The sequence below is a fragment of the Lissotriton vulgaris genome, chromosome 2_1 (genome assembly GCF_964263255.1).
Source record: "Lissotriton vulgaris chromosome 2_1, aLisVul1.2, whole genome shotgun sequence".
NCBI lineage: Eukaryota > Metazoa > Chordata > Amphibia > Caudata > Salamandridae > Lissotriton > Lissotriton vulgaris.
In genome coordinates this window covers 1,072,031,994-1,072,320,351 of record NC_141687.1, presented here as the reverse complement: position 1 = coordinate 1,072,320,351, position 288,358 = coordinate 1,072,031,994, and the positions used below count along the sequence as shown (strand labels likewise).

The following is a 288,358-nucleotide window of genomic DNA, read 5'->3' as shown; positions in this document are numbered from 1 at the left end:
GAGTATGAGAAGTTCTCTGTCATGCAGGAATAATAACCCTAGCAGCATAAAAGAATTTTGGATGGTGTGTTTAGTGGCAGAGGAACAGTGATGGACAGTATATTTTGACATACACTTTTGTTCTTGGAGCTTGTGATTTTTATTCCCCTTTTATTTGGAGGGGACATTGCCTGAGATAGGCATTGCATCGTCTGTAGCAACCACAATATTCTGATTTCCATCCATTTTTTTCTGCAACAAAATTTCTTTATGGGCATATCCGTGTTCGCTTAGAAGGGATTTTGCTACTCGGTGGTCTGCTAAACCTAGAACTATTGGGATATTTTATTATTTCTCTTTTCAAAACAGTTTTTAAAACATTTTGCTTTTCAACAGCTTATTAGACAAGCATTGGCATAGCCAGTAGGTCTCGCCTTTGGGATCTTGTATGCATTTAGCCATGCAGCACATTATCCTGGGCGCTACAACACCTACTGATACTTCACGTGCCACTGGAGCCTGAGCTGCATGCCAATAAAGGCCTGGCTTGTATGGGACACAAGGGGTGAACAAGCTGTCAGGTACTACACTATGGAAGACATATAAACAATATGAAAGCTTGGCAGTTATGCTCATGAAAACGGTGTAAATGTACGCTGAACTCCCTTCCAAGGTATCTGAGGGGATATTAACCTCTAAAGAGTATATCAATTATATCTTATACCAACCCAAGGATCACATAATACACATTGGGTTGCACACTCCCAAAAGTGGAAGCACTAACAGTGCTTGTGGAGAATGGGTCACTTACACTGTCCCCAAACATCCATAACCAAGCAACACCAGCTCTCAGTGCATGAAGCATTTCAAGGCGTCCTGTGGCACCGTGATCTCCTGGGAAACTGAGGTGAGAAGCAGATACAGCCTGGGAGCCATGTTTGGAGCAAAGATGGGCACGGATTACTGTGATGATAACAGTGCAATAGTGGTAAAAGTGAAGAATAAACGGATATCAGATACCGTAGTATCAGCTCCCCGTGTCAAAAACAGATAAAAGTTAATGAACTCTCACCCTAGATGTATTTCAAAATATTGCTAATAATACTCTGCTGTATCTCAACCTCAGAATTTGTTTTTGCAGACAGCAGCGTACGTCGGAAGCCTGCTTTTAATTTGCATTTATTCAAGCAAGCTTTGCTGCAGCCAAAAAGTTGTCAATCTAAATTGGCGTATTTGTAATTACTTGTTGCATTGTTTGCTGTTGGATGGAACTGCATCTTTTGAAACAATTGTTATTTCTGCTTTACCGAAAAGGAAAGAAATGCAAGTTACAGCTTTAACTTCTGCGCTGTGCACATTGAATGTGATACATCTGTGCTACTCATGGCATTCAGCAGTAATCTTTTATGCACAGAATGCACCAGAAATGCTATTACAAATGCCTGCTTTGCTTGGGTGACAATAGGTAAAATACAGTTGAAGTCATCAGGTAGCAGATACAATTCTGCAAGAAGGGCACAGAGGATATTTATTCTTCTAATTTGATAATCGGATGTCCGAGTGCTAATATATGCTGTTTAGACCTGTCAAGTGTACCATATCACCTTCAGCATGTCCTCGCTGTGCACTTTTTAGGTTGTGGCTTTTGCTAGCGAAGGGAGACAAACCATGTGCGTGCACAGACCGGCGATGTGCACGCGCATGGTGTCTCCTCTCCGCAAGCAGATAAGAAAAGTGTTCATGAAGCAGACGAGCTGCGGCCCACAGGCATTCCAAGGGTGCCTGTTCCGAGCACTTTCTTTTTCTCTTATTTGATGGGCCATTACTCATGTCTTCTGTTTCCTGCCCTCGCTACCAGGGCCGGACTGGCTACCGGGCATTTAGGCATTCTGCAGAGCTGGGGCTGATGTCACTGCGGTGGGGGCTAATTTCGTAGATGGAGACCTGCGTGTGCTTCGAAATCAACAATGCAAAACAAATTTCATTTTGCTCACGCAGGTCCCCATCAACAAAATCAGACCCCAGCTTGGCAGCATGACAAAATGCCCGGTAGCCAGTCTAGCCCTGCTCGCTACTCTACCCCCCACCCCACTCTCTCTGCAGTACCTCCCCTCCAGTGCTGTGTGGGGCGCAACGGCGACAGCTTGTTTAAGCAAAGTAGTAGAAGGCTGTTTTTAAACATTGAAAAGTGCACACCAGACTTAAGCATTACAGAAAAACTCCAATGCGACTATTAATGGACAGACAACTCCACCAGCACGAATGCATAGTTTCTTGGTAAAAATCACATGGATAACCAGTGGGAACATCCTGCAACATAGGGTCTTTTAAAAGTCACGCCCATTTTAATTTAACATGGTCATGAAATCGGGAGCTGTGGCAATTCTTATTTTTTTCTGTCATTCCTCCTTCATTCTCAACCCCATGCCTCACAGACACTGTTTGTGCTGCAGTGCTTGGAAGCAGCTTCTCAGCACCGAGCACTATACAAAATACAAATACATCATTTGATGGAATGGAATCTTAATGTCAAAACAAAATTCTGCACATGTGGATGCGTAAGAAAGCAGAAGACCAAAGTGACACATTTCTCATGAGCGGTAAACACATGTAACCTACACTAGTGCCGTGAAAAACACAGTATTCTGGGAAGCACTATAGAACATTCCAGAAATGAAACTCTCTTTACAGCAGGAGTGCGCAGGGAGGAGGGTACACCCAAGGGCAGAGAGCCTCAGACACAGCGTTTACGAGCCCTGGCCAAAAAAAAACAATTTGAAGTCATGTTTCACCAAATACACTCTCACCCTTTGCAGCACGGAGGAAGCTTCCAGGTGCGGTTCACACAAGAGAGATAGGCGCTCCCTGCATTCCTCCGCGGCGGCGGCACTAGGCGATATGTGTCAGCGGCCATCAGTGTCTTTGTTAGCTGCCACAGACCACTCATCTCACCACAGACCGACAGGGTCCTGCAGCCTCGCTCTCAAAGGCCCTTGACAGTTCTGGTGGTAAGAGTGAGGCCCCTCTTCTAATGCCCGTGTCACCTGGACGAACCGGGAACAGACGGCCCACGTGGAAGCATAAAAACATGTCTCACAAAAACCTAAACTCCAAAATAAAGGCTGCCAAACTCTCGCCCTTGCATTAAAAAAAACATAAACGTCGACCGTTATCTAATTCCTAAATCCACGTCACTACATTAGGAGAGGGTTAGTTTCTTCATCTGACACCACTGCTCACTGAGCCCTTCCAGACCGGAGGGAGGGGAGGCTTACCCGTGGGGAATTCAAGCAGCTTTGGGCAGCGCTAAAGACAACTATCAGAGATAGGCCTCCATTTTACCCTCCACACTAAGTTTCTTTTTCATTTTTTTCTTCACTCCTTTTCATTTGTTCGTTCCTTCCATTTTATTGTACATTATTCAATTATCCCTCATTCCTTCGTCTTCCTTCCTTTCATGTCTTTTCTCCTCATTCCTTCCTCTCCTTACCTGTGTTTCTTTTATCTTCTCTTCCTCCCTTTTTTTACTTCCTTCGTATTTTACTTAACTTTTCCTCCTTTCTCCACCTTACTTTATACCTGCCCACTTTCTACCTTCCTTCTTCTTTCTTTCCTTTCTTTCTTTCTCACTTTTGTCGTTCTTCACTCTTTTCATTTGTACGTTTATACCATTTTGCCATACTTTCAGCTCTTCCTCCTTCATTTCTGTCAACATTTCATCATTCTCTTCCTACTTCCTCTCTTCCTTAGTTGATCTTTTGCTTCGTTTCTATTTTCCTTAACCATTCCATCTCCATCTTTCTACTCCTTCCATCTGCTCCCATTCCTTTCAGCCATACTTCCTTCTTCCTCTTATTTTCTCTTTTATATATATCTTGTTCCTTCATTCACTTCCTTCGTTTCTATTGTCCTGTCTTCTAATTTGAGTTTATTGCCCCATCGGCCATCGCCATTCCTCACACTTATTTCATCTCCCCCCTCTATACGATCCTCACTTTCATTCTTCCTGCTCCACTAACCCTCCTTTTGTTCCTTTTCTTATTCCTTTCTTAACTACCCCTCCCTCCATTGCTCATCTGCACTCCCCTTCCTATGCACTTTCCTTTCCTTCCTTTCATGGTTAGTGTTCTGCTTTTCTCCCTTCCCGCTCCCTTTCTTCCTTTTTTCCCTTTCTTCCTTTTTTCCCATTCTTCCTTTTTTCCCTCCTTTCATTCTACATTCTTTCCTTTCTTCCCTTAGTGCACCTCCCTCACCTTTCTTCCCCTAGCCTTCCTTATTAACTCCTTTGCTTTTGTTTGTGTTTCTTCTGTCCTTTCTACCTCCGTCCCTCCTTCCGTTCTTCAAGCTTTCCTTCCGTCACTTAGCTCATGACTGCCCCCCCCCCTCCCTCCACGCAGTCCTTTACCTCTTCCCTTGAAACCCAGGGAGGGCGGCAGCTGCCCTCTCATCGAACGTACCTTCTAATTTCGCACCCAATCGCACCTGCAGCGCTGCGAAGGCCCATTTTCCTGAGCAAAAAAATACATAATTGCCTCGAAAGCAGTGAAAAGAGGCAATCTGTTGGCGGTGTTGTTCGATTAATCATTGTGTTCCAGCCTGTGCCACGCGCCGGCCTGCCCTGCTTGTTAATGTAAGCTATCAGTGCGTTTCATGCCGGAAATGCTGTTTCTTTTGGGGCCTAGCCTTTTGCTCTTAATTCCGGCCCGGCCGGCCCCTCAGTGCTGTAATCAGGGATTGCATATTTTCATGCAAAGGACTGGACTCACCTGCGGGCGGCAGACAGGGGGTCTAGATGTAATAAATTACAGAGTGCATCTCCTCAGCGTCGACTCGTATGTCTGGCCTCTCAGTTCATGAGATGCCTGCCTCCTCCTAAGTCCCCTCTGCAAGTCACACGCACTTTTTTGAAAAGATGATCATGCGCAATGGGGCTGCGCAAGCCCCAATGCGCATGATCATCGTCACCAGACCCACCCCAGCTAAGGGTGAACTGTAAAACAGCGGCGCGTAGATACGGCGGGGGCAGGAGACATCTGAGCGTTGCGAGCAGCATGTATAATGTGCAGCTGCAGGCGGAGCAAAGAGACACGGCAGAGCACTAGTCTGACTGTATTTCAACACAGTCAGACTAGTACGGTCGGACGGACGGCCTGTCAGTCACTCTCAGGGTCCAAATCGGCCCCCTGCGCGAAAACCGGCCCCCTGTCCAAAAACCGGCCCCCACCCCCCTCCAGCCTACCGGGGGATTGCCCGGTGCCCGACATTATCAGTCCGGGCCTGTATAGAAGTTCAATTAAGTACAAAATAGTTAAGAAACGTAATGCGGTGTTGCATTACACCGTAACATAATTAAAAAAGCCTGCAAGTGTTTTAGCAGATGTTTACATATTTCATATGTATAAATGCAGATAAATATTGAACAAAATTACATTTGGATAAAATTATAAAAGCATAAATATTGATGGAGACAGTCAAATATAAATAATAAGTCCATAAAACTGGGAACCTTATACAGTATCTGGTCTCCAACTAAAACCAAACAGATCCCATGAATCACGCCTTTAATGTTTGACCATAGTACACCACAGATTCAAGGGCGATTTGGAGGCCATGCACCACATCTAGAAACTAGGGGCCAGATGTAGGTAATACCTATTTACTGACTCTTAAATACCGAATTTTACCGATTCATTATTTAAGAGCCGGTAAATAGGAAGGGGGCAGATGTAGGTAATTATTTTTTGGGAATTACCGAATCTGTAAGATTCGGTATTTACCGATTCGGTAAATACCGAATCGGTATTCCCCATTGATTCCTATGGGCTTTTGAGCCCATAGGAATCAATGGGAAATACCGATTCGGTATTTACCGAATCGGTAAATACCGAATCCAGCAAGGGTGCAGGGGGTGTCACTTTGACACCCTCTAGCACCCCAAGTGCAGGCTTGTGTGCCATGTGGCACACATACATGCCCTAAGGGAATGTCTGTGTGTCACATTGCACAGGTGTGCGTGCACAGATGTGCATGCACACCTGAATTCGGTATTTTACCACCCAATAGGATTGGGTGGTAAAATACCGACTCTTAAGGCCTGTGGCACTCTGTGGAGTGCCACCTACATCTTGATTTACCGAATTGGTAAAAATACCGATTTAGGGCCATATGTAGGTAAATTGCAAATACCGACTCCTTAATACCGAATCATACCGAATCATACCGAATCGGTATTAAGAATGAGGTAAACGTGATGTAGGTAAAAATTTGTTAAACATTACCGAATCGTTGCAAATCGGTATTAAATACCGATTGTGAACAGATCGGTAATAAAAATACATACCGAAAGGCTATTACCGAATCGGTGTTACCGAATCCACACCCAAAATCGGAAATACCGATTCGGTAATTTAAAAAACAGCGTTTTGGTGAATCAGCCAATCCTGATACACCCATTTACTTCCCAAACAGGAAGTTGCCACACCCAGCCAGGTGCACAGGGCCTGGAGCTCACTGTGAGGCAGGCAGGCAGGCAGGAGAGCTGAGGAGGCAGCAGCAACACAGCCAAGAAAAAAATATAGATAAACCACTGAACAAGCATTGAAATGGCAAGCCAGGACAAGGAGAAGGAGGGAGGTGAAAGAAAAAGAAAACTCAAGTTCAGCGACAAGGAGCTTGAGATCCTGATCGAGGATGTCACCCAAGAGTACCACAAGCTGTTTGGAGCCCAGTCCCACCAAGTGCCAGACGCACAGAAGAGGCAAATATGGAGTGGCATTCGGGACAAGATCAATGCCATAGGTGTGACCCTGCGCACCATAGAGGACATCAGAAAGAGGTGGTACGACCTCAGAAAAACTGCAAAACAGAGGATGGCAGAGAGACATAGGCTGGCAGGGAAAACTGGAGGAGGGAAAAATCGAGCCCCAGTACCAACACCACTGGAACAGATGGTGGAGTCCACCATCCAGCGGGAGAGTGTGAGTGGCATAGGAGACGCAGACAGCTCCGCCAGAGCAGCTAGAAAACAAGGTAAGAAGCATGCCCAGCATGCTGCCCTAACCCCTCCCCAACCCCAACCCCCATAGTGGTAAAAGTGCTCCCACTCCACACCATGTCTTACTGCTTACCTGCAATGCATTCTGGGTGATGTAGTCGGTGTGAAATCATGATCAGGACTGTCAGGGCAGCTAACACAATAGCATGGTAATAGAATTGGATAGGTCAGGATAACCACTGTGCACTGTTGGCATGTACTTTAATGTAATGGCATTGCAGACAGAGCATTGAGAATATTTACATTTGTGTCATTTCAGGCGAGTCATCTCGCAGTGCAGCTGAGGGCAGCAGAGGCAGGTCAGCCAGGCCAGAGGGGAGTGAACAGGATGAAGACAGCATGGCTGCAGGGAACACCAGCTCTGCGCCATCGCAGCCAGCCAATCCTCCACCACAGACATCACCACAGCGCCAGGGAGGGCCGCAATCCCCTCTCACTCAGTCACCACTGCGACGTTCACCAACACCACCACCACCACAACCACAACCACAGTCAAGCAGGAGGCATGCCGTGATCACCCTCCAGCAGATGGAGGCGTCGGAGGAGGAGGGCAGCCAGCGCGAACAAAGTCCTATCGTAGAGAGATCCAACAGAGAGCGGGCTGGTTCAGCATCTGAGGGTGCGAACATCTCATCACGACGCCGCAGGGCAAGGCCGGACAGTCCAGTGGCATTTGAGCAGGGTGACAGTGTGTTTGCTGGACTGGAAGGCAACATGCTGAAGGTCCAACGCCTGCAATAGAGGGAGATGAAGTCGTTACACAGGGAGGTGGCAAACATTAACAGACATATGCACAAGATGGAGAAGGGTATCAGTGCCATGGGGGAGAATATGTCTGCAGGGATGGAGAGGGTAGCAACCTCGGTGGACAACCTCTGCAGCCAGCTGGAGCAGGACCGTGTTGGCATGCACCGACAGAGACTGAGACTCCAAGACTATACCAAGGTGGTGAACCGGCTGGCCACTACGACATCACTGATGTGTCGCCGGTCCATCGCCATGCAGGAGGAGATGGCGCATTGCAGCAGGGATGTGGCCAGGGGGATGGTGTCCATGACCTCAGTGCTAGAGCTCATGCAGAATGCTAAGGCCTCAAATATGGAAGGGGGGGGGACAGTGAGGAGGCTACCAGCCGTGGTAGCATTACACCCTCACCCACCGAGTGCAGGAGGCGTAGTGGACGTACTGTCCCAGCACAGGAACGGTCCAACTCACAAGTCAGTGTCGATGGGGAACATGCACGTGCAGCACGGGGACGCAAGAAGTGAAGGACACTGGCTGTCCACATGCATGTGATGGGTGATGTAACCCATGTCCAATTGGACATTGCTCACAATGCTGGAGGTGTGCCAAATAAACACCTGTACATGTAATTTGAAATGCCTCAGTGTCGTTACTCACTCAGAAATAGTGTGATGTTATCTCTGCCCGTCTATGTCTCCCATCATGTTCAATAGCAGCACCAGCCGCGCTGGGCTCTGGCTGAGGGTTGTCCTCGTCCTCGTCCTCTGACTCAGTTAGTTCCACTGCAGTTCCTTTTTTCGTGGCCATATTGTGTAGCATTGCACACGTAGCAATAATCTTGCAACATTTGATGGGGCTGTACAGACGCGCACCTCCTGTTTTGTGGAGGCAGCGGAATCTGCTTTTGAGCAAACCAAAAGTGCGCTCCACCACGTTGCGTGTGCTCCTATGTGCCACATTGTATCTCCTCTCCCTTCGGGTGGTTGGGTTCAGATATGGTGTGAGGAGATACGGCCGGAGGGCATATGCGCTGTCACCTATGAAGAGAAGTAAGTGGCATTGATTGGTGTGACCAACAGCTTGTGGCAGGGTGTACATCAGGGTGTGTGACATTTACTTTCCTAGTATGTATCCGTCGGCAAATTCACCAGCAAGCAGACGTGTATGTATGCCACTGTTCCTGAAGATGTAAGCATCGTGGGTACTCCCGGGGTATTTTGCCACGATGTCTGTGATAATGTGTTTGGCATTGCAGATCACCTGCACATTGATTGAGTGGGTGGATTTGCGGTTCCTGTAAATGTATTCACTTGCTGCAGGTGGGCAGATGGGAATGTGGGTCCCATCGATGCAGCCGATGACGTGGGGGAAGTGGGCAAGTTGATAGAACTCCAGCTTGGTTCTCTGCAGCTCCGCCTGCGTACTGGGGAAGGATATGTAATGTTCCATTCTGTCCATCATGGCGTCTAGGAAGGTGTTGAAGAACCGGGATAGGCAGCTCTGTGATACTCCGCCCACTGCTGCTATCACACCCTGGAAACTTCCTGATGCAAGGAGGTGCAGGCAGCAGAGTACCTGGACATGGGTGGGGATTGCGTGGGCCCTTGGCGTCTGATGCTCCAGATAGGGTGTTAGGTCCCGTATTAGCTCCAGGATGGTGTCTGGGTGCAATCTGTATCTCTCGTGTATTTCAGCGTCTGTCAACTGGAACAGAGTGATGCGTACTCTGTACACCTGCTCCTCACGTCTCCAGATCCTCATTCCTGCTGCTCTCAGGCGTAGGCGCCTTGCTATGAGATAGAGGCCTGCCATTGTGATCATACAGATGCATTTTGGGTCTGTTTATATAGACTCCTCCTGATTACCACATGCTCCTGAAACGTGGTAAATAGCGATTCGTTATTACCGATTTTGGCCAAATTCGGTATTACCGGGGTTTGCTACAAAGCATATTTGGGGGTTTTACCGAATCGTTTCTACCGATTCGGAATTCATTGTTTCGGTAATTCCGAGTCGGTAACTTAGGGTTTTTTTTTCCGATTCGTTATTATCGATCCTATTCGGTATTACCTACATCTCACATGGCTACATATTTGTCGGTAACACCGAAAATGACCCTTTTTTGGTGTTACCGATCGGTATTTGGCCACCTACATATGGCCCTCAGTATTTTACAGAATCGGTAAATTTACCGAATCGGTAAATTTACCGATTCTGTAAAATCATGGGCCCCTACATCTCAATCACCAATTACCGGTCGGTAACGGCCTAATTCGGCTGTTACCGACCGGTAATTGGCGACCTACATCTGGCCCTAAAACTTATGTCTGGTAATGAGGGGTGCACGGAGTGCTGCATACTAATGCGGGCGTGTGCTTCTCCATGCCTCTCGCGCTGCACACTCGTGTCATAAAGCAGGGATTCACAGCGCTATCTCTGCAGATGCAGACATCTGACGCCTCCGGCTCTCAAGTGAAAGGAAAGTGTATTTCGAAATACTTGACACATGAGTGACTGCACTGCTTTGAAATAAAGATGGTGCAAAGCAATGGACTACACTGATGGGCAACCAGTCGCCAATTAGACGTGCAGCCGACAAGGGATGCAACCAGAGTGGCAAGATGGCTGGAAGTAGCTGCTGTTCTTCGCTGCCTGCATTCTTAGTTCAACGTGAAGCGAGAGGGTGAAGCATTCTGGGATTGTGGGTCTGTGTATCTGCCTGTGTTGGGTGTGATTGGAGGAGGTAGAGGCCAGTAGCCCTACTGTTCTCCCAACTCAATCCCATGATGGCATAACTTAGTTAATACCCTCAGAACAGGGCAATAACACTTACATAGCCGCAACAATTGATACAGATGACTTACTTTAATATGGATTTGACAGTCTAGACTAGACAGAGAGGCACAGAAGCAGGCCTCTATTTCCCAACACCTGGATGACAGGGGGAGAGAGTGATGGTAGTAAAAGGGAGGGGGCGGCATTTTTCAATTCTTGCCTAGGGTGACAAAACACCTAGAAACGGCCCTGGCAGGACCAATGGAACCCACCAGAACAAGAGCGGTTGTACTCCGCAGTTGTATTTCCCGTGCTCTTTTTTTGCATGAAATGCATTCTCACATCAAAAATGGACACGAGGAAGCATTTTGCAAAAATATATAATGCTAAATGACAGATTTGCATTTTGCATAATTATGCATCACTTTGCTTACATGTCCCTCCCCCCAAATTTAGCGTAATTACGTCTAAGCAAAGTGCGTACATTTCGCACATCACGGCTGAGAATTCGTCTGGCACCCGAAGAAGTGCCCTGTAGCCTCTGTACATTTACATGTAGCTCTCTGTGGCTCGCAAATTTCTGTCCTGAACTATCTATTTCGGTTTGGAGCTTGTGTCCTGGGTAACGGCTGCATTTACCTCCAAAGGGATCTTACTGGCACTCAAATAGACCTGCCGCATACATCTGCCTTGGCCAGGTGCATTGACCTGCTCAGCTATCATACTGGTGCTGGAGCATGTGACCTATATGTTGCACACTGGGCTCTGTAACAGGCGCACTAACCTTCAGAGCTATCCTTGAGCTTGAGCCTGTGACCTGCAGATCACTAACAGAAATGTACGGTAGGTGCATTGACCTCCACAGCTATCTTTCTGGTATTGGAGCATGTGACCTGCTGATCGCCTACAGGAATGTACAGTAAGTGCAGCAACCCCCTGAGCTATCTCAGTGCCTTTGGTTCTTATGAGCTGCACGGTGCACACAGGCCTCCCTCTGTGGCCAGTGCCCAAACGCTGGAAGTGACCCGAGCCTCCCTGTAGCGCTGGAGGGGCCCGGCCCGGCCCGGCCTGGGGGCAGACAGGGGCCATCTCTCGCGGCCCCCGGGTTGTTGATTAACCGGTATTAAATTCACGGAGTGCCTTTGGACCCCTCTCCCTCCAGGAAACAAAAGATGGTGGTAGGGGAGGGCTGTTCGGCCCTTATGTGTGAAGGGGAGGGGTGCAGGGGTTCTGGGCTCATGTTTCCCCTGCTCAGTCTCTGCTCGCATGGGGGGGCGGTTTCAGACTTCTGTCCCCTTTGCCCTTTGGTGGCCCTGCTGACCAGGCGGGGTCTCCATCTGTCCCCTCCTTGCCTCGGTCCTTACCCGCGTGGCAGGCTCCTGGAATTGATCCCAGGGTTCCACTGTGCGACAGGCTGGTGGGGCTGGGGCGAGCAGAGTGGGGTGGACAGGCGTGACACCGTCCTCCACAGGGTTACACACCAGGTGACCCCGCGTCACCAGGACACACCCTTCCCAAAGGGCCCTTTCCCGTCACAATCTTTCTCCTCCGGTGTGGTAACTGAGAACCCAAAGGGTCCATTAACAGTAAAGCAGGACTTCAACTCGCAGAATAAACTGACTTGTTTAAGGAAACTTCGGGAATAGGGCACACGCGCACCTTATAATGGCGAAGAGCCAGGCGACCATCTACTTCGGCACTGTTGCTTCTCTTCGGGTATTAATCTAGCGCCTCAAGGGGCACCCAGATGCTGACTTTACCCAGCATAACTACAAAAAAAATTAAAAAAAATAAAAATATATATATATAGTGCTCCAGTCCATACCACACGTCTGCTGATTCTAAGCACTGTAGATAACAAGTGTTATAATGCCTGATTTAACAACCATTAGGACTGCGACAATCAGCCTCACTAATGTTTAACCTCATGACCTGCTGCCCCCGTCCCAGCAGCAAACACTCATCTGACTGGGCTGTCTCCAGCCCGAGGGGGGGACTGGTGTAAAAACATCACCTGGCGACCTTTTCACCCAACGCACAATTTACTCCGCTTTGATCTACGTAATTTGCAGATTTTCTTTCAGCTGCTCCTGCTCAGCGACTTCAAAAGTAAAACAAGGAATGAGGGTTGCGGCATGAGAAAGTAGCAGTGACGCCGGGCGTTTCTCCGAGCCATTTGTGAATGACCTCGGAGAAACATGGTGGTGTGGAGCGCTCCTCTCTTGCCTTACGATATCGGAAGGCAAGAGAGGAGCGCTCCACACCACCATGTTTCTCTGAGGTCATTCACAAATGGCTCAAAGAAATGGCCATAATTTTTAGGTCTCGCCTCTCAATGCGCATGCGCATTGAGCAGAGCGAGACTATAGCGACTTAAACAGACTTTACCCACCTGGGCAATTTGGTGCTGTGCCCGTGCGCTTTTAGGTGAATGCGCAAGCGCATTGACCTAAAATGCGCGTGCACATCATCAAATCGCCATCTGTTCCCTCAGCCGCACTCCTCCCACACCTTTGAAGTGAAGCTTAGCTTCACTTCAAAGGCCCCTGCTGCTTCACACCCTCATCGCCGCTCTCCCCGCTCTGCCCCCTCCCCTGCCCACCGTGTCGCATTTCTCCTCCCCCCTCCCCACAGCAATGCCCTCCGTCTTGTTTTTTCATGCAGGAAAAATGTGCAGTTGCACAGCAGGCCGGCCTTTAATGTATTTGTCACTGTCACATGGCCTCGCCAGTAGTACGTCTCGGAAACTGCGACCTATGGTTTTTTCAAACTTATTTCTAGGCATGTTTGTAAATAGGGAGAAATTATACGCCTGTACCTGAGCACAGCAGTACTTTGTCAAAACTCCGAAAGGGTTGTTGTCTTCATTGCAGAAAGGGAAAACAAAACCATTTTGAGCTCTTGAAAAATCCGAATAACGAAATCTGAATGCTGCAGGGGTTCTTAGGGGAGCGCTGTACAAGTCCATGATTCATCCACCCATACCTTCACATATGATATTCAGTACAACTTTTGGGAGTAAACACTTACAGTAATAAGCGTATGCTTCATTTACATAGTTATTCAATCATGCATCAAAGCTGATTTTTACAAAAAAATAACTGAACCTGCATGTGCTCGTGGAGTGTCTGTTCTCTTTCAAATCCCACCTTTTAAGTAAAATTATGCTCCCTGTGATGTTTTAATTTAATGAAGGTGAATATTTTTATGTCATTAATTTGCTGAACTCATTCAGAATTGGCGTGACCACGATGTCCTCGATCCGATACAATTACTTACGTGTCTCATTCCATTGTGACCGTTCCATTGTGACCGGGGTGGCTCTAATAAAATCACCCGTCTGTCTGACCACAGTAACTACACCTTCGAAGTGAAGCTTAGCTTCACTTCAAAGGCCCCTGCTGCTTCACACCCTCATCGCCGCTCTCCCCGCTCCGCCCCCTCCCCTGCCCGCCGTGTCGCATTTCTCCTCCCCCGTCCCCACAGCAATGCCCTCCGTCTTGTTTTTTCATGCAGGAAAAATGTGCAGTTGCACAGCAGGCCGGCCTTTAATGTATGTGTCACTGTCACATGGCCTCCCCAGTAGTACGTCTGGAAAACTGCGACCTATGTTTTTTTCAAACTTATTTCTGGGCATGTTTGTAAATAGGGAGAAATTATCCGCCTGTACCTGAGCACAGCAGTACTTTGTCAAAACTCCGAAAGGGTTGTTGTCTTCATTGCAGAAAGGGAAAACCATTTTGATCTCTTGAAAAATCCGAATAACAAAATCTGAATGCTGCAGGGGTTCTTAGGGGAGCGCTGTACAAGTCCATGATTCATCCACCCATACCTTCACATATGATATTCAGTACAACCTTTGGGAGTAAACACTTACAGTAATAAGCGTATGCTTCATTTACATAGTTATTCAATCATGCATCAAAGCTGATTTTTACAAAAAAATAACTGAACACGCATGTGCTCTTGGAGTGTCTGTTCTCTTTCAAATCCTATCTTTTAAGTAAAATTATGCTCCCTGTGATGTTTTAATTTAATGAAGGTGAATATTTTTATGTCATTAATTTGCTGAACTCATTCAGAATTGGCGTGACCATGTTGTCCTCGATCCAATACAATTACTTACATGTCTCCTTCCATTGTGACCGGGGTGGCTCTAATAAAATCACCCGTCTGTCTGACCACAGTAACTAGATCAGTGCTGGCCAGGACACAATAGGGGAATCACTCTCTTCATCTACGCCCCTTAAAGACGAGCAGGGATCACTGAGCGCAGCTGGTGGATGCTGGGGCGGCCCCTCTGGACCAATATTCTTGATTGCAAGGCTCTTCCTGGCTCAGCTACTTGGTCGGATATCTGCATTCAAGACAAGTGATGTGCAGTTTTTCTTGTAGCTTTTAATTCACACTCAGTTCCGTTTACAGTGCCATATTTTTTCATCAGGATTTTGTTTTCTTAAGAAGATGAACAGGAAAATGATGTGCTGATGGGCAAAAAAAAAAATTGGCATTCATATACTGTGCATGTGCATTCTTTTGGAATAACAAGATTAAACTTACTAATTCTGCCAAGTACATCTGGATTCGTTCATTTTAGAGCGTGGTTTGTTGTGGACGCAAATCGTCTTTTAGCAGTAGTACTACATCTCATACTTCAATTGGTTCAACACCATAATTGTTGTTCACTACAGAAGAGTGTAGTATGCTGAATCTGAAAGTCACAAAATGGCCAGGGTTTTTCCAGCAACCATATTGAGCTGTGCACTTTTGTCCTGAAACTCATAGGGTCATGTGGATGGAAAACCAACAGGTTTCTTGTTACCTGCTGTTTGCAAACTGGTGTAGTTTGTGGTTCTTGGGGTCTTAGGATAAGACCTGCAGTATGACCAACCTCTCGAGGCTGCCCTCCGATCAAGCATCGTTTCCCAGCTCATGCAGAGTTAAACTTAGGCCAAAATTATTGTCCTGCCTCTCCGGCACCATTGTTTGGATCCAGAGGGGGTCATGCAGGTGTTGGTGGATGCATATGAACTCAAAGGAATTGGCTAATGTCATGTCAATGGAAGGGTGGACCAATTGTAACTTCTTAATTATCAAGCACTGCAATCTATTTCGGCACATTAGGTGTTAACGTGACCACAGTATAAGCAATCCAAGAAAATTAATCATTTGTTTTTAGTTTAAAAATTACAGTCTTAACGGGCTGTCTCCCCAAAAAATCTGTCTGCAGACCCTAAATGGACATGAAAAGCTAGTGCAAATCTGCTTTCTTTCAAGCGAAATATTTGTACTGATTTAACTAGCAAATATGTGTCCTATTACACTTTCACTGTACCCCTTTTAAAATATTCCCATAAAATACTTTTCTACTGGAGTATTCATATACTTTCCAACTGGAGTATTTATATGAATACACCAGTTGGAAAGTATATGATACGGACCTCGCCACTGTTGAAGGGGATTGGCTGGGCGGAGGGCTGGGAGGACCGGCTATCCCTCTACGCGGACGACATGCTGGTGTATCTCACTGATCCGGAGCGGGGGGTGCCGGCCCTTCTACAACTCTGTGACGGCCATGGGAAAATCTCTGGTTACACGATCAACTGGGCCAAGTCGGAGCTGTTTGTCCTGAGGGGCCCGGCTCCGGCGCTGACCACAGACTGCCCCCTGAGGATCGCAGGTTCCTCCTTCAAGTACTTGGGCATTCATGTCACTAGGGACCCAGTGGAATTCATGCACAAGAATTTGGGACCCCACGTTGAGCGACTGAAGCAGGATGTAAAATTTTGGGCGGGGCTGCCCCTCAGGCTGTTGGGGAGAGCTGCTCTATATAAAATGAAGTCTTTGCCCCGCTTCCTGTATGTACTCGAAAATACTCCATACCCCGTGAGCCCTAAGTTCTTTCAGCGGGTGGCTGCACTGGTGTCAACCCTAATGTGGGGCAACCTCCCACCACGTATCGCGCAAGCCAAACTGCACAGAGGGTGGTATGACGGCGGGATAGCACTCCCCAACTTGACAATGTACTATTGGGCGGCGCAGTTAAAGCCCATCAACTGCTGGATACACACCCCACAGTCTGAGCCTGCATTTCAGGCGGACAGGGCGCAACTGGGCATGAACAGCCTACTGGCCCCACTGTATGACCGTACAAAGGCGCATAAACTGGAGGGGCCTACCAGACTAACCACGGCGCTGTGGCATACGGCAACCGCAGCGTTGGGCTGGAAGGGAAGAATTACGAACCTCACACCACTGTGGGACTCTAAAGTCTTTGGCAATCTGCGAGCCAGCAAGGGCTTCTCTCATTGGGACACGATAGGCATATCTACAGTCGGGGACCTTTGGGAGAGAGGCGCGGTAATCACCTTTGGCAGATTGGGGGAGCTGTTCAACCTTGGGGAGAGGGAGTTATACAGGTACATCTAGATCAGACATGCACTGCTAGCGGTCATTCCCCCGGACAGTACATTGCCGGAAGCGTCCCCACTTGAGGACCGACTCCTCACTGAATACATGGCTGAAAAAGCGACCTCCCTAATATACCGTAAACTACTCAACAACCTACCAGATCCACTGACTAGGCTAAAAGAGCACTGGGAGGAGGAAATCGGGGAGATGGACGAACATGAGTGGAATTTAGCGATAGCATCTCCGAAGGAAGTGGGTATCTCGGCTCGACTGAGACTTGTGCAATTAAAAGTCTTACACAGGGTTTACTACACTAGAACCATGCTCCATCGCATACACAGAACGCAACACCCTTTCTGCCTTTGTGGATGCGGAGAGGAGGGCACCTTCTTTCACACTGTGTGGGACTGCCCACGTATCCAGGAGTTCTGGAGACAGGTACTGCGGACGATCTCACAGGCATTAGAGATATCGATGCTGCCTGATCCGAGGCGGTGTCTCCTGAACATATGGGAGCAGACAGATGTCTCCAGGCAGGATCAAACATGGGTTACAGTGGGGTTCATGGTTGCCAAACGGGACATAGCACAGAAGTGGGGCGCGGCTGATGCACCTACAACGACACAATGGGGTCTCAACATGGACAGGGTCATGGTGACGGAACATGCAGTATACTCTAACAGGGCCTGCCCGGGGAAGTGGAACAGGGTCTGGTCCAAGTGGAATACCTACAGGGGGGAAATCTGCGATCCCTTAGCTGAGGAGGAGCTCGATAAGTCTGACGATGATGAGGAAAGGGGCTAGGTGGGCACGGGGTGCACACTGGACGAGGGGGGGGGAGGTCCGTGGACTTTAGATGACATTAGAACACTTAGGCCTTGTCCTTGGCGTCGATGGAGGGTGTACCATAGGACTGCTACCCGGAAGATCCCACACACACCTGGTACTGGGGTAGGAGGTGCGTAGATATTGGTGAAAGGGAACGACTGCAGGGGGGGTACATTCCTAAATAGCGACTATATCTATTCGCCCATAATGAACGACCAGTATGTGTTCTTTTAGTTTGCTGTTATGTTTTTGTTTCTGCAAAAAAAGGAAAAACCACAAAAACCTCACTGATTTACTGAACATTGGATTACATGCACCTTTTCTATGTGGCGGTGACTAAGTAATGTATGGAAATCTGTCAACATGATACGCATTGGACTTTACCGCATTCTGAGGATGTTACGTTGATGGCGGCCAGCCCGATCGGGTTGTAGGCCAATTGCTGTGTAATTTGTAAGGTGCAATAAAGGTTTTTTAAAAAAAAGAAAAAATAAATAAAATTTGCCGAATAAAGATATTTAACAAATGAATAATATATATAAAATACACTTTTATAAAAAATGGAAACAGCTTAAATAAGTTTTAAATCTAAGGCATACACAAATAGGTATTGGAAACCATTAACAAGAATGAGTAAATAAATACAGAAAGAGTGCGGAAAATACTCATCTGGAATGTTGAGGATGCTTGTCTCCCTGTATAGCATAAACCTGAGAGTTTTAAGCTAAACCTTGTAATGAGCAAGAGAAGAGATACATCGCCAAGGACTACTCTCCATCTGAAGCGGACTTTAAAGGAGAGCGAGATTTGTCTCTGTGATGATCTTAAGTAAAGTTAGATACTGTCTGCAAAGCTGAGTTTTTATCTTCTTGGGTGCGGTTCAATCTCTCAAGCTCTCTACCACATTGACTAGCTTCACCTGTGATATGATGTCTACCATCTGGAAGGTGATGGGTAGATTGAGAACTTTGAGAAGTCTGAGGCTAGACGTATGTTGAATATACATATCTTGCAGCATCATGTCATCCAAGAAGCGCTGTAGCTCGTCTGGATTGTAGAAGTCTCATGATTCTCCATACTTAGTAACACGAAAACGGGCTGGATCAAACAAGCCGTATTTGATGTCCTTTTTTCGCAGCAAAGGCCTCATGGATAAAAATGCTTTTCGTTGTTCATTAGTTTCTCGGTAAAAATCAACAGCCATACGAATTTCATGACCCTCATAACTATAAGAACCCTGCGTACGTTCCGCAGTCAGTAGTTGTCGAACCTGGTCAAGCCGCCAAAAGCAAGCAATGAGGGGTCTTAGACGGGAATTTAGATCCTTACGCAGAGGGCCAAGACGATGTGCACGTTGGATTTCAAGCATGGGTTCAAATCGAACACCAACCAATTTTGGAATAAATTCACACAAGAAGGCTCCAGTATTCTGACCTTCAATTTTCTCTGGAAAGCCAAAAAACAGATGTTATCTCTCCTGCTGCGATCTTCCAAATCCACCAGTTTGCTACTGAGAAATAATAATTTTTGATCTCTGCTTTGTTATGTGTCGAATTTATTTTCAATAGCAGTCAAGCGTTGATCAATGCCTTCTGTTTTAGTATGAAATTGCACAATATCTGCTCTTATTGATTAGGTTTCCAATGGAAGGAAGAAATGTTAATGTCCATTTCTGTTAGGCGGCTACCAATGGTTGAAATTTCCTGAAAGAGGCAGTCCATAGTGTCACCTGATATTACCTTGGAAGTAATGCGAGGTTGAGCAGGTGGTGATGAGGCAGAGATCTTCGCAGACATATTACTTGATTGTTTTAATGCGTCAGCAAAAGGTAACTGCTTAGTAGGCTTGTTTTCGTTCGTTGTTAGGCATTACCTCAGTTACTTGAAGCAGTAAAGAAAAAGAATGAATCAAGCTTGCCAATAAAAAGTAAGTGAATTTTAGTTATGTAACGTGGTTTGACATAACATGAAACATATAGATATTTGTTGGGTTTTGTTGTTTATTTTTAAAAAATATCACAGTATATTGGCTCAGGCAGCTGATGTTGTGAGGTAACACAAACAACTTGAGAGGCGGCGATTATGCATTGATGAAGCAAGTTGTGCCAAAAGGTTTAAAATTACAAAGCAATTAGTTTTGCTATTTTTTACTAGTCAAAGGCAGTTTACATGGAAATCCCAGCAGTCTGTATATTGTTGAAAGGAAGACGTAAGGCTTTCATTTACCCCCAGAGAGAAGTTGACAGGAATTAGACAGAGTTTAGCTAAAAAAAACAGTCTCAGAGACAAATAGGTGACACATGAACCAGCAATTATTTAGAAATAAAATGTTGCAGTCCAGAGGTGCTGACCTTGCTTCAGAGCTACAGGTGATGGGCGCAGCCCAGTTACTATCCGTGCTAGAGGCGGACTAGTGGATTGCTGTGGACCTACCGCCAACCAATCACCCATGCTCCCTCTGGGTTTCCTAAGCACTCATTTCACATGCCTCGTAATACCCCCGAGAATTAACAGAATTGACCTACCACTGATAGGTTCAGCTCAACTTTCCCCATCCTTTGCAGTCCTATTGCCTAAGCACAAAAAGGCATTGCTAGCTTTGGCGCTCCTTAACATCACTTAACCATGGTGCAACTTGAAATTCAGGTAAAGGTCTGAAACCAATCCTTCCATTTATCCTGATCACAAAACCTGACTCAGACTGTGAGAACTCTTTAAGCCTTTCGCTCTGGGCCCATTTGGCCACAATGCTGTTGCTCTGTTAGCTGCATTAAGGAACAAGCCCGTCCAGCTGTTATTTAAAGATGTTGCCATAGGCGTGTGGAACAAAACGTGCGAGATTGCAACAAGCAACTAGAAAGGCATGCCAACAAACGGACCCTCTCCCACATCCAAGAGTCACACAGCCACTCCTTCGCCCACTTACTTAACCGGTCAAGTTTATGATGTTGCATAGTATCAAAAAAAACATCTCTCGGTGCATGCCTGCAACAATTCCATTGCATCACCCTAGTCAGTTAAACCACACGCAGAATAGCATGCAAAGCTAAGCCCGCGAAAAATCACCTGCCCATGCGAGTAGGCCAAAGACACACAATTGACGTGGGTCCTGTGCTCACTACGCCACTGGAATCAAGCTATCCTGGCTGAAGACGGCTGATAGCCAGAAACCGGACCTAGGATGCTTGATTCCGGTCTAGGGAAGACATGGCTTGGCATTTCGGTCTCGACTGTTCCCATGAGGCACAGGGTCAAGACTGATTTGCAATGGCCATGTCTGAACTGGGGTGGCTTGGTGAGCAAAATAACGATGGATTAAACCCAGATCTGTGACTCGGGGTGAATGTTTTGCCATTGTGCAACATTCCGTCCACTGTCTTGTGTGTTTTGCCGAATCACGCACAGGCTGTCACCCGGACCCAAACCCGGCTACACCGCTGCACAACCAACGGCTCTGGCCGTAAGGCGCACCTCTACTGCAATGGCTGCATTCCCACTGGGGGCCACGAGCCACCCTCATGTCGCCAAACTGTTCCTTCGCTCCTGAGAGAAACCTACTTGTGCATCTCACCCTCTGAGCCCGTCGATGGCTCTGTCTAAGGCAGTAGAGTACTCTCTCAATAAGCAATCAAAGCGCCTCGGATAGACCTCATTTCCTACCATACTGCCAATGCGTGACGGTGCAATCCAGTGAGGGTGCTCTCGCTACTGCCCGGTTGGGACACAGCTGAACTAACTGAAATATGTATATTACATATCTCCAAACCTAACCGCTTCACCTTTCAGTGAAATTTAATTGTCTGTGAATTTGAAGCTTGTATATATGTAACTTTAACCACTAGTCTCTGTGGTAAGCTTTTGTATTTACCATACTTATGTGAGTTTTAGAAGTTTTCTGCTTGTATCTTTACTGTGACTCATGCACTCTGAAGTGTATATGTAATATAACCGGTCCTCTTGTAAAGCGCTGACACCTGCGGGTAAAGTCTGTGCGTATGAAATCCCATACACAAAATCAATAGTAAATAAATTGAACGGGTTGCTCTTTGACCCCCCAGCACCAGACAACTGTGAAATATTCATAGCCAAAATACCACGTTCTGCCAGGAAAACGAGCCATCCAGCCGGGGATAGGGGGCCACCCAGGGTGTACGAGTCCTGGCCCGGAAAGTGACCCGCACTCACCGCTAAATTTGTAACTGGCACGACGCAAGCACGTGTGCGTTGAAGGCGTCCCCCCGACCCTGCATGTAGCACTCTTCACTTCTCACAACGGCTCCTGGGGTGTGGCGCTCTGTTCTGAGACAGGAGCCGCAGCGGGCAGGAAGCGCAACTTGTCTCGCGAGACCGGCTGCCCCAGAGGGACAAGGCAGCATGCAGGCCTAGCCCTCCACCAGTAACGCGGCCCCCTCTGGGCACACCGGCAGGCCCACCTGGCCAGTGGGCCACCCCCAACGCCGGAGGCCTAGAAACCCAGGTGGCACCCAATGCACCACTGTGCCAGTAGAAGGGCAGAGGTAAGCACACAGCCCCCTCGGGGGCACACAGGCAGGCCCCCCAGACAAGCATGGCATAGGCAAGCCTGACCCAGTACTGGCAAGATGGATGCCTCCCCCACAAATGGGTGACCACAGACAAGCAAAGGATGAATGTATGCCCGCCCGCTAGTGGGGCAGCGGGCCAACAATGTAGGAAGGGAAGGGGTGCCCCATGGCAGACAATGGTACCCCGGGGGAGGCGGAGGGAACAAACACACCAAAGCCAATACTAAACCCGACACGACAACCCCTGACAGCGTGTCCCGCGAGAGCCCGCCGCTCCAAGCCTGATCACCAGTACAAGTGACCCTGATAGGCTCCAAGAGCTCACTCCAAGGCCGGGTTCGAACCCAGCTCCTCAGGTCTCTATGTGACCACCTCACACCCTTGGGGTTGTTCACCATCATGTGGAGGGGCAGGGAGGTGCCTTACGGGGTCCACCGTGTGCACCGCAAGATGTGTGGAGAAAAGGACACAAGTGTCTAAAAGGGTGCAGAGGAAAATAGTTGTGAAGGGACGAAGTAATTAAAGACACTTTGAAAGCCAGTATTTTCATCACACATCTCAATAAAATGTAATCCATTGTCTCTTCTTTTGAAAATTGAAACATTTTCATGGCCACCAGTTACCTTACATCAGGATACGTTCCTTTTTTGTAGGCACAGGTAGATTGAGTGATTTGTCCAGAACCACAGGATGTTGAGCCGACGTCGAGGCTCGAGCCTGGCTCCCCAGTGCCAAGGGGACCCCCACCCATCCACAATAATAAAAAACGCAACCACATCATTACCCCTTTCTGGACAAAAATCATCAACTCCTCTCTCACATCAGTGTGTGTACCAGACTCCCTTCAACTAGGAATAATCATACCCATACTCAAAAAACCAGGAGCCGACCCTAACGATCTCAACAACCTCAGACCTATCTCCAACCTCCCGTTCCTAGCTAAAACACTGGAGAAGTGCGTTTTACAACAACTCAACAAACACATTGGTGAGTTCAACCTCCCTGACATCTTTCAATCAGGTTTCAGGAAAGGGTGTAGCACCGAAACAGCAATGCTCAACCTTTCTGACGATATCCACAGAGCCTTAGATGAAGGTGAAGCGTGTCTCCTCTTCCTCATTGACCCTATCAGCGGCATTCGACTCAATAAATCATCCAGCTTTACTTGAGACCTTGAAGAGTTACTCTGGCATTAATGGCATAGTACGAAAATGGTTCACTTCCTTCTTTCAGCACCGTTTGCAACAAATTAAATCAACTCCTGTCTCTCCAGACCTACACAAGTCACACTTGGGGTTCCACAATGCTCGATCCTTTCACCATCCCTCTTCAATCTCTTCATGGAAGCCCTTACTATCATTCTGAAACAAGCAAGAGTTAACTACCACCTATATGCAGATGACACACAAAACTATCACAAAATCAAATCACCCAGCAACATTCTACATCTCAATGTCACACTAACCAAAATCCAAACTTGGTTCAACGCAAACCACCTAAAGCTGAATCCGGACAAAATGGAATTACTAATGTTCTCCCTGAAAAGTAACCACCGACCAATCCAAGACTGGCTCAAGAATCTTGATGCACTAAATTGCCCCCTCGTCCTATCCGACTCAGTTAAGTCACTAGGCATTTCCAAGTCAAAACCATCCAATGCTACCTTATGGAGAAAATCATGTTATCGGTCTTTGGATAAGTACTCGACTGGCTGAGTTAAGGTTCTGGGGTAAGACTCAGGGATCTCCCAGGGTCAGGTAAGTACAGTTGTTACACCCTCAGCGGCACAGGGGCAGCCGGGTGCAGAGAGAGTAGGCCCAATGTTATCCCATAGAGGATAGGGGGCCTTCAGTTGGTGGCTGCTAGCAGGCAGGCCAGGCGTCTGTGGAAGCTGATCTCCTGGTCACTTACACAGGGCAAGTGGGGAAGTAGAGTAGGATAGATGCTGCACTCCAAGTGGCACTCGGGCGGCTAGGTGCAGGGGTGCTTTTGGGCCTTCGGGCACCCAATGTTATTCAACGGGCAAGCTGGAAGTTGAACAAAGGCTGCAGGCTCAGGGACGGAGATTCTTCAGGTGCGAGCACCACTTCGAGAGCTAAGTTGGGATCTTGAAGGATAGGTAGACACCCAGGAGTTGGGCACAGGGGGCTGTGGGGCGCTGGGTGCAGGGGTGTCTTTTGACGTCAGGAAATCTTACCCTCAGCTGGTCGCAGTTGAAGGGGTTCCTTGTTGTGAGGCTGCGGGCGTCTTCAGGAGCGTCGAGAATGGTTCTTGGGCACTGGATTTGTGATCACAATCGCCGGGGAGACGTCCTCGTGGTCTTTGTTCACTCAGGCACAGGTCGGGCTCGGTGGGTGCAGAGTTTGCTGGATTCGCGGTTCCTGGCTGGCACCAGGGGTGTTGCTTGTTTGAGCAGAACCACTGCTCGTGGGAGTCCCAGTCTTTAGATGAGCAAGGCAGGCAGGTCCTCCTGGGTTTTCGAGGTTGCTGTCCGCTGGAGACCCCGGGGTTTTAGCAGGAGCAGGTTCAAGGATCAACAGGCCTGTAGGGCTGAGGCCAAGTCAGTTGGTGTCATCCTCTTGTTAGCAGCTGCACAGCAGGTCTTCTTCTTGTTCTTCTTTCTTCTTGTTTTTCTTCTTGTTTCAAAATCGGGATCTGGGGAAGGAAGGGTCAGGGTGCCCCTAAATACAAAATTTATGGGGCGTTACAGGTAGGGCAAGGGCAGGGACCAATGGGTCCCTGTCCTGGGGTGAGTACACCCACTATCCTGCTCCTCTCCTATGGGAGGGGGGCAGGAGCCTATCTCTTATTGGGTAGGGCTCCCCATACTCAAGATGGGGGGAGCCCAGAGTTATGCTTCACCTCACCTCTCCCACATGAGGGGTGGGTTTTTCAGAGGCTGGCACACCCCCTTTCCTCACTTAGGGTTTCCCACCTGTATTCCCGCCAGAGTGGGGGTCAGAACCGGTGGGGGCCAGTTGCTGAGTACAGCAATTGGCCTGGGGAAGCTCACAAAAGGCGGCATGTCTTTGAAGCTTCCCCTGCCCATCCTGGGGGAGGCGGTTTGGCACCTCATCCCAGGATGTACATTGTTTCAGGCCCGAGAGCGGCAAGCTCTCGACCCAGGGGTCCAGAAACATGTCTGGTGGTGGCAGCCTCAGTAGCCACGCAGTCAGGACACTGGGAGTTGGTTAGGTTTCAGGGGGCATCTCTAAGATGCCCTCTGTAGTGCATTTTACATTCAATCCCACACTGGCATCAGTATGGGTTTAATGTGCTGAGAAGTTTGATACCAAACTTCTCAGTCTTCAATGTAGCCATTATGGTGCTGTGGCGTTCGTAATTACAACCTCCCAGCACCATATACTCTTAATGGCATCACTGGACTTATAGTGCCCAGGAATGTCCCTGGGTACTGTAAGTGCACAGGGCTCATGTACCTACACCCACACCACTGGCATAGTGCACCCAGCTAGAGGGGTGACTGAGGTATGCCAGGGCAGTGTGTTTGTGGGCATGGCACACAGGAGTGTGTGCCATGTCGACTCTCTGTTTAGTTCTGCACCAAGACTGCAAAGGAGGTGTGTGTGTGTCAGGGTACAGGGCCCCTAAGGGTAGCATAATAAGTGCTGCAGCCCTTAGGGGTCTTCTCTGGTCACAGTGCCCTGGGAACCTAGGGTACCATTTACCAGGGGCTTACCTATGGCCAGAGATGCCAATTGTGTTTTAGGTTTCAATACAGTTTTAGGGAAGGAACAAAGGCCCTGGGTGCCTGATTGGCATGAGCCCAGGGCACACTCAGTCAAAGTACATCAGCAATTCAGCAAAAAGTGGAGGCATATCATGCAAGAAAGATGGCACTTTCTCACAACTGTGCACTTATTTTTTGGCCGGGAGAGGGAGTAAAGTTTTATTCAAACAGCATTGTTAGATTTCAGGTTAGTGAGGCTTTTACCTGAAGAAGTCCAACGTGTGGATTAAGCCTGTCTGTCTCCTAGGATATTCTGAATAGGAGAAGCAGCTTCCAACTCCCGGACCAGCAAACCTTGTCTAAGGTCGCTGGGACCTTATATGGTCTGCTAGTGGTTGGTGCATGTGTACACTGATTGGTGGTTGTATCTGGTGTTTCTATTGGATTAGTGTTGGTGTCCTCATTGATTGTGTATTTGAGGGTTCTGATTGGTTTCTGGGTCTGTAGGGTTGGGACTAGGGCTAGGGTTAGTATTTCTATTGGAAGTAGGGACTAGAGCTTCCTATGTTATTGGTTGTTGGGAGTGGGTGGGACTAGGGCTAGGGTTAGACCTTTAATTGGAAGTAACGATTAGAGCTTCTGGTGTGATTGGTTGCTGGACTAGTTGTGGGACTAAGAGTAGGGTTAGGCATTCTATTGGAAGTAGGGACCAGGGCTTCCTGTGCCATTGGTTGCTTGGACTTGGATTGGGACTACTGGTAGGGCTAGGGCCTCTAATGGACGTAGAGATCAGAGTTTTTGAACTAATTGGGTGCTTGGACAAGGGCTAAAATTGGCTGTAAGGTCCTGGTCTCCCATTGGTTCTAAATTTTAGGGCTAGTGTTGTGATTGGATAGTGTTAGGGCTAGGGTTCCCATTGGTTGAAGGGGTCACCTGATTACTGGGGCTATAAAAGGCCAGGGTTAGGGTGTCTCACCCCGGGCGTCGCAGACATGGGCAGTTGCCTGTTTGAGCCTGTAAAGGGCAGAGAGGACAAGGGCAGTTGCCTGTTTGAGCCTGTTCGAGACTGACCAGGACCAGGGCCTGAAATGCTGCCCAATATATTTACCTCCTTTTTGTATCTATATACTTTCAATGTACTTGTGGATCTATATATTTTTCAATTTCATCTAATTTGGCATTTCGAAAGCACTACCCTGTTTCTCAGCTAATCCCTCGCACAATATATCTTCTAGCCCAACCTTCTGACTCATCTCAAACTTCTTTCTACTACTCTTTCCAATGCATTACCCTATCTCTCATCCTACACATCTATCAATATATCCTCTACACCCACTCTCTCATTTATCCCAAATCCCATACCACTACTATGATCCCCAAAATAACCCTTTCTAGACTCTCTCCTACTCTACCCCTCCTTGCATCATCTGACACCTCTTTTACTATACCAATCCCCTAAAACAAACCTTCCTACACTCTTCCCTCTTTTCTACCCCTCCCCAACCCTTCTCAATCCAAATAACTAATATATCCACCACTAAAATTACCTTCATGCTTCACCATACTAATTCAACACTAATCCTGATGGGTTCCAGAGTAGCGTGCTACTTGCGCTTCAAAACCCCATCAAGGGTAGCAGGCGCTATATAAATACAAACCTCTTTCCCTCTTCTATCCCACCACCTACCCTTCTCTACCCAAATAACTGAATACCATATCCACTACTCAAATTACTTCATATTTTAATATACTAATTTTCAACACTAATCCTTTATGGGTTCCGAAGTGGCGTGCTACTCGCCAGAAAAGCGCTTCAATACCCATCAGGGGTAACAAGTGCTATATGAATGCAAACCTTTCCTCCCCTATTATCCCTCCACTTTCCTTCTGACTCCAAATAACTGACTAATATCCACCACTGAAATTACTTCATATTTCACCATATTAATTCACCACTAATCCTTTATGGGTTTCCTGAATAGCGTGCGTCAACACCCCATCAGGGGTAACAAGCGCTATATAAATACAAACCTTTTTCTTCCTCTATCTTTCTGCTATCATTCCAAACCCAAATAACTGACTAATCTATCCACCACTTAAAATGTACTTGCATGTTTCACTATACTAATTCAACACTAATCCTCTATGGGTCCCGGAGTAGCATGCTACTCGCCGAAAAAGCACTTTGACGCCTCATCAGGGGTAGTAAGCGCTATATACATGCAATTACAATACAATACAATACCCTGGACAAGAACTTATCAATAAAGCCCCACATCAAAAACTCTGCAAAAGGTGCGCTTTACTCACTAAAACATCTCAATAAAATTAAACCTTTCATTCCCAAGGATGGGGAGCGTCGTTTACGATGCAACTTTTAGCATGCAGTGCTATTACAACGCGGTTTTTAAATTGCATTCTATTATAACGCATGACTCTGGGGGGCGCTCAAGGATAGGGAATACTTTTAATTCACTACCCAACACCTTCCCTAGTGTCAACGGGGACTGGTGTTGGAATAGTAAATTAAAATATTCACTATCCAACACCCCTTTGTATTATGCGTTGTAAAAGAATGCGTTATACAAACCGCGTTGTTACCGCATGCGTGCTAAAAGCATGCGTTGTAACAACGTACATCCCCAAGGATGATCTCAAGACAATAGTACAATCCCTAGTCCTCCCTAAACAGGACTATGGGAACACCATCCTAACAGGGACACCAACAAGCATTTGCAATGCAATAGGTCTCGCATTAGGAAAGTGTGAGCTATTGGTATTGTAAATGACAATTTTTTTAAATATGTGTTGGCTTTGAAAATATATAAATTAATAGCATTGTTATTCACAAAGCCAATAGCTTACACTTTCCTAATGCGAGTCCTATTGGCTATGGCAGTGTTTATTGGTAGCAAGCAAGGACAGTGCTGTTGTGGTGCAGAGTGATGATGTGATTGGGCTGAGTGATGTGGTGGTGTATTAGAGTGATGTGGTGATGTATTAGAGTGATGTGGTGGTGTCCCAGAGTGATATGGTGGTGTATTAGAGTGATGTGGTGGTGTATTATAGTGATGTGGTGGTGTCCCAGAGTGATGTGGTGGCGTCCCAGAGTGATGTGGTGGTGTCCCAGAGTGATGTAGTGGTGTCCCCGAGTGATGTGGTGGTGTTCCTGAGTGATGTGGTGGTGTCCCCAGGTGATGTGGTGGTGTTCCTGAGTGATGTGGTGGTGTCCTTGAGTGATGTGGTGGCGTCCCCGAGTGATGTGGTGGTGCCCCTGAGTGATGTGGTGGTGTCCCTGAGTGATGTGGTGGTGTCCCCGAGTGATGTGGTGGGGTCCCTGAGTGATGTGGTGGTGTCCCTGAGTGATGTGATGGTGTCTCTGAGTGATGTGGTGGTGGTGGTGCCCCTGAGTGGTGCCCCTGAGTGATGTGGTGGTGCCCCTGAGTTATGTGGTTTTGCCCCTGAGTGATGTGGTGGTGTCCCTGAGTGATGTGGTGGTGTCCCCGGGTGATGTGGTGGTGTCCCTGAGTGATGTGGTGGTGTTCCAAAGTGATGTGGTGGAGTCCCTGAGGGATGTGGTGGTGTCCTTGAGTGATGTGGTGGTGTCCCTGAGTGATGTGGTGGTGCCCCTGAGTGATGTGGTGGTGTTCCTGAGTGATGTGGTGGTGTCCCTGAATGATGTGGTGGTGTCCCTGAGTGATGTGGTGGCCTCCGTGAGTGGTGACCCTGAGTGATTTGGTGGTGCCCCTGAGTGATGTGGTGCAGCAGCACAGTGACTGAAGCTAAGAACACAGAGGGTTGAGTGCTACAAAGCGTGTTCAGTTTATCAAAGCACAGAATGATGGAGCCGGGAAAAAGCAAGGGGAAACAGGAAAACACAGGGAGAGTGTATAATGATAGAGGCAGCGAGGGCTGGGGCTTGGACAGCAATCAAGTACGGGGTCGAGAAGGCACTGAATGGGAGAACACGGAAAACACCCAGGGCCAAGGAAGGAAGATGCAAGCACACGGGAGAGCAGGGGAGACCAGAGGGCAAGGAGTAGCAAGCAAAACAAGCTCTCTGCATTGCTGTGGCGGGGGGCGGGGGAGCAGGAGCGCATTCCTTTGAAGTCTGATGAGGGGGCAGGGAGCGGCAGCCTTTGAAGTCTGATGCGAGGCATAGACAAATGCTGGTGTGTGGCGTGGCTGGCATAGATCACATGAACTGTGTCTATTCCGCCGTTTTGGTAGACTGTTCTTTTCCTCTTACTATAATCTTGCCGGAGCAATGGGCAAGCGCATTGGCTCAGGCGAGACCTAAAGAAGAGAGAGGGTGGGGAATTTCAAATATGTGAACGAAGGGGTGTATTAAGCAGACCCCCCAGGATTTCGTGATGTCGCAATTTGCAAAAATATTGAAAAATCGGCACTTTTGTAAAAATGCCCGATTTTTACAAAAGTGCCTGCAAAATATAAACAAGGGTTGACGGGCGAAGGTTACTTCACGACAAGGCATGTATCTGCACGCTTTCTTCATTCTCCCACACCCTGACACTTACAAAACCACACTGATGAAAAGACTCTTTCATGAAGTTCACAAACTCACACAGGTTTCCCTGCAACAGGGACTTTTTCCTTTTAAGATAATAAAGCTTCTTGCTTGTGCTGCAAATCTTCTGGAGTGAAAAAGACTTCCATAAAGAACTGCTTTGAGTTTTAAGTGCAAAATGCTTTCCCAAGGCAAACAGTTGAGTAAGAAGCTGAGCAGGCAGGAATAATTCATTACTGCTGGCGATCTATGACTCGCTAACCTCCCTGGGCTGTTCCAGTAAAAATGTGTCCAACAAACCTCCCTGATGTAGTCAGGATGTTCAGAGCAATGTTTACAAATATATTGCAAAAGGGTTAAAATCAGTTGGCAGGAGTCACGAGCAAGCACTAACATTATCCCAGCAGACATTTAGAGTGGGGGCGGGAGTAACTGGAAGGGGGTGGAAGGGATAATGAGGCAGAGGAAGGCAGGTGACATCCCTGAAAGGTTGCTGTGGTTGGGGCAATGGGGAAGAGCCTGTCGGGGAAAGCACTCGGACGTGAAAGTGATCGCCCGGGGAGGGAGGGAGCACGCGAGTGGTGCATGAAATTTGCTGGAGTGAAAAAGACTTCCATAAAGAACTGCTTTGAGTCTTAAGGGCAAAATGCTTTCCCAAGGCAAACAGTTGAGTAAGAAGCTGAGCAGGCATGAATAATTCATTACTGCTGGCGATCTATGACTCGCTAACCTCCCTGGGCTGTTCCAGTAAAAATGTGTCCAACAAACCTCCCTGATGTAGTCAAGATGTTCAGAGCGATGTTTACAAATATATTGCAAAAGGGTTAAAAGCAGTTGGCAGGAGTCACGAGCGAGCACTAACATTATCCCAGCAGACATTTAGAGTGGAGGCGGGAGTAACTGGAAGGGGGTGGAAGGGATAACGGCGCAGAGGAAGGTAGGTGACATCCCTGAAAGGTTGCTGTGGTTGGGGCAGTGGGGCAGAGCCTGTCGGGGAAAGCACTCAGACGTGAAAGTGATCGCGCGGGGGGAGGGAGCACGCGAGTGGTGCATGTATGTGCCTAAGCGAGGCGTATGGGAGAGCGAGGCTGACCAGGAGGGTGGGGGAAAAGGGAGGGGTTTCGGCGGACGTGAAAGCGAAAGTGATCGTGTGGGGGGAAGCACGCGAGTGGTGTATGTATGTGCCTAAGCAAGGCGCTTGGGAGAGTGAGGCTGACCAGGAGGGAGGGGGAAAAGGGAGTAGTTACGGCAAAAAGAGGAGCCTGATTGCGGCCACAGCTTGCAGTTCATGTGCGCGAGTGGTGCGCGCACAGCAGTAATCACGCCATATGGGCCTCTGTGCGCACGCCCGCTCACATGCACTGCAAGCTGGAGAGCATTTCTTTGAAGTCTGATGCGGGGGCGGGGGCGGGGGCGGGGGAGCGGCAGCCTTTGAAGTCTGATGCGAGGCACAGACAAATGGTGGTGTGTGACGTGGCTGGCGTTGTGCACGTGCATAGATCACATGAATTGTGTCTAATCCGCCGTTTTGGTAGACTGTTCTTTTCCCCTTACTATAATCTCGCCGGAGCAATGACCAAGCGCATTGGCTCAGGCAAGACCTAAATAGGTCACCAAGCCCCACTAAGGTCAGTCCTTAACATGGCCGCTCGACTCATAAATGGTGTAAAAAAATTCGAACACATCTCACCAACCCTCTACTCCCTCAACTGCTTCCCATGGGAGAGATGTATTTACAAACTGGCCTGCATCACACACAAAACCCTTCACTCACCTTCCCCCAACTACCTAAACAGCAAACTGGTTAAAGCAGGAAAATCCAAAGCTCTGAAAAGCTCCAACTCACTTCTTCTCATCCCTCCGAAAATGAAAAAGAAAACCACTCAGTGCCAATCCTTCTCTGGTAACGTACCCAGGATGTGGAACGCACTCCCTAGAGACCTCAGATGCAACCCCTCCTTCTCCTGCTTCAAAAGGGAACTGAAACTCCAACTCCTCAACAAATACTTTACCGACCAACATCAACTAACCTAGACTTTAATATCCTAGCGGACTCCCCTCTCATGTGACTATTAATGATAGGTGGTTTCGTGAATGTGTTTTTTTTACACCTCCCCTTTACTGTTGGCCTAATTATTATGTTTTACGGATATCTTCTCTGCTTCCTTAGGTCCTGCTATTTAATGCATTTCTTTTTAGGTATCGGGCCTAGCGTGCACTGTGCAAGCATTGTCGCACAGCCAGAGTCCTTTTCCTGGGGTTTTGAAAATGGACCTGGAAATTCCACGCAACTCGTGCGTGTTATTTCCTAGGTAAATTTTTATTGACCTTTGTGTGCGTGTATTTTTAAAACAGAACACGCAATAGGCCATGGGCGGTCGCGTAGCTCCGCCCATGGCCTATTGGTGTCTGTTACGCGCACCAAAGGCCATATATCTTCAATTATCACGGCTAGACACGGCCGCGATAATTGAAGACATATGCTGGCAGTAGCGCGCGCGTGCAAAACTCGGCGCTTTTTTTTTTTTTTACAAAAGCGATCATTTTCAGTGCTGCTTGTTTCACATCCCTCTGTGAATCTAGGCAGGGGGAGGGAAGCAGTCAACAGAAACTAAAAGGGCAACAGAAGACCTCAAAGCCAAAGAAAACGGCATGAAAGTGAGAGAATGCAAGTGTCAGGAAACACACCTTTTCGGATCTTTTATCTCTCTCTGCCCCTCGCTTCTTTGCCACCTCAAGTTCCTGTCTTTTCACAAAGCTCACCCAGCCCCCATCCGCCCCCACCACTGAGAAGGGTGAGAAAAATAGCACCTATGTCTGGTGGCTTCCAGGCCAGGAAGCAGCTGGTCATGTGGGTGCAGTTGCCAAAAGGCACGGGTTAGACCAGGATCATAAATGTGTCAGTGCAGATGCTGTGAGCTGAAACAAACCAAAGCTGCCTTTTCTGCCAGTAGCCTTTGCTGAGCAGAGAAGGGATTGTGTGGGGCGCGTTTACAACATGCAAAAGCTTCAGCTTGTCAATGTAGTGACTAATCGGTATATCTTACTCCACCCCCCAAACCCATAGCCATAGGAAGGGTAGGGGGGGTAATGGTAGTGACTTCGACTACTGAGTGGAAAACGAGGAAGTTCTACGTGTATTAACGCGTGTTTTGGGGGTGGGGGTGTCACAACTAGTTGAGTACACAGATATTACGGTTACCGTTTAATCCACCTGGAACTTTCCTACTGATTCCTTCCTCCCCTGTTTTCCTGTTGCTTCGAAGTGGTCTGGGCGAGATGTGCTGCGCAGACCCCCAGGGGTGCAGCCGGGCCTCACTTTCTCTGTTTCTCATTATTGTGTCTCTTTACCCCCTCCTCCTCCCCTGCCTCTCACGTCTGCTACTTCCAGCGCGTTGTAGCTACCTAATGATAGTCTAAGCGCAACACAATAAAAGACAACCAGACAATATACGTCTCTGGTCCCATCCCGGGTTCTGATTCGACTCTCTTGAAGCCACATTGCATTGGAAACCCCAGGAAGGGAAAGTTCTCTTTGATTCCGCAGCACTTGGGAGACTTTGAATCGAGGCCACACGAGCTACAACTACCAGTCCCAGAAAGCCACGGGAGAGACTTTTGGCGCAAAGTTCATGTTTGAACCAAATATGATGATCCCGGGACGGGAGTGACTCACTCCATTAGAGGCCATGCTGCTGCACGTGAAGGGATCTCAAGCCCTCTCGTTTTAGGAGCCCCTTCGCCCTCCCTCTGGCACCACCTGGTACTTTCCATTGTGCTTTTCCTATTACTTGGCCTCTTGGCGCTTTGGCGCAGAGCTCGCCTGTGGTTGTCCACAGTGTTTTGGGGGTGGGGAGAATATCACTGGGTATGTGCGTGTGGGGGGGGCGGGGTTACTTTGACAGACACTGACCCCATGAACGCGTGTGGACTGGAGTGGGGCAGTTCTGAATAGGGCGTTTAGTATAAGGTGGCGACTAACTTTGACTTCAAGCAAACGGACAGAGTCATTTCGGCTGAATATTGGCATACGGGGTGACCCCTTTGTGTTTTGGCCCCAGATCACCCCCTTCTTATACGTTCCCCGCGGCCGGGCTCTTTAGTGTCATCTTATGTAAAGAGCAGTAGTGTCGCCACCCTACAACAGAGCAAGCCATGAACCTGCCGTAGATACTTGGAGAGTGCTCGCCCGGTGAGACCAGTGGAAGCAGAAGGAGACTGGTTCACCAGAAACCCAAAACTATAAACACAAGAAATCCCCAAGGTGGCTCAGCCAGTTCAAAGGTCACCGCTACAAGATGCAGCGATCGAGAGGTCGCATTTGAGCGTGGTCCTATCTGCCTTACATCCTTTTGAGTAAATTGGGTCCGAGTAACAGGATTAAATTGTGTAATACTCTATTTAATTAAAGCGCCTAGAAACGACAGACGTGCGCTACCCAAAAGCAATGAATTATTATAGCAAATAGGATTTGAAACAAAGGAAAACAGGACATTACAGCAAAGCAAGAGAGTGATGAAGAAAAGCCAATAAAATGTCCATTTTGTTTTTTGACTGTACGGTTGGATCCCAGAAGGCGTTGTCGAATTACATGTAACTATTGATTAATCATGATTCTGGCACTGGGGGGTGCAGACTATTTAAATTGTGATCTAGACAACATAAAGTCGCTTTAGTGTTTTTTGACGTTGGAGTCCAATGAGCTGATTTGTGAAAATTGAGCCCAGACTTACTTTACAGCCAGGCTTATATCAAGCAATGACACTGTACATGAACTAGTAATTTCCAGACGCCTCCACTCCCTCCCCAAAAATACAATGAACCCTTCTTCCGGTTAAGAAAATGGCTCAGCGTCACAACTTCTCCTTGTAAACGCTTTGTAGCACTTGCACGTCATAAATTAGAATCCCAAAGAGGCCAAGTTAGCCTTTCATCTTTCCGAGGTCAGTACAGAAATTGAAACTGTAAAACAATAACTCTTGTAATTTACAATGCTTAGAAGTGGATACTTATATTATGAAGCACCATATAAAATACATTATTATTTTCAGGTTTTTTTTGTATTATCATCGGGGATGCAATAATCAATGCTCAGAAATAAACGACAATGGTCTACAAGCATGTTGTCATCACAACATTTTTTTAAATCAGATTTCACAGGAAGAGGTTAAAATTACTCGCTCATTTCACTGATAATAGTATGATTATTACCTCTGCTGGAGGGAACACTGGTGAAAATACTGTGAAACAAGCTGCCTGGAGTAGAAAAAAAAGCTAGAAGGCAAAACCATGGCCAATGACGCAGTTCTGCGTGTCCCCTTCTTCCAAGACTTTAACTAAAAATAATGTCAGAAAATTATAGCATATCTTTTCCACTTTCATCAGACATCTTATCATCCCCACAGCCCTTCTGCCCACATTTCCCCCCTCACGTTCCTTTATGAGGACCAAAAGCAGTCTTCTACCTGTCAGCCTTCGGGTGGTCTTCCCCCAAATGTTTTGCCTTCTCCTCGACTATTTGATGAAATTCCTTTTGGCTGGCTCTAGGAATCTGGGCACTTTACCACTGTTAACCAGTGCTAAAGTGCCTGTGCTCACTCCTTTAAACATGGTAAAATTGGCTTATACCTGATTGCCACATTTAATTTACCTATACGTCCTCAGTTAAGTGTTACAACATGTACACAGATACTGTAAATTAAATGCTATTAGTGGGACTGCAGAACGTATGGTGCGACCCACTACATAGTCTTTTTAGGTCTCGCGACCTATCAATGCGCGCAAGCGCATTGAGCGGAGCGAGAATTCATGTCGGCAAAATCCTCTTCAAACCAAGGGCTTTCAGCCCCGCGGTTTTCTTGCAGTTCACGTGAATCACGTGAGCAAACATGCACGCACATTCACGGCCAGGGATTCTCCTCCCCTAGCAGCACTCCTCCCACACCAGCACCTCCCCCCTCCCACACCAGCACCTCCCCTCTCTCTCCCCGCAAACACAGCCTTGCCGTAGCAGCACTCCTCCTACACCAGCACCTCCCCCTCCCACACCAGCACCTCCCCTCTCTCTCCCCGCAAACACAGCCTTGCCGTAGCAGCACCCCTCCCACACCAGCACCTCCCCCCTCCCACACCAGCACCTCCCCTCTCTCTCCCCGCAAACACAGCCTTGCCGTAGCAGCACTCCTCCCAAACCAGCACCTCCCCTCTCTCTACATGACTTTCTATGTCAATCACCCTCCCACAGGCTTCCCCAGCGCTGCCCCGCCCCCTGCTTCACGGCCAGGCCATCTGTTCCCTGCCAGACACGCGCATCGGCAGCATTTCTACAGCACAAGGGGCTGAAAAATAAAATATCTTTCACGGCAGCAAAGGCTTAACGCCTCCCCAAAGACTGCAGTCTCCTGAAAGACCTAGAAATATCACAATGGCGCTAAATGAAAATAATTGAAGGTTTTGTGAGCATTTAATGCAACTGCAGGGGCAAAACGAAGCCTTACATAACTAAAAAAACGGCAATCACCCTCCCACAGGCTATATCACAATGGCGCTAACTGAAAATAATTGAAGGATTTGTGAGCATTTAATGCAACAGCACGGGCAAAACGAAGCCTTACATAACTAAAAAAAAAACGGCAATCACCCTCCCACAGGCTTCCCCAGCGCTGCCCCGCCCCCTGCTTCACGGCCAGGCCATCTGTTCCCTGCCAGACACGCGCATCGGCAGCATTTCTACAGCACAAGGGGCTGAAAAATAAAATATCTTTAACGGCAGCAAAGGCTTCACGCCTCCCCAAAGACTGCAGTCTCTTGAAAGACCTAGAAATATCACAATGGAGCTAACTGAAAATAATTGAAGGTTTTGTGAGCGTTTAATGCAACAGCAAGGGCAAAACGAAGCCTTACATAACTAAAAACGGACAGCAAACCAATGAACTAATAAAAACGAAGAAGTCAAAATTTCGCATGCATCACTGAGAAAATAATTTTCTTTAGTGGCTCTGAAATGTATACTAGCATGAACACGAGTGAGGAACGTAACAATACCTTACTACCAAGAACAATGTAACAATATCGCATAAGTGAAATATTTAGAGATCATGCAACACAACTCACCCACACAACGCCACTCACACGCAACGCCACTCACACGCAACGCCACTCACACGCAACGCCACTCACAGGCAACGCCACTCACACGCACAACGCCACTCACACGCACAACGCCACTCACACATGCAACGCCACTCACACATGCAACGCCACTCACACACGCAACGCCACTCACTCACACAAATCCACTCACACCCACGCAGTGCCACTTTTACCCACACAGCACCACTTTCAGACACACAACGCCACTCACACCCACGCAAGCCCACTATCACACACGCAACGCCACACTCACCCATGCAATGCCACTCACACACGCAACGCAATTCACACACGCAATGCCACTCACCCAAGTAACGCCACTCACCCACGCAACAACACTCACACATGCAACGCAACTCACCCACGCAACGCCACTCACTCAAAGCCACTCACACCCACGCAGTCCCACTTTCACCCACACTGTGCAGTGCACAATAGGTCTCGCAGTTGGAAAGTTGGAGCTATTGGTTTTGTAAATGACAAAGACCTTTATGTTTTTAAAATGAAAACAAAAATAAAAGGCATTGTTATTTGCAATTGTAATAGCTCCAACTTTCCTACTGCGAGACCTATTGGCAACGCCAGTGCTTGTTTAAACATGTCTCTGGCCTGCCATTGCAGCCAGCCTCTATGCAGTTTTAACAGGCCAATTCAACCTGCCAAAATAAACCTTTGCCAGACCTAAAACTCCCTTTAAGAAGCATACAAATCACCCCATTGTAGGCCCTAAACAGCCCACGGGGCAGGGTGAATTGAATTAAAAAGAATTGGACATATATTTTTAAGTTTGACATGTCATGGTAGTGAAAAACTCACAAATTCGTTTTTCATTAATGTGCGACCTACTTATCCCATAGGATAACATTGGGTTACCTTATTACATTTAATAAGTGATAACTTTTGTTTGGGAACAGGTAAATATTTCATGTTTGGTGTCTAAGGAACTGCAATTTAAAATCCTCTTTACGGGTAAAGGTGGATTTTTATTTGAAAAATCTTTTTATTAACATAATCAACAAAATAAAAGCATCAGGTGACGGACAATCAATCACAAAAGGTATTCATACATTTCCATATCTTAACATTTTCATCAAGGATTGTACTCCGGGATCATGGGATTTCATCGCCACAGCATCTTCATCGCTAGCTGGAGGAGTACATGTATCTACCCTATAGGAATTCCACGCACCCTAGATTTTCCCCCATTTCCCTGGGCGACCCCTAGCCACATACACAGATCTCTCTCTAAACATGCACCAATCTAAATCTTCCATCCATTTACCCACCTGCAGCACCTGGCTGGCTCCCCATAATTGTGCAATGTTACGCTTGGCTATCATGCATGCCAGGGTCACCCATTGTTTCCCATGTGTATTAAGATCAGTCGGCTCCCAGACATTCTGGACACATCGTCGGGTCTCCATCAACACCGTAAAGGTGAATTTTAAGTCACAATTCTGAAAATTGCACTTTTAGAAAGTTGGTATTTTCTTGTCCTAATCCTTTGGTGCCTGCATCCTGTGTCACATGAATCGGTGTGACTGGCAGTTGACCTTTGTTTATTACTTCCAGACAGTAATACAAAGGGGGAATAGGTGTTGGCAGGATAGGTCATCCTGCCCAGATGGGAGGTGTGGAGCTGTGCACAGCCACACTTTCATTTCAAAGCACACTCACAAACACTAGCCTATTCTGACCACCAACCCATTTGGAGCCTGGGCCGGGAGGAAGGAAATTCTGGAACCATCTGTGGGGGAAAACTCCAGAAGTTTGTTCCACTTAAAAGCTGGCAACAGATATAAGTATGAGACCCTCAGACCCGCTCTTCACTTCACTCCTGGACCTGCGAAGGACACTCAGAAGGCCTGCCCTGCACTTCAGAAGACTGCCATGCTGCTTGAGGCCTGCTCTGTGATTAAGAGGACTGCTTTATAGCTTGAAGCTGGCATGGACCCTCAGAGGACTGCCCTGCTGCTGGAGGACTGCCTTGTTGCTTGAACCCAGGACTACCAGAGTGACTCCAAGGGCAATTTGGCTGGCCTCCTGTTTGGAGCTACAGGGACATACCAATCTCAGATAACTTGAACCCTGCACCTGGACCCTACCTGATGTGAGTCCTACCCTCAAAGTGGTGCCCACTCAGTTTGGAACTGGTGCTTACTTGCTCAAATGGCCTAAAATCCACACTTGGGAATTTGAAAATGTTCTGCCTAAAAGCTCCCTGCAAATTAACTGGGACCTACTTGCTTGCTGATTCGCCCAAGGTGCATCCCTGGCAGGCATGACTTTGCGGTAGGTACTGCTACATTCTTCACAGCAAATCCTGCTCAGCGGCTCCTTTCTTGAAGGGGACTCAGCTTTATCGAGCCCTTATCGGCTACAGCATGCAGGTTTGCCCTGCTGGAGATTTTCGACTTGCAAAAAAGAGACTAAGTCCAAATGTGTACACCCAATGATGATGCCTCATCCTAGGACACCGCCAGCTGCCTTGCCCCGCTGAACTATAGCTTCCCAGACGTTTTTTTCTCAAAATTTCTTATAAGACCAAAGGTAAGCGGCGACAGGTCCCAACCCACCTTGTGTATCTGAACTACTCTCCATCGTGGTTGGCCATAGCTTTCGACTTTGTCCCGGACTTGTGCGCCTAGATGTGCCGGTTGGCGCGTTGATCTTTTAGGCACTCGTTTTCACAAAAAACGTTTAAAAAATCATAACTCCTGTTCTCCTGATTGGATTTTTGTCATTTTAGTGTCAACTAATTTATTAACGTTTACTCTATTTTTTTTTAAATTGGTGTGAGGTTTTTCTGTGTTGAGTTTTTACTTTATTACTGTTTAAGTATTGCATAAGTAGTTTACACAATGCCTCTAAATTAAGGCTGACTACTTTTGTGCCAAACTACCCTAGGTTTAAGGACAGGTTAATTTAGTGACTTTTGTGGTCGACCCTGAAAGTGATTGTGGTTCCTGCTTGAGAAAAGTTCTCACCCCCCTCAACCAAAACCCAATTTCTAACAAGCAGCATGTATAAAAGCACACAAGAAAACCGGTCTACTACGGGAATACTAAATCCACACGCATATGGGTACTGCAAGAGGACTATACTACAAATGAAAGTCCTTTAGAAGTGAAAGATGTATCACTGTCTCACACCACATATTCAGTCCCACACACCCAAACCACCTAACATCACCAAAAGTCAGAGTACACTAGCAAATTCCTGCACTCCATTTTCTCATACTAAGTTCCGTCGGCTCTGCAGTATCCTAACAACACCTATATAATAATGCGCATTTCTAAAGACTGAATCACCCTAACAACAAGCATTGGCATAGCCAATAGCCCTGGCTTTGGCTGCCAGCCTATTTGCTTTGCCTGCGTTATTTAATTTTTTTAAATCTTTGTTCCAAAAACATAAAAATAATTCCCATAATTGCATGCACATGCGGGCACTCTTACAGGCAGCCATTTTTAGGTCTCGCCTATTATATCCCACAGGGATTAATAGGCGAGATTATAGTAAGCAGAAAAGAAAGCCTACCTTCCCTGCAGATCGCGTACAGTTCATGTGAGCTATGCGCGTGCACACTATCGCCAGCCACATCACACCACCATTTGTCTGTGCCTCGGCATCAGACTTCAAAGGCTTCCGCTCCCCCGCCCCCCTCGTGCACATCACACACCATCATTTGTCTGTGCCTCTGCATCAGACTTCAAACCACCAACCACTTCATGCGTGCCCCACTCCCCCTACCCCTCCCACAAAGCAAGACATTTCCCACCAGCCATTTCACACGCTCCGCAGAATCAGCCCCCCTCCGAGCGCTGCCTGTCCTTCTTCAAAGGCAGCTTGTTTTCCATTGCCGACAGTTTACAGCATGGGCTGTCTACCCTCATAGTGACGCTCAGCTTTCCTGAAGTTCCATGGGTCAGTGCAGCCCGGACTGCTGTTTAGACTGCTCCGTAAAGAAGATGCTGCCATTAAATAAATATATTAAAAAGAAAAGAAAACAAATAAATACAGTTTTAAAGAAAGGGGCTTTAATGTTTTGTGTGTAGGGAGTTTTTCATGTTCGCTAAACACGAGGGCTTGTGTGCAGCTTTCTTTCCACTAAAGTCATGCACCCCTCCCCTTGAGCGCTCCATGTTGCTGCCCTCACACCATTTGCTCTCTCTTCCTCGTGTGCTGCATTTTATTCCATCACCCAGTCCTGCTCTCTGTTGCTCCTTCCTCCTGCCCAGTGTTTCTTCATCCTTGGCTTTCTTTAGATTTTTCAAAAATTCTTCTCCCCAAACTCTGGCCTGTTGCTCTGCTGCACGTTGCTCTCCACGGCTGCTCATCATAAGGGGAAGTAACAGGAGGCAATCCCTTCGTCAACATGTTTCGTGTGTAGGGAGTTTTTCATGTTCGCTAAACACGAGGGCTCGTGTGCAGCTTTCTTCCCACTAAAGTCCTGCACCCCTCGCCTTGAGCGCTCCATGTTGCTGCCCTCACACCATTTGCTCTCTCTTCCTCGTGTGCTGCATTTTATTCCATCACCCAGTCCTGCTCTCTGTTGCTCCTTCCTCCTGCCCAGTGTTTCTTCATCCTTGGCTTTCTTTAGATTTTTCAAAAACTCTTCTCCCCAAACTCTGGCCTGTTGCTCTGCTGCACGTTGCTCTCCACGGCTGCTCATCATAAGGGGAAGTAACAGGAGGCAATCCCTTCGTCAACATGTTTCGTGTGTAGGGAGTTTTTCATGTTCGCTAAACACGAGGGCTCGTGTGCAGCTTTCTTCCCACTAAAGTCCTGCACCCCTCGCCTTGAGCGCTCCATGTTGCTCCCCTCACCCCATTTGCTCTCTTCTTTGTGTGCTGCATTTTATTCCACTCGCCCAGACCTGCTCTCTGTTGCTCCTTCCTCCTGTCCAGTGCTTCTTCGTCCTTGGCTTGCTTTAGATTTTTCAAAAATTCTTCTCCCCAAACTCTGGCCTGTTGCTATGCTGCACGTTGCTCTCCAAGCCTGCTAATCATAAGGGGAAGTAACAGGAGGCAATCCATCTGTCAAAAGACCTCATCTGCTAGCAGTCACGAGTACTACACATTTAGGGAATGTAGCTATCTCGTTCTTTTTATGCAACTTCATGGATTCCACATTTTTCATGCTTGTATTTTTCACAGTGTTGTTTACTGTTGTTTCGACTAATGTTCACACATTCACTTACATCTGTTTTTTCTTGAGAGAATGACCCACAACCCTCCACACAACAACCCCACACACACCCACATACAGACACCGCCCCCACACACACACCCCCCCCACACACACACACACGCACAACCCCACATAATTACACTGCACTCAATGCAACATACACTCCAAATACCACTCAGTGCCACATAATTACACACCATATATTTACACTGCACTCAATGCAACATACACTCCAAATGCCACTCAGTGCCACATAATTACACTCCACATAATTACACTGCACTCAATGCAACATACACTCCTAATACCACTCAGTGCCACATAATTACACGCCACACAATTACACTCTACTGAATACATCATACACTCCACACAATACCACTCAGTGCCACATAATTATATGCTACATATTTACACTACACTCAATGCAACATACACTCTAAATACCACTTAGTGCCACATAATTACACACCACATGATTACACTGCACTCAATGCAACATACACTCTGAATACCACTCAGTGCCACATAATTACACGCCACATAATTCCACTGCACTCAATGCAACATAGTCTCCAAATACCACTCTGTGCCACATAATTACATGCCACACAATTACACTCTACTGAATCCAAAATACACTCCACACAATGCCACTCTGCCACAATTATAGGCTACATAATTACACTGCGCTCAACGCAACATACACTGCAAATACCACTCAGTGCCACATAATTACACAACACACAATTACACTCTACTGAATACAACATACACTTCACACAATACCACTCTGCCACACATTTATATGCTACATAATTACACTGCACTCAACGCAACAGACACTCCAAATACCACTCAGTGCCACCTAATTACATACCACATAATTCAACTGCACTCAATGCAACATAGTCTCCAAATACCACTCAGGGCCACATAATTACATGCCACACAATTACACTCTACTGAATCCAACATACACTCTACACAATACCACTCTGCACAATAATATGCTACATAATTACACTGCGCTCAACGCAACATACACTCCAAATACCGCTCAGTGCCACATAATTACACGCCACATAATTACACTTCACTCAATGTAACATACACTCCAAATACCACTCAGTGCCACATAATTACACACCATATATTTACACTGCACTCAATGCAACATACACTCCAAATGCCACTCAGTGCCACATAATTACACTCCACATAATTACACTGCACTCAATGCAACATACACTCCTAATACCACTCAGTGCTACATAATTACACGCCACACAATTACACTCTACTGAATACATCATACACTCCACACAATACCACTCAGTGCCACATAATTATATGCTACATATTTACACTACACTCAATGCAACATACACTCTAAATACCACTTAGTGCCACATAATTACACACCACATGATTACACTGCACTCAAAGCAACATACACTCTGAATACCACTCAGTGCCACATAATTACACGCCACATAATTCCACTGCACTCAATGCAACATAGTCTCCAAATACCACTCTGTGCCACATAATTACATGCCACACAATTACACTCTACTGAATCCAAAATACACTCCACACAATGCCACTCTGCCACAATTATAGGCTACATAATTACACTGCGCTCAACGCAACATACACTGCAAATACCACTCAGTGCCACATAATTACACAACACACAATTACACTCTACTGAATACAACATACACTCCACACAATACCACTCTGCCACACATTTATATGCTACATAATTACACTGCACTCAACGCAACAGACACTCCAAATACCACTCAGTGCCACCTAATTACATACCACATAATTCAACTGCACTCAATGCAACATAGTCTCCAAATACCACTCAGGGCCACATAATTACATGCCACACAATTACACTCTACTGAATCCAACATACACTCTACACAATACCACTCTGCACAATTATATGCTACATAATTACACTGCGCTCAACGCAACATACACTCCAAATACCGCTCAGTGCCACATAATTACACGCCACATAATTACACTTCACTCAATGTAACATACACTCCAAATACCACTCAGTGCCACATAATTACACACCACATAATGACACTGCACTAAATGCAACATACACTCCAAATACCACTCACTGCAACATAATTACACGCCACATAACTACACTGCACTCAATGCAACATACACTCCAAATACCACTCAGTGCCACATATTTACATGCCACATAATTACACTGCACTCATTGCAACTTACACTCCAAATGCCACTCAGTGCCACATAATTACACTCCACATAATTACACTGCACTCAATGCAACATACACTCCTAATACCACTCAGTGCTACATAATTACACGCCACACAATTACACTCTACTGAATACATCATACACTCCACACAATACCACTCAGTGCCACATAATTATATGCTACATATTTACACTACACTCAATGCAACATACACTCTAAATACCACTTAGTGCCACATAATTACACACCACATGATTACACTGCACTCAAAGCAACATACACTCTGAATACCACTCAGTGCCACATAATTACACGCCACATAATTCCACTGCACTCAATGCAACATAGTCTCCAAATACCACTCTGTGCCACATATTTACATGCCACACAATTACACTCTACTGAATCCAAAATACACTCCACACAATGCCACTCTGCCACAATTATAGGCTACATAATTACACTGCGCTCAACGCAACATACACTGCAAATACCACTCAGTGCCACATAATTACACAACACACAATTACACTCTACTGAATACAACATACACTCCACACAATACCACTCTGCCACACATTTATATGCTACATAATTACACTGCACTCAACGCAACAGACACTCCAAATACCACTCAGTGCCACCTAATTACATACCACATAATTCAACTGCAATCAATGCAACATAGTCTCCAAATACCACTCAGGGCCACATAATTACATGCCACACAATTACACTCTACTGAATCCAACATACACTCTACACAATACCACTCTGCACAATTATATGCTACATAATTACACTGCGCTCAACGCAACATACACTCCAAATACCGCTCAGTGCCACATAATTACACGCCACATAATTACACTTCACTCAATGTAACATACACTCCAAATACCACTCAGTGCCACATAATTACACACCACATAATGACACTGCACTCAATGCAACATACACTCCAAATACCACTCACTGCAACATAATTACACGCCACATAACTACACTGCACTCAATGCAACATACACTCCAAATACCACTCAGTGCCACATATTTACATGCCACATAATTACACTGCACTCATTGCAACTTACACTCCAAATACCACTCAGTGCCACATAATTCCACTGCACTCAATGCAACATAGTCTCCAAATACCACTCAGGGCCACATAATTACATGCAACACAATTACACTCTACTGAATCCAACATACACTCCACACAATACCACTCTGCACAATTATATGCTACACAATTACACTGCGCTCAACGCAACATGCACTCCAAATACCGCTCAGTGTCACATAATTATACACCACATAATTACACTGCACTCAATGCAACATACACTCCAAATACCACTCACTGCGACATAATTACATGCCACATAATTACACTGCACTCAATGTAACATACACTCCAAATACCACTCAGTGCCACATAATTACACACCACATAATGACACTGCGCTCAATGCAACATACACTCCAAATACCACTCACTGCAACATAATTACACGCCACATAACTATACTGCACTTGATGCAACATACACTCCAAATACCACTCAGTGCCACATATTTACACGCCACATAATTACACTGCACTCAATGCAACATACACTCCAAATACCACTAAGTGTCACATAATTACACAACACACAATTACACTCTACTGAAAACAACATACACTCCTCACAATACCACTCAGTGCCACATAATTATATGCTACATAATAACACTGTGCTCAATGCAACATACACTCCAAATAACACTCAGTGCCACATAATTACACGCCACATAATTACACTGCACTCAATGTAACATACACTCCAAATACCACTCACTGCCACATAATTACATGCCACATAATTACACTGTGCTCAATGCAACATACACTCCAAATACCACTCAGTGCCACCTAATTACACACCACATAATTACACTGCACTCAATGCAACATACACTCCAAATACCACTCACTGCCACATAATTACATGCCACACAATTACACTGTGCTCAATGCAACATACACTCCAAATACCACTCAGTGCCACCTAATTGCACACCACATAATTACACGAGACTCAATGCAACATACACTCGTAATACCACTCAGTGCCACATAATTACATGCCACACAGTTACACTCTACTGAATACAACATACACTCCACACAATACCACTCAGTTCCACATAATTATATGCTACATAATTACACTGCACTCAATGCAACATACATTCCAAATACCACTCAGTGCCACATAATTACAAGCCACACAATTACACTCTACTGAATACAACATAACTTTTATTTAAGTATTAATTATTTTTTTAAATTAAGCTATTTCTCTTTGTAATATCAATACATCTTAGTCACGTAAATACAACACATATTGCATTAGAAATGCTATAGGTGTCACATTTGCAAAAGTTAAAACTATTGGCATTGTAAATGACAAAGCTATTAAATTCACTATTTTCAAAACCAACACATAAATAAAAAAAATTGTCATTTACAATACCCCCCCTCCCCCACCCCCTGATATGTCTGGATGCAGTACCGAGATCAGACAGAGAGGCTCCTAAATTCTGGACGAGTGGTACTATCGGAATGGGAGTGAATCAGAGGATTTTCGTTTTTACATATTTTTGCCACGCCCTTAATGATGTAGGCCACATCTATTGGGAGGGATGACTAACCAGCCGTCGGAGGCCACGCCCCTTAAGGAGTCCCACTTAAAGCATGCCTGGCACTAATTAAAGCAAGGGAGCGGGCTGCAGTGCTGTTTTGGCGGAATAGAAGGCAGCACTTAATACTTGGCTTTCAGTGGGAGGAGGAGCCATAAGCCAAGGGTAGGGAGGAGCCGCGACCCTGGCAGGGCAGACTAGTATTTTGCAGCAGGTCCCGCCCTCGTGCCACAGGCGAGAGGAGGAACCTTTATTCAGGAAGTTGGCTGAGGCAGCCCAGCAGGCGGAGGAGCCCAAATGCGGTCCCGGTCTGGGGGGGCACCCTCCTGAGAGCAAGTGGAACCGGAGGGGGAGGAGGAAGAGGCAGACGAAGGAGTCTCTGGTAAAGTTATGGTTCCATCTCTAAACCTGCCCACCCGACTGCTGATGCCCGCTCCACCAACTGCTGATTTTTCTGCCTGATGCCCGCCCTGCCGGTCGATCCGGTGAATGCTGATCCTGCTTACTAATGCACAGGCTAGAGCTCACACGTTTCCCAGATCCATGCCCGAGCAGATGTTACAGTCCAGAGTTTATCTCTTACATTCTAAGATTTTTATTCCTGAATGTGTTAGTAAATAAGAATACCCATCCCGCCATCCGCGAGTGTAAGCAAACCTGGTCTCTGTGCGCTATTTACGCACGAACGAGGGAAGCTAGTGCTAGAGCGCGCAGTTTTCCCCAGGTCACCCGGGTTACCAATTCTCTAACACGCACTGGGCCCTTGGCGTGAAGAACTCATTAATTTCGTTTGGGTGAAACTGGGTGAGGATTTCTCCTCCTGCACGCTGCTAGGAGTAATCAGATTTGGATTTACCTCTGCTTACCATGCACCCGACTTACCACAGGCGCAATTCTTTGACGGACCTGGAGCTGTTAAGGAAAAGTAGACGGGCCTAACATCCAATACACCTTAAAATCCACAATATACTTTCCACAGTTTTTGTAAAATGACCACAGACACCTGATTAAGTTCTAGTTTTTATATAGGAGTTCAAAGTGAAGAAGCCAAAATAATAAGCGATACACAAAGTAATATATCAAACATCAAAATCAGTACCAAAAGGTAACCTTGCACAAAAAATATGACCATTTAGAATATATGGGAAACTACTGGGAGAAGTTTAGCACATACTATTCACTGCCACGTTATACTAGAACATAGGAATGGGATTGGACCTAGAACATGTACTTAACCTAAGTGTTCAGATTATTCTTGCTACTTTCACTGCAATCCACTAAAGGAAAGGGAAAAACGGGAACATGCTATAGTTTATAAAATCAATGAATTTCTAAAGGAGAGGGGGAGAGAAGGAACCAACTAAAATTCAGGCACATATAAGTTCAATGGCAATACGGCAATAACACAGGTAAGAATGTTTGACAGATCAGAGAGAGAGAGAGAGAGAAAGAAAAAGAGATACGCAAACCCACAATCTATATTTACCTAATTCAGATTGAAGACCAACCCTGGCCACGGGTCAGTGGGGAAGACGGGGACAGGGACCCTCAGAAAAGGAATGCCAGACTGTGAGCAGGTACAGCTCACGGAGAATAAGGACAGGATACCCCTCAGGTTCGGATCAAGGACTGGGCCTCCCAGGGTACGACCAACACCCACAGCTTCGGACAGTAACGCCTGCGTTACCCCCTCCTGCAAGTAATCCGCCAGAAACCCCGATTGGATTTTCGAATTCCCCAGCAAAGTGCTTCGCCAGCACTTAGGATTTTCCACCCCTTGGGAGTTTGTGGAAAGTATGGACAAAGTGCTCCGCAGCACTTTCAGAATGAGCACCTATTGAGATCGTAGGGTCAGTGACAGGTCTGCTACTCGGACAAGTCGGACAATTTTCCTAAGCTAAACTAGGGTAATTATACAATTTTGGGGACCCTCAGACCACCCCCTAATGTTGCAAGTGACAGTTTTCCATATTATGATTGGTCAGGAGAGGTGGTGTGATCTTCACCACCTCCTAGAATTCAGTTTCACATGATTAATATGCAATTTTGAATACCCGCCCCTCAGGTTCACGTTCCCATGCATAGAATACAGCAGTACAGGACAGTTTTCAATAGGTAGCAACAGTATTGCTATTTCCAAGGTGAGGTGCCGTATTCCCAGCGACGTTCCCAGGCGCATTGTGCTTCAGGTGCCAGCTGGCTAGGTTTAGCTTCTGCGCAGTTGGAACTTTCTCCGGTCATGTGACGGTGCCCAGCAGAGCTTCAAGCATGGCTCCGCTCATGATTACCCAGCCCACAAAGACGCGGTACATGAAAAGTAAGCGAAAACAAATTAAAATCATACATAAAACTGATCGCACTGTATACCATGATAAGAGACAACCAACCCTTACTTTTATAATGACTATAGCATTAAGGATTAATGCGAAAGAATAGATAGGCTGAAAGCTGCTGCAGTAAGCAGAGAGCGTGGTGAGAGACAAGCGGCCATATTTAGCATCAATGCGCATGAGCACAGAATCCCTCCAGAATGCGAGTGCGTCACATCACATGGGTATGACCGACGCATGCGCAGACTGAATTGTGGCAAAGCAGCCATTTTCAGTGCAAGCTTCGTTAGTACGTGAAAAGACAAACAAGCAAGCATCCTAGGGACACCCGCGTGTAGGGGAAAACTTTATAAATGACGAACAATGGTGTTAATATTATTATGCAGTGTAGACAAGGGTTTTGCATACGAGCAAGGCGCTATACGTGCGAATCCTTGCTCCATCAATCCCCTCTTTGATGATATTTACTATCATCACTACATGAAGGAAACAGATGCCAACTTTTCTCATTCATTCATATCGTCCATTTCGATTTCAATAAACTTATTGTTTAGTTTTCTTTCAGCTTCCCTATGAGAGTGGTGATTTTTCGCCTTTTTATAAATTGCACTCTTCAGCTCCTCTAATTCTAATTCATCAATGTTTCTTTTCACCCCCCTCGGATTGACTGTATATTTCTTCTTACACTTCTGACATTTGCAGCAAATAAAAATGATCAATACAATCACACCTATTATGACTATTGGCATCAGTATTTTCCACAAAATATTTCTACCTAGATTAGTAAACCAACTACCTATAGAGGAGAGACCTCCAGTCAGTCTCGTCCAGGCACTGTCAACCTCCAATGGTTTGAGTTCCTTTTCCAAATTAGTTATGTTCCTCACATATTGTTTTAATTCGATACTTTTATCAGGAATGTAGGTGCAACAATGTTGCGCTCTCAGCATTCTACAGACTCCGCCCTCTTTTGCTAATAGGGTGTCAAGGGCAAGACGGTTTTGTAAAACCATTGATCTGATCGCAACCATTTCAGTATTGACCAGCAGGAAACCAGCAGCAGTGTCCGTTGATAACCGGTCCACTACTGTAGACAATTTGCAGATTCTATGGGTGTTCAGAACTACCCCCATTCCAGGTATCAGTGCACTAAAAATATCACCTACAATTTCGCCTACACTTTCGCGTCTACTACGCACTAAGCCATTAGTTTCATCATCGCTTCCAGCTGCATTGTTCACATGGTATATTTTCGGGAAAACAATGCCAAAGTAGCAGCTTCCATACCAGTGATCCGGCAATTTGAAATAAGCCTTGTTCCCACATATATAATATATTCCGGGAAACACAGGTTCTGACCCATTTTTGAAACCCCAACCTCCAATTACCTTATAATTATGTTCACACTCGCTGGAACCGATGAATACATTGTTATAGTACTCTGTCTTTTCCCTATGGATACAAAGTTTCCCTTTTCTTTCAAAATCCAGCAACAAGGCAGGACTGGCTTCGCCTGCTGAGGTGTTATCCATGTGCTCAGCCCACCTAGGGATTCTATCCTTCTCGTCATTTGCCTTCTTCTGAAACTTTTCTCTCCTTCTGTCTGCCATCTTTATAAACATCTTTTCCTGCTCTTGCAGTGAACAGGTCAGATTGTCTTCCCTTGCTTGATCTAAGTCTATGTTACCTATAGTCAGGAAATATTCTCCCATATAGCGGGTCACGTCACTTGTAGTATGTACACGGTTCAAATGTCCTCTAACAGGAAGTTCAGAAAATACTACGTCATCATTTGAATAATAGTACTGCAAGGTGCTTCTATAGAACAAGCTAGCTAATATACTACAGGATATTCCATAGGTCAAAGGTAGGTGGTGGTATGTCACGCCTTCAGCCACTGAAGTTGGCAGCTTCATGCAGACATAACAGTCCTCTATTTCCATAGCTTCTACATAATGCACTAACAAGTTAGCAAAAACATTTAAGTGCGTCCTGTTCTTCATTTTGTGAAAGTGTAGTCCATCCTCATCTGGTGCTTCTAAATCAGGTCGTGTGTGTGTCAGTCCTACTCTTTGGTCGCGTCTTTCTAGTCTTCGTGGTGTTTCTGCAGTCTGTACAACCCCTACATCTACTGCTTCGGGTTCAGTAGGGGACAAGTTAGGATTCTTACTTATCATAAAAGGTAGAAAAACTGTTAGTCCTATCCACATTACTATTAGCATAGCTACACTACACAAGCATATCTTACAACAGGTTTTGAGACACCCACAGCGGGATCTCCCAGAGACACTCGGATCAGACATATTTAGCTTACAGGTGGCTTTTGCTACCCCTCTTCGTTTCTCTGCACCAAAGGCTCACTTCGGGGCTCTCTTAAGGAGGGTCTTCTTCCGAACTCCGATCAGCAATGGACTCGTGGTCACTGTTGCCACTGTGGTGAGGCTCGTCAATCTCTTCCAACACAAAGTACGTCCACTCAGGGCTCCGATATAGTCGGTTCTGTTTCTTTATTCTGTCGCTCTTTCTCAGCGATTTGCCTTAGGCTGCGCTCTTTTCACTTAAAGCCCTTTTTCGGTCTTTATCGTTTTCTTCGACTGTTTTTAGTCTGAGCCTTAGTCTCTTGACGTATCGAGGTGTACTTCTTCCTCCGTGCCTCCCAGTGGTTGAGGAGACTTCTCCTTCTCCGTGCCCTCTTTTCACCTTTTGTTGTGGCACTTTTGTTTTCCTGCCTGTCTGACTAGTTCCAGGTCTTTCGTCTATTTCTTCTGCCTGGTCGCTAATCTGTCCCTGCTCAGATTCAAATCGCACTTTCTTTTTACTTTTTGTTACTATTGTTTCCGTTGTCTGAGCACTTTGATCTAGTCCTATCTGTTCCTGTTCATGCTCTTCGATCTCTTCGTTTTCTTCTGCATGAACGTCAGCCCTAATTTCTAACTGTCCCTTTCTCGGCTCCGTAGTTTCAGGAGGAGTCTCGAGATCTTGATCTGACCCTACTTGGCCTATGTCCTGATCAGGTGTGTTGTGGCTTTCGTTGACCTGACCTGCTTCTTCTATTTCTGACTCACCTGGACTATCCCACTCACTGTCTAAGTAAGAATATTTCCGGGTTCGTATTGGATCATGAACCGGTTCGTCGGCGGGATACCATTCAACGTCTCGACTTGTGCTCGGCAGTTCGATGTCAGCTAGCTCCGGACTCTCTTCCTCGGAGGTCTCTTCAGCTGTGCTGCCTTCAGCTCCAGTCGCGTTCTCTCCAGATACCCGCTTTGTGTGGCTGGCGTGGATCCACTTCGGTACACCAGCGCACTTCACAGCAGTGGTAGTGACGAGGATCACTTGTCGTCGCTTTCCCCACCTTGGCTTCAAGCAGCTGCTTCGGGTGTGTTTCTTTAACACCACCCAGTCTCCTGGCTGCAGGTTGTGTGCTGGAGTCTTTGGCCACTCGTCTTCAGTCTCTCCAATCTGCTGAGAGAGAGAACGCACTTGGTCACCCAACTGCTTGCAGTATTCTAGCACCATATCATCAGAAATGCTTAGCAGTTTGTTTCCGGGTACCCATGCCTGGCGCATCACTCTTCCCATCAACACTTCATGGGGACTCAGGCCAGTCTTTCGATTTGGGATACTTCTCAAACTCATCAGCACCAGGGGTAAAGCTTCTATCCAGTTCATTTTTGTGGAATCACACATTTTTCCCAGTCTGGACTTCAGAGTGCCATTTATTTGTTCCACTACCCCAGAAGCCTCTGGGTGGTAGGCGCAGTGCAATCTTTGCTTCATTTTGAATGCTCTACAGAGTTCCAATAGGACATCGTTGGCAAAATGCCCACCTTGGTCCGTTTCGATCGTCTCTGGGATCCCATACCTAGGTATCAACTCCCTGAGCAATAGTTTGGCTGTGGTGATAGCGTCATTTTTCTTAGCTGGATATGCTTCCACCCACCTGGAGAATAGACATACTATGACTAAGACATATCTATATCCGTTGCATCTGGGCATGGTTATGAAGTCTGCCTGTATTCTTACGAAGGGACCTACTGCCTTTCCAATAGTACTCTGTTTCACTACAGTCTTCTTTCCTGCATTGAATTGCTGACACACTAGGCACCTCTGACAAAGCCTGTCCGCCTGGTCCCTGAACTTTGAATTGCAGAACACTTGTTCAAACACCCGACACATCGCATCTCTTCCCATATGTGTTGGCTCATGTATCATTCTGACCATGGGGTCGATCAAGCTATCAGGCAGTACAGGCACCCCATCCGGATTTACCACCACACCATCTTCTCGCAACTCGCATTCCTTTGCGGCCCACCGGCCTTTTTCTTGCCTGTCTGTGGCTTGTTGTATCTCTCTTAATTCTTCCCACGTTGACACATTATCAAACAACATAAGTTGGCAGCTGGTTCCATCCCACCGGGCAATTTGTAGGGACATCTGGTGTCGGGCACAAAACTGTGCAATTTTGTCAGCGTACCTATTACCGGCAGTCACGTCGTCATTTCCAGACCTGTGAGCCGCACACTTGACCACAGCCAATTCTTTGGGTAATTGGATGGCTTCCAGTAAGTTATGCACTACTTTCCCATTTCGGATAGGTGTGCCAGAGGAAGTCATGAATTCTCTTTGCAACCACAATTGGCCGAAGTCATGAACAACCCCGAAACAGTACTGACTGTCTGTGTAAACAGTAATTCTTTTGTTTTTTCCCCTCTTGCATGCTCGAGTTAACGCTATAAGCTCCGCCACTTGTGCAGATTTCACCTCGCGCATGTAAGATGCCTCGACGACTCCTGTCAGAGTAACCACAGCATAGGCAGCACTCAGACTCCCACTCTCATGTCTCAAACACGAGCCATCCACAAACATTGTTTTATCCCCGTCCCGTAGTGCTATTTCACGAATGTCAGGACGGGGCTTGGTGCTATATTCAGTCAGATCAATGCAATTATGTTCCCCACCCTCATCCGATTCTGCATCCAGAGGGACAGGTAACAGTGTCGCAGGATTTAGGACATTGCACCGGGAGATAGTTATATTTTCAGCACCAATCAAAATTCTCTCATACTTAGTCAGCCGACTAGGTGTGAGGTACTGGGTCCTAGTTCTAGTCAGTAGGATGACAACAGAGTGAGGAACATAGACAGTGACGGGATGTCCCATGACAATGCTCTCGCTCTGTTCTAGACTGACGCAAGTAGCAGCAACGGCCTTTAAGCAGCCAGGCAGTCCAGCCGCCACTGGATCTAGGGTGGCCGAAAAGTAGGCGACTGGCCTTCTGACTGATCCGTGCTCCTGGGTCAGGACTGAAAGAGCACAATTTTCTCTGGTGTCACAGAACAGTTCAAAGGGTCTATTGTACTCAGGCATACCCAATGCAGGTGCGGTACACAGACAGTTTCTCAGAGTTACCCAAGCATTCATACTCTCACTGTCCCAATGGACGGGGTCTTCCACTCCTTTCTTTGTCATATTTATCAGGGGTCGGGCTAGAGCCGCAAATCCTGCAATCCATTGCCTGCAGTAACCCACAACTCCCAAGAACATTCTCACTTCTTTCTGAGTTTTGGGCAGTTCCATTGCTCTAATTATTTTGATTCTTTCAGTAGTTACTTTCCTGATTCCTTTTTCTATCTGGTGCCCCAGATACTTCACTGAGTTTTTACAAAACTGCAATTTGTCAGGCGACACTTTATGTCCTCCCTTTCCTAGGTGATTCAGCAAGGCAATGGTGTCAGTGACACAGTCAGTTTGGGTTTTAGATGCCACCAACAGGTCATCTATGTACTGCACCAGAACAGATTCTCTTGGTAGCACTAGGGATTCAAGGCACTTTTTCAGTATCTGGTTGAAAATCGAGGGACTTTCGGTGTACCCCTGAGGGACACGATTCCAGACATAGATATGGCTGTCGAATTCAAAACTGAAAAGGAATTTGCTTTCTGGATGCAATGGGATGGAAAAGAATGCGTGGCACAGATCAATGACAGTGAACCATTCTGCATTCCAGGGAATCTGGTAAAGAATGACTGCAGGGTTGGGTACAATAGGACAGCAAGGTACGACAATTTGGTTTACCTTGCGCAGATCTTGCACTACCCTGTACTTCCCACTAGGCTTTTTGATCCCAATGATAGGTGAGTTACAGGGGCTGCTCAACACTTCTTCTATTATTTCTGCTTCTAGCAGCCTCGTTATTTCAGTCGCTACTCCTGCCTTCACTTCTGCACTCATTTTGTACTGTCTGGTTTTGGGGTATACAGCATTTGTTTTTATTGCTATTTTAACCGGGTCCACATTTGCCATCAGGCCTACATCTTTTCCCGTGAAATCCCACACTTCGGGTACGACTCTTAGCTGGAGTTCTTCAGGTAAATCCTCAATTGTCAAAGGCTTGATATCAGCATCTTGTCTGACTAACATTAGTTTGTACAGGCCATCTTCATCGGGGGTCTGAATTTCAACGCCATTTGGTGTGCAGTAAATGGTACAACGCATTTTGCACAACAAATCACGTCCCAGTAGGTTTACAGGACTGGAATCACAGACCACAAATCTGTGCATTTCCTTGAAATTTCCTATGGAAATCTCCATTGGTTCAGTTACAGGGGTACGTATTATCTGATTTGATACGCCCACTACTTGGATCGCTTCTCCCGAGAGGGGTAGGTTAGGAACATCTACTGTTCTTACAGTAGATCTGGTAGCACCAGTGTCCAACAGAAAGGTGACGTCTTTGCCTTCAACCTTTCCTTCAATGTATGGTCCAGTCTGGTCTACCGGTAAGGAGGCGCCAAGTACGCACTCCTCATCCTCCCCTCTCAGGCCCCGTCAATCTTGATCTTCACAAAGGAAGGTATCACTTAGCAAGTACTGCGGAATGACTGCATTTCTTTCACTCTCAACCTCCCATACTTCCGCCCTCTCATTCTGCTGACCCTGACTCTTAAAATTCTGTCTAGGAGCGCGAGGTACTGGAGGTAATTTTACCTGTTGCTGGGTTTTCCTTGTCCCCTCTTTCGGCACCTGTGGATTTAAACCATTTACAGGGGCATTACCAGCCTGTAGGTGTGGACACTCGTCTCTCCAATGCCCCATCTGGCCGCACCCATGGCACGGAAACTTTTTCATGGCCTCCTCACGACTCATTTTAGGTCTGGGCTTTCCTCCCCCCCCAGAATTGGTATTCGGGACATTATTATCAGAAGGCATTTTACTTAACTGTTTTTCTTGCTGTTCAGCTAATTTCACCTGTGCCCACATCACTTTCTCCTTGAGGGCTTTCTTTTTATTTTCGATTTCATCTTCGCAGTATTTTGCATATTTCAGGACATCATCTATGGGCTTTCCCTGCCAACTGATTTTGTTATCTCGAATCCATTGTGATATTTCAGGCCTTAATCCTAGCACAAATCTGTAACTGAAATGGGTCATGTCTTTCATGTCCACATTATCAATACCACTGTAAGTTTTGAATACCTGTAGTAACCTTTCGTAAAATGAATGCACTGTCTCATCACGTTCTTGGGTTGTTCTATCTATTCGGGTCCAATCTGTCTCTTTGGCTGGCACCTTTTTCTTGAGATACTGTATGACCTGGTCATATTTCCTCATTACATCTGGTGAAGGGGCTCCCGTTCTCTCATCTCTGGGATATTCATCATTAGGCCAATCAATCTCTATTTTACATTCTGTCCACAGATCTACAGGGACCACAATATCGAAAAACCCATCCAGGTCTTTCAGCAGGCATTTCTGAACTTTTATGAAACGCTCTACCTGTCGGTACCAGTCAACTGGTTTCTCGCGTAATTTCGGGAAGTCATTTGTAAATGACACAATGTCTTGTCTGGACCAAGGGACATGGACATACTTTCCTCCCGGGACCTCCCTCATGGGACACAATTTTTCTGTTGGGGTTACTTCCTTTAATACAAATTCTGAAGTTACTGACCCAGCCCTGCTGCCTTCCTTTTTCTTTGCCCACCTGGTTCTCCACTTCCCCACTTCGCCCCATTTCTGCAGGAGTTTCAACAATTCCTTTACTTGGATCTGTTTCCCCATCACATTCAGGCTTTCTAAGTCTTTGTCTGAAAAGTCCACTCTGTAGGGTTTCTGAAGAATTTTGGAGCGACTAACATCAACTCCCATTTCTGCAGCGGCATCCATTATCTTTTCGTGGAGCACCCTAGCACTCCGGGTAAGATTTTTACTGATGAATAGTAACTCTTCTTCACTATACGAGCTCAGGCGCTCAACTCCCACGTTCCCAGCCATCATTTCTTCTATTTCTATTCTTAATTTATATATTTCCAATGTTTTAGGTTGAGAAGTAGTCTCTTTCTCTATCTCCTTTGTCCACCGGTCTAATTCTTCAGGGGAAACTAAAGAGGCGTTCCTAATTCCAGATGCACTTTCGATCACCACTTCCTTTTGTCTGGGCTGACTTCTTGTCCCTATTACACTGGCCCTCGACTCCCTTATGGGCAAATCCATTAAACTTCCAGATTCACACTCACTTTCCTGATCCTCATCTATGAATACTTCTTTCCTCGGGGTCTGGAAGCTAGGAGTAGGCAGTATTGGGGTGATGACAGGAGGAAGGGGACTAATCAAGTCATTTTTATACATTGGGATAGCAGGACCAATAGTTACCGGAATGGTCAAGGCCTCAGGATGGGGATGCATCTGTGCAATGGTTCTGGCTAAATCCTCTCGTTGTTTACAGAGGACTTCTCTCTCTTTTTCCTGCAACCCCCTTTCAGCAGTATTGCCATGTAATACCTGGGGTACTAAGGATGGATAAATACTCGGGGCAGTCGGGGTAACCAATCGAGGGGGACTTTCCCCGAATGGCTGATAATTCGGGACTGTGGACTTAGGTCTGCAAAACTCATCCCTTCCACTAGGTTTACTGCTTGTAGCTATCCCGTCTGTATCACTTTCCCTCCTACTCCGGGGGTAATTGGTAACAGAGCTTTGAGAATGCATCGAATCTGATTCTGCTACATAGGGAGGTGGATCCTTCATTAACAAGTCTTCCAGGTGTTCATCTTCTACATCCCCCACAGGTGCTAGGTGATGGGTTTTTGCTTTACATTTTCCTCTTTTCTCCTCTAATACTCCCATCATGGGAAACAGTCCTTCAGTTAACATAGACTGCCTCCACTGTTTCATTTTCTGTTCTTTGGTTGGCGTTGGAAGTCTGGGATACCACTTACTCACTCCTTTATCCATTCTGGGTTTATCTCGCTCTGCAGCCTCAATCTCCCATTCCTCCAAAGCTTCGTACTGGGTCAACCTAGGTCTAGGGTGTAATTCATTCATGCGGGTCCTTAAGTTAAACAGGATCCGACCATTAAATGTACCTTCAACAGGAAATGCCAGGACTCCGTCATCTATAGTATACTTTGCCCAATTTTCTAGCCAGACACAAGTATGATACCCTTTATCAAACAACATAAAAGAGGCAGGGGTATTTGGCGGGGGAATGAGTACACCTTCTCTCGTTCTAATGGGCTTGTCAGTTTTGAAAAAATTCTTTACTTTATCCGAAAATGACAATTTTCTCTTTATTCCATACATCATGTGCGGTCTACCTCGTATAAGCTGATCCTTATGAAATCCTAGGTACTTTGGATTCGGTAGGAAGTCTGGATACCACATACAACTCTCCAGACTCGCTTCTAACTCGGCTTGATTAATTTTGTTTACTTTCGTGCTTCCAATGCTAGCGCGACTTTTATTTCGCGCCACCCAATCAGGTCAGAGAATACAACTACGGTCAACCAACGGGTGCGCGGCCTTTTCGCAAGACAGAGTCTCCCGCTTCGGCACTCACCCCTCCTTCACAAATTCAGCTCCGCTACACACCCGCTGTCCTGACCAATACCAGCGCGGCACGGAGTGACGTCAGAGCAGCTCTCCGACTGACTCCCGCCTTCACAAGGTAACGGAAACTTTTTACTCTCTCTAAAGTGCGAGTGCACGTTTTAGTTAACAATACGCAACGTTTGCCACTATGTCTGAGTGTTCTAAAAAGAGAAAAGACTTTTCTTTCGCTACTAGTAAACCACTTCTGTCTACTTTTCATTCACTCTGGATAGACTTCTTTGCCTGTCCCTTCACACTAGTAACATAGAACCCGTTATTCTTCTGGCTCATCCACCTTAGTCGGGGATATGTACTGAGCCAGGATTTCACCAGCGAACTATTTTACTTACCAGACAAGCCTCGGAGACCCTACTACTCCTTCCGTATGCGACCCTTACTAGGTGATATCGCAATGAAAGTTTTATAACGGACTCGTAGCTATCATTCACTCCAGAAACAAAGGTCCTAATTAGTGCTTCCAGTTATCCTTAACCCTGCACTAATACCTCAAGCTTAGTGACTTCAACAGCTAACCGGATTCTACTCACCGTTAGCTAAAATACTTCCCCGGGGATTCAGACTACACTGAACACTTACAAACAATTCTGGGTTAATTCAACATGCAGTATTTATAACAGCAAATGCAAATTCATGAACATTTACATATAAAAACACATTTCAAAACATTGTAAAAATACAGTAACAATCAGCAGCACGTTTTTGTATTCACGGTTTGTTTATGACTATCCTGTCTACCTAATCTAACTAGTCCAAACCATCCTCTGCTAGCCAGAAATTACTGCTAGAGCGCGCAGTTTTCCCCAGGTCACCCGGGTTACCAATTCTCTAACACGCACTGGGCCCTTGGCGTGAAGAACTCATTAATTTCGTTTGGGTGAAACTGGGTGAGGATTTCTCCTCCTGCACGCTGCTAGGAGTAATCAGATTTGGATTTACCTCTGCTTACCATGCACCCGACTTACCACAGGCGCAATTCTTTGACGGACCTGGAGCTGTTAAGGAAAAGTAGACGGGCCTAACATCCAATACACCTTAAAATCCACAATATACTTTCCACAGTTTTTGTAAAATGACCACAGACACCTGATTAAGTTCTAGTTTTTATATAGGAGTTCAAAGTGAAGAAGCCAAAATAATAAGCGATACACAAAGTAATATATCAAACATCAAAATCAGTACCAAAAGGTAACCTTGCACAAAAAATATGACCATTTAGAATATATGGGAAACTACTGGGAGAAGTTTAGCACATACTATTCACTGCCACGTTATACTAGAACATAGGAATGGGATTGGACCTAGAACATGTACTTAACCTAAGTGTTCAGATTATTCTTGCTACTTTCACTGCAATCCACTAAAGGAAAGGGAAAAACGGGAACATGCTATAGTTTATAAAATCAATGAATTTCTAAAGGAGAGGGGGAGAGAAGGAACCAACTAAAATTCAGGCACATATAAGTTCAATGGCAATACGGCAATAACACAGGTAAGAATGTTTGACAGATCAGAGAGAGAGAGAGAGAAAGAAAAAGAGATACGCAAACCCACAATCTATATTTACCTAATTCAGATTGAAGACCAACCCTGGCCACGGGTCAGTGGGGAAGACGGGGACAGGGACCCTCAGAAAAGGAATGCCAGACTGTGAGCAGGTACAGCTCACGGAGAATAAGGACAGGATACCCCTCAGGTTCGGATCAAGGACTGGGCCTCCCAGGGTACGACCAACACCCACAGCTTCGGACAGTAACGCCTGCGTTACCCCCTCCTGCAAGTAATCCGCCAGAAACCCCGATTGGATTTTCGAATTCCCCAGCAAAGTGCTTCGCCAGCACTTAGGATTTTCCACCCCTTGGGAGTTTGTGGAAAGTATGGACAAAGTGCTCCGCAGCACTTTCAGAATGAGCACCTATTGAGATCGTAGGGTCAGTGACAGGTCTGCTACTCGGACAAGTCGGACAATTTTCCTAAGCTAAACTAGGGTAATTATACAATTTTGGGGACCCTCAGACCACCCCCTAATGTTGCAAGTGACAGTTTTCCATATTATGATTGGTCAGGAGAGGTGGTGTGATCTTCACCACCTCCTAGAATTCAGTTTCACATGATTAATATGCAATTTTGAATACCCGCCCCTCAGGTTCACGTTCCCATGCATAGAATACAGCAGTACAGGACAGTTTTCAATAGGTAGCAACAGTATTGCTATTTCCAAGGTGAGGTGCCGTATTCCCAGCGACGTTCCCAGGCGCATTGTGCTTCAGGTGCCAGCTGGCTAGGTTTAGCTTCTGCGCAGTTGGAACTTTCTCCGGTCATGTGACGGTGCCCAGCAGAGCTTCAAGCATGGCTCCGCTCATGATTACCCAGCCCACAAAGACGCGGTACATGAAAAGTAAGCGAAAACAAATTAAAATCATACATAAAACTGATCGCACTGTATACCATGATAAGAGACAACCAACCCTTACTTTTATAATGACTATAGCATTAAGGATTAATGCGAAAGAATAGATAGGCTGAAAGCTGCTGCAGTAAGCAGAGAGCGTGGTGAGAGACAAGCGGCCATATTTAGCATCAATGCGCATGAGCACAGAATCCCTCCAGAATGCGAGTGCGTCACATCACATGGGTATGACCGACGCATGCGCAGACTGAATTGTGGCAAAGCAGCCATTTTCAGTGCAAGCTTCGTTAGTACGTGAAAAGACAAACAAGCAAGCATCCTAGGGACACCCGCGTGTAGGGGAAAACTTTATAAATGACGAACAATGGTGTTAATATTATTATGCAGTGTAGACAAGGGTTTTGCATACGAGCAAGGCGCTATACGTGCGAATCCTTGCTCCATCACTAGGTGCCCCGTGCCTGCCCTGCCCGCAGATGCCCGCGCTGCCTGCTGATGCCAGTGCTCCTTGCTGATGCCAGTGCTGCTTGGTGATGCCAGTGCTGCTTGCTGATGCCAGCCCTGCTTGTTGATTCAGTCCTGCTTGCTTATACCCGTCCGCCCTGCTGGTACTTTTCCCTTCTACTGATGCTTATGTGATTGCTGTGCTTATGTCTGTTACATGCTAATGCCCGTCTGATGGTGCCCGTCCTTCCTGCCTGATAATGCTGGCCCTGCTTGTTCATTCGTGTTATTTATGCCTGTTCTGTAATCCCTCTGGTGCCTGGTGATGCTCCCCCTGTCTGATAATTGCCTGCAGTGCCAGTCCTGTCCGTAACCCCCGTTATGCCTGATAATGCCCCCCTGCCCTGTCTGGGTCTTCTCTTCGTCTGTCAGATGGCTTCTGACAGTTGTGTGTTTTGGATACCGAGGCAGTTGCCTCATTACTCCGCATTCTTTTGAGTTGTTTTCAGTAGCTGTTTCGGTTTTCTTATTGATCTGTGCCCTGCTCGCCCTTGAGCTTTAAGTACTGTACAGTGTTTCTAATTTTGGAGGTGGGCGGTTGCGCTCAGCTGGCGGCCGGACACGCTTGTAAAAAGTTATGGGAGGCGTTCTTCCTGCGTCTGTGGGAGGGTGAATCCACAGCAGGGGGTGTGCCATTTCCCGCAGTGTTATAATGCCCCCCAAACGGAGTACAAGGAAGCCCAGTGTCTAAAATCATGGGCAACGGAGGCTGCGTAGTCTATCACCTTACTTAACCTGTGTTCAGGCCTTGCTCCCTGTGGCTGCTGCCGGCTCGCCACATCTACCCGACTCTACACGGCCTCCAGCCTTACCCATGTCTGCTCAGTGCTGCTGCCTCCATGAGGCCTCAACTTCTAAGTCAGTCTGCCCATTCCTACCACCTCTCTGCACTCACTCATTCCTGTCTCCAGGGTCGGATTGGGATCACAATTCGGCCCGGGCACTGACGAAAAAAGTGGCCCACATTCAAGAGGCGTGGCCCATATTTAAGGGGCGTGGCCCACATTCAAGGGGCGTGCCCTTTCATGAAACACCATTTGCACAGACAAGGAATGAAAGTGGGAGGATACTGTTCTTTCACAGGACACAGGGCCAAGGTGACAATGGCCTACATGCTGAGCAACTAAAAAAAATAGCAAGGCCCCTTTTTGTCACAAAATTATTCCAGCCCTCCAGCACAGGAGCACCTGAAAAGCAGCAAAGCCCCTGCTATTACTAACCTACTTAGCCCTCCCCAGACCTTCAGCTCAGGAGCACATGAACAGAGGTAAGGCCCCTGCAATTAATAAATTAATCAACCCTCCAGGCCTTGGGAAAATGTCCTGGAAGGGGAGCACACAACACAGCTTTCTGGGTCATCCAAGGTAGCCAGGTAGCCAGGGGGGAGGCTGAGGTGAAGCTGGTGCATGGGAAGTGCCTTCCCAGTGTGTTCTGGCAGTTTGAGTGTTTACCATTTACTGTAGTATTACCCTTGTACCTGTGTATGGTACCCTTTTGTAACTTGCACAAGTCACTTTTCTCTTGTAACACACGGTTTGCTACCTCTCACATTTTGTTTGCTTTAGATACTTGCACAAGTGCCACCATTGCCTACGTAACGTTTGTTCTTGTGCTGGAGTGTCTGCCATTTATTGCAGTATTATACCTCTACTTGTACTCTGTACGCTTTTGTAACCTGCACACATATCACTTTTTCCTCCTGTAATGTACCGATTGCTACCTCATGTATTTTGGTTGCTCACTATTGTCACTTTTGATTCATGTAACTTAACGTTTGCTTTTGTAATTTGTCCACTTGTAATTTTTCTCCTCGTGTATTATTGCTGTTCCTAGTGAGAAGCGCTCTGACACCTTCGGGTAAAGTCCGCGCTATATAAAATCGCATAAATAAATAAAATAAAAAAATCCAAACATCACCTGGCCCCCACAGCAAGACCCATTCTTCCTCGCCCACTATGCCCTGAATGTGAAGGGCTGTGGGCGAGGTGTTAATACTAACACAGTTTCTGGGCTGCATGGGCCCGAGGTGAAAATGGCTCAAAGGCCTGAGAAACACCTGGCCCCCAGGGAGGCCGATTCTTGCAAACAATCACCCCTCCCCAGCCCAGCCTCAGCTTGATTGCTTGGCAGGGTAGGGGTGAAGGAGAGCCCACAGCTGACATTCGCTGTCTGGCCGCACAGCGAGGCTGCTTTCATTTTCTCAGTCTCTGTCTCCGTGCACTCAGTGGGCCGGTTTTTTTCTCCCCTTTCCTAGTCCACTCTCTGTGGACTGGGACAGGGGAGAAACAAGCATTTGCAATGCAATAGGTCTCGCATTAGGAAAGTTTGAGCTATTGGTATTGTAAATGACACATTTTTTATTTATGTGTTGGTTTTGAAAATAGCAAAATTAATAGCTTTGTCATTTACAATGCCAATAGTTATATCTTTTGCAAATGTGACACCTATAGCATTTGTAATGCAACATGTTTTGTATTTACGTGACTTAGATGTATTGATATTACAAATAACAATGGCTTTTATTTAGTTTTTTATAATCAATACTTAAATAAAAGTTATTGTAATTTTTAATGGCAATACCTTAAACTTTTGTAAATAACATTTGTGAAGATTATGTTCAGTGTATTTTATTGTGACGAAAATCCAAGAACAGAAGTGAAATATTAACATATTTTTGTGACATTTGTAATAAAGCTTGAAACATTGAGAGAACATATTTGAACCAGTTGTTGTTGAATGGTTGTGCAGCTGAGCCCCCCTCACCAAAAAAAACTAATAAGGCAACAGTCCACCACAATTAATCAACAGTGGGAGAAGCTTACCAGCAGCAACCCAAAAAATGGGAACAACTCAAGCCAAAATGAAGGACTGTGGAAAAAGCTAAACAGCTGGGGTGGCTATAGCGACAGATGGGGGATGGGGCAAAGCTCCCAACTAACACATATGGGAGGACCTAAGAACCAATAGTTGCCTGGGATGAGGTCACAGGCCAAAAGTCGATAGCCAGGCAGGGAGGGGAGGGGAGGGAAGGGGGGGGGGGGGGGGGGAGTGTGTGTGCGCGCGAGGGAATGTGTGTGCGCATGCGTGACTGTGTGTGATTGAGAGAGAATGCGAGGCGGGGGATAGTGTGCCGTGTGCCTGTATGTGTGCCGTGTGCCTGCGTGTGCCTGTGTGTGTGTGTGTGAGTGCGTGCGTGCATGCAGAGGGGTGGGGGCTGCCTGTGTCTGTGTGAGAGCCAGGGCTTGCACCGCGCATGCGCAGCTATCAGACGCGCGCTCCCGAGGAGAAATCTGACAATGGGAAAGCGCGCGTCTGATTGCTGTCCACTCTCCTAAATACGGGCAGCATAAGTTGTCGAGCTGATGCATTCATGCTTCGCATGAATGCCACATCAGCTCAACCTAAAACGGCCCACGGAGGGCACTGAGGCACCGGCCCTTCGGCCCATTCCCGAATGCCCGCCTTGCCAATCCGCCCCTGCCTGTCTCTGCCCGCCTCCCAGGTCTGACAGCTCGGACTCGGGCATGCCTTTGTGCTCCATCATCTCTCCTGCCTTCTCGGTGCCCTCCTTGTCAGCCATTTGCATTACAGGTGGGGTCGTTGACCTCAGGAGGTGTGGTAGAGTTAACCCTTTCCTGCATGTTCGGTCTCCAGATTTGCCCCAGTTTATTATGTAGGATTGTGAATCTAAAGTTCCTCAATGGTTATCATTCGGCTTTCACTGCGCACACTTTTTACTTGCCCATTGCTGCTAATTGTTTTCTGAGATGTCCTCACAAGCTAAGAATAGAAGGTCTCTCTCTTTTGCCGCTGCGTTTCTAGATGTGTTTTTTTTTAAAGGTGCCTGGCTTGTAGGTTTCCAGGTTCAAGTTTCAGGCGTAGGAGTCTTCTTGAGGGTGGGCATTTTCCTTTCCTGATGTGAAAACACCTGTGTGAGTTCCCAAGGCTGTCAAGAAATGACACATCTGCCTATTGATTGACCTGTTGATACATTTTCAAAAGGCTTGCGGCCATAGTAAACAAGCATTTGCAATGCAGTAGGTCTCGCATTAGGAAAGTTTGAGCTATTGGTATTGTAAATGACACATTTTTTATTTATGTTTTTGTTTTTGAAAATAGCGAAATTAATAGCTTTGTCATTTACAATGCCAATAGTTATAACTTTCGCAAATGTGACACCTATAGCATTTGTAATGCAATATGTCTTGTATTTACGTGACTTACATGTAATGATAGTACAAATATCAATGGCTTTTAATTTTTTTAAATAATTAATACTTAAATAAAAGTTATTGTTATTTATAATGGCAATAGCTTAAACTTTTGTAAATAACTTTTGTGAAGATTATGTTCAGTGTATTTTTTTGTGACGAAAATCCAAAAACAGAAGCGAAATATTAACATCTTTTTGTTACATTTGTAATAAAGCTTGAAACATTGAGAGAACATATTTGAACCAGGTGTTGTTGAATGGTTGCAAAGATTGATGCTGTGGTGCCGCTGAGTGATGTTGTGATGGCAAACGAGTGATGCTGTGGCGTTCAGTGATGCTGTGGTAGCGCATAGTGATGTTGTTGTGCCCCTGAGTGATGCTGTGGTGGTGCTGAGTGATGCTGTACGCTATGCTATGTTTTGCTATCCTATGCTTTGATTTGTTATGCTATGCTGTGTTTTGTTATGCTATGCTGTGTTTTGTTATGCTATGCTATGTTTTGTTATGCTATGCTTTGTTTTGCTATGCTATGCTTTGTTATGCTATGCCATGTTTTGTTATGCTATGCTATGTTTTGTTGTTTTATTATGCTATGCTTTGTTTTGCTATGCTATGCTATGTTTTGTTATGCTATGCTATGCTATGTTGTGTTTGGTGTGCTATGTTTTGCTATGCTATTATATGTTTTGTTTTGCTAAGCTATGTTTTGTTGTGTTTTGTCAAGCTATGTTTTGTTGTGTTTTGCTATGTTTTGTTATGCTATGCTATGTTTTGTTTTGCTATCCTATGCTTTGTTAGGCTGTGCTATGTTTAGTTGTGCTATCCTATGTTGTTTTGTTATGCTATGCTATGTCTTGTTGTGTTTTGTTATGCTAGGCTATGTTTTGTTGTGTTTTGCTATGCTATGCTCTGTTATCCTATGTTTTGTTATGCTATGCTATGTTTTGTTGTGTTTTATTATGCGATGCTTTGTTTTGCTATGCTATGTTTTGTTATGCTATGTTTTGTTATGCTATGCTTTGTTATGCTATGCTGAGCTTTGTTTTGTTATGCTATGCTATGTTGTGTTTTGTTATGCTATGTTTTGTTGTGTTTTGTTATGCTATGCTATGTTTTACTATGCTTTGCTATGCTATGTTTTGTTATGTATGCTATGTTTTGTTATGCTATGTTTTGTTATGCTATGTTTTGTTATGCTATGTTTTGTTATGCTATGCTTTGTTTTGTTACGCTATGTTTTGTTATACTAAGGTATGTTTTGTTTTGCTGTGCTTTGTTATGCTTTGTTTTGTTATGCTGTTTTGTTATGCTGTGCTATGCTTTGTTTTGCTATGCTATGTTTTGTTTTGTTATGCTATGTTTTGTTTTGCTATCCTATGCTTTGTTTTGTTATGCTATGCTATGTTTTGCTATCCTGTGCTTTTTGTTGTTATGCTATGCTGTGTTTTGTTATGCTATCCTATGTTTTGTTATGCTATGCTGATGAGGGTGTGGGAGGGTGAGTGAGGGTGAGGGGGTGTGAGGTTGAGGGGGAGAGGGTGTGTGAGGGTGAGAGGGTGTTTAGTTTAGTTTAAAGGAGTTTGTAAAGCGCCTGGTGACGCCTCCCGGCGTGTCCCCGCGCTGTGGAGAGAGTGAGTTTTAGGAGAGAGAGGATCCCATCACAGATTAAAGAGGCAAGTTTTCAGTTTCTTCCTAAAAGAGGCCTCATTCACCTCTAGTCTGGTGTCCAAGGGCAGGAGGTTCCAATGCCTCGCTGCCATCGTGCAGAAGGATCTGCCTCCCATTCTGGCCTTTTTAGGACGGGCAGTTCTGAGCAGACCTGTACCTTTGGATCTGAGGGCTCTGTTGGGTTCGTACAGAGATGCCAGATCCGACATATAGGCAGGTGCTTTGTTATGGATAATCTTGTGACACCATAGCAGAGCTTTAAAAATGATCCTTTTTTTGATAGGCAACCAATGGAGGGCTGCCAGAGAGGGTCGTGAAGGGGCTCTACGGGGCAGTCTTAATACTAAGCGTGCTGCCGAGTTTTGTAGGACCTGTAATTTCTTAATGTTTTTCTCAGATGTACCCAGGAGTAATACATTCCCGTAATCAATCCGGGAAGTTATTAATGCCTGCGCCATAGTCCGTCTGGAGTTGAGAGGCAGCAAGTCAAGGGTGCGATTGAGTGTCTTCATCACTCCGAAACACTTGCCTACAGTTCTCTTTATATGGCTATCGAAGGATAGCTTGTTGTCAACCCAGACTCCCAGATTCTTCGCCTCCCGGCTAGGAGGGGGCAAAGTACCCAAGCAAGTGGGCCACCATTCTTTTGTCCAATTGGCCTCATTGCCTCCAATGATGATGACCTCCGTTTTGGTTCCATTCAATTTTAAACAGTGCTCTGTCATCCAAGAGGCCAGCTTGCTCATACAGTTATTAAAGTTATCAGCTTCCCTGGAGGGGGCTTGCGTCAGAGATATTAGAAGTTGCGTATCGTCGGCGTAAGAGACAAGCTCCACGCCGAACGATTGCACCACCTCTGCCAGGGGGGCCATGTATAGGTTAAACAGGGTGGGACTCAGGGCAGAGCCCTGAGGCACCCCCTGTTCAAGCAGCAAGCTGTCTGAGAGGGAAGTCCCTCTTTGGACTTGGAAGCTCCTATTGATCAAAAAGGCTTTCAGCCATCCCAGTGCCTTGTTGGTTACTCCGGCTTTGTTTAGACACTGTAGCAAGATGGAATGTGCTACAGTGTCAAACGCGGCACTGAGGTCGAGCATGATGAGGGCCATGGTCTTGCCCTCGTCTGCTCCCTCTCGTAAGGTTTCAGTGGCCCTGAGGAGAGCCGTTTCCGTTGAGAAATTGGATCTGAAACCCGACTGGGATTTATGGAAGACATCATGTTCTTCAAGGTGTTCCATGAGTTAAATGTTAGCAATTTTCTCGGCTAGCTTAGCTAAATATGGTAGCAAAGAAATTGGCCGGAGGTTATCCATAATGTCTTGGCTGATATTCGGCTTTTTTTTGATCGGTGGTGTGAGGGTGAGAGGCTGTGTGAGGGTGAGGGGGTGTGAGGGTGAGGAGGTGTGAGGGGGTGTGAGGGTGAGTGAGGGGGTGTGAGGGTGAGGAGGTATGAAGGTGTGAGGGTGAGGGGTGTGAGGCTGTGAGGGTGAGGGGGTGTGAGGGTGTGTGAGGGTGAGGAGGTGTGAGGGGGTGTGAGGGTGAGTGAGGGTGTGGGGGTGTGAGGAATTAGGGGGTTGTGAGGGTGAGAGGATGTGAGGGTGAGGGGGTGTGAGGGTGTGAAGGTGAGGAGGTGTGAGGGTGAGTGAGGGTGAGGGGGTGTGAGGAATTAGGGGGTTGTGAGGGTGAGTGAGGGTGTGTGAGGGTGAGGGTGAGGGGGGTTGTGCGGGTGAGGGTGTGGGGTTGTGAGGGTGAGGATGTGAGGGTGGGGGGGTGAGGGTGATGGGGGTGAGGGTGATGGCGTGTGAGAGCGAGGGGGTGAGAGGGTGTATGAGGGTGAGAGGGTGTGTGAAGGTGAGAGGGTGTGTGAGGGTGAGGGGGTGTGTGAGGGTGAGGGGTATGAGGGTGAGTGGGTGTGAGGTTGTGAGGATTAGTGGGTGTGTGAGGGTGTGTGAGGGGGGTTGTGAGGGGGTGTGTGAGGGTGAGGGAGTGTGAGGGGGTGTGGGTCTTAAGGTGAGATGGTGCAAGGGTGAGCAGGTGTGTGAGGGTGAGGGTGTGTGTGAGGGTGAGTGAGGGTGGGTGAGGGTGTGGGGTTGTGACGGTGAGGATGTGAGGGTGAGAGGGTGTGAGGGTGAGATGGTGTGTGAGGGTGAGGAGGTGTGAGGGTCAGGGGGTGTGAGAGTGAGGGTGTGAGGGGATGTGAGGGGGTGTGAGGGTGAGGGGGTGTGAGGGGGTGTGAGGGGGAGGGGGAGAGGGGGAGTGAGGGTGAGTGGGTGGGTGAGGGTGTGGGGTTGTGACGGTGAGGATGTGAGGGTGAGAGGGTGTGAGGGTGAGATGGTGTGTGAGGGTGAGGGGGTGTGAGGGTGAGGGGGTGTGAGGGTCAGGGGGTGTGAGGGTCAGGGGGTGTGAGGGTGAGGGGGTGTGAGGGCGAGGGGGTGTGAGAGTGAGGGTGTGAGGGAGGGTGAAGGGATGTGAGGGGGTGTGAGGGGGAGAGGGTGTGAGGGTGAGGTGAGAGGGTGAGGGTGAGGGGGGTGAAGGTGTGAGGGTGAGTGAGGGTGTGTGAGGGTGGGTGAGGGTGAGTGAGGGTGTGTGAAGGTGTGACAGGGTGTGAGGGTAAGAGGGGGTGAGGGTCTGAAGTAAATGGTGGCAGGGCAGACATCATAAGACAGAGAGAAACACAAATGTTAAGATACCAGTGCTCGAAGGGGTTGTGAGCAGGTGAAAATGGGATTAAAGGAGAAAGGATGAAAAGTTAAATTGGAAAGAGGCCAGAAAGTAGAAACAAAGGAGTGGAGTGTGTGGCGGAAACAGGGAAAAGCAGAAAAGAATGAAGATGGATACGAGAGGGTGCATGTAGGGTCACATACGGGAGAAGGAAGACTAGTTAGGAGAGTGTGATGAGGGTGATGCTAGAGAGAACAAACAAGAGGACACACGTGTGCAGAAAAAAGAGCGTAGAGTGAGGGCTTGAGGGCGGTAGAGTGGTAGAGTGAGGGCGGTAGAGTGAGGGCGGTAGAGTGGTAGAGTGAGGGCGGTAAAGTGGTAGAGTGACGGCGGTAGAGTGAGGTCGGTAGAGTGGTAGAGTGAGGGCGGTAGAGTGAGGGCATGAGGGCGTAGAGTTGTAGAGTGAGGGCAGTAGAGTGGTAGAGTGAGGGCGGTAGAGTGAGGGCAGTAGAGTGAGAGCGGTAAAGTGGTAGAGTGACGGCGGTAGAGTGAGGGCGGTAGAGTGGTAGAGTGAGGGCGTAGAGTTGTAGAGTGAGGGCGGTAGAGTGGTAGAGTGAGGGCGTAGAGTGGTAGAGTGAGGGCGGTAGAGTGGTAGAGTGAGGGTGGTAGAGTGAGGGCGGTAGAGTGGTTGAGTGAGGGCGGTAGAGCGAGGCCGGTAGAGTGAGGGCGGTAGCGTGAGGGGGTAGAGTGGTAGAGTGAGGACGGTAGAGTGGTAGAGTGAGGGCAGTAGAGTGGTAGAGTGAGGGCGGTAGAGTGAGGGCAGTAGAGTGGTAGAGTGAGGACGGTAGAGTGGTAGAGTGAGGGCAGTAGAGTGGTAGAGTGAGAGTGGTAGAGTGACGGCGGTAGAGTGAGGGGGTAGAGTGGTTGAGTGAGGACGGTAGAGTGATAGAGTGAGGGCAGTAGAGTGGTAGAGTGAGGGCGGTAGAGTGAGGGCGGTAGAGTGAGGGTGGTAGAGTTAGGGCGGTAGAGTGGTAGAGTGAGGGCGGTAGAGTGAGGGCGGTAGAGTGGTAGAGTGAGGGCGGTAGAGTGAGGGCGGTAGAGTGGTAGAGTGAGGGCGGTAGAGTGAGGGCGGTAGAGTGGTAGAGTGAGGGCGGTAGAGTGAGGGCGGTAGAGTGGTAGAGTGAGGGCGGTAGAACGGTAGAGTGAGGCCGGTAGAGTGAGGGCGGTAGCGTGAGGGCGGTAGAGTGCGGGCGGTAGCGTGAGGGCGGTAGAGTGGTAGAGTGAGGGCGGTAGAGTGAGGGCGTGAGGGCGTAGAGTGGTAGAGTGAGGGTGGTAGAGTGGTAGAGTGAGGGCGGTAGACTGAGGGCGGTATAGTGGTAGAGTGAGAATGGTAGAGTGACGGCGGTTGAGTGAGGGCGGTAGAGTTGTAGAGTGAGGGTGGTAGAGTGAGGGTGGTAGAGTGAGGGTGGTAGAGTGGTAGAGTGAGGGCGGTAGATTGAGGGTGGTAGAGTGAGGGCGGTAGAGTGGTAGAGTGAGGGCGGTAGAGTGAGGGCGGTAGAGTGGTAGTGTGAGGGTGGTAGAGTGGTAGAGTGAGGGTGTGAGGGTGTGAGGGCGGTAGAGTGAGGGCGGTAGAGTGGTAGAGTGAGGGCGGTAGAGTGAGGGCAGTAGAGTGAGGGCGATAGAGTGGTAGAGTGAGGGCGATAGAGTGGTAGAGTGAGGGCGGTAGAGTGAGGCCGGTAGCGTGAGGGCGGTAGTGTGGTAGAGTGAGGGCGGTAGAGTGGTATAGTGAGGGCGGTAGAGTGAGGGTGGTAGAGTGAGGGCGGTAGAGCGGTAGAGTGAGGGCGGTAGAGTGGTAGAGTGAGGGCGGTAGAGTGAGGTCAGTAGAGTGGTAGAGTGAGGGCGGTAGAGTGGTAGAGTGAGGGCGGTAGAGTGAGGGTGTGAGGGCGGTAGCCGAGTGGATGATGACCAGCCGCCTGAAACTGAACACAGACAAGACGGAAGTTCTCATCCTGGGCTCCTCTCCCTCCGCCTGGGACGACTCCTGGTGGCCCCCCGCCCTGGGCCGCGCACCAAACCGACAGACCACGCACGCAACCTAGGCTTCATCCTGGACTCCTCCCTCTCCATGACCAGACACGTCAACGCCGTCTCCTCGTCTTGCTTCAATATCCTGCGCATGCTACGCAAGATTTTCCGGTGGATCCCCACCGAGACCAGGAAGACGGTCACCCAGGCCCTCATCACCAGCCGTCTGGACTACGGCAACACCCTCTACGCCGGAACCACCGCCAAGCTCCAGAAGAGACTCCAGCGGACCCAGAACGCCTCAGCAAGACTCATCCTCGACATCCCCCAACACAGCCACATCTCCGGACACCTGAGAGCCCTCCACTGGCTCCCGGTCAACAAGAGAATCACCTTCCGTCTCCTCACCCACGCTCACAAAGCCCTACACAACCAAGGCCCAAGATACCTCAACAGCCGCCTCAACTTCTACACTCCCACCCGCCAGCTCCGATCAGCCAGCCACGCCCTCGCCGCCGTCCCCCCGTATCCGAAGAGCCACAACAGGAGGAAGGTCCTTCTCCTACCTGGCCGCCAAGACTTGGAACTCCCTCCCCACCCACCTCCGCCTGACCAAGTACCACCTCGCCTTCAAGAAGCAACTCAAGACCTGGCTGTTCGAGCAGTAGCGGACCCCCCCCTCCCCAGCGCCTTGAGACCCTCCGGGTGAGTAGTGCGCTATATAAATGCTTTGATTGATTGATTGATTGATTGATTGAGAGTGAGGGCGGTAGAGTGGTAGAGTGAGGGCGGTAGAGTGGTAGAGTGAGGGCGGTAGAGTGGTAGAGTGAGGGCTGTAGAGTGGTAGAGTGAGGGCGGTAGAGTGGTAGAGTGAGGGCGGTAGAGTGAGGCCGGTAGAGTGAGGGCGGTAGCGTGAGGGTGGAAGAGTTGTAGAGTGAGGGCGGTAGAGTGATATAGTGAGGGCGGTAGAGTGAGGGCGTGATGGCGGTAGAGTGGTAGAGTGAGGGCCGTAGAGTGAGGGCGGTAGAGTGAGGGCGTGAGGGTGGTAGTGGTAGAGTGAGGGCGGTAGAGTGGTAGAGTGAGGGCGGTAGAGTGTTACAGTGAGGGCGGTAGAGTGAGGGTGTGAGGGCGGTAGAGTGGTAGAGTGAGGGCGGTAGAGTGTGGGCATGAGGGCGGTAGAGTGGTAGAGTGAGGGATGTAGAGTGAGGGCAGTAGAGTGGTAGAGTGAGGGCGGTAGAGTGAGGGCGGTAGAGTTCTACTGTTGAACTGTTAAATGTTGTAAGAAACCATGGAGAAGAAATCTAGAGTCGAAGCCTAACCACCGCCCTTCTCACAGAAATAGCATGTTTTACGTAATTTCCAACTTGCGTGGATAGCAGGAACAGCAAAGCAAACTCTAGAGTGGAAATGCATGATCAGAGTTAAGCATCTATCAAGTGAGGAAGCAATTAAGTGAAGGTGTGGTATCCTTCTATGTGCTATGTATGTGTAGTAGTTTCTGATTATAGAATGTTATTTATAGAATGTCATGATGTAGTCTTGTAATGATTCTAAGTGTGGCCAGGATTCTGTCAGTTGCTGCTGCCTGCCTGTGCCTCCTGTGGATGAGATCCTTTACCTTCTTGGAAATGAATAAAGAAACCTTTTATTCAACTTATATCTGAGATGTACTTCATCACATTGGCGACGAGGATGGGATGAAGATTTCATTTCAAATCTAAATATTCTTTTTTTTAAAAAAAGAACTATTTGTTTCTTTCTTTCAAAGGAAATGGAGGATTTCTTGGCAAGTAAAGGTATTAAACACAAGCGTTGTTCACTTTACCATCCGGAATGTAACGGAATGGTGGAGAGGTTCAATCGTGTACTTAAGGAGTCTATTCAGATCTCTAAAGACCAGGGCTCGGATTGGAAGAATAATCTGATGGACAGAGTAATGATTTATAGAGTTACACCACATTCCACCACAGGTGATATTCCTTTTGTGCTTTTCCGAGGTCGCATTCCAAACACTTCTATATTTCAGAGTTGGATGAGAAATTTAGGGGTGGAAACAGGGAATCATAGCAAGGACTTAAGTTCTTTGAAGCAGGAGATGAAGTCCAATATGAGGAAAGAAAACTTTGATAAAAGACATGCTGTTGCTCACACCAAGGTGTGTGTTGGGGATCGGGTAAGAGTTCGTCTTCCACTTAGATCTTCTGGGCCTAAGTTTTCTTCCCCCTTTTATGTCACAAAACTCTTCCACAATGCTGTTAAACCACTTTGCTACTTGCTATTGCCGATCCTGCACTCCTGAGGATACTCTGCACAGTCTACCTCCACGCCTCGCGGAACCCGCTGCGTGGGTCCCGCATCGCAGAGGGGCGCGCTTGTCTTTGTGTGGAAGCTGTTTGCTGGGGTTAAACAGGGGCAGAGGGCTGCGAGCGAAAGGGCTGGACTCCATATCCCAGGAGTCCCAGGAAGCCGCGCCCACTCCACCTGGGCTGCTCTCCCTCCCCGCCCCGCCCCCAACGGACTGGTGATCAAATACCGGCTTGCCCTGCATCTCGAGGGACCACTTTGCTACTTGCTATTGCCGATCCTGCACTCCTGAGGATACTCTGCACAGTCTACCTCCACGCCTCGCGGAACCCGCTGCGCGGGTCCCGCATCGCAGAGGGGCGCTCTTGTCTTTGTGTGGAAGCTGTTTGCTGGGGTTAAACAGGGGCAGAGGGCTGCGAGCGAAAGGGCTGGACTCCATATCCCAGGAGTCCCAGGAAGCCGCGCCCGCTCCACCTGGGCTGCTCTCCCTCCTCGCCCCGCCCCCAACAACCCACCAATCAAAACCACAGTCATAAAATAACGCGTGATTACCGCTGCGCGGGAGCTCGCCGGGAGAAGCCCGGGACAAGGGCGGGACCGTCTGTGGCCGTCAGGGGCCAAAGGAGGCCGGGCTGGGCCATACCCCTTACCTTTTTCTTCCAACTTCCATTCTGACTAAGGTGATGCCCTCGCCGGCACCACGTGAAACTCCATCAAGGGAGGGGGGCAGCAACACAGGGATGCTGGACAATTATTTTAAATCTGCCAAAGGAGATGGGGGCAAAGAAAACTCCCTGGAGAGACGTAGGGCGGAGCAACGGCGCTCCATTGAATCCATGAAGAGTAGACCCTTGACAGAAATTATCCCGTATCCTATCTCTTAAGAGGAAGGTACGCCCCCCAATAGCTTAAATCCCCCGACTCTTGAGGATTTCCCCCTTTTACTTCGGGAAATTCCAAGCACCCCTGGTATGGTGCCTGAAAAGATTAAAGACACAACTCCTCCCATGACATGCGTTACCCCAGTTAATCTGGTTACCCAAACTCCCCCTTTGAATATAAATAAGAAGAGCAAGCCAAAACAAAGTGTTGTGGTGGAGTTGCATAGGCCTCCACCTAGCAAACGCAGTAGGAAGTCAATGGGGGGGCGGGGGAAAACCAAACTATCCCATCTAGATTTTGGGAAAAAACATACAAACGCACTCCAATCTGGGAAGGATAATGAGACTGCGCCTATCGCTGTCCCCTCTAAGGTCCCAAGCTCCAACATAGCTGTTACTAACAGCGATCCAGTGGCCAACACATCTAATACAAACCCCCCTCTCACATCTATAGGGAGTATAGAATTCCTATTTCGTTCCCTTCTGCAGCCCATTAGCGATAGCCTGAAAAAAGTTGAGATTAGGCTCACTCTACTAGAGACATCTCTTACTACCTTGAACACCCTAGTTAGTAAGCAATCCAAAAAGGTGGGACCTTATCTCCCCCTAGGAAACCCTCCTAAAATAGGAGCCTCACAGGGTGCCAATAAAGTCCCCCCTCAGAGCGCACCTACTGTTCCCCCCCTGCAGCCACTAATGGCTATTTCAGTCCAGGCACCGCGCAATAACTCAACCAATAGGCCTTCACAATCAATAGACTCTGCCCCTCAAAGCTCCCAGACAGGGACTAATGATGGCCACCAAGAAGCTGGCAGCGCCCTTCTATTCTCCCCGGGTCGGCCAGCCCCAAGACCACGGAGACCAGATCTGCCGCCAGAAGCTAATAGTCTAACGGTGGTGCTAGCAGGCGCCCCCCATCTAAGATCAGGAGAAAATGAAGATTACCAATCCCTAAAGAAAAAGGTCATTAAATGGTTAAATTGGAACCGACCCCTACCATCACATTTCAATAATGAGATTATTATGGTTAGAAGGGTCCCTTGGTTAGGGAAGACCAGAAAAACAATAATAGGGGACTGTATTTTGGTAACTTTTAAAGATCCGGGCACTGTTCTGCATATTTGTGAAGGAGTAAATCGTTCACTGGATTCCACTATTCAGACCCTTCCAGTATCCTTCTTCTTCCCTCCTATTCGCATGCACTATGCTCCACCGCATGATGAATGGATAAGGGTGGAACGTAGACGCAGACACAAGGATTATGCACAACGCCCAAATCTTCAATTGCCGGACACACCCTATTTCCACTTCAACCGTTTTAATTGCTTGAACGGCTTGGATGGGGTTGACTGACTCTCCGCTCACAACCCAGTGACCCGGGATAACGGCTCCTGCCGATTTTTTGAGCCATCTTCCCCGACTGTTGGTAAAACCCCTGGACTACTGAACGATCCAGTGACTCCGGATAATGGCACCAGCGGACTTTTTGATCCATCTGCCCACAGTGTTGACAATGCTTCTGGAATACTGAATGAGCCAGTGCTTGTGGATAATGGCTCCTGTAGACTTCCTGAGCCATCTGCCCCTACTGTTGGTAATGCGTCAGAACTTCTGATTGAAACAGTGTCTGAAACCTTCTCCTCCAACCCTTCTGGCACGGCAACTGACACCCCTGAACACTTGAGGCTAATTTGCTGGAATGTTGCTGGACTGGCCAGCAAATTGGGTGACCCGGACTGGGCAAATTATATCGAGACTGGAGACGTATGTATGTTCCAGGAAACCTGGGCCAGAGAGGATTATGGTAACCAAGGCTACATGTCATTTTTCATTCCAGCTAGGTGGGAAGGCAAAGGCCGTCCGTCAGGGGGGCTTACGACCTGGGTTGCATCTCATCTGGGCTGCGTGGCAACACGGTTGTCGGCTAACTCCGAAGACATCCTTGTGGTTTCATTATCCTGGCCTAACCAAGCTAAACTTGTGTTTATTAACATCTATTCTAGGCCAGTGGAAATTGCAAAGGAATCACCGACCATAGATGAACTCTCGAATTATATATCTGAACTACCGAGTGATTCATTCTATGTGGTGGGAGGGGATTTTAATTCTCACTTTGAGCCACTCCCTGGTCTTTTGGAGGGGTTCTCATCGGAAGAAGAGGCCAGATGGGCAGTGCCCCTAGTGGAAGCTCCCCCCCCGAAGGCTTGGACCCCACTAGCACTACAAATCACAGCCCTCACCCTAAAGTTTGGAATCAGAGCTTGTAACGGGCGAATGAAATCTGACATACCCAGTAAAACCACCTATAACAGACTGGGAAGAGAGTCCCGCCTGGATTATGTCCTGGCCCAAATAGTGAAGTGGCCGACAATCCAGGACTTTAGGGTGACGGAGAGGACCGATAGTGACCACAACGCACTTGAGCTTGACCTTGTCCACCCTGGTCCCCAAGCTTCCGCGACCAATGCGGAAGGGAACAAACCTGCGCTTCTCCTGGATAATAGCAGGAGAAGAATCAGGTGGGAGCACTTGGTTACAAGCAAGAACAAACTCCCCATGCTCTATGATGGGATAACTCCCATCTTGGAAACTGTGGGGAGCTTGGATACCGAGGCAAACAACAAAGATTCCCAGGCCAAATTGCACAAGGCTCATGAGGACCTTATAAAAGCTGCGGCCCCTCATCTCTCTTGTAGTTCACGAAAGCCAAGAGAGGGGCGGCAAGGCAAAACATCATGGTACAACCCAGCATGTAGAAGGGCAAAAGCAGAACTCCTCAGACTAATTAAGGAGGGTCTAGGGGGGGATAGCCTAAAACAAAGCAGGCGAGCTTACAAAAAACTTGTTGCCCACGCTAAGGCCGAATGGGAGGAAAATCAGTGGGAAGAACTCACCAAGGCCCTAGCGATCCAAAACCATAGTCTATTTTGGAGGATAGTGAGCGGGGGGTCGGGGAATCTACAATCGGCATTAGAGCCCAACATTGCTCCAGGGGTGTGGCAGGCACACTTCCAGTCTTTATACAGCTCTGAGCCGGGAGAATCTCCTGCTGTCACTGAGGTGGGCTGGCCGGGCTACGAAGGGGAGCCAATAACGCTGGGTGAGGTCACTGCTGCCATTTCAGGTCTGGCTTCTGGAAAGGCGCCGGGACTGGATGGCTTACCTGGGGATATGTTTAAACAGGAGCCCACTGTTTGGGCACCCTACCTCACCGCCCTTTTCAACGGAGTCCTTAGCGTCATGGAAATCCCTAGTACTTGGCTGGGGGCAGAGGTGGTCCCCATCTTCAAAAAGGGCTCGCCTCTCCTCCCAGCCAACTACAGACCCATCAGTTTAATAGACGTAGCACAGAAACTGTTTGGTAGGGTTTTGCTGAATCGGCTCCAGGATTGGATGGAGGAGGTGGGCGCCCTTAGTCCGGTAGCTTGTCTCCTTTCTGGTGAAGAATTGGCTTGGTAGTTTAGTCTGCCCTGTTCCCATGATGCACTGGGCCAGGGACAGACTGATTTGCATATAGCCAGGTTCTGAGCTGGGATGGGGCAGTGAGATAAATAACGGTGATGGATCAAGCCCTGATCTTTGGACTGGGTAAGAGTGGTCTGTTTAATTCAGACACTCTGTTCATCACCACCCCCTTTTCTAAATCGTTTTTGGCCACTATAGGTGTGGCAGGGTATACTCGGACATGAGTCCCTTTCTCACTGCTCCATCAGGATTCAAGCAAGCCGGGCCGAAGACGGCTGAAATGCCAGAAACCGGTCCCCGGTAGCTTGTCTCCTTTCTGGTGAAGAATTGGCTTGGTAGTTTAGTCTGCCCTGTTCCCATGATGCACTGGGCCAGGGACAGACTGATTTGCATATAGCCAGGTTCTGAGCTGGGATGGGGCAGTGAGATAAATAACGGTGATGGATCAAGCCCTGATCTTTGGACTGGGTAAGAGTGGTCTGTTTAATTCAGACACTCTGTTCATCACCACCCCCTTTTCTAAATCGTTTTTGGCCACTATAGGTGTGGCAGGGTATACTCAGACATGAGTCCCTTTCTCACTGCTCCATCAGGATTCAAGCAAGCCGGGCCGAAGACGGCTGAAATGCCAGAAACCGGTCCCCGGTAGCTTGTCTCCTTTCTGGTGAAGAATTGGCTTGGTAGTTTAGTCTGCCCTGTTCCCATGATGCACTGGGCCAGGGACAGACTGATTTGCATATAGCCAGGTTCTGAGCTGGGATGGGGCAGTGAGATAAATAACGGTGATGGATCAAGCCCTGATCTTTGGACTGGGTAAGAGTGGTCTGTTTAATTCAGACACTCTGTTCATCACCACCCCCTTTTCTAAATCGTTTTTGGCCACTATAGGTGTGGCAGGGTATACTCAGACATGAGTCCCTTTCTCACTGCTCCATCAGGATTCAAGCAAGCCGGGCCGAAGACGGCTGAAATGCCAGAAACCGGTCCCCGGTAGCTTGTCTCCTTTCTGGTGAAGAATTGGCTTGGTAGTTTAGTCTGCCCTGTTCCCATGATGCACTGGGCCAGGGACAGACTGATTTGCATATAGCCAGGTTCTGAGCTGGGATGGGGCAGTGAGATAAATAACGGTGATGGATCAAGCCCTGATCTTTGGACTGGGTAAGAGTGGTCTGTTTAATTCAGACACTCTGTTCATCACCACCCCCTTTTCTAAATCGTTTTTGGCCACTATAGGTGTGGCAGGGTATACTCAGACATGAGTCCCTTTCTCACTGCTCCATCAGGATTCAAGCAAGCCGGGCCGAAGACGGCTGAAATGCCAGAAACCGGTCCCCGGTAGCTTGTCTCCTTTCTGGTGAAGAATTGGCTTGGTAGTTTAGTCTGCCCTGTTCCCATGATGCACTGGGCCAGGGACAGACTGATTTGCATATAGCCAGGTTCTGAGCTGGGATGGGGCAGTGAGATAAATAACGGTGATGGATCAAGCCCTGATCTTTGGACTGGGTAAGAGTGGTCTGTTTAATTCAGACACTCTGTTCATCACCACCCCCTTTTCTAAATCGTTTTTGGCCACTATAGGTGTGGCAGGGTATACTCAGACATGAGTCCCTTTCTCACTGCTCCATCAGGATTCAAGCAAGCCGGGCCGAAGACGGCTGAAATGCCAGAAACCGGTCCCCGGTAGCTTGTCTCCTTTCTGGTGAAGAATTGGCTTGGTAGTTTAGTCTGCCCTGTTCCCATGATGCACTGGGCCAGGGACAGACTGATTTGCATATAGCCAGGTTCTGAGCTGGGATGGGGCAGTGAGATAAATAACGGTGATGGATCAAGCCCTGATCTTTGGACTGGGTAAGAGTGGTCTGTTTAATTCAGACACTCTGTTCATCACCAACCCCTTTTCTAAATCGTTTTTGGCCACTATAGGTGTGGCAGGGTATACTCAGACATGAGTCCCTTTCTCTCTGCTCCATCAGGATTCAAGCAAGCCGGGCCGAAGACGGCTGAAATGCCAGAAACCGGTCCCCGGTAGCTTGTCTCCTTTCTGGTGAAGAATTGGCTTGGTAGTTTAGTCTGCCCTGTTCCCATGATGCACTGGGCCAGGGACAGACTGATTTGCATATAGCCAGGTTCTGAGCTGGGATGGGGCAGTGAGATAAATAACGGTGATGGATCAAGCCCTGATCTTTGGACTGGGTAAGAGTGGTCTGTTTAATTCAGACACTCTGTTCATCACCCCCCCCCTTTTCTAAATCGTTTTTGGCCACTATAGGTGTGGCAGGGTATACTCAAACATGAGTCCCTTTCTCACTGCTCCATCAGGATTCAAGCAAGCCGGGCCGAAGACGGCTGAAATGCCAGAAACCGGTCCCCGGTAGCTTGTCTCCTTTCTGGTGAAGAATTGGCTTGGTAGTTTAGTCTGCCCTGTTCCCATGATGCACTGGGCCAGGGACAGACTGATTTGCATATAGCCAGGTTCTGAGCTGGGATGGGGCAGTGAGATAAATAACGGTGATGGATCAAGCCCTGATCTTTGGACTGGGTAAGAGTGGTCTGTTTAATTCAGACACTCTGTTCATCACCACCCCCTTTTCTAAATCGTTTTTGGCCACTATAGGTGTGGCAGGGTATACTCAGACATGAGTCCCTTTCTCACTGCTCCATCAGGATTCAAGCAAGCCGGGCCGAAGACGGCTGAAATGCCAGAAACCGGTCCCCGGTAGCTTGTCTCCTTTCTGGTGAAGAATTGGCTTGGTAGTTTAGTCTGCCCTGTTCCCATGATGCACTGGGCCAGGGACAGACTGATTTGCATATAGCCAGGTTCTGAGCTGGGATGGAGCAGTGAGATAAATAACGGTGATGGATCAAGCCCTGATCTTTGGACTGGGTAAGAGTGGTCTGTTTAATTCAGACACTCTGTTCATCACCACCCCCTTTTCTAAATCGCTTAGTCCCTACCAGGCGAGATTTAGGAAGGGGGTATCCACAGTGGACCAGGTTTTCAGATTGAACCTTATCTATTGGAGGGCAGCAAAATTCGAGGGCGGTAGTCTGTACACAATCTTTGTGGACTTACGGGCCGCCTTCGACCTGGTGCCCAGGGGGAAACTTTGGAGCGTCCTGGCAGAGATGGGCGTTCCCCCGGACATCCTATTGATCTTACAGAGGCTGCACCACAATAATTACGCCCGAGTGAGGTGTGGGAGGTCGGGGGAACTGACCGATAGATTCCCCGTTGACCGGGGGGTAAGACAGGGTTGTGTGTTGGCACCAACCCTGTTTTGCCTCTTCGTCAACGGGGTAATCGCCCACCTGAATGCCACTGACTATACTGACGCCCCCAAATTGAATGGCAGCAGGGTGCCCGCAATTATGTTTGCGGACGACACCCTGCTGCTATCCAAAACCCCTATGGGGATACAGAGGATCCTTGACTCCTTTGTAGCCTTCTGTACTGACAGGGGGCTAGAAATTAACGCGGCAAAAACCAAATTCATGGTTTTGAACTCGAGCCAAAAATTGCGGCCGAATCCGCAACTGGGAGCTGTACGGCTCGAGAGAGTAGCCACCTTTGAATATCTTGGTGTGACTCTTAACGAAACCATGTCTTGGGGATCCCACCAGAGTAGGGCAAACCTCAAACTCATACAATCTACTGGGGGTATCGCCCGGATGACGACCGGCTCATCATACCGCCCATTGGGGGCACTAATCCAGATATACAAGGCCCAGGCTAGGGGAGCGATCATGTATGGGGCGGAACTGTGGGGTCATACACCTTGCCGGAGTCTGTCACTAACGGAAAACAAGTTTATAAGACAGATAGCCGCACTCCCGCCCAGTACCCCGCTCCTCCCCTTGAGGCTTGATTTGGGTCTACGCCCGCTAGCTGATGAAATAAGCCTGAGACCCATAGCCTTCTGGCGTAGGCTGTGGAGCAGTAATGATCTTGCAGAATACAGGGCGGAATTGGTCGAATTATTGAACCACCCAAAAGCGCTCCGCATCCCCTGGGTCAAAAACATCCAAGTCACTTGTATGGAATTAGGGCTCCCTGATTTATGGACTGAGCCGGCGAAAGCCGCATTAAACATCTCCAAAAGGTCCCTGGCTAATGTATACCATGAACAAAAATTAGCTAGGGCCCAAGCTACCCAGGCAGAAGGGTCTCTATCCTCTGTGTTTTTGCAAAGCAAGGACCTTTATAGGTTTGAGAAGGTACTGGATCCTATTTCCCCTGTACTTGCTAGAAAGCTGTTTCTCCAATGGAGATACGGCACACTGCCCCTCCGGTCCTTTACAAGCACCTGGTCATCGTCTTCCACCACAAAGCAGTGTCCGGCCTGTGATGCCATGGAGGAAACCGACTTACACGTGGCTTTCTTCTGCCCAGCCCACAAGGCAGCGAGAAAATACTGGCTCCTCCCATTGATAAGGAATATGGGCTGCAGGGAATATGCACCAATATATAGGATTTTAAAATCTGATGTCTCTGGCCCAACTGTTTTCGCATTAACAAAATTTCTTACCAATGTTTGGCATACGCGTAACCGTATTTTAAAGATGTTGGGTGCTTCCTAAAATTTTAGATGCACAGTTTTTATAGCATTTTTAGCATATGCATTCCAATGGTTTTATCCCTTTATGAACTGATTTATCTGTGATTGTATATGTGTATTGTTCATCTTTTATGGCCAAATGGCCGAAATAAAGATTGGAAATGGTTAAACTAAATGATGGAAGGATTTGGAATTTGAATCGAATTGCTTCATGTTCAGAGTTTTCTGGTAAGACCTTACCAAATAGCAGTTTGATTAACAAGGAGGCTCGTGTCAAGCCTGATGTGCCAGTCAGAAGAAGTTCACGGTTGACCCGTGCTCCTGCAATTCTCAAAGATTATATTTTGAAATAGTTTTTTTTTTTTTTTTTTGTGTTTCAGGGGAAGGTGTGTGGTATCCTTCTATGTGCTATGTATGTGTAGTAGTTTCTGATTATTCAATGTTATTTATAGAATGTCATGATGTAGTCTTGTAATGATTCTAAGTGTGGCCAGGATTGTGTCAGTTGCTGCTGCCTGCCTGTGCCTCCTGTGGATGAGATCCTTTACCTTCTTGGAAATGAATAAAGAAACCTTTTATTCAACTTATATCTGAGATGTACTTCATCACAGAAGGTGAGAGGGAGGAAGGGGAGGGGAGGGAGGGAGAGAAAGGATGTGAGAACAAATGATTTCACCCTCACTAAGGCGGCCCAGTGAGGGTGAAATCAGCTTTCCATGGGTGTTTTCTAGCTCAGGGTGGGCATGGCCTGACAATTCATGTTATGCTGTTCATACTGAAGCAGGACCAATACAGATTTGTATATGGCTGCGGAGAACGTTTAATTTAAAAAAATAAAATGGTGTGTTTACCATGGACGAGACGCAAATGGAGTAAAAGTATTGTATTTTCTTAATGACGTTTTAAACTTGCCAGAGCAAGGCCTCAAGTGAGAGCAACAAGCTCTCGGCATTGCTGTGGCGGCGGCGGGGGAGCGCATTCCTTTGAAGTCTGAAGGGGGCGGGGAAGCGCATTCCTTTGAAGTCTGATGCCGAGGCCGATGGTGTTTGATGTGCACGCACCTGAATCACATGAACTGTACCGAATCCGCAGGTTGGGGAGACTTTTCAGAAGTCTACTATAATCTCGCTGAACAATGCTTACGCATTGATTCAGCGAGACCTAAAACCTCTAAATCCTGTTGAAAATATCCCCATTTTCCATATGATGTTAGCCTGTAGAATATGTTTCCATATGTATGCAGTGGACTTTTGTTTGCATAATTGATCTGTTTTCCGTATAAGGCCAGCAGCCTGTTGAGAAATGTTCCTGTTCCCCAAATGCAACCAGCTTTTTCATACTTTTTGGAAGCTTCCCATGTGGGTGGTCGGTAAAAAAATATGTATTTTCTTATGAGGCCAGCGAAGATTTGAGGACCTCCTCATCCTCCCATAGGCCACTGACCAGTGTCATCTGGCCTGTAGAGGAATGCTCTGTTTTTCACTTCAGGAAATTTGTACTCAGAAACATTTCCCAAGGGCCAAACAAGTATGGTCTGTGGTGCGACCAACAGTTGCAATAATACCAGCAGTGGGGAGGATGAGTAAAGTGAGAGATGTAAAGTGGGCGTAGGGAGAGCATTCATGTATGTGGTGTGGACTGTATGAGTCATGGTGTTCTTGCGAGGGTTTCATTCTGTACTAAGTAGAAGCTTCTAGTGTCTAGAAGAGACACATATATTTGACAATACTGTGTTATGCTAGTACCTGACTTGCAGCCCCTCTTGCCTTCTCTGCTTGCTGTTGCTACATTTTGTGAGTCAAGCTTACGAACAAATGAACTTATTATTGAATTGGAACTTGGAAACAGATCTTAGGCCTCACAATCTCCCCATGCCTTTAGTCACTTGCTTCCAAAACTTTCCAGAGCCATGACCCACTTTTTAGAAGGACAAACCTTCATGGTCAACCCAGCTTTAATGGACATGATGAGGGGCTTTTTTTTTTAATGCAACTAAAGCACCGTGTGGTAGCATACCTTTTCCTAAAATGGCCACTTAGTGTGCACAGATGCACAGCTTTATTGATTAAACTGTATAACACTCAAGTGGTAATGTGTAGAAATCTGGTTTCTGTGAACATTTATCATTTGTGCATCACCAAGTGTCTTGATTTGTTTTGATCCTATTAAAACCTGTGCTTCCATCACTCTTCAGAATTACAAAAAATGTGCTTCATTTTTGCTTTCTTAACTGCTGAGTGCATAGATGAAATTTGGCGGTATTTACATTTTATTGCGTGTTACAAAATAATCACTGTGTGCAAGATTGTTACATAATTCACTTTACTTTTCTTTCTCTTTCTTCTAAGTGAGAGGCGTTTGTAAACACCAATCCTCATGCTAACAAAATAAGCAGCAATTTGTGAGAAGACAGTCCGACATTTAACCTCTTTCTTTGAAACGCAGCAAATGTGTCAAGATAAATACAAAATTTAAGGGCATTTTTTTTTATTGCTTGAGCTTGCACGACCTACCAAAAAACGGCTAACAATTTGGGAAACACTGCTTTAGTCTGTTATCTGCAAACATCAGGAGTGCTTTAAAACATGATCAGTGAAGGTAACGAGTGCTTAAAAAACAAGCATTTACAATGCAACGGTTTCGCCTTTGCAAAAGTTAGAGCTATTGGCATTGTAAATGACAAAATTGGCATTGTAAATGACAGAATTGTCATTTATGTGTTGGTTTTGAAAACGGATAAATAAATGGCAATGTCATTTACAATGCCAATAGCTTAATCTCTCGCAAATGCCACACACAGACCCACATCTACACACACACGCAGACCCACACCTACACACACACAGAGCCCCCCCACACACACAGAGCCCGCCCCCACACACACAGAGCCACACTTATGTCAAATAAAAATGTGATACCAGATCTTACGTAATCTTGTAAAGAAGCAGATAATATTTACAAGACTTCTCTAATACTTCCCAAAGTTATATCCAGATTTCTTAGTGGTATTTACCGCACGCACGGCTGCCTTTACTGTTTGAAGATGCCCTCCAGGTACCAGACGTTAGAAACAATTTCTATCCAAGAACTTGGTTAACAAGTGGGGCCGGAGACACGGACAGTGGGAGGGGGGGGGCGGGAACGGGCACACGGACAGCGGGAGGGAGGGCGGGAAACAGGCAAACGGACAGCGGGAGGGGGGGGACGGACACTTACCTGCATTAAGTTGAAAAATAGCAACTCGGAACACGGCCTGCAGTGCCACGGATTTTAGATCAGAATGGTATAACTCTAAGATTGCGGGCAGTGGAAGAGAAGGACATAAATAGTCGAATTTAAACTTTTATGAGCCAATGATGCTCAGCTGGCGAAGTGTCCTACACCCAGCGATGCCTGGCCTTGATAAATATGGGAACAACCGATGCACAAAGAAATCAGGCACGGCTGGTGGACACACACTGTTTTGCTCTCTTCTTTCGGAAACCATTCAAGCATTTTCCGGAACATTGGCAGATGTTTCACGTTTTGTCTATGTTCCCACACTGTGTCAAAAAAAAAGTGATGCCAGATCTTCCGTAATCTTGTAAAGAAGCAGATAATATTTACAAGAGTCCTCTAATACTTCCCAAAGTTCTATCCAGATTTCTTAGTGGTATTTACCGCACGCACGGCTGCCTTTACTGTTTGAAGATGCCCTCCAGGTACCAGACGGTAGAAACAATTTCTATCCAAGAACTTGGTAAACAAGTGGGGCCGAAGACACTGACAGCGGGAGGGGGGGCGGGAACGGGCACACGAATAGCTGGAGGGGGGGCGGGAACGGGCACACGGACAGCGGGAGGGGGGGCGGGAACGGGCACACTGACAGCGGGAGGGGGGGCGGGAACGGGCACACGGACAGCGGGAGGAGGGGCGGGAACGGGATAAAAAAAGTAGTAAAAAATGCCGCTTACCTGCAAATCAAGGAAAGTGAAACCGCGCAGCCCACCCCTGCAAAGCACACGGAAATGAAACAAACATGCTGAGACAAAAAAAACAACAACCGCCCACCGCGGCTGGACGTTGTTAAAGGGGCGGGGAGCGAAAAAAATCGCCGGAACGCCCACGAATCTGCTCGGGCAATGACTGACAGATCTCTATTCCAATGGCTAGCCTCCATTTATGGAGCTAGCCAATGGAAGAGAGAGGCGGGACAAAGCCCCGTTCTGTCTAACATAAGATTTCGCCTGCGAGAACACTGCTGCGCAGTTGAAGCCAGGCGAAACCTAATAAAGGGCCGGATGACGATTTTGGGATAGTGGTTGTCGCGCTCAACATACATTTCTATCCCCCAAATACCATGAGCGATTACTGCTGCAACAGGCTGGACAAGAGAGGGGGAGGGCATCAAGACACTTAATGGGCACAAAATAAAGAGGCCCTTGTAATTAGGTCCTCCACAGGCGACACCAGGAACTTGGTTATGCCGCCAATATGGCGGCTGTGCCGGTCCCTGGTGTACTTTCCTGGCGAGGTAGGGGGAGGTGGGGCCCACGCTGGTGATGCGTGAGGGTCCCGCCCTCACCCATTGGCTGAGAGGGTTTTGCCCCGAAAGTAGTTCAAGTGCTTCCGGGGTAAACGTAAGGCAAAGGGTCCCGGATCTCGTCGGGTCCTTTTTCAACTGGTTCGTGGGGTAGGACCCCTTTAAGAGCACCATCTGAGCGGCGAGAGAGCCTCTTCCTTCTCTGCCGCTCTGCTAGTAATCAACACCCATCCGACTGCTCATGGAGGACTCCAGAAAGCCTCTGTGTGGTTTTTTAGGTCTCGCGACCTATCAATGCGCGCAAGCGCATTGAGCGGAGCGAGAATTCAAGTGCTCAAAATGCTCGTGAAACCAAGGGTTTAGTTTGTGCGGTTTTCTTTAAGTTCACGTGAATCACGTGACCAAACAAGCACACGCATCAGCCTCCCTCCCTCCCTCCCTCCTAATTGCATTTTTTCACAGCCGCACAGCACATCAAAGGGCTTCTCCCAGCGTGTGCTGTGCGGCTTCTCCTCCCTTAATTATTCATGGCTGGCCGCTGGCCGGCCGTACTTTCAGTTTCCCGGCCCACATTTGCCAGCTTCTTGCCTCCTCTAGCTTTCGCTCTCCACCTAACTCGCCCATCTATCTTTCTCCTCCAATCTACTTGCTCCCTGCTGCTAGTCTTCGGCGTCACTCTCTCTTCCCACTCGAGCCCACCTCCCACCCCTTCTACCGCTCGCTCTCTTCCTCATGTCGCCTCTCTCTCCTCTGGCACTGTCCTCTCTCGCCCCATACTTCCCCCTCTCTCCTCCTTTGAGCTGCAAAAGCCATAAAACCTGCGCGCAAACAACAAAAACATCCTGAGTGTGAAGGCACCAAAGTGTCAGCCAGCAAATGAGAACTTCAATCGGCCTGAAGCCAGGACGGAGGATACATCATGTTTGTCAATAACAAGCGTGGACACCGTCTTACACGTGACAGCGCAGACTTTTAAAATGTATATGACTTTTTACATTAATAGGTCGTCTCATTTTTACTTCCTTCCCTATAGATTTCTCCAACGCCCACTTTACGCCACTCGTAAATGAAAGCGCAGGAGTCTCTGTTCCCTGTGCGGTTCATCGCTGCATCGATCTGTGAGGGCACTGCTAAATAAATACACGGCTAATACACACGAATACAGACTTATTTACATGCACTCAGATGTGACGTAATTTACAAATATTTCCAGGTATTCGTAAACATACGAAGTTTCGCGCATCATTTGTTTTTGAATAATGTGATGCACTCTTTTTACCACCTCAAGTAATTTTGCATCAGAAGTTAAGTGGTAGAAATTATATAGCACGCGTTCTGCCATTGGTATGGCCTGGTAGAACTGTCTAGAGTACATTGCGACTTGTCCATCACAGAAAACATTTAATGTGGTTTCTAATTGTGTGTTTTGCTTCTGCATCGTCAAGGCCGGTTAAGTCATGCTCATTGATGGTGATGTGTTATAAGTATTATCACTGCGTCTGCACAGGTCCGGCTAACTCCCGTTCTTCACAGGATCTACTTGTTTATATTACTGTGGTTGTGCTTTTTTTATCCATGAACAGTGTTCAAGTCCTGTGAAAGTTTGAAAGAGCGCCTGCAGAAGGAATCACGTCTAATATACTTCTATGGCTGCACATGTGCTATTTTTTTTTTTTTTTACCGTAGCTACCAACTTTTTAAATTTTATTTTATATTGTACCTTTACGTAGTGCGAACACGGCCCAATAGTACTGGAGCGCTTCACATGAGCACTAGCTGCATTACACAAGGACACATTCTTCTTTTGTAGGCACAGGGAAAGTGATGTGCCCAAAATCACAGGATATTGAGCCAACGCCATCATTTAAAAAACACCAAAATTAGCGGGGCTTTAGGTTTAGCCACTTTACATGTAATAATTGTGTTTAGTGAGGAAAGCCTTTTAAAATGCAAAATAAACAGCGTGATTGTTGCTGCTCTCTCATTGGAAACAAACACTACATTTCCCAGCGTGCATTAGGCTGTTCCTCAGAGCTTGGGTTTTGTTTTATATGCAACCTCAGATGTCCAATAAGACTCGATGATCTCTTAAGGGACTAAATGAGTGATCAACAAATTGTACGTGCTTTCTATTGTTGAACGTTTTTAATCGCCCTCAGATGATTTTATTTTAATGAATTTACAATTACTGCCTTAAAGACTAGGACTTCATTTCATCCCACCTCTGTCCTAAACTCAGACGTAAAATTTAGACTTTGCCACAGATTGACTTGAACCTGTACTTTGCAATTGCTGCCCCAAGGTTAACTTCACTGTACCACACGAGGCTGCTCTAGCTTCGTACCAGGAAACAAAAAAAACGGGTTCAAGAAGTAAAATGGAAACAGCGAGTCCATTAACTTGCTGTTCAATAAAACACCCACATGCGATTCTTGCGGTTTTAAGCATATATTCTTTAAGTAAAACATTCTAAACTAACGATGTACGATAAGCCCTTTCCCGCCCTTTGAGGTGTGTTTACTATTATAGTTCTGCCACACTTTCAGGCGGTTCCATTCACGGTTTGACCATTCAGGCGCTTAAACACATCACAACGCGTGCTCAATTTCAATCACAAAACGTGAAAAAAAAAAAATCAAACCATAGCTCATTCGAACAGCTTCTTCAAACAATAGGTTTTCGAGCACAAAAAAATAGGTTTCATTCATTGACAGAAGTGCAAAACTAACAACGAAAAATAAATGCGTTTTCAGGATACTGTACTAGAGCTCCTAATGAAACCCGATTGAAAAACACAGCCTCGACAAAATATATATCACCCACAGTGAAAACAAGCACTGGCGTTGCCAATAGGTCTCGCAGTAGGAAAGTTGGAGCTATTACAATTGCAAATAACAATGCCTTTTAGTTTTGTTTTCATTTTAAAAACATAAAGGGCTTTGTCATTTACAAAACCAATAGCTCCAACTTTCCTACTGCGAGACCTATTGGCAACGCCAGTGCTTGTTTCTTTCCCCACCCACCATACCCTGAGGCAGCAATGTTTAGAAAACGTTATGTCCGGCTTGCGTAAAAGTTTTGCTTATCAGATCTCAAGCGAAAAGGGTTAGTCACGTTTCCAAAGAATGTCATCTCTTATGCTTCCGTTACAGGAAATATCAATTTTTTTATGTTAATGTCTCTGAGTATCCTTTGTCTGCAGTAAGGTCATAATTGCTAGAAAATATTTATTTGTCTTAGTAGGCCTCCCATTGTTTAACGGGGACGCCTGGGGGGGGGGGGGGGCAGTGGTCCTGTATCAAACTCCAGGGGGCACTTACGGCCGGTAGGCTGAAGGGTACGGGGTAGGAAGTCCCGCTTCCGGTAGGCCGCTTGGGCCAACCCCTGCGCAGGCGCATTGGGCACCAACCTGGCACAACACCAGCCCCTGGGAGTTACGATGGAAGGCCGTGTGGAAACCCACGGAACCGGGTCGGTACCCTGACCTCCTGCGCAAGGTCACTCCAGTAAAGGGGGACCTGGCAACTAGTTGGGAACAGTCATGACCTTGCACATCGGCTCATCCAAGATACGCAGAAAACAAATTGTACACATTCCAGTTTTAGGTTAGGTATGGCTTTGTATTAGACTCTTGTTAAGGTTAGCCATAAAATGTATCTCTGTATTGCAAAATGGAATTGGATGTGTTTTGAGTTTTCCGCATATATTTTCAAAAATTGTTTAATTATGAATTGTTAATAATATTTTTTATTAATTTGTAATAAGTACGGCCGGGGATATACTACCCCTAATGCAAAGAACTGGTGTTGGATATTATTACTGATGCTTCGTGGTGGGGGGAGGTTTGGGGACAGTGTTCAACTGATCATGTCAAGGGAGGGGACTCTGTAAGTCCAGGCCATGTCCATAGGCGACACCGGGAACTCGGTAACGCCGCCAATATGGCGGTTGTGCCGGTCCCCGGTGTACTTTTCCGGCGAGGTAGGGGGAGGCGGGGCCCGCGCTGGTGACGCGTGGGGGTCCCGCCCTCCCTTCCCACGCCCAATGGCTGAGAGGGTCTTGCCCCGGAAGCAGTTCAAGTGCTCCCGGGGGAAACATAGGACAAACGGGTCCCGGGTCTCTCCAGGACCTGTATCAACTGGTTCAAGGGGTAGGACCCCTTTAAGAGCACCAGCAGAGTGGCGAGAGAGCCTCTTCCTTCTCCGCCGCTCTGCCAGTAATCAATGCCCACCCGACTGCTCATGGAGGACTCCAGAAGCCTCTGTGTATTTTTTTTCTCCCCCCCCCCCCCCCCACCATACCCTGAGGCAGCAATGTTTAGAAAATGTAATGTCGGGCTTGCGTAAAAGTTTTGCTTATCAGATCTCAAGCGAAAAGGGTTAGTCACGTTTCCAAAGAATGTCATCTATTATGCTTCCGTTACAGGAAATATCAATGTTGTTGTGTTTGTGTCTCTGAGCATCCTTGGTCTGCGGTAAGGTCATGATTGCTAGAAAATATTTACTTCACTTAGTAGGCCTCCCATTGTTTAACGGGTAGGCCGGGGGGGGGGGGGGGGGGGAGTGGTCCCATATCACACTCCAGGGGGCACTTACGGCCGGTAGGCTGAAGGGTACGGGGGTAGGAAGTCCCGCTTCCAGTAGGCCGCTTGGGCCAACCCCTGCGCAGGCGCATTGGGCACCAACCTGACACAACACCAGCCCCTGGGAGGTACGATGGAAGGGCGAGGGGGGCACCCACTGAACCTGGTGGCCACACGGGCCTCCTGCGCAAGGTCACTCCGGTAAAGGGGGACCTGGCAACTAGTTGGGACAGTCATGACCTTGCACGTCGGCTCATCCAGGATACGCTGAAAACAAATTGTACACATTCCAGTTTTAGGTTAGGTATGGCTTTGTATTAGACTCTTGTTAAGGTTAGCCATAAAAATGTGTCAATCTCTGTATTGCAAAATGGAATTGGATGTGTTTTGGGTTTTCTGCGTATATGTTCAAAAATCGATTGATTATGAATTGTTAATAATGTTTTTTAATAATTTGTAATAAATACGGCCGAGGATATACGACCCCTAATCCAAAGAACTGGTGTTGGATAGTATTACTGTTGCTTCGTGAGGGGGGGGGGGGGGGGGGAGAGGTTTGGGGACAGTGTCAAGGGAGGGGACTCGGCTTTACCAGTACATATCAGTGCGGGGGTGGTAGGGGTCCTTGACCTCTGATTCAAGGTGGTATCCCTGCTCCAAATAATGTGCATTACAAGGTCTCTGAAATGGGGAATTACATGCAGATCCTGGAATAACAGGTCCTTTTCAACATGTGATTCCCCATTCCATAGGGGCCCGTTGCCGCAACCGTCACCCACCTGCTTTGATGCATGGCAGCAGGGGAGGCTGTGGGGCAGGTGCGGGGGGTCTGGGCAAAGCTGGGTAGGGCAATGCCGGGGACAGAGCTATCTGCAGTTGCCCTGAAAGTCATCACCCACCCCTGCCTGCCCTCCTGGCAACTCTGATGAGGCCCTTCTGCCATACTGAGTATTATACCGAGGCGAAATGTAAACTACACAGGCATAATTCAAGTAAATTTGTGAATTTCACATTACATATGTTAAACAAGGACCCCAAAAGTATGCCATTACTCCACAATGCTTAATTACGCCTCTGTTTGCAGCAAAATGACGGTGCGCAAATGCAGGACCCAGGGCCGTTTCTGCCACTAGGCAAGACTAGGCGGCAGCCTAGGGTGGCAAAGGGAAGAGGGCGGCAAAAAACATGCGTGCGTGAACGTTTGTTAAATAAATATACCCCTTTTATTTGTGCTGTACTCGTTAGGATAAAGTTTCACCTTGAAACCGAGTTCAAGGAGAGAAAAGATAAGTGGACTCTCCTTAAAATGCAATGGTAATACTTTTTTCATCAAAGGTATGTATAAAAGTATGTGAGAAAGAAAAGAAGTTAAACACGACGATTTTCTAAAATTAAGACAAAAACACACAAACTTTGTATATGAAAAATAAACTGAAACAAATGATAATTGGGTCTGTTACCTCAGCTACAATGCTCTCTCTTTGACAGGAGTTGGTGCTTGAATGATGTTCAGTGGCTCGTGGCCGCAGCCTTGTCTTCTGTGTGTTTACTGCAGTCTATTAATGACAAATTATAAGATAACTGAGAGGGCATTGTCGCGTCGAGCGTCCATTTGTTTAACTTTGCTGCTCCCGGAACGCTGCTGGGTGTTACAGCGCCAAGCCAGTGGTGCTAATGCAAAGTCTCGGTGATCCCACTACGGGCTCTGTAATAAATTGGTGTCTCTTGAACGCTATATTTTGGGATGATAAGGTGGGGTTAGGGCCTTCGTTTGACAACGTTATTAATCCAGCAGCTTTCAGGTGAGCACCAATATTTGCAGTGCATGGATACACTCAGGTTGTACCACTATAGAAGTTCAATTAAGTACAAAATAGTTAAGAAACGTAATGCGGTGTTGCATTACACCGTAACATAATTAAAAAAGCCTGCAAGTGTTTTAGCAGATGTTTACATATTTCATATGTATAAATGCAGATAAATATTGAACAAAATTACATTTGGATAAAATTATAAAAGCATAAATATTGATGGAGACAGTCAAATATAAATAATAAGTCCATAAAACTGGGAACCTTATACAGTATCTGGTCTCCAACTAAAACCAAACAGATCCCATGAATCACGCCTTTAATGTTTGACCATAGTACACCACAGATTCAAGGGCGATTTGGAGGCCATGCACCACATCTAGAAACTAGGGGCCAGATGTAGGTAATACCTATTTACTGACTCTTAAATACCGAATTTTACCGATTCATTATTTAAGAGCCGGTAAATAGGAAGGGGGCAGATGTAGGTAATTATTTTTTGGGAATTACCGAATCTGTAAGATTCGGTATTTACCGATTCGGTAAATACCGAATCGGTATTCCCCATTGATTCCTATGGGCTTTTGAGCCCATAGGAATCAATGGGAAATACCGATTCATTATTTACCGAATCGGTAAATACCGAATCCAGCAAGGGTGCAGGGGGTGTCACTTTGACACCCTCTAGCACCCCAAGTGCAGGCTTGTGTGCCATGTGGCACACATACATGCCCTAAGGGAATGTCTGTGTGTCACATTGCACAGGTGTGCGTGCACAGATGTGCATGCACACCTGAATTCGGTATTTTACCACCCAATAGGATTGGGTGGTAAAATACCGACTCTTAAGGCCTGTGGCACTCTGTGGAGTGCCACCTACATCTTGATTTACCGAATTGGTAAAAATACCGATTTAGGGCCATATGTAGGTAAATTGCAAATACCGACTCCTTAATACCGAATCACACCGAATCGGTATTAAGAATGAGGTAAACGTGATTTAGGTAAAAATTTGTTAAACATTACCGAATCGTTGCAAATCGGTATTAAATACCGATTGTGAACAGATCGGTAATAAAAATACATACCGAAAGGCTATTACCGAATCGGTGTTACCGAATCCACACCCAAAATCGGAAATACCGATTCGGTAATTTAAAAAACAGCGTTTTGGTGAATCAGCCAATCCTGATACACCCATTTACTTCCCAAACAGGAAGTTGCCACACCCAGCCAGGTGCACAGGGCCTGGAGCTCACTGTGAGGCAGGCAGGCAGGCAGGAGAGCTGAGGAGGCAGCAGCAACACAGCCAAGAAAAAAATATAGATAAACCACTGAACAAGCATTGAAATGGCAAGCCAGGACAAGGAGAAGGAGGGAGGTGAAAGAAAAAGAAAACTCAAGTTCAGCGACAAGGAGCTTGAGATCCTGATCGAGGATGTCACCCAAGAGTACCACAAGCTGTTTGGAGCCCAGTCCCACCAAGTGCCAGACGCACAGAAGAGGCAAATATGGAGTGGCATTCGGGACAAGATCAATGCCATAGGTGTGACCCTGCGCACCATAGAGGACATCAGAAAGAGGTGGTACGACCTCAGAAAAACTGCAAAACAGAGGATGGCAGAGAGACATAGGCTGGCAGGGAAAACTGGAGGAGGGAAAAATCGAGCCCCAGTACCAACACCACTGGAACAGATGGTGGAGTCCACCATCCAGCGGGAGAGTGTGAGTGGCATAGGAGACGCAGACAGCTCCGCCAGAGCAGCTAGAAAACAAGGTAAGAAGCATGCCCAGCATGCTGCCCTAACCCCTCCCCAACCCCAACCCCCATAGTGGTAAAAGTGCTCCCACTCCACACCATGTCTTACTGCTTACCTGCAATGCATTCGGGGTGATGTAGTCAGTGTGAAATCATGATCAGGACTGTCAGGGCAGCTAACACAATAGCATGGTAATAGAATTGGATAGGTCAGGATAACCACTGTGCACTGTTGGCATGTACTTTAATGTAATGGCATTGCAGACAGAGCATTGAGAATATTTACATTTGTGTCATTTCAGGCGAGTCATCTCGCAGTGCAGCTGAGGGCAGCAGAGGCAGGTCAGCCAGGCCAGAGGGGAGTGAACAGGATGAAGACAGCATGGCTGCAGGGAACACCAGCTCTGCGCCATCGCAGCCAGCCAATCCTCCACCACAGACATCACCACAGCGCCAGGGAGGGCCGCAATCCCCTCTCACTCAGTCACCACTGCGACGTTCACCAACACCACCACCACCACAACCACAACCACAGTCAAGCAGGAGGCATGCCGTGATCACCCTCCAGCAGATGGAGGCGTCGGAGGAGGAGGGCAGCCAGCGCGAACAAAGTCCTATCGTAGAGAGATCCAACAGAGAGCGGGCTGGTTCAGCATCTGAGGGTGCGAACATCTCATCACGACGCCGCAGGGCAAGGCCGGACAGTCCAGTGGCATTTGAGCAGGGTGACAGTGTGTTTGCTGGACTGGAAGGCAACATGCTGAAGGTCCAACGCCTGCAATAGAGGGAGATGAAGTCGTTACACAGGGAGGTGGCAAACATTAACAGACATATGCACAAGATGGAGAAGGGTATCAGTGCCATGGGGGAGAATATGTCTGCAGGGATGGAGAGGGTAGCAACCTCGGTGGACAACCTCTGCAGCCAGCTGGAGCAGGACCGTGTTGGCATGCACCGACAGAGACTGAGACTCCAAGACTATATCAAGGTGGTGAACCGGCTGGCCACTACGACATCACTGATGTGTCGCCGGTCCATCGCCATGCAGGAGGAGATGGCGCATTGCAGCAGGGATGTGGCCAGGGGGATGGTGTCCATGACCTCAGTGCTAGAGCTCATGCAGAATGCTAAGGCCTCAAATATGGAAGGGGGGGGGACAGTGAGGAGGCTACCAGCCGTGGTAGCATTACACCCTCACCCACCGAGTGCAGGAGGCGTAGTGGACGTACTGTCCCAGCACAGGAACGGTCCAACTCACAAGTCAGTGTCGATGGGGAACATGCACGTGCAGCACGGGGACGCAAGAAGTGAAGGACACTGGCTGTCCACATGCATGTGATGGGTGATGTAACCCATGTCCAATTGGACATTGCTCACAATGCTGGAGGTGTGCCAAATAAACACCTGTACATGTAATTTGAAATGCCTCAGTGTCGTTACTCACTCAGAAATAGTGTGATGTTATCTCTGCCCGTCTATGTCTCCCATCATGTTCAATAGCAGCACCAGCCGCGCTGGGCTCTGGCTGAGGGTTGTCCTCGTCCTCGTCCTCTGACTCAGTTAGTTCCACTGCAGTTCCTTTTTTCGTGGCCATATTGTGTAGCATTGCACACGTAGCAATAATCTTGCAACATTTGATGGGGCTGTACAGACGCGCACCTCCTGTTTTGTGGAGGCAGCGGAATCTGCTTTTGAGCAAACCAAAAGTGCGCTCCACCACGTTGCGTGTGCTCCTATGTGCCACATTGTATCTCCTCTCCCTTCGGGTGGTTGGGTTCAGATATGGTGTGAGGAGATACGGCCGGAGGGCATATGCGCTGTCACCTATGAAGAGAAGTAAGTGGCATTGATTGGTGTGACCAACAGCTTGTGGCAGGGTGTACATCAGGGTGTGTGACATTTACTTTCCTAGTATGTATCCGTCGGCAAATTCACCAGCAAGCAGACGTGTATGTATGCCACTGTTCCTGAAGATGTAAGCATCGTGGGTACTCCCGGGGTATTTTGCCACGATGTCTGTGATAATGTGTTTGGCATTGCAGATCACCTGCACATTGATTGAGTGGGTGGATTTGCGGTTCCTGTAAATGTATTCACTTGCTGCAGGTGGGCAGATGGGAATGTGGGTCCCATCGATGCAGCCGATGACGTGGGGGAAGTGGGCAAGTTGATAGAACTCCAGCTTGGTTCTCTGCAGCTCCGCCTGCGTACTGGGGAAGGATATGTAATGTTCCATTCTGTCCATCATGGCGTCTAGGAAGGTGTTGAAGAACCGGGATAGGCAGCTCTGTGATACTCCGCCCACTGCTGCTATCACACCCTGGAAACTTCCTGATGCAAGGAGGTGCAGGCAGCAGAGTACCTGGACATGGGTGGGGATTGCGTGGGCCCTTGGCGTCTGATGCTCCAGATAGGGTGTTAGGTCCCGTATTAGCTCCAGGATGGTGTCTGGGTGCAATCTGTATCTCTCGTGTATTTCAGCGTCTGTCAACTGGAACAGAGTGATGCGTACTCTGTACACCTGCTCCTCACGTCTCCAGATCCTCATTCCTGCTGCTCTCAGGCGTAGGCGCCTTGCTATGAGATAGAGGCCTGCCATTGTGATCATACAGATGCATTTTGGGTCTGTTTATATAGACTCCTCCTGATTACCACATGCTCCTGAAACGTGGTAAATAGCGATTCGTTATTACCGATTTTGGCCAAATTCGGTATTACCGGGGTTTGCTACAAAGCATATTTGGGGGTTTTACCGAATCGTTTCTACCGATTCGGAATTCATTGTTTCGGTAATTCCGAGTCGGTAACTTAGGGTTTTTTTTTCCGATTCGTTATTATCGATCCTATTCGGTATTACCTACATCTCACATGGCTACATATTTGTCGGTAACACCGAAAATGACCCTTTTTTGGTGTTACCGATCGGTATTTGGCCACCTACATATGGCCCTCAGTATTTTACAGAATCGGTAAATTTACCGAATCGGTAAATTTACCGATTCTGTAAAATCATGGGCCCCTACATCTCAATCACCAATTACCGGTCGGTAACGGCCTAATTCGGCTGTTACCGACCGGTAATTGGCGACCTACATCTGGCCCTAAAACTTATGTCTGGTAATGAGGGGTGCACGGAGTGCTGCATACTAATGCGGGCGTGTGCTTCTCCATGCCTCTCGCGCTGCACACTCGTGTCATAAAGCAGGGATTCACAGCGCTATCTCTGCAGATGCAGACATCTGACGCCTCCGGCTCTCAAGTGAAAGGAAAGTGTATTTCGAAATACTTGACACATGAGTGACTGCACTGCTTTGAAATAAAGATGGTGCAAAGCAATGGACTACACTGATGGGCAACCAGTCGCCAATTAGACGTGCAGCCGACAAGGGATGCAACCAGAGTGGCAAGATGGCTGGAAGTAGCTGCTGTTCTTCGCTGCCTGCATTCTTAGTTCAACGTGAAGCGAGAGGGTGAAGCATTCTGGGATTGTGGGTCTGTGTATCTGCCTGTGTTGGGTGTGATTGGAGGAGGTAGAGGCCAGTAGCCCTACTGTTCTCCCAACTCAATCCCATGATGGCATAACTTAGTTAATACCCTCAGAACAGGGCAATAACACTTACATAGCCGCAACAATTGATACAGATGACTTACTTTAATATGGATTTGACAGTCTAGACTAGACAGAGAGGCACAGAAGCAGGCCTCTATTTCCCAACACCTGGATGACAGGGGGAGAGAGTGATGGTAGTAAAAGGGAGGGGGCGGCATTTTTCAATTCTTGCCTAGGGTGACAAAACACCTAGAAACGGCCCTGGCAGGACCAATGGAACCCACCAGAACAAGAGCGGTTGTACTCCGCAGTTGTATTTCCCGTGCTCTTTTTTTGCATGAAATGCATTCTCACATCAAAAATGGACACGAGGAAGCATTTTGCAAAAATATATAATGCTAAATGACAGATTTGCATTTTGCATAATTATGCATCACTTTGCTTACATGTCCCTCCCCCCAAATTTAGCGTAATTACGTCTAAGCAAAGTGCGTACATTTCGCACATCACGGCTGAGAATTCGTCTGGCACCCGAAGAAGTGCCCTGTAGCCTCTGTACATTTACATGTAGCTCTCTGTGGCTCGCAAATTTCTGTCCTGAACTATCTATTTCGGTTTGGAGCTTGTGTCCTGGGTAACGGCTGCATTTACCTCCAAAGGGATCTTACTGGCACTCAAATAGACCTGCCGCATACATCTGCCTTGGCCAGGTGCATTGACCTGCTCAGCTATCATACTGGTGCTGGAGCATGTGACCTATATGTTGCACACTGGGCTCTGTAACAGGCGCACTAACCTTCAGAGCTATCCTTGAGCTTGAGCCTGTGACCTGCAGATCACTAACAGAAATGTACGGTAGGTGCATTGACCTCCACAGCTATCTTACTGGTATTGGAGCATGTGACCTGCTGATCGCCTACAGGAATGTACAGTAAGTGCAGCAACCCCCTGAGCTATCTCAGTGCCTTTGGTTCTTATGAGCTGCACGGTGCACACAGGCCTCCCTCTGTGGCCAGTGCCCAAACGCTGGAAGTGACCCGAGCCTCCCTGGAGCGCTGGAGGGGCCCGGCCCGGCCCGGCCTGGGGGCAGACAGGGGCCATCTCTCGCGGCCCCCGGGTTGTTGATTAACCGGTATTAAATTCACGGAGTGCCTTTGGACCCCTCTCCCTCCAGGAAACAAAAGATGGCGGTAGGGGAGGGCTGTTCGGCCCTTATGTGTGAAGGGGAGGGGTGCAGGGGTTCTGGGCTCATGTTTCCCCTGCTCAGTCTCTGCTCGCATGGGGGGGCGGTTTCAGACTTCTGTCCCCTTCGCCCTTTGGTGGCCCTGCTGACCAGGCGGGGTCTCCATCTGTCCCCTCCTTGCCTCGGTCCTTACCCGCGTGGCAGGCTCCTGGAATTGATCCCAGGGTTCCACTGTGCGACAGGCTGGTGGGGCTGGGGCGAGCAGAGTGGGGTGGACAGGCGTGACACCGTCCTCCACAGGGTTACACACCAGGTGACCCCGCGTCACCAGGACACACCCTTCCCAAAGGGCCCTTTCCCGTCACAATCTTTCTCCTCCGGTGTGGTAACTGAGAACCCAAAGGGTCCATTAACAGTAAAGCAGGACTTCAACTCGCAGAATAAACTGACTTGTTTAAGGAAACTTCGGGAATAGGGCACACGCGCACCTTATAATGGCGAAGAGCCAGGCGACCATCTACTTCGGCACTGTTGCTTCTCTTCGGGTATTAATCTAGCGCCTCAAGGGGCACCCAGATGCTGACTTTACCCAGCATAACTACAAAAAAAATTAAAAAAAATAAAAATATATATATATAGTGCTAAAGTCCATACCACACGTCTGCTGATTCTAAGCACTGTAGATAACAAGTGTTATAATGCCTGATTTAACAACCATTAGGACTGCGACAATCAGCCTCACTAATGTTTAACCTCATGACCTGCTGCCCCCGTCCCAGCAGCAAACACTCATCTGACTGGGCTGTCTCCAGCCCGAGGGGGGGACTGGTGTAAAAACATCACCTGGCGACCTTTTCACCCAACGCACAATTTACTCCGCTTTGATCTACGTAATTTGCAGATTTTCTTTCAGCTGCTCCTGCTCAGCGACTTCAAAAGTAAAACAAGGAATGAGGGTTGCGGCATGAGAAAGTAGCAGTGACGCCGGGCGTTTCTCCGAGCCATTTGTGAATGACCTCGGAGAAACATGGTGGTGTGGAGCGCTCCTCTCTTGCCTTACGATATCGGAAGGCAAGAGAGGAGCGCTCCACACCACCATGTTTCTCCGAGGTCATTCACAAATGGCTCAAAGAAATGGCCATAATTTTTAGGTCTCGCCTCTCAATGCGCATGCGCATTGAGCAGAGCGAGACTATAGCGACTTAAACAGACTTTACCCACCTGGGCAATTTGGTGCTGTGCCCGTGCGCTTTTAGGTGAATGCGCAAGCGCATTGACCTAAAATGCGCGTGCACATCATCAAATCGCCATCTGTTCCCTCAGCCGCACTCCTCCCACACCTTTGAAGTGAAGCTTAGCTTCACTTCAAAGGCCCCTGCTGCTTCACACCCTCATCGCCGCTCTCCCCGCTCTGCCCCCTCCCCTGCCCACCGTGTCGCATTTCTCCTCCCCCCTCCCCACAGCAATGCCCTCCGTCTTGTATTTTCATGCAGGAAAAATGTGCAGTTGCACAGCAGGCCGGCCTTTAATGTATTTGTCACTGTCACATGGCCTCGCCAGTAGTACGTCTCGGAAACTGCGACCTATGGTTTTTTCAAACTTATTTCTAGGCATGTTTGTAAATAGGGAGAAATTATACGCCTGTACCTGAGCACAGCAGTACTTTGTCAAAACTCCGAAAGGGTTGTTGTCTTCATTGCAGAAAGGGAAAACAAAACCATTTTGAGCTCTTGAAAAATCCGAATAACGAAATCTGAATGCTGCAGGGGTTCTTAGGGGAGCGCTGTACAAGTCCATGATTCATCCACCCATACCTTCACATATGATATTCAGTACAACTTTTGGGAGTAAACACTTACAGTAATAAGCGTATGCTTCATTTACATAGTTATTCAATCATGCATCAAAGCTGATTTTTACAAAAAAATAACTGAACCTGCATGTGCTCGTGGAGTGTCTGTTCTCTTTCAAATCCCACCTTTTAAGTAAAATTATGCTCCCTGTGATGTTTTAATTTAATGAAGGTGAATATTTTTATGTCATTAATTTGCTGAACTCATTCAGAATTGGCGTGACCACGATGTCCTCGATCCGATACAATTACTTATGTGTCTCATTCCATTGTGACCGTTCCATTGTGACCGGGGTGGCTCTAATAAAATCACCCGTCTGTCTGACCACAGTAACTACACCTTCGAAGTGAAGCTTAGCTTCACTTCAAAGGCCCCTGCTGCTTCACACCCTCATCGCCGCTCTCCCCGCTCCGCCCCCTCCGCAGCCCGCCGTGTCGCATTTCTCCTCCCCCGTCCCCACAGCAATGCCCTCCGTCTTGTTTTTTCATGCAGGAAAAATGTGCAGTTGCACAGCAGGCCGGCCTTTAATGTATGTGTCACTGTCACATGGCCTCCCCAGTAGTACGTCTGGAAAACTGCGACCTATGTTTTTTTCAAACTTATTTCTGGGCATGTTTGTAAATAGGGAGAAATTATCCGCCTGTACCTGAGCACAGCAGTACTTTGTCAAAACTCCGAAAGGGTTGTTGTCTTCATTGCAGAAAGGGAAAACCATTTTGATCTCTTGAAAAATCCGAATAACAAAATCTGAATGCTGCAGGGGTTCTTAGGGGAGCGCTGTACAAGTCCATGATTCATCCACCCATACCTTCACATATGATATTCAGTACAACCTTTGGGAGTAAACACTTACAGTAATAAGCGTATGCTTCATTTACATAGTTATTCAATCATGCATCAAAGCTGATTTTTACAAAAAAATAACTGAACACGCATGTGCTCTTGGAGTGTCTGTTCTCTTTCAAATCCTATCTTTTAAGTAAAATTATGCTCCCTGTGATGTTTTAATTTAATGAAGGTGAATATTTTTATGTCATTAATTTGCTGAACTCATTCAGAATTGGCGTGACCATGTTGTCCTCGATCCAATACAATTACTTACATGTCTCCTTCCATTGTGACCGGGGTGGCTCTAATAAAATCACCCGTCTGTCTGACCACAGTAACTAGATCAGTGCTGGCCAGGACACAATAGGGGAATCACTCTCTTCATCTACGCCCCTTAAAGACGAGCAGGGATCACTGAGCGCAGCTGGTGGATGCTGGGGCGGCCCCTCTGGACCAATATTCTTGATTGCAAGGCTCTTCCTGGCTCAGCTACTTGGTCGGATATCTGCATTCAAGACAAGTGATGTGCAGTTTTTCTTGTAGCTTTTAATTCACACTCAGTTCCGTTTACAGTGCCATATTTTTTCATCAGGATTTTGTTTTCTTAAGAAGATGAACAGGAAAATGATGTGCTGATGGGCAAAAAAAAAAATTGGCATTCATATACTGTGCATGTGCATTCTTTTGGAATAACAAGATTAAACTTACAAATTCTGCCAAGTACATCTGGATTCGTTCATTTTAGAGCGTGGTTTGTTGTGGACGCAAATCGTCTTTTAGCAGTAGTACTACATCTCATACTTCAATTGGTTCAACACCATAATTGTTGTTCACTACAGAAGAGTGTAGTATGCTGAATCTGAAAGTCACAAAATGGCCAGGGTTTTTCCAGCAACCATATTGAGCTGTGCACTTTTGTCCTGAAACTCATAGGGTCATGTGGATGGAAAACCAACAGGTTTCTTGTTACCTGCTGTTTGCAAACTGGTGTAGTTTGTGGTTCTTGGGGTCTTAGGATAAGACCTGCAGTATGACCAACCTCTCGAGGCTGCCCTCCGATCAAGCATCGTTTCCCAGCTCATGCAGAGTTAAACTTAGGCCAAAATTATTGTCCTGCCTCTCCGGCACCATTGTTTGGATCCAGAGGGGGTCATGCAGGTGTTGGTGGATGCATATGAACTCAAAGGAATTGGCTAATGTCATGTCAATGGAAGGGTGGACCAATTGTAACTTCTTAATTATCAAGCACTGCAATCTATTTCGGCACATTAGGTGTTAACGTGACCACAGTATAAGCAATCCAAGAAAATTAATCATTTGTTTTTAGTTTAAAAATTACAGTCTTAACGGGCTGTCTCCCCAAAAAATCTGTCTGCAGACCCTAAATGGACATGAAAAGCTAGTGCAAATCTGCTTTCTTTCAAGCGAAATATTTGTACTGATTTAACTAGCAAATATGTGTCCTATTACACTTTCACTGTACCCCTTTTAAAATATTCCCATAAAATACTTTTCTACTGGAGTATTCATATACTTTCCAACTGGAGTATTTATATGAATACACCAGTTGGAAAGTATATGCTTTCCAAATGACCTGACTCTTCCCCCCCCCCCCCTCCCCCTCCCCCCACACACACTCTCTGCTACACTTATAACGAAGCATCAGAACTTGGGTGACGCAGAGCTGTAGTATGGCACAGACGGTTCAAGACCCTGAGCTGCAGAAGACCTCCCTTAAATGCGATTGTGATGGGACACATGATCTTGCCTGAATAGTAACCATTAAGTATTGCATAGCTCTGCAAGAGAGACTGGCAGTGCAGGGTACCCACTCTGCTTATGAGCCATAGGCTACTGTTCACCAAACAAAGCTTATCCTTCCTGCATGATATTTTTTAGGTCTCGCCTTGAAATGCGCATGCGCATTGAGCTTGCGAGACTATAGGGGCTTAACTAGACTGGTGATTTGATGCTGTGCTCGTGTGCTTTTAGGTCAATGCGCAAGCGCATTGAGCTAAAATGCACGTGCACAGCATCAAATCGCCAGCCATCTGTTCCCTAGCTTGGCGCCTCCGCTCCTGCTCTCTCCTGGCTGCTCCTCCCCTAATTATTCATGGCCGGCCGGCCGTACTTTCACTTCCTGCTGTCGGGTCTGCGATCCAACAGGATCCGACCCACTTAAATCACTGTCTCCCCCCTATTCGAGCACTACTCGGTCTTCTTATTAACTTAGCTGTATTCCATTCCTCCACTTTTTCATTAACGTTATTCCTGCCCTCATGTTACTAGATTACCTCATACTCAGTGTTACTTTACCTTTCGTGCACAGGCATTATGCCTCCTTTACACCATTACTCCGGTATAGCCCTTTCACGCTTGTTAGTATCTCTGCTTCCCCGTTACTTCTCAATGACCACTTCCTTACCGACATCCGCGGACACACTCTCTCCCTATTAATAAGACATCAAGTGTATTTTATTTTAGCATCCCCCAAGAGTGGTGCTTTCGCATGCTTAGCTTTTCAAAGACACTGGAATTATCGCCCCCCCTGCCACCCTATAGAATTACCATTTTTGGCTCTCAGTGCCGCGATTCGCCTGCCTCAACATGGCGCCTCCGCTCCTGCTCTCTCCTGGCTGCTCCTCCCCTAATTATTCACGGCCGGCCGGCCGTACTTTCACTTTTACGGCCGACAGGCCGTGTGTCGTTTTATTTTATTTACTCTCGGGTCTGCGATCCAACAGGATCCGACCCACTTAAAGCACTATCTCTCCCCTATTCAAGCACTACTCTGGCTTCTTATCTACTTAGCTGTATTCCATTCCTCCCCTTTTTGATTAACGTTATTCCTGCCTTTTGCTCTCAGTGCCGCGGTTCGCCTACCTCAACATGGCGCCTCCGCTCCTGCTCTCTCCTAGCTAGTGACTGCTTAAGGCCGTAATGCCCAAGCGACCCAAGGACCAGGTTGTGTTGACAGCTCACTCCGGAAGCAAAGCGTTGTTGGCTCAATGACACAGACATGGAGGAGATATAGAGGGCGTGGCCATTAAACCGAGTGGTATAGTATAATCTAGCGGCGATCTTGGAATACACTATTGTATTATTTAATCCGTGCATATTTATTATAAATTTCACGTAATAAAGTGTAGTCGCTTTACAGTACAGCTTTTTTATTATTGTGATTATTTACTGTCATATTACTTTGATTATGTATTTATTTTGCAACTAAGTTCTTAATTTGGCTTAAACAGGTTAATATATTTAAAGATTACCTAAAAGTACGTTTTTGCTCAATAATTTATGTTAAGTAAGATTTTAGTTGTTAGCATTCCACATAAAGCTACATTACTTTTCGTAATTGTTTTAAAACTAGCAATGGAAACTTGTGGCAATTGTCCATCTTTTATTTGCATAAACAGACACCTATTTTCGCCTACTTTATTACAGAGAACGTAAGAAAACGAAAACCTATTTTTCTTTTTTATATTTACATGTTCCAAAACTACATATAAAACTATTAGATCATGCAGATTTTACATACCCAGGCACCGGAGAGTAAAGCTGTTTCTAGAAAATGTGGCGTAACAACCAGAGCTTCCGACTTTGGCGCTGCGAAACCTAGTTTCGGCATCAGCTCAACAGCCTCAACACCACAAACCCAGGTGTTGCCTTAGGTAGAAAGTGCAAGATACCTTGGTGGGTTAAACGCTCGCTGCTGACATCTGCTGCAGCCTACAGGTCTTAAGTTGGCATCTTAGTTTGGTCAGATAACCCATCCGTCCAAATGAAATATTCGATTGGGTAATAGTAACACCAGTTAGTTATATTGCTTCAAGGTGATCAGTGTGTAGGTCAGAGCGCTATATAAAAGTTATTGATGCTGTCTTTCAATGTGCAACCAATCTGACCTTTGTTTCCTTTTTTCCTTGCTCATAGATAACGGTACATCGTCACCCTCAACCCCCCATCACCCTCACACCCCCTCACCCTCACACCCTCACACCCACACCCTCACACCCTTCACCCTCACACACCCTCATCCTCACTTCCCCTCACACCCCCTCCCTCTCACACACACCCTCACACCCCCTCACCCTCACAACCCCTCACCCTCACCCTCTCAACCTTTCACCCCCTCACCCTCACACACCCTCACACCCTCACCCCCCTCACCCTCACACCCCATCTCATCCTCACACCCCTCTCATTCTCACACACCCGCACACGCCCTCACCCTCACACACCCTCGCCCTCACCCCTTCTCACCCTCACCCCCCTCACCCTCACACATCCACACACACCCTCACTCACCTCAACACCCCATCACAACCCTCATACACCCTCATACACCCTCACACGCCCTGACTCTCACTCACCCTCACTCATCCTCACTCTCACTCACCCTCACACACCCTCACCAGCATAGCATAACAAAACAAAGCATAGATTAACAATACACAGCATAGTATAACAATAAAAAAGCATAGGATAGCAAAACACAGGATAACAAAGCATAGCCTAACAAAACAAAGCATAGGATAGCAAAACAAAACATAGCATAACAAAACAAAACATAGCATAGCAAAACACAACAAAGCATAGCATAACAAAACACAACAAAACATAGCAGAACGAAACATAGCATAACATAACAAAACATAGCATAACATAACAAAACATAGCATAACAAAACACAACAAAACATAGCGTAGCATAACAAAACAAAACAAAGCATAGGGTAGCAAAACTTAACATAGCATATCATAATAAAACAAAGCATAGGATAGCAAAACAAAACATAGCATAGCATAACATATATAATAGCATAGCAAAGCATAGAAAACCAAACACAACAAACCATAGCATAGCATAACAAAACATAACCTAGCTAAACAAAGCATAGCATAATAAAACACAACATAGCATAGAATAGCAAAACATAGCATAGCATAACACAACATAGCATAACAAAACACAGCATAGCATAGCATGACAAATCAAAAGCATAGGATAGCAAAACATAGCATACCAAAACAAAACATAGGAAAGCAAAACAAAACATAGCATAGCATACAGCATCACTCAGCACCACCACAGCATCACTCAGGGGCACCACAACATCACTATGCGCTACCACAGCATCACTGAACGCTACAGTATCGCTCGTTCGCCATCACAACATCACTCAGCGCCACCACAGCATCAATCTGTGCAACCATTCAACAACTGGTTCAAATATGTTCTCTCAATATTTCAAGCTTTATTACAAATGTAACAAAAAGATGTTAATATTTCACTTCTGTTCTTGGATTTTCGTCACAATAAAATATACTGAACATAATCTTCACAAAAGTTATTTACAAAAGTTTAAGCTATTGCCATTAGAAATTACAATAACTTTTATTAAAGTATTAATTCATTAAAAACATTAAAAGACATTGTTATTTGTAATATCAATACATGTAAGTCACGTAAATACAACACATTGCATTACAAATGCTATCGGTGTCACATTTGCGAAAGTTATAACTATTGGCATTGTAAATGACAAAGCTATTAATTTAGCTATTTTCAAAACCAACACAAATAAAAAAAAATTGTCATTTACAAGACAAATAGCTCAAACTTTCCTAATGCAAGACCTATTGCATTTCCAATGCTTGTTTGTATTGAGGGGCGTGTTTAGGTCAGTCTGGGACCTCGGCGAGAGGGAGGGTGTAACGCCCACCACTAGAAAAGGGGCGGGGCTTAAAAAAAGAGAGAAAAACGCCCCCCCCCCCCCGAATCGCGTCATGGCGGGCCCTGAACTGAGTGACGCTCATCTCCTCCAATGGCTGGCCAGCATTTACGAGGCCAGCCAATGGAGAAGAGGGGCGTGTTCAGGCCCTCATACTACACAACATAAAATTTCGGCTCCGCCCACTGCTTACGCAGTGCAACGGTAGCCTCAACCTAAAAACCTTCACAAACATCCCCTTGCAAGATGTGCAATTCACAGAGAAGGGCGTATAGAAACACCCAACCTCCGCCACTAGACATGGGTCAGTGGGGGCACTAGAAGACTTTACATTTAATCCTGGCTTTACCACTTTGCCAAAATATGCTGGTTATGAACTCTTTATTTAAAGTCTGGACTAGTTCCACAACACAGTTGTATTTCTTTGGCGAGAGTAGCCCCTGAGTTTCATAGTTGGAACCACTCACACCCCAGTTGTTGGGTAATGAGCAAAACTTTTTTTATTAATCCCAGCCTCCCCTTGTGACAAATTGTGTGCTCTTGACTTTCTGAACAGATTTCTCTGTTCCTTATTTTTATACAGAGATAGGAAAAACTAAAAATGAACTAAACACTGGTAGTAAGTATGTGATAAGGAAACAGGGATGTAACCGAACAATCATCTGATTTTAACTGTGAGGGAGGGAACTCCCAGTCTTATTGTTCAGTTTTTCTGTTCCTAGTAACCCTTTAATGCTGTTATGGGAGAGGGGTGATTGAGCCACTGAAGGCTTATACAAGCTCGAGATGTGTGGCCTGGCTAAGTTCGAGGTTCTCTTCAATCCTTGAGCTACAAAACAATCCAAGCCTTCTTGTGGCTTCTGTCTGCCCCGCACACTCTAAACTCGTGTCTTAAAAATTAGAAGCAAAGCATCACTTTGGTGAAAATGGGAGAGGCAAAGAGATACCCATTTGGTAATTGCATTGCACAATATGAAACCTGAAAACATGGGGTCAATCCTGGTTTCTCTGCTTGACAAAATCGTGTAATCCTAGGCAATTGTTTTGTTTCACTTTGCCTCGTTTTTATTTACGTTAATATAGCAGAGCAACTTGAAATACATGACGTCCACTGTACAAAAACTTCTCTTGTGTTTGATTTATTAAAGTACTATGTTATTCCATCTATAATTACAACCTAGGCCTCCTAGAGGGCGGACATGACAACTGACTTACCTCTTGGTTTTCTAATGCCATTGTAGCCAGAGGCGTGGAAAGGCAAGAATGTTTCTAAAGTTCATGTTTGAAAACTATCACTTCTAATAAATCCCACTCAATACTGTGATATAACCTAAGGTCAAACTCTTCCACGTGTTAGAGAAATGCACTTGTTTTTTATTTTGAAGAGACTTTCTCATATTTATCTCTTGCATGATTTCTTCAAACATGAAGGTGACCCTAAAGGTAATTGGTGCAGGACACCACCCTTGCTTCCTTTCCATAGCTTCAGATAATGTGTAAATACATGTTTGTCCGTTTAACATCTTTCTGAATGTTCGTGCTCAGTCAAGTAAAGAGCAGCCCACTGCTACTGTTCACCAGGGGGCAGCGAGGAAAGGTCAGGCAGGCCGCAAGCGGCCCAGGGGCCACACAACGAGCATCCCTGCTTGAGGACAACCCTTGCTATGTACCCATACCTAATAATTCTGTAAGGTTGAAAGTGCCATGTAATCAAAATGTGTAGAATGCCTTCTAGCATCGGTATGACCCTGTTTGTTTTCTTGAATTCTCATCATCATAAAATAATTTACATTTACCATATGAACAGGTCAGCACAATAAAATAACACTACAGGAAATTGATCTTAAATAATTTCGGTGAACAGCTTTTCCATGACATGAGCAATTCATATTAAAACGTCATTTTTAAAAGCACCCTTTAGAAAGTTGCCTTAGCTAGTAGCCTTAGCAGACACTAGTGTGCATGAGTGGGCACGGTGCAAAAATTCTACCTCCGTCCCCACTCATGCGCACTTGTGGTGCTGCCTGCTGCCCCTTTTTCACAAACAAGTCAGTCAACATGACGCAGGACCGCCCACCCCCTTCAGACTCTTAAGGGGGTTGGCGGTCCTACGTCATGCTGACTGAAATGGTTGTCAGTTCTCCCTCAGCGTCTCTGAACTAAAGTAAACTGAGAGTTTACTTTAGTTCAGAGACTCCGAGGGAGCTGTGGGCACTGGCGGCTTGTGGGGCAACGCCCCCAGCGCCCTAATGGACGCACTGCCCCTGATTGCAAAAAATACACTACATTCATCACTCCCATGGGTTGTTTCTAATAAAGGGGATGCCTTTTGGGTTGGCGTCTGCAGCTGCAGTTTTTCAAAGGCGGATTCACCAACTTTTCGGTAAAATAAAAAACGTCAAATGCTTTCAGGACGACATTTTGGTGTATGGTAAATCTACAGAAGAACATGTACCGTATTATAGATTTTGAATAACAGGAATCTCACTGTTGAGCTTTCTAAGTGCAAGTTTGCCAAAATGTGTGTCTCTTATCCGGGACACGTTTTGAGTGTTGAAGGTATTTCTCCTAAACCAGAACTAATTGATCCAATTATCAAAGCACCAGCTCTGTCAAACAAGGAGGAGTTGAGATCCTTTTTAGGACTCGCTGAGTTTTACTCCAAGTTTGTCAGGTTTTTCTAGCAAAATCTGAAATGTAAGGCAATTGTTAAAACAAAGACAATGTTGTTGGTCTTCTAAGTGCCAGCAGGAATTAAACAAATCAAAAAAGACATTGCCAATGCTCCTGCTTTAAGGAATTTTGACCCTGATCTTAATAATATTGTCACAGTGGATGCAAGCAATAAAGGGCTAGGTGGTGTGTTAATTCAAAAAGACTCAAAGGGACTGGAGAGTACCATTGCATTTGCATTTAGGGCTTTGTCACCTTTAGAAGAAACATTTTCTGTGATAGAAAAGGAGACCCTGGCATGTGTTTGGGCTCTTGAACCTTTTAGGCCATTTTTCGTGGGGTAAAGCATGTGTTGTGAGGTCTGATCACAAACCGCTTGTTAAGTTATTAACTAATGAGGGCATGTTTAGAGCATCGGCTAGGATTGCCAGAATGTCTATGAGACTCTTAAGATTTCATTTATACCATTGAATATGTTCCTGGAAAAAGCAACGTTACTGCTGACTTTTTTTCTAGAATGCCTTTGAAAATTGAGGAAGGTGAAGTGTCTGAATGGGAAGATTTTAGAATTGCATATATTTTAGATCAGGGCATAACGTGCATTAAGAAGGAAGAATGGATTGAAGAATGTACTCGTGACAGAATTTTAGTTAAACTTGGGGAGTACATTAAAGATGGTTGGCCAAGTAAATCTAGTCTTATCGTGGAACTAGGCCGTTCTGGGAGGTGAGATGTGAATTTGCTGCCGAGGACAACATAATCAAAGGGGAGAAAAAGTAACTCCTCCCAGGAGTCTTTTGAAGAAGATGGACGTTCTATGTCATGAAGGGCATTTGGGTATTGTTAAAAATAAACAGAAGGTTAAACAGTGGTTTTGGTGGCCTGGACTTGATTTATTTGTAAAAAGATTTGTAAGGAATTGTGTCGCTTGTGCCAATTCTGATAAGTCTTTGAGAACATTGGAACCATCTATGTGTGAACCTATTGTTCCCTATGGTCCTTTGGAAACTTTAGACATTGATATTACGGGCCCCATTGGAGAGAATCACAAGTATGTTATTGCCTTAATTGATATGTTCTCCAGATGGCCTGTCATCAACATTTTTGATAAAGTGGATTCAGATGCAGTATTGACATTTTTGGATGAGGTTTTTCTCAACGAAGGTATTCCTAAACTTATAGTAATTGATAATGGTGTACAATTTGTTTCTTTTAAGGCACAAGATTATTTTGCTAAGGTTGTCATCAAACACAAGACTACATCCCTTTACAACCCCTGTGGTAATGGAATGATAGAACGCTTCAACAGAGTGATTAAGAAAGCTGTTCAATTGGCCTTGAAAAACAATGAGAACTGGAAAATTCAAGTTGTTAAAGCGGTATGGGCTTACAGAATTCCTGTGCATGGTGCTTTAGGTGTTTTCCCTTTTGTTGTCATGAGAGGCAGGAAAGCGAGAACAAAGTTAATCCTGATTGGCTTTTGCATCCAGTTAACAATGTTATTTCCATGGATGACATTAGAAAACAAATTATGGACACCCATTTGAAGTATAAGGGAACAGTATGATTTGAAAACCAATTCCAAGGATATTAAAATGGAAGAAGGGGTGTTATGTAAAGTGAGAAATTCCAGTAAGGTCAAGAAGGGTGAGAGTCAATTTTCTGAGCCATTAACTGTTGTTGAGGTGTTACGCAATGCTGTTTTGTTAAGTGATGTCAAAATTTGGAATCTAGAAAGAATTGCTGTCGTAAATCAGGACTTAGCAAGAGATGATAAGTTCACTAAGAAGTTGGACTTGTTTGGTGATGATGATGTTTGCGAGAGTATTGCAATTAATAATACCATGAACGATGTTGTTGATGGTAATGGTTTAAGTGCACTACGACAAGATGATGAAGATGCTTTATTGACAAAAAATGTGGGTGAAGATGGTTATTTGAATGAAAATGTTGAAAGTGGTTGCAGCATTACCTTGCCTGAGGTGAGCAATGATAAATCTTCTGATGTTGGCAAACGTGTAAGGAACAAGCCCAAATGGTTATCTGACTATGAGTGTGATCTTGATACTGTATAGTTTTGCATTCACTTTGACATTTATTTATGATGTATACCTTTTTATACTGTATAGCTTTGCATTTATTTTAACATTATTTATTTTGCATAAGTTATCCTTTTTTTTTGGTTGTATATTTTGTACGGGAGAAGATGTGTTGTGTTTTGCTTGTTCTTGAATGCTCATTCTCTTGCTGTTCCCAGGCTAATCTTGGGATTCTAGATTGTAAGGACAGTTAGTCTGAGGAGCCAGTGGAGCAAGAGGTCATTAGAAGTTGTCTGACTCTTTATCTTTGGGGCTTCCACCATTAATAAATACTTTAACTTTATTCTTGGATCATCATACTTTACACCCTCCCTGGGCTATGTCTCCTTCCAGTATCCCTTTCCTTTGAGCTGGATATTCCAGGGCACTACTATTCTGGTGGGGTGAGTTAAGCGATTCCCTCAAGAGTGGTGGCCCAGCAGTACTTTCCCTCCTCGGAATAGTGCGACAGGCAGAAATTGTGGCCAAAACACTAGAGGATGCCGCCTCATCGCGGTCTCCTTAACCACATCAACGCTTAGGAAATTCATCGTCAATGCTGAATTTTTTAAAATCCCATTGTTCATGACGAGCTCAGCTCGTCATGAGTGTATGGAGGTGTACATCATGACGAGCTGAGCTCGTCATGAGCGTCCAAGGAGTTAAGTTCCCAATTGTGCCGGAAAAAGCATGAAAGGGCCCTGGACGGGTGAAGCCCTCTACAACCGACTGTAAACACCAAAGGTTGGAGAGCCGTACTCAGTGCAGACCTTGCTGCCGCACCTGCGTTGGCTGAGGGGCCGCACAAAGCGTCCTGATCCAACACTGTCTTGTGAGAGAAAGCCATTCACCTCAGGAGATGTGTGATGAAATCACTGCAAAAGCCCTTCGGCTGCAACGTCATCGCACCTGCCTTCCACCCAGGCCCGGTTCTAGCGGGTTGGCCAGGTTCACCCAAACATGAGCCTGGCCCACCCAAACAAGAGCCTTGACCCTCGCAGTGAGGACATGAAGGCCACCAGAAAATGGCAACTTTAATTAAAAACATTTCTCTGAACGTTGTATTTCTTCCTTTCTGGGAGTTGTGTGATTGAGCCTGGGCTCTTTCTCACAGGCACCACCAATCACGCATTTCCTTTTAGAAGGTGGGCTGTGTTGTGCAGGTACAGCGGAGCATGGTGAAGGGGAAAAATCTTTATTTGGCACTGAGTAACTTCCATCCTGCTGTGTATTCCATGCTGGAGAAAAGAAGATTGTTTATCCTTATTCACCTTTCCTGACCACTGCCGCAACTTATCAGATCAGGCTGTGACACAAAGTTTGACTAACTGAGTAGGTAAGAGAATGTGCTACTATTTGTTCTTGTTTTTAAAATCTGCACAGGCCCAGCAAGGCACCTACTTTTTGTTTGCTTCATTTACATAGTTTTTTTCATTATCATGGCCATGGATGCAAGACAACAATAAACCTGTCTAGGTAACTGGTGATTAATGATCCTGCTTTGCCTGTTGGTAGTTTTGAAATGCAGATAAGATGTATTTTATGTGGATAGCTCAGTGGGTTACTACCCTTGTCACAGAGATAATTCTTTTACTTGCAGTTCAGAAGTTACAATCCTAGCATAGGACAGTGACCTATGAACTGTCATCAAAGAGCTGCATGCAAGCCTGAATGGTATAGTTAGAACTTCACTTTTTTGTGTTGCTAGATAGTTGGAAATTCCCCAGTCTTTCATTATTTTAATGTTGCTGAAAAGAGTTTGGGCTGATATACATTTTTATTAGTAAAGCCAACCCCCAACCACTGGGGTATGCTTTAAATCCTGAGTTTGTGCTTCCCCAGCCCAAACCCTCTTAAAATATACTGCCCACCAGTATGAAAGACAGCGGATTCCTAGGCCTTGTAATCCTCATTGGCGTATGTGACATCCCTATACGCTGATTTACATACTTATATGATTCATTGTCTCTGTATATATAATGTGTTTGTGTGTAAAGTACTGTGACACTCTACACTGATTAAAGCAGCGCTATACAACAAATGAAATGCATATGAGAGAAGGGCTACAGAGAGATGAAGGACACTGTTGGAGGGGGTAGTAATGGTATATGCGAAGAAAGAAGTCACTGGTGGGGCGCCAAAAAGACTTTTGCACTAGTGCTGAAGACGGCCCTGTCATGGCCTTTCTGTTTTTGTTTATTTAATTAGCAGTCAGGTCATTAGGGCAACTGTGGAACATATTTTAAAGTGTGTGCTAATTATATTTACTGATATATTCAATGTTTTAAGTTTGAAGGTGATTTTAGTAATGTTTTTTATGGGAATAAGGCAAGTGGAGCTGGATGGTGGCTTAATGGGGCTGGGCCCAAGGTCAGCTGTGAGATAAGGTGCACAGGAGGGTGATGGTAGAAAAGTGGATAATCGGACCTGGAAGATCTTGTGTTGAAGGCTGGCCTGCTGGAATTTGAGGGTTTGCAGTTTGCACTTAGATCCAGACATTGCTCTTACTTTCAAATAACTCTCCACATGCTCTGTATACCCTCGGAATCGATCTGCTGTTTCATGGTGACTGTTTGTAAGTAGATATGATGTAATCTAGGGCTTGTAGGCTACCACAAGAAGCGACAAATTGGGCCTGCTGTGGCCCACTGTTGTACCTGCTTTTCAGACAGTATGAGTGTGGTATTGAATGTTGGTGTGGCTAGAATGTTGGATGTCTGTGAGTGGTACAAAAGGGGGTGGTGATGGACGGAGCATCTGAACCAATCAAACACTCACACCCAGTCAACAGATCTGGGTTTAATCCATCACCGTTCTTTAGCACACTCTGCCACCCCAGTTCAGGCATGGCCATATGCAAATCAGTCTGACCCTGAGCCTCATGGGAACAGTCTAGCCCAAACTGCCAAGCCATGCCTTCCCTGGACCGGAAACAAGCTTCCTAGGACCGTTTTCTGGCATTTCAGCCGTCTTCAGCCAGGCTTGCTTGAATCCAGAGGCAAAGTGAGCAAGGGACTCACGTCTGAGCATACCCTGCCAACTTATGGCAAACAAAGTTGTACAAAAGTGGGTGAGTGTCAGTTGGGTATGGGCTGAGCAACAGGGAGGCTGCTCCTGGTGGGGTTTCTCCATGTTAACATCTTAATAAAGAACTGAACTAATCTACCCTAGAAGTCTGGACTATCATTTGATTACAAAATGTGGCGATGATCATGTAGAAGAATCCACATGTGCCACCCATGGAAACTGGAAAATTACCTTACATTTTTTTTTTTTTACAGAAACGGAAACTTGAAGTCCAAGGAAATCTTAAGGTAAAGGACTTTTTATGGATTTAAAAGTATGAATTTAACATTATCTAGCACCCCTGAACCCGACCAGTGACCCTGCCATTGGTTGCCCTAGAGCCCAAGCGTGCCAGATCCAGCTGTGTTAATCAAGGGCGAAGTATGAGCCACAGTGTTATGTGAATATTTAATCGGGGGCAAAGATCGGGACCTGGTGTGAAGTATTGACCACGTGATGGTGTTGGCACTGTGAAGATTCACACCTTGAACCACGGTGTGAAGTGTTGATCACGTGATGGTGTTGGCACTATGAAGATTCACACCTTGAAATATGGTAATTAGGGGCAAAGATCGGGCCAAGGTGTGAAGTGCTGACTACGTGACGGCTGATGGAGTCTCAAATGTGGGTAAAGATCATGCCCGGTGTCTTGTGATGGTGATGGACATTTTTCAACTTTGACACTGGAATGATCCTCAGCAGCTGTCGATTGGTACAAGTATTCACAGTGTTAAACTGGGTGTTGTTACTCTTTGGGCATATGTTATTGGCACAGATTTGTTGCGAGCCTCAGCGGAGATGTCCGTTAAAGGTATGATTTTAAAACCTTCTCACAAACTTCTCAAATGTGTCCGTTAGACATGCGACATTTGGGGGGAGGAGCCTAACCGGCAACCATGATGGCCGCCTGATTCCTCGGCTCCGCCGACCCTCTCGCCTTTCTCCCGGTTTCTGCCCTATCCTGTTGCCTATCCTGCTATTAAGTAGCGTTGGCGGAACCGGGAGGCGACCCCGGATCTATTGGTGTGCTTTCTTGCTCGATCCCGGCAGTGAGACTACTGGAACGTCTCCGCCTCCTCCTGGCGCTGCGCGGCTGTGGCCGGGTCTTTGTTCTCGGACTGGGGCCGGCCCTGCTCACAACAACAGCCACCATCACCGGCGGATCGTACACGGCGGCGTAAGACTCGTTCTGCTCCCTTTAACCTGCTTCATCGCTTAACGGGCTCGCGCGCCGCCGCTGCGGGGAACACATTGTATCGTGTCTTTCACCCGGAGACGACCTTGCTGGATACTTTGTCTCCCAACGGGCTGGGCTGGGCGCCATCTTACAGCCTGCTCTCCTTTCCTGAGACAGCGGACCCTGGGCTGCTACCGAAGATACAGCTGTCTGCCCACGCCACGCTGATACTTTGTACACATGGAGTGTGCTTCCCCTGTACCTCAGGACTGGTTGTGCCATGACTCGTGTTTGCGCAGTGCCCAGCTGACTGCGGATGGTGATGGTGGATGGCTTATGGGACAGTGCTGCACTTGTTCGCCTCGCATGCAGAGGACTGCTGAATCCTCTCTTCCCGATGCACCAGTGCTGATTGGTGACGTTTTGGGCGCCCTAGTTACTCTGAGAGCGGCTCTACATTCTGCTGCCCGTGTATTGGGAGACCGGCTGGATTTGATTTCTCCTGTGACACCATTGCTTGACCATGGACACCTCCGGGAGCAGGATACTGTGCCACACTCTGCTACTGCCTTCTGTTGCTCCTCCTCTCCGGCTGTTATCGACACACTGAGGGTGCGAGATCCTACTACAGTTGAGATGCCGGCTGTACTATCCTTGGGGCGAACTGAAGTTTCGGGAGATGCGATGTGGCTGGAGCCGCGCAGCCGGGCGCCATGTCTAGCTGCTCCTCCTGAGGTCCCCGGCGTGACTTGCTTCCTCATCCTGACGCGGCTCCCATCGACTTGGCTTGCCAATTCCGGGGGATCTCTGTTGTGCATTATCCCTTTTTGTGCCACGGATACCTACATGGCTGTGTATCGGATGGGTTTTAATGATTGTCCCCCCACTCGGATCTGGATACTTGGCTCGCTTGCCTCCTTCAAGATGTCTACCATGAGGCCGGACTATGTCGCTGCTTCGCATCGCAGGGGGCAGGGTTGAGTGTGCCTCCCATTGTGTCGGGACTGTTCTCACTTGTACTGCTGGGACGCTGATGGACTGCCGGGGATATTGAACATGGGTATTGTATTGGTCGCGGGGTCTGGGATCGGGCGGCCGGAGTGATAAGTGATGGTAGTTTTGGGAATATCCGCTGGCCCTCCTCCGGCCTTATGTGTACCACGTTTTTTCTTTTTCTTCTCTTCTTCCCTTTTCTGTTCTAAATTTCGGGTTCGGTTTGTGGGCGACAGGCACGCTGCTTGGGGGGGGGGGGGGTAGGCCGTAGCCTCCGCATACGTGCAGGGTGGGGGGTTGGGGGTAGGGATTTTGTTTTAGTTTCAGTTTCTATGGGCCTTATTTCTCTCGTCTTTTCTTGGTTTCTCTTTCTCTTGCTTTCCTTTGGGTCAGTCAGGTGCTTCGGGGTAGTGATACCTAGTCTCTCCGCTGTTGATACTGTCACTTTCGTGGATTTGGGTGTACTGAGTCCGTGGGGCGGGCGATGGCCAACATGTACTGTTTTATTGTGCAACTATCCTGATGGTTATTATCCTTTGTTGCTTTTAATTTCTCTCCCTCATTTTGCTACTGACTCGCTGGTTCGTTGCCTGCCATTTGCTTTCGGTGGATTGACTGCATCTGATCCTTCTTATCTACAAAACTTTTAAAAAATTAACCTGATTCCTCCTGTACCTGGCGGTCCCGCTTTATTCAAGTCACGTCTTGAACACTTATCGCGTGGTGTTTCTTTGGGACTGCTGGGTTGATCTATTCTTACTTTTTGTGCTACTGACTGCTTTCGAGGCCGGCCTGCATGGTTGTGGGCCCGTATTTGTACGCTTACTATGCACAATAAAGGTTTTCAAAAATTTAAAACAAAAAAAAAAAAAGACATGCGACATTTAAATCTTCAACCTGCGTGCCCTTACCTTGTTTTACGTGTGGGCGTGTGGATCTCTTCAATGCTGCGTGGACAAGTTCTATGGCGTGTGTTGTCTGCACAAGCCGTGAAATCCTACATTTTCATGAACCTGTCTGGCAAAGACTAAACCTGGTCTAGTTATGGCGCTGTTCCTGCAAGACTACTTGGAGCAGGACTTGTTGTACATCCCTGTGTCGTGAAATCATCCAGCGTGGCGTCACCTGTGCATGCCGCCATCTTTGATGCGGAGGTTGCATGTATTTGGCACAGCCTATCGCGAGCGTGATGTGATCCTTGCCAACCACGCATGCTGTTGCAATAAAGTTAAGGTGAATGTCGTCGCTACACAGGATCAAGATATCACAGGTACCAGTGCATTCCTGTGTCACTGCGCGGTGCCCTTTGGTTGGTCAGCTTTCTTTTCAGTGTTGTGGGGAGCCGACTGTTCTAGGAATCTCTTGTCACAAGCATATTGTTGGACATTGTTCTGCCAATTGAGGTATGGAGCGCCCCGGATATCAGGTTCCGCTTGGTTGCCATGAGTCATTGCTTATCAAGTCTGTGCCATACTTTATAATAACTGCCCTACAAGGACTTAACTCAGCGGGTCAGTGAGCCTATAATAGGGGCAAATGTTTAAAAAAAAAAAAGAAAGAGATAAGGGGCAGAGAGGCCAGAACCAGAACATTGATTCTTAAAGTTAGATTCCAGAGTGAGCCCAGAACTGGAATAGCAATCTCAGAAACTGGTCATTGAGTCAGAATTGGGAGGGGACAAAGGTCCCAGAATTTGAACGATGACAGAGAGTCCAGTCCCATAATTAGTATTGGGAGGGGACAAAGGTCCCAGAATTTGAACAACGACAGGGAGCCCAGTCCCATAACCAGAGTTGGAAGGGGACAAAAGTCCCAGAACTTGAACCACGACAGGGAGCCCAGTCCCATAACCAGTGTTGGGAGGAGAATGGGGGGGGGGGCTAAGTCCCGCAACTGGAACCAGATTGGTGGGTTGTTGTTGTATGAGATGGCGGTGAAGTATTAGGCCACTCACTGGTTTGATGTTGTCTATGAGGTGACTGTGAAGTGTTAAGCCACTCATTGCTTTCATGTAGTGTATGAGATGGTTGTGAAGTGTCAAGTCACTCCTTATAATATGCTTGTTGTTGGAATGACGGTGCGTAAATAAGTTACCCATTGTCTCTTTGCATCGGTGTTTGAGTTTCCCTTTTGTGGGTGAGTGTAGCATTGTTATGATTGGTATGTTAGTTAGCGAGTGTGTGATGCACCATCATATATATATTTTTTTTTTTGCTGAGTGCGTGTAGCAGTGTCATGAGGGTGTTTGTTTGCTGATGTGTGGTGCTCCTTTACTTTTTGTTGTTATCTTACGCACCGCTTTTAGGTTTGTTTCCCATGTGTTGCTCTTCGTGCCAGTCTGGCAAACTGGGATGATCTTTGGCATGTGGGGTTTGGTTTGTGATGTGGGATGGTGGTTTAAATGGAAAAGAGAAGTGATGTGATGTCTTTTGTTTAGTTCACTGTGAGATGTGGTGACGTTTTTGTTATTGTTCTGAGTGTGATAGGGTGTGACGCTCCTTTTAACAGTTCAGTGCTAGATGGGTTGTGGTACAGTGCAAGATGTTGAAATGTCTTTTTGATGTTGATGTCCCTAGTATGGTTCAGTGCAAGATGTAGTGAGACGTTTCTTTTATTATTCAGTGTGAATTATCAGTGTGGTCTTTTATGCATCTATTTATGCATAGTTTCTTATGTATTGAATTATTGCATCTTTTTTCTTGGTTTTTAAGTACATACACATGCATAGTTTCTCATGTGTTGCTTCCAATTTCTTGGCAATATGTCTATGTTTTATTTCCCATATTGTCAGTCTTTTAATTGTTTCATTTAATTTGTTTCACAATGCATTTTTCCCTGTAAAGAAGGGAGATGTGTTGTACCTGCTGCTCAGTCAGTATGAGTGTGGTGTGGAATGTTGGTGTGGATAGAATGTTGGATGTCTGTGTCAGTTGGGTATGGGCTGAGCAGCAGGGAGGCTGCTCCTGGTGGGGTTTCTCCATGTTACATCTTAATAAAGAACTTAACTAATCAACGCTAGAAGTCTGAACTATCATTTGATTACAACATTTGGATCTATGCTTGGAGTCCGGACTATCTTTTAGATTAAAACACCCACCAAAATGCACCCTTGGCCCACCCAAATAAAACTTCCTGGAGCCGGGCCTGCCTCCACCAACAATCCCCGCGCGGTGCAATGAAAATGTAGCTTAGATTCTTCATGGAGCAACATTTCAGTCTGTTAAATCCAACATAAGAGAGAGATTTGCCTAGTATCACACAGTGTGGACCAAGCAGGGAAGCCGGGTTTGATCCCAGGTTTTCTGGTTCAATCCAGCCTCTAAATGGGTGTCTCGTTCTCTGTTTCTCTCTTCTGTTTTACCTGTCTCTCTTGTTGTACAGAAACGTTGAAGGCTTGTCCTCAGTGCTTAAAATTGAGAAATAGAAGTGCAGGTACTCTGTACCAGAGTACCTGCTTGTTTTTGAGAAGTGCCGGAACTCTCCAATTAAAAGTATTACGTTTTTCTTGAGGTGCAGGTACTCTCCCTCTCAAAATAAAAAATGTCCGATACTCAGTACCGGCCCATTTAAAGCACTGCTTGTCCTGGTGCAAGAGGTTACATCTTGTGTGGCGGTCAGAAGCCACATGAAAGCTCGGCTGGTTTTGACCCTGAGCCAGGCTCAGCCTTCAGTGGCTCGCCCGTCTCTCCTCTTTCCCCACTCTATTCACCTTCTCCCCTCTTCCTCCGGGTCCTCTCACGTCTCTCTCTATTCCCTCCGCCCTTTCTCTATATCACTGCTGTAAAGTTACTTGATATGCGTTGTCCTAGTTCACTTTAAGGGCCCTCCCTACATGACGTGTTCCAGGGTTCCATCGTTGCCAGGCGCTCTGGGTTCAGTTAGTGCCTGCTGCTGGCGTGGAGAGCTTCTCTAGCCTGTGGCCCGTGCATAGTCAACTTTGAAGATAATCACAGCAGCTGTAGGTGTTATTGCTATAGTTTGTAATCCCTCAAGTACTTTGCCTCCCTTTCGCCTCCTCCACCCTCTCCTCCTCATGTGTCTCCTCTGGCTCAGGCTCTCCTCACCTGTCACTCCTTCATACCTTTTATTTCACCCCTTCCTCTGTCTTTGAATCTCTTGCTCCTGTGTCTTCTGCGCGCGAGGCTCTCTTCACATCTTCCTCCTCCTTCTCTGCCCATCCTCATTTGTCATCAACTTCCTTACCATCACCTCCCTTCTTTTCCCATCTCTCCCTCCTGTTCCCGTGTCTCCTCTCCTTCCATCATCTTTCCTCACGTCTGTCTTCTCTTTCTTTTCCAGGTACCTGTCAGTATGCTGTGCAGGAGATGTTGCGGGCGGTTCCATGTCCTGGATTCCACGGTGGGATTCCGAGCCTCACATAGAGTGTGCCCACAGAGAGGCCGCCCCTTGCACCAAGGTAAGCACGTCCCACGGAAGCGAGGCCTGTATCACTGGCTCTGAGGTTGCCTGCCCCCAGACCATCTCCCCCCCTCCCCCCGACTTATATTTCTTGGCTCCCCTCCCCCCAAGCTGAGGGATTTCTTTTTGTTTGTTTCAGGGCCATTTGTGCTGTCTGTGCCAAAGCGGGGTCGGTGTGGCCTCTCCTCCACCCTCCCAAGGACCATTTTCTCTCCCAGGTAGGTGATTGTTTCTTTCTGAGCCTGAAGTTGCCTAGATTCCCTCGTTGTGCCTCTAAATTATAGATGGGTGTTATATTTTTTTATCCCCCCACCCATACAAAAAGAACCTATAATGTATCCAGGTTATATCGAACACCGCATCTCTAAAGGTATGTTTGGTTTGTTAATATGGGGAGCCATTTGCTGTTGTCACAGGGTATACAGCACGCGCACCTCAGTTTGTTTACATATGGCTAAAGCCTTGTCTGTTGTCCAGGGAACACTCCACCAGGAGGGCATTTAGTTTGTTAACCTATGGACAAAGATGTGTTTCATGTTGTAGGGAAACCTCCCTCTCATTTGCCACCTCCACCCTTGAGGGCTTCAAGTTGTCTTCGCCTATGGAGAAAGATTTGTATAAGGGAAGGCCTGCCTGTACTGCCAGCGATGGTGTAAAACACATTTGTAGGAAAATCACGTTTCTATTTTGGTCTGAATCGAAAAATTGTGATCTTTAGCCACTTGCTTTCCATTTAGTCTGTCTTGTATGGGGCAGTGTGCAATAAGACCTGGACACCAGTCTGTAGAGCATAAAAGGGCACTTTATTAGGACAGGCCTGTAGTCTTCAAATTCATTATTACAAAAAGGTACACCCACAAAACATTCTCTATAATACATAATATTTTCTAATTACTCCCCTCTTTTATTCCCTTCGCTGCCAGGCCTTCCCACTGCAGTCCCCGTGCCCTGCCTGTTTTATGGTTAGTTGGGGAAGTTCGCGGTTAGGCCTCCATAACTTTTTGTCCATGCTAAATTTGTGTCCTTTTTTTCCAACATCTTGAGGATTCTAAAGGTACCCAGAGTTTTTGGATTCCCTGCAGGGGACCAAGAAATTAGCCAGAATACAGCTACATTTAGTTTTTTGGGGGGAAATGGGGAAAAAGTGCTACAGAAGAAAGTGTCTGATTTTTTCCCCCCTGCAAATGGTATCAACAAAGGGATTGCAGTGCTAAAATCTCCATCCTCCAGGAACAGGCAGACGTTTGTCAGGAAAATAACATTTTCTACACAGTTTTGACATTTTACTTGGACATAGCCTATTTTTCCTATTTTTTTTCACTTTCAACCTCTCTCCAGTTAGTGGTAGAAATGGGTCTGAAACCAATAATGGATCCCAGAAAGCCATAGATTTATGAAAGTAGACAACATTCTGAATTCAGCAAGGGGTCATGTGTGTAGATCCTTAAAGGTTTTCCAATAGAAAGTAACAGTTGAAAGTTTAAATTGAGTGGAAAAAACAGCCATCTGTTTCTACGCTTTTACCTGTAACTTCTGACCATGGCAGATTTTTTTAAGCAATATACCGTTATGTCTGCTGGTCCCTTCCTGTTGTGGGGATATATAGGATTTGTAGGTTTACCAAGAACCCGAGGTACTCCAACCCAATAACTGAGCTCCACCTTGCAATGGTTTTTCATTGTGTACCAGGGATGCAGCAATTAATTTGGTAAACTATTAAGAGTGAAAAATAGATATCAAGTAAACCTACATATTTCCGAAATGGGAACAAGATATGGAGTTTAAAAGCAGTGGTTATTTGCACATCTCTGAATTTTTGGGTACCCATATTAGCATGTGAATTAGAGGGCATTTTTCAAAATGACTTCTTTTTTACACACTGTGTTACATTTGAAAGGCAGAAATGCATAAAAAGACAATTGTTAATAACACTTGTTCCACCATTCTGTGTTCCCATAAGTCTTCTGCTACAAATGGTTCCTCACTTGTTGTGTAGGCCCTAGTGCCTGCGACACGAAACAGCCCAAAACGCAACATGGACACATCACATTTTTCCACTGACAACTGACCCTTTTATTGCAATGCGCCTAGCTGTGGATTTTGGGCCCTAGCTCAGCAGGCATCAAGGGAAAACTAGCAAACCTGTACATTTTTCAAAACTAGACACCCAGGTGAATCCAGAATGGGGTGACTTGTGTAGCTATCACCAGGTTGTGTTACCCAAAATCCCTTACAAACCACAAAATGTGTCAAAAACATATTTCCCTCACTTTTCTGTGATGTAAAGTTGTGGAATCTGCGGGGAGCCACAAACTTTCATCCACCCAGTATTCCCCCAAGTCTTCCAATAAAAATTATACCGCACTTGTGTGGTTAGGCCTAGTGTCCACCACAGGAAATGATGATGATAATACTTTATTCGATATATTCACATCATAAAAGTACAAACATTTCCAGACATAAAATGTTACTTATAATTAATATTCTGGCTATTTCTTAGCATAAAAAAAATAAAAAGCTATTTATAATTTAAAAAAGGATGGTTACAAGGGGGTAAAGTGCAATCACAGTAATATACGTATAAGTTAAAAGTTGAGGCATGATCACCACAGGAAATGGCCCAAAACATACTGTGGAGACATCAAAATTATCAATCACAAAATGACATGGTGTTGTAAGGGAATCACTGGCGTTTATGGTCCCAAGCTAGGTAGCCACCTAGGGAAACCTACCAAACCCAGACATATCTGAAAACTAGACACTTGGGTGGGACCAGGGATGTGTGGCTTGCATGGATCTCCCACTGTTTTTTTTACCCAGAATCCTCTGCAAACTTTAAAGTTAGCTAAACAAAATCAAATTGCTGTGTGGGATCACCACGCCGGCACTCATATCCTACCACCCAGCGTTCTCCTCAGTCTCCCAATTAAATGATACCTCACTTGAGTGTGAGCCAGAAGCAGAGTGCTTATCAACTTGCTGTGATATTCCCTCAATCTCTACACATTTTTGGCCCTTCCCTGTCACAGTCACTTGGCCCACCCACACAAGTGAGGTATCATTTTACCCAGGAGACCTAGGGGAACACTGATTGGTAGAAAATGTGTGCAGACGCAGGGATTCCACACGGAAATGTGAGGAAAATGTGAGCCCGGGACCAAAAACGCAGGCGATCCCCCTTGCAAAAAAACCTAGGCCGGTTTGTGATAGATAATTTTGATGTCTCCACAATACGTTATTGGCTTTTCCCTGTCACGAGCAGTTGGCCCACCCACACAAGTAAGGTACCATTTTTAGGGAGACCTGGGGTAATACTGGGCGATTGGAAATGTGTGTCGACCCGGTAATCCCACCACTTTCCCACACAGAAATGTGAGGAAAATTAGATTTTTTATTTTAGCTACATTAGAGGTTTGCAGAGGATTCTGGATAAGAAAACGCTGGGGGATCCCCACAAGCCACACATCCCTGGACTCCCCGGGTGTCTAGTTTTCAGAAATGTCTGGGTTTGTTAGGTTTCTATAGATGGCCGCCAAGCCCGGGACCACAAACGCATGTGTTCCCCCTTGCAAAACCAGGTTGTTTTGTGATAGATCATTTGGATGTTTCCACGATACGTTATGGGCCCTGCCCTGTTGCGGGCAGCTGGCCCACCCACACAAGTGAGGTACCATTTTTATCGGGAGACGTGGAAGAATACTGGATGGCTGGAAATTTGTGTCGGTCTGGTAATCCCACAACTGTCCCACACAAAAATGTGAGGAACATTTTTGTTTTTTTAGCTAAATGTGAGGTTTGCAGTGGATTCTGGGCAGTGGCAGCTCGCAGTGGGAGTGCTGCGGGTGGTGGGGCGGGGGAGGGGCACTCTGAAATGCAGCGAGAAAAGGCAAATAGTTTTATTTATTTATTTACTTGCTTTACTTATGGATGTTGTATGGCTGACTGCACTACCCCCCCACCCTACCCTGCCTTGCCTCATCGCCCCCCAGGACTCCCACTATGAGCCACCACTGATTCTGGGTAAGAAAATGTTGGGGATCGATGCAAGCCACACCTTCCTGGACTCCCCCGGGTGTCTGCTTTTCAGAAATGTCTGGGTTTAGTAGGTTTCCCTAGATGGCCGCCGAGCCGGGACAAAAATGCAGTTGACTCAGTAGGAAAATCCGGTCGTTTTGTGATAGATCATTTTGATGTTTCCAGATTATGTTATGGGCCCTTCCCTGTCGCAGTCATTTGGTCCACCCACACAAGTCAGGTAGCATTTGTATCGGGAGAATTGCGGGAACACTGGGTGGTAGGAAATTGGGGGTTTCCTTTTGATTCTAGAAGAATATAGCTCACTAATGCAGGAAAAATGTATGACTTTAGACACATTTTGGGGTTTGCAGGGCATTGCTGGTAAGAAAGCTTGTTGGGATCCATGAGAGGCACGCCACCCTGTACTCCCCATGGTTTTTAGTTTAAGAAAATATCTAGAATTTTTGCTAGAGACAATGTACACCTTTGCAGAGAAAGACAGTAAAGACAAAAATTCTTGCCCAACCATCTAGTCCTCAAGTATACACACACACACACACACACACACACACACACACACACACACACACACTGGTTAGATTTGTCACGAGGGCGAGTGAAAGGTTAAACATTTATATTTTATTAACGAGAGATTTCACAAAAATGAAATACACTGTTTACTGAAAGTTCCAAAACGCTGAACTAATGACTCGCATCTCGTGAGGTGTAAATCCGCATCAAGGCACAAACCGCTTTAAAGGCCATTCATACACCTTTCAAACGTGACACACACGATTCCATTCACACCACCAGTTGCAGGCCCAGCACATTACAACACTCACATCAACAAACAATGTAGAGACAATGTACACCATGGCAGAGAAAGGCAGAAAAGACCAATATTACTACACACTCCTCTATTCCTCAAGTACACACACATACAAATTGGATTTAGCACGAAGGTTAATGAAGGTTCAGAGCTTAACATTTTATTAGCAAGAGATTTCACAAATATTAAATGCACTGTTAATAATTGAAAGGTCAACAAGCATTGGAAATGCAATAGGTCTCGGATTTATTTGAGTTAGAGCTAATGGCATTGTAAATGGCAATGTCTTTTAGCCATGTGTTATGGAGTGTATGCATGTGGTGTGTAATGGAATTATGTGGTATGGATTGGAATTGTTCACCCTGTGCACTCACTGCTCTGCACTCACTGCTCTGCACTCACTGCTCTGCACTCACTACTCTGCACTCACTACTCTGCACTCACTACTCACTACTCTGCACTCACTACTCACTACTCTGCACTCACTACTCACTACTCTGCACTCACTACTCACTACTCTATACTCACTACTGTGCACTGACTACTGTGCACTTACTACTGTGCACTCACTACTGTGCACTCACTACTCACTACTGTGCACTCACTACTGTGCACTCACTACTCACTACTCTGCACTCACTACTCACTACTCTGCACTCACTACTCACTACTCTGCACTCACTACTCTGCACTCACTACTCACTACTCTATACTCACTACTGTGCACTCACTACTGTGCACTCACTACTGTGCACTCACTACTGTGCACTCACTACTGTGCACTCACTACTCACTACTGTGCACTCACTACTGTGCACTCACTACTCACTACTGTGCACTCACTACTCACTGCACTCACTACTCTGCACTCACTACTCTGCACTCACTACTCACTACTCTGCACTCACTAGCCTGCACTCACTACTCACTACTGTGCACTCACTACTCTGCACTCACTACTCTGGACTCAGGACTCACTACTCTGGACTCAGGACTCACTACTCTGTACTCACTACTCTGCACTCACTACTCACTACTCTGCACTCACTACTCTGCACTCACTACTCTGCACTCACTACTCACTACTCTGCACTCACTACTCTGCACTCACTACTCTGCACTCACTACTCACTACTCACTACTCTGCACTCACTACTCACTACTCTGCACTCACTACTCTGCACTCACTACTCTGCACTCACTACTCTGCACTCACTACTCACTACTCTGCACTCACTACTCACTACTCTGCACTCACTACTCACTACTCTGCACTCACTACTCTGCACTCACTACTCACTACTCTGCACTCACTACTCTGCACTCACTACTCACTACTCTGCACTCACTACTCTGGACTCACTACTCACTACTCTGCACTCACTACTCTGCACTCACTACTCTGCACTCACTACTCTGCACTCACTACTCTGCACTCACCACTCACTACTCTGCACTCACTACTCTGCACTCACTACTCTGCACTCACTACTCTGCACTCACTACTCTGCACTCACCACTCACTACTCTGCACTCACTACTCTGCACTCACTACTCACTACTCTGCACTCACTACTCACTACTCTGCACTCACTACTCTGCACTCACTACTCACTACTCTGCACTCACTACTCTGCACTCACCACTCACTACTCTGCACTCACTACTCACTACTCTGTACTCACAACTCACTACTCTGCACTCACTACTCTGCACTCACTACTCACTACTCTGCACTCACTACTCTGCACTCACCACTCACTACTCTGCACTCACTACTCACTACTCTGCACTCACTACTCTGCACTCTGCACTCACTACTCTGCACTCACTACTCTGCACTCACTACTCTGCACTCACTACTCTGCACTCACTAGTCTGCACTCACTACTCACTACTGTGCACTCACTACTGTGCACTCACTACTGTGCACTCACTACTCTGCGCTCACTACTCTGCACTCACTACTCACTACTCTGCACTCACTACTCTGGACTCACTACTCACTACTCTGCACTCACTACTCTGCACTCACTACTCTGCACTCACTACTCTGCACTCACTACTCTGCACTCACTACTCACTACTCTGCACTCACTACTCACTACTCTGCACTCACTACTCTGCACTCACTACTCACTACTCTGCACTCACTACTCTGCACTCACTACTCTGCACTCACTACTCTGCACTCACTACTCACTACTCTGCACTCACTACTCACTACTCTGTACTCACTACTCTGCACTCACTACTCTGCACTCACTACTCACTACTCTGCACTCACTACTCTGCACTCACTACTCACTACTCTGCACTCACTACTCTGGACTCACTACTCACTACTCTGCACTCACTACTCTGCACTCACTACTCTGCACTCACTACTCTGCACTCACTACTCTGCACTCACCACTCACTACTCTGCACTCACTACTCTGCACTCACCACTCACTACTCTGCACTCACTACTCACTACTCTGCACTCACTACTCACTACTCTGCACTCACTACTCTGGACTCACTACTCACTACTCTGCACTCACTACTCTGCACTCACTACTCACTACTCTGCACTCACTACTCTGCACTCACTACTCTGCACTCACCACTCACTACTCTGCACTCACTACACTGCACTCACTACTCTGCACTCACTACTCTGCACTCACTACTCTGCACTCACTACTCACTACTCTGCACTCACTACTCACTACTCTGCACTCACTACTCTGCACTCACTACTCACTACTCTGCACTCACTACTCACTAGTCTGCACTCACTACTCACTAGTCTGCACTCACTACTCACTACTGTGCACTCACTACTGTGCACTCACTACTCTGCACTCACTACTCTGGACTCACTACTCTGGACTCACTACTCTGGACTCACTACTCACTACTCTGCACTCACTACTCTGCACTCACTACTCTGCACTCACTACTCTGCACTCACTACTCTGCACTCACTACTCAGCACTCTGCACTCACTACTCACTACTGTGCACTCACTACTCTGCACTCACTACTCACTACTCTGCACTCACTACTCTGCACTCACTACTCTGCACTCACTACTCTGCACTCACTACTCTGCACTCACTACTCACTACTGTGCACTCACTACTCTGCACTCACTACTGTGCACTCACTACTCTGCACTCACTACTGTGCACTCACTACTCTGCACTCACTACTCACTACTCTGCACTCACTACTCACTACTGTGCACTCACTACTCTGCACTCACTACTCACTACTCTGCACTCACTACTCTGCACTCACTACTCTGCACTCACTACTCACTACTGTGCACTCACTACTCTGCACTCACTACTGTGCACTCACTACTCTGCACTCACTACTGTGCACTCATTACTCACTACTCTGCACTCACTACTGTGCACTCACTACTCTGCATTCACTACTGTGCACTCACTACTCACTACTCTGCACTCACTACTCACTACTCTGCACTCACTACTCTGCACTCACTACTCTGCACTCACTACTCTGCACTCACTACTCACTACTATGCACTCACTACTCTGCACTCACTACTCACTACTCTGCACTCACTACTGTGCACTCACTACTCACTACTGTGCACTCACTACTCACTACTCTGCACTCACTACTCTGCACTCACTACTCTGCACTCACTACTCTGCACTCACTACTCACTACTCTGCACTCACCACTCACTACTCTGCACTCACTACTCTGCACTCACTACTCTGCACTCACTACTCTGCACTCACTACTCACTACTCTGTACTCACTACTCTGCACTCACTACTCACTACTCTGTACTCACTACTCTGTACTCACTACTCTGTACTCACTACTCTGCACTCACTACTCACTACTCTGCACTCACTACGCACTACTCTGCACTCACTACTCTGCACTCACTACTCTGCACTCACTACTTTGCACTCACTACTCTGCACTCACTACTGTGCACTCACTACTCACTACTCTGCACTCACTACTCACTACTCTGCACTCACTACTGTGCACTCACTACTCACTACTGTGCACTCACTACTCACTACTCTGCACTCACTACTGTGCACTCACTACTCACTACTGTGCACTCACTACTCACTACTCTGCACTCACTACTCACTACTCTGCACTCACTACTGTGCACTCACTACTCTGCACTCACTACTCACTACTGTGCACTCACTACTCTGCACTCACTACTGTGCACTCACTACTCTGCACTCACTACTGTGCACTCATTACTCACTACTCTGCACTCACTACTGTGCACTCACTACTCTGCACTCACTACTGTGCACTCACTGCTCACTACTCTGCACTCACTACTCACTACTCTGCACTCACTACTCTGCACTCACTACTCACTACTATGCACTCACTACTCTGCACTCACTACTCTGCACTCAGCACTCACTACTCTGCACTCACTACTCTGCACTCACTACTCACTACTGTGCACTCACTACTCACTACTCTGCACTCACTACTCTGCACTCACTACTCTGCACTCACTACTCTGCACTCACTACTCACTACTCTGCACTCACTACTCACTACTCTGCACTCACTACTGTGCACTCACTACTCTGCACTCACTACTCACTACTCTGCACTCACTACTCTGCACTCACTACTCTGCACTCACTACTCTGCACTCACTACTCACTACTGTGCACTCACTACTCTGCACTCACTACTCACTACTCTGCACTCACTACTCTGCACTCACTACTCTGCACTCACTACTCTGCACTCACTACTCTGCACTCTGGAAACTCACTACTCACTACTGTGCACTCACTACTCTGCACTCACTACTCACTACTCTGCACTCACTACTCTGCACTCACTACTCTGCACTCACTACTCTGCACTCTGGAAACTCACTACTCACTACTCAGCACTCTGCACTCAGCTGGTGGTGTCTGTGTGTGCATGGCAGTGGTGGTGTGCGTGTGTGCATGGCAGTGGTGGTGTCTGTGTGTGCATGGCAGTGGTGGTGTGCGTGTGTGCATGGCAGTGGTGGTGTGCGTGTGTGCATGGCAGTGGTGGTGTCTGTGTGTGCATGGCAGTGGTGGTGTCCGTGTGTGCATGGCAGTTGTGGTGTGCGTGTGTGCATGGCAGTGGTGGTGTGCGTGTGTGCATGGCAGTGGTGGTGTACGTGTGCATGGAACCTACTTGCAATCAGACGTGTTGGTTGTCACCAGAATGCTTCGTTACTGCTGCCGGTAATGCTGCTGGATGCTAGGACGTGAAGAGCACACCACTCACTTGAGTCGGGTCCAGCAACTTTTTGAATATCCGACCTCACTTCCTTCCAGAGGAGGATGCAAGGTCACAGCCACGACACACATAACCACTGCCCGGGTCTCCATACTATTAGGCAGTGAGTCAGTGTTCATCTTTCTTTTCCCGCTCGCCAGCAGTTAAGTCACCCATTCTTTCAGCTCAGTTTGATTCTGGTGGTTAAGTGACACCGCAGGAGCATTTCTTCATCGCTCCAGCGGTACTTAGTAATCGTCTCGGGCGGCATCAATGCTGTAGCGGCTGGGAGCCGACAGAGGGCGCACTAACAGCAACAGTCAGTGAGGTAATAAATAGCATGTGAATAAATGTGACATGCAGTAGACACGGCCCTGATAGGTAAGTGCCGGTGCTAAGCACCAGAAAGCACCGGCACAATTAGCAAAGCAACCCGCTTCTCCCTATGTACTGGCGACCTTAGGCCTGCTGCTTCAGCTGCGGGGGGCGCGCGCAGCCGTGAACGGCGGCTGCGCGCGAGCACTAGCACGCAATCTGAGAGGCAGGGACGGCACGCGACTGGGGCAAGCCGTGTGTCCTGTTGAAAGAGGGTACCCCTCCTTAGGTGCTCGGTGACTTGTTGGGGGCCTGTTGACGACTGTGCACCTGCCCGTCCTTGTGCAAGACAGTCTGTCCAGTGCTCACCCTCATTTGGCGAACGTCACCATGGAGCGCAAAGACACGCCGAGACGAGGTAGGAAGGGGGGGGGGGGTGTCTCTGTGTGTGCTTGCGCATGCGCTGCGGCGAGGGGGGGATGTTCTGTATGTGTGTGTGTGAGTGTGTGTGGGTGAGTGTGTGTATGTGCGGCGAGGGGGGGTGGGGGGGGTCTGTATGTGTGTGCGTGCGTGTGAGTCTGCTTCCAAGGAGCCATGGGAGACAGGAAGCGCGCGCGACCTGATCCCAGTTCCAAGGTTGCGCGTGCACCTCGCTTGTCTGTCTCCCTTGACTCCTCGAAAGCCAGAATGATTACAAAAGAGTCTCGGAACGACAGATTGCTTCGCAATCTGTTCGCAGTTCCGAGACCTAAAAACCGGAACCAATGACTCACAGCTTGTGAGCTGTAAAGCAGCGGCAAGGCACCAACATCTTTACAGGCCATTCACACGCCTTTCAAGCGTGACACACACAAGACCATTCACACTGCAAGCCGTGGGTCCAGCACATTACAACACTCACATCAACAGACGGGGCCATTCAAGGGCCCATCAGTGTCATACAGCCACATGACTGACACAGCAATCACATTGTCTGGTGGTTGACGCAATGTGTGCACTGGCATTTGGCTAGTTGTGTGTGTAGTGACCAGCTGCAAGTCTCTACACACACTGCCAGCCAAGCGCCAGTCCATGCACACTGCCTGCCAAGCACCAGTCCATGCACACTGCCTGCCAAGCACCAGTCCACGCACACTGCCAGCCAAGCGCCACTCCACACACACCCCCAGCCAAGCGTCAGTCCACGTACACCGCCAGAAAAACGCCAGTTCACGCACACCACCAGTCAAGCACCAGTCCGTGCTCACCGCCATCACATTTTTGTATACAAAAAAGAAAACACAAATCAATTGGCAATAGATACAAAACAATAACTACTAACACAACAGCTCTAACTAAATACATCACACTAATGCCAACCATGAAATCGGAACAAAAAATATAAAATGATACAGACCAGTCAGTTCAAACACACACACACACAACCCCAGCTTAGAAGGGCAATAGGGGCAGTACATACGACTCTTCGATCACAGACTACATTTCTTAGCGGGAACGTTTTTTTTGCCCTTGGGAGGAATGTGATCAGGAGAGTGGCCATCTTTCAAGCTAGCCACATCATCCACCACTGCTTCTCCACTACAACAAGGCTGCCTATCTGAGACTACTGAAACTGAACAAATGTCATCTTTGACTCAGGAGATCAATTCTTAAATACAACAAAAGCATTGAAGGTTGCTAAATGAAATAAATGAATAGCCAACTTCTTATACCAAACGAACGCCTTATGAACATCAGTGTAAGGTTCCAGAATCTGATCTACGCTATCTACACCACCCATGTGCTTTTTGTAGTCTAAAATGTACACAGGTTTGCCCTCTTCAGCAACCTGACCCCAAACAGTCACAGGTGAAGTCCTTTCATCATGGACGGTGGTCAGCATATAGACATCTCTCCCTTCAGAACATTTCAGAGCTAAAAGTTCATTGCTAAGCAAGGCACTGCACTTTTCCTTCTCAAGTTTTTTTACAAACATGTTCTTTTGGGTAACCTTTATGGTTAGAGCAGATTGTGCCAAAAGCAATAGTGTCCACTTTGAACAATTCCCTGAAAAATTTGAAAGCAGTGTAAAGTTATTTACGTATACATGGTGACCTATGTTAAAAAGTCTTCTACCAAGTTCCCACATAATTTTCTCTGTAACTCTAAAAGTGAACGGACAACCAGGGGGGTGAATACTCGAATTCCCACTGGTGTAGACCTTGAAATTATAGACATGTCCAGTACTACCCTTAGACAGTTTATACCTCTTAATTCCATAACATGCCCTTTTGCTAGGAATGAACTGCCTAAAAAACTGTTGGCCCTTGAACCGGACCAAAGACTCATCCACAGCTATTTCTTTCTCTGGAACATAGATCTCTAGAAATCAAGCTACAAAGTGATCAAGGACAGGCTGAACCTTAAAAAGATGGTCACAATCCGCGCGATCTCATGGCAACGCTAAAGCATTATCAACAAAGTGCAGTATCCAAAGAAGAAGCAAATACTGATTACGACTGATGGTTGCAGGAAATATAGCCATTGTCATCAAGGGATTAGTAGACCAATATAAAGACAGCAACTGCTTCCTTATCAGGCCCATCCAGAAAGTTAAACCCAAGAACTTCTTCAATGCATTTGTGAAAGTCCACCGGGTAGCTCTAGTGTGGGGCTTAAGTCTGGCACTGTTGCCCCTCAAATACTGTTCATCATACAGATTAGTCTGCTCAACAGTCTCATCCAAAATTACCCCATCCATAAACAACTGAAATAAATTTATAGACAAAAAGTCTTCACAATTCACTCTGCACCCTGCAACACCACTAAAGGCAGGCAACACCAGCCTCACCATGCTTGGGTCAACCCAGAGTCCAGCACTTCCAATGGGAAGCCTTTCAGCCCCAGGCTGCAGTCCAGATGCCTCCTGCTGCACTATTGGCACACCAGTGTCTTCCTCTAAAAGCGACACTTCATCTGCACTGAGAGTGGCTTCATCATCAGATGATTCCTCTCGGAAAGAAAATTCACTGCTAGAATCCTGGCCTTCCTCCTCTGCCTCAGATGCAGAATCCGCCCTAGCTGAGACCCCAAGGTTCTGCAGAACCAGAACTGGTGGGAGGGCCTTCTCCTATGTCGCAGCCAAGGCCTGAAATAAGCTCCCAGTCAATATCAGACACTCCCCTACCCTACACACCTTCAGGAAGTGCCTCAAGACTTGGCTTTTTGGTCCTATTACTAATTGGGGGGGATTTCAATGTACTTCCTAACCCCACCTTGGATAGTACTGCAGGCTCCCCTGGCACTGAGCCTCGCGCTCGTCGTGCCCTGCTTGATATTTGCGAGCAATTTACGCTATTAGACATTTGGCGCAGGCGCAACCCATCCCACGCCAAATATACCCACTACTCTGGTCAACACAACACCTATACTAGAATTTATTTCTGGTTTGTTTCCCCTGGCATTTCCAACTGGGTCCACTCCCTCCTGACACTCCCAAGAACGTACTCTGATCATTTCCTAGTTCAGCTTCTCCTCAAGGTGCCTCATCCCGAGGGGTATGAACGGCAGTGGCGCTTCCCCAGACGCGCTCTTAATGATGACCTCTTTCGCACTGAAATACGTGAGGCCATTGAAGACTACTTCTCTATTAATACTGGCTCGGTTGACACTTGGGGGGTTCTCTGGGAGGGCTTCAAGGCATACATTAGAGGTGTTTGTATCTCCAAGCATGTTGGTGTACTCCAGGATCTCCGTAACACGCTCTCCCGCTTAGAGCACGACCTGTCAGACTTGGACAGCGTCACATTACTCACCTCTAACCTGGACCTGTCGGGAAAGAGATTGGCCCGCCTCACCGAATATAGGGACACCGCAAATTTTCTTTATCTAGGCAAATATCAAACTGCTCGGTGATACAGTGAAGGCGAGCACCCGGGTTGAGTGCTGAGACAGATGCTCCGGCCCCCATACGACAGGGCATGTGTCACCGAGTTGCGTACCTCCACAGGCCAAGTTCTCACTAGCACCTCAGACATTCTAGACAAATTCCTTGATCATTTTACTGCTCTTTACACCTCCAAAGTGGGACATGATCCCACGGCTCAGGAAGCCTACTTATCCGAGATCACACTGGTCTACTTGGAAAATATATGCAGGACTTCCTTGCTTAACCAATCTTCGAGACAGATGTCCTTGATGCCATTGAAGCTCTTCGGGGCTCTTCCGCCCCTGGGCTGGACAGCTTCACTGGGGAATTTTATAAGGCTTATAAGGACTTATTGACACCACAACTAATCAAAGTATATGCAGAGGCCCTTGAGAAACAAATTCTTCCCCCCACACTTTGTGAGGCAGTAATCATACTCCTCCCCAAGCTAGGCAAAGACCTGTGCTTATGCGGGTCCTACAGACCATTGTCCCTACTCCATTTGTATTACAGCATCTTAGCTGAAATAATCGCCAATCTTCTGTCCCAGCTGATGGAATTCATTATCATGCCTGCCCAATCCGACTTTGTCCCCTGCCGTTCAACCTCATTGAATCTCCGGACGCTCTTCTCAGTTCTCCACAGGATTAATCCTGAGGTCCGGCCGCTACAATCTTATTGGACACTGAGAAGGCCTTCGATTCACTAGAATTGCCCTTCTTTTTGTCAGTCATGCGCCATATGGGAATGCCTGTTGGATTCATATCCACCACTGCCCTGTTGTACTGTTGCCTTGCGGAGAGACTGCGCCTGTACGGCACACTCTCTCGACCCTTCTCTTTATCCCGCGGCACCTGGGCTACCCCTTGTCTACCTTATTGTTCATTCTGGCTATGGACCCTCTAATCCACCACGTTCAGAAAGGACATCTGCAGAGGGGCCTTCAATTCAACACCGGCCCTCTACTTGCCTCACTCTACGCGGATAACACCATTCTCTTTGCCAGGGACCCCTAGGTTAACTTAGAACGGCTCATTCGGGAGATTCTCTGTTTCGGCCAGCACTCTGGCTTGGAAATGAATTGGCGCAAGTCCGTGATTTTCCCCTTGACCTCCAGTACGACTCAATGGGATTGCGAATTCCCTCTGGAATGGTGCTCCGACTGTCAGGCACTTGGGTATACACATCCATCTTGAAGCTGCTCAGATTCTTCGTCTCAACTATGGGCAGGCAATCAGTGCCCTAGAAACTCAGGTAGAATGATGGCTACGGTTGCCATTATCTATCGCCGGCAGAGTGGCGATTATTAAGATGGTTGTTCTTCCCAAATTTTTATATCTTTTTAACAACATTCCCACACCCTTCCCGAACAGTTTCTTCTCGACATTGCGATATAGCCTCATTAAATTGGTTTGGGGGGGTAAGCAGTCCCGTGTGCGCTGGAGGGTGCTCACTCTGCCATACGCAAGGGAAGGGTTTGCTTTGCCAGATTTTCATTTATATTATCTTATTATCTTGTGGCCCAATGCTGCTATGCCTTCGTATGGCACCACCCTGGCGCCAGAATCCCTTTTCTCCACCCAGAGGCAGAATTTGTCCTCCCTGAGTGGTTATTCACCGTCCTGCCTTGGGGCGTGCCCTAAGTCCCTAACGATATCCAGACTGTTTCCATCACCAGCTGGGCCTGAAATAAACTGTGAAGACTCTGTGGAGCTCCTGCACTCTATGCCTCCTCTCTCCCAATCCCCGCTAGCTGCCTAACACTGGAGAGGAATTGGTGCAGCGCCCATTGGCCAGGTTTGAGATCTCTAAATTGGGTGATCTCTACCCCGACCGCCACATTTTCACCTGGATGGACGATGCCCGCTTCCAAGGCGCCACTTTTATGGACAGCTTTGTACTTAACCGGATGCGGTCGGCTCTTCGAGCAACGTTGGCTGGTTTTCCCATTGAACCAGATTCATTTGCCCCGCTTTCACTCATTCTTGAAAGCGTTGTTGGGACTCACCTCATTTATAAAATGTACAAGATGTGCTCTGGGTTGATCCCGATCAATGATGACCAGATCCACAAGCATTTGGAGGAGGACTTAGGTCGCCCCATCACGGACGATCAGTGGGATAAATGTTTTGCTGTGCTGTGACAAAGGAGGTTTCACTCAACAGTAGGCATAAATTGTTACACTTTAAATTTTAGTTTCAAATGTGCTTTATTGATTTTTCCAGTAGAAGTAAAGGAAGACATCGTGACAGATTGTAAAGGCATTAGGCTTATACAGCGGACGGGACAGACAAGCATGTCTTCCCTGAAATTAAATAGCAAAGCGGGGTACATATGCCAAAGAGATATGACGATATCATAGATGCAAATGTCGGGTGTTGCAAGAAGGTAAATTAATAAAAACAACAATAACCAAAACCCCCCGCCCAACTCAGTCCCGGTCCCCCCTCCCCACCCCAACCAGTGTGCCATTTGGTATCAAAAGGTCCGTCAACGGGCCAGTGAGGATCAGTGCGATTGTCCGAGAAGTCACCGAGAGTCATGTGTGGTGTCAGTGAGGCGTAGAACTTTAAGATACTTAGGACATGTGACTTCATTGAATTTCTTGGACAGGAGGGACAGCAGTGGAAGCCACGTTTACCGAAATGCATCGGTGGAGTTGGTAAGTGTGGCCTGTATGCGTTCCATCCAAAGTGTGAACCAAAGCTTGTGGAGCTACCCCGTGTGTGTGGGTTTAGTCGTTGAGCCCCACAATGATAGGATATGTTGCGTGGCTGCTTGTATGGTGATCCCCATTTGACGACCCCGCAGTGATTTCAGAGGGAAAGTTAATGCATTGGGGAGACCCAGTAAAGCATATGCAGGGAATCTCGGGATTTCAGTCTCAAAGGTGGAGTCAATGTCATTCAGCACCGCCTCCCAGTAGCTCCTAATTTCCTGACAGTCCCAAAGGAGGTGGGTTAGAGTGCCCCTTTCCCCTCAACCCCTCCAACAAAGCTCGCTACATGATGGATTCCCTTTGTGAAGTCGGACCGGGGTGAGGTGCCAGTACATAGCCAGTTTCACTGCCGCTTCCCTTGCCGCTGTATTACGTGTGGTGTGCGAAGCCCTATAGTATACGTAGCGCCATTCTGTAGATGTTAAGGTCCTACCTAATTCAGCCTCCCAGTGCCTCTGACTTGGTGTTTTATCTGGAGTGTGTGGTGGTGTGAGCATTTTGTAAATTTCTGAAATGAGGTGTTTATCTGTGTCCTTAGTAAGTAACCATTTTTCAAAGGTCGTCATAGGGCGGTCCACCATGGCGGCAGTGTCTGGGTCAGTGAGCCAATGTCTAAGTTGAAAGTATTGGAAAAGGTGAGGATTCTCTATGTCGTACCCTTGTTTGACGTCGGTGAAAGGAAGAAATCCTCTTAGATCGAAAAGGTCGCCGGCAGAGCGACACGCTGTACCTCACCACTGGGAGAATGCGCCTGCGCCATTGCCCGGAGGAAATTCTGGATTATCTAGTATGGGGGTGAATGGGGAAGGAAAGGTTGTCAAACCTCTCTTGAGAGCAACCCTATCCCATACTTGTAGAGTCGTGCGGGTAATAGGTAACTTTAATAAGTATCGTGGTCGATGTTGCCTAGCGAGGAATGGAATCCTCCAAAGCGGAGTTTGCGCCATAGCTCTATCCTGGAAGAGCCATCTCTTCTCCGACTCTGGTCTGTACCACTCCACTAAATAGCGGAGTTGAGAGGCATGGAAGTACTGCAGCAGGTTGGGGACTCCAAGGCCTCCTTCGTCCATGCTCTTGTACGCCAATTGTTTATGGACACGTGCGCGTTTCCCCTCCCAGATAAAATGATGGAGAGCTGCCTGTAGTTCTTTCAGGGTGCCCGCCGGGGGCATGACTGGGATGGTCTGGAAGAGATAGAGGACCCTAGGCAGGATCGACATTTTCACCGCTGCCACCCTTCCCAGTAAGGAAAGCGGCTGTTTTGACCAGTGCGCCAGATCCGTCCGGATCTGGGTGGTGAGGGCTTTGTAATTGGTTGATACTGTCGATTCTGTTGAGGAGGTAAGGGTAATCCCTAAGTATGGGACTTGGGCGGCCAGCTGAAGACCGCTCCTTTGTCCAATGGCAGTGTTGTGTGTCTGTGCATTTTTGCCCAGCGGCAATATCAGAGACTTACCTATGCTAATGCGGAATCCCGAGACGGAGCCGAATGAATCAAGTTCCTCCATAAAGGCGGGTATAGAGCTGTCTGGGTGGTCAAGGGCGACTATCACGTCATCTGCGTATAAACTAATCGTGTGGGGTTCGTGCCCGAAGTTGATACCCTTAATTTCGGGGTTATCCCGGACCTTCTGCGCTAGAGGCTCTAAATACAGGGCAAATAGAAGGGGGGAAAGGGGACACCCCTGTCTAGTGCCGCGCTGAATTTCAAATGGGTTTGAACGTAAGCTGCCCAGTCGGACTTTAGCCTGGGGGTGATGGTAGCAACATGCTATCCAAGAACAAAAGCGGTCACCCAGTCCGAAACTCCGCAGGACCTGTTGTAAATATGCCCAGTCCACGTGGTCGAACGCCTTCTCCGCGTCAATGGCAAGCAACGCGGAGTCTGAGGCTTGAAAATGCGATTTGTCAATTAGATGGAGTACCCTTTTAGCGTTGTCGCTGTATTGCCGGTTGGGCACAAAGCCTGATTGGTCTGGTTCCAAAATCCCGGGAAGGCAGGGGCCAAGGCGTGCGGCAAGAATGCCAGTAAAAAGCTTTAAGTCAAGGTTCAATAGTGAAATAGGGCAGAAAGCAGAGCAGTGTGTGGGTTTTTTACCGGGTTTTGGCAATACCACTACCTCCGCGGCCAGCATGTCCGAAGGGATAGCGCCTGTGCCCTCGAACGAATTGAAGAGGCGGGTGAGCACTGGAGCTATCTGCCGGCTGAAGATTTTATAAAATCCCGCCGAAAATCCGTCAGGTCCCGGTGACTTGAGCGGGCGCAAACGGGATATGGCTGCCAGTACTTCATCCTGGCGGATGGGGGCATCCAGGGCGTCCGCGTTTGTCTTGGAGAACTCGGTTAGGGCCGTCGTACTCAAGTATGCCTCTATGTCTGCAGGGGATGTCTCTTCCGCCCCGTACAATGAGGGATAGTAAGATCGGAATGCTTCGGCCACCTGAACGTCGTCCGTGAGAACTGCCCCGGTGTAGTCAGTGAGACCGGTAATCTTAGAGCGTTGGGTCTTGGCCTTCAACGCACTGGCTAATAAGCGGCCAGTCCTGTTACCCCCGACATAATAGGTATGTCGAAGACGGAGGGCCGCAAACTCCGCCCTGTCGGTATCCAGGCTGGCTAGTTGGGCCCTAGCTGCTTTTAACTGCTTCCAAACACGCGGAGCGCAAGTGCGACTGTGGACCCTTTCCAGTGCCACGACGCGCGCTGTGAGGCCGTCTCTTTTAGTCTTGCGATCTTTGGCCTCAGCTGCTGCTATGGCAATTAATTCGCCGCGAGTGACCGATTTCAGGGCTCCCCAGAGAGCCGTCATGGAGATTCCCAGCGTGTCGTTAGTGGCCAGATAGTCAGTAATGCATTCGCTAATCCTTTTAGTGACGTCTGGTCGTTGCAATAAGGTTTCGCGTAGGCGCCACGAGCCCCGGGGACGATGGGCCGCGCGAAGTCTGAGTGACAGGTCTACCGCGTCATGGTCGGAAATGGCTGCAGGTAGTATGCTAACATCCTCAAGAGTTTTGAGTAGCTCCGAGGAACCTAGTAAATGATCGATTCTAGCGTATGTGCTGTGCACATGCGAGTAAAAGGTAAACTGCGATGCAGTCGGGTGTTTGGCCCTCCAGAGGTCTACCAATCCCCTTTCTTATAGCCACTCAAGTCCATTTGACGAGACCGCACCAGTCCCTCCATAGCGGTGCCCTGACCTATCGGCATGTGTATGCATAACGATGCTGAAATCCCTGCCCGGGAGTAAGGGTGAGTGTGAGGATTGAAGCGCTTCCGAGACTGCGCCTTTTTGAAAGGCCTCTTGTCCTGTATTCGGGGCATGAAGGGAGCCAATTGTGAGATGTGTATCTCCTAGCTGAAATGTGTGTGTCAACAGCCCTTAATCTCCCCCACCTTGTTTCCCACCCGTCCTCGAAAGTGTCTAGACACTAGGATCGCTACCCCAGCAGTTTTCGAGGGGAGGGAGGAGAAGAGTTGTTGTGGGAAGGCGTGGGAAAGTATTCTATGCCAGTCCTTTTGCAAGAGGTGGGTCTCCTGTAATAAACAGATATCGGCCCGGAGTTTTCTAGGTAGGAGATAATAGCCCTTCTCTTAACGGGGTTACTCAACCCTTTCACATTGAGGGTCATTATTCTAAGGATGGTGTCAGTCATGGCCCAGTGAACACGTGGCATAGCTCAGAGTCATCTCCCCTTGTATGTAGTGCTTCGGCGCATCAGATCGCAAACCATAACCCCCCATGTGACCTCGCAGATCCCCCTCGACCCTCCGGTGGCATTTAGTTGTCATGTATCGTAACTGCCGTAGAAATGAAGTGTCAATTCTGCATTCGATAGAACCCTTCTGGCACACTGGTTCCCGCCCTTGGACCCTCCTGCGACCCAAAACCCCCCCCAAACAATCCAAAAATCAAACTGCATGCTCAAGTGAAAAGTAGTCTGTTCTGAGGCTAAAGAATTACCCTCCCCCTCCCAACTCCCCCCTCCCAACCCCAAAACCAAAGAAATGCATAGTCCCAGTCCTGTTAGTCCGCACAGGGCCGTGGTAGAGTGTTCTGAAAGGGTCATCTCCGACAGCGGCCTCTCCGGCCCTCCCACCCGACCCCATCCGCCACAGGGCAAAGGGTGTGCTATAGGTAACCTCCCCTGGAAGGGAATTGTTCACTCAGATGTGGAAGTCTCTTTGGCCACCTCTGCCACCGCCGTCGCGCGCTCCTGTGAGATGACAGAGGCGTCGGGTTTAAGGCGGTGTGACAGGGATCGTTTATAACTCACAGTTCGCCAGCCCCCCTTGGATGGTCCTTGTGAGTCTCTTGACATAGGTTCATCATCTTCCTGGTCAAGTCCCAGGAGGGTGCAAGTGTTTTTGAATGACCGTAGCTGATGTAGACGTCCATTCCATTTGAATATTATTGGAAACGGGTGTCCCCACGAGTAGGGGATCTCCTGTTGTCGTAGGAAGTCCGTCGCTCGTTTGAATTCCTTTCTCTTTTGTAGAGTGATGGAGGAGAGATCCTGGTATAGGGCGATGGGATGACCCTGAAATTGAAGGGGCTGGGCTTGCCGAGCCTCACGGAGAATCTGCTCCTTTAACGGAAAGTCAGGGAGGAAAGCCAGGATGTCTGGTGGCGGGGCTGGGGCTCGTAGAGGCAGCCCAACTCTGTGTGCCCTGTCGATGCGAATGGCGAAGTCCGCAGGTTCCCCCAATATGCTCCTGAAGAGAGCTTGTAGGTATCCTGTGATATCAGTCCCCTCTTCCTTTTGAGGGACCCCCCGTACCCGTATGTTGTTACGACGGGAACGGTTTTCAAAGTCCTCCGCGTGGGCTTGGAGGTCAAGCTGTTGGTCTGTGAGGCGCAGGACCTCTTGCTGGAGCTGCGTAATTTCCTCGCTTCTGGTCTGGTCAACCTCTTCAACAGCGACCACGTGTTCTCCGAGGCCCTCCACATCACGCCGGAGCTCTCGAACTTCACCCGCCACTTCCTGTTTTAGGGATTTGAAGTCCTCCCTGAGCGAGTTAAATAATGTCTCTAGAAAGGATCTGGTATTGGGCACTTGGTCATCCGTCGGTGTTGGCTGCGATTTCGCAGTCTCCGGGGACGGTGGCTCCTTGTTGGGCTTGGGCTGGGACTTAGCCATCATTTCAGGGAGTGTCTGGGCCCTTTCTTCCCCCGTTGTCCAGCCATGGCGAGGGCAGCCTCAGAGACAAGTGGTGGGTTTTGGAGCTTGTGATGGATGTAGGAGGACGGTGGTGTAACTTTTGGGGGCAAATTTCACCAGTGCAGTTCAGGTAGCTCCCTCGGAAACTCGGGGTCAGGGAGTGGTGGTCTACAGTGTCCCAGTTCGGTGCGCCCGGGTTATCCTACCACGTGGTGCTGCTCCGGCCACTTTAGCCAGCCCCACTCCGGGGGCTCGATGGTGCCCCCCGAGCCTCCTCCGGTGCCCACCTCCGCCCTCCTCACCTCTGCGGTCACTGTATCGGGAGCCGTCCGTCGTCCTCGTCCGGCGTCCCAGCGCCGTTCCGCTCCCCCTCCGAGTAGGACCTGTTGCTGTGGGCAGCTAGGCCTCTTCGGCGCCGCCACCTATGGTCACGCTGGGGCCGCACCAGGCCGTGTGTGTCTGCCAAACGCCCAACTCCTTGTGGGGGAGGTTGCGCCGTGCCGTCCGCTGACAGCAGGCCTGCTTTGGCTGTGCAGGGTCGCTCCGGCCGGCCGCACCGAAGTGTCCGAGAAGTAGGCCCGGAGCCGGGGCCTCTATTTTCGCGACCCCACGGCTGGGTCCACCTTGATCGCCGGTCAGATCGTCAGGGTGGTGATACGTCGCCTCCTGTTCCACAACTCTGGCGGTATCGGCGGGAGGTGCAGAGAAAATCTCTCAGCTTTCCGTGGTGCAGGGTTGCCCGGTCCGCCTCAAAGGCTCCGAAGCAGCGGCATCCAAGCCGTTCAGGTCTCCGGCGCGGCCGCCATTACAGACCGCGGAGTAGCGTCTTCTCCCGTCCAGGTTCCCGAACGAAGCTCGCAGGCTGATAGATGCACACTTCCACTTCCATGCTGTACCTTCCTGTACGCTGTAACTCGCCTTCCAGGGGGAGATTAGGCGAAATTAGCGGCGTTTAGGCGGGATCGGGCAGGGAGCTTCGGAGACCTGCGTCCGATCACGCCGCCATCTTGGACACGCCCCCACGCTTTAAATTATACTCTAACACTTTACCTAGTTACTCCAGGGTGCACAGACTTGATCTGTCTAGACCCCACACCTGCCGCAAGTGCGACACCCCTCACACCGGATTTGCACACCTCACGTGGACTTGCCCAAAAATACAGTCAGCTCCCACTCTACAGGGTTGGTTGAACAGACTGGCTCATTGCAACATCAACAGTGAATTATACTCTAACACTTTACCTAGTTACTCAAGTTCTAAGGACATCTGGGGTCCATACCGATCCTATGTCGACACTGCCCAATGAGCCACTAGCTCACAACTAGAACAAGGCACTGTTACAGGGGTGGGTTGATCGGTCCCTTCTTCTTTAGGGTCACACTTCATCTATTTTGCAGTATTCCACAGTACTTTTGACTCATTGCATAGGTCGCCTTCCTTGTAGTGGCTGGGTGTGGTGGGCCTGTGGTTCTCTTGCTGGGGGACACTTGCTTATTTTCGGTGTTGGGTGGCGGGCCTTCAGGTCGCTATCTATCTATTTTTTGTGCCTAGCTGCTATAAATCATCTCGCAGTCTAGCTGATATATTCCATGTCAATTAATATTTTGATGATTGATGCTCCATACTACTGCTCTCCATTGTTACACCATTGACAGTGAAATGCTACGACTGTACCGATTCTCTGTGCTAACATGGTAAATAAAGTTATTATTTTTTTTAAAGACTGGAGCTGCGAACCCCCCCCCCCCCCCCCCCCCCCCCCCAGCGCCTTGAGACCCTCGCGGGCGAGTAGCACACTTTAAAAGCCCCCTGATTGATTGATCAGTCTCATAATCATGGTCAGAAGAAAACTCAAAAAGCATACCAACAACCCCCTGAGCTGTCATCCTGCGGCTAGCCATAATCCTTACTAAGAAAAGTAACTTGAGAAACAAGTCAACAGTACCCAACACTGTATAAAATAAGTTATAAACAAAGTGTGGCTTTATCAAACTGAAAGTAAAACTACTGGAATATAGTAAAATCTAGAATGGTAAGTCAATCATTGCAAGGGCACAAAGATCTATCTACTCTAAAACGATACCACACACTTGCCGGAAACATCAACACTGAGAATCAACTGCACTTACTCTGCACAGACACAGCAAGCACTAAAAAATTCCCACTGCAAAGAAAAGAAAAAAACATTACACACAAGGCAGTAAAGAATGTGCTCAAATCAATATGTTACTTTGAAAGAAAATTACACAAAAAGCTATTTATGCAATCAGGGAAAGGATACACATTAGATGAAAAGATTACAAAATGAGTAGCTTACCAACTACAACTCTACAAACTACAGATCTGCCAAAGCTGCACCCGCAAACAGGATCCACCAACAAGACAAAGGTAACCATTGGTTCTACAATAAAAAAAGAAAATCAAAACACGAATAAAAATAATAACAAAATATGAAAGTACACTGATATTCCCTCGAAAGGAGGCATGGCACCACCAGATGGAAATAAACCTTACATCGGAAGCAGATCTCCCACCACAAAGGTACTCCCAAAGGGAGTACCTTTAACCAAGAGTTTGCTTCCCGCTTCCCAAACAAAGGGCAGATCGGACTAAAAATGGCCAATCTGCCCTTGGAGGATGGGGCGAGGAGGAGGGTTGGAATAAATAGAAATAATCTCCCCCAAGGTGAGCCATCTGTGCCCAAGGGACACCAAAAAATCTCTTGGGGTTTAGTGGGCCTAAAAACTGCTGATCTGCCCTCTGGGTCGGTGGAACTACCCCAAAAAAAATTCCACCAAGGGGAGCGACCTTTGCTCAAGGGTCGCTACCCCAAATAGCAACAAAAAACATCCCTGGTGTCTAGTGGTGTGGATGCCTGCTCCACAATCACGGCCCCACCTACGATCGTGGAGCAGGAATCCATTCTACAGACTCAGGGGGAATGTCCTTTGCCCCAGCATCTGTATTCCTGTAAAAACAAAACACACCCCGGAGTAGGACTTACCAAATACGAGTCCTCTCCCTGGACGTACTGGAATCAAATGGCTGCTGGCCTGCTCTGATGAGATCGGTGCGCCACCCCCCTGTGGGGGAATGTAGGTGAGCAGCCCACGGGGGGAGCGCAGTGCTTCCCCTATGGGCAGGTGCCAGGACATAATGGTTATGTCCTCGGCACGGTAGCACCACTGCAGAGGACATAACCATTAGGTCCTTGGCATAAAAGAGGTTAACAAATTCCCCTAAACAGTTAATCTCCCATTACCCCGCAATATCATCTTTCATCTTCCAATCCCTGCATTACCCAATTTCTCTCTCACACACCCTACCAATCATCTCCAAACAAGATCCATTCTCAACCCCCCACCCCCTTTCTGATTCCTCCCCCTGAGAAGAGGATACGCCCGCACCTGACTCTCTACCTCCCAAAAAAATTCACCAACCAGAAAAACCCTGAAAAGGTGTCTTTCTGCCCCACCACCTCTCCAGTCAGATATTCCAGCAGCAAATAACTGCTGTCCACTGCACCACAGATGTTCATTCTACATTTATGACAACAATTCCTCACACTCTGCAATTAGAAGGCATTCCCAGATTTTGATAAATGAACACCATCGGAATGAAACGGAAACTCCTCTTCTTCTTTGATATGCTACAAGCTAAAACCATTATTCCAGTAGCTTGACAGAAAACTCTGAAACCCTGTTTGATTTGAGCCTCGCTTGGTCCATTGCCACATGCTTAAGAGGACCCTTCCAGCATCTCCTAGGTACAAATTCAGTCGTATTATGCTTGTTCCAGCCCACATTTCTTTAATCAACGGCAAATCCTCCTTCATCTGCTTTCCTAAAATCAAACTTAAAAGTTGAATCAAACCATTTTCTCTAAGATGGATTATCAACATGTCTGGGCACCCACTAGCAGCAAACAGTTGCACTAGTAGTTATTACAGACCATCCCATCTCATTTTACGTTTGCTCTTCCAGAAAAAGTAATGTCTGCTGTTCGGAAGTCTCAACGAACGTCCGTCGACCTGTAGGTCCGCTAACTGCGCTGCTCTACAGATAAAAGAGTGTCCTATTATTCAAGTGTCCATCTTTGCTCCACTGGGTTCATAAACACAACCTGCCTCAAAGAAGCATAACAAATTATCATTCAACTATAGCATATATGCTTAAACTCTTAAACTTAATTCCTAATGTATTTCTTACAACACTGTGAATTTCATCTGCCAATTCAATGAATTTCACACCGTGAAAAACCCAGCTGTGCTGCTTCTGTTGCTGCACCTATTCTATCAGAAGCAATGCCATATCTTTCTTTATCAAAACCTAAACGGCCCCCGGCCATTCTCATTACGGTCAGCAAATTAGATGCCGTCACCCTGGATCCCTTTGCATGACAACAAATTTACTCACCATTCTTTCCTGGGCAATCAAAAAATGTTTCCCACTCCCATACTGGGCAAAGCTCCCCTACTTTATCTCTGCTTAGGCAAAACCATCTACCCCCCGCCCCCCTATCTGGCTTGTTTTTGGCATTCTCAATGAAATCCTTAAACTGTTTTCTTTGTGTAAAATGTCATTATGAAGTTGGCGTGGCTTTAAGTCAGAACCTAACAATTCAGAAACTCTAAACGCAACAAAGAACACCCAAACCATTATCAAACGGAATAAGTTCACTTCAAATGTGCATTAAAAGCACTCTGGCAATATTGATAATTGCTTTCTCAACAAATCTGCAGCCACAGGTTCCCTAATATTAGCTTTTCCACTTTTCACCTTGCATCAACCAAACAAATCTCTTCCGACCAAGTCACCCTCTGCTGGGTCGTAACCCCACCATCATTTTCCGTAAAATGATATACCGGATGTATGTCGTTACAATGCATACTTTTACAACGCATGCCTTTACAACGCATTTTTTACACCGCAACATCCATTAGAATGCATTCCATTACAACGCATGCCATTACAACGAATTCTTTGAAACTACCTTTACAACGCATTCCACTACAACGCTTACTACATTTACAACGCATACCATTACAACGCATAACATTACATTGCATGTATGGTAAGTATTGGATAGTGTAGGGGTAAAAATTACTATTCTAACTCCAGGGGGTGCAGCAGTAGGGTAAGTGTTGGTAGTATAGGGGTGAAAATTACTATTCTAACTCCTGGGGGTGCAGCAGTAGGGTAAGTTTTGGATAGTATAGGGGTGAAAATTACTATTCTAACTCCAGGGGGTGCAACAGTAGGGTAAGTATTGGATAGTGTAGGGGTAAAAATTACTATTCTAACTCCAGGGGGTGCAACAGTAGGGTAAGTGTTGGATAGTGTAGGTATGCGTTGTAATGGTATGCGTTGTAATGACTGCGTTGTAATGACATGCGTTGTAGTGGTATGCGTTGTAGTGACATGCGTTGTAATGGTTGCGTTGTAATGGTATGCGTTGTAATGGATGTTGCGTTGTAAAAGTTTCGTTGTGAAGGTAGTGCGTTGTAAAAGTTGCGTTGTAAGTGTTGTTTCCCGATATACCTTCTAATTTCTTTGCAATAGTGGTGTGTGATATACCTCTGTCTATTAACCTCAGCATGAACATCATGATATTGGTTTCCTTGTGTCTATCTGTCACTCCTAATGTATACCCTTAAGCACACCCAAACTCTATTAACTCTGCCATGCTTGTAGATTAGACCATTTTGTTGAAACTGCAAATGTTTTCTCGACCAGTTAAACTACTCTTATTCCACGATGCCCAGATGTGCAGTGCGGTTTGTCTATCTTCTTTTCTTTGGCTCTTGGTGCCAATGAATGAAATTCCCACCACTGAGATTGAGAAAAAGCATCTGCTACGTTATTACTCGTTCCGGGCATGTCCAGCTTTAAATACAATGTTCAGTTGTTAACGCAGTAGCATACATCTTCTCAAAAGCCGCAGTATTCTCAGATCTTTTTGTCTATTTACCAGATCTACAACTGTCATGTTGTCCACATTAAACATCACTGTCCTATTTTCCAACCCTTGCCCCAAACTGCTAAGGCTACTAACAATTAAAAAAAAATCCAAAGAGACTATACTCCTTCCTTGCGTCAACCAATGTGCAGCCCATTGTTCGGCACAACACCTGTCCCAGGAAATTCCAAACCACTGGCTCCAGCAGCATCAGAACATATTTATACCTGCCAATTTGCTTCCTCTTCCAAGAAAACAATTGGGGACTCCATTAAAATCATCCAAATAAGTCCTCCATATGCTCAGATCGGCAGTCACAGTCCTATACATTCTTTCTCTATGATAAAGTATTGAAGCTCCCACCATTGCAAAGCCCAGCCTTCTGCAGAAAGTCCGTCCAGCCCTTGCCACTCTGCAAGCAAAATTCATGTAAACAAGGAGTTTTCTGAACAATATGTAAATTCACTTTCTTTTCAATTTGTTCCGAATCCAAAAAAACTTTATCTCTTCCACCTTACAGTCCAGAAGTTTAGCATTCATTTGTACAGTATGCCATTCAATGCCCAAAAAGATGTGGTTGGACCATCTGTCTTCTCAGCCGTTAGGGAAACTCCCAAATCCTGTGTCAATTCCTCAAAAAAGGGCAGAGCCCAGCTGCATTCACCAGATTCTCTCCTGCTGACAAACAAAAAATTATCCAGTTTGTGACACACTAAAATGTGACCACTAGATTGTGTGAAAGCCCAATGTTAAACAAGTGCTAAATGTCTCAGAAAGATAATGGACAGCCCATTGGAAGTACTTTGTCAACGAAAACAGCGCCCCCAAACTGCATCCCTAACAATGAAAAATCTGATGGATGGACAGGCAGTAAATGAAATGCAGACTGAATATCACTCCTTGCCAACTATGCTCCCCAAACCCCACGTCTTTCCAATTGCATTGCATCATCTACTGATGTGTAAATGTAAATGTATGTATACTTGTAAAGCGCACTTTCACCTGACGGGCATCTTGGCGCTGTATACCACTGTGGAACCCGTCCTGGCTTTCCCTGTGAGATGCTCCCTACTGGGCACCCCCAAGGTGAAACCAGGCATCCCAGCGCTTTAGGGCAGTTGTGGAGATTAAGCAAGCTATTGCCCAGAGTTGCAGAGTGGTGACCCATGATTAGAGTAGGTACCGAGGCGAGAATTATCGAGTCCGTGGACATTGAGCCCAAGACCCTGCCGCGTCGGGAATTGAACCCTGGTCCCGGCCAGACCTCTCTCTGCATCAGGGTCTGCCGCTCTAACCATTGAGCATCCGCGGATTACCGCACTGACGAGGAGAGAGACCATCGCGTCCTTCCACCCGCAGCTCGCCGCACGTATTAGGAGAAAGACCACATTGTCTGTCCGGCTGTAACCAAACAGAAGTTGGTTCGCAAGCAAAGCTGCAAATCTGTGGCAGTCCCCAGATCCATGGAGAACCACACTTCCAATTGAGAGTCCAGTCACCCAGAAGGACTCGGACTTGGCTTTATGGCTCACCGAAGTCCTTCCTAAGCCTGATTTCCTCAAATAGAAGTTGATCCGGACCACGCTCACCCTGCAGAGTCCGGACATCTTGCACTCTGCAGTAGCACCTGACCCACGCCATACACTGGAGGCTGGCAGGCGTTCACAATTTCAAAACAGGCAATTAATCATATAGTCCTGATGATGATCCCTATTTATTAGGAGTCAGGGGATGGAAACGTCGACGCTTAAAACAGTTCTGCAGTAAATCCATTGTGTTCACTGTATTGTAGATACTGTTTGTCAAAGCTTGCTGTATTATGTAACCAATTGCAAGTGACAGTTGACTCCAACGTTTTTGCCTGTTAATTCTTTCTCTTACTTTCCCTACTTTCCTATCTACAGTTTTTTAGGTCTCGCGACCTATCAATGCGCGCAAGCGCATTGAGCGGAGCGAGAATTCAAGTGCTCAAAATCCTCATCAAACCAAGGGCTTCTTGGTGCGGTTTTCTTTAAGTTCACGTGAATCACGTGACCAAACAAGCACGCGCATCAGCCTCCCTCCCTCCTAATTGCATTTTTTAACGGCCGCACAGCACATCAAAGGGCTTCGCCCAGCGTGTGCGCTCTGCGGCTTCTCCTCCCCTAATTAATCATGGCTGGCCGGCCGTCTCTCACTGTCTGTTTATCATCCCCTCTACTCCAGTTCCTCTCTACCTTTCTTTTCACATCTCCAAGTATCAGCTCTTCTTTCCTGTCTTTTCTCTTGCATTTTCAAGTGTATGATCTCGGTGCAACAGCTCGATGTTTAGGAAACCTTGCGCAAAATGCCAAGTAGTGTCAGAGTTGATTTTAAGAGGTCTTGTTTTTTTGGCGTAACTGTTCGTCTGATGTCATTGGGGGCGTGGCTTCAATGTTTTTACTTATGCAACCTCTCGACCACCATCCTGGACCTTCTGGGCTTACGTCCTCTGGAAGCTGCTGCACAGCACGCATTGGATGGTTGGAGGGTCCATCTGTAACTGCCTTTCTTTAATTAACTGTATTGGTATTTGTAATGTTAACACGTAATGGTTCGTGAACGAGACACTTATCTCAAGAGTTTACACAAAAAAACACTTTATTAGCGTGCACTTTTGTAATGCCACGTCGAATTATACTTATTCGGTCAGGCAAACACAAAGTATCCAAGGGGTCACACGAGCGATACAATCTTTTGGTAAAATTTTACCACAGCTCTTAAAGTGTAGCTCACCCACTTAAAACTTTGCAAATGCCGAGCCAGATGGAATAATGCAGCACGTTCCTTCCTGAGTTCATATATTTAATGCGCCCTCGTTTCATTTCATTCAACCTTGGAAATACAAAAGTCAAAGCGGCAAAATGCGCTTTTTACATTTCTTTATAGCTGTATATTTACACACTCGCGTGTTTATAAGCATTCTGCGTGAAAGGGATATGCATGGTGGTTTGATCATTTATAAACATTACCCTTTAAAGTTTTTTTTTTTTACATACCATTACATTTTTTAGAGGCTGTAAAAAAAACTTTGCAGTGCATCTAAAAGACTGACGTAGTAAGTGAACTATTATTACATATGCTCAGTTTGCTTATTCTGATATTTTAAACGACTTCAATAAATCACATCCATACGCGTCCAAGTGTGTCTAACTTTTGTCCAACTGAACAATAATGCCAGGAGCGGCAAACTAGTGGTCTGAATATCTACGGGATTACAAGTTTCACTGGGAGAATTTTGTCACCTGAACTTTTATTTAAAGCCAACTGTATTACAATGCTATAAAGAAGAGAAAATATACGTTCTACACAAGCAAACCCAACCAAGTTGCTTGTACAGCGTAAATAGAGCCAGGGAAAACTTTTTTACAAAAACAAAAATAAGCCCGGGGCTCTTAAGAAATCAATTATTCTTCCCAAATTTCTGACAAAATATTCACGTGGTGTGAGCGAGAAGAGATCGTGAGAGTTGATCAGTGAAAAACTCTCAGATGTTTATTGTTTTTACAGTTGTGGCAGACAGAAGGGCCAGGCGCGGACTAAAGTGCTAAGCCAGGGGCCTTGCAGTATTTGCTCACTTATGACCACACTTTCTTATAATTTACAATTCATCTACTTCTTCCCTTGTACAAAGCAGCAAAAACATTAAAAAAAGACATAGCAATCGCATCTCAAGACGCTTCATAGGAGTGGGTCTTTTGGACAGAAAAATACATTTAAAACCACAACAAAGCCCATATTTTTGAGCCTCAGCAGAGCAGACATTTTGAGCGAACGGAGAATGCCCGTAGTTTTAGTGGCGCTGAGGAGTTTATAAATGGCACCTGAGAGTCAACCTCCCACCCGAGCCCTGCTTCCTTCACCTGTTTCTGTGTTTAGCTTTTGGTAATCAGGATATTTTACACCGAGTGTAAGATCCCCCACCCCGTTTCCTTCCTAAACTCTACATTCTGTACCCCCTCCCCCACCCCACCACACACGCTGCTGAAGTGCCACGGTATTGATTAACACTTTCAGTGCTAAAGATTGGGTTTCTCTTTTTCCAAAAGGCTAAGTTTGCCATCTGAGAGGAAAGAAAGGGGCATTGTTGTTCTGCTCAAGTGCCCCCTCCCAGACACGCAGGCCTGGCTTGGGGTGTAAACTTCAAACACCCCTCGTACACCAGTTGTTGAAATGACAAACTGGGCCTGCCTGATTGAATGACAGTGGGCGAGGCAGTGACCGCTTTCCCTTCCAATCGATACCCGAGATCCAGGCGTGAATGGTGCAGTCAGATGTTTGAATCACGACTCACTTTCCCGAAGTTTGCACTGGGCAGTAACAACCCTTTTTATTTACAACACTGAGAAATAGCAGAGAAATGGTATATTGGCCCGAGAGCATCAAGGCTCTTTAGCCGAGCACCAGTTACAATACACAAAGTCATGGCGTTTTTAAAGCACGGGGAAATAAAGTGATTTGCCCAGGATCACAGGATGTTGAGCCGTAACCGGTACTCGAACCTAGTTCCCCAGTTCAAAAACTGGCAGGTCCGTCTCTTATGCCACATCTGCTCAGTATTTACTTTAAACGCTAAATTAATAGAACTGTCATTCTAAGATGCTTGGCAAGCCTCACAGGAGGTTGGTTAACATTAGGGAGACTGTGCAGGCCTGCCAAGCCTCTCTGGGGCCCATAAATATCCTCCTTTTGGAGGACACGACATGGCCACGCCCCATTCGGTAAATGCATTTCTCACACAAAGTACACACTGTCCTCGCGTTTGATCCTCTGTATTAGAAGCCACAGTTCATGTGACGCATCTCATCCCATTGGCTGCATGCACTCAGACAAGAACCCGGCCCCAATCTACACTCCCTGCTTCACGCTTCCAAGTGCAGATTTTCAGTTTTCCGGGAATCCCGAAGCTTACTGGAGTGTCCCTGGAAAAGTAGGGGTGAACTCCCTTTATGTTTATGCCAAGGCATGTCCTCCTACCCAGACCTGTGAGCGTCATGCACACGGAAGTGAGTTTACATTGGTGCAAATGCACGTCAGGGTTTCTCTATAATATTTTTGACCTATGCAAAAACCCTCATCTTTATTATTTTAGTTTCCAAAGTCAGTAGCTCTGTCTGCTACGCCACACCCTCACTCACCCAGCTCTCCCCTATCTGTTTCCTCCTCTACCCCACCTTTCCATGGTCTCTGCCTCTCTCCCCACATGCTTTCTCTTTTTTATTTGCCCTTCTAACTGTTTCCTCTTTTCCACCTCCTCTCCACCGCCCGTAAGCATATTTCTGCATCTTTTTCACGCCTTTCTCTGCCCCATCTTATCTTAGTCTTTTCTCTCAACTTTCACCATCTGTTCTTCCTCTCTCTCAGCTGGCCGACCATGCTTTCCCCCTTCTCTCACTGTTCACTCTCACTGTTCCAACACTCGGGCTCTCCATCTCTGTTGATATCCTTCCGTCCTCCTTTCTCACCATCATTTCTCACTCAGTTTCACTCTCTAGCAGTGCAACAGTCTGTGAACTCTAATTCTAAGTCCATAAGCACAGCGGTGCTCCTGGCACCATCATTCAAGGTCAGCTGTCACATTCTGCTGGGGGGGGTGTAGGTTTGCTAGTTTTTTCATCATTAAATACGTTAAATATGTGAATGTTTGCTCAATACTCCAATGTGTAATACAACTACAGAACATAAATCTATTTTGGCTTGCACTTCTGTCAGCTGTATATTTTATAATCGTGCGCCCTCCTCAGATGGGTCTGTAAAAAGGACCTTTAGTCCTGAATTTTGACCCTTTGGCCTGAATTTATACTATCACAGCTGCAGTTTTTCTACAGAAATTTACCAGTGCTCTGCAGAATGTCAGTGAGGAAAGTCAGATGTGATAATTATAAATTGGTATTCAATGTTGGGTCAGAATTTCATTGTGTTATGTACGGATGTCATGAATGCATTTCACTATTTGATACGCGTGCATCATTCTTATATACTTTGTCGTACAAAATGTAGTAGATTCTATTTACACATCTTTCCAGGTACTCGTAGTGGACAGTTATTCCACATTTTATCATGCTGGGGTGCGATTGATTTCATGCACATCTTTTCTGCAGCTAATACCTCATTTCTACGAAGTTCAGTCCAGAAATGTGCATTTTGTTAATTAGTGGGTTGGGTTGTCATTGTGATAGGTTTGTTAAAGTGGTGTAACAAACTGTGGCGAGGAGTCCCTTGCACTCACAAATCTTCATAAGGGTGATCTAAATTTTAGACTCCTTAAATGGTAGGGCTCCATTGCACCCCAGAAGCTTGACCGTCCTCACTCTACCACTCTACCGCCCTCACTCTACCGCCCTCACTCTACCACTCTACCGCCCTCACTCTACCGCCCTCACTCTACCGCCCTCACTCTACCACCCTCACTCTACCGCCCTCACTCTACCACCCTCACTCTACCACAATACCGCCCTCACTCTACCGCCCTCACTCTACCACTCTACCGCCCTCACTCTTCCGCCCTCACTCTACCACCCTCACTCTACCACCCTCACTCCACCACAATACCGCCCTCACTCTACCGCCCTCACTCTACCAATCTACCGCCCTCACTCTACCGCCCTACCACCCTCACTCTATCACTCTATCGCCCTCCCTCTATCGCCCTCCCTCTATTGCCCTCCCTCTATCGCCCTCCCTCTATCTATCTATCACACTCACTCTATCTATTGAATCACCACAGCATCACTCATCACCACCACAACATCACTATGCGATACAACAGCACCACTGAACACCACAGCATCACTCGTTGCCACCACAACATCACTCAGCGCCACCACAGCATCAATCTGTGCAACCATTCAACAACAACTGGTTCAAATATGTTCTGTCAATGTTTCAAGCTTTATTACAAAATGTCATAAAAAGATGTTACATTTTTTCACTTCTGTTCTTGGATTTTCGTCACAATAAAATACACTGAACATAATCTTCACAAAAGTTATTTACAAAAGTTTAAGCTATTGCCATCATAAATTACAATACCTTTTATTTAAGTATTAATTATTAAAAAAATTAAAAGCCATTGTTATTTGTAATATCAATACATCTAAGTCACGTAAATACGACACATATTGCATTACAAATGCTATATGTGTCACATTTGCAAAAGTTAAAACTATTGGCATTGTAAATGACAAAGCTATTAATTTTGTATTTTCAAAACCAACACATAAATACAAAATTTGTCATATACAATACCAATAGGTCAAACTTTCCTAATGCGAGACCTATTGGCAACGCCAGTGCTTGTCTTACTCTTGGATAGGTACAGGAATGTGCCCTATCTAATGTCTGTATATGTCCTCTCCAAGGTTATCTGAATTCATTGATTGGAATAAACATTCCTTACCCGGCTGGGTATAGGAAGTGCGATTATAGTACTGATTCTAGGGCCAGATGTAGGAGCCCTAATACCGGTCGGAAACGGCCGATTTCGGCCGATTTTAAGTGGCGTGGCCGATGCAACAGGGGGCGTGGCCTAAAACACTCAAGCCAAAAATCCGTGCCTAGCACAGTGCGCTACCTGACCCACCGGCAAAAAAATGGTGGGGAGCCGAGGCCTGCCGCCAACCTGGTCGGGGGAGCCACGGGTCAAAAAAGTTTGGGAACCACTGGCCCATAGACTTTAAGGCCCTCTATAACGCTTTCAGGATAATGCACGGTTGCAGCCCTGAATACTTTAGACAACACTTTCATTGGTACACCCCATCTATAGGACTTCGCTCTTCTGCAGCCTATAACTTGATGGTTCTTAGATTTAGAAAAGTGCAATGGGCGGAAGGAGTTTCATAACCAGTACTTCCCGACTCTGGAACTCCCTTCCCATTGAACTGAAAAAAAAAACAGATCTGTTATTATTCAGAAAAGCTCTAAAAACTTGGCTTTTCAATCATTAGCTTCCCTCTTATTGTTCTCAAATCTGCTAGCTTTAAAGGTTTCATTTTCATTTCATTTCATTTCTGCTTACAGTCTGCCTCCATCGTAGATGATGGCACCCTCTGCTCTCCCACAAGGTCGCTCCGGACCGAAGGGTTACCATTTTTTTAAGTCCTGCAAGCAGCTCCAGCTCCCTGCTTTTAAGTCCCTATCCTCTCCATCTGGTATCCATATCCACTGTTCTTTCTCCCCCCCCAACGCCTGTGGCTTGCTCAGACTTCTGTCACCTGCCCCTGGCCTGTGGCACAACCTAGACCCTGCACGGTTCCTGCCTCACTAAGTGAAGAAATGTTCATGTTTGTCCTAGACGCACATAAAGCGGCAGCCCACCTCTCCTCCACTTCCTCACTTGGAATCATTTCAGAAGATCTTAGCTTCTCTGTCCTCCTGGATTGTATTCTGGTCTCCTCCAGTTACTGGTGAAATATAACAGAATTTGTCAGTGGAGTGCTAACTTGATCAGAAACTACAAATCCCTCTTTCCCCTGCTGTATAATGTCATCTCTGGGCTGTCTCCATCACCCCCTTTTGGTTACCCGGAGATACAGCATTCCTCACATCCACAATGTCCACTCGGCCTCTTTCGGACGATGTGCCGCCCTTAGCCCTTCTCACCTCACTGCTCATCATAGCAGGGGCGGCCTTAGGCATGTGCGAGCTGTGCACCTGCACAGGGCCGCCAAACCCCAGTGGCCACCACAACAATATATATCCTTAAAATAATAATCCTCTGAGTATGGATACATATTTGCGTGGCAGCCCCTGGCAGGGATTTGGCGGCCTCTGGCTCTGTAACACCTTCCTGAGCTCCGGGGGGCTCCACCCCGCCCGAACCCCCTCTTCCGGGGCTCCTACCTATGCTCCCTGCCCAGGGCCACCATGAGCCTAGAGCCGCCCCTGATCACAGGCTCAGCGACCACATTTTATTTTGCATTCCTGGAGATGCGGATGCTCTTACTGAATCCCCACCACACCACTCCTTGAGTCGACTGCCCCTGCAGTCCTAGTAAGCTCTTCTCTTTTTTAAACACCATTTCAGCCAAATCACTCACCTCTGTCCACCCCGCTGGCCCCTCAAATGACCCCTGCTGTTTGACGGCATGCAAGTGGTAACTGCGGCTGCCACCCCTCCTCACTCTTCTTTCCTGGGCCTTACCATACCCACTCATGCCTGCCCTAAAACCCCAGACCTCAAGAGGTCACACCCTACCGAGTGCACACAACATGCACACAGCCTCCCTAGTACCTGCAACAGAGTCGCTTTCTATGCTTTATATAAACAAGCATTTGCAATGCAATAGGTCTCTCATTAATTAAGTTTGAGCTATTGGCATAGCTAAATATTGCAACACCAATTGCAACAAAAGTCTATAAATTTTAGGCCAAAAAAATGTGTATTTATTTTTGTAGCAATGGTGGCATGCTGCGCTTTAGATGAATATGTTTAAAAGTAAAGTGCGCCATACTGCGATTGCTACAATAGTTAATTGTGGATGCATTAACAATTGATGTGTGCACTGATGGCTGGTGGTGTGTGTGCCTGTAGAAATTGTGCACTGATGGCCGGTGGTGTGTGTGCCTGGTGGAAGTGTGCACTGCCAGCTGGTGGTGTGTGTGCCTGGTGGAAGCGTGCACTGACAGCTGGTGGTGTGTGTGCCGGGTGAAAGCGTGAACTGACAGCTGGTGGTGTGTGCCTGGTGAAAGTGTGCACAGATGGCTGGTGGTGTGTGTGCCTGGTGAAAGCGTGCACTGATGGCTGGGGGTGTGTTTGTGCTTGGTGAAAGCGTGCACTGACGTTTGGTGGTGTGTGCCTGGTGGAAGCGTGCACTGACGGCTGGTGATGTTTGTACCCAGTGAAAGCGTGCACTGACGGCTGGTGGTGTTTGTGCTCAGTGAAAGCGTGCACTGACAACTGATGGTGTCTGTGCCTGGTGAAAGTGTGCACTGACTGTGTGGTTGTGTGTGGTTGTGTGTGTGGTTGTGTGTGTGTGGTTGTGTGTGTGTGGTTGTGTGTGTGTGGTTCTGTGTGTGTGGTTGTGTTTGTGGTTTTTTGTGTGGTTCTGTGTGTGTGGTTGTGTGTATGTGTAGTTGTGTGTGTATGTGTGCTTGTGGTTGTGAGTGTGTGGTTGTGTGTGTGTGTGTGGTTATGTGTGTGTGTGCTTGTGCGTGTGGCTGTGTGTTTTATGTGTGTGGTTGTGTGTGGTTGTGGTTGTGTGTGTTGTTGTGTGTAGTTGTGTGTGTTTTATGTGTGTGTTTGTGTAAACCGCCCTATCGCATGGTATATGGCATGAATAAATGCATTTTGCTGCACAGCGTTCCGGTATACTCCAGTTTAAATTAAGTCCTGTCTAGTGGCGCAGCCAAGAGTGCTGGGACTGTGCTGGGAGTTCTGTTGTAAGGTGAATATGTTTGCAAGAAGTACCATAAGCCAATAATAAAGAACAGAAGCGTTTTTAAAGGCTAGTATTTTCTCAGAGAACCTTTATAAATGTTAAGGAAATATTTAAAATCCCATGTGGTTTTCAGTTTTTTGGCACTTTGAAACAGACGGATTACAAGAAACGTGTGTTTAGTTTTGGTGAAGGGGCCTGTATTTTAGCCCACCATAACCGTAATATAATGGTGCGCTATAAAAGCCAGTGGAGGCTAGGGCTGGGGAAGAGTCCATGACTGCAGCGCTACCCAATGTGAACCCAAACAACACATATGCATTTATAAATGCACCATAGGAGAGGAGGCCTTGGTTACAAACACCTCGTCTGACTGCCTAGTAATAGCCTAAGGCGAGTGGGGGGATGGGGGGGTCTGTGGTAAAACTAAGCCAAGTCCGCCCTGGAGCCATTCCACAACCTTATCTGTTGTAACAAGTCTACAGACAAGAGACATGTGTCCAGGAGCAACAAGCACTGCCGTTGCCAATAGGTTTCGCATTTGGAAAGTTGGAGCTATTGGTTTTGTAAATGTCATTTTATATTTATATATTGTTATTGACAATGCCAATAACGATATATAAATATAAAATGTCATTTACAAAACCAATAGCTCCAACTTTCCAAATGCGAAAACTATTGGCAACGGCAGTGCTTGTTTTGCTTAAGTCCTTTTTGGATTCCCACAGAAATCTAAGTGGCCCAGAGACTGGCGAAGAAGTCAAGACTGCCTCTCGCCTGCACCACAGGCCGGGCAGGAGCTCCCGGGAGGGGGTGTGGTGCGTGTCAGAGCCTTCCTGTAGGAGAGGGGCCGAGGGGAGTGGTGGTTCTAGTGTGTAAAGCGTACTACAAGGCCCCGCCCGTGAAATGTCAATAATATAATTATGTGCCTGCTTTCTGGGGCCGCCCCGATGATGAAACCTGAGCCAGTGATGTTTGACTGGTTGTTGATTAGCATCTCAAACGGGAATGCGCTATAGCGCTTTGATCGAGAGTACATGATTCCCCTCTCTGGTGAGCTCTTACGGGACTGCCTGTTATTTTTTGGTTGACCTTGACTGGATGAAGGGGTGGGATGGCCGTGCCTGGATTTGAACCCGGGACTTTCAGATCATCACAATGAACGATTTTGGTTCTAGCCTCAAGATTCAATGCTTAGAATGTCAGCGTCATGCGTGTAGAGCGACCGCCCTCAATTAAGATTTTGTCACAAACCCACTCTTAATTTTGCCACGCACCTTGTCGCACATTTCACTACATAACAAGTAAACAGATGAGGTGCTGCCCGCTGTGGTTAAAAGTTCCTGCGTTAAGCTCCGGAGGCATGTGGTGATGCAGTCGGCCACTGCCGCACATTTCAAATACTGTTCCATTGGACTTGATGGCAAGGTAAACGTTCCTAGAGAACAGATTGCATTACAAGTCCTTTGCTCAATATCCTGTGATTCTGGATAAATTACCTAATCTCCCAAGCATACCAAAAAAAAAAAAAACTGAATGTATCCTTGTGTTACATAATTGGTGCTCGTGTAAAGTGTTCCATTACATTTGAGTCGATTTCGGGCTATATAAAATTGCAACAAAAAAACAAACCTACAGCAGGAGCCATCGTATTCGACCAGCCCTTTTCCAAGTGCCTCTCGTGACTCCAAGGCTATGGTGTGTCTGACAGGTAGAGAGCGATGGGCGGCCGATCGCAGCGTTTTCTCCGCATGCCAGCCTCTTGCAAGGTGTCGTCAGGGTTAATGTTTCTATGGTGCATTTTTTTTTCAGAAAGGGATTCCACTCAGGGCAGGCGGGGTAGGCGAGCCGTGCAGCAGCTTTCTTATTCAGCGTAAAAGGCGCTTGTGCACTCCCTGACATTCCAAGGTCCATGTGTACTGTCCCGCAGTCCCGCATCTGCGAGAGGGTGTGGTTACACCCGAGGTGCCTGGGAGCTTCACTGGGCGGGCATGCGTAGAATCCAATATGTTAACGGAGTACGACTGTGCCAGGGGAAGCGTGTGCAACCCCTAGCTCTAGTGAGAAACAGATGCAAACATAGATAGAAATGAGGAAGTCGCAGTACTATTTCTGTGTGGGTGGGAGTGCATAGGCAGTTTAAGAGAGATTACTAACTGCAAACTTATACGTATTGTAGCGATAGGAGTTTACATTGTCAAGCTGCGGGCGGGGGAGAGCTCCTGGCAAATGGCCTCGCAATGCTGGCAAATGGCCGGAGGGAAGCCGGATGGGGGCGGGAGAGCCTGTTGGGGGGGCGGGAATGTGAGCGAGGGGAGGAGAAGTGTGGCAGGCGGATTAGGGAGATGCGCGGAGGGGAGCCGGATGGGGGCGGGAGAGCCTGGTGGGGGGGCGGGATGCGAGCGAGGGGAGGAGAAGTGTGGCAGGCGGATTAGGGAGATGCGCGTGCTTGTGTGGTCACGTGACCCGCTTTTGTGGTCACATGACTCACATGCACTGTGAAAAAACCGCAGTGGTTTGACGAGTCGATGGAGCACTTGAATTCTCGCCTATTACATTCGCAAGCGAATGATAATAGGCAACACCTAAAAAGGTGTCTATAAAGACATCCCAAGGGAGGTTCGCAGTAAACTCGCAACGGAAGCTGTACATTCATTAGTAACAGGATACTAGTTTAAGCAAAGGCTGCATCTTTTGTAAAGGCACTTCTTTAATTAGAAAATGTTTATGATTTCGGAGGAAATATTTTTAATTCTATGCAGTTTACAGAATGTTACTGCTTTATTGCTCTTTGAAACACTATCGCATGATATATGTTTTAGATGTAAAATTGCTTGTTTACATACTTTTAAATAGGAAGCGTTCTGATAGACACCTGTTAAAATTAAGCCCCTGGAAAGGGAGGGGGGGGTTAAAAGTGGGAGAGAAGAGGTAGCTAGGGGAAAGAGCAGGAGAGACGGAAAGAAGGGGGAAGAAAAGCATGGAAGAAGGAAGGCATGTGAAGAGGAGGACGGGCGTGCGACAGGAGGCAATAGACTGCTGGAGAGAACAAGTATTTAGGGCAAAACAACACCGGCACTGTGCAGCTCTGTGCACCCAACCCCCACCCACTTTATCTTACCGCATGTCTCACCTCCCCCCATGTGAATGAATATAAGCCTAAAGCCTGAATCACATTGTGTCAGGAACGCAGGGCATTGCGAAACATAAATGACGGCACGCAGAAAATAAAATCGAAAAGCGGCTGCCATTACTCAAGGCTAACGTTCCGGATTGGTGTGTGCGGCAGCCGCCATTGCGAATCAAATGAAAGTGCACACGGCATGCAGAAAGTGCTAAGAGTGTTGCATGTGGTGAAAAATAATTAATGTTTAGGTTGGGGCTCCTGCTCCTAGATTAACAAAAGATGGTGACACAGATATTGATCAAAGTCCTTCCTGCCGGACTGTTAAAGGGATTCTTTGAGGGAATGTTTCCCACAAGGAAACAAATCATGGCAAACTACTTTGAAACGCACTATTTTTTTTTAATATATAGAACTTTTATTGTAGTTGTGCGCTTTTGAGCACTCGTGTGACTTTTCATTCCCATGTCACTAGTGCACAAGTATCATTTAATTAAGTAACAGTAACAGCACTTAGACACATTAGGAATGTGGTATGAAGTGTTATATAAAAGACGAGTTATTGATATTATAATTTGAAACTCAGCCTTTGCTCTCACGTTGTAAGGACTCGGCAGTATCAGTTCAGTTTTAAAGCTTTATTCGACATTTGTCATAAAAGCATTCACCTAACCCTAATACAATAAATACTACACATAAAATACTTTCTAAAATACATATTAAACGTAGATTGTCGAATAAATACATAGTAAGAATACAAAGCATTATCACAATTCATATAAAAGATAGGTTTTTTTTAAAAAAAATATAAAGGATCATGTGGCAAAGTGCAGAATTAATAATGTACATAATTTCATTGGGATGTGATTGCCATTAATGAACGAGTACGAATTATCCATGCCCAGGCCAAAAATGTTGCTACCACAAACACAGTGGAACAATCGGATTCAAGTATCCTAAGGGCTACAGATTGGCTGCGAGTTCCCATATTTAGGCACACTGGTTTTAGCCATTTGCGTCTAGGGGTCGAGTACAGTGGACAACAGAACAAAAAATGGGAAATGTGCTCAGTTTGTTCGTTGCAATGGTGACAGTGTTCGTCCCAAGCTGGGGACCAATGCTTCTTAAAGGCGTTCACCGGAAGTGTACCTATGCGAAATTGAAAATAAAGTTTTCTGTCATATGGTCGTTCAATAACGTCCCAAAAAGATTCGCATGAAGGGTACATTTTTATATCCAAGAAGCGAGTTATTAAACTTGAACTTGATCCATCACAAGACATTGTGAGATACACCATTTCCCAATATAGTTCTTTCAGCTTTGTTTTCGTGGGGAAGCTGGTCACATCTTTGGTATTTTGAGGGGGTGATGGGAGCACTCCGTTTTATCTGTATTGATCAATTTGGTACACTGGTGCTGCGATTGTTGAGGTTTGTCAGACCTGGTTCAAAAATCGGTTATGGTGAAATGGTGTTTCCACCCAATCGCGCACTGTTCACTTGGCGCCCTGGCGCTTTCTATATTCTTAATGCTTTAATCTTATTTAAACCACACTTTAGTTAGATTACATTGGTTTATTTTCTTATTTCATGCTTATATTTTCTTCATATAGGCTATGTTTTCATTGTTCTACATCCGCATAATTTCATGACAACAAACATATTATCACAATATTGCTCAACATTTTGTATATCGACATTTGCTTAGCACTTCTATTGTTTATACATTAAATCAACTTTTCTTGAGCGAGCCCAATGCATTTCGGCACTCGTGTGTGCCTTCATCAGGGGCAGAATCTACAAGAGAAAATTCAGAAAACATAGTGTAAGTGTCTTGTGTTGGTGGGGGGTTGTGTGGATATGTAAATTTGATCTGTGCCTACCTGGTTAATGGTGTTGTGTGTGGTGAGATGCTGTCCTTCACTGTGACCACTATACTCCTGTTCAAAATACAAATGTAAACCAATTTGTAGCTAATACATGTATGCCTGTAAGAGTAATAGAACCATACCACTAAATCTCCTACATACCTTCAATAGTGATCTCGCCAGTTTCTGCAAAAGTAATGAACAACAAAAATGTCTCAACACCATAAGCTCATCCGCTAAATTAATCTATATGCAGCACGTTGTGGCAACATACCTTGTTCTAATATGCCTTGAGGTTCTGAAATAAACAAATCAAACCGATTCCTTAGTGAAAACTGGACAGCAAATGAAAACGGAAAACGGGTCGCGTTAGCTAGCCGTGTTTACCTTGTCTTGCTCCTAGCGCTCTAAAAAAACAAAATGCAACCACATCAGTTTGTTTCTCAACCTCTCGCTAATAATGCCAACCGAGATACGACGGATTTTCTGAACAAATTATCTTGGATACAAGAAGGCTACCAAGATCATTGGATATTGTGCACCATAGACGTGGTGGCACTCTATACATCCAGACCACACGTAGAAGGTCTTGAAGCTGCAGAGTGGGCACTACTTAGACTGAATGACATACCCACGGATAAAAAAATCTTTTTGTTGCAACTACTAAAATGTTGTCTACATAACAGTTACTTTACATGGAAAGACACCTTTTTCGCCCAACTAACTGGAACTTCCATGGGTTTTGCTGGGGCCCCAGCATACGCGAATACCTTCATGGCTCAATTTGAGTCACAAAATTTGATGAGCTGGCATGAATGGGCACATGTAAAGTTTTACTGTCGTTTCATCGATGACATTTTTTTGATCTGGGACGACACACAGGAAAGATTAGAACATCTAATAAGCACTCTCAACCAGGTGGAATCAAGGATACAATTCACACACAAGATAAGCAACAAAACAATTGATTTTCTTGATGTTAGAATCACTAAATCATCAGAAGGATTTGAGACGGAACTATACACAAAACCCACGGATCGAAATAGCGCCCTCAGCTACAGCAGTTTCCATCCAAGAAGTCTGATTAAAAACTTACCGTTATCACAATTCATCAGAATAAAACGCATATGTTCAAACATGCAAACATGTGAAAAAACGTTGGAAAAACAAATACAAAAGTATCAGGACAGAGGATATCCTAACAACATATTACAAGAACAAATGGCAAAAGTATCCACTATGGATAGAACGAAACTATTACAACCACGATCAAAAACAGAACAAGATAGAATGGTATTTGTGACAAAATATACCACTCAATCATATAAAATCAGAAACATCATAAACAAAAGATGGGAGTTACTATCTATGGAACCTGATTTCAATGGTTTGTTCAAAGAGGTGCCGTTACATGCATATACCAGAGGACTGAATCTAAAAGAGAAACTGAAACTCAAACATCAACCTGTAACAATCTCCAATAACAAAGGAACGATCAAGTGCCATAACTGCATTAATTGCAACAATGCAATAACAGGGAACACATGTACTCATCCAACAACAGGGAAACAGATCCGCTTAAGACACACAAGTGACTGCAACACACAAAATGTGGTGTACGGAATTAAGTGTCCTTGCGGGAGGATGTATATTGGCAAGACTGAGCGTAAAATAAAAGTGCGAATATCAGAACACAAGAGCCGAATTCGCAACAACTCCTTGACCTCACCACTGGTACTACACTGGATGCAAGAGAAACATAGCATTTCTCAATTAAGATTTCAAGTTTTGGAACAAGTACCATTGAAACAAGGCATAAACAATCACCAGAAATTACTACAACGGGAACTGTTTTGGATCAAATATTTGAATACCATGATACCGACAGGGCTCAATGATAAGTACGACTTAGCATGTTTTCTTTAGGGATAGTCATGAACAATTCCATAACAAATAGGGATAGGGAGACCATAACCTTGAACTCATGCAACGTTAATACAGTAATTAATAACAAGTACTTTATAAGAAATCGATGCTTTTTAACTGATGTGCAACATGTTATATACAACTTTGTAAATTATTTGTGCCCTATGAATGTGTTGTGAATCATGATTCCAAACATCACATATACTCAGAACACGCAATTAACCAGCCTCAACTCAAATATGGCTCTCCTATAACACACCACTACGTATACCAAGAGACCCAACATCAGACTAAAATATCGAAACATGCCAAGTTTTTTTGTTTAATATAGTACGTTGGCATCTATATCAACAATATGGTCTTCATCTTTTATATTTCAACATCTTTAAGAGTTAGTTCCGTGTAATTTATCTCAAGCAAGAAAACATCATTATGTCAGGGTGACGATAATCCACCACACCTACCGTCTGAGTCGAGAGATTGAGATAGTGAGTGGAATTTGTTTCATCAGCGCACGGCCATAACGAGTTCTATTGCATAATATTAACAAGATCGTGCACCTTTGAATATGGCGCCGACAGACACTAAACAGAATCAGGATGCATGGACTAGTCCACCGTTTGTTTCTAACTTCGCGGAATCGTCCCGTAGTGAAGCGGAGACACTTCATTATTTTGTAAATCAGTGGAGAGACTTGACCGAGCGGTTAGCGGTAACTTTTCACAGCGGTAGACCGAATTTGCACAGGTATGTCGACAGCGTATTGTTTAGAGCCGGTTGGCATTATTAGCGAGAGGTTGAGAAACAAACTGATGTGGTTGCATTTTGTTTTTTTAGAGCGCTAGGAGCAAGACAAGGTAAACACGGCTAGCTAACGCGACCCGTTTTCCGTTTTCATTTGCTGTCCAGTTTTCACTAAGGAATCGGTTTGATTTGTTTATTTCAGAACCTCAAGGCATATTAGAACAAGGTATGTTGCCACAACGTGCTGCATATAGATTAATTTAGCGGATGAGCTTATGGTGTTGAGACATTTTTGTTGTTCATTACTTTTGCAGAAACTGGCGAGATCACTATTGAAGGTATGTAGGAGATTTAGTGGTATGGTTCTATTACTCTTACAGGCATACATGTATTAGCTACAAATTGGTTTACATTTGTATTTTGAACAGGAGTATAGTGGTCACAGTGAAGGACAGCATCTCACCACACACAACACCATTAACCAGGTAGGCACAGATCAAATTTACATATCCACACAACCCCCCACCAACACAAGACACTTACACTATGTTTTCTGAATTTTCTCTTGTAGATTCTGCCCCTGATGAAGGCACACACGAGTGCCGAAATGCATTGGGCTCGCTCAAGAAAAGTTGATTTAATGTATAAACAATAGAAGTGCTAAGCAAATGTCGATATACAAAATGTTGAGCAATATTGTGATAATATGTTTGTTGTCATGAAATTATGCGGATGTAGAACAATGAAAACATAGCCTATATGAAGAAAATATAAGCATGAAATAAGAAAATAAACCAATGTAATCTAACTAAAGTGTGGTTTAAATAAGATTAAAGCATTAAGAATATAGAAAGCGCCAGGGCGCCAAGTGAACAGTGCGCGATTGGGTGGAAACACCATTTCACCATAACCGATTTTTGAACCAGGTCTGACAAACCTCAACAATCGCAGCACCAGTGTACCAAATTGATCAATACAGATAAAACGGAGTGCTCCCATCACCCCCTCAAAATCTCATTGTACAGTCACCAGTTGGGAGGCACCCAAAACAACCAAGATGCAATTTGAAACTATCACAGCAATCACGGACAACAGAGCCAACACTCTGGCATATACCAATGATCAAGCTGATCAAATCTACTCGTTAATAAAGGAAGTTAGAAACATGGATGCTCATGGGGGGTCCGTAAGTCAACAATTAAAACAACTAGAATACATTACACGCAGACAAGTTAATCAAAGGATGCATGCATCGACCCTTATTCAGTACCATAGAGCTAAACGTATCCCCAGGGGTTTACGGTTATCAATAAAACCAATGCTGTTCCGTTTCAATCTCAATACAAAGTTCATGGATAAGTGGTATAGCATCCTAAATAAATGTTCATTGGACCTTATATTGCTTATCATAGAGGAACTAGCCAAGACCATACGTGAACTAGAAGATGAGATATACATATTGAAAACAGAACTAGAGACCAGAATGGAAGCAGACACATGGAAAATAAGTCTAGATGGTATCAATCTTAAACTCGACGCATATGAAAAGGAACTACAAGAAGGGAAGCTACGGAAGTACAAACGGGACACAATAGACTATAAATTAAATGAGGTTTATACATGGGCAGACATCTATGCCCGTCGTAGATTTGTCCCACCTAAGAGAACATCGCCGGCTCAACACTCATCTGAAGAAAGCCTAGTCACTGACAAGGAAACATCCATACAGAGAGGACCAGTTAGAGTAACACAGGAAGGAGAGATACTATCTACGGAAAGCAGCCAACACGCCACAACAAGCAGACACACAGCTTTTTTGTTACAGGACCAGGATCAAGGACAACCACCCACGGAGCAAACAACAACACCCATAGCAAGCGCAAAACAAGGCGAGGAAGTGGCAGGCAAAGCTCTGCGAAGCGGACGGACAGTAGTCTGATCATCAATATTTCATCGACAACATTGACCAAGCAACAAATAACAACGCTTAACAAAGGACTAACATTCGTGCCCACAACTCCAACGAATGAATTGGAAACAGAAGGAGCATTCTTTAGGTTTATGAGAACATTGAAATTAAAACACTACTTTGGGAATGTGGTCGAATCAGCAAATGGCCAAGCTGAACAAACATCTAAGCAATTCAAACCTAAAAGCGTTTTCCAAGCCCCGACGTCGCACAAAATGCTTGATACCTTTGAGATCATGGTGAAGAAAGATCTAAAAATGTTAGACTACAAAAGGAAAAGACACAACAACTTGACCAAAAGCGAATAGCATACAATTAACAACTTGGCTAATGATGTTACACTAACGATACAACCAGCCGATAAGGGAGGAGCATTAGTACTTATGGACACACAATATTATGAAGACAAAGTTCATGAACATGTCTCCAACCAAGACACATACCTTCAGTTACCTTTGGATCCAACCACAACACTACAGAGCATGTTGGAAAAAATATTACAGACAGCAAAAGTCAACGAGACGGTGGATGAACAGACAGCGGCATTCCTTACAGTTAAAAATCCAAGAAGACCATGCATATACATGATCCCTAAAATTCACAAGCACCCAACCAATCCACCGTTCAGACCCATAGTGTCAGGGTGCGGGTCTATTTTTGATCCCATAGGTCAATACATTGATCATCACTTGCAAAAATTTGTTCAGCAGTGGGGCTCATACATCCGAGATACGACGGATTTTCTGAACAAATTATCTTGGATACAAGAAGGCTACCAAGATCATTGGATATTGTGCACCATAGACGTGGTGGCACTCTATACATCCATACCACACGTAGAAGGTCTTGAAGCTGCAGAGTGGGCACTACTTAGACTGAATGACATACCCACGGATAAAAAAATCTTTTTGTTGCAACTACTAAAATTTTGTCTACATAACAGTTACTTTACATGGAAAGACACCTTTTTCGCCCAACTAACTGGAACTTCCATGGGTTTTGCTGGGGCCCCAGCATACGCGAATACCTTCATGGCTCAATTTGAGTCACAAAATTTGATGAGCTGGCATGAATGGGCACATGTAAAGTTTTACTGTCGTTTCATCGATGACATTTTTTTGATCTGGGACGACACACAGGAAAGATTAGAACATCTAATAAGCACTCTCAACCAGGTGGAATCAAGGATACAATTCACACACAAGATAAGCAACAAAACAATTGATTTTCTTGATGTTAGAATCACTAAATCATCAGAAGGATTTGAGACGGAACTATACACAAAACCCACGGATCGAAATAGCGCCCTCAGCTACAGCAGTTTCAATCCAAGAAGTCTGATTAAAAACTTACCGTTATCACAATTCATCAGAATAAAACGCATATGTTCAAACATGCAAACATGTGAAAAAACGTTGGAAAAACAAATACAAAAGTATCAGGACAGAGGATATCCTAACAACATATTACAAGAACAAATGGCAAAAGTATCCACTATGGATAGAACGAAACTATTACAACCACGATCAAAAACAGAACAAGATAGAATGGTATTTGTGACAAAATATACCACTCAATCATATAAAATCAGAAACATCATAAACAAAAGATGGGAGTTACTATCTATGGAACCTGATTTCAATGGTTTGTTCAAAGAGGTGCCGTTACATGCATATACCAGAGGACTGAATCTAAAAGAGAAACTGAAACTCAAACATCAACCTGTAACAATCTCCAATAACAAAGGAACGATCAAGTGCCATAACTGCATTAATTGCAACAATGCAATAACAGGGAACACATGTACTCATCCAACAACAGGGAAACAGATCCGCTTAAGACACACAAGTGACTGCAACACACAAAATGTGGTGTACGGAATTAAGTGTCCTTGCGGGAGGATGTATATTGGCAAGACTGAGCGTAAAATAAAAGTGCGAATATCAGAACACAAGAGCCGAATTCGCAACAACTCCTTGACCTCACCACTGGTACTACACTGGATGCAAGAGAAACATAGCATTTCTCAATTAAGATTTCAAGTTTTGGAACAAGTACCATTGAAACAAGGCATAAACAATCACCAGAAATTACTACAACGGGAACTGTTTTGGATCAAATATTTGAATACCATGATACCGACAGGGCTCAATGATAAGTACGACTTAGCATGTTTTCTTTAGGGATAGTCATGAACAATTCCATAACAAATAGGGATAGGGAGACCATAACCTTGAACTCATGCAACGTTAATACAGTAATTAATAACAAGTACTTTATAAGAAATCGATGCTTTTTAACTGATGTGCAACATGTTATATACAACTTTGTAAATTATTTGTGCCCTATGAATGTGTTGTGAATCATGATTCCAAACATCACATATACTCAGAACACGCAATTAACCAGCCTCAACTCAAATATGGCTCTCCTATAACACACCACTACGTATACCAAGAGACCCAACATCAGACTAAAATATCGAAACATGCCAAGTTTTTTTGTTTAATATAGTACGTTGGCATCTATATCAACAATATGGTCTTCATCTTTTATATTTCAACATCTTTAAGAGTTAGTTCCGTGTAATTTATCTCAAGCAAGAAAACATCATTATGTCAGGGTGACGATAATCCACCACACCTACCGTCTGAGTCGAGAGATTGAGATAGTGAGTGGAATTTGTTTCATCAGCGCACGGCCATAACGAGTTCTATTGCATAATATTAACAAGATCGTGCACCTTTGAATATGGCGCCGACAGACACTAAACAGAATCAGGATGCATGGACTAGTCCACCGTTTGTTTCTAACTTCGCGGAATCGTCCCGTAGTGAAGCGGAGACACTTCATTATTTTGTAAATCAGTGGAGAGACTTGACCGAGCGGTTAGCGGTAACTTTTCACAGCGGTAGACCGAATTTGCACAGGTATGTCGACAGCGTATTGTTTAGAGCCGGTTGGCATTATTAGCGAGAGGTTGAGAAACAAACTGATGTGGTTGCATTTTGTTTTTTTAGAGCGCTAGGAGCAAGACAAGGTAAACACGGCTAGCTAACGCGACCCGTTTTCCGTTTTCATTTGCTGTCCAGTTTTCACTAAGGAATCGGTTTGATTTGTTTATTTCAGAACCTCAAGGCATATTAGAACAAGGTATGTTGCCACAACGTGCTGCATATATATTAATTTAGCGGATGAGCTTATGGTGTTGAGACATTTTTGTTGTTCATTACTTTTGCAGAAACTGGCGAGATCACTATTGAAGGTATGTAGGAGATTTAGTGGTATGGTTCTATTACTCTTACAGGCATACATGTATTAGCTACAAATTGGTTTACATTTGTATTTTGAACAGGAGTATAGTGGTCACAGTGAAGGACAGCATCTCACCACACACAACACCATTAACCAGGTAGGCACAGATCAAATTTACATATCCACACAACCCCCCACCAACACAAGACACTTACACTATGTTTTCTGAATTTTCTCTTGTAGATTCTGCCCCTGATGAAGGCACACACGAGTGCCGAAATGCATTGGGCTTGCTCAAGAAAAGTTGATTTAATGTATAAACAATAGAAGTGCTAAGCAAATGTCGATATACAAAATGTTGAGCAATATTGTGATAATATGTTTGTTGTCATGAAATTATGCGGATGTAGAACAATGAAAACATAGCCTATATGAAGAAAATATAAGCATGAAATAAGAAAATAAACCAATGTAATCTAACTAAAGTGTGGTTTAAATAAGATTAAAGCATTAAGAATATAGAAAGCGCCAGGGCGCCAAGTGAACAGTGCGCGATTGGGTGGAAACACCATTTCACCATAACCCACATCTTTGGTATCCCATAGATATTCCAATTTCAGTTTTACAAGGAGTCCCCGGAGCTCCTTTAGCCATGGGATACTATGGAAACGATCGAACTTGATGACGTCCATCAAGGCCGCCGCATAGTGGCTTAGTTCTGGAGTCACCATGATCCGTCTCCAATATAGGAGAGGCCGCAATCTCGCTATGTCCTCTATACTTTTTCTTCCGAGGTCCAATTTTAGTGGAATTGTGGGTGTGCTTTGTGGGACCATCACAAGCCCTCGGAGAAACCTGTTTTCTGCACGGCCCAGTTCTCTCAGGTTAGAAAACCCCCATAATTCAGATCCATATAAACAAGCCCCCAGTACTTTCATGGTGTAAATTTCCAATGCACAGTTTACCGGCTTAGTTAGCGAGGTTCGATGTTTTAGGGCAATTGCACCTGCTAACTGCCTAAACTTTAGTAAAGTTGTATTGATATGTGATTTCCAACTCATATTTTCCTGAAGGATGATGCCTAGGTAAGAAAAAGAGTCCACCCTTTCTAGGGGAGTACCTTTATATTTTATTACACCTTTAAAGGTGGACTGCTGGTTAAGGCACATAAATTTTGTTTTGGTGGTATTCAGTTCAAGGCCCCTACCATCACAAAACACACCAAAGGCATCAACCACTTTTTGGAGACCACTAGGGGTGCGAGAAAGTAAAAGCGTGTCGTCCGCGAACATAAGGACGGGGACACGGGAGCCTGCAATTACTGGGGCGTCACTAGCAATCTTCTGTAGGTGTTCGACAATACCATTTATATAGATTGAGAAGAGAGTCGGCGCTAGGACACACCCTTGTCTCACCCCACGTTCTATCGGAAAGGGATCAGTTACTTCTCCTTGCTTGCCCCATCTGATCCTTGCAAAATTATTTTCGTGGAGACGAACAAGGAGTGTAAGCAATTCCTGGCTTAAGCCTGCATCCGCCAAGGTCTGCCAGAGTTTTTCTCTGGGGACCAGATCGAAAGCGGCTTTTAGGTCCACAAAGACTGCATACAATGTCCCCTTCTTTAGTGTAACGTTTCTCCAGTAGATGGTTAGGAAGTGGAGGACTTGATCAACGCTACTAGTTAAAGGGCGAAACCCTGCTTGGTAAGATGACAGAATATTCTTTTCATCAATCCATTGTTGCAGTTTATTCTGGACTAGTCGGCCCATTAGTTTTTGGGCTGTATCAATCAAACTAATGGGTCTGTAGTTTTTAGCCAGAGTTCTATCACCTTTTTTGAATATGGGAATAATTTCAGCTCCCTTCCATGAAGCAGGTACTTTCCCTCCCATTGCCACCGCATTGGCCAGCATTGTGAAATAACTACACCAGGAATTCCGATCCGATAGAAATATATCAGCCGGAATTCCATCCATACCTGGTGCTTTGCCCCCTGCTACACAATCCAATACAATGCTTACGTCCTTTTCAACAAATATTGGAGATTTGTAATAAACATGTGGAGGGGGACGATCATGGGTAAAGGCTGGATTTCGGGCATATTGTGGTTGGAAAAATTCTACCCAATTGTTTTTCGGAACATGGTTCAACGGCTGGGCAGCTATGCCCCCCTTTTCCGATTTTAGTATGGCCCAGAAACGTTTGGAGTACTTGGAAGCACATGCCTCCTTGAGTTCGCGCCAGCAATCCTCATCCCAACGCTTCTTTGCCAGTTTTTGGGTCTGTCTGTACTGATTTCTCGCCAACCTTACTGTTAATGCATTTCCAGTTCTCATCGCCATGCTAAGATTTTGTTGTGCTATCCTGCAACTCTTGTCGTACCATCCTTGGCTCTCTTGAACCTTTTTCTTTCTATTAGAAACTACCGTTTTAACAAAGAAACTTTGGATTTTGGAGAATAGTTTCTCGTGGGCCTCCATCATGTAGCATATAAAGTCAGACATCCCACAATGGGACTTAATCTTAGAGACTTCATCCACCACTAATTCTTTAAGGATCTCTAATTTAGAAACATCTTCTAGGAGCATACTCCACTTCAGGTGGCGAAGGTTATTTGAGCTCACAAGATCTTGCGTCACCATTTCATTTTTGCTTGGGTCTTCAGAGGCTTCTTGGTAGGGATGGAGTGTCAGGCATAAGGGATTATGGTCACTTTCTATTTTGTCTTTCACTTCCATATCTACCAATTTATTCCAAGCCCTTACATCCAGTAGTATGTAATCTATTCTGCTGGCTGCTCGGCCATTATCAAATGTATTTTTCCCCATTAAATCAGAGGGTGCCCGTCCATTGACTGCTCTAAGCCCTCTTGAGAGACAAAAACTCTTTAATTGGATTGCTACAGTGCTCCATTTTCTAATAGCTGGTACCTCTAAGTGAGGAATTCTCCACTTTGCATCCTCCTCTTCGGCCAGGATCCTATCTTCTTCACCCAAGGGTTCAAAGGTGGTGTTAAAATCCCCGCCTACTATTACATGGGGTAGCAGTGGTAGCATTTCAATGTGATGCTCTAGAGTTGTTATGGTCTCTGATGGTTTACCCCCACCAACTCCCCTGCAGTAAACATTAAACAGGGCAAGTTGTTGGCCATTATGCCAACTAATATCAAGAGCTAGGATGTCATTAGAAGGTATAGACCTTTGCTTGATTGTACAATTCAATGTCTGGCGTATCCAAATTAGCAGGCCCCCAGAGGGGCGACCTACTCGATTTCTTACAGCTGGAACATAGAAATTCAGATACCCTTGCCGGAAGGATGGGGTGAGCGACCAAGTTTCTTGCAGCATAATAATGTCATAATGGTCAATAAAATCGACCCATTCTGGAATGTTTAGCTTATTTATAATGCCGGCTATGTTCCAAGAGACAAGTGATAATGGTAGCATATCCAGTTGATGATGTAGCTGGTCATTTTCGGGTGCGTTTGCTACTTCTTCAGATTCTAAGCTTGGTATTAGACCTTCCCTCAGTGTTGGGAACTTCTCAATCACCTCTAGTGCTCTAATCTGTCCCTCTAAAACTATGTTTAGTTCCTCTGGAACAGGGGTATAGGATTCCTTAGGGGCCAAGGTCAGATTTCCTGATAAAAGCTCATGTGGAGTAGCTGCCCTATCATACCCAAGGAGCAGCTGGCTTTTAGGGGGGGCAGGGGGAGAGCCCACGAGTCAGTCGCACTCGTTTAGGTCGGATAGTGCAGAATAGTGCTTTTCCAGGTTTAACCCCCACTCGCATAATGGGCCATTCCTGGCCCTTCTGTTTCCCACAACTGTCCACTTTGTTCTCAATATGCTTGGTTTTGCTACTAGACCTCTTCTACTGTAGAAGAAGTCCAGTGTCAGTGGTATAATTTCTGCTGTTCTATGCTGTGGTGGAAAGATGTTCCGCAAGACATCAGGTAATACTTCGGGGCCTTTGAAATTTAAAACCACACAATCCCCTTGGAATTTCTTTGTTTTAGTCCCTATCCACTTGACCCTTCTTGCTGTAAGCAGATCGTCCGATAACTTTTCTGCGCCCCAAGGAGATATATGCATATTGTTACTCAGCCACTGCAGAGCCTTATTTCGTAAAGAATCTGGAGACTCAATCTGCCCTGTTTTCAGTGGTGGTGTATTAGCAAGCACTAGAATCAAAGGAGAAGCTTCAACAATTAATTCAACTGGGCTGGTTTCTGCATTGAAATTATCAGGGGTGGTATTACCTGCTGTTTGCACTGAATCTAAGATTGGAGCGTTGTTAGGGATATCGCCGAGTCTGGAGCTAACTTGCTGTGTTTGGGCAAGTGTGACTTCTGGGCCATCATTCGAGTTCCCCCAAGCGTTTTCCCTGCGGCCTGTATATCATCAAGTTTATCTATTATTAGGTTTGGTATTACCCCCACCCCCTCGTTAGTTTTCTTCAGGAGGGTCTCTAATTTGTTGACTTTATTGGCTAGCTGATCTATTTTGGATATAAGGGGTTTCATTAGCCCTGATAGTTTGGACTCCAGTATACCCATAAGCTTGTTTGAAAACCTATCCTCCCAAGCTATACTTTCATTCTCTTCCTCCCTTATCCCTTCTTCCGCCCTTCTGTTTGTTCTTCTAGGTGGGGTTGCAGGTTTATTCTTACTGGAACGCAGTCCACCTCTTTTAGGCGGAGCCTTAGTGATCCCTCTTTTAGCTCTTGGTGCGGGGACAGGGGTAGGAGGGGAAATGCTCTCAGAGTCTAACTCTACAATTGTATCAGAATTATTTAACTCTCCTGCAGTTAATAGATCGGCAATAGGATCGGGTTGTTGGACAATGGATGCCGTAGACACATTTGTTGTAGAGCAGTCATTAGAGTCCTCGATAAGGTCGGTGATGTTTGTATCATCGCCGGCAGAGTGGAATACCCCTAGTGGGTCGATTTGGGCACAAGGTGGAGAGTCTATAAGACCCAAAGAGGACCTCCGGTCATTATTAATTTTGGCCACCACCTGGACCAAATAATTGTCCATTGTGTTGGCCGGGGTGACAGGTGTTTTTTGTCTCGACATAGCAATCGGTCAATATTCTGAGCAACAAAGCCCTAGATAGGTGTACAGCAATAATAGACGGGTTATGCGATGTCCGCAGAGGATATAGGAATATATCACCTTACCGCATGTAGACTTGAGAGTTAGGGCAAAGAGGGGTGGCCCAGTCCAGTCTATCACAGTCTAGAACGGGCTAAAACGGGCCCGCCCTTGGCCCGGGCTTCGCCCGGCGTCCCGCGAGACGGTGGGGTTGCTGCTTTTGAGCGCCTCCTGGCGCTTGCAGGTGACGAGGCAGGACACTGGTGCTGCTGGGAGTTGTAGTTTGGTCCTAACTCGCCTCCGCTCGGCGGCCCCGCTCTGGTGGAAGGAGAGCGCTGGGCGGCGGGAGGTGAGCGGCGAGACGTCCACAGGTGCTGGTCCCAATCCCAGGTCAGTGCACGCAAAGAATGGCAGCAAGTCGGCGAGTAGCAAAAAGGTTTCCCCCACTCGACCGTGGGGTTGCTGCTTTTGAGCGCCTCCTGGCGCTTGCAGGTGACGAGGCAGGACACTGGTGCTGCTGGGAGTTGTAGTTTGGTCCTAACTCGCCTCCGCTCGGCGGCCCCGCTCTGGTGGAAGGAGAGCGCTGGGCGGCGGGAGGCGAGCGGCGAGACGTCCACAGGTGCTGGTCCCAATCCCAGGTCAGTGCACGCAAAGAATGGCAGCAAGTCGGCGAGTAGCAAAAAGGTTTCCCCCACTCGACCGTGGGGTTGCTGCTTTTGAGCACCTCCTGGCGCTTGCAGGTGACGAGGCAGGACACTGGTGCTGCTGGGAGTTGTAGTTTGGTCCTAACTCGCCTCCGCTCGGCGGCCCCGCTCTGGTGGAAGGAGAGCGCTGGGCGGCGGGAGGCGAGCGGCGAGACGTCCACAGGTGCTGGTCCCAATACCAGGTCAGTGCACGCAAAGAATGGCAGCAAGTCGGCGAGTAGCAAAAAGGTTGAAAGTGAAAGTGCACACGGCATGCAGAAAGTGTTAAGAGTGTTGCATGTGGTGAAAAATAATTAATGTTTAGGTTGGGGCTCCTGCTCCTAGATTAACAAAAGATGGTGACACAGATAGTGATCAAAGTCCTTCCTGCCGGACTGTTAAAGGGATTCTTTGAGGGAATGTTTCCCACAAGGAAACAAATCATGGCAAACTACTTTGAAACGCACTATTTTTTTTTTTATATATAGAACTTTTATTGTAGTTGTGCGCTTTTGAGCACTCGTGTGACTTTTCATTCCCATGTCACTAGTGCACAAGTATCATTTAATTAAGTAACAGTAACAGCACTTAGACACATTAGGAATGTGGTATGAAGTGTTATATAAAAGACGAGTTATTGATATTATAATTTGAAACTCAGCCTTTGCTCTCACGTTGTAAGGACTCGGCAGTATCAAATCAGAGCCACATTTCAAATATATTCTTCGCATTTCCCAAAAAAACACAGAATGATCAACGAAGCTATATATATTACCCCTGTACAGATCTTGGCGTTCAAAAATTCATTAAACTGTTCAGCTTTCCACTGTACAATCTTATACCATTTGTCTTCACAAACTCCAGAATACTGCAGACCTCGGGATGTCAACGCGCTGTAATTACCTAACAATGTCAATTTATCAAGCTCAGAAGAATAAAAGGCACAGTCGGCGCTCACACGATTCAACCCATCCACACCAAATGTCAGCAACGAGTGTTGCAGCCACAAAGCAAACTACTTGCAAACGCACAATTTTTTTATATATATATATATAATTTTCGTTGTATCGTTGTAATTGTGTGCTTTTGAGCACTCATGCGACTTTTCATTCCTGTGTCTCTTGTTCACACGACCCTGCCCTCTGCAAATTTTCTGAAAGAGCACTGGGTGGGTGAGTGGGCGTTAGGAGTGCCAAAGGACCCGTGCAGGAGTGAGGTGGGAGGGCACCGCGGGCATCGCAAGAGGTGGGAGGGCATGGCTGGAGGTGGGAGGGAGGTGGGGTGGTACTGCGGGCATCGCTAGAGATGGAAGGGCATTGCTGGAGGTGGGAGGGAGTTGGGGTGGCACTGCGGGCATCGCTAGAGGTGGGAGGGCATCGCTGGAGTTGGGGGGGAGGTGGGGTGGCACTGCGGGCATCGCTAGTGTTGGGAGGGCATCGCTGGCGGTGGGAGTGAGGTGGGGCACTGCTGCCATCGCTAGAGATGGGAGGACATCGCTGGAGGTGGGAGGATCGTGGGGGCACTGCGGGTATCGCTTGGGGTGGGAGGGTATCCTGGAGGTGGGGGGGCACTGCGGGCATCACTAGAGGTGGGAGGGCATTGCTGGAGGTGGGGGGCACTGCCGGCATCGCTAGAGGTGGAAGGGCATCGCTGGAGGTGGGGGGCACTACGGGCATCGCAGGAGGTGGAGGGCACTGTGGGCATCGCTGGAGGTGGATGGGAGGTGGCAGGGCACATACTCTAACATACTAAGTTTTAATTTAACACACTTAATGTGTGCAGGTTAAAACATAGCACGCAAGTCACATTTTTCAAATCAGATCACAGGGAAGAGGGATGTATTAAAAAACATTGAAAGCCATGTTCTATCTTACTTTTTTGTTATAATGTTCTGCGGTGCATAGAGGGCGAAGATGCACATGGTAGCCCCTTTGGCCAGGTTCCATTGTGAGATGAGATGCCAATAGATCTGAAGTCTTGGGTGAGGATGGACTCCAAACTGCCTGTGGACAGTGACGGGGAAGATAACTATTCTTCGCCGGGGTAGCAGGGCTACATTTTAATCTATTTATAATTCTGTTTGTGGTGGAATGGATAAGATGTATGTTGTGTAGGAAAACGCCAGCTTCGACGCCAGGAGTTCTCATCCTGCATAACAACGAAGGGACTGAGGGTTCAGGTTTCTCACTGTTTTTGGGGGTTTCAATCCTCAGAAGCGGATGAGGCTCAATGCATGGGTGAGGTGTGTTTGTTTTTTCATTGTTTTAGTCGGCTGGTTAATGTCTGTCTTAAATAGGTCCGATTCTACACGCAGACTCTCCCTTTGAAACTTGTTTGCAAAAAGAAGGCGTCGTCCAAAAGCTCCGGCCTCACGTGGTAAAGGTTTCAACTAACGCCCACGTGTATGTATGCTTTCAGAGCTAGATCTAGCATGAGCATAAAGGAATGGGAGAGAAAAAGGGCCAATGCCAAAATCGGGCAACACTAGGGTGGCAGTGTGTGTAGTAATAGTACTGACTTTCATTGGGCATCAAAATGTAGTGTATGGTTGAGGAGGTCAGTAGAACAAGCAGAAAGTGGGATTAGGTTGGGGGTGGCAAATGGTGATCACTTTCGCGGCCACTTTGATGTTCTCAGCGGCCACGCGGCTCACTGAGAACATCAAAGCGGCCACGAAAGTTATCACCAGGCGGACAAATGGTGCGCGCGCCCAGCGCACATGCACTGTACCCGATCCGCACTTTGGGAGCACTTTTGAAAGCCCCTACTATCTCGCCAAAGGATCGCTAACGCGATGGCTTGGGCGAGACCTAAAAAGCACCCTGATTTCACTACAAATTCTTAGTGACTTAATAAGGACCTAAGCTTTTCCTACTCCCCAGTCCCAAAATGGCATCACAGAAAAGGCAGAATATCACCTCACTTAATACCTTTGCCATAAGCCCTGCCCCTTAAATATCCCCATCCCAACCCAAGTCCCTAAACCTAGATGGCTTATGCACACTCCACGTAGTCCCCTAGGGGGAGACAGGCTGTGTCCTTTGCTTCCCCGGGTAACCTCATTTCGTGGATCCATTAGTTTGGGACTCCTGTAAGGGAGGCCTCTTTTCTGCACGAGGCCGCCTTCACTGTTACTTTGGGGAGTGGTCAACTCTGTCTGTGCATCTGTAAATTGTAAGTTAGAGGTTGTTGTCCTGATATAAAAGATGCACCCTCAAGCATGTATCCTTATCTCCATGCATTCTCCAGTACTTGGGAATACCCCAAAGACTTGTTGGCGTGATATAAAACCTCCAAAACAGGTCACTAGAATACATAGAAGTATTTCTGGTTCGAAAGAGTACTCAGCCTTTTAATACAGTTGCTGCTTCCACTACATTTTTATTCTAAAGAAATTTAGAATCTTGCCTCATTTCTAAATATGCTTCGGTTCCACAGGATGAGTTTGCGCTAACGTGTTCTTGTCCCTACTTCTGAAAAATGGCTGCTTGCCCGTTGGGATCCACTATGTTTGTATAGTAACTTTAGATTTTCCTGCACAAGAGAATGTCCATAATCTTCAGATGATAATCTTGTAGTGGATAGTACCCTCAGTATCATATCCTCAGTGACATAATGTAAAATGATGAGGACTCATTACAGAATGTAATAAGGGTCCCAGAGTTTCCCATATCTCACAGCTACTTTTGGGCCTGATGCTTTAGGGGTCCCCTGAAGGGAAGGGCATGTGTTACGCCCCTTGCATATCCCATCTTGGTTTGCCCCAGGTCTTTTTGAAGGTACCCCCAGCACTTGCCCTGGTAATCGTCGGCTCCATTCACAATAGACACTCTCGAAGAGAAGATCTAATATGAAGTTATGGCGTTAGACCACTTCTGACTGCATGGTGTCTTGCTTTCCACAGAAAAAAAGTATCCCAGAGGGCACTTTTAAGGGACATCAAATTGTTGCGTTATTTGGTCGCAAGATGCCCAGCCTTGTTCCTGAGACACAGCTCCCATAGTGACATTTTCTACCTAAAGAAGTGGGTCCATTGCACAGTCATGGTTGTGCACAGCTGCATCCGTATTTAGTCGATTCATATGTTTTTCTAAGACTATGTACTACTCTTTTAGTTTTAACATAATTCTTTAAGTGTTGTTTTCTCCTAGTAGAAGTGCATACCTGGAAAGAAATTTTGTAAGATTTGGAATTAACAGCCATGAAGAAAAGTGAAATGGAATCATAATACGACAGTGGAACTTAGCAGACTAATTTAATCTTTTGCATTCATTGAGAAAAATGGTTTAATTTTATTTTTGTATGACCATCTTGCTGTCTTTATAAATTGAATAAGCATTATGTTGACTAGGTACTAGTGTGGCAGGATGGTCTTTGGCATGCTCTCAAAAGAGAGAACAGTTTCCATGCATTGAGGCCCTAAGAAAACTCCTTGGCATGTATAAACCAGAGAGGAAGACCCAGAGGCCGGAGGCACAGTAGACGCAAGAGGATCTCAAGCAGCTCACCAAAAGATGCAGGCCACGGTGCGCACAATGTGGTGTGGCTGAAGGTTCTGGTCACAGGAGATGCTCGAGGTTGGGGCTACTTGGAGCCTGAAGATCTTCTTAGAAAGAAGTCAACAAGCCTTTTCAACTGCAAGTTGACGCGGTGCACAGGGGTCTGGTTATTGCAACCCCAACGAAGAATACTGGCCTCAAACTCGGTGAGAGGGTAGAGCAGACCTCAGGAGCTGTGGAAAACCACCACCTGTGTTTCAGAGCCGTTTGGAGTCCAGAGGAGCTCAGGATCAGCAGACCGGTCAACTTAGTTGCGGTGCGGGACCGCCACGGGCGGCATAGTGCCTAGCTACGCCACTGCTCCGTAGGCTGTAGGGGTATCCTGCTCATGCAGGGGCACCTTCTCACTCAGAACCAAGCACCCTGCCTTCAGGATTGCAAAGGCCTGCTATAGTGGTGACTTATAGGTTTTAAGTGAAATGACCTATATCTTTAGTAAGTGGTGTTAGCACCAACTTGCACAGGCTGCAATAGCAGGCCTGTAGTTCCCTTTTGCATGGTCTGCCATGGGTGGCATAATGCATGCTTTAGGCCATGAGGGACCTCTGGGGTACCTATGCCCTAGGTACCATATACTAGGGATTTATAAGGGTACTCCAGTATCCAATCCGGGATGTACCTAAGTACTGAACACAACAGTTTAGGGATAAAGCAGATAGACTGGGGCCCTGATTAATAGGACCCCAGTCTGACTAGTCAAATAATGCTTGGCGCCAGGCCAGACTAGTCATCTACAGACAACATCTCCAGAATGTCATGCCTCACCTGTCTCATCCAGATGTTTCTGAGTGTTGCACTAGAAGCCATCGGTCTTAGTTTAACCATTCTTGTCAGATGTAAACTGCCTGGTGTCTTCAACGCAACATGATCCACTAGCTAAACTGCTAAACTGTTTAATCGAAATATGTTTAACATTTAAATCACCAACTTAAGATTGAACTGGCTATGTTACTAACCCTTTAACCTGCCAGCACAGGCTGGCCAAAAGTAGTGTTTTTTTGCCATTACATTTGGGCCTTGCCCTCCATTTTATTTCTTTACATAGTCTTTTCATTTTTATTTATATTTGTTATTGTTACACTTTCTGCCTTTGTGATGTATATTAAATGATTATGTGGGATAGTGTCATAAAGTTGGTCTTTACATTATTGCAAGTCAAAGAATTTTCTGCAAATTTGTAATAATCCTCAATAATGCTTCCATACACTCACCTCAGTTCTTTGCTACAGGAAGACTGCTCTGGGCTTCCGAGGAGAATGGAACATAATTTGTTGCCCAGGGCCGGGCTGGCATGGACAGATGTGCAGGACTGTGACAACCGGAGGTGAGGCCAGTTAGTAGCCTTAGGCTTCTGCATGTCTCTGTGCATCTTAGTATCTGCATGCACCTCTTTGACACCCCTATAAAGACCATTTACCCTTGTGTCCAGGGACACCATTTTGCCATAACTTACCATAGTGCCTGGGTATTCATCTTTCACACCCCACTGCCAAGCCTGTATGTATTTCTCTGTGACACCAGTTGGACCTCTGTCACCCAATATCATCCTAGTGCCTGGGTACCTCGCTCACACCTCTCTGAAGCCCCTTACCCTCTTGCCTGGGTCTGATATCTCTCATCTCTGAAGCCCCTTGCAGAAATGTATCTATTGACTTCTTTAAACCCCTCTCTGCACAACAGTTTGTCTGACCCCCTGAGGCAGATTGTTGATGAACACCCTCCAATCACTTCTTTTTTTTTTAACAGAAAACAGTCTCTGGTGTCTAGTGATCTTTCTGCCTCCCAGCAGGGCAGATTGGAGTTAAAGACCTCTTATCTGCACCCACCCCACCCGCGAGAGGACAGAAAGACTGTTGGGAACATGTTGGAGGTAGAGCCTAGGCCCGACGTGTGAGCGGGCAACCCCATAACTTGTAGCAATAAAAAAAACACCCTGGTGTCTAGGGGCAGATTGGGGCCAAAGAGCTCTTATCTGCCCCAGGAGGGGCAAGAAAGACCACTGCAGTCATTTGAGGGGTAGGGCTAGGACAGATGGGCCTCCCCCAACCATTTCTGCGCAAACAAAACCCATCTGTGCTGTCTAGTGGGCTTTCTACCCCCCCCCCCTTCCCAAGCAGGAGATTGACAGAAAAACTCAAGTCTGCCCCCCAGGGATGACATTATTTTGGGCTTGCGGGAGGGACCTGGTGGTCTAGTTGGCTTTCTGCTCCCCATCAGGGGCAGATTGGTGGGGGGGCTAGGCCCAATGCCTAGGAGGGCTGCCTACATCCATTTGTTGACTGGAAAAATGCGGGTTGAGGAAACGCCGTTTGTCCTTTTCCCTATCGTGAAAATGAGTGAAGGGAAGGAAAAGTGACTCACATCTGGAGTCATTCAGAAACCCACGAGGGTTCCGTCCTCTCGACTGGTATGAGCCAAGTTGGTCGAGTGAGGTTGTGAAAACTACGCATGTCCAATGCAGTGGCTTAAAAAATTTGTGACGCCCTGAAGAAATTGCCTAAATGTGAATGGCAATGAAACATGTCGGCAAGTAGAGTATGGTTAGATAAGCAGTAGCCATATTCACTTTTTTAGAGCCCACAACCAACACGAAAGAGACAGAATAAAGTAAAGATCCATGTTGTTTGTGGTTTATATGTTTGTTTTGACACTATTTGTGTTGTTCGTGGTTCCTATACACTGAACTTTTTTCACAAACGCATTCTTTGTTTGTTATTGGACACATCTCTTTCTTTTGAGCTTGATGGTGCCAATGATGAGATCAGGGCAATCCTGGGGAGTACCTACCAGGTTCCCGTTGGTGGTGCGCCTGTGAGGCGCCATCTTGCTCACACACACTTTTTTCTGTCTATCTGAGTTTGGCACATAGGTGTGTGTTTTTTGTTGTCTCACAACTGTCGTTTTATATTAAGGGATTGGGCAATTTTTAAATATGGCACAATATGTATGTACCTCCTACCTCATTCATTAAAATAGAGGAGTTAGTTGCAAAAGTTTTGCAACATATGGTACAACATTAAATAAATAATTCATAAGTGCCTCTGTGGTCTAGGTCATTAATGTGAAAGTAATACTGGAAAAATGCCCCTGGTGTCTAGTGGGCTTTCTGCCCCGACTGGAGGCAGATTTAGGTAACAACCTCTAATCTGCCCCCAAAGGGGGGCAGCAAGACTTTTGGGCTTGGGGTGGGGAGCACTAACACATGATAGGAGGGTAGCTTCCCATCAAACAATAGTCCCTGGTGTCTAGTGGGTGGATCCCTGCTTAGGGATTGCCCTCCTGCGGCGATCCTCATTCAAGGATTCACTAGAGAAAAGAACCATCTCCTTTCCAATGATACCTCGCCTGTCTGAATCGGTGCTCAGGGGCACATCTCAGTTGTGAAAGTGAAATGAACTGATCAGCTCATTTCACGTTCATTTTCTTTGAAATGACGTCCGCACGTCATGTGCACCAATCGTCATTTCATAGAAAAAAAGATAAACAAAACACCTTGGCTGCTGGGGAAGCTCTTCTCCCAACTCCCGAAGCTAAAAAGAATTAAAGGAAATCCCTCTGGTGCTCGCACAAAAGGGATATCTACTGCAAGCTCTAGGACGTGCTGGAGCCATCATTAGTACCTGAGCGCTGGTGCTATAGACGTCTCCAGTATGTCTATAGCACCTAAGCAGTTAAGCAAGAGCTCAAAGTACATCTTTTCAACAGACAATATAGCAGGAAGTTTCCACGTTATATTGTGATAAGCCTTGAAAAGTGATTCCAAGTTCTTCATGTACACTCTTGGAGCGGAAACTGATAGGCTACTATTCCAGAACTCTAACCTGTTCAGAATTCCTACCCCTTGTCTTTGCTCGTGCATGCTTGGAGACGTTTAAGTCTTCTTAGGACCTGGTAAGTTTTCTTAAGACTAGCCCTAGAACTATTAATAAAACTTTCACAAGACAAGAATTTAAAGTCAAAATCATAAAGGTTTACTTCAAACTTAGGATAAAATGCAGAAGGCAAAAATAAAAAAAATTCAGTCATATTGTGAGGAATCAGCATAATAAGTTAAAATCAAGTAGCGCAAAAGGATCAACATAAGGTTTGGTTCCAAAGTAACCAAACAGCCAGAATCAAAGTATAGTTCAGCAGGAGGAATGGCAGTGTGCCTCCAAAAGCAGGAAGTTTAAAGTATACGTCAAATGACAGACTAGTGCAGAGTTTGCACAGTTAGAAAGGCACGGGAAGTCTGGCACATTGTCAAAATGCAGCATGTTTTGTTGGGTTTAAAGCAGAAAAACCACACACTCAATATGATGTGAAATAACATAATAGTGTAGGATTTACAAAGATACCTGTAAAAGCACCAGTCACTATTTAAATGCACATGATACATGAAATAACATTTTAGGAACACCTACTTTGCTACATATTCATAAACAATAAATGAATAGCTCATTGTAAGAACCTCAAGCAAAAGCCCCTGAAATTGTTGCATCCCAGGCACAGCTTCCTCACGAGGCAGACACATTAATACATTTGTATTTTATCAGCAAGCAGACCCCGCAGAGAGAGCTTCTATTTTACCTATTTTTCTGATATTGAAATGCACACAGAAATGTGTATGCGGAAAAGACTCATTCATTGTAAAATAAAATGCACATTTGTTTTCTGAATTGATGTTTCTACAAGCTGACTGTGACTTTGTCTTTGACTGAGGCCTAGTTATGCTAACGTGAACACTTCTGAATTATGCATTAATTTCTCATTATTAAAAAACACGCGTACAGCTGATATGCCTTGAAACTAGAATCCTAGCTGTTCATGTATACACTTTGAGCGGAACTTGATGGGCTACAATACAAGAACTTAAACCTGTTCACAGACTTCCTACTTGTTGTCATTGCTCATGCTGCACCTCACTATGTTTGAAGAGCCTGACATTTCTCCTGGAAACTTTCAGCTTGATGTAAAGCACTGCATAATCCTTGTGGGTCTTGTTTACACTATAGTGAACTACAGATAAATATAAATAAATAAATAAATAAATAAATGTCTGGTATTCCAATAGTCCAGAGCCTATCACTGACATGGCCATTGATAGAACATTTCAGAGCCTTTCACTGACATGGCTGAGATTGGTAGATTGCAAGAGCCTTCACTAACATGACTTCAGTGGTAGATTCCAATTCTATTGCCTGTCATGGTTACCGTTGGAACATGCCAGAATTCTTCACCGACGTGCCTGTAAATAGGAGATTAGAGACTTTCTCCAGGCTAGATGGTAGGTGAGTGGGAGATTCTAATGACACTGGCTTTCATGATTCTCACAGGAACAGTCCCGCATCATGAATAAATCCACACCAATCACCTAGATTGACTACTCCCTCAGCAGTTTCCAAATCAACATCCCTCATCACATAAGATCAACCACCACATGTCAAACCAGGCAGATGCTGGAAAAACATAGCAGCGAAGGACTGGGCTTCCGTACAGACCCAGAGCGCCCCAGAGAACACTGGCAACCTACCAAACAACATCAAGAACTTCAATGATTAGATCTCTGCATGCGCTGACATGTTGGCCCCAAGCAAACATAGCAAACTGGCAAGAACGCATACCCAGGCCAGCAGGTACACAGAAGAACCCAGAATGTCCAAATGAAACTTTAAACAGCTTGAATAATGAAGGAAAAGAAGGTAGAAAAGCACAGATAATGACACCTTTAAAACTGGCCTGAGGCTGTACCACCAGCAAAACCATGAAACCAAGCAGAAGACCCTATCAGACTGCATCGACATCCGCTCCAACAGTAGCAAAGAGATCTTCTTGATCATTAAAGACTTCGCACACCAGCTGCCACAGCCAACAACCTCACCCCATCGCAAGACCTGTGCAACAACCTCTCAGACTTATTCAGTAGCAAAATCACAGCAGTAAATGAAAACTTCGACCATCAACCTGGCCATAGCAACATTGCCGCCATTCTACAGATCATGAACTGAGAACACACCTTGACCACATAGAACACCATCATCACAGATGAGCCTTCCACCATCATGACGTTCATCTACTCTGTGGCTATGTCAGACCCTTGCCCCCTCTACACCATCAACAAAGGATCAACCACCATTAGTAGGGTCCTTACCCCTATCTTCAACATCTCTATCGACACAGCAACTTTCCCTAAAGCCTGGAGGCATGCGGCGGTCAACGCTCTCCTAAATAAGCCATGAGCAGACCTGACCAAACTCGCTAACTATCTCCCTCCTACCATAACCAGTCAAGGTCCCAGAAAAAGCTATCTGCAGAGACCTTCCAAACCACCTCGCTGACCACAAACTCCTCGAAACCATACAGTCAGGCTTTAGGCCCAACCACAGCCCCTCATCGAAGCAACAGACAAAATACGGTGGATCCTGGCTAGAAGAGAAACCGTTGCTCTCCTTCTACTTGACCACTCAGCATCCTTTGATACAGTCTCTCTCACTAAATTACGATTAGACAAAAGCGCAAGATTAGCATTCAAGGGCCCATCCTCTTATGGATCTGCTCCTTCCTATCCAGTAGAACACAAATAATCAATCTGGAACCTTACTCTTCAGAATCCTAGAGAACTCGTCTCCAGAGTACCTACAGGCTCCTCTCTCAGCCCCATCCTCTTCAACATCTATGTGACCCCACTGGTCGACGTCATCCGAGTCCACAACATCAACATCCTATCCAACTTCAACGATCCACAACTGAATCTTGTGAGCAAATCTACCAATGACTAGGAGCAACTTCACCACCTACATAACTGAAGTGGCCTCCTGGGTGAAGTTTAACAGTGAACTGTGAACAGACAAGTCAATGACCTTCAGAAAAGATACCTCACTGTGTGACTCCACCTGATGACTTACAGACCACAGCCACACCTCCACCAGTAGCCCACAAGCAAGAAACCTTAGGATCATCATTGACAACAAACTGAAAATATCCGCCCAGGTCAACACAGTTACTGTTAACTTTTTCACACCCTCAGGATGCTAAGAAAGATCTACAAGTGGCTGCCAAATATCACCAGAAAATCCTTCACCCAAGCCCTCATAACATACAGACTGGACTATGGGAACTCCCTCTATTCAGGAATCGACAAGCACATTGTGAAGAGACTATAGACTATCCAGAACGCAGCAGCCATACTCATGCTCAACCTCCCATGCCAGACTCACATCACACCACACCTGAGGATGCTCCACTGGTCCCAGTATGCAAGCGTGCACAGTTTAATCTCCTCACCCACCCACCCATACAAAGCCCATCCCACCATACCTGATGTGCTGCATATATTCCCACCAACCCTCCAGACACCTCTGCTCGGCCAGGTTCTTACTAGCACACATCTCATGCATCCACCAAAGCAGGTGTCGAGCTTTCTCATACATCGCTCCTAAAGCATGGAATGACCTCCCACTCCATATCAGAGTCTCCTCCTCTTTTCTTGAATTCTGCAAGAAGCTTAAGACTTGGCTCTTCGAGCAAGCCTCTCACAGATCTCTGAAGCATCAGGATACTCTCACGGGTGATTGTATGATATACAAATCCCGATAACATAACAGTTCTTCACTGACTTGACTGCAAGTGGTACATCCCAGGGCTCTTTGCATGCATTGCTGCCAGTTATAGATTCTAGGCCTATAACTATCATCATCCTGCATTGTAGTATAGGCCTTTTACTGACGTGGCTGTCAGTGGAAGATTACTGAGTCTTTTACTGACCATATTTTGATAAAAGTATGAACTGTTACAATTTTTTCTCCCAACAGACCCCATCACACTGCACAAGCGCCGATTGGCTGCATGGCTCAGCCACCTGCCCACGGAGGAGAAGCACTATGGCCCATCCTTCAGCCTTGGTGCCATGCATGTGGACCCGGTCATCAGGGAGGGCTTCCTGCAGGAGAACATGAAGCACTTGACCTTCCAGAATCGGTTGGATCCGTGCGGTTGCCAGAGGACCATTGGCATCCACAACCTCTTTGACCGTGATGCCAGTGGGCAATTCGTGAAAAATGTAGTGTTGTACGGCACTGTTGGCACCGGAAAGAGCACACTGATCAGGAAGTTGATCATGGACTGGTGCCATGGAGGCTTGACACAGTTTGACCTGCTAGTGTCTTTCTCCTGTGAGGATCTGTCCCACAACAGTGCCCCCTTGTCGCTCAAACGGCTCATCACCAAAAAGTACAGGGATCTGCGTGAGGTGCTGCCCCGTCTTGGTTCTTCCGACTTCAAGGTGCTGTTCGTCTTCAATGGACTGGAGTGGCTGGATTTGGACTTCCGGCTTGCTGGAGCTGAGCTCTGCAGTGACCTCGATGAGCCATTGACACCTGTAACCATCCTTGCTAATCTGATCAGGGGCTACATGCTCCCAGAGGTGGGTATTTCCAGACGGTGCATAGTGCATGCGCCAGGCATGACTTCTAGCAGATGGGTGAGGGCCATGAGTCCATCTATGCAGTGTATTTTTGTCTAGCACCTATGCATAACATCCATTCTAGGAATGTGATAACTTTGAAAGTTCTATTGAAAAATTTGCAACTTCGTTTAAGATGCAATGTTTCTTTTACTTTGCAAACGGCGCATGACAGCCATGATAATGTATGCAACAATTTCTTTATTTAATGCTTGGAAAATAGTTCCACATAAGACCTGCTTTGGAGATACCAGCTTGTGTTCTTTTCCTGAATAAGGCTTTTATGCATAGAAAACCCCAGCTAAACAGCTAACAAGAAAGAAAACCTGCATACATTTCTAGCCTGGTATATTTTGATAATAGAGAAACGTATATTGTTACGCAGTGAACATTTTCTTGCAGTATAGAAAAAAATTGCTTGGGTGAAGGTAAAGTGGTAAAATTCACAACCTTTGGAGAAAGCGAAAAATCACACACCTTAACAATATTTGCATGATTTAAGAGGCTATCTATCTTATTGTTCACATAGTGTGCTTTTGTGTCTGATTATCTGTGTAGATGTTGATTGATTGCTAATGTGTGTGTACAGGTACTGCGCCCCAAGATAAAAATAAGAACACAACACCAGAATGCATCCCACAAGTGCCTCATTTGGCAACACCCTTTAACCACACACTCTTCTACGGTGTAGCATGCTACCAGTCAGATAATATGCTTCATCAAGTTATCTGACAGCAGCAACTGATACAAAGCGCTATATAAATGTTACAAGGCAATACTTGCAAGGCCTGTGCAATTTGACCGATAGCTCTGCTGCCTAAATGCCTTTCTTGCAAGACCTAAGCGGTAGCTCTATTGTCTTTGCACCCTGCGTGCAAGATCGGTGTTACATGAGGGATATTTCTGCTGTCTTTACAGCATACCTACAAGACTTTTGTGACCTGAGTGGTAGTTCTGCTGTCTTTGCAATGTGAGAGATAGCTCTGCTGTCTTTACATCCTACAACATAGGAGCAAATCTGAAAGAGCCCTCTGCAGACCGTGCACTTGCTTACATTATAGCATGCTTCCAGAATCCAGTCAATAGTGTGCTTCGTACCCCTCAGCGGGGTATGACGCGTTATTGAGCTACTGCATACAGTATGGTACTGCAAGAGAGGAAAACGTTCTCTTATCAACTGCAAGCATGTGCCGCAGCGTCCAGCAGACCCAATCAATGCTCGTGGTTGGCTGGAGCAGCATTCAGAGAGGTTGGATTAGAATGGCCTAATATATGGAATCCCACCTGTTTGGAACTATTGTTTGGGTAAAGGGTCTTGCTAAAGATGAGAACTGTTTAATTAGCAAGGGGGAAGTGGGAGAGGACTAGACAAGGGTAACTGGAATGAAAGTTAACTTGTTGAGACATATAAAAACTATATTTTACGAGACTCACAGATCCGTGAAGACCGGACCTAAGGCTGAACCAAAGGAGAGTGGCAAAATCTGCAATGCTACTGCCCGTGCTGAAACAACTGAAGCACGCACACACGCACGGACGCCTTTGCGCACGTGCAAACGGAATTCCCTGCCAATAACGAAAGGGGAAGTTACTTTAGATGCAATTCTAGCAGGTCAGAAGAATGCCTCCTCTTGTGAGCTAGAAAGAGCAAGAGTCTCTGGAATCTATGGAAAAGGATTGGGCTTGTATGGAGGGAGGAGTGAGGACCGCAGGGGCACATGGTTTAGGCCAATTCGTTCTTGTGCTGCCAGTCAGAAAGGTTGGATTAGGACAGAGGTCTTCAAACATTTTTGCTCTGAGCCCCCCTAAGCAAAATGTTTTGAGGTCGGGCCCCCCTCCAAAACTTTATGGCAAGGATTGGGGGAGCAGGAGGGACATGGCTGTGTGCAGTGAGCAGGGCTTATGAGATGATGGCAGGAATACATTTTCTATAGCTTATGAACCGCACTAAATATGAGACTTATAAAACAGCAAATACATCAAACAAACAGATATTATCCCAAACAAACTGCTCCCCATAATTGAGGTCTTTTGAGCCCCTCACACTCTTTGACCCCAATGCAACTACACCTGCTGCACTAATGATAACTGCAGCCCTGAGTAGCAGCAGCCCTGAGTAGCAGGCTATCTCCACCTGCACCTTTTACCTCTTCACCACCATGACGGATTATCACCTCGGTCCTAATGCTTAAAAGGAAAATAAGCTCCAATGCCACTTTTTTACGTTTAACTTTGTTTTATTGGCATTTGCATCAAAAGAAATACAGACATTTCGAGGACGAACATACAGTTCAAGCATAACAACTCGAAGATGAGCCCCCTCCCGTTGGCCAGAAACCGTGAATCACATAGCCGCCTCAAGAGCCCTCCCGGCGCTTCCACACTAACCACCGTGCCAGCAGTTGAATGATGAGGGAGATCGCTGTACTGCCATTTAGAAAAGTGACATAAACCCCCCCCACCCCCTTTCCCCACCCCAAAACCCCAACGCCCACTCCCACCCCGAACTGGTGTGCCTTCCTACCGTACCGAGATGTGTTATAAGGACATGGAAAGTCCTGCATGAGTCTCCTCCTGCTATGACAAGGGGGCCAGATGTGGGAGCCGAAGAAAGCGGAGATATTTAGGACATGTAATTTCATTCATTTCCGTTGATAATAAAGCAATCAATGGCTGCCAGGCGTCGGAGAAGCCGTCCATATTATGGGAAAGAGAGGCCTGTATGCGTTCCATACCTAGGACATACCATAATTTATGTAGCCACCCCAATCGTGTGGGTCTCACAGATGAACCCCAGTGTGATAGGATGTTCAGCGTGGCAGCTTCCAAAGCTATCCCCGTCAATCTGCCTCGCTTAGACTTGAGTAGGTATGTAATGGGGTTGGGCAGACCCAAAATCACGTAAGCAAGGAAACGCGGGAGCTCCGTGTCAAAGTGACAATATACATCGTCTAGAACCTCCCTCCTGTAAGTCTGAAGCTCTCTGCATTCCCATAAAATATGTAGCAGGGTACCCTCCTCCCAGCAGCCCCGCCAGGACCACGGACTGCGTGTTGGATTCCCCCTATGTAAGACGGGCTGGGGTCAAGTGCCAATACAAAGCTATCTTAACTGCCGCCTCTCTGTTAGCCGTGTTATGCGCTGTGTGGTTTGCGTGATAGTAGATGTCCGCCCCCTCCTTACACGTAAGGTGTCACCCTAGTTCCGACTCCACCCTTCCCTGACCTGCAATTGGCTCCACAGGAGCCCCGACCCGGGGCATATCGTATATAACAGTTATCATTGCCTTGTCCGAGTTTTTGATGTATAGCCACTTCTCAAACTTAGTTAATTTTCTGGCCACTTTTAGGCAAACGTCTGCATGGAGGAGGAAGTGTCTAAGCGGAAAGTAGCGAAAGCGCTCCGTGGCTGGAAGTCCGTAATCCATCTTAAGATCATGGAAGGGGATGATACCCTCACGGTCGAAGAAATGGCCTGCTGACTGACACTCGGTTGCCCTCCAGGCAGAAAAAGCCCTGGCATCTACCCCTGGGAAAAACTCTTTATTATTGAAAAGCGGTGTCATAGGAGAAGGGAAAGTCGTCAGACCCCGTCTAACCGTCACCCCATCCCACGCTCGCAGCAGAGACTATGTGAAAGGCGAAACCCGGAGGCCGGTAGGTCTGTGAGTCCGATGAAGAAAGGGGACCTTCCAAAGATTCAATTGAGCTATCGATCGATCCTGGAAAAGCCAGCTTTTCTCAGATTCGGGGCGTTTCCACTTCACTAGATAGGCAATTGTGCTGCGCGGAAATATTCTAAAACATTGGGGATGCACAATCCCCCATCATCCGGCCTCAGATATCACAGGTTCTTGCGCAGCCGGGGTCTCTGTCCTCCCCATATGAATAGATTAATAGCTCTCTGTAGAGCTTTTAGCATTCTCGGCGGGTGGCCAGACCGGAATATTTTGAAAGAGGTACAGAGCTCGAGGCAAGAGCAACATCTTAACCGCCGCAACCCTGCCCAGCAGGGAGAGCAAGTGACCCTTCCACTCATTTAAGTCTTTGGTTGAGCGTTGTAAAAACTTAGAGTAGTTGAGATGAACCGTTTGGGACACCGACGCCGCAAGCTCTATGCCCATGTATGGGAAGGAAGAATGAACTGGTATGCCCGCATATCGCCTATTCCCAGCTGCTGGGGCTGAGCCCCCTTCCCGAAACCACAAGACGGCAGACTTCCCAATATTGATGCACAAACCTGAAACCTGACCTAAATCCTCCAGCTCCGACAAGAAGCCAGGGACCGAGTGTGCTGGGGACTCCAGGGAGGATATTATATAAATTGCCATACAGACTAACTGCATGCCTATTTCCCCCAAATGGGATGCCCGCTATCCCCGGATTGTCCCTGATCCTCTGTGCCAGCGGTTCTATATATACGGCGAAGAGAAGGGGGGAGAGCGGGCACCCTTGTCTGTTCCCGCGCTGTATCTCAAAAGAGTGTGGAAGTCACCCCATTTACCTTGAGCCTTGCCTTGGGGACGGTGTAGCAGTTCGATATCCACGCTCGGAACCTGTCTCAAAATCCAAAATGTGACAGAGTTCAGTCCAAGAAGCGCCAATCTACCCGGTCGAACGACTTCTCGGCGTCCACCGACAAGAGAAAGGCGGCCATGCTAGTGCAATGGGCCTTATCGATAAGATGAAAAATGCGTTTTGTGTTATCGCTACATTGCCGGGCCTGTATAAAGACAGACTGATTGGGATCAATTATACCCGGCATGAGAGGGCCCAGATGTGCTGCTAAAATCCCTGTGAACAGTTGAAAGTCAACATTAAGCAATGAGATGGGCCGATAGGAGTTACACCGGGACGCATGCTTACCCGGTTTGGGTATCACCACAACTGAGGCCAACAGCATCTCTGGAGGGATCGTACCTGGGCCCATAAAGGAGTTGAAGAGTCGGGTAAGTACTGGAGCTAAGACAGCGCAGAACCTCTTATAAAACCCCACCGAAAATCCATCCGGACCAGGGGCTTTCAGGAGTTTAATGCGGGAGATGGCTCCTATCACTTCCTCGATGCGAATGGGATCATCAAGCGCATTACTTTTTGACTGGGTCAGTGCTGTCGTGCGTGCCTGTCGGAGGTAGGCGTCTATCTGCGGGGCAGTTGATGACTCTCCCTCATAAAGAGTTGCAAAAAAATCCCTAAAAGCCTGTGCTATACCCACATCATTGGTGATCTGGCATCCCTCCGAGTCTATAAGCTCCTTAATCTTGCCCTGTTGCATCTTCGCCCTCAACCTGCTGGCTAACAGCCGGCCTGTTTTGTCCCCTCGACATAGTAAGAGTGCTTTAGGTGAAGCGCCGCATACTCTGCACTGTGCAGGTCGAGCCCCGACAGCAGGGCACGAGCATTCTTCAGTTACTGCCAAAGCCGGGAGGCTCCTGGGAGTCTGTGGGCTCTCTCCACCTCTAGCACTTGGGCAGTGAGTTCTTTCCTTTTGGCTCTGCCCTCTTTATTTTCTGCCTCTGAGAAAGCGATCTGCTTTCCTCTCACTACCGCTTTAAGCGCCCCCCAAAGTGTAGCTACCAAGGTGTCTGGGGTATCATTAGTCTCTAAGTAATATTTGATACATTTAAGGATTTGCTCCTGTACCACCTGCTTGTGAAGCATGGTCTTTCGCAGTCTCCAGGTCCCGGCTGGCCAGGTTATGCAAGGGACCCCTAGTGTGACCAACACAGCATCATGGTCCGACAAGGCCTCGCCATAATCCAAATATCTTTAACCGCAGCTTCAGCCTCTGAGGAACCCAGAAAGTGGTCCAACCTTGCATAGGTGCGGTGGACGTGCGAGTAGTAAGTAAATTGGGAGGCCCTATAGTTAAGCGCTCACGATAGCTCAACCAAGCCCCTATCTGCTAACCACTTCTTGACTTCCCTTGAGACCCCCCCCCCCTGGGATTGTCGACTAGCCGATATGTCCACTGTGGTGTCCATAATGAGATTCAGGTCGCCCCCCACCAATATGAAGCGGTCTTGCGGTTCTAGGAATCTTGAAAGGGCTGTTCTAAGAAACACCTCTTGGCCCGCGTTTGGAGCGTATAGCGATCTAATCGTTTAAGCAAGGCCCTTAATCCAAAAACGATGTGCAGTAGCTGTCCCTTCATTTCCGCTACTTTATCTCCCACTGACCCCCAAAACTTCCTCGCCACCAGAATCGCCACCCCCGCCCTCTTGCCAGTCATAGAGGAGAGATATTGATAGGGGAATGCCTTGGACTTTAACCTATGTCAATCACGTACCAGCTATTTTTTCCTGCAGCAGGCATATGTCTGCTCCCGAGTTCTCAAACTAGGATAAGATTGCTCGCCTCTTGTTGGGGCTATTGAGGCCCTTGACGTTAAGTGTGAGGATGGTTAGGTCAGCGTTTTGCATATTTGGGCAGGTAAACAAAGCGCTCCCAAGCCTGTAGTGCTAGCCGGTGAAATAAACCGCTGGCCCCACCTGCACAATTAGGACACCTGAAGCCCCGATTGAAGATACTCAAACCACTCCCGCCCCTAAGCACACCAGTTCCCCTCCCCTCCCAAACCCAAACCCCAACTCCCAAAACAAACCCCCCATCACAGTCCAGCACACACCACATCCAGTAGTGTGTTCGTGGTGAAATGAGTCAATCCGGGGCATCCGTGCCAAGGGCTATGTAGCCAAACCCTCGCCCCTGCCTCACCTCCCAGCCCCATCATTCCAAGAGCGCGAGCAGGACCCCAAGCGCCCTCATGAGTCTTCCTGTGGGGAGGTGTCCGTCGTAACTGCTTCGATTGCCGCTCGTCGTTCCTCTGGCAATACCTCCGGATCGGGCCCCCGGGCAGCTCCCCCAAAGCGTCTCCTTCCAACTGTCTGCCAGCGCGCCGGAGACTGACAACGATCCGATGATCTCTCCTCAGCAGGGCTCTGGTATGGCAACCCCAACAGCTTGCACGCCTCTGAAAGGGACGGAATCTGGTGCAATCGACTTTGCCATTTAAAGATGATACGAAAAGGGTGACCCCAGGAGTATGCCAACCCTTTGTCCCGGAGGTGCGCTGTGACATCTTTGAATTCTCTCAGTTTCTGCAGGATGCTGGCTGCTAGATCTTGATACAGGGTAACAGTCAAACCCTGGTACTGAACTGGGTGCTTGGACCTAGCTTCCCTGATGATGCGTTCCTTAAGAGGATAGTAGGGTAGGAAGGCCAGAATGTCCTGCGGAGGAGTATTGGCTGTCTGTCGTAGGCCTACCCTATGGGCTCTGTCAATGCGGATCTCCGTCTCAGGGTACGCTGCCAGTAAGTCACGAAACCGTCTCTGCAGGAAAGCAGTGATATCGGACCCTTCTGCGTCTGATTGTCGGTCCCCCCGGACCCGAATGTTATTCCACCGAGAACGGTTCTCAATGTCTTCAGCATGGGCCTGCGGATCCAGCTGTTGCTCCCTTAAACCGATCACCCCTTGCTGCAGCTGTGTGACCTCATCGTCCTTGGACCGTTCCTGATCCCCGATTGCTGCCACCCTGTCTCCGAGAGTGTCCACCTCCCTCCGCAGCTCACGCACCTCCCCCGCTACTTCACTTTTCAGGGTGTGAAAATCCTTGCGAAGTGTATTGAATAATGACTCCAGGAAGGACTTTGTGATGGGGGTATTTTCCTCATTGTGGCCTGCGGCAGCTTGGGGACCCTTAGTAAGTATTTCCTTCAATGTGCGGTCCCTTCTCCCTTTTTGGTTGGACATGGCGTCACCCCGGCTGAGGAATCACAGGGTGCAGGTCAAACAGTGTCTCTGTGCAAGCTAAGTACGTGGTGGTATCGCGAGCTGTGAAGGGACGAGCCCCAGAAAGGCCCAGCAACCAGCCGGCGGGCATGTAGAGTCATCCATGTGGCGCCAACAAGAGGAGTATGCCAAGGCTTTTCCCTCCTCACGCTACGCCCTTAGATGCTGGTCAAGGAGATGTGCATTGTCCCAGTGCGTGGTAGGCCACCTAATAAATGGCTGCCCGGGGCCCCTCCGGACCCGTATACAACTGCTCCCCAGAGAACGACAAGGGCAATTCAGGGAGCAGCGGGCCTCGCCGCTCCTTCAGAGCGCCAGTCGACTTGCCCTGGCCGATGCTCCTCTTCGTGCTCCTTCCCTCAGCTCGCCTGCACCCACGCCCCTCCGCTGCCTCGCACTGCTCTGCAGGCTCGTGATGCGCTGTCACTCCCCCGGTCCAGCCCGCCTGCCCCAGTCACAACCGGGCTGCCGAGCAGTCCCAGAAGTTGTGCGTTGAGTCCTCCGCTTGGAGCCAATTGGCACGTTTTCCTCACTCCCTTTGGGGGGGGGGTGGCAAATCCAGGCAATCTGCCGCACCAGAAAGCCACTCTGCGTACCTCAGTGGGTGCCCCTAGATGCTCTCCACCGGTCAGGGCCTGGACGATGCAGCCACTCGCTGTCCCCCAGGCAACCCTCCCATCTCAGCTCTATGGCGTGGGCCCCCGGCCACCTCCAATCGTTCAAAATGCCTCCCTAGGGGGCCCGCCAAAGGTCCGCCACTCACGGCACCGTCAGAGCACTAACGATGTGAGCCGGCAAAGCGCTGGTCGAGCTCCACCACCTAGAGTCCGCTCACCGAGCTCCGGCACTGCTCAGAGTCCGGCCGCCATCTTGTAGCCCAGCTAGCTCCGCTGTCTGTCACCCGCAAGGGCCGGAAGGCTGCGCCCCGCCGCTAAGGCGGCGCATCTGCATACCGGGCCCTGGCCTCACTCAAAGTCCGGCTGCCATCTTTGGCTCCAGCAGGCTCTGCCGTCTATCCTTGGTAAGGATCAGGGTATGGCCCCCAGCCTCTATCTCAGCACTTTGAAGTGCGTGGTGGCTGGGGGGACAACTCCGCTATCGCCTGGTCGCTTCTGAGGGGATTAGCTATCCATGTGGGGTCTGATCGGGCATCGGAGGGCAGGGAGACGAGGCAACACACATCCTACCCGCTCGCCATCTTGGCCACGACCCCAATGCCCCTTTTTGAAAGGTAGACAGTCATAACTGTGATGCAGTGGGCCCCTCTAATCCCTGGGACCCAGTCCAGCGGCATCTGCTCCCTTAATGATAACCAGCAGTGGCCACTTACACACTTGGCAGCCGTACCAGCTTCACTAATAAATGTCTCTTTAAAAAAAAAAAACACTTATATTGTCCCCTTCTTTGATGCATCTCTCCAAAGAAGCTGTCTGTGGCCATTTGTAAACACAAAAATGAGTCCCCATACAGTGCTCCCCATTCTGGGCCTTCTCTTTGACAATATCTATGAATCTCGCTCCTTTTCGCTGTCTCCTAGACCTTTACAGTGAGGCCCCAGGGATCGAGAGGATTAGGGCTCTGGATCAGAATGCAACCCTGCTGGCCTCCTACCTGCCACCCCATGGACTCAGCTTTCACAATGCCCCTGAATAGTTAATACTGACTTTGAGATGCCTCTGCCTGAAATTGTAGGGTGTGGTGGTAGTACAGAAAGTTAAAAAAGAAACCAGCCTTCTTACCAGCCATTAATTGATTGAGTCACTTTAAGCCAGGGCCCCTGGAATCATGAGTTTCTCCAGCAGCAGCGTTTTCCACATAAATATCAGTTTACTACATTTTCTACATAATCTGGTGATTTCAACCCAAAAAATTGATTTTAGCTCAAACGGAACAAAAGTTACTTAAAGCGTGAGCAGTGGAAGGTCCTTTTCAAGATTGACTGGTAATCTTGTAGTTGCTTACTGCTGTATTTGGGTGTTAAACTGGTTCTAATGAGGTGAAATATTTCCCCTGACAGCGTTACCTTGAGTTAAAATGACAAAATAATGAAGTAATGCTAACCATATAAATGTGGCACATTGTGCCGCATAATTTACCTTTTCTTGCTGCAGAATTAAGTCAAACCTGCTGCACAATGTGGTCCTCTTCTGCTGAATAATTCCAGTGGCTCTGCTTAAAGCTTCATGGTGGCAAAGATTTATTATTTTTGAGATGTAATGTAAGGGTGTTGTAAGCTGAGATCTGGAATAGTTGATACACTTACAACGATGTCTGCATTAGATACAGTTTGATTACTTATTACTGCAAATTATATTTGTAAGAACTTGTTTTATATCAATCACTGCATCATTTTGCAGCAGCCTAACTTAGAGCATGTAAAAACTGTTTTAAAATAATGACTTACATATTCACAGTGCTTTCTGCAACAGACTGGGACCTCATAGCACTATAAACAGGGCCAATGGAATTATGCGGCAGGAGAGGGCCAAATTATGCAGCATCGTTGACTAAATTCTGCAGCAAGTAAAGGCGAATTATGCTGCATAATGCTGCATATTTTGTGATAGTATTACTGCATTAGTTTGCAATTTTTACACTTGTTAACACTGTCCTGGTCTTTATTGTCCTTCATAAGTACCACATTAACACCCACATATAGCAATAAGCAACAGAAAGGAGACCAGTCAACCTTTAGAAAGGGCCTTCCACTGCAAGGTAACGTGTTGCTGCATTTTTAGTAACTTTTGAACCGTTTGAGCTAGAAACAAGTTTTTTTTATCTGCAAATTATGCAGCAGAGGATGGATTATGTGGCAAATGCGGGAAATCCAGAACTATGCGCTATGAGTGCAGGGTGAGCATGAAAATGAAGGGTGATAATGGGGAGTGAGTTGTCTGAATGCAGGGTTCATTGCCAGACACTTGAAGTAAATCAGTATGTTATTGACTGTGGCGTAGGGTTTCAGATATAAGTTAAACTATTGCTATTATGGCATTAATCAGGGATCGAGGGTGAAGGAAATAAATAATGTGCTGATCCTACAACAAACTTCCAGTCCTATGATTAGGGTTGCCAGCTCATTATTTTGATGTCCAGACGGTACAAAAATAAAGTCACCTAAAACCATATTTTCAGCACTAATCTGTGCTTACTTCAAACATCAAATAAAATAGAAAGCACCTTTAATTGTGTTCTAGGGATCCCTGAGTGATCCAGGACTGAAAATTAAAGGGAACTAATACAGAGAAGTCAACTTACAAATGAATACATACTTTTTCATTTATAACCCTATTTAGTGTCAAGACAAGGTCTTTGCAGGCTCTTTAAACCTACATGGCAGTAATTTTTTTATTGGCAACCATACTTTATATTCCTTTTCATGAAATTCCTTTTCACACTACAGCATTAAATGTAAAATACAAATGTAAGGAATAGGCAGAGTGGGGGCCCAGGGGATACCGGAACCAGACGTGCTGGAGATAAGACTCCAGACACTGCCCAGCCAAGCCTTCAGCAGCACGTTGACTGACCTCCGCCCCACGTAAATGAAGACAGCCTAGAAATGCAGCAAATAAACATCATTGCACTTCCAGGCCATCTTCATTTACATGTACCTGTAGAGGCATTTGCTCCCCCCCTGGAAACCCATCCACTCCCCCACCCCCAGGGGGTGCGCGCCCCACAATTTGAAGACCTCTGGATTAGGATCATAAATAGACCCGGGCACCCTAAAAAAAAGTGGCCAACATTTGCGCATGTCGCCTTTTTGCAAAACACTGCTTACGTGAGAGGTGGTGGAGGGGGTGTTGTTTTTAACTTTACTGAGATAAAAAAAAAGCAAATGTTGCCAGGACTCTGTGCATGGATTAGTCGCAATGGTGAACCACACCTGAATAAAAGCGAGACCACTCCTGCCCCTGCTCAATCTGTATCCATGAATGGGTCTACATAGCGAGACACTGGGAATTACACTTTCACCCCCTTGGTATAAAAGGGATGTAATAGAGACCCATCTGCCTCAGGCATGCCACTCAAGCACCCACTGGGCCGTAGGTGTTATCTGAACAGCACAGACTCAGCCCAAATCGGCGTCCATGCTGTCCAGAAATGTGATTCAGAAAAGGGGGTGGTGATGAACAGAGTGTCTGAATTAAGCAGACCACTCTTACCCAGTCCAAAGATCAGGGCTTGATCCATCACTGTTATTTATCTCACTGCACCATCCCAGCTCTGAACCTGGCTATGTGCAAATCAGTCTGTCCCTGGCCCAGTGCATCATGGGAACAGGGCAGACTAAACTACCAAGCCAATTCTTCACCGGAAAGGAGACAAGCTACCGGGGACCGGTTTCTGGCATTTCAGCCGTCTTCGGCCCGGCTTGCTTGAATCCAGATGGTGCCGTGAGAAAGGGACTCATGTCTGAGTATACCCTGCCACACCTATAGTGGCCAAAAACGATTCGGAAAAGGGGGTGCTGATGAACAGAGTGTCTGAATTAAGCATACCACTCTTACCCAGTCTAAAGATCAGGGCTTGATCCATCACCGTTATTTATCTCACTGCACCATCCCAGCTCAGAACTTGGCTATATGCAAATCAGTCCAGAAATGTGGCCCACAGCTGCAGCTCAGACTCCGGCCCATTGCCGGAGGCTACGCCTTACCACTCCGACCCAGTCCGCAACCTACCAAGCGCTTTGGTACACAGCCTTGCATGTGGTTAGGGTTTGAGCCATTACGTGGCAGGGACTCATCCACTAGTGTAAGTACGAGATGTGTTCAAAACGCTGCTCGAAATGTTGCCATGTTTTTCAGCCTAGTGGAACTAGATAAAATATGGGGTCTTATGGATTGTGTCATTTCTGCTCATGTGGCCAATTGTGATTGTTCTTCCACTTCCTTCCTCGGCCATGACATATTTGTACAGCCCTGCCCATCTGGCATAATTTTTTTAGCATCTCTGCTTTGCGCATGATGTCCATACTAATATAATAAAGAGAGAGCCCAAACCTTTGAGGCGGGTAATCTCAGGAACCACAGCACCAATCACAACGTCCAATACAGCGTTGGAAAGGGCAGTTGCAGCAGAAGGACATAGGCTATGCAGACGCCCACCATATACATTTAAAAGATAAAAGAACCGTGCCAGCAAAGTAGTCCCTTGTGGGCGTGTCTGCGTTGTACTATAGGCGTGTGCTGGGGGCGTGACAAACGCTGGGGGCATGTGGTACGTTCCGCCCTTCATGCCATGTCTCATATCGTGTGCTAATCCCACCCTTCTCCCTTTAAATACCCCTGCACCCCATAATCATAACCCACCCTTACTCCTTAAAATACCCCAACACCCTTAAACACTAACCCATCTTAACCCTATAAATATACCCTTTACCCCAAAACCCAAACCTATCCCTAAACCCTAAAAATACCCATGTACCCCAAAACCCAAACCTAGCCCTGAACCCTATAAATACCCCTGTACCTCAAACCCCAAACCTACCCCTGAACCCTAAAAATACCCCTGTACCCCAAAACCCAAACCTACCCCTGACCCTAAAAATACCCCTGTACCCCAAAACCCAAGCCTAGCCCTGAACCCTATAAATACCCCTGTACCTCAAACCCCAAACCTACCCCTGAACCCTAAAAATACCCCTGTACCCCAAAACCCAAACCTAGCCCTGAACCCTAAAAATACCCCTGTACCCCAAAACCCTAACCTAGCCCTGAACCCTAAAATACCCCTGAACCCCAAAACCCAAACCTAGCCCTGAACCCTAAAATTACCCCTGTACCACAAAACCCAAACCTAACCCTGAACCATTAAAATACCCCTGTACCCCAAAACCCAAACCTACCCCTGAACCCTATAAATACCCCTATACCCCAAAACCCAAACCTAGCCCTGAACCCTAAAAATACCCCTCTACCCCAAAACCCATACCTATCCCTAAACCCTAAAACTACCCCTGTACCCCAGAACCCAAAACTATCTCTGAACCCTTAAAATACCCAAACACCCCAAAACATATACCTCAGTACCCCAAAACATATACCCCGATTCCATTACTTACCTTATCCAAACATTAAAAAAGAAACATGCTTTTACCATTCATGCATTTACAACGAATTTCGTTGTAAATGTATGCGTGGCAAAAGCTCATAAAATGTAATGCCATTCGTTATAATGGCATTGCGGAGTCATGGTACTTTCGTAATGAAAGTATGCAGACTGATGGTATGCGGAAAGAAAGTTGCAGAATAATGGGTGTTTACCCTCCCCTGGTAAGTACATTGGTGGCACGGCGGCCCACATCATCAGCAACATACTCATATTTTTTCACCACCCATTTGAAAAATGCACTGGTCTCTCTCATTGATGGCCAGCACCGACATACACTTTTAGACACACCTCCCGCCACACGCTCTAGAATTGCGAACTTTAGAGCTGGGGAGCTACGATCGAATCTCTGCACCAGCTCAACATTCTGTGATTCCAGGCAAATCGCTTTGTCTCCCCGTGCCTGCCACAAATGAATGTGTTCTTCTGTCATTTATTTTGTGCTCATGCCATGTTGTCGAGTTTGCGCTATATAATATTGCAAGGAAAAATAAAGTAGGGAAACTCGAGTTCACACACTACTGAAAGTGCACTCTTAAGTGCATCAGCAGTGCACTGTGAATCGGAGTGTTTCACAGGCCTGTCACAGATAAGAAATGCTATCAAAAAGAAATCCTACAAAACAATATACTACTGGCCGGCAGCAATTCATACCCGGACAACGTCGGGACGGGCTGCTAGTGCTATAATAAAATACAATACAGATGCACATTATCATGAATATGTGTGAAAGGGAAGCCAGAGAGTAGTTTTGAAGTTAGCCTACTCTATGGTCCATTCATAACACTCAGAATTATGGTTATAGCGGCCTCACTTACATGACCTAAAAAAGCACGCCCAACTGCACAAAACATAGTCACTGCATGCTAAGGGTACATGCTACACAACTCTTGCTATTTCGGATGCTTGAGGGTCACTTAAAACTAGTATCTGTGTCATGAGTATATAATCTACTATTAAAACATGATTTATTAAAACAGGCTGTGTGACCTTTCCGTGGTTCCCTAAAGACTGTTCGCTAACTGGTAGGAACTGTAGTCAGAACTCTATTCAACCCTCCAACAAACCTTTCAACCGTTGTAGTGTCTCTTTCTCATGTCTGTAAATAAGAGTGATGAATGGAATGATTGAATTAATCTCAGCCACTGGTAATTACTCGGGTCGCATCCCAAGCCATTGATATTTTGCACACCATGCCACCTCAGTTTGGACTCCGCTATATGCAAATCAGTCTTGACCCTGCTCCAATGGGAATAGTCCAGCACAAACTGTCAGGTCCTCCCTGAACCAGAACAGAAGCAACCCAGGGCCAGGTTCAGTCTAGTTGGGGGACTATCCGCCAGTTATAACTTGGTTCCAGTTGATAGTCTGGGAGCCTGGGAATGGAACCCTTCACACTTTGTGAAGAGCATTCGGAGCAGGACAGTTGACCTTTAATGAATGGTCTTGCATACCAGTCAACTGTGTCAAGGTAAAACCCATTTGTAAATTTGTAGGCCCAAATGGACATGTTCTGGACTCTTGATGCTCTCAAAAGCGACCTATTCTCAAAGACACTGAGTGCAGTCCAGGGTTAATGTTGCGCTCACTCAATTCGGCACTGACATGAAGATAAGTGTAAAATCTTCCCTTGAACGAGCTAAGTATTTAACTAGTCATCTGATGGCATATGTGTCCATGATCACGCAAAGTGAGATACCGAGGCAACTAGTTTGACTCCAGAATTGGAGGAATGCGGACAAGGCACAAAAAAAATCTCTTAAGCACTAAAAGAAGATGAGCTGAAGATGTTCACCTTTGCTTCTGCTTTAGCTGCAACCAGGTACCCATGGATATTTGTTGCGCTTGAGTATGATTGCATGCATGGCTGGGGCATATACATATTTCCTGTTCTCTGATACTGCTTTTGACCTCACAGTTGCTGTTAAGTAACTTCTTGCTTGAGGTTTCTATCTGCATCTCTTGGCCTTTGTATGTCATGGGGTGGTCCATTGTCTCCAATTAGCTAGAGACTTTCTTCCGGGAGTGCTGCAGAGTATACTATTGTCACCCACTAACATTATTTATCTAATTTTCCCCTGCTATTTCTATTTTTGTTTTTGCACAGGCCAGTATAATTATGACGACCAGGCCCTCTGCTCTAAGCCGGATCCCAACTAAATTTGTGGGACGTTATGCGCAAATCTGTGGCTTCTCTGACCCTGACCTGCAGAAGATGTATTTCCAGATGTGTCTGTCTGGTCTAGAAGATGATGCCAAGGAGATGTCAAACATTCTGGAGATGCTGTCTCGCAACCTGGAGAAGCAAAAACAGCTGGCAACTGCCTGCTTCCTGCCCTCGTACTGTTGGCTGACATGTGCCACGCTACATTTCCTCTACAGCACCAAAGCAGATGTGCTCAACCAGTCCCTCACTGGCATCTACACCAGCTTCCTGCGCCTAAACTTCAGCGGCGAGATACTCGACATCACCGACCCCTCACGTATCTCCATGATGCGCTATGTGGCCAAGTCGCTTGGCAAGCTGGCACATGAGGGCTACAAGAAGCGGCAGACCTGCTTCTCTGAGGAGGACCTGCAACGGTGCTTTGAGGTGGAGATGAAGTCGGAGGAGGAACTGAACCTGCTCACCGTCTTCCAAAGAGATGTCTTCCGCTTCTTTCTGTCACCATGTCTTGAGCCTGGAAAGGAGCAGATGTTTGTGTTCACCATCTCTGCCATGCAGGAGTACTTGGCTGCTCTATTTGTCGTCATGGGAGAGCACCGCAGTTCCTTGCAGCGCATCGGTAGCGAGATCTCCGAGACCATCGGCAAGGTTAGTGAAGACCTGACCACCATCCTGAATATTATGGCCAAGTTCCTGCCCATCCGCATCTTCGCACTCTTCAACCTTGTGAGGATCTTCCCTCGCCTTTATGGCAAGATTAGTGGCAAGAGCCAAGATGGCATCGCCCAGACCATGGCAGTGGAGATGTTCCGTGAGGAGGACTCCTTCAACGATGATGTCTTGGACCAGATTAACTCTAGTATCCTCGGGAAGGAGGGTCCAATGCTACACCCAGATGCCCAGGTTCAAGAGAATGAGGCCTTTGAGCTTTTCCCCATCTTTATTGGTGGACTACTCGCCCAAAATAACCGCGCCCTGCTTGACCAATTGGGATGCTCTATCAAGAACTTTGCTGCTTTTGAGATTACCAAGGGGATGAAGAAGCACCTGCTGAAGAGCAGCCTTAAGAAGCAGCCACCCTCTGAGATGATGGACTTCCTCTTCCTATTGTATGAGTTTCAGAATGACCGCTTCACAGCCGAGGTGGTCCGCTCCATGAAAGTGCTGGACCTTTCCACCGTCAAGATGACGCCACTGAAGTGCCACATCCTGGCCAGAGTGATTGGCACCAGTGGACACCTGGTGGAGACGCTGGATCTCACCTCCTGCCACATAGACCCTGGAGCCGTCAGGACTCTCGCCCCCATTTTCAGGCGCTGTGAGAATCTGGAGTAAGTGTATCTAATAGGTGAGTTTTGGGGGGAAAATGAGGAAGTGGAGTTAAGATCTCTGGGTCAAGAGTGGGAGATGTTAAGATTGAGGGAGGCCACAGTATGGGGAACGCATGGAAAGATTGCTGGATGAAGGAGCACTTTTGGTTGATTGAAAATATAGTGTGCAGGAAGGAGCGCTGGCACTGGATGAGGGAGAATATGGTATAAATAGAGGTGTGTGACCAGATGGATGCACTTTTTAGAAGTGGGGGAAGATAAGTGGTGATCTCGGGGAGGTATCGGCTGCTATGATATTACAGGGCAGGGTTAGTGGATGCCATCTCATGCAGGGCATGTGACTTCTGCTCATGTTTTTAGTGAGTGATATGTTCCGATTGCAATTATTTTCACCAAAGCTGTTGCATGGATATTCTGAGCACCATCTATATTTAAAATGGATCTTTTGGGTGTTTTCTCCTCTATTCGCAACAAGGCATTTTCTGAGGTCATGTGGTTCACTCTTACACCCCCTCGCGGCTACGCCACAACAAAGCTATCTAGAGTAACCTGAACGGAACAAATAAATCAACTGAAAAATAATGTAAATAGACAAAAAATAGCACTTTCTATTGAACAGCCAACCCAAAAAATAAAAGAATAATTTCGAAACATTAAATAGATGAATTATCTATTTGTATTTATGTAAATACACACTGTGAGGTGTAGAAGAGGTCTGTGGTGCTCCCAGCAGATACAAGCTTTGGTCCTATGATCCTCATGGTCTTTCTACTGCCTTTTTAGGAGGGTTTGGCCTTTGTTCACTTTTGAAGGTAATGTAGTGCTCCAACTCCTTGCATAATTCTGTACTCCTAAGGCCCTTCAGTAGACCTGAGGGTGGGCCGTATATTCCAGAATGACTGATCTGTTTAGCCCTGCTTGTACTGGACTCTGCTGACACTGAGCTCTGCCTTTAGCCTGCAGATGAACGGCTTGGGACCAGAGGCATGCAGAGACCTGCGGGATATGCTGCTGGACAAGAACTGTGCTGTGAAGACACTGCGGTGAGCAGAAAACGTCTATTGTTGCCACTCTCTCTTAACTTCCCATTCTTCTCCCAAACTCTCTGTCTTCATAGTCTCCTCTGATCACTTCCTGCTCTTCTTACTTATTTTCTTCTCCTTGTCACCAATTTCTTTTTCTGAATGCTTTTCTCTTCATTCGATTTCCTCCTCTTTTCTCATGTCTCCCTCTCTCATCTTGCTCTTTCTTCTGTGCTTCTGTTAGTTTATATTTGTACATCTCAATTCGATCTCTTTTTACACCATCAGCTCTTCAGGATTCCCCAAAATGTATTACGTTCAGTCTTTATTTTTGATCTTGGCAGTTGTGCTATTCTTGCTTCTGTGAGATTCCCATTTTAGGCTATGACTTTAGTGGCAACTAAATTCACACGTAATCACGGATTCAGCACTTCCTGTCAGTTTACTTTGAGTAGCAGGACTTTTTCCTGTGCTGGGAATGGACACTGTGTTTAGAGGTCACCTTTCACGAGTTTTGGCCAGCACCTCACTTTACTTTGTGTACGCAAGGGTTGTGTTACGGAAGCACGTATGCCTTTACCACGCACGCCTTTACAACATGTCCATTACAACGCATGCATCTTCACTGCACATGTTTTTACCACAATTTATTTGACCACATATGTCTTTACAACGAAAATGTAAGTATTTTATATTTACATTTTTGTTGTAAAGGCATACGTGGTAAAGGCATATGCTTGGACATTTTTTACAGGTAATTGTATATACACACACACATGCATACATATGTGTGTGTATATGTATAATATAAAATACGCACATATATATCATACCTTAATAACCACAATGCCTAATTCCATAGCCACCCTTAACCCTAAAAGTACTCTTGCCACCCAAAAACCCATAGCCCCATAAACCCTAAAAATACCATTGCCCCTAAAAAACCCATGCCCACCCTAAACATACTCTTGCCACCCAAACCTCCTACCCAGCCTATATTAAAAAACTGACCTTGCCAAACAAAAACCCACACCCACCCTAAAACTACCCTTGCCACACAAAAACCCACACCTATCCTAAGGAATTCCCTTGCCAACCAAAACTTACACCCAACCTAAACACAAAAAATGCCCTTGCCACTCAAAATCCCACACTCACCCTAAAACCTAAACATGCCCATGCCACCCAAAAACCCACATCCACTCTAAACCCTAAAAATACCCATGCCACCCAAAAACCCATACCTGCCCTAAACCCTGAAAATAACCTTGCCCCACAAAAGAACACCCACTCTAACCATAAAAATACCCTCGCTCCCCAAAAACCCATTCCCACCCAAAAAATACCTTTTCCCACCCAGAAACCCTAAAAATACCCTTGCCACCAAATAAACTTTACCAACCCTCAACCCTGAAAATGCCCTTGCCCTAACATACACACAAAGGGACGTTATAGCTAAGCTCACATTTCACTCATACAAAACCATAGACATTCGTAGTTATAGTTACTTGAGCTTACTATAACTTACACCCTCACAATGCACTGATTATGACCTCACATATTACATCACTCATGACATAGACTCTGACATCACTGATGACATCTCAAGTGACATCACTGATACCATCATCCACTAAGTGTGTTTTCTAAGAGTTTGAGTGTTAAATATATATAGTAAACTACTACATAACTTAAATCAGTATTAGTAATGAGTGAAACTATTTCTAACATATATTATGTGAGAGGCTGTGTGACTGTGTGTGTGTGTGTGTGTGTGTGTGTGTGTGTGGCTGTATGGCTGAATAAGTGGATGTGAGTAGCTGTAAGGGTGAGTAACCGTGTGAGTGCCTGTAAAGGTGAGTGAATGGGTGTGTAAGTGGTGTATGGATGAGTGAGTGGGAATGTGATAGACCTTATGGATAAGTGAGTGGATCTGTGAGTTTTTGTATGAGTGAGGGAATGACTTTGCAAATAGCTGTATGGGTGAGTGAGCTGGTATGTGTCTGTAAATGGTAAATAAAAAAAGGGTGCATGAGTGGCTGAGTGGGTCAGTGAGTGGCTGTGTGAGTGGCTCTATGGGTGAGTGAGTGGGTGTGTCAGTGGTGTATGGGTGAGTGAGTGGGTGTGTGAGTGACTGTATGGTTGAGCCAGTGAATGTGAGAGTGTCTGTATGGGTGAGTGTGTGCTTGTGCCATTGACTGTATAATTGATTGTGTACATGTGTTAGTGTCTGTATGACTAAGTAGGCGGGTGTGTGAGTAACTATCCGCAAGTGAATGGCTATGTGATTGACTAGGTTGTGAATAGCTGTATTGGTGACTGACTCAGTATGTGAGTGGCTATATGTGTATATGAGTTTGTGTGTAAGTGACTGTATGACTGGATGTGTGTGGCTCTATGGATGAGTGAGTGGTTGTGAGAGTACTTAAATGGGTATGTTAGTGGTTGTGTGGATGTGGGAGTCGACATATGAGAGGTTCTATGGGGCTGTGAGTAGGTGTGTAAGTTGTTCTGTGGATGATGTCATCAGTGATGCCATTAGTGATTTCACTGACCATATCATGAGTGATGTAATATGTGAAGTCATAAGCAGTGCATTCCAGGGGCGTATGTCATAGTAAGCTCAGGTAACTATAACTGCTGAATTTCTATGGTTTTATATGAGTGATATTTGATCCTAACTAGAACGTTGCTTTAACCGTTGATTTTTTCAGTGAATTTCTAAGATTTTTTAAATTCTGTTTGTGAACTATAACGTCCCTGTAACCTTTGTTTTTTTTCAGGTAAATTTCTAAGGTTTTTAATTATTATATTGTTTAAATATATATATATATATCTATACTAATATAATAAAGAGAAAGCCCAAATGTTTGAGGCAGGTAATCTCAGGAACCACAGCACCAATCACAACACCCAATACAGCGTTGGAAAGGGCAGTTGCAACAGAAGGACATAGGCTATGCAGACGCCCACCATATACATTTAAAAGGTAAAAAAACTGTGCCAGCAAAGTAGTCCCTTGTGGGTGTGTCTGCGTTGTGCTGTGGGCGTGTGCTGGGGGCGTGACAAAAACTGGGGGCGTGTGGTACGTTCCGCCCTTCATACCATGTCTCATATCGTGTGCTAATCCCACCCTGCTCCCTTTAAATACCCCTGCACCCCATAATCATAACCCACCCTTACTCCTTAAAATACCCCAACACCCTTAAACACTAACCCATCTTAACCCTATAAATATACCCTGTACCCCAAAACCCAAACCTATCCCTAAACCCTAAAAATACCCCTGTACCCCAAAACCCAAACCTAGCCCTGAACCCTATAAATACCCCTGTACCTCAAAACCCAAACCTACCCCTGAACCCTAAAAATACCCCTGTACCCCAAAACCCAAACCTAGCCCTGAACCCTAAAAATACCACTGTACCCCAAAACCCAAACCTACCCCTGAACTGTAAAATACCCCTGTACCCCAAAACTCAAACCTAGCCCTTAACCCTTAAAATAACCCTGTACCCCAAAACCCAAAACTACCCCTGAACCCTAAAATACCCCTATACCCCAAAACCCAAACCTAGCCCTGAACCCTAAAAATACTCCTGTACCCCAAAACCAATACCTATCCCTAAACCCTAAAACTACCCCTGTACCCTATAACCCAAAACTATATCTGAACCCTTAAAATACCCAAACACCCCAAAACATATACCTCAGTATCCCAAAACATATATCCCTATACCCATACTTACCTTATCCAAACATTAAAAAAAACATGCTTTTACCATTCATGCATTTACAACGAATTTCGTTGTAAATGTATGCGTGGTAAAAGCATATAAAATGTAATGCCATGCGTTATAATGGCATTGCGGAGTCATGGTACTTTCGTAATGAAAGTATGCGGAGTGATGGTATGCGGAAAGAAAGTTGCGGGATAATGGGTGTTTACCCTCCCCCGGTAAGTACATTGGTGGCACGGCGGCCCACATCTCCAGCAACATACTCATATTTTTGCACCACCCATTTGAAAAATGCACAGGTCTCTCTCATTGATGGCCAGCACCGACATACACTTTTAGACACACCTCCCGCCACAAGTTCTAGAATTGCGAACTTTAGAGCTGGGGAGCTATGTTCGGATCTCGGCATCAGCTCAACATCCTGTGATTCCAGGCAAATTGCTTTGTCTCCCCGTGCCTACCACAAATGAATGTGTTCTTCTGTAATGTAAATTGTGCTCATTCCATGTTGTCGAGTTCGCGCTATATAATATTGCAAGGAAAACTAAAGTAGGGAAACTTGAGTTCCCACACTACTGAATGCGCACTCTTAGGTGCATCAGCAGTGCACTGTGAATCGGAGCGTTTCACAGGCCTGTCACAGATAAGAAATGCTATCAAAACGAAATCCTACAAATCAATATACTACTGGCCGGCAGCAATTCATACCCGGACAACGTCGGGATGGGCTGCTAGTATATATATATACAAATTGTAACGTCTAAAATTTGAGAACAGGTGTGTTATTATGTATATAGGTCAGAGACTAGATAGATGAGTATCTTTATGACTCTGTGAGTGGGTGTATGAGTGGCTTTATGTGTCTCTGTGTTGATCTGTGAGTGGTGATATGGGTTTGTGAGTGGGTGTGTCAGTGGCAGAGTGAGTCTGTGAGTGGGTGTTTGAGTCTCTGTAGGTCTGGTACTGAGAATAGAGCTATGGGTCTGTGGGTAGGTGTGTGAATCTCTGAGTGGATCTGCGAGTAGGTGCATGAGTTTGTCAGTGGCTCTCTCAATGGGTGTGTGAGTGCCTGAGTGGGTCTGAGAGTGGATGCATATGTCTATAATTGGGTCTCTGAGTAGGAGTAGGAGTCTGAGTAGGTGCATGAGAGTCAGAGTGGGTCTGTGAGTGGGAGTAACAGTATCTGATTGGGTCTGTCAGTGGGTGAGAGAATGTCTGAGTGGGTCTGTAAGTAGGAGTGTGAGTGTATGAATGGGTCTGTGAGTGGGTGCATCAGTGTCTGAGTGGGTCTTTCAGTGGGTATCTGAGTCTCTGGCAGGGTCTGTGAGTGGACACATGAGTCTCAGAGTGGCTCTGTGAGTGAGTGTGTGAGCATCTGAGTAGATCTGTTACTGGGTGTAGAAGTGTCTGAGTGGGTTCATGCGTGTCCGAGTGCATCTGTGATTTGGAGCGTTAGTCTCAGAGTGGGTCTGTAACCAGGTGTGTGAGTATATGAATGGGTCTGTCAGAGGGTGCATGAGTGTCTCACTGCAACTGTTAGTGGAAGCGTCAGTCTCAGTCTGGGTCTGTGACTGCTTATATGAGTACATGAACTACAAGAAATACATTTGCAGGGCCGCATATTTCACGAAGAAAATTATAGCGGCCAATAACTGCCCTAAAGTTCTGTTTAGTACTGTACAAAAACTTGCTAAGCTACCAAATGGGCAGGACACTAATGTTAGCCAGGAATTTTGTAATTCACTAGCAGCTTCCTTCCAGCACAAAGTCAAGTCCATTTACGGCTTGTTTGTACAACAAGAGCAATCAGTCGGCACTGGTAGCGATTCCTCTCAATAATAGGCAGTCTGCTCATCAGCTCTCAGCACAAGACACGCTTGAGTCAGATTTTCTGATCTTCCACTCCTTCTCCATAGTAGCAGTGGAACATACAGCCAAATTTAATGTGACTACCACATCAGGTTCCCCTGCAGACCATTGCCCTCCAAAAATCATGCACTTGTCACCTGAAACTATCGCCATTCCACTAACAGCGATTTTTAATTCAATGTTCCTAACACGTACATTTCTTATGGAGTGGAAGAAGGCCTCTGTTCTTCCTCTGTTGAAGAAGCCTAATCTAGACGCCAAGAAAACAACTAACTACAGGCCAATATCCAGACTCCAGACTCCCATTTCCAGCTAAAGTGGTTGAAAAGGTTAGGAACATTGAACTTTCTGGTTTTATCAATGACACTACCATTCTTGATTCATCCCAGTTTGGCTTTCGTGCCCAGCATAGCACAGAGTTGGCCCTTATAGCTGCTATGGAAGAATTTAGGCTAATATTGGCTGGTGGAGAAAACGCGGCACTGATCCTTCTGGACCGGTCAGCATCCTTTGATACTGTTAATCATGGGCTGCTGCAGGAGCGTCTCGCTTTCATTGGGATTAGGGGAAATGCGTTGTCATTGTTGGGATCTTTCATGTCAGAACAGTCCCAGGAGGGGGCTCTGGGAAAAGTTGTATCTGCACCTTTTACACTGCCGTGTGGAGTTCTACAGGGCTCCTATTTAAGCCCAGCATTATTAAATCTTTATGTTACCCCTTTGGCCAGGGTAGTAAGAAGCTACGGCTTCAGCTTGGTGTCATATGCAGACGACACGCAGATCGTCGTCTCTGTCAGTAATCCAGCGATTCAGACAGCTATAAGGTTCCACAATTGTATGATCATTTCGCCAATTGGATGTCTGACAACTGTTTAAAGCTTAACTCAGCTAAGACTGGGGTTTTGCTGCTAGGGAACAACGCAACTTTCTGGACATGGACAGACAATTGGTGGCCAGTTCAACTTGGCACACTGTCGAAACCAGTGCAAATGCCATAAACCTTGGAGTTAGTTTTGATACTAAACTGGCTTTTGGAGCGCAAATTAATGTAATTACCTCAGTTTGTTTTTTCATTTTGAAAATACTGAGGAACATACTGCCGGCTCTACCACCAGACCTGAGAAAGACGGTGGTAATTGTGCTTATTGCTTCAAGGTTAGACTATTGTAATGCCCTTTTTTCCAGCGCCTCGAAACACAGCATCAATAATTACAGACAGTACACAATGCGGCTGCCAGAGTATTGCTGGGCATCCATAAATATAACTCAATCTCATCGTCCTTGGCCAAACTCCATTGGTTACCAGTAGCCAAAAGGATTCAATTTAAATCTCTGTGCATAGTATTTAAATCCTTTAACAAACAAGGGCCAACCTACGTGGCAACATTTTTAAAATCTTATACACCACCCAGATCTCTCAGATCTACCAATCCGAGAAATCTAGTCTTACCCAGAATCAGCAAAGTCAGGTGGGGAGGTAAGAGTTTCACAGCCACCACTGCAGGCCTCTGGGATGCTTTACCCATCTCTTTAAAAACAGAGACCAATTTTCTCAAATTTAGGAAGGGCCTTCAAAACATGGTTGTTTTCAGCTTAGTCAATTGTTTAGTATTTCACCTGAATTTACCTATCAAAGGCAGCGCCTAGACATCCCAGGGTATTAGTTGCGCTTTAGAAATTTATCATCATCATCATCATGAGTGGGTCTGTGATTGGGTGCATGAGTGTCTGAACCTTCCTGTCAGTGGGTGCATCAGAGTCTGAGTAGATCTGTGAGTATATGCACTGGTGTTTTAGTGAGTCTATGAGTGTGTGCATGAGTGTCTCAATGGGTGTGTGAGTTAGTATGTGACAATATGAGTGTGTCAGTGATTGAGTGCATTAGTGTCTGGGTGGGTCTGTGAGTGGGTATGTCAGTGGCTGTCTGAGTCTGACAGGGTCTGAGTGGACGCATGAGTTTCTCAGTGGGTCTCTGAGTGGGTGTATGAGTGTGTGAGTGCGTCAGAATATCAATGAGTCTGAATGAGTTCATGAGTGCCTGTATTTGTCTGTGACTGACTGAATGCATGAGAATATGAGTGTGTCTTTGAGTGCATGAGTGTCTGAGTGGATCTGTAACTGGGTGCGTAAATCTCCGAGTGAGTCTTTGAGTGAGTGCCTGAGTGGCTCTGTGCCTGGGCGCATCAGTGTCTCAGTGGCTCTCTAAATGGGTATGTCAGTGTCTGAGTATGTTTGTGAGTGGATGCATGAGTCTCTAAAGGGTTCTGTGAGTAGGAATCTCTCACTGACTGAGTGGGTGCATGGAATCAGAGTGGATCTGTGAGTTGGCGTGTGAATCTCTGAGTGAGTCTGCGTGGGTGCATGAGTATCTGAGTGGGTCTGTGTGTGTATGACTGGGTCTGTAGATTAGCCAGTGTCTGAGTGGGTCTGTGAGTGAACGCATGAGTCTCAGAGTGGCTCTGTGAGTGATTGTCTGAGTGGCTCTGTAACTGGGTGTATAAGTGTCTGAGTGGGTTCATGACTTTTTGAGTGTATCTTTGATTGGGAGCGTCAGTCTCAGAGTGAGTCTGTAAGTGGGTGTGTAAGTGGGTGTGTGAGTGCCTAAGTGAGACTAAGGGTGGGAGTTAAAACATATTTGTTTTTTTATTTTTCATTGATATTCGCGAAGTCATTGCGAGGTATATTCATGAATTCGCCGCAGCGTTACCCGCGGGCCAAACTGACTTTCGTTGCAAATTTGCGAATATCACATATGAGCGAAAAAAACGTTTTTCGACATATTATATTCATAAGGGGCTCCTCAAACACCCCTATATTCCTCTCATGGGGTCAAGGCATATCCAGCTTGACCCCTTCTGCCACTTTTTCCCATTTGGTTTGACCCCCAGGGACTTTTCAGATGAGTAAAAATGGCGGCCACAATTCTCTGCTCAAGTTCCGGTCAGCCAGTCACGGCATTCCTATTGGCGCACGCATTCGCAATTAATCGCAAAATCGTTGTGAATTAGCCACTATCCCAGGTATACAAATTTGGATTTCCTTTCCTTTTCTCAGCAACTACTGAGTGGATTTACACCAGATAACTGAAAGCGTGATCTGCAAACCAAAATCTACCTTCTTGCCAAATTTGGAGTAATTCCATTTAGCAGTTCTGGCTGTAGTCATGTTCAAAGCTCCTATTGGAATGGACATAGGAAACTCACTTTTTTTGAACCCCCACTCCTCTTTTTCTCGCCCCAACTTGACGGATCACCCCAAACTTTCCATGCACAGCAAGACTTACTGTGATGTTTTTTATAAAAAAAACAAATTGTGAGGATTCTGCAAACAACGGCAAAGATATAGGCTAGTCCAAAAAAGCTTTTTCTGTGGACACATGATACTAACTATATCTACCTTCTGGCGATCTGGGAAATACTTACATTTTTGTTGTAAAGGCACGTGTGGTAAAGCCATATTCATGGTAAAAGTGTGTAAGGTAAAGAGGCATAAGTTGTAATGGATGCATGGAAAGGTTATGCGTTGTAACGGGCGCACTGAAAACGCTGTTTACCGTATGCAAGACAGAAAGTGGCTGAATGAACTGAAACAGAGTGTCGATCGGGTTGGCCGATGTATTTGTAGATAGTCTACCTCCTTCCTCATCATGAACCCCTTTCATAGTGCACCAATGGCAGTCCTTGTGTTTAAATGAATCCTCTCTGTAGGATCCTTTAGGTTTCAATCATTTCTTTTGAATTTTTATAAAACCCACCTCGGGAAGTGCATACTCCTTCCCCACTGTAAATGTGAAGAAAATATTACGCACCATCCTTCCACAACTCTTCGTAGTGACAGATTGCTGCAGTGTTGCTGGCCTAGATTGCAAAATATGTTCCCCTTTGACAATAGGACCGCTCCCCTGGTATCATATTCTTGTTGTTGTCTAATACACCCAGTGCTCAAAGTGTCTTAGGGCAGGTAAGGCCTCTGTTGTCATTCAGGTATGTCCGGAAAGAATCTCGCATTCTGTTAAACTTAAAGGTCTCTCCTTTCAGATTGTATGCTATGTTTTCATGAGTATGCAATTTCTTGAGCTTCTGGGGCCACAGTTCCAAAGTTGTTGTCAGTGTGCTTCCCCGCATACCCAGGATGGTTCTCTTACTGGCAAGTAGAAGGTGTGACAATCTTTTCTCTTGTTGAGTGTAATGGATATGTTTCTTCCACCAGACCACCTTGAATGATTGGTGCTGGGCTAGGGTATTAGCAAATGATGAGGTATAGACGGAAATATACCATTAATTTTGCTCAGCTCTCAATCCCTGTGCTCAGCTGCCCTGTCCAGAAATGAATGTTATAGAGATCCATGTAACTTTGTTTAGCCGCCTTAAATAATTATTTGTACAAGCATCAAGACCGACAGCTATAAAAAAGAATCCTAGGAGAACTCCCTGATATGCTAAGGATTCCTTAAAGCCAAAATGTTCCTGATAATATTAAAATCACATATCCTCTTTGCAGTTTGCAGTGCTAGGGCTCACTATACTAAAATCTTACATTTAAGTAAATGAAACTGGGATGAAACCAACTACACGGACCTTATTGAGGCATCAAAATGAACAGACAGGTCTTCCTTCTGGGATATAGCTGCATATGGTAACTCAGAGGGTACCATTAACGATGATCATTATATTCAACCAAAACACTCCAGATAGCGAATCTGTCAATATAGTTTCCTATCTAACATTGGCTGTTATGGATAATATTTTATTTTCTCTAGCAGATATACAGTTGGCAATTGAGTCTCTAAAATCAGGGAAGGCTCTAGGGCCCCAATAAGATCCCGATAGACCTTTAGCGCTCATAAACTATAGTCTGGACCACTTATATTAACCTATTAACCAATGCCATAGTTGCAGGGGCATGTTATGAAGAACAAGGGAACCCAAATAAGGTTTGTCAGGGACCTTGGGTAAACAATTATTTCTAAAGACAGTGGTCCATACACAAGGATTAATGAGAGCAAACAATAAATATAGACCCAATCAGTACTATATTTTACAGCTGTCCAGCCGTACAGGTGTTTTTAATATATAGCTGCTTAAATATACACAAAATTCAGCAAGAAATAAATAAAGTGGGACACAAGCCTGTATCCAACTTAGTGGGAAGAACGTACAACATGAAACAAAAAGGCTCAGGCAGAGTGAATTGTTTGTATGAGACACATTTTGGTAGGGCAAACAAATTATAGTGGAGACACCATTACACCATTACACATAATAAGTATTAAATAAAGAGGTGTATATGGCATACAACAAGTCGACGGCATTTCGATCCTTACAAAAGATATAGGATCATCATCAGGACATTAACAATGGTATGCCTGTATACATTTTACCTGTCATAAATACAACCGTACGAGGGAATAAAGGATGAAAAAAGAAAAGAGACATATGAAAGTCAGCTCGAGCGGAAAACTATTTGAAAACAACTTGGGCGCTGGTGAGGGCAGTGTATGTCAGACCAAAGTAAGAGGATCGAACGTGAGTACAATGATACCGGAGAAGTGACCAGAATGTATGAAATTGGTAAGCAAGAGTAAAGGAATTATGCAATAACGAGCAATAAAAGTCAGTCATACGCGTGCGGTGATAAATCGCGCAATACAGTAGAGAGCTTGGTGAGTGGTGAAAAACCTGGGAAACTAGAGGAGTGCCAGTAAAACGCCGGTGTTGAAAGCAAAATGGGTGTGGGATTACTTAAGAGAAACAAGGAATAATTTTAAAAAATGGCAAACGCATGCACTGGTGAAGCGCGTGTGAAAACAGTGCCAGTGGGTAGAGTGCTTAAGGGCAGTGAGCGAAAGATAGTTAAAGTAATACCTAGATCCAAGTTAGAGTGACTTGCTGGAAGTTTGTATCAGGTGAAGACCGAGTAGAAGTCCAGGCAAAAGTACATGTAGAGGATGCAGACAGCTGTGGCCGAGGTCTGTGCAGTTGGATGCTGGGTCAGAGTCGACCTACATAAAAAATTACAAATGATGTGGATCTAAGAGAAGAGCGTAGAGATTGGCGGGGCGCCGCAGGAGGAAAGGAGCTTACCTAATAAAGGCTATAAAAGCTTAAAGGAGGCATTTGAAATGTTTGCACCCTGGAGCGGTCTCGAAATCAGAGTGTCCTAAATGAAGGAGAGTGGCCAATTAAGAAGGGTGAGATCAAGATTGGTGGGACAGTACCAATTGCAGGCACAACAAAGCTTACCTATTGCAGTGTGAAGCTGTATATCAGGGATGGCTAGCCAGTAACCTGTGAGCCGAGTCCGTGGTCTCTAGTGACAAAGAATGGGGTTGAGGCCAATCTAAACAAAAGTTTGTGGAGATTTAGTATTTAGGTAGTAAGGAGGTATGGCAAGGGGAATTGGGTGCAGGGCGCGCTTACCTGTGAACAACCTCTGTTAAAGCATGTCTTGCCTCTGGGGATCGGGGATATGAAGGAACGAGTTGCCAGTGAGGAGGCAGTGTAAATGGGCGGGGAGCTAATTGGATGATGAGGTTATGTGACAGAATCAAGAAAATAAAGGACAGACAAGGTTACATAAAGGAAGCTGCTATTTTGTAGTGGTGAATGAGAGAAGAAACTAATTGGATGATGAGGTCAAGTGACAGAATGAAGAAAATAAGAAAAATAAACGACAGACAAGCTTACGTAAAGGAGGCAGCTATTTTGTAGTAGTGAATGAGAGAAGGAACTAGTATAGCGTGAACGGTAAGGAAGTGATAATTACGCTTAGATTTATGCGAGACACTACATAGAAGAGTCTGTAAGAAAGATAGATGAAAAATAATTAACCACCAGGGGGTTTACAGCACAATTACTGATATTGTACAGAGAGTTTGGATTTAACAGAGAGAGGTGACAGAATGGCACAGTAAGACAGGTTAAATTAACATAGTCCAATCCTCAAGACTGTATGCTGCCAGTTCGTAAAATCCACTTGAGTTCCTCCTTGTTGCGCCTCTTGGTGGTGGCTTGATCACACTGATCATGGTCCACCGGATTTCGTCCTTTGTATGGCCTGATGCCAGAAAATGTTCCACAAGGGGTGGGCGTTTGGTTTTCCGCAACGTAATCAGCTGCGATGTTGGCAGATCCTTATTCGTGCTTTTTGTGTGGTTTGGCCAATATAGATTTTATTGCAGGGACATAGAATTGCATATATAACATTGCAAGTGTTGCAGTTCGAAAAATCTTTCAATCCAATTTTGATTTTGCCAAAGACAAATTCCTTGCATTCAATAGTAAATTTGCATGCAATGCAGTTCCCGCACTTGACGTGCCAAGTGAATAGGGCCAAGCCCCACTGGTCATTGAGTGTACCTGTGCGTGTTGAAGATGGCAAGGCTGCTCTGACCAAATGGTCCTTTACATTTTTGTTCTTTTTAAATGCAACCAATGGGCGTTCCAGTTTCAATATGCCTGCACGTGGGTGGTTGCTGTCGTATCTCAGGAGCGTGTTACGTTTGGTGGGTTTCCTGAACAGACTTGTGATTAGTGTACCTTCCTTATGTTGGATGTTGAGGTCAAGGAATGGAATTGTGGTCTTGCTGTGTGACAGTGTGAAATTGGTGGGATCAGTCGTGTTCTGAATGGCCTCAACAAAATTCCAATTGGGTTTGATGGCATCCTGAGAGATGGTGTGTCCTAAGTATTCGACAGAACCTATATCAATATGACATTTTTCTTTCTTAAGAGTGAGCCCTGCCCTATGTAACTCTGTAAGTACCTTCCTAAGCATTTCATTATGCTCCTTTAACATCTTTCCCGTTGATTAAAATATCATCCTGGAAGCACAGCGTCCCAGGTATGTCCTTTACTACATTTGCATGATCCTTTGGAAAGCAGTCGCCGCGGAAGCTAGACCAAAAGGAATGCATAGATATTGGAAATCCTCCAGCAGAGTTACAAATGGGGTGAAGTGGCGAGGCTCTGATGTAACTCCACTTGCTGGTACGCAGAAGATAAATCCAATACACTAAAGCAGCTGGCTCCCTTAATGAAATTGAAGACCTCGTGGATGCGTGGTGAAGGGTGTCTATCAACCCATATGTTTGCGTTGAGATCTCTTAAATCGATGCACAACCCGATTTCTTTGCTCAATGCTTTGGTCCTTAGGACCACTGGAGCCAACCACTGGAAGGTCTCCATAGGCTCAATCCCTCCCATCTCTAAGAACCTGTATAGTTCTACCTTCAGTGGAGAAAACATCCTGTGAGGAATGGGTCTAGGTTTATGTGCTACAGGTTTGGCCTTGGCTTTGAGTTTGATGCAATGTTGATAACCTTTTAGTAACCCCAATTTCTCTGTGAACACCTCAGGAAAGTCATTACACATCAGTACCACACACAGAAGGATCTAACAGCAACACATGGTCTGGACTGTTAGGATCTAATTTGATTCCCAGCTCTTTCTGATATCTCCATCCCAACAAACTGGACCTTTTCTCAAAAATGTAAATCCTGCATACAGTGTTCCTTCCTTTGAAACCATTGTCCATGGTTGTCATGGCCCACAATGGTATGGGATCACCGTTGTACCCTCCCGGTTTAATATCTGGAACTTCTCATTTCTTCTGCATGTTGGGAAATATTTTGGAGAACACATTTTTGTCAACTAGGGTTTAAGGAGAGCATCAGTCTGCGAAAGCTGTAATAGGTTTGTTGTCCAGAGTGATTCTGCATGACGGGAAATTAGAAATATTATTAACATCCTGTAGTTGAAATATTCATTTATCTCCTTAGGATGTACCTTGTTCAATCACTAGTACAAGTTTAGAATGCTGTTCCTGACACACCCTCTTCAAATGACCTCTTTTTCCATACTTGCGGCACAGATTTGGCCTGACACAAAATATTATTGGCAAGATGTATGGGGCCTGGGTGTATCGAGCTTGATGCTAAGTATGTGCATGGGCCCACTGTTTGGGTCTAAATTGCTTTACCTGCCGGGCATCGTCCTTTCCACAGTGCATTAGTCCAGGACCTGAACTGGCTCTGCAGACTTCGGCCCTCTCCCTGGTGTAACTTAAGGCATATGGTAGAGGGAGAGAGGCAGCCTTCTACTCCTCAGGCTGCCATTACCCAGGCTGCCTTAACCTCATGCCGCTGGTGTCTGGAGTGCCAACACGTTGAGGCTTCTGCTTGGATCAGCCTCGACCCAACAAGACGAGCCCTGGTAGGCAGCAGGTCTATGTGCCATCCTCCAGCACATTCTCCACTTTTCTGCTTCATTATTGAGATGGGTTGGATCCCCCAAATCCTCACACATCTTTTGAGTTGGGTGGGTTTCACTGAAATAATCTAAACTCCATTCTGCCAAGATAGATCACTGATCAAGTCATTTGAAAATATCCTTCAGGAAGGCTTGCAGACTTACCATGCTAGCTTCTGAGTCCCAGCATGCCACCGTGGATAATGATTGCAAATACACTCCCTCTCTGGCTTAAGGAGGGTTTGGAGGTTGAATCTGAGGGCCATTTGTAACCGCTGTGTGGGAGGCAGCTTTAGACATGATAATCTAACAATGTATCCTCCGAATCCTGGTTCTCATTTCCCAGAAGTAATCTGGATTAGTGGCAGTGTTGGTAATGCTGACCTTTAGTAATTTTTCCAGCTTTAGGAACCGGAATTAAGAACATTATTTGAAGTTTGATTAATCATGAGTCAGCTATAATTGGTTTATCACAAGGCAGAAGAACACTGGAAAGCATTCCTTATCTCTTTCCTTGCAGAAATCCTTTTCCAGCAGTGGTCAGTTAGGACCGATCAGAAAGTGACTTTTGGGTTCTGGCTTACCAGTTGCATGCCCCCGGGTGTTTTTTGATACCCATGAGTGTTGTGTTCCTTGCTTGAAATTTAGGTGTGAACCACAAGCAGTTATGTACAGCAGGCCTCGAAAAATCAGAAAACTTTTACAACACCTGCAGGTTGAGTAACTTGAATAAACTCAATATATTGTGCCCATTTTGAAAATACATAGGTTTCCTTGATACCTATTTTTCACATTTTATATTTTACCAAATAAATTGCTGTATAGCTGGTACACTTGGCTCGGGGTTCCTCAGATTCTTGAAGAACCTACAAGACCTATATATCCCAGCAGCTAGAAGGGTCTAGCGGACGTAACTGTATATTGCTTTTGAAAATACACCATAGTTAAAAGAAGTTACAGATGAAAATATAAACAGAAATGGCTGGGTTTTTTTTCAACTCCATTTCAATATTTTTTATTTCAACTGTTACTTCTTATAGGAAATCCCTGAGGGATCTACACCTATGACCCCTTGCTGAATTCAGAATGTTGTCTACTCTTCAGAAATGTATAGCTTTCTGGGATCCGCCATGGGTTTCACACCCAATTCTACCACTAACTGCCTGTGGCGGCTCCCCCATTGGGGCTTGGGGGTGCGAGAAGGCAGAAACATAAATGGTAAAAACTAAGATTTATGTTTCTGCCTTCTGGCTTTGTGAGAAAGCAGAAGTGCCTCTGTGCCTGGCTGGGGAGGGGGGGGGCGGGTGGGCGGTCCTCCTCGAGGGCAGGGGGGGAGTGGCTTGCCCACTGTTGTGGGTACTGACTCCATGGCCGACCAAACAGTCAGTACCCACAACAATGGGTAAGCCACTCCCCCCCCTGCCCTCGCGCAGGACCGCCTACTCTCCCTTTTTCTCTATGCAGAGATAATGTCCCGGCTGGGGCGCTCTCCTGCTGCGCCTACCAATCTCAACGCTGCCATTCCTGCGTTGTGATTGGCTTACGTAGGGGAGCGAAGCTGCCTGCTGGCTACTTCCTGTTCCTGCAGCAGGAACACGCGGACCCAGCTGCCACTGCACCAGTACAGCGTGACTGTCCAGGAGCGGAGGCAGTGCGGTACCTGGCACTCGGGTACGTTTTATTTTAATTGTTTTATCCCCCCCCCCCCGCGACTCCCACCCCCACCCTCGAGCATGCCGGTTGCCGCTGTTCACAAAGTACATATAAGCATGCATACTAAAAAGCAAAGGAGCGTATTGGCAAACAAGCAACTGACCGACAGTAAGTACTATTATCAACAGCTCAGATGCCATACAATAACTTAACGTCGATAAAACAGATTTATACAACTTTAAAATCGCAGGAGCCACTTTAAAGCTTAAGGGCAACAAAAAGTAAAAAAAATTGAGTGGGTGCAGATTTTGTGCGGGGCAGTTCCTTGTTCGACTTAGATTTGCGTGCGTTCTCATGCTGAGACAATATAGGCTAACTCAGGAAGGAAGATAGCTGGTGCATATACCCTCTAGCTGTTATTGCCTTTCTGCATCACTTAGCCAAGAACTGATTAAGCAAGAAGAAAACAATTTGATTTCTCTGGGCTGTGTGTAAATAAGACGAAAATAACGCACTGTCTCCAGCCCTTCTAGAAAACAAGTACATAAGACACTGCTATCTTTCTCGGTTGACCATCTCGAGGTGAATGCTTATATCTGTAGAACTCGGAGCCTGAATTTTAATAACATGGAGTGGCTGATCTGTGGGATATTCACGCCAAGGTAAGGTTCTGGGCACCTCGTGTTTTCATTGTAGGGACCCTATTAACAGGGGAAACATCTCTGGAACTGATAATGGTCAGAACTGTCAAAAAATCACCTTTGTGACTGAGGTGCTTGTTGCATTTATTTTGCTTATGCTCTGCTAAACATCTCTACAGACAATTATTCATACGTTTTTTTCCCCCACATGCTTTAGCAGGCGGCTGTTCAAATTCCATCCCAGGCCCATTGCATTCTGCAGAGACGTTAAATATGTCTCTGGATATAAGCTCACATGTGGCCCAGTCCACCACAGGACTGGGCACAGTTGAACCTCATTTTCTATGGGAAGTTAGTTTAAGTGCCTTTAGGGGAGCTGTGATCCTGTCTCAGTGTGGCTCATATTACGGCTGCACTCCTGTCTCCACCAGTCACTCTACGTTGTAGAGGAAGTAGGTACTGGTTTTACATTAAAAGTGTTTTGCCTTGTTTTGCGATCGCGATAGATTTTTACAGCCACAGATGCTTACTCTGGAGTTCTGGCAATCCTCTCCGCCCTCCTCTCTCCCTTCGTCTTCTTCTTATCCCTGCTCTCTCCCTTCCTCTCTCTATGCTCTCTCCCCCTCTATCCCCTATCTCCCCTTTCTCTCTCCCTCCTCCAGCCCCACATAGACTGACTCCTGCCACTCATTCATCAGGTGCAGGAGGGTGGGTTGTCCATAGCGCCAGCCTGCTCTAACACTGTAAACTCTCTAGGGGCTAATACCTCTCACTTTACTGAGATAGGGCAGGTGAGTCGTCCATAGCTCCTACCTATTGTGCCTGAGCGCAGGGGCAGTGGAAACCTAGGCCGCAGAGTGGGGCCTACCTTATACTGGGAATAACCACACGTACACGCTATCTGCAGGCTAGGGCCAAAGACCCCGAGCGGTCTCGCACCCATTTATTTATACCCAGGGGCTGCCCCGCCCCTGAGGTGTATGCTTGCGTGCGTGTGAGGATGGGCCGGGTGGCATTACTACATCCCTCCAAACTCACGGATCAATAGTCCCGGTCATTGAAGTCTCTTGAGGGGACCCAGACCCCACGCATAGTCCTTGAGTCTTTGGCTGGGAGTCGGGTTGGGCCTGAGATGGTACCTTTGGCTTCGTTGACTCTCGATCACTCCCTCCTCTCTGGACTGCCCTCCTGGTTCGGGGTTTCTCTTGGGGTACCCTCCGGGGTGTCGTTATTCTCTTGTTCAGGTCTTGGTGGGGATGTCTCCCCTCCTTGCTGGCTTGTCGGCGCTCCGTTGTCGGCATCACCACCGCCCTCATGCTCCGCTTCCTCAGATGTTTGGCTGGCATTGTCACTCCCTCTAGGGATGCGCTTGAACCATGACACATTTCGTGTGACTGCTCTCGTGCCTTGGGTTGCGGATATCATGGTGCCTTGAATGTTTACGATCTCCCACACTTCAAGCTCATAGGCGGTGTCATACTTCCAATTTGGGTGACAGTTCTTGAGGACAACTTTGTCGCCGACCACCAGGGACCTGGGCTGGGCTCTCCTGGCCCGACTGGCTATTTCATTGGTGCGTTTCCTCCTGTTCTGGGTGGCGTTCTGGTCTAACTCTGGTGGGCACCAGGAGGGGTCGTTCGGAACACAGTCTCTTGGTATTTTCTTGAACAGCAGATGTGCCGGGCGCATCGGGTGGTGGAGTGAGGGGTTTGCTGATATGCGCACAAGAACTGGGACAGACATTCTTCAGCATCTTCTCCTCTTTCCACGTCGATCTGGAGCGCGAGGGTCAATGTGCGCATGAACCTCTCGACTTCCCCGTTCGCTTGGGGCCACTGCGGGGTGATCTTCCGGTGATGGATCCCTCTGGCCGCCAGGTAGGTCTGGAAGCCTCTTCCTTGAAAGGTGGGCCGTTGTCTGACCTTACTTCCTCCGGCAGGCCCATCATGGCAAATATTCATTCCAGTGCTTTCTTCACGTGTGTGAATGCGGTGGATGGTACCACCTCCACCACTGGGAAGCGGGAGTATGAGTCTATTACTACTAGCGTGTGACGCCCATCCGGGAATGACCCGAAGTCCACGCTGAGTGTAGACCACGGCTCATGACACGGGTCTTCAGTGATCACGGGATATGGAGCTGGGTCCTGGCCTGTGATCGTACACGAGTGACAGTTGCGGACCTCCTCTTCTACCGCAGAGTCCATTCCGGGGAACCATACTTTACTGCTTAGCCGCGCCTTGGTCTTTGACGCTCCCTGGTGACCTTGGTGGGCTAGGCGTACCACTTCTTTCTGTAGACTGGATGGAATCACAATTGCCGTGCCGCGTAGAACTATCCCGTGAGGTCCCACAATGAGTTCACTCTGTGCTCTCCATATTTGTTGTCTGAATTGCTGTTCCGTGGCTGTGAGGGCACTGACCCCGTGTAGGAAGTGTTTCCAGCTTCGGTTGGTGAGTGTGTTTTTCACCCGGTTGAGGCACTCGTCTTCGTCCGTGGCTTTGCCAAGGGCCTCCAGGGTGAGGGCTGCGGAGCACGCCTCCTGCAACAGCATTCTCACAAATTCTTCGACCTCCTCTTTGTGTTCCATCACCTGGTCATGGGTACGGGTGCCCAGTTGTCATGACAGGAAATCTGCCGTGTTGTCTGTTCCGGGACGGTAGGTGACCTCGAAACGGTATGTCTGCAGCTGGACAGCCCACCTCGCGATGCGGGGAGGGGCAAGCCTGGCCGTCCCCGCGAATAGCGGCACCAGAGGTTTGTGGTCGGTGACAACTTTGAACTCGTGGCCATATAGGTACAGGTGGAAATGCTGGCACGCCCACTTAATAGCTAACGCCTCGCGCTCGATTTGCGCATATCTCATTTCCGTGGTGGTCAATGCCCGACTGGCATGAAACAGTGCAGGGAAGTCTTTCAGCATCGCGTCTGCCTGTAGCTCATGCACTTGGCGTGCAAAGAACACCAGCTGTAGATCCTCGGCAGTATGGTAGCTGAGCAGCGTGCGACACTTTCCTCCCGTCACGTGAAATCTCGTCATCACCTCCCGGTCATTGCATGCCGCCACTACTTCTATTACTCCTCTCAGGGGGAGCGGGTCATCGCTGTCGTAGGTATAGATCTTCGCTTTTGATGGCGCTAGTGATGGACGTGGAGACAGTTTTTCGTACTGGATGCTGTCCATCACATTTACCGAGGCCCCGGTGTCAATCAGAGCCTGTACCGGGGAGCCGGCTATAGTGATCTCACACATGGGGGGTGGCCGTGTCCTCGACCCCTCTCTTCCTACGAACGACACAAAGAAAATGTTGTCATCCTCCAAGTGGAACGCCGATCGTGAGGCGTCGCTGCAGGGTCCAGGGTCTGCGAGTGACAGTTGTCGCACGGCATGGACAGGGCCCCTCGTGCTTAGCCCAGGGCGATGACCGCCGCAGCTGCCGCACACTTTTGCGAAGTGATAAGGCTTTCCGCAGTTCGAGCATATTTTGCCTTTCGCAAAGCATCTCCCTCCTGCTGGGTGGTCCATGCCGCAGTTTCCGCATGCGGCACGTGGCGTAGTTGGCGTGTTCCCTCTTGCTGTAGGTGGTCGCCGGCGGATCACATCCACTTGTTCCTCCTTGATGGTTGGTGTCTTTGCCGCCACTCCGGGACGATTCAGGGCAGCTTGCATTTGATCTGCCCTGGCATTGGAGATGTTGTGAGCCCTTGCCAGAATGAGGATTTCGTCCAGGGATATTCGCGGTTGCCTGAGGATGAGGCGCCTGAGTTGCACTGACCTGCAACCCTGAATGAGTTGTGCACGTATCTCTAGTCTCTGGTCTGGTAGTTCGCAGGCCGTCGCAAGCTTTCTCAATCTTGCATAGAATGTGTCGATGGATTCCGATTCGCTTTGCCGCGCCTGGCGTAGCTTGAACCATTCGTAGTCCCGGTTCACTCGTGGGTCAAAATATCGATTCAGTGCAGTGACCGCCGCGTCGTAGTTATGGGCTTCACCTCTGTCTGGCAACGTCTCAAATAACTCGTAGAGTTCGTCCCCACAATAAAACATCAGCAGCGAGCGCTTCACTCTCCCGTCCGTTTCTCTTACTCCCACAAAATAATGTTCAAGGCGGCCTATCCACAAACGCCATCGCGCCGCCGCCGTAAACGGGTCCGAGAGCTCGCTGAATGGTGGGAGAGGAGCTGCCAACCCATGGCCGGGAGGGGCAGGTGTGGTGGCTGCTGCAGGGCCTGGGGCATTCGCGCCTCCTAGAGGTGGCGTGGCATGCTGCGGTCCAGTCGGTTGCGGGGCTTGCTGCATCGCTTGGGCCTGCTGTGTCGCTGGGGCTGCAGTTGCGCCTCCATTTCCCCCTGGTTGCACGTTCATACTGCCAGGTCGGTGGGCACGTGGCGAACTTCTGCTGGGGTTGACCGCGCCCTACCCTGAGAGGCGCGTGGGCGGGGCTCCTCCGCGTCCTATCCGCGCTGTGAACTTATCTGGACTCTGGGCACTTGCGGACTGGTGAGGCACCCTCTCGTTGGAGGTGGCAGTGGTTAATTTCAGGAGGCCTTGGCTTTGCTGCGCTGGTGCTTACTGGCGCTTAATATGGGTATGGTGATGCGAGGGTCTTGAGGTGTTGCACACTGTTTGTGGGGCCCAGCAACCACCCCTTGTTGGAGCTGAACGCTGCCGGAGCACGTGCGTGGGCCGGCAGCCTGGGCACGTTTCTCCTTCTTCCTTTCCATTTTTTTTTTTTGAATGTCGCGCTCTAGTGCTGATGCGGGAGGGGTGCGGGGGCCGATCCAGTCCCCCCGATGCGCGCAAAGCCCAGCTCAGGAAGCGGGACGGAGCGGAAGGCAATTTGGCTGCTCTGAGTGACAGCCGCGGCAGGGCGCATCACCGCACTCGCGGGGCTAGGCGGGGCCGCACACACGCTGGCCGCGGACCGCGCCGGGCTCACCTCAGCGCCACGACCTGGCGCACATATAGTATCTGGGCAGCTGGACTTCGGCTGCTATGCCGGGCGACAGGGCAGCGTGGCGGGCACCCTCGACAGCCGGCCGCTCGCCGAGGGCTCAAGCGCGGCAGGCGCGAGCCCTCCAGGAAGGGGCGGGCCCGGCGGTGAGCTTCTGCGGGGCCGAGGCGTCGGACAAGACCCACCTCGTCGCCAGTGTAGCGCCTGAGCGCAGGGGCAGTGGAAACCTAGGCCGCAGAGTGGGGCCTACCTTATACTGGGAATAACCACACGTACACGCTATCTGCAGGCTATGGCCGAAGACCCCGATCGGTCTCGCGCCCATTTATTTATACCCATGGGCTGCCCCGCCCCTGAGGTGTATAGTCAAGTCAAGTCAGAGGATTTATATAGCGCACTACATACCCAGGGGGTCTCAAGGCGCTTAAGAAGGGGTGGGGAGTTACTTGTCAAATATCCACGTTTTAAGTTGCTTTCTGAATGCTAGGTGGTTCTGGGTAAGGCGAAGGTAAGTGGGAAGAGAGTTCCAGGTTTTAGCTGCCAGGTAGGAAAAGGATCTACCTCCCATGGTGGTCTTGTTGATGCGAGGTACAGTGGCAAGGGCTTGGTTGGAAGATCGAAGCTGGCGGGAGGGGGTGTAGAAGGACAGTCGTGTGTTGAGGCATTCTGGTCCGATTTCGTAGAGTGCTTTGTGTGCGTGGGTTAGGAGCCGGAAGGTGATCCTCTTATTGACGGGAAGCCAGTGGAGGTTTTTCAGGTGACCAGAGATATGTTCTTTACGCGGGATGTCTAATATGAGCCTGGCAGAGGCGTTTTGGATTCGTTGGAGTTTTTTCTGGAGTTTAGCGGTAGTCCCGGCGGATAGGGTGTTTCCGTAGTCCAGGCGGCTCGTGACCAGTGCGTGGGTGACCGTTTTCCTAGTTTCGGTGGGGATCCAACGAAATGTTTTTTTGAGCATGCGAAGAATGTTGAAGCAGGATGAGGAGACGGCGTTGACTTGTCTGTTCATTGAAAGTGAGGAATCCAGGATGACGCCCAGGTTCCGTGCGTGGTCTGTCGGGATGGGTGCTTTTCCAAGGGCTTCTGGCCACCAAGAGTCGTCCCATGCGGAGGGGGAGGAACCTAAGATGAGGACTTCTGTTTTATCAGAGTTCAGTTTCAGACGGCTGTGTTTCATCCATTCGGCTACATCTTTCATTCCTTCATGTAGGTTGGTTTTGGCGGTGCTAGGGTCATTGGTGAGTGATAGGATCAGTTGAGTGTCATCCGCGTAGGAGATGATGTTTAGGTTGTGTTGGCGGGCGATGGCCGCGAGGGGGCTCATGTATACGTTGAAAAGGGTGGGGCTGAGTGAAGATCCTTGTGGTACGCCGCAGATGACTTCAGTGGCCACTGACTTGAATGGTGGGAGGCGGACTTTCTGGGTTCTTCCGGTGAGGAACGAGGTGATCCATTCCAGTGCTTTTCCTTGGATTCCGATGTTTCTGAGTCGCTGTAGAAGGGTGCTATGGCAGACTGTGTCAAAGGCTGCGGAGAGGTCGAGGAGGATGAGGGCGACTGTGTCTCCATTGTCCAGTAGGGTTTGAATGTCGTCTGTTGCTGCGATGAGGGCGGTCTCAGTGCTGTGTTTTGCTCGGAAGCCGGACTGTGAGGAGTCGAGGGATTTGTTGGCTTCGAGGAAGGCGGCGAGCTGGTTGTTGACAGCTTTCTCGATGACTTTGGCCGGGAATGGAAGGAGCGAGATAGGGCGGTAGTTTTTGAGTTCGGTGGGGTCAGCTGTGGGTTTCTTCAGGAGGGCGCAGAGTTCAGCGTGTTTCCAGCTTTCCGGGAAGGTGGCAGATTTGAAGGAGCAGTTGATGACGTCTCGGAGGTGCGGTGCTATGATGGAGTCTGCTTTGTTGAAGATGTGGTGAGGGCATGGGTCTGTGGGGGAACCTGAGTGGATGGAGTTCATCAGGCGGATGGTATCCTCAGTGGAGATTGTGTTCCAGTCATTAAGGATGTTTGAGGGGGGTTAAGGTCCAGCAGATGGTTGGGTGGGTTGGTCTCCGGGTTGGTTGTCGAAGCTGTTGTGGATGTCTGCAATTTTGTTGTGGAAGAATGAGGCTAGGGAGTCGCAGAGGGCTTGAGAGGGGGTGATGTCGTTAGAGTTGGCCGAGGGATTGGTAAATTCCTTGACGATGTTGAAGAGTTCCTTGCTGTTGTGGGCGTTGTTATCTAGTCGTTCCTTGAAGGCGGTTTTCTTGGCCTTTCGGATCAGTTGATGGTGTATGCGGGTGGCGTTTTTGAAGGTGTCCTTGGTGCTGGTGGTTGGGTCTTTTTTCCAGGCCTTCTCAAGGGAGCGGCAGAGTTTCTTGGATTTCTTAAGATCATCGTTGAACCATGAGGCCTTCTTGCTGCCAAGTTTGCTTTGTCGTTTTTTCAGTGGTGCTAGGATGTCGGCGCTGTTGGATAGCCAAAGGGTGAGGTTGGTGGCGGCTTGGTCGGGGTTTGATGAATGGGCTGGGGGGTTTAGCAGAAGCGATGAGGCGATCTGGTCGATGGTGATTTTGTTCCAGTTTCTTTGCAGAGTTGGTTGGGGATGTTTTTTGGGTTTGGGCTTGTTGTAGGTGAAGTGAACGCAGCTGTGGTCAGTCCAAAGGAGCTTCGTGGTGTGGTTGAAGGAGACATGATTGCTGGAGGTGAAGATAGGGCCGAGGGTGTGACCTGCGATGTGGGTGGGGGAAGTGACCAGTTGTTTAAGTCCGAGGTTGGCGAGGTTGTCAAGCAGGGTGGTGGAGTTGCGGTCGTTGTTCTTTTCAAGGTGAAAGTTGAGGTCTCCTAGAAGGATGTAATCTTTGGAGGGGAGCGCGTGTGGAGTGATGAAGTCCGTGATGTCCTCACTAAATTGTGCGCGGGGTCCTGGAGGCCTGTAAAGGAGGGTGCCTCTGAGTGTAGTCTTGGGGTCGATGTGGATCTGGAAGTGAAGGTGTTCAGAGTTGGCGAGGTTGACGTCAGAGCTGGTTGAGATATGGATGGATTTCTTATGGACGATAGCGATTCCTCCTCCTGTGTGGCCGGTACGGTCCTTGCGTATGATCTTATAATCTTCTGGGATGGCAATGGTGATGTCTGGGGCGGAGGAGGCGTTCATCCATGTTTCAGTAAGGAAGGCGACGTCCGGAGAGATGGTGTCTAGTAGATTCCATAGGTCGATGGCGTGCCTATGGACCGATCGGGTGTTGAGCAAGATGCATTGTAGGTGGTTGGTGTCGGGAATCTGAGGTGTGATCGTAGCGGAGTGGTTGACGTTGCAGAGGAATTTGCAGGAGTAGCATGAGAAAGGTCCATGGGTGTGTCCAGGAGCGGCTTGGACGCAGGTTGGGGAACGGCCGGGGTTAAGGGCTAGGAGGGTGGTGGCATCGTAGGTAATGCGGGAGGGCTGGGCATGACGAGGGCCAGGGGGTCTGGCGCTGGGCGCGATCCAGGCGCGGACGGGCGTAGACGGGCTTACCTTTGGCGCACCTTCGGCGCGAATTGGGCACGGTCGCTGCGCGTGAACGCTGCGCGCGGGAGTAACTGTCATATATGGATGGTGGAGGGGGAGGGGCGAGGGCGGCTCAGCTGGGAGGCGGGGCGGGCTACAGATGACCACAACAACAACAAAATGGAGGCGGAGGGGGGAGCACACCGGAGCGCTAGGGCAAACGCGCAAATGTAAATGTGAGAGCAGCAGCACTGCAAATAATAATTAAAGCGCCAATGCACTGTGCTAGCAACAGTAATAAATTAGAAAGAATGACGGTATTGCCATGTGAATGGAAATTAAATCTCTGACCTCCGTTTGTTGTTGTCTATGCTTTGATGCAAGGAAAACAAGGATTTCATTTCTGCTGAACTGTGAAGCGCCCAGTGGGGGTTTCTTCTAGTCCAAGGTAGGATTGTTTAAAATGTTGGCAATTGGTTTGTCTGCAGGGAGCGCCAATGACATTCGTGAGCTACTTATCTTTATCTTTAACTTGCATTTTTAAGAGCAGCTTGTGTGCTGTTAAATGAAGTGTAACATGTGCATCTGGCGATTATTTTCAATGATATTGTTTTAAAATAATGCAGTCAGGCTAAATGGATGGCATGGGTGGAAGCAGGAATGAAGCACGATATGTGACAGTTTTAAATGTGTTTAATTATTTCAAGACTACATATCCCAATTACTTTTATAAATATTCTTGCTGTCTGAAACGTGGTTTAACTTGCACCATTTGGTCCTTTTTTTTCGTTGCTCTTCAAAATTTTCTTGGCGTGAGAGTCACGCAGTTCCCCTTTAGTCAATCAGGCTCGCTTACTACTCAACACACAATCAGACCCTTCCTTTACGCCTCACCACTTTCAAATGTCACTAGCCACCACTGCTAACTGGAAAGAGGTTGAAAGCACACAAATTAGGAAAAAAATAGGCTATGTCCCTGTGAAATGCCAAAACTATTTTGAAAAATGTTAAGTCTGTTTGTTCCTAAAAACTGGGAAGATGGTGATTTTAGCATCCCAAACCGTTCGTTGCCATTTGCAGGGAAAAAAAACAGACGCTTTATTCTCCCCGTTGTGTTTTCCTACCTGCATTCCCTACCCCCGTGTATCATTCCCCCTCTACTCTTCACTCCCCATAAGACGTGTGTACGCACTAATAATCTCACATTATTGTGTAATCTCATGTTTTTTTTTTCTTTTTCCTATGTCTATACTTGTCTATGTAATTATGGAAAATGTAACTCACTGATCCTCATGTAAAGCGCTCTGATCCCTCCGGGTCTATCCAGCGCTATATAAAACTTTGCAAATAAACAAATAAATAAAATAATTCTGCAGCACTTGTTTCCCTAAACCCCCAAATGTCGGTGTATTTTGTCTAATTTCCCGGTCCCCTCTATTTGAATCCACAATCCCTGGGTACCTTGGAATCCCCAAGATGTTGGAAAAAAAGGATGCAGATTTGGTATGGATACCTTCTTTGGACAAAAAGTTGTGGGGGCCTAAGCGCAAAGTACCCCAGATAGCCAAAAGAAGTCTCAGAACATGTGTGTGTGGGAGGGGGGGGGATAGTAGAACAAGTGTTATTACCAATTGTCTTTGCCTACATTTGCGCCTTCCAAATGTATGATCATGTGTAAGAAATAAGTAATTTTGAGAAAAGTCCTCTAATTCACATGCTAACACAAACTCCAAGATGTGCAAATAACCACTGCTTCTAATCTACTCGACCTAACTGTAATGTACTTGACCCGTAAACTGGTTTCAAATTGTGTGATCATTGTCAACTCACTAGAACAATCGAGTAGGTGCTAAATATAGCTCGATCTGATCAAATCTGACCCTCTATAGCTAGTGGGCGAGTAGACTGTTCGAGACCTGTACAGGAAACACAAAGTTTATTCTGTGAACTCTCCAGAGCAGACCTTGTTGGGCTTAACAGCCAGTAACTACCCAAATATTCAAAACATAACAAACTAACTGGAAGATTCTAACAATGAGGTATGCAATATTAAGGGATGATGTAAGAACACTACAATGAGGGCGCCACATTCCAGGACATAAAAGTAACCCTGCCCCGTTATTTATTTATTGGATGTGTGGTCTCACCCGCATTCCAGAAACCCGCTGCTCAAAATGACATACCGTATTTTCCGGCATATAAGACGACCCGGCGTATAAGACGACCCCCTACTTTTCTTGATAAAATGTAGGTTTCGTGCTATACTCGCCGTATAAGACTACCCACACTTCCAGCGCAGCCCAACGCAGGATGTGTATATAAGCTTAAGTTCAGATGTGTGTTGCCACTGGCATTAGGTACAAGGTTTAGTTCTAATCTGTCATATTTCATTGTACACACATTGTGCGGACAGGTAAATGAGGCACATGCTCTTCTTACATACTGTAGATTGAACTTTATTACATCAGTGAAAAAGGAAACAAGCTAGTAGCACATAGTTCCCCAGAATACTTAATGCTATTGAGGACCAATAATAAGGCTTCCAGAGACGTGCGTTATTCGTCCAGAACTTCTGCAAACAACATGGCCTCATATTATGTACCTGGCACAAGTTTGCACAGGTGGACATCACCATGTGGCAACTGAAAATCCTGTCTCTTGCCACAGAAAAACAGCATCGGTCTTCCGTTAAAGTTAAGCTGCACCATTTCCTATTGAGAAGCGGTCTGACACCTTCGGGTGAAGTCCGCGCTATGTAAAAATGCATGAAAACATACTGTCAAATTTGGCACCCGGCGTATAAGACAACCCCCGACTTTCCAGAACATTTTAAGGGGTTAAAAAGTCGTCTTATACGCCGGAAAATACGGTATTTAAAAGTGCTTTTTGAAAAGTTATAATTTTAGAAAACAAAGACCAGGCTGATAGTTTCAAGTGCAGCAGGGCAATACTAGAGGTTTGTCAAAGGGCTTGACAGCCTGCAAAGATGATAGGAAAACCAGTGGAAATAGGAGGGGTCAACGTTTTATGTGCTTGGCACATTTCCTGTCCTGCTGGATGTATGACGGTACAACGCGTACCGTCACAACGCATCCCTTTACCACGCATCCCTTACAACGCAAGTCGTTACCACGACTTGCGTTGGGGGTGCGGATTTCGTATAGTATAATTTACTATTCTAACACCAGTCCCCGTGGACCCTAGGGAAGGTGTTGGGATAGTAAATTTACTATTTTTAATCCTTTAGCGCCCTCCAGCGCAAGTCGTGGTAACGACTTGCGTTGTAAGGGATGCGTGGTAAAGGTACCGCGTTGTAAAATCTTCGTGGTAAACGATGTTTACCGTCCTGCTGGGTACGTAAGCCAAGATGGTGTCCTTTAGAGATTTGTCAGCAATAATGAATTAAGGGGGCCGCTAAGGCAGGTGGAGGTAAGGCAGAAATACAAGCCAGCGATTTTAATCAGCAGGAATGAATTGGATAGTTAGAGAAACTGTGCAGTTAAGGTTAAACATTAGTACTTACCAATTGTAAGTATGTAAAGTCTTATTTCGGATTTTAAACCACAGATATTCCTACAGTATGCTTTTAATTAAGACTTGTTGCCCAAAACAGCTATTAAAAAATGTTTGAATATTATACTTTAGCAGATTTTGCTTTACAGAAGCTGGTTCTTAAATAAGAATCAAAGAGTCCCTTTGCCTCATCAATTCTTTTTCTCCTGTAAAGCAAATACATTTGTTTTCTTAATATTGTATTTGTATTTGAGTTTATCAGTTTGGTCATCTAATTTGTTTTCACGGTAACTTCATTTACACTATTTGTACATACTAATCCCCTATTCGTCGTATGGGAAACCCAGCACTCTGGCCTGTTATGATAGAAATTGAAGGGCATGTAAAGCTGACTTTGGTACAAAATTCAACTAAGTGGAGTAGCCTGTGTTTGGTCTGTGTCTTTGCCACTCGGTGTGTCGTCCCAGTCTCAACTTTTCACCTCTGGCACATTCTTTTAGCTGTTTCTCCCACAGTCCTACTACCTGAATTACTCTATCATCCTTTCATTTATCCCTCATGTCCCCTCTACTCTGTCATGTCTCCCCTTCCCCTTCTCATTCTCTTAATCTCACTATCTTTTTCAGCTTCCTCCTTTAATATCCTAATCCATCCAGCACTTTCTTTTTCTCGCTTTCACCTACTTAGTTGTTTGTTTCCTCCATCGGTGCTCTTATGCTTGTTACCTGTTCCTTCTCCACTTTATGCATTACTTTTTCAGTCCTTCCACTTTCTTTCACTCCCTTTTCTAGCCTATATCTTCTCTTTTTTCTTCTCCATTGGCTCACCAGCTTTTTCCACCTCAGACTTATTATTCTTTCTTCCTCAACCTTCATCACAATCCTTGAATTTTCAACTAAATCCTTTACCTTCCATTTCCTTCCCTGTCTCCCTAACTCTTAGTTTAATGCTCTGCCTATTTCTTCCTCTCTTCATCTTTTCCATCCCCCTCTTACGTTCCCTTTCCCCCCCAGTTCTTTTCCTTCCTCTCCTCCTCCGCTATTCTTCAATTCGAGGTCACTCATGTGCATTTCTGTTCAACATTTGTCTTTTCTACTTCACTCAGGCTCTGCAATAATCCCATCACAGAGGATGGGGTGGCCTACATTGGGGAGGCCATGTCTGGTAATAAGTCCCTGACACACCTGTCGCTGCTGCACACATCCCTAGGTGACGCTGGAGTGAGGATCCTGGCAGAGCACTTGGAGAAGAATACCTGCCTGAAGGAGCTGAACCTGGCCTACAACTCTATCACGGATGCTGCTGCGTTGGTCCTGGTGGATGTGGCTAAGAGACACCCCACAATGCAGAAAGTACAGTGAGTACCCCCCTACTTCTACAATAAGGCCCTTACTTACTCAGTGCATATTCTCCTCTGCGCTGTCCCCCAGAGCCGTTGCTGTCTTGTGGTACTGCCACCTTTGTCAGTGCCCACTTGTGGATTTTTGTACCATTGCGACCATCACCATTGTCCATTGGTTTCCCCCAGTGTCCATCAACGTCATTCAGTGACAGTTCCTACCAGGGCCCGCCTGTGACCAGCAATGCAAGTGTTTTGAGTGATGTCCCAGTGCTAGCTCACTCGTGAGACTTCCTCGTGTCCCACAGTGCCAGTTTCCATCACTGTGCTACTCTGTGGCTACCACAGTCCCTCAGTGTCCACTAGTGTCTCCAGCGTCAGTGTCGATTAGTGCACTTGAATACCTTTGTTCGTGCTACTCTCCTTCTGTGCCCTCAAGTATTTGCCGGACCTTTCATCCAAAGTACCCACGCAGAACTATCTCCAAGGCTCTACAAATATCCTTCAGTCCACCACCACTGATTACCAATGCCATTGTTGAATAATGGAATTTCAACTACAGTCCTTTATTACCCATAGCTATCTTTTGGTCTCCCACAGTTCCAGGTATAGCCGCTGTTCCCCATTGCTCACAAGCTGTCCCTAGTACTTGCCATGTGCCTCAGTGATAATTAAGTGTTCCTTCATTAATGTCAACAGTACTTTAGGACCGGTCATTGCCAGGTTCTCCAACTCCAATAAGTGCCTCCAAGTCACAGCCCTCTTCGGTCTGCTTTATATTTAAGACACCTTGGCGCTCCGTTGAACTTACAAACCACTTCTGGAGGCATTGAGAGCTGGTCCACAACTGGTAAGCGGGGAGGGTGGTCATTGTGAGAAATAGGAGACACCTCTCCCCAGCACAACCTGCAGTGGCGATCAGATGGAGTCCTTTGTGGTGGGTTAAGAGCACAACTCAGCACAAAGTAGAAGATGAAAATCTTGTGAAATCTACAAACTTACGTTTGTTTCCAAACATACAGAAAGTATGCACAACTACATGTAATATTGTGCAGCACTGAAGTTTTGTATACCACAATATTTACAGGGTCTGTTATAAAAGACAACGCATTGGTATAGCCAGTAGGTCTCACCTTTGGGACCGTATAAGTGGTTAGCCATTAATCACATTATCCTGGGTGGTGCAATTATAGCTTAATTTCTGAATATGTGTAAAGTTATATCAAGCAGAAATTGGAAAGTGTGAAAGCTTGGGAGCAGTGTCTGGTAGCTTGCAGTGGTGTTGGGGCAGCCAAGGGAAGTTTGCAGAAGTGAAGAACTTATGGAAGCTTGCGTCATTGGGAGCAGTGTTTAAGTAGCTTGCAGCTATGTAGTGGCAGCTAAGGGAAGCTTGCAGAAGTGAGTCCACGTAAGCAAAAATACAAATCATTCCCAAAAAGAAAACAAAAAATACAGATTCCAGGTACAGTCCACAGTACAGTCTCTCTTGTGTTCCTCTGATTAAGTGTTATCCTCCTCATGTGTTTCCAAGACTCGGTGGACATAAAACAGCTGCCTTATCCCACCAGGGAGCTCGATTGACACACTCTTGCGTTTCTGTAGTTATAGCCCACCTAGATTATTTTTCCACACCCAAATAATGTGTCTCCTTTCTTCTCCACCAGCTTGTATTTTAACAACATCAGTGAGGCGGGGAGGCAGTCACTGTACGAGCTGAGGAGGAGCAGAGATGGCGTGGAGGTACTGGTGTCGCTGGCGGAGGGTACTGACGTGTCACAGCATTGGTCGCTCATCTTGAACGTGGTGACCAAAAATGTGAAGGGCTGGGACCACGAGCGTATACAGCGCCACCTGCAGCTGCTGCTGGAGGATTTGCAGTGCAGCCGGCGCCAAACAAGCAACCCGTGGAAGAAGGCCAAGTTCCTGCGAGTGGAGAACAAAGTGGAGAAAGTCCTGCGGAAGATTCAGGAGGGATCCATGTAGACTGGAGGATGCGACTGCAGAGCACATATTTGAACTGGAGAAGGGTTGCGTGTGCTGCCCAAATATATATATAAAAAAAGTAAGATGTAAAATGGCCCTTTTGGGTCCAAAGGTGCACAGCAACAAGCAAACTGATCAGTGCTCTGTATCTGGACCGTGCTCACTTTGCGGTTTCTTCAAGGTGGTACAGGCTGTTGAAGTGGACCACACTGTGTAAGTTTAGTTAAATATGCTGGAATTGGCCCACTTGGTGCTTCAATAGACAATAGACAATATTTGGAACAGAGGTCATGAGGACATAAAGTTTCACTTAATGTACTGACTCTGAAAGATTCTGATGGATAACAGCGCATGGGTTTCTTGTCAAGGATAGGCACCGTTAAAGACACCCTGCTTTGTTCTGACATCACAGGTATTTCCACTTCTTGGGTACAGAAACACTGAGAATCTACCAGTTCTGGAGCTAGACTAGATGGTACTTGTGCTGACAAATACACGGCACCGTGAACTATTGTCTGTGGTGTAAGGGACTTGACATCACATAAATCTTTTGTATGGATGCCGTTAACGGTACTTCAACCTGATTCTAGCTGGGATGTAACAAACATACACTTAGTACAGGTGTATTTGTAGTTAAAAGTCTTAGTGACACAGGTACTGAGGGAGATAGCCTAAAACTCTTGGTACAGGTGCCCATGCTGTCACTAGGCCTGACGGTGCTAGACTGATGCGAGCAGCATATGTGCACTTTCTTTGGGGTAGCTTTCCTGGGCCGACACAAAGGGATTCATACCTGCTGATAGGGCCTTAGCCCACTGCTGTGCTGACCACCTGCTGAACACTGGGACTCTGAACCCAAACTGCTGTGACCCATGATGCCATGGTTACCCTACCGCCTTCCCGTCTCAGTACCCCCTTGCCTTATTGACTGAAACTGCTCGGCATCTGACCGAGTGCCTTACTTCCAGTTGTCTTCCTGAATGTTGCCTGCTTGTTTGCTGGGAACAAAATGGCCTTTCTGGCTAAATCAATCCACCCCAGGGTGCATATTTGCTTCCTTTCGGGTTGGCCTTTTGCCCTAGCTCCTGCTCACTTTGGTCTCTGTATCCTCTGGCACCAATTTCTTAAACTGTTACAGTCCTCTGACCATTAGCTAACATGTCTCAGTAGTCTGTGCCTCTTCAGTTGCAGCTTGGACATGTTGTGATGAAACATCCGTTTCAATTTCTGCCTGTCTAGTGGCAGCCTTGGGTAGATCTAGTTAAAACCTGGACTTGTGTAGTTGACAGTTTGGGTAAATCTTTTTTTGTATCTGGTTAAGCCTTGATCTTTCTTGTTTTCAGTCTGGGTACATCCCATTACAACCCTCGCATATCTTGTTTTGCTGCCTGACCATGTTTCATTTTAGCCTGGTCATGTCTTAGTTACGGGTTTGGTGTGTCATGGCTACAGCTTTGACATATCATGATGACCGCATATGATTGGCCCGGTTACAGTCTCTGATTGTATATCTTGGTTGCCAAATCTACATGCATATCTTGGTAATAGCCTCTCCATGCTTGTTTTGGCGGCTGCTTCTAGCATGCCTGTCTTGGTTGCAGCCTCTGTATTAGAAAAAAGTACGAAATCCTTGGGTCTAAACAACAAAATACTTTGAGTGTGGTGAACCACTACTGGAAGATTGTGATACTAACAACACAGAACCCAAGACTACACACAACAGCAATAGCCATGGGCATTTCCCTTTTTATGACGAAAAAGCCACTCAATGCTTGTTTTGGCGGCTGCTTCGAGCATGCCTGTCTTGGTTGCAGCCTCTGTATGCCTGTCTTGGCTTCAGCTTCTTGCATGCCTGTCTTGGCTGCAGCTTCTTGCATGCTTGTCTTGGCTGCAGCTTCTAGCAAGCCTATCTTGGTTGCAACCTCTGCATGCCTGTCTAGGTTGCAATGTCTGCATGCCTGTCTTGGTTGCAGCCTCTGCCAGGCGCGCAACACCCATTGCGCTCACGGGGCTTCAGCCTCCCCGTCGTGTGTTTCAGCCCGGGCTGACACACCTTCGTGGGCAGGCGAGCATCTAATTGCAGCCGCACCCGAGTACTTAACAGGTCTTTAAAAGACCATTTAATTCTCAATGAGGCTTTTGTTGTGTGTTCACCCATTCTTACAGCCACTCTGTCTGTGGTTGGAAGAATTAGCCACCCCCGAAATATTTTTCAGCCCCCCCCGAAATTTGGCTCTAGTTGCCCGCCTAGCCTCTGCATGCCTGTCTTGGCTGCAGCCTCTAGCATGCCTGTCTTGGTTGCAGCCTCTGCATGCCTGTCTTTGTTGCAGCCTTTGCATGTTTGTCTTGGTGGCAGCCTCTGCATGCCTGTCTAGGTTGCAGCCTCTGCATATCTGTCTTGGTTGCAGCCTCTGCATGCCTGTCTTTGCTGCAGCCTTTGCATGTCTGTCTTGGTTGCAGCCTCTGAATGCCTGTCTTGGTTGCAGCCTCTGCATGTCTGTCTTGTTGCATCCTGAGCATGTCATGGTTACAGGCTCTGCATGTCATGATTGTTAGCTGGTAATGCGTGGCTACAGCCTGAGCATGTCTTGACTGCAGCCTCAACATGTGTTGTTTGAAGCATTGGCTTGCTGGTTACATCTCAGGCATATTATCTTGGTGGAGCTTGCTCTATCCACTATTGAGTGGTCTTGGCTGTCCGATTCTATCTGCCTGTTTACAGACTCTTTGATTGGAGACAGCGTGGACAGGCTGGCCTCAATCGGGTTGTGCTCGGGCACAGTGCAGACTGAAGGCACTGCCTTTGTCACATCAAATCACATGAAGGTCTACTCAGTACTTGTCCATATGCCGTTTGAGCCGGAACGTGACTCTCCTTCAGCTTTGACCCAGCTACAGTCTGCCTTTTCATTTGTGCCTTGCAAATATAAATTGCACTAGCTTCTCTTTGGCGGGGGTGGGACGCTGGATGTACCATGTGAGTATTTGTGCTATATTGGCAGGTAAATTATTGAATAAAAATCTCATATCCTGTCAGGATCATGGCTTGAACTTTGTGTGAATGTGTGTGAGCTTTGAAAAATGGATTGCTCAAAGACAGGCATTGTAGGGAAACCAAGCATTCCTATTGGACAAAGTGTATGGAGATTAAACCAATTGCACCGATCAATCCATAAACTTAGCTTCAGTTAGGATTGCACTTCAACCCATGAATCTGTCTTTCATTGAATTGGATTTTTTGAGTGAATTAGGGTTTCCCACTCTCTAGTCCGCTCTAGCTTGGAGTGTTGGGATTTGTTGCTGTCCAGATAGTACACTTGGAGCAATGTTTTCCTTTTGTCAGAGTTTGACTCACCTTGTGTGGTTCATTACAAAATGACGTCTCTTCAGTGGTCGATACATAACGGGTCCATATAACGCACCCTTTGATGTTCAGCAAGCTCTGTTCACAATGAGGTTTTATTTTAAAAAAAAAACCTTAAACCTAATCCCAGCCCAGCAGACTGCATAACCAGTTCAGAGGAATGACAAGCCATCTGCAGCTGAATAGTGTGATTCAAATATTTCTGATATGCAGTTCAGAGACAAGTTCTTCTTGATACAGGGAGAAAGAATTTTTAGGGGAGCGCTATGAACATATCACTTGCAGTCATTGCCCGAGTCTAGTGCATTAAATACACTACAGAGAACAAGAAACCAAATAAGGTTGATGACTGAGTTTAGCACTAAAAAAAACGCATTGGCTCACAGCCAATTTACTAATTGACGTAATGCATCTGCCAATAGCTTATTGCTGTATCCACATCGATTGGGGCCATTTGTTCTTTGCTCAGTGACGTAGCTAAACCTACTGCCACCAGGGGGCGGACCCTAAGTTTGCTGCCCTGTGCAGGTAAGAGTAGGTGGGGCTGTGGCGACAACCAGACAATTTGTTCTGGGGGCGGGGGGTGGTCTGGCAGCCGACGGAGATGACTTGCTCTTGGGGGGGCATAGGGGTAGTCGACAGACACGACATTTTCACCTCCGCCGCCCCCAAAAATGGCCCAGCCCAGGGCAGATCGCCCACTTACACTACCCCCCCAGCTACGCCACTGTCTTTGCTGTAACCTACACTGCCATGAGTTTACTGCTGAATTCTGCACGACGGCCCGTTTGCAATACTCTTAACGCATCAGCTTTAGGTGAAGTGTTTTTCACTGTAACGTAGCTGCTTCAGCTCAACTGTTCATCTTTGAAACTTAAGAACTGACTTGGAGTTTGGCAGAGAGGGCACTTTTTTGCACCACCTCTTTACTAAACTAAAGATTTGCCCTCCTGATTTACAGTCGGACGCATAAGTATGCCAGTGACTAAGCCTACTCCTGCTCCATCTCTGGCATACTTCTATGAGGCATGGTATGTATGTATGTATGTGTCTTGTAAAGCACACTGCTGCCCTGAGGCGTTGTGGCGCTGTAGACCGCTGGGGAACCCGTCCTGGCTATCCCTGTGAGATGGTCCCTACTGGGTATCTCCAAGGTGAAACCAGGCATCCCCGGCGAATGTGGGGGGCCGTTGTAGAGATGAGGCAAGCTAATGCCCAAAGTTGCCGAGTGTGATCTCTGGTTAGAGTAGGCACCGAGGTGAGATTTATCGAGTCCGCTGACCCTGGTCCACGACCCTGCCGCGTGGGGAATTGAACCCTGGTCCCGGGCCGTTCTCTGCTTCCGGATCTGCCGCCTCTAACCAGTGAGCCACACCACTCCATAAGCTAACACTGTAACAAACTTGCATTTTAAATCCCGGGAAATATATACGCCGAGCTCCGCAAGTCAGCCTTATAACAATAACAAAAAAGTGGACCATGTTGATATTTTCCACTTAAATCCGCTGCCTAGCAATATTGGTAGCCAGCCCCGTGCGACCTCCACAACTGAGTGACCCTCAGTAACAGTTATATGGCCCTACAAGATATACTTGAGTCATTGTTTGCACATATCTCTCATTAGGCTTTAGTGCAGATAGTTTATTTCCCCACGATGTGGCCGCACCAACCGGTCACGTGACCCGAAGTGCTTGCTATATTGCACGCTGGACTCTTTTTGAAGTCTGCGCATACGCAACGGCACTGAGAACAGCGGCACCACCATAGGGGCAAGCTCACAACTTGATTCTCCGGTCACACTGACAAAACAAGTAACAGCGCATGGGCACGTATTAGGACACTATTGCCGTGCACAGAGAGCGTGGCGTAGCTGGGGAGGGGCGGTCCGCCCCAGGCGGCACACTTTTCGGGGCGGCCGCGCGGCATTGGTGGCCCGTTGCGGCCTTTATAATTTATTTAAGGAAACCGTCCCCAAATAAATTATAAAGGCCGCCGCGGCCGCAACGGGCCAACAGTGCCGCGCACGCAGCCCAGTCCGAAAGTGTGCACCGCGCGCACTGACCTGCTGCTGTTTATTATAACTGTGGCAACGACGACCCGCGCTTATATTTGCTCAGGCTCAGCTGGTCTCTGGTCCGTCCTAGCCTCCAGGGCCGTCAACCAATCTTGTAGCGCGCGAGCGCTACCAATGACGGCCCTGGGCGACATTAAAAAAATGATTAATCTTGCCAGCCCTGCCCTCACGATGAGAACGACGTAGAAGTGACGCGTCACGCGCTTCACCACTACGCGCGCATTCTGGCCTGGGGCAGTCAGTGGCAGTGCTGATTTTCTGGGCGATTTGCTGGCTCTGGAGACTGGTCTGGCTGCTGAAACAACCACCCCTACCTGCCATAGAGACCCTGGAGCGAGCCACAAGTGAGTTAAGAGTGCAGAGTTTTTAGAAGAGATATTTATTGAGTGGCAGAGTGGCAGCATAGCTGCCAACAGGGCTTTAAGTGGGATGAAAAAACTGGCCGGGTTTCTCAAAGGGGGGTGGCCGATTTAATTAAGGGCGTGCATGGCTTTAAAACCCTGACGCTAAAAATCTGTATTTAGCATAGTGTGCCACCTGACTTGTATTTGTCTGTTTCTGTCATTCCATCCAAATATGTGATACAACAAGTAACATCAAAACTACAACCAGGCCCGGTTCTAGAGGGTGGGCCAGGCCCACCCAAGGATTGCACTGGCCCACCCTAGGCCATTATGAACTAGAAAATGATCGTTTTTCATTCTAATGTCTCATAGTGGCTTGAAGCCCTATTGTGTCCTGCCGCGTTGTTTTTTTTAATTATTAACCATTGACATGCTCTAGTTTCAGGCCTGGGGACAGGTGTGAAATCAGCAGGGATAGTAGCTGCTATGATGTGCTAATGAACTGAACACTTTCACTCACTCACACTAAAGAGGCTGCAGGCTTCCATCACAAGGTACCTTGAGTTGCAAAAAGTGATATGACAGAAACGCTTTGCGAAGGATTTCCTTTTCCCCAAAATGTTAGTGAAAATGTGTTTATAATTAGCATATAGATTTACTCAGGTTTTTTTTTTATTTCTTCCTACTCTGAGGCCATTACTAACTTGCAGTATTACATAAAAAATAAATTAATAGAAAAAGTAAACCTAAAATATGTTTTATCTTTCCATTGGCTAAATGAAAAAACATTCTACTCATCATTAATTCACACCACAATAACTTGTATGTCGATTGTTACAAGTGATAGAATGACTCCTTGAGCAGGGACCTATGGGCAGGGCCACTGGAATTATGTGATTGTGCAGGCATGGCATTTTTCGCATAGCTAAGGATTTGCCGCATTTGCCACATAATCCATTATCTTCTGCATAATCTGCAGATTTTTAAAGAGGTTGTTTTTAGCCCAAATGGTTCAAAAGTTATACATTTGTATTGACATGTGGTGGCGCTGAGTGGAAGGTTCTTTCCTACGGTTGACTGGTCACCTTCCAATTGCTTATTGCTATATTCAGGTGTTAAACTGGTCCCAATGAAGTGGAATCTATGTCTAGCGTTAGCAAGCGTAAAAATATAAAAATAATGAACTAATACTATTACATAATGTGCCACATTATACTGCATAGTTTTCTTTTTCTTGTTGCACAATTTAGTCAACACTGCTGCATAATTTGACCCATGCTTCAGCCTGAATTTTCCGCATCTACATTTTAAAGTACTGACAAGCAAAGTCCTTCTTCCCCTTTCCCAAAACTAGAAGTGCAACAGAGAAAGCGAAGTCAGTAGCTCTTTGGGTGGTAGTTATTGTCTTAAAAATGTCAAAAGAGGACAGATGCCAACACCTAAAATATCGAATCTCTGAAATACTTACTAGAACCCATTCGTCTTCATGGCCCACCCATGCTTCTTTATGGCCTACCCAAAGAAAAAATCCTAGACGGGCCTACCTACAACAAGTCAGCACTATTGGCTTTGTCAATGGTTATTAGTTGCATAAGATTAATAAGCTGCAACTATGGCTTGTTACATATAATATTGAATAAGCTTCCACTTAAAGCCCTGGTGACAATACCACAATGCTGCTGCTCTTGCATTTCAAAAAGAGAGAAAATGACTCTTTAAAGGATTTCCCTTCCCCACAACGCTCATCTGGCATGACGTCATGCCGTTACTTCTCCACTAGTGAGAAGTGAGCAGTGTGAGCAGCACACATTGATGTGCTTGCTGTCTCGAAAGGTCTCTATCTGGCTGTTTTGCGCCCTGGCACTATTTTTCCGGACTGCAGTGACAGCAAACAGCTGTTGCTGCAGTCCAGAAAAAATGGACCGCCTGTGCAGAGACCGATTGAGACCCTTTTCGAGGCCCCCTTTAAAAAACTGCCGGCGCTCAGACCCCTTGAGACCGGCCCACTTAAAGCCCTGGCTGCCAAATTTTCATATGTGTGACATTTTCTCATAACTTCGGACTCTTCAGTGTAATAATGATTGACATTTCAACGACTATGAGCATAGCTGCCAAGGATTCAAACTGCTATGCGTAACATTTCCATAATTAAATTGTAATTATGAGTGACATTTCAACGACTACGAGTGACACTTTTTTGCAAACAAAACTCAAGCAATAAAGACGAGGGAAACATATATATATATATATATATATATATATATATATCAGTAATTACACCCATTTGAGCGATGAGAAACTCTAAGAAGACTAAAACTGGTGCAACTGTCTGTGGCGGCGGACTCATAATTACAATAAAATTATGAAAATATCACACCTAGCAATCTGAAAGCTTGGTAGCTGTGCACTTTGAGGCTGCTCTTTACCATCTGACGTTGGAACTACTCAAAACAACGATGTACAGTAGAACGCTTCTTACTGTGTATCATCTGCGACTTGTCCATGCACATAAAGGTTTGAATCTTTGTGGCAGTACCCCCATATGTCATTTAGATTGCACAATTTTCTTCTCTAATGTATAATTCAGATGTAGCTTACTCAAATTATTTTAACTTATGTTGGTAAAATATTTTAATGGGCATATCTAATGGGGTCACAGTAGTATAGCACATTACAGCCCATCCCATAATCTCCATGATTATCTCATGTACATCCAGGTTTTGTTGCAGTCTGTGTGTTCTTTTTTGTACTGTCAGTCACCGGTGTATTCAACTGTGTAGCCTTGGACCGCGTCATGTATGTGCATGTAACTTGCATGATCGAAGTAACTATTAGCGACAGTACGGGCGGCAATCTGAGGGATAGTCCCGGGCGCCACAAGCTCTAGCTACGCCTCTGCACAGAGAGCAGCGTAGACTGGCAGATTCTCAACCCCCCCAATGAGGGAGCAATAGACGAAGGCACGCCCGCACCAGGTGACCTGGCACGGATTCAGTGGTACACAGGATGCGCAGCAGGCGTTTCCATTTACCAACTAGTTAGCGATTAATCTGCCACTTGACCACAGTTTATAAACCCGATCCTCACTCATCACAATCCAACGGCGGGGAGGCGAAGCGGACAATCATAGATGGAACGTCTGGAAGTGCTGAAGTAGACAGTAAGAGTGTGTCTGTCAAGGATGATTGAGAAGGTGTAACCTTGTTTCACTTTCTGATGGGTGTGTACCCACTGCCTATACAGGGAAGGCATCTTTTTAACAGGATACTTGTATGTTTTCATTCATGTCATGGACCTGTATCCACAACAACAGGCTATGACTCAATGTATATCTCCATTGCAGAATGTCACAGTAGGCCCTTCCACCCTCGACCTCCCATGAAGCAAGTAGGATAGTAATCCAGGGTAAGAAGCAGACTTGAGTCATTTCGCTCATTTGTCAATGATGGCACGTGTGAATGTCACGTGTCTCACATAGATCCCACCACATGCGCAGAAAATGTGGTGATGCATGAAAGGCAACTATGCTATCATTATATATTTACACTTTCGGTATGTATGTCTTTTTGTTTCCTTTCTATCCTACAGAAACCCTCGCACTAGTACTATACAGACCGGGGAGTTTGATGCTCACTACCCCCGACCCTCTAGTGGTAGATCCTTTTTGCACTACATGTGAAAAGGCTGAGCCCATGTTTAGAAACCCTTTGGTCCTGACAAATGCTATGTACCCTACGGGGACAAGTAAGCAGAAACATGTTGACCACATTTAGCAGGGTGGAGGGACAATAAAGTCCCATAGCACTGCTTACTTCTTTTAATACCATGCATTTGCTCCTTGAATAAAATTCATTTAGTGACAGATGTAATGGTTTTTAGATCACCTCTCACTAATTCAAGGGCCACCAATTAGCTTTAGAAGTGCATCCCTGTCTCCAAGTGTATGCCCGCCCTCTATCAAACGAAGTTTTTAGAGGGCGAGGCAGCCTATGATGAAGCATGAAACCGGGCGGTGTGTGAGGCCAGTCTGTCACTTTTTATGAGATGCCCCCATTGGTGTCGCATCTCGAGGAAACTCTGTAGGGATCTGTAGGAATCCAAACTAGGGACAGCCCCATTTTGTGTATACATACTTCCATGACAGCCTGACGGAGTATGGTCCATTGCAGTTCATTTATGACAATGTCCATTCAATTTAGAGTGGACACTTATGTTTTGTTAAATACTGGTGGTAAGGGTCCGTAAAAAATAATTCCCCCCACACCATGGGAGACCAATCTCATGGTGGGGGGGCCATGAGTTTGACTTTTTCCAAAAACAAACTCCGGAAGAGATAGTTTTTTTGGGGGGGGGAAGTTAAAGTTTGATGGGTGACCGTCATGTTAGACAGAGCAGTCTGTCAAACATTTAAAACATTTCTGGGAACTGCAGTTCCTGACAATGTTTAGAATTGTCCGCAGGGCTGGCGGCCACCTCTAAAATCTGCAGCCAGAGAACTCGGTGTGACCGGGGTAAAGTACTCCGTCATACCGACAAACTTACCTCCGCTTGCCAAACTCTAAATCGGGCACTAATGTTGTGAGATCATTTCTTCAGTTATGTAACACATTGGCTCAGGCTGCTTGCTTACTGATCTAACTAGTAGACTAAGGCCAATTGTTCTTTTGAGGAATACTTTGACTCCAGGCCAACTGTCTAGTGCCTGGCTTGAGTCATGGTGTTTATCGCTGAAACGTACCTGATTGAAGCCAAGTGCTCACCACTAGCGTATGGCCTCCAAAGCAAGAGGTTGTTGCTGTAATGTATCAATGTGAAAGCCAAATGTTCTTCGCTGAACTGTATCGACTGACACTAAGTGGTCATTGCTGAAAAGTATCGATTTTAGGCATACTGTTCATTTCTGGAAAGTATTCGCTTCTGGCAACGTGTTCATTACTGTAACCGTTCCCTTATTTTTAGAACTTCTGTAGAGTCCACAAATTGTATTAGAAGGATGAAGTAGGTTTGGAACTCGGATACAGAAACATCCAGTCATCACAGACTTATAAAACTTATGTCCACTCAGAGCTATTTCTTTGAAGACATAGACCTGTACTTATAAGGAGATACAACACAACAGAGTAGTTACAATCAGGATTATCAGAAGAAGCCAGAAGGTACTGGCACCTCCTGGCATGTGATATGATTGCAGTATTATAGTGCCTGGATGGTAAGGTGCTTAATGCAAATGGCACAAGGGCTACAGACAAAATTAAGGGGCGAAGATTGTTTGTGTTCTACAATGTCCAAATACCTTTCGGTTACAGTTTTATTTCTTTGGTAGAGTTTCTCAGTGGACAGTAGTGACAGCAGGAATTATACAAAGGTACCTAGTCTGCTGTGGCACCAAAAGTCCTTTCACCTAGTTCTTAGTGGCCCTGGTGCAGTGGGACTACAGGCAATTGGTTTGAGCCCAGGTGGCTAACAATATACAGAAATGTCTAAAACCTAAAATTGTGTTAGACACCCCAAACTCCCCCCCCTCCACTCCAAGTGAAGTAGAAAGGGGGTTTAATTTTTGGTACAATAGAGAATTTTCCTGAAGTCGTCATGCCAATGTTGAGCTAAGTCCCCTGAGGTTTTTGCTTGACAAAGATCCAAAGTAGATCGGTTTCAGCCTCAGTATTTTATAGAAGCCAGTGTTCACATTGTGAGGCGTCTGGGCCAGTATTGAGATATGGGAGAGGGATTGGGGGGGGACTAAACTTTAGAGTATGTGTCTCGTGAATAGCTCGCCGCATTTTTAATATTCACATGGCTTGATCAACCTTGTGACGTACAGACCTACTGGGATGTTGGTTTATTATGTGTTTTGCCTTATAAAAATCTTACCTTTTCAAAGCCAAAAAGACAGCAGTTCCAGTGGTTTCTAAAGGGGAATGACTATACTTGGCTAAACAGGCCTAGGGCAAAGGGGCAAGATCCTATTTTTGCTTGAGCTGGAAAAGGGGTAAAGTTGGAAATAGTGCATTTTGTCAGGGCGACACATGCTGAACATATTCACAGGGATTTCCTGTAGGTTCTCAAACCTCTTGTGAATGTTGTTTCTGGTTATAGCCAGAAGCACAGCAAGGTCTTCTGGGCTCCTCGTTGGCTTACTTCCTCTAGATAACCTCCATGCAGGATTCAGCTGCTGGTCTTTGTGTTTCTTTCTACTTAAAGGGGTCAGCAACTGTTCACGATTGGCTTCTTTTTGGTCCAGGTATAGACCCAGCAGCAAGTCTTCTACCAGGGTCCTAGGTGACTTCCTTATTTTCATCAATCACTTTCAAAGCCCTGTTCCTTGTCAGACCTCCCTCAGCTGATGCCCGAGAGCATCATCAAAAGTCCAGATGAAAGCAGCTGACAGTATTTAACTCAATGTTTTAACAAAATGGGGTAACCCTGTGTCCCTCAGAACCTGGGTATATGTGATTCACAAACAAGTGGTTCTGTTGGGTATTGACAATCTCTTTGGGGTAGGCTGAAAACAGCTCCAAAACACACAAACAAGCAAAACTCTCTGATAGGCAAAGTTTTTATATATATTAAAAACAGGAGAAAAAAGACAATATATTGGAATTACTTCATTCCACTACATTACTGACGAGTACTTATCAAATACGTGAGCAGTGACTGTGGTGATTCAAGTGACAAGTGCGATGCATATAGTGACACTTATATACAAAAACATTTATTTACAATAAAATCACAGAAAAAGGGACCGGGGGAAGTTAGAACGATGTATTTTCTATCGTTTTGTGGCCAGTTTTATACGAGTAAATGTTCCAAGGAAGACAAGTGGTTAGTGTCCATATTCCTGGAGTTAGCTTGGCCAAATGTAAGAGCGTCGACGTTTCGACCCTGGTTGCGCCCCAGTTGGTGGTCGCGGCGGGTCTTTATCAAGACAGGGGGGGGGGGGGGAAGGGGATCGGTCAAGAAGTGATTTATTCCAGAGGGTAGCCCGTTGGTCAACCCTTGATGCAGTAACATCAGCGATGAAACTCTGCGATGTAGCAAAAGTCGATCTGGATATGAACGCCAAACGAGCTGTCCGTGAGAAGCGCTCGTACTATTTAAGTAGTATTTAACTCAAGCCAGTGGCACGGGTGGTACAAAAGGGGCAATAAAGTTTGGGTGTCAAATCAAAAATACTAACCCTCATCTAACCAATGTCGATCAGATCGTTGCTGGTGTTTTCCTTTGGATTTTACAAAACACATCATGGGCAGGCACATATAAGAATGTGTGTTACAGGAGAACCTGACCAGACACCTACGTGTGGTCCCTTCGGTAGCTCAATAACTCGAAAGGAGTTCCCCGGGGGTATATTGCTCTTATATGTATTTATTTAGTTCAATTTAATTAACGTAAGCAAATATCAACATCAAACTTGGGGTCAGTGTGCTTACAGACAGACATTACTCTTACTCATACAATACAGTTCTAAAAATAATTAATCCAGCATTCAAATTCTGTATATAAACAAGGTGCCTGATTCACAAAGGTAAACTTTGCCCAAAAGTCTACGTTTAGACCTGAAGTCTAACTTTGCCTACTACTAAAGTTAGACCTTTGGTCTAAGTTGGACCAAAAGTCTAACTTAGACCAAAAGTCTAACTTTAGTAGTAGTAAAGATAGACTTTTTGTGTAAGTTTACCTTTGTGAATCAGGCCCAGTAAAATCAGCTGCCATCAACACATGTGAAAAAAGGGAATCCTCAGTGACCTCTTAAAACGGCTGACGTTGATTCCAGAGCTTCGCTGCTTTCCTCCCTGCTTCATATTACATCACCCAGGGCATTATTTATTTATTTTATTTTGAAAGTTTTATATAGCGCGAACAAGATCTTTGCAGATATCAGAGCGCTTTACAAGGACACGGGGGTGATAGAGTAATAGAATGTAATAGTTGAGGTAGTTGGGTAAAAGGTGCATAGTTTCATAGGTAGGTCAAAAAACAAGAGGTAGGTCACAGGTGAGGTAGTGTCGGTACAAAGTGCATAGTCAAACAGTTGCGCTAATAATGTAAAAGTACAAAAATAAGGAGCATATACTTGTTTAAGCGTGCTTAAAATGTTTTTGGAGGTAGCATAAAGGTGGGCATAGTTGAGGTAGGTGAGTGCAGGATATATAGTCACACAGGTGCATCAGTAGTACAAGAGTAGGGATAGTTGAGGTGGTGTAGGTACAGTGTGCTAAGTCAGACAGGTGCGTCCGGGTCCTGGAGAACACAATGTTTTGGAACACGACCATTGTGTGAGTCTGGGTAACAGAGATTAGATACTGACCGATAAGAGAAAATCTTCAACCTTTGTAATCACCAAGTCCAAACAGAGCATGCAGATTAAAAAAAACGAACTCCAAATAGAGCACAGGTGTAATGGGCTTAGTCCCTGATTCCAGCAAAGATGTCCAGCCTGATGTAGGGTCTTGTTGACATTTGGTCTAACAGTTTAAGTTCAGATTTTATTGCAATAAAGCACAAGTTGTTAGTAGACATCCAGTTTTTTTGTGGACATTAAACTTGCTCCAATATTTCTACAATACCTTATATATTTTATGGAGATCTGGTGTCCTTTGACCATTATGCTGTCCATATAGCATCAGAGGTGGATCAAAGAACTGACAGGCCAGACATCAGAAGCGGGCTAAGCATTCTCTATGCAGCTCTGCATGCACATCTGGCCATTTTTTTCCCATCGGCCAGTGCCCACCCTGGCCGGCGAATCCCCCACAATCCCAGATTCTATACAGGGCTGCTCAGGAGTAGCTATGGAGGGACACAGTCCCCTATTTTGAGACAGGCGTCATAGTGCCCTTGCAAGCTATACTATACACAGAATAGGTATGCCTAAGGCATGAAACATACCCTACAGACATGCCACGCGTTACTTATACACATAGGCGGACGACCCCATGATAATAAAATGAGCGGATTTTACTGGGTGTGTTAGACAACTCCTTCCCACTAGTGGCAGAGATGTAAAGCCCTGACATAACGGCCAGTCTCTTCATGGCCTAGTTTTGGGGAGCAATATAACTTCTACTTTAGTTTTTGGGGTACACAGGATGCTTCTCCTGGCTAGCATAACATTGGGGTCTTCTGGTGGAACATTGAAAAGCAGAGAGGACCCTCGGATTGCATTTTTATCTGAGAAAAAAGTACAAGAGAAGCCAGAGAAAAGTCCTCTGTGGCGGGAGGTGATAACATTGGGCAAAGTAGGGTTTGTGTAGCCAAGGAAGTGCAAAGACTTCCACCCATGCACCCAGCCATCATCATAGGGCTGGTCTTGATACCAGCTAGGAAACCCTCCAACGAGTACAGTTTTCAGCCTTGATTGCCACCAATACACCCTACGCAGAGCGGGCTTTCACAAACCAAGCCCTGATCGCCATGATGCCAGCCATCATCTCAAAACTGTCCAAGCACCACTGTACCAGACCTGTTCAGTATAGTAAACACTCCAACAAGTATAGTGCCAGCCTTGAACCCAACCAAGAGACCCCATCTTACTAGAAAAGTACCCAACTTGATACCAGCCAGAAGATCTTCTGAATTGCAGACTGCCAGCCTTCATCACAACCAGAGGACCACCTATCTAACACAGCTGCAGTCTTCACAACCCAGAGGACAGGTGACCAGCAGTGCCAGCCTTCATTACCAGGGGTCCCACCTACCAGTAGTCCCAAGCAGGGGATGCTCCAGCAAGAATATTACCAGCCTTCGCCCCCGCAGACCTTCCATTCTGCATGGTGCCCGCATTGATTCCAACCAGATCTAAGCAGCATATTGCCCGCTTTGATCACATACATAATTATGCAGCAGGGCACAGCCCTTCTGATCAGCACCAAGTGGCCTGCCACCCTTACCCCATCCTACAATCACAGTGACGTCAAAGCCACCATCCCCTGCTACACCGCATTCTAGCCACAAGCAAACCACTTTCTCCATCCCTATCCGTGGTGTTCTCTTATATTCTGTTATGTGTATTATATATAGTGTTGTAGCACTCTCATGTAATGTTGTTAAAACTGTGCCCTGGGCATCTGGTGCTTCAGGACAGAAACCCCAAAGCTTCCCCATGAGGATTAAACTACGTAGAGCCCAGCTTCAAGCCCAAAGTTCAACGTCGCTGCTCATTTTTTTAACAGGTAGGACCCTCCCCAAACCCCACCGCCTTAGATTGATCAGGCATGGGCACCTGTGATGACTCCGGGCAGTGCCCTTTAGGAGCAGGTGAGTTACTACAACTTGCAACATTGTGCAAAGGATGTGACCGAAGCTCAAGAGCAAGATAGTGCAGAGTTCCACCTCGTGTTAGCACATGCATGAGCGAGTGGGACAGAGGTGTACTGTACTACGCGTTAACACCTATACGTGAGCAGTGAGTGCAGAGCTGGGCTTGTGCATGCATGACGAAGCAGAGCAGAGCTGTATCATGTGCTAGCACATGCATGATGAGGAATGCAGAGCTGCATTGTGTGCTAGCACATGCATGAGCGAGGAGTGTAGGGCTGCATCAGTGAGAAAGCCATGGTGCACCATATGCTACACCTGCATGACGAGGAATGCAAAGCTGCACCATGTGCTAGCACATGCATGAGCGAGGGGAACAGAGGTGTATTGTACTGTGTGTTAACACACATGCATGTGCAATGAGTACTGAGCTGTGCTTGTGCATGGATGAGGAAGCAGAGCTGGACCCTGTGCTAGTACATGGATGACGAGGAATGCAGAGCTGCATTGTGTGCTAACACATGCATGAGAGAGGAGTGTAGGGCTGCGTCAGTGAGAAAGCACTGGTGCTCCATATGCTACACTTGCATGATGCGGAATGCAAAGCTGCATCGTGTGCTGACACATGCATGAGAGAGGAGTGTAGGGCTACGTTAGTGAGGGAACAATGGTGTACCATATGCTACACTTGCATGACTAGTGTCATGCTGCATTGTGTGCTGGCACATGCATGAGAGAGGAGTGTAGAGCCGCATCATGTGCTAGCACATGCATGGGAGAGGAACGTAGGGCTGCGCCAATGAGAAAGCGATGGTGCACCATGTGCTATGCCTGCATGAACAAGGAATGCAGAGTTGCATTGTGTGCTAGCGTATGCATGACGAGGAATGCAAAGCTGCATCGTGAGTTGACACATGCATGAGAGAGAAGTGTAGGGCTGCATCATGTGCTAGCACATGCATGAGAGAGGAGCGTAGGGCTGCACCAATGAGAAAACGATGGTGCACCATGTGCTATGCCTGCATAAACAGGAATTCAGAGTTGCATTGTGTGCTAGCGTATGCATGACGAGGAATGCAAAGCTGCATCGTGAGTTGACACATGCATGAGAGAAAAGTGTAGGGCTGCTTAATGTGCTAGCACATGCATGAGAGAGGAGCGTAGGGCTGCACCAATGAGAAAACGATGGTGCACCATGTGCCATGCCTGCATGAGCAGGGAGTGCAGAGCTGCACCAACGTGTTGTCCATGCAAGAGCAAGACGATCAGAATTGCGCCATGCGTCAGAGCATGCAATGAGTGCCAATGTGAGCTGATGGCGATCAAATACTACAGCGCATGTAGTAGAAAGGAGTGCAGAGATGCACTGCATGTGCTGGTGCATACACGCACGGCATACAGAGCTGCATTGTGTCAGCACAGGCAAGACCAAAGACTGCAGCGCTGCACTCAGTGTTAGAAAATGCATGGGCAAGGATTGTAGCACTACACCCTGTGCAAGTGCATGTGTGAGCTAAGACTGCAAAGGTGCATCGTGTGCGCTAAGGAAAGCATGAGAAGAACTGAAGAGCTGCACCATGTTGCAGTTCATGCTTCAACAGAGTGTAGAAATGCACTGTGCGCTGGTGCATGCTGGAGCAACCATTGGATAGCCGTACCATGGGCTAGCAAATCCATGAGCACAAAGTACTGTGCAGAAATGTGTGTGCGCATGCATAAGCGAGAAGTGCACTGCTGAACCAGGTGCTAGCACATGCATGACTGAGGAGGGGAGAAATGCATATGCAAACATACATAATGAAGGAGTGCAGAGCTCTACTCAAGCTCATACTTGAGAGAGGCCTCCAAGTGCATCAGTGAGAAGAACAAGTTACTTACATTCGGTAACGCTTTTTCTGGTAGATACAGTATCTGCCTGTGGATTCCTCACCTTGTGAATATCCCCTTGCGTCAGCAACATTCGGAAATTCTTTTTGTAGCTTCGCGCCGATGTGGACGATGTCATAGAGGCACGGCATCGCACGCGACTCCGCTGACGTCACCGACACTACAATAGGCCCGCGCCGGCGTGATGACGTCAGTTCCGCCCTTTTTTCCGTGCCTTCGAGGCACACGGACGGACCAACGACAATAGAAATATACACAGTATACACAGTACACAAATGTCAAGGTGACACACACAGTGTGAAACAAATGCAATAAAACATTTGAAATAAACAACTCCTTGATAATAAAGTAGATACATCACAGTAACTCTGGTATAGAGGAGTGGACAACGGGGAGGTGGGTGGGTCAGTGAGGAATCCACAGGCAGATACTGTATCTATCAGAAAAAGCGTTACCGAAGGTAAGTAACTTGTTCTTATGATAGATACATCTGCCAGTGGATTCCTCACCTTGTGAATAGAGTCCCACAGTAGCCCCCACTCCCGGAGGAGGGTGTCCACTCTCCTATACCAGAAAATCCTGGAGGACAGAGCGCGCAAAGTGACCTTCCCTCCTCACCTCGGCATCTAAGCAGTAATGCTTCGCAAAAGTGTGGAGGGAGGTCCAAGTCACGGCCCTACAAATATCCTCTACAGGTACACCCCTACACAAAGCAGAAGTTGACGACTTTGCTCTTGTAGAGTGAGCTCTTATACCCTCTGGAGGTTCCTTACAGGCCAAAGAGTAGCAGATCTTTATACAGAGGATGATTCATCTTGAAAGAGTGCGCTTGTTCACCGCTCTTCCTTTCTTGCAGCCAGCAAATCCAATGAAGAGCTGGTCATCCACTCAATAGTCTCTAGTCCTATCAAGATAAAAGCTCACTGCCCTCTTAGGGTCCAGACGGTGTAGTCTCTCCTCCTCCTTGGAAGGGTGAGGGGGGAGGATAAAAGGTAGGAAGTGTAATAGTTTGTCCTAGGTGGAAGGGAGTTACCACCTTAGGGAGAAAAGCAGCCCTGGTCCTAAGAACCATTCGTTCAGCATGAATGGTCAAGAATGGGGGCTTGGAACTAAGAGCTTGAAGCTCACTTACCCTCCTTGCCGAGGTGATCGCAACCAGGAAGACCGTCTTAAAAGACAACAGTCTCAAGGGACACTTGTGTAAGGGTTCGAAGGGAGAACCCATCAAGTAGGTTAAAACAAGATTTAAATCCCATTGAGGCATAATAAAGGGAGAAGGAGGGAACTTATTTGTGAGGCCCTTCAAAAACCTTAAAACCACAGGAGACTTGAAAAGAGACGGCTGATCCGGCAAACAGAGAAATGCCAATAATGCCGAAAGATAACCCTTCACTGTGGCAACAGCAAAACCCTGCTGTGCTAAAGAAAGAGCAAACTGTGAAATATTAGACAAACGAGCCTTCAAAGGGTCAACAGACTTCTCCCCACACCAAGAGACAAATTTAGACCATCTATATGAATAAATGGATTTAGTGGAGTCACGTATAGCTGAAAGAATGACATCCACCAACTCGTGTGGGAGAGAAAAGGAATTCAGGTTGCCCCGTTCAATCTCCAGGCATGAAGGTGTAATGTCTGGAGGTGGGGGTGTAGAACCTGCCGCTCCATCTGGGAGAGGAGATCTGCCCTGAATGGGAGACGGAGCGGCGGGCGAGAGGAGAGGTGGAGAAGATCCGTGTACCACACCCTTCTTGGCAAATCCGGAGCGATCAGAATAACTTGGGCCCGGTCTAGGCGAATCTTCCTCAGAACCCGAGGAATCAAAGGTATGGGAGGAAACGCGTAAAGGAGTTGACTTCCCCAACTCAACTAAAACGCGTCCCCCAAGGCTCCTTGCATCGGATACTGGAGACTACTGAATGACGCCAGTGAGCATTCTCGCGAGTGGCAAACAGGTCCACCTGAGAAGTTCCCCACGTCCAAAAGACGTGACGAACCACCTCCGGGTGAAGCCTCTACTCGTGGTCGGCCGAAAACTGCTGACTGAGACTGTCTGCATGCACGTTCAGAACTCCGGCCAGATGATTTGCCATCAGACAAATCTGATTGTCCTGAACATACATGAACAAATAATAAAATAATTATAATAATTCATATTTGTAAAGTGTGAACATATCACCCCTTAAGGAGTTATGTGAGCTATTATCCGGAGTCACAGGATGCTGAGCTGAGGGGCCGCTGGCGCCAGGGATCGAACCATGAGTACTGCGCTCCAGTCAGCAGCTTTGGCCGCTGCGCCACAGCTCTTTCAACAAAGACTGCAGAGCTGCGCTGAATGCTAACAAAACCACGAGCAAGGAGTATAGAGCTGCAGCTTTTGCCCAGGTTTGCATGCTCTACAAGTACGATGGTGCACCATGTGAAGTGTTGTGCCGTCTGCTAGCATACGCATGGACAGAGTGCAGATCTGCATTGCGTGCAGTTACATGTATGAGCTAGAGTGTGGAGATGTCCAGTGTTCTAGCACATACATGTTGGAGGAGTGCTGTGCTGCACTGTGTTCTAGCACATGCATGAGCAAGGATCATTAAGCAGCACAGTGTATGAGTACATGCATGAGCGAGGAGTGCAGTAATATATTTGCTCCTGCATGATCATGGAGTGCATAGGTACATTGTGTGCTGACAGATCCAAGTTCAATTAATGCACACTATGCAAGGGCAAGAACTGCAGAGGCACTGTGTGGGTGTTTGCTGAACAACCTGGATGATACAGCTTATGTAGGATTTATTTTTATGAGTAAAAAAAAATAATTGTATGAACATGATGTTTTTTACATACAGAGAAATGTAGATTCTGTTGAGAAGTTGTGTTTATTTTGACACTGGACAATGTGGCCTTGATCTTAAAACGGTTGTTGCTGCCTGCAGCCATCTTTCCTGCTCACAGGCATCTTTCTGTCCTTTCCCCACCATCCACTGAGCACCCAATAGCTATTTTGTAGAGTGTTTTGAAACCTGATGTTTCTTTCCCATGTACAATATAATGCCTTGTTCTCAAGCTTTGTTTTCGTGCTGTTTTTGTGCAGGGAAGTCTTTCAAGGCCTACTATTGGGGCCACAATGTTTTTTTCATTATAACCTGTCCTTGTATTTTATGTAACAACATTTTCTTAACAACTCAGGTGCCTAAGGAGCACCAGGGATTGGAACTGCATTATATGAACTATTTCGCCCATCCAATCTTCTTCATGTCTCAGCCCACTGTTATTATTCAATTCTATGTATGTTTACTTATTCCCCGTGTAACCCTGTGCAAATGTACTATGCGCTGCTAAAACATTATTTAAACATATATGCTGTTTCTACCTCAAAACGTGTAAGCTTCATATCCTAAGGCCTTCATATATTTCGCTTACGTACTTCCATTATGTCTTTATGACTACCCCAATGTGTACTGCTAATATGCAAGGTTGAAACAATATCTATACTTATAAGCTGTTTCTACCTCGAAAATGCCTTCCTTCATTTTGCTTACGTACTGCCATTATGTCTTTACACCTACCAAAATATGTACCGCTACTATGGGATGTTAAAACATCTATATTTAAAAACTGTTTCTACCTCAAAAATATATCCGCTATTGATCCTAATGCCTTCTTATGTTTCGTTTACTACTGCTATTTGCCTTCATGTCTACCCTAATATGTAAACCACATACCTACTACTATGCAAACACTGTGAAGCGCTCTGATGCCTTTCTGAACAGTTCAATGTTATCCTATGGGGAAAACAATAATGTGGGTAAACAGGTACGTTTGCAACTTATAGTTCCAGTCTTCACAACCAAAGGTTAGCAAGGGGCATGTGTCAGGTTAGTATCAAAACTGTATTACCAGCATCGCAGGGGCGGCCGGCTGTAGACACTTGTGTAACAAAACTCGAGGGGGTCTCGCTGCAAGGCACATGGAGGGGGGCCCCTCTGGGCTCAATTAGGAGCTCTGCAGCCACAGTGCTGTGCTGAGGAGGCCCCTGGAGCATGGGGGTACCACGGGGGCTGCGGGGGCATGTGTTACGCCCCTGGGTGTGGAGGTCAAAATCGGAGTACGACCCAATACGTTTCAATGGAGACTGGAGGGGCTCAAAGCCACACTCCTTGTAGGTAAGTAAATCTGTTGCAGGGGCCAAGTTTTGGGGGTTGAGTTAAGCATGGGCCCAAAAAGCAGCACCAAACATACACCACAAGCGGAACAAGGGCGGCCGGGTGTTGGGTGAAAATTCAGCACCTTGCGCCCAATGCTTTTCAACGGAAATTCTGCTTTTAACTAACAGGCTGAAGGCATCGCACTGGAGGTTGCAGGAAGGAGACCAATGACAGCAGAGGTAAGTAGAGATGTAGAGGGTCATAGGGGCACTGTCAAGTCAGCTCACCAAGGCACAGGGGTTTCGGGTGCAGGAGTGCCTTAAGATGACTGAGTCTTCTTACCAGTGCTGGTCACAGTCAGGGGGATCATCTGGATTCAGGGTGCAGGCATCGTCGTGGAGTCCAGCAGGGATCAGCCAATGATGGACTTGAGGTCAGGATTGCCGGGTAACCTGTACTGGGTCAGTGGGCCACCTGGACACGGGCCGTAGGTGTCTGATGCAGAGTGGGCAGGACTCACAGATCTGCAGAGCACCAGAGTCCTTTGTGTAAGATTCTTGGGTACAGCACCCCTGTGCTTAGGAGTTCTGGTCTTTTTCATAGTTCGGGGAGCTATCCTCTAGTTGCTGGATGTTGCTGCTGCAGGACAGGCGTTGTTTTCTTGTAGGGCCTTGGAAGCTGGAGTCAGACTGGTAGGGCTGGGGCCAAGCCAATCGTCAGATTCAGGCTTCGCTGTACAGCATCTTCTTGTCCTTCTTCTTAGGTCGCAGGTAACTAGTTTCCGGGTCTGGGGGAGGCACCTAAATACTAAATTTAGGGGGCGTTTTTAGGGGAGTACCAGGTAGGGCCAATGGGCACCTTACCGGGGGCGACTACACCCTCTATTCTGAATTAGCTGCATCCCCACAGATGTGGGGAATGTCCCAGGGCACTGGTGTAATATCCTCTATGTGAGGTTAATCCGTTCTATCTCCAAATGTGAATAAATAAAAATCAAACCAAATGTTTCACTGGCATTGATTTGTTCTTTTTTCAATACTGTTCATTCTCAATTTAAGCTCATTTGTAGTTTAGGCACTACATATCCCAACATGCATTTCACTGGTCCCAATGCATTTCAGCCGTTCAGGTCTTCATCTGGGGATTATCTGTAAATAATAATGAGAGCCATCACTCAATATACTGGAGGAAAACCACATTTGGTAACCACTTGTTACACTTAATAAGAAAAAACAATCTCATTTTACTTTGTTCTCTTAACATAATGATCGCATCAAACTGAGTGATATAACTCGCTCCATCAATCAATAGGCAAAATGTGAAGGCAAAATGTGAACTGGTGTCTGACTCATGGGATGTTTAGAAAATAACTATGCTAACGTGTGCTCGCAGTGCCCCAAGTGACCATATCTTACTGTACATTAGTTCGTGCATGTCTTTGATGCCGTGATTAAATAAGCTTGGAGTAACAAGCTTACTGTGCTCTGTGACAAGTTTGCTGTGTGCTATTAAGAATTCGCTGTCATACTTACTAATGAGTATATTTGGCCGCGTCTCGAAATTCAGGTCGCGTATAGCGTCCCGTCAGCTGGTGCATTCTGTGTGGGTTCACTTGACTCCCTATTTACTAAAGGCGGATGGCAGACTTCTCCTGGTTCCACCCAGTTGATAATGGGCATAAAAAAGAGACTATTTACACTTTGTGTGCAGTAACGTTAATCGAATTAGTGTCTATTAATTTCTGCCATCTGCAGCTTGCAGCAAAAGCTGTGGGTCTCATTACAAAGCCAACAGGCCATTGAATCTTCCCCTTCGAGTAGTTGGACCATCCTGTAGGAGGAGGAGGTGTGACACCTCTGCCCAGGATGTGCATTGTTTCTGGTCCCAGAGAGCAGAGGCTCTCCATCCAGAGGTCCAGAAACATGTCTGTGTGTGGCAGGCTGCCTATAACCAGTCAGTGACCACACCAGGGTAGGTAGGTTTTCAGGGGCACCTCTGAGGTGTCCCCTGAGTACATCTTTTAATAAATCTCACACTGGCATTAGTGTGGATTTTTTAGAAGGAGCTGTTTGGTACCAAACTCTCCTAGTTTCAGTGAAGCCATCATGGTGCTGGGGAACTCAAGTTGTCGAGTTCCCAGCCCATGTTCTCCTTATGGCTTCCCTGGCACTTACAACATTTAGGAATTTACTTAAGTATTGTAGGGGCATATATAGTCCTGCAGATATCGCCTGTGGTATAGTGCACCCTGCCTTAGGTCTGTAAGGCCTGCTAGAGGAGTGACTTACCTATACCTCCAGGCAGTGCTGGCTGGCATGGCACCCTGGCAAGGTGCCATGTCGACGATGTTGTTTTTCACCTCACAGTAGCATGCATGCTGCAGGGGCAGTGGCATGGTCCTAGTGAGGGGGTTCCGGTGGACCCTCTTCAGCCTCCAGGCCCTAGGCACCCAGGGTACCATTTACTAGGGACTTACAAGAGGGCAGAAGTACCAATTTGGGGATATGTTTTAGGGAAGAAGCACTGGCACAGAGGATCTGGTTGGCACATACCAGGCAAAAAGTGTGGGGCTATCCCTTTAAAAAAAGGCACTTTCTCTCACTATGATTAGATGGGATTGTGAGACTTCTGCACATTACCACTAAATATATGTTTATTTTGTGCAATTTCCTATAAATGAGGCCACATACGAGGGTTGTAGGCTCACTCAACCCTGATCTTCAGAAGGCAACACTGTCGGAATGAACTCTGATTTATGAATTATTTTACTGCAACTGAATTAAACCTTTTTTCTGCTACATTAATAATTGCATTTTTATTCTGAACATATGACAAATGAATAACTCCTTGCCATTTATTTTGCTTATTGTAATGCCTTTAAGTTCTCATTAAACCTTTAGTGTTTTCACTGTAATACTTGTCAGTCTTTATTGTGAAGCCTAATATGCTTTACTTTTAAATCTAATGTCTTATTTGCTGCTCCTCTCTAGATCTGGCCATTCAAAGCAATTCAATATTAAAGTCATTAGAGGCTTAACAGTGCTCCTGGTTCATTAGAAGCACTTTAATTTGACATTAGAGAAAATACGCTTTGTCACAGCATTCTAATAGAAGTAATACTATGTATACGTTCACCTCCTGAATAACACATAGACAAAGAAATTACAAATATTCTAGGCCAGCTTACACAGTTCTTAAGGTGAAGAGTGGCTGCCTACCCCAACCGTGCACCCTGTCGTTTTAATGAAAGAGAAGGACCTCTGAAGTTGCAATATTCAAAACCCAAGAGAAACTTTTCATTTGAAATTGGTTGCCATGAAAATATATCATGTGTGCCAGATATTGAACTTTTGAGTTCACTCCTCCCAAACTCTTGGAGCTAACTTTGAATTTTAATTGTGGATTACTTCAGGCCAGCTGCCCCAGATTTATATATGAGGTGGCCCCTGCAGCACATCCCACCATCATATTTTCACTCTTATGGTTCTGTGCACTAAAACACCTGGGGCCTCATTTATGAAGACCTTGCGCTGCCGGTGCATCACTTTTTCCCATTTTAAAAGTGACGCACTGGCGGCGCAAGACCTTCATAAATAAGGCCCTTGGAGGCGAGGACCAGAGACAGAATGGTGGCAGTGCCCGACCCATGTGTAAGGAACATACCCTAACATCTGATGAAGAAACTCTGCAAGGTTGCAGCTGAAGGAACCAAGAGGTGGACTGGCCAAACAAAGAGAGGCCCCACTCTGCTCAGCAAGAGCCTGTTTCAGAGGATTGCAATTTCCCATGATCAGGCCTGAAGTTCTAAGCCTTCTGTGACTGAGAGTCTGTAATACTGCTCAACCTACCCAGCACATCATGTGAGGGGTACTTTCTAGCTGGCACCTACCCTGCTGCCGCTGTTGTGAAAGACCAAGAACACCTGCTCATCCATGAAGAGCCCTTCGAGGCCCACATGTCTGTACCTGTGTTTTTCACGTGAGTTGTTGGCCAAGCGACCTCCTGCTCCTGTCCATTGACTTCGGTTGCACCCTAAGCTCTCGCTCTTTCTTCCATTGCAACCCGCGATGGAAAAGCCAACTATCCATCTGCTTCTGACCAGGACAGGTTGAGAGGCCAGGTTCACAGCCCTGTTGTAAAGAGATGGCTCCACGCAGGCAACAGTTTAAACCTAGCCCTTATTCTGGTAAGACACCAAAGGAGATAAGAAGGCCTCCTCGTTCTCGACCAACATCTGACTATGCCCTTCAGAATTCGATGACTTCAGTGGCTTGAGTGCACAACCCACTGATGCCATCAAACCCTATGTAAACCTTACATTATAACACATCCCCCTTCTCCCTTTTCCACAACCGTAGAAATAAACAAACATTGCATGACATTTAAACCTATGATAAACATAAAGGTAATTAAAGGGACTAAATGAGTTTCACCTGAATGAAAAATGTGCACTGTAAAGACAAAAATAATTAAAGTATGAGAGTCAGGAAACGAATATATAATGAAATATTTAGTATCACCTTGAAGTAAATACAAATGCAAACCTGCAAGGTTGCCTTAACAAACAGTAGTCTCCCCTCTTCACCACATATAGTCATTCAATCTGACGGCAGAACATCTCACTGTATGTGCCTGCACTTCTCTTACCTCGCCACTTCTTCCACCTGGCACTTCACTTGTCTCTCTAGACTAATCTCCTGTCCTAATTCTGACCAGTCCTTCTCACTTCACCCATTCACAATCGATTTGCAATCTCTGCATCACTCATCAGCATCGGGCCACTACACTTTTCCTCTCTTCCTTCCAGATATATGGTTGTGGTGTTCCCATCTATCTCATACAAAGCTACTGTCCTCCTATTCCACTTTTGAGTATTAGCCAACTTCACATAGTTTCTCTTCATCTCACTGGCTTGATAAGGTCCTCTGAACTTGGTAATTCTTCAATTCAACCCCCAGCCTAAACCTTGACCCAGTCCCGAACTTCCATCCACTTTCACTCATATTTTTTCTCGCTTCAACAATGCACGCCACTTTCATCAGTCATGGTGCTCTTCAACCACCCTGGAGCCAAATTAGACTGTCCTTCTCTTCATTTCATCATGCTGAAAGGCGGAATCTCCTCATGTCGTCTTTAGTCAGTTGCATTCTACTGTCAGTATCCACCACCATGAGAGTATCTTCCTTTGCAAAGATGTGTCTTAAAACCTTGATCTTTTTGGCTGTGGTGAGGTCACGAATATTCTCTACTTCAATCCACTATGTGCCCACCAACACCATGGCATACCTAATGTTATTTGGTCCAATACAAACTATACATACTTTATACCACTGTACCCCTGGGTCTTGTATATGCTCTTGCTCGCCTCCATCAACTTTTAATCTTTTTTTGCCTTCTTTACACAAGGGACACACCTGCACTCACTCATTGATCTCTTGATACATTTTGGGCCACCAAAGAATTCTCCTTTACACGCTTAATCATTAGCGAATATTCCTCATGGGCAATATTACGCTCCCTCCTCAACATAGGAGGTGGAATGAAGCGTTCTCCTCTCATCAATAAATCTCCTTCTACTGATAGCACACTCACCAAGTTAATGTAAGTTCTGGCTTTCACAATTGTGCAGCTTTCTCTGACCTCACCTCTTCAAACCAGTTTCATTACTTAGTCCAGTATAATTGCCATCAACCATTCTTCCTTAGAATTAGCACCTTTGTGTTTTGAAACCGAATCATCTATACACGCTACCACTTCTTCATTTTCCACACCTGTATCTGCCCTGCCTCTTGGTAAGGGCAGTCTTGATACACAATCGGCTTGTCTATTATTCCAACCAGATAATTTTCAACTACTATCTGTAAGATTGTAATATGTCCATCAATCTGGCCAACCGTGCTGACACACTGCTCTCACCACCAGGTTGCAATACTTTTAGGATAGGCTTGCGATCTGTACCTAATGTTAAATGTATTCCCCACGAATATGTCTAGAAGTATTTCCTAGCTCATATAGTAGCCAATGCCTCTTTCTCAGTCGCCAAATATTTTCTCTCTGAATCAGTTAGAGAACAATAGGCACAGACCACTGTCTTTTGTGAGTGATTTTGGACTTGGGCAAGTATTGTCCCAATTCGCTAGCATTAACCATGATAATGGTCTGTGTGCAATATCAAAGCATGTCAATATATCCGCATTGGCAATATCTATTTTTACTGTTCTAAACACTGGAACCTCATCACTAGACCAAATGAATGGCGATTCCCTTCTCAATAATGCTCCTAATGGCTCTGTTTTGTCAGCAAAGTTTCTCACACCACCAAACCCATAAATGATCTTAACTCATCTTTATCCTTTCGTTTGTACACTTCCTTGAAGGCCTTAACTAAATTATTCTTTGGCTTGACCCCATGTGCATAGATAGTATATCCCAAGTATTCTCTCTCATCCTGAAGAAACCTGCACTTTTTTCTCTTTTAAGAGTCTTGCTTGCTTTGCCAAATTGTCCAAAACGTGTTTTAAAATCAGATTTTGCTCATCCATATTATCTCAGGTTACTAGGATATTGTCTTGGAAGAACACAACTTGACTCTATTTGTTAAATATCTTAGCCATCATTCTCTGGAATATGCTCACAGCAAAGGCAAGACCAAAAGGAAGTGAGTTAAACTGAATTATGCTTTCATGTGCCACAAAAGCAGTTAAACGTTTTAATTCAGGATGCAATTTAATTTGTTGATATGTATTCCCCAAGATCACGTTTTGAGAACTATTTCACTTCTTTTAACATCAAAATCATCTACCTATAGTTCTGAAGGGGAATACAGTAAATTATAATATTTTTGGTCCAACCAAAACCTTACCTCCCATCAGCTTTTCTCATGTTCATGACAGGAGAAACCCACTGCCAGACTCAACAGGTTTGATGACACTCCTGAGACCATTTCCTTAAGCATTTCCTTAACATCTTTTCTGATGACAATGGGAATCCTAGGTTTATGTATTACCGGTTGTTGTGTACTTGATGTTAGCCTTTACTGACCTTACTTACCTGTTGTTATGTTGCTGTTATTTACTTTTGGTTCCACGTTCCAGTTTTCTTTGGGTTCCAACCAACAAAGCCTGCAGGCAGTTGGAGTTGGAAGCCACAAGAGGATGCTACGCTGGATGATGGCTTCTCTTATTTGAAAAATAAAATTATATTCTTACCTCTACATGTTGACGTGACTTCGATCTTCACATTTGGCGATGAGGAGATGAACCAGAAGCCCACCGTCAATATTCTGCGCACCTCTTTCAGGCAGATTTCCTGAAAGTGGACGTCGGCTCTTCAGCCTGGTACCTCCTACCTAACACCCAGTGTAGGACACATTTGTCTGGCCCTGTACACATTTAGAGGCCTTTCCAGCGTCTGATCCCTTCTAAAAACAGTAGAGGTGGCTCACAACCTCTTCTCAGTTCATAATGAGCACAAGGATGACAGGAGCTCCCCGATTGCAGGTATCAGGATGTGACGTGCACGGGAACAGCAGGAACTCCCCGCGAGCAGCTCTTAGTGTGTGATCCACAAGCAGCTCTCACTATGTGATGTCCTCGAGGATCAAAGGCTAGATTTGATTAACCAGCCTCCAGTATTGGCTGAGGCACCAGTGGTGGCTGGCATCTATGTTGTGAAGGGGGGGGGGGGGGGGGGGGGCACACGCTAATAAAGTTATAAATAAAATAAATAAATAAAAATAAAACGTATCTGACATGACTTCATCCCTCCGGGTGTCTTCTTTACTGGAACCGGATGCTGGAACTCTCTTGCCCAATCCTGACGCAGCTCCGCAGAACTCTGGAGGCCTGCACTTACTCTCAACCCAGCTGTCTGAGTTGAGAGGTTTAAAGTGTGGATGTGTGGCTTGCCTTCGCAAGACGTCGATTAAAAAGACATGCGCACTTTAAACAGTGCATTAGCAAGCCCACCCTCCTTCCGGCTGCTGTCACTCAGCTGCAGCCCCGCCCCTGTCCTGATGCTCGGCTCGGGACAGGGGATAAAAAATAAAATGATAAAAAATTACCATTTTATTTTTCATCTCTGGGGCTTTGAGGGGAGATTTTAAGTGGAACAATGCTCCTCTGCTCCAAAGGAGGAGCCGCCCCTTGTGAGGCACATCTCCTATTTCAGCATAGGCGTGGCTCATTCACACATTTGGATTTGTGAGTTGACCAGTGGTGGGTCATGACATGGGGTGATATCATCACGCAGCGTACGAAGGTCATCTCTGTTTGGGAATACTGTACATAAGATCTCACCGATCTGATACAGGTGGTTATTTTGATGGGGGCTTTTGTATAGTGCTCATCTCTTCTTCAGCGGTGCATGTTCTTATCAATATTTGAGAAGAGTCTAATGCATGTCAGTGTTGATTGGAATGTAATATTTTCATTTGATGTATTTTTGTGAAGTTACTGAAACTACTGCATCACTGAAACATCTGCCCTTGATTAATTGTGCTTAGAACATTATTAAAATAGACATGGCTTCAACTTGGCATCTGGCTCATATTGCTACCTTTCTGTCACAACCGGGAAGACCACCTGCAGTTTGGAAGACATGGTTTTAACTTCTTCGATGCTCATGATGGTTCCCGGCCGTCATGAGTCACGGTGGGCTTGGGCTGATGACGGCCGGGAGCCGTCATGACCACGCCCGCGATCGGAATGTTCAGCACTGCAGCGGAATTCGCGCCGCATTGATGAGGTTAATCGTTTGAAAAAGAGTTGGTGGCAACATATGCAGACATTTTTCAACCAAAAATTCAGCCATCTGGTCCAGGGGGTTCAACTGACCCTCAATTTTTGACAATTTACCTGAAGGTGATCCACCAACTGGTGAATTTAGTACAAGGAATGAATATGCCAGCCACCAGATTTTCGAATAAGTTTATAGAGCAACAAATTATTACATTGGAGATGTTTACTTTCTTCAAGCGGAAACAAAATCGAGAGGAACCTGAAGAGGAATCTATCTCAGCTTTAAGATGTTTGGCTTCCACATCTGATTATGGGAATCTTATGGATGTACATATTAAAGACCATTTTGTATATAGTGGTTTTTTTTTAAACAAATCCAGGACGCTGTTGAGCTGTAGAGACCCAACTTTAAGAGAGGTGATTCACATAGCAAAACTTATTGAATGTTCCATTGTCTCCAGTTAATGTATTGCCAATAAATGGACTTTGACCCCTAAACTCCATGCTGGGTCCAGATTCGATGAATGAAGTATCTTTCAAAGATGGGTAAAACTTAAAGAGGAGCTGGTCTGTATGTTTCAAGTGTGGTTCGATAACACATTCAAGTAATACTTACACTTGCCCCTGTGCGGGGAATGAGATTTTGATACCTTTTCTGATCACCTAGATACCTATCTCATTCTTCCAATTTTGGATCGATTATTATCTGTCATTGAGTAAAAGGCAAACCCACATAGGTTAAATCAACCCCATAGACTGACGCAACTCTGAAGAACCACTTACGACTGATAAAGTTTAAAAGGTTTAATATAAAATCAAAATCAAGTGCATATACAATCCTCTCAGGATAAGATTCAACAAATATACAGGAATTAACAGGAACATAAATTCCCTAAAGAACCTAAGTCTACAAAAGAATACAATCAAAATCAATTCCAGAATCAACAGACTAAAAAGCATAGACACAAAGTGGATCCGTTGCGTCATCTACAAAAAGAATAAACAAGTTAAATCTGTCCCTACTCTATGCTAGATGTCATCCCTACTAGCAAGTCCTTTTACCTAAAAAGGTGTCAGCAGTTTGACTTCCTAAGAAGTTCAAACTTTCTTAGCCTCTAATGGTAACTTATGTCGAGAAGCAGTACCCTTTCTGCCTACCCATCCGCTCTCTAAGGGTCCTCGGCCTACTGCTCTCTTGCGCTCTGCTCTTTCTGTGCTCTGAGCTCTTCGCTGCTCTTCTCCCCTGGGTGCTGTCCCTAAATACACAATCACAGTATAGGTGGAACGCCCCTTTGACGCCCACCACATACACATTCACATGATCTCATTATAGTTCTTTCCATAGCTTCGTCTCTTCGCGTCGTCCGTTAAGTTGACCTTGCTTCTTAGGCGCCATCTTCATCTTCTTGCTGGTAACCTCATTGACATTCCAGTTGACACTTTCAGAGCAAAGTCTATCACCTCATCAGAACTCTATTCATTACATTTGTGATCATAACCTCGTTTGGTCCTGTGAACGGTCACTTAAAACAAGACTCCAAATTCCAAGCGTCTCTTATCTCACTTAGGCCATAAACTTCGTCTAGCATTGTCACCTTAAATTTAACAAGACCTTTGACTCTTGGCTCGCACGTTCAGATCAAAGCTATTCCTATTCCTGTGAGCCCACTAAATTACATGCAGCGGACTACACTCCTGCGAACCCTTGGTCAGCTTAGGTTAAAATCACACATGACCACACTATGCTAACATTCCTACAAACTCTTCTACACAGTATGACTTTTAACACACATATATATGTTTGAATTAGCAAATCATTTGATTATACTTGAATCCATGTTACATAAAATACAACGTTATACTCTCGTTTCTTACACAGTGCTATATAGTCTGCACATTTCTTTACTTTGCATTTCATCTTCTTTCTCTGCTTTATTATTACATACGTACATCTATTCAGCACGTTCTACTGTTCTTAAGCATTTCTACACATTTCTATATTAGCCCATCTTATATACAGGCCTTTCTAATTCTAATGCATTTCTAGAGTAAATACAGATACATTTCCTATTACATTGGTTACATCGGCTAACTTTACACTACAAGTGCTAACTTCATGTTACAACTTCTACGTTTGCGTTATAGGCTTGTGAATATGGTACAGATATACTTTTCATTCAAATTGCGCTCTCTCAGTTCCCCCCTTTGATGACCTCTAGGGGTCATCACTAACACCTCAATTTGAATGTTGCATTACACAGAACTAGTTACAAGATTCCCTCTTTTTATCGTCTCGAGAGCTCTCAAACTTTTATACTGTTGATCTTGTAAAGCAGCTAATCTCCTTTCTTGCTCTCTCATGGACCTTTGTAACCGGTTCGTCCTATACCATTTGTACAGTTTCACTAACCCCAACAATGTGATTATGCAAATCAATATTATTAAGACAGGTTTCAATATATACCACACAACACTTTTACCTAGATTGGCAAACCAATCTCCAACTTTACCCATTCCGTGACCTACTTTTTCCCAAACATTTACTTTTGTTAAATCTTCGATTTCTTGATGTATCTCTGTAATGTTCTGTATGACTTTCTCAAGTGGTTTTGAATTGTCTGGAATGTAAGTACAACATTCCTGGACCTTCAAAGCCTTGCAGACTCCGCCCTCTTTTGCTAGCAGAACGTCTAAAGCAAGACGGTTCTGAAGAACCATTGCTCTAATCGACTGCATCTCTCCTTCTACTAGCATCAATGACCTTGCAGTACTAGCAGATAATCTATCCACAACTGTAGCTAGTCTCCTGATTTTAACATCGTTAAGTACCAAACCTAAAATAGGAAACATTGCTCCAAATATGTCTCCAACTACTTCAGCATCTCCTACTTCCCTCTTCGCTCTTATCGAAGCCTTTCCTTCTATGATCTCTAAATCCCTTGCATGATATATTTTGGGGAAGACAATTGCCAAATAACACGAACCATACCAATTGTCAGGTAGTTTTACATAGGCATTTCTTCCACATACAAAATATACATTAGGAATCGCTTGCATCTCTTTCATGAAATCTTTCGTATAGTACTCTAACCTAAAAGCATGTTTGCAATTAACTTCACCTACAAATACACTCTCATAATATGTCTTGCTTCGAGTTAAACATAACTTTCCTTTCTGCGTTCTATCCAAAGCTATTGGACCATTGCTACCCTTCTTCTTGTGTGCTTTTTCTTCTTCGGTCCAATCTGTTTTCCACTGTCCTGACATCTTTAGAATCTTCTGCCTCCTGTATCTGTCATCTACTTGTCCAATGAATTTCTTCTCTACCTCTGACACTTTGCAAGTCAGATTATTTCTGTGTGCATATGAAGTATCTAATGTATCCCAAGGAAGAAAGAATTTTGCCAATCTATCTTCCTTTTTATAGTAGTCCCACTTATTCATTTGTTTATAATTCGGGACTTCAGGCAGTACCGAATCATAATTTGAAAAGTAGTACTCAAACCCTTCTCTACCATAGAATATACTGAGCAGTAAACTACATGTTATCCCATATGTCAGTGGGAGATGATGATATCTGATACCTTCATCTACAGAAGCCGGCAATTGCATACAAACATAACAATCTTTGGCCTCCATGGCATCGATATACTCATACAATAGTTTGGCATATGCGTTTGACCTAAAATTTCCCTGCGACTCGTCTACGTGTAATCTACGAGCTTCATCTGCCAGTAACGCCTTTTCACGAATTACATTGCTCTCCTCCTTCTTCCCAACAAGAGCAGGTTTCAAAGTCGTTACAGGCTTTACATCTGTTGTCTCCTTTACGCTTGTATGTCCTACTATGTATGATATGGTAACTACTGTAATAATGAGAAAAATTACTACTGCTATTAGTGTACCTATTATGCATTTAGCTTTTCGGTTTGGGTTGCCATTCTCCATGTTATCAAACAACGTAGCTCTTTCTTTTTCGAAGAAAAGTTTTCTTTTTCAAGTCTTTATCTGCTTTATTTGATTTTCTCAGTCTGTGAAACGCTTTTAACCAACAAAAAGTCTCTTTTTCACAACAATGTCTTTTTATCTTCAGCACAGACAACCCTAACCCTTCTCCGTCCTCTAAATGTAATCCCTAATTTTATTCTTCTTTCCACTCAGCGCTAGGTTATCTTCTTCTTTATAGCTTAAACACAAAAGTCTTTATGCATCTACAATGATTCTCGTACCTGCAGCTCTAATGGCATATTCCAATAGTTCCAAACGAATGACTTTTTCTTCTTGTGCTGGTATTTGATGTCCAAAAGTCGGAAACTCTAATCGATTTAGCACTAGGTCTTTGATCCGACTTAGGTAAAGGGGAATGGGAAGTGTGAAAGTCAGTAACCCTTCAGTCTCGATTCCAGGCGTCAACATCCATATCTCCACTGCCACAATTGGATCGAGATTGATCACCTGCACTTCTCTCACTCTCCCAGATCTCTGTCCCCAAGACATCTGCTAGATAAGTCCACTCTGGGGTGGCGTATCTTCTGCAGGGCACACGTACCCTTCTTGATCTTCTCGGACTTTCAGAACCTGAATCCGTAGCTTCTTCGTCTTGATCTGAATCTTCAGCGATCGGGACAAGGGTGCTCTCTGGATTTGCTCTCAAGGTTGACCTTCTCCTTCCTTCCGGCCAACTAGCTTCTCCATTCCTTGTCCTCCTGCTCCTTGTTCTTGGACTCGTCTCTTGATCACTTACAGCTTGTTCGATGTCTGACTCGAATTCCCAGCTGCTTTCCTCTTCTGAGACAGCTTCGGTCTCACTGGTGTCTTGACCATTATCAGCCTGTTCCAACACAGGTTCAGCCTCTTCAATCACCTCTACAGCTTGACTTTCCCTCTCTGTGGCTTCTCCGCTTTCTGCTGGATTTTCATCCGAGAGAGGAGCTGTTTCTTCCAGAGGTGCTGGAACTCTTCGGGTGTGCGAGGCGTGTATCCAGTTGGGCAAGCCTCCACACTTTACTGCAGTGTTCGTAACTAGTATGACTTGGAATGGTCCTCGCCAGCGCACGTCTAGACAGTTCTTCCTGACATGCTTCTTCACCAGAACCCAGTCCCCTGGACACAGGTCATGGCACAGGTCTTGAGCTGATGGAACCTCTGCAGCCTGGACCTGGAGGGACACAGAATGAATGGCATCAGATAGTCCCTTGCAGTAGTCCAAGATCAAATCGTCTGTGATGTTCAACAATGCTGCAGTCGGAACCGATGGCAGTCTCATAGCTCTCCCCATTAGCACTTCGTGTGGAGAGAGACCTGTCCTTCTATCTGGTGTGCTACGTATGCTCATAAGAACCAATGGAAGTGCATCAGGCCAACTCAGGGATGTCGATGAACAAACTTTGGCAAGTCTGGACTTTATTGTGCTGTTGATTTGTTCTACAATCCCCGAAGCTTCTGGTCGATAACTACAATGGAGCTTCTGGTCTATGCTCAAGGCTGAACATAGCATCTTCACTATTTCGCTGTTGAAATGAGTTCCTCTGTCTGATTCCAAAGAGGCTGGCACCCCAAACCTCGGTATTAACTCTCTAAGCAACAACTTTGCTACTGTAAGTGTATCGCACCTACGTGTAGGATAAGCTTCAACCCATCTGGAAAATATACAGACAATCACTAAGACGTATCTGAGTCGATTGCACTTAGGCATTTCAATAAAATCCAGCTGCATTCTATTGAAAGGCCCCCCAGACCTCCCTATGTGACTCAATGTGACTGGTGTTCTTTTCCCTACGTTTAGTTGCTGACAGATCGCACACCGCTGACATACTGCTTCTGCCGCTACTCTAAACTTCGGATTTTACCACGTTTGTCTGAATACTCTCACCATAGCATCTCTACCTATGTGTGCTGGTCCATGCAATTTCCTTGCCATTGGACTAACAAGTTCGTTTGGTAAAACTGCTCTCCCATCTGCAGAAATCCAAAAATTCATCTCACTTTTGGTACAACCTGCTGTTTCCCATGCTTTCTTCTCAACATCTGGTGCATTTTCCTGAACACACTTCAGTTCATCCCACGTATCTACAGTGTCTAACAACATAGTCAAATCAGTTCTTTCTTGTATTCCCCCCACTTCTACATTGGTGTGAGAATACCCCTGTTCTGCACAATAACGTGCAACTTCATCTGCGTATCGGTTGCCCTGCGACACAAAATCTGTATTCTTTGTGTGCGCGGCGCATTTGACAACCGCTATGGCTGTTGGACCTTGCAATGCGTCTAACAATAATCTCACGAATTCTCCATTCCTAATAGGAGAACCCGAGGAGGTCATGTAACCTCTTTGAGACCACAACTGCCCGTAGTCATGAACTACCCCGAAACCATACTGGCTATCGGTGTATATGGTGACTCGAATTTTGTTGCCTGCCAAACAGGCACGGGTCAAAGCAATGATTTCAGCTACCTGAGCGGAATGTACTCCTTCCAGGCAGGCGGCTTCCACTACTCCGGTAATTGTACAAACTGCATATGCTGCTCTCAGCTGACCGATATCGTCTCTTACGCATGAACCATCAACAAAGAAAATTTCATCGGGGTCAGTCAATGGCTCATCTACGATATCTGGTCTCGGTTTGGTGCATAGTTCAGTCACATCAAGGCAGTCATGATCTGTACAAATTTCATCATCAATATCATTTGGAAGTGGCATCAAAGTAGCAGGATTCAAAACAGAGCATCTCTTTAGGGTCACATTCTCAGCAGCCAATATGACTTGCTCGTAGCGTGTGAGCCTGCTATTCGTCAGATGCTGAGTCTTGGTCCTGGTCATTAACAATTCCACAGAATGCGGTACATACACCACTAACTGATGTCCCATAACCACATTTTCACTCCTTTCAATGCTGACACCCGTTGCAGCAACGGATTTGAGACATCCGGGCAACGCTGCGGCTACTGGATCTAATGTAGCCGAAAAATACGCAACTGGCCTACGCGCATTTCCGTGTATCTGGGCCAAAACTGCTAAAGCGCAACCTTCTCTCTCGCAGCAGTAAAGCAAGAATGGTTTCTCATAGTCAGGCATTCCCAAAGCCGGGGCACGACACAAGTCCTCCCTCAGCTGCAAAAATGCCATCAAACAATCTTTGTCCCATGGTACCGGATCACTCACCCCCTTGTGCGTCAGTTTTAGTAAAGGTTTTGCCTTCAGTGAAAAGTTGGCTATCCACTGCCGACAATAACCAACCATGCCTAGAAACATCCTGACTTCTCTTTGTGTTTTAGGCGCATTCATTTTCATGATCGCCTCTATTCTGTCTGGAGACACCTTCCGTTTTCCCTTTTCAATCCTGTGGCCCAAGTATTGCACTTCAGTCAGACAATACTGCAATTTACTTGGAGACACCTTGTGTCCGTTCTCGGCCAAGTGATTTAGTAAGGTGATGGTGTCTGTTTTGCAAGGTTCCTCAGTTTCTGACGCCACAAGTAGGTCGTCTATGTACTGGACCAGAACCGAGTTCATGGGCAGTACTAGACTTTCAAGATTTTTCTTCAGCAGCTGGTTAAAAATCGATGGGCTTTCTGTATACCCCTGGGGAATACGACACCATGTTAAAACGCGATTTTCCAGCTTAAAAGCGAACAGATACTGGCTCTCCTCATCTAAAGGAATTGAAAAGAAAGCCTGGCACAAGTCTATCACTGTGAACCATTCAGCTTGGAACGGTATCTGAAACAATATCACTGATGGATTCGGTACCACTGGACAACATGAAACAACGATATTATTTATCTTTCGAAGATCCTGCACTATTCTGTATTTTCCACTAGGCTTCTGCAAACCCATAATCGGGGAGTTACATGGACTTCCCACGATCTCCTTCAGTATTCCCTGTTTAATCATGGATTCGATCACAGGCTTTATTCCTGCAATCGTCTCCGGTGTCAACTTATATTGTGGTGTTCTTGGGTACTCGGCATTGGGCTTTACCATGATCTTTACCGGTTCTACTCCTTTGATCAGTCCTATTTCTTCTCCAGTAAAATCCCACACCTCAGCTGACACAGTCTCCTTCAAATCCTGTGGAAGCTCCTCCACCGTTAAGGTAGGGTATAGTTCCACGCATTCCTGCGAGTTCACAACCTTAAAATCGGCATCATCGTAGTTAGTCTGCACTTCTACTCCTTCAGGTGTGCAATATATTGTGCTGTTTAGTTTACACAACAGATCTCTTCCTAGCAGACACACAGGGCTAGAATCACAAATCACAAACTGATGTTCATCACTGTAATTCCCTATCTTCACTGACACTGGTTCTGTCAGAGGATTCGTCATTCTCCTATTTGCGACTCCTACCACCTGAATCGTCTCTCCCGACATTGGCAGACCTGGGACTACCGCTGATCTCAAAGTGGATCGAGTGGCCCCTGTATCCACCAAAAAGGTCGTAGGACATCCAGCTACTTCAGCTTCCACGTATGGTCCTCTCTGGTCTACCTCCAGGGCTGCTCCTAGAGTACAGTCTTCATCCCTATTCACTCGTTGTCCCGTAAGAGGATCAACGTAGTAGCATTCTTCTCCACCTACGAACAGTGGCAGTTGTCTATAGGTTTTTCCTCCATTTGCAATTCGAGGCGGTTGAGGGAATGGGGCTCGAGGAGTCTGAGTCCCCCCTTTGATAAACTTTCCCTTTGGGACTGCTGTTCCCTTTATCATGCTGGTTTGAACCTCATCCTCCTCCTGTTCTAATTCCCCCGTCTCGACATTATAAGGACACTCGCGTCTCCAATGTCCCACCTCGTTACACTGATGGCACCTCGTTGTCCTTTTCAGTGTCGCGATATCTATCCTCGGTCTCGGTCTTTCCTCCTCATCTCTGCTCTGATGATTCGGTTTCTTTCCTAGTGTTCCTGTTCCCTGTTGTCGCTGTCCACCCTTTCCAGCTGATTGCATCTGCACCAGCATCAGCTTCTCCTTAAGTTTCTTTGCTTTCGAATCTATTTCATCGCTACAGTATCTCGCATACCTCAGAATCTCATCTAAAGGTTTGTTTTGCCAACAGATCAAATGCTGTTGAATCATCAAGCATATGTCCGGTCTCAATCCCAGGACGAACTTCGACACAAACTGTCCTATGTCTTTGGGATCCATCACGTCCAACCCACTGTACTGTTTGAATGCTTTCAGCAATCTCTCATAGAACTCGTGAACGGTCTCTTTAGGTTCCTGAGTGGTTCGATCTATCTTAACCCAGTCTATGTCCTGCAACGGCACCTTCTCTTTTAACCATGCAATTACCCTCTCGTACTTTTCCATAACTCTCTCTGATGGTCCATTTGTCCGGGCATCCCTCTCGGGTTCACAAATGGGCCATTCGACATTAAGTTTGCATGCCGTCCACAAATCTCCGGGTACTACTATGTCAAACAGGGTGTTCAAGTCGATCCACAGCACCTTAGAGATCTTCACGAACCTCTCTACCTGCTTATACCACTCGACGGGATTCTCCCTTAGCTTTGGAAAGGAATTGGTAAATGCCGCTAAATCCCCCCTACTCCAGGGCACATGCACATAGCTTCCGTTCGCGATTTCTCGCAAAGGGAAAGCTTCCATTCGCATTAGCTCTCCATCCGGGGACCTCGTAAGTGTACTCCTTCTGACGGATCCCCTCTTGGACCATCTTTCCTCCCATTTATCCAAATTCCTCCACAATCTAATACTCAGGATCAGTTCCTTTATGTGTATTTTCAGCCCAATCGTCCTACGCTCATCTAGATCCTGATCCGTGCAATTTAGCCTATGGTTACCCTGTAAAGCTTTAGTTCGTGAAAGGTCTATCATATACCTGTTTGCCAAATTAGATAAATTTTCATGAACTGACCTCGCTTTCCGAGTAACATCCTTAGACATAAACAGTATTTCATCCGGTTCGTACAGCTCTATCCTTTCCATTGGCAATGTGCCGTCTATTATTTCCTCTAAGTCTGATTTTAAACTCATTACATCAAGCCGTTTCGCTTTTATCTCAGCTCTCAGTACCTCACTCCTAGGTGGTTCTTTTACATCCCTCTCACCCCCACTACGAGTCCTACGTCTGGGCACAGGTGAGTTATGAGGCGTCCTTCGTGCTTCTCTTTGTTCCCACCTCTCTAGGTCCCAAGCTTTCCCATCTTCCCTAGGGGTGTGGTGGAACAATGATCTATTCCCCATCACTGCATCCTGTCTGTTCGGCTCGGACTCTTTAGGTGCGAGATAGGATCCCCCGTTCTGTTCTATAGCACTGCAACTCCCTTGCTGTCTGGTGTCGCTCAATAAACGATAAGATCCTTCACGGTCCTCCATGTTCCCGCGATCTCGTCCGTGATCACCGGATGCATGGCGAGACCCTTCGCGACTCCCTATACTCTCGTGATTCCAATGTCGCACATTTTCTCCCGGGGCATGGTGAGTGCACCTGAAACTATCTCGGTACTCCTGCGTCTTTCGTTCTCCCTCACTAAGGATGAGGCGAGGCACTCCCCCACACCCTGTACTCTTGTCTTCACACATTTGTCTATTGCCACTGGTGGTATGGCAAGTATCTCCTTTGCTTCCTTGACTTCCTCCCTCCCACTCCGGGCTGCTTTCGCCAGCTCCGCAGTGAGAGAGGATCCTGTTATCCTGATCTCTCCATTCTGCTTCTGTTTCTATTCTTTTATTCTGAGTCTCTACGGCAGCATCCCATTCTTTCAAGTACTCCCTTAATTCCTTAAAGGATTTCGGTTTCGGTCCCCTCAGATCCATCTGTCCTCTCTGACCCCCCTGTTCTATCCAGGGACCCGTTGCTGAATCCAATGGGGTACTCCGACTCTTTGGTCCTAGCAACTGCCTTTGGGAATTGATCGTATTATTCCTACTTTCCATCTCTGCCCTTTCCCTGTCCCACCGTGCCTGTTCCTCCTGCTGGGCTCCCTCTGGGTTGTAGATTGACACTATAGGACCTATGGTAACAGGTACTTGTAGAGCATCCGGCAATTGGTACGACCTTGCATGCTCCGTTTCTGGCACCTTCTGGACCACGAATCTTCCTACTACTCTCTGCACGGGACTAGATTGAGGTACTTCCTCACCTTTCTTGGGGTCCCACTCTGATGTGGGGAGCGGTTTATATTCCCCCCACCTAGCCCCGTCCCCTTGCTGTAGTTCGGGACTTTCGGCTTCTCTATTGTACGGAGGTGGTCTATCTAATAATAGCCTCTCTATCAGATCCTCATCCGGCTCGCTATCCTCATCTTCTTCTAGAGGTTTCTTTTCTCCCGTAGCCTCAAGCATTGGGTACAGTTTGTCTGCTTCTATCTTTTGCACCCTCCACTTTTTAGCTTCATCGTCCCATTTAGCATCCTGCACTGCGTTTACCGATCGTCTCACTCTTTCTTGGCGTCTATTCAAGCTCTTATCATGTGCCGCTCTAAACCATGCACTAAGGGCTTCGAACTGTGTTGGCCTCGGTAG

At 46.4% G+C, this 288,358-nt stretch overlaps 1 protein-coding gene across 1 annotated transcript; it reads left to right on the top strand.

Moving 5' to 3' along the window:
• The first annotated feature begins 47,903 nt into the window (after positions 1-47,903).
• NLRX1 (NLR family member X1) lies at positions 47,904-249,109 on the top strand. The gene is made up of 9 exons (XM_086956764.1): positions 47,904-48,236; positions 124,871-124,988; positions 125,130-125,208; positions 188,022-188,116; positions 194,583-195,193; positions 211,252-212,642; positions 213,599-213,685; positions 243,854-244,105; positions 245,752-249,109. Exons 2-9 carry the CDS (start codon positions 124,883-124,885, stop codon positions 246,068-246,070), a joined length of 2,940 nt encoding a protein of 979 aa, XP_086812890.1. The 5' UTR covers positions 47,904-48,236; positions 124,871-124,882; the 3' UTR covers positions 246,071-249,109.
• The last annotated feature ends 39,249 nt before the right edge of the window (positions 249,110-288,358 follow it).

What these genes read in the sequence shown, in the direction of transcription:
- NLRX1 (XM_086956764.1), top strand. Translation starts at nt 124,883, where the DNA reads ATGCTGTGCAGGAGATGTTGCGGGCGGTTCCATGTCCTGGATTCCACG. An exon ending in CAGGACTGTGACAACCGGAG is followed by an intron (nt 188,117 to 194,582) that starts GTGAGGCCAGTT and finishes TTCTCCCAACAG; the next exon opens with ACCCCATCACACTGCACAAG. An exon ending in GGGGCTACATGCTCCCAGAG is followed by an intron (nt 195,194 to 211,251) that starts GTGGGTATTTCC and finishes GTTTTTGCACAG; the next exon opens with GCCAGTATAATTATGACGAC.